The following is a 288,358-nucleotide window of genomic DNA, read 5'->3' as shown; positions in this document are numbered from 1 at the left end:
TAAAGAACCACCGTTTTGCAAAGGGGATTATTATATTTGCTATTGGTGTGCCTATGGTGCAAAGCTTTCCAGTTCAGGAAGTTTTACACATGGATATATTCAGGAAGCTAGACTTTTGTTCAAAATGTTAAAAACTCTTCCCATGTAGGATATAATTTTAAAAACTGAGTTCAACAACGTAAGAATGGCATTGTGGACCAGCACTCTACTTTCCACACATTATATTTTAGCTATTTCAAACTGAGGATGAACTTGGTCCTTCATAATTTTAAAGTTCCATTAATTCTGCAGTTTGCTCTGAGTTGAGAAAAGGCTAAAATCATTATTTTTAAGTACGTTGTTAAAGATAATGAACTTACTTAAGAGAACAGTTGAACAGAGAAATGGAAGAACTCAAATAAGTGAGTGACATTTCAAAGTTACACGGATTACAACTAAAAGTAATTCTCTTTTAGTTGGTCTTCGATGAGACCATGCTATTTTGGGCTCAATATTTAACATCTATTATGGACCTGAAAGGGTTTTCCAAGTGGCACTAGTGGCAAAAATCTTGCCTGCCAATGCATGAGACAAGAGTCACCAGTTCCATCCCTGTGTCAGGGAGATCCCCTTGAATGAAGGCATGGCAACCCATTCCAATATTCTTGCCTGGAGAATCCCATGGACAGAGGAGCCTGGTGGGCTAGTGTCCATAGGGTTTCAAAGAGTGAGGCATGAGTGAAGCAGTTTAGCACACATGCATACAGGGACCTTAAATTGCTATTCTCTTTTCTTAGAAAGTGCAACCTTTCTCACAGTTTTGATAATACATTAATTGATCCAGGAATCTTTATTATCCATCATGGTTTGTCTACCAAGTTCCACCCTACTTATTGAAACTGCCTATTCGATATCTCCTTTCCACTTCCCTGTTATATTATCAAACAAAATATACCGAAAGATGAAGTTTTATTGAAATCTATCTAAATTATCTAATGACATTTATATGCAAGAGATTATAATAGATCTAGTCATGCATAATCTTTCCCCTTAGACTGATATGTCACTTGACTTAATATTCATGCTAACTCTTGAATTCATTCAACACTTTCTGACTGTGTTCTGAATACGGTGGCTGCTGCTACTGTCGCTTCAGTCATGTCCGACTCTGTGTGACCCTATACATGGCAGCCCACCAGGCTCCACCATCTCTGGGATTCTCCGGGCAAGAACACTGGAGTGGGTTGCCATTTCCTTCTCCAGTTCTGAATATGCATTCTGTCTATCAAGGCACTCAGTGATAAATTCCTTGGAATCAATGATAAACATAATGTTTCATTATAGGATGCTATAAAACAACAAGCTTCTGAGGAAATTGTCACAAATTTTATTTAAAGTTGAATTTATGAATGTTCAGATGGTTAGAGGAATTTTCCAAGAGACAAAAAAGGAAAAGAACATAATAAGCAGAAAATTGCTAGTTTAAAATAAACATCTGAGGCATAAAAAAAAACAAAGAGAAAACTTGGGTTGTCCCAGGTAGAAATATCAATGTTCAAGCAAGAATTAAAAGTCTAAGCATCATGCCAATTGTAAAGTAGGAGAAGAAACTTGAAAATTCTGAAATTTAGCCAAAATATTTAAGGGCATAAATAGTGCCCTTTAGCCCCTAGTCGAGAGCAAAACTAAATTATCTCTGTAGGAACAATCCACAATTTAGACTCAAGATTTCAACATGTTAGAGTCAAGAGAATAGCACAATGAATGAACAACAAAACAATAAAAAGTAACTAAGAATATTTTAAACATAATACAATAGAACTTTTCAAAATAGAGGTTTAGAAACAAGATTTGAAATTTACAATGAAATGTGTATGCATCTGGTTTAAACTGAAAAGTTTTAAAAGAATGTTGCTGTTGTCCTTATATCAAAAGCAAGTCAGATCAACCACATATTTAGAGTTATTATTTTCTACCCATCATAGAAGATACAAAGAAATACAAATGAACTAAATTCCAGAGAGTGAAGAGAGGAAAAATCCATGGATAGTCTCATCTGTGACTGAAACAGAGAGAAGATAAGGTATTTGCAATAGATTGGGATGAGAAAGTCAGCCTAATTTTTGAAAAAAAAGCTTTTATTTCATGTGTTGGCTGATGTGAAAGATTAGGGTCAAAGGATCCCTAGACAAATTGTATTACCCCAGCAAAATTGTATTACCTTTTGAACTATTTTCTACCAGATTCTATAGAATGCTTAAGGTTGTACCGTAGAATCAGAAACAGGGAAGAAAAATTGAGAGAAACTCTCCAGGTACTGTTGACTTTCTACTAAGGAAGTGAGAGCAATGAGTGTACCCATTTCTGGAGATAAATATAACTCATTTCAGACTCTCTTGGACTTTTATAGAAATGCATGGCGCAATATAAAAACCCATGGAAAATCAAGAAACTGTGAAACCTTTGAGAAAGGAAATATTCAGTACCAGTAAACACTAAGAAATTTCACATATTGGAATTATCTGTCATAGACTGGGAAATTCCATGGACAGAGGAGCTGATGGACTATAGCCCATGGAGTTGTAAGAGAGTCAGAAATGACTTAGTGACTAAACAACAATAAAGACTTTTAAAATACTTATGACAAAATGTTAAGATATCTAGTGGAATGCGTAAGCAATGTGGATTAAAAGAGAGCATTCAAGAAGGCATGTAGACTAAGAAAAATACTCTAAAGTAATTATTAGATATAATAGCACAATAGTAAAACTAATGGGCTCATTAGAAGATTAAACACAGGTCAGTAGAAAATGATAAAATTGAAGCACAAAAAGAGAAATTAGTTTTAAAAAGAACAAAGCATCAAAATTCTTTTGAAAACTATGAAGTGATTTAACATAATAAAGTCTTAGGAGAACAGAAAATAAAATTGGACATATAAGATATTTGTTAATATAGTGGCAGAGAGATTCCCAACGTGGATGAAAGGCATCAACAAAGAGAATAGTAAATAGAAGCAAGTTCCTGCTTATTGAACTTTTATGCAGAGTACATCATGAGAAACGCTGGACTGGAAGAAACACAAGCTAGAATCAAGATTGCCGGGAGAAATATCAATAACCTCAGATATGCAGATGATATGTATGGATGTGAGAGTTGGACTGTGAAGAAGGCTGAGCACCGAAGAATTGATGCTTTTGAACTGTGGTGTTGGAGAAGACTCTTGAGGATCCCTTGGACTGCAAGGAGATCCAACCAGTCCATTCTGAAGGAGATCAGCCCTGGGATTTCTTTGGAACGAATGATGCTAAAGCTGAAACTCCAGTACTTTGGGCACCTCATGCGAAGAGTTGACTCATTGGAAAAGACTCTGATGCTGGGAGGGATTGGGGGCAGAAGAAGAAGGGGACAACAGAGGAAGAGATGGCTGGATGGCATCACTGACTTGATGGAAGTGAGTCTGGGTGAACTCCGGGAGTTGGTGATGGACAGGGAGGCCTGGCGTGCTGCGATTCTTGGGATCTCAAAGAGTCAGACACGACTGAGCAACTGAACTGATAGTTTTAAAAATCTAGGTATATTATAGTCAAATAGGTAAAATCACAATAAATAGAATGTAAAAGCAACTAGAGAGAAATAGACACCTTACAGGGAAAAGTGCTAATAGTTTATCAGTAAAAAAAAGGTGGGAGAAAATTATTGAAGAAAAAGCGGGCTGTTCTGTTCTCATCTTTTGGACTGCATATCTCAAGAGTTTGTAGCTCCCATAATCATGTTGTCGTTCATTGCTAATAAACGTAAAACTCTGTGTGACCCCCATCGACTGAAGCATGCCAGGCCTCCCTGTCCATCACAACTCCTGGAGTTTACTCAAACTCATGTCCATCAAGTTGGCAATGCCATCCAGCCATCTCATCCTCTGTCATCCCCTTCTCCTCCTGCCCTCAATCCCTCCCAGCATCAGAGTCTTTTCAAATGAGTCAGCTCTCCACATCATGAGGCCAAAGATTGGAGTTTTAGCTTCAACATCAGTCCTTCCAATGAGTACCCAGGACTGATCTCCTTTAGGATGGACTGGTTGGATCTCCTTGCAGTCCAAGGGACTCTCTAGAGTCTTCTCCAACACCACAGTTTAAAAGCATTAATTCTTTAGTGCTCAGCTTTCTTCACAGTCCAACTCTCACATCCATACATGACTACTGGAAAAACCATAACCTTGACTAGGCAGACCTTTGTTGGCAAAGTAATGTCTCTGCTTTTGAATATGCTATCTAGGTTGGTCATAACTTTCTTTCCAAGGAGTAAGTGTCTTTTAATTTCATGGCTGCAGTCACCATCTGCTGTGATTTTGGAGCCCAGAAAAATAAAGTCAGCCACTGTTTCCACTGTTTTCCCATCTATTTGCCATGAAGTGATAGAACCAGATGTCATGATCTTAGTTTACTGAATGTTGAGCTTTAAGCCAAAATTTTCACTCTCCTTTCACGAAGCCAAACTACTGGACTTTCAGCTTCACCATCAGTCTCTTTAGTGAATATACAGTGTTGATTTCCTTTAGAATTGACTGATTTGATCTCCTTGTTCTCCAAGAGACTCTCAATATCTTCTCCAGGACCACAGTTCGAAAGCATCAATTTTTCGGCACTCAGCCTTCTTTATGGTCCAACTATCACATTAGTGTATGACTAATGGAAAAACCATACCTTTGACTACATGGATTTTTGTCAGCAAAGTGATGTGTTTGCTTTTTAATATGCTGTCTAGATTTGTCAGGGCCTTCCCTTGTGGATCAGCTGGTAAAGAATCTGCCTGCAATGCTGGGGACCTGAGTTTGATCCCTGGGTTGGGAAGATACCCTGGAGATATGAAATGCTACCCACTCCAGTATTTTGGCCTAGAGAATTCCAGGGACTGTATAGTCCTTGGGGTTGCAAGGAGTCGGACTTGACTGAGAAGCTTTCACTTTCACTTTCAGGTTTGTCATAGCTTTTCTTCCAAAGAGCAAATGTCTTTTAATCCGTGGCTGCAGACACTGTCCACATTGGTTTTGGAGCCCAAAAAAATAAACTCTGCACTGTTTCTTCTTTTTCCCCATCTATTTGCCATGAAGTGATGGGACCAGATGCTGTGCTCTATCTTAGGTTTTTGAATATTGAGCTTTAAGCAAGTTTTTTCCACTCTCTTCTTTCACCTTCAACAAGGGGCTCTTTAGGTCTTCTTCCTTTTCTGCAATTAGAAATATGCATTTGCATATCTAAGGTTGCTGATATTCCACCCCACAATCTTGATTCACGTTTGTGAGTTATACAGCCCTGCATTTCTCATTTTCCCAATTTTGAACTAGTCTGTTTTTCCATGACTGTTTCTAACTTGCTTCTTGACCTGGTTTCTCAGGAGGCAAGTAAGATGGTCTGGTATTCTCACATTTTTAAGAATTTTCCATAGTTTGTTGTGATCCACACCATCAAAATCTTTAGTGAAGGCAATGAAGCAGAGGTAAATGTTTTTCTGAAATTCCCTTGCTTTCTACATGATTCAAAGGATATTGGCAACTTGATTTCTGGTCCTTCTGCCTTTTCAAAATGCAGCTTATATATCTGGAAGTTCTCAACTGACATACTGTTGAAGCCTGGCTTGAAGAATTTTGTGTATTACTTTGCTAGCATGTGAAATGAGTCCACTTGTAGGATAGTTTGACCATTCTTTGGCATTGCCTTTTAAAAGACGCTTACTCCTTGTAAGAAAAGTTATGATCAACCTAGATAGCATATTCAAAAGCAGAGACATTACTTTGCCAACTAAGGTCTGTCTAGTCAAGGCTATGGTTTTTCCAGTAGTCATGTATGGATGTGAGAGTTGGACTGTGAAGAAGGGTGAGCACCGAAGAATTGATGCTTTTGAACTGTGGTGTTGGAGAAGACTCTTGAGAGTCTCTTGGACTGAAAGGAGATCCAACCAGTCCATTCTGAAGGAGATCAACCCTGGGATTTCTTTGGAACGAATGATGCTAAAGCTGAAACTCCAGCACTTTGGCCACCTCATGCGAAGAGTTGACTCATTGGAAAAGACTTTGATGCTGTGAGGGATTGGGGGCAGGAGAAGAATGGGACGACAGAGGATGAGATGGCTGGATAGCATCACTGACTCAATGGACGCGACTCTGAGTGAACTCCGGGAGTTGGTGATGGACAGGGAGGCCTGGCGTGCTGTGATGCATAGGGTCGCAAAGAGTCAGACGTGACTGAGCGACTAAACTGAGCTTCTTTAAGATTGGAATGAAAACTGACCTTTTCCAGTTCTGTGGCCACTACTGAGTTTTCCAGCAGTGGCCAATATTTCCAATATTTGCTAAGATATTGAGAGCAGTCTTTTAACAGCATCAACATTTAGGATTTGAAATAGCTCAGCTGGAATTCCATCACCACCACTACCTTTGTAATAATGCATTCTAAGCCTCACTTGACTTCAAACTCCAAGAGGTCTGGCTCTAGGTGAGTGACAACATCATGGTTATCTGGGTCATTAAACCTTTTTTGTGTGTTTCTTCTTTGTATTTTTGCCAGCTTTTCTTCATCTCTTTTGCTTCTGTTAGATCCTTGCTGTTTCTGTCCTTTATTGTGCCATCTTTGCATGAAATGTTCCCTTTGTATCACCAATTTTCTTGAAGAGATCGATAATCTTTCCCATTCTGTTGTTTTCTACTATTTCTTTGCATTGTTCTCTTAAGAAGACTTTCTTATCTCTCCTTGCTGTTGATTGGAACTCTGCATTCAGTTGGGTATAATTTTCTCTTTCTCCTTTGCCTTTGCTTCTCTTCTCTCCTCAGCTATTAAGGCCTCCTCAGACAACCATTTTGCCTTTTTGCATTTCTATTTCTTTGGGATGGTTTTGGTCACCGCCTCCTATACAGTGTTAAAAATCTTCTTCCATAGTTCTTCTAGCATTCTGTCTGATCTAACCTCTTGAATCTATTTGTCACCTCCATCATATAATCATAAGTGTTAGGGTAGGTGTTGGCTGCTAAGTCATGTCTGACTCTTTGCAACCCAATGGACTGTAGTCTTCCAGGCTCCTCTGTCCATGGAATTCTTCAGGCAAAAATACTGGAGTGGATTGCCATGCTTGATTTAGTTCAGACCTGAATGCTCTAGTGGTTTTCCCTACTTCAATTTAAGCCTGAATTTTGCAATAAGGAGCTCATGATTGGAGCCATAGTCTGCTTCAGGTCTTGTTTTTGCTTACACTATAGAGCTTCTTCATCTTTGGCTGCAAAGATAATCTTATTTCAGTATTGATCCTCAGGTGATACTGTGTGTAGAATCATCTCTTGTGTTGGTGGAAGAGGGTGTTTGCTATGACCATTGTGTTCACTTGGCGAAACTCTATTAGTCTTTGCCTTGCTTCATTTTTTGTTACAAGGCTAAATGTGCCTGTTACTCCAGGTATCTCTTGACTTTGTACTTCTGCACTCCAGCCCTATGATGAAAAGGGCATCTGTGTGTGTGTGTGTGTGTTTGTGTGTGTGTGTGTGTGTGTGTGTGTGTTAGTTCTAAAAGGTCATGTAGGTCATCACAGAACAATTCAACTTCAGCTTCTTTGGCATTAGTGGTTGGGGCATAGACTTGGACTACTGTGATGTTGAATGTTTTGCCTTGGTAACAGGCAGAGATCATTCTGCCATTTTTGAGACTGTACCCAAGTACTGCATTTCAGGCTCTTTTGTTGACTGTGAGGGCTATTCCATTTCTTCCAAGGGATTCTTGCCCACAGTAGTAGATATAATGATTGCCTGGGTAATGATTACCTGTGTGCTCAGTCACTCCAGCCATGTCTAACTCTTTATAGCTCAATGGACTGTAGCCTGCCAGACTCCTCTGTCTGTGGGATTCTTCAGGCAAGAATAATGGTTTGAGATCTTCTCCACCCAGGTATAGAACCTGCTTCTTCTGCATCACAGGCAGATTCTTTACCATCTGAGCCACCAAGGAGGCCCAGATATAATCATTATATTATTTAAATTCATTCTGGTGGGCAGAACCATGCTCAATAAATCTTTAATCCAATTGTCTGCTGAAGGGTGTGGCTCTTAGTCACTGAGTTGAGTCCTGGAGTCTAAAGGCTCTGTGGTAAGGCTAAAGGTGACATCCAGAAGGACTTATGCCTACACACACCTCCTAGAACTGTTGCTACAGGGCTCCTGTCCCTATGACAGGCTACTGTCAACTCATGCCTCTGCAGGAGACCCTCAAACACTCACAGGCAGGTCTGGCTCAGTCTCTTATGGGGTTACTGTTCCTTTCCCCTGGGTCCTGGCATGCACATTTTGTTGTGACCTCCAAGAGTCTCTGTTTCCCCAAGTCCTGTGGAAATTCTGTAATCAAATCCTGCTGTCTTTCAAAGTCAGATTCCCTGGGGATTTCCAATCCCTTTGCTGGATCCCCAGGCTGGGGAGCCTGATATGGGGCCTAGAACCTTCACAAAAGTGTGAGAACTTTGGTATTATTGTTCTCCAGTTTGTGGATTGCCAACCCAGGGGCTATGAGATTTGATTTGATTATGGTTGCATTCCTCCTACCATCTTGTTGCAGCTTCTTCTTTGTCTTTGATTGTGGAGTATTGTCGGGAGCCATGTTAGGCATTACTGACAAAATGGAGGCACGGCCCCAATCCCCTCTCCTCATCTTGTAGGTATGGCCCTGAGATGAAGGAGTTAGGGCTTGTGACTCTGACTTGTTCTTTTCTTTCTTCAGTTGAGTTGGCTGGAAAGAATGTTAAGGTGCTTGAGAGAAGCATGAGAAAGCACAAAGCCTTCTACAGTTGTGCCCAGAAAATAATCTATAAATAACCATTGACATTTGTTCAAGGATCTTTACAAAGATTGTCCCAGGATGAGCACGTAGGCCACAGCTTGAGGCTATGGGAAGGATTGTTTTCTGAGGCCTGTTTGTGAGGTAAATATTTATGGCAAAAGTAGTTTTCTGAGTTTAGGGTTTAGGAATAACGTGCCCAATGTCAGGAACTGTGGCAGAGAGGAGCTAAGCCCCGTCCGAGGTCAGGGGCAACGGCCAGTAGGAGCCACCACTCCTCTGAGGCCAGGAGCAGCGCCCGAGGCCAAGGGCAGCAGCAAGAAGAAGCAACCCCACGCCCAAGGCTAGGGGCGGTGGCTGGGAGGAGCAACCCAACCTCCAATGAGTGGTGGCTGTGCGGGTGCAGGAGGGCCTAGAGGAGCCATCCCAAGGTGAAGGTCAGGAAGGGCAGTGGTAAGGAGATACCCCTCATCCAAGGTAGGAAGCAGCGGCAGTGCTTTGCTGGAGCAGCAGTGAAAAGATACCCCACGCCCAAGGTAAGAAAACCCAAGTAAGATGGTAGGTGTTGCAGAGGGAAGACACACTGAAACCATACTCACAAAAATCTAGTCAATCTAATCACACTAGGACCACAGTCTTGTCTAACTCAATGAAACTAAGCCATGCCCACAGGGCAACCCAAGACGGGTAAGTCATGGTGGAGAGGTCTGACAGATTGTGGTCCACTGGAGAAGGGAATGGCAAACCACTTCAGTATTCTTGCCTTGAGAACCCCATGAAAGTATGAAAAGGCAAAATCATAGAATACTGAAAGAGGTACTCCCCAGGTCAGGAGGTCAGTGGAGAAATAACTGCAGAGAGAATGAAGGGTTGAAACAAAGCAAAAACAATATCCAGCTGTGGATGTGACTGGTGATAGAAGCAAGGTCTGATACTGTGAAGAGCAATATTGCATAGGAACCTGGAATGTCAGGTCCATGAATCAAGGCAAATTGGAAGTGGTCAAACAGGAGATGACAAGAGTGAACACCAACATTCTAGGAATCAGTGAACTAAAATGGACTGGAATGGGTGAATTTAACCCAGATGACCATTATATTTACTACTGCGGGCAGGAATCCCTCAGAAGAAATGGAGTAGCCATCATAGTCAACAGAAGAGTCTGAAATACAGTTCTTGGATGAAATCTCAAATACGACAGAATGATCTCTGTTCGTTTCCAAGGCAAACCATTCAATATCACAGTAATCCAAGTCTATGTCCCAACCAGTAATGCTGAAGAAGCTAAAGTTGAACAGTTCTATGAAGACCTACAAGACCTTTTAGAACTAACACCCAAAAAAGATGTCCTTTTCATTATAGGGGACTGGAATGCAAAAGTAGGAAGTCAAGAAACACCTGGAGTAACAGGCAAATTTGGCCTTGGAATACAGAATGAAGCAGGGCAAAGACTAATAGAGTTTTGCCAAGAAAATGTGCTGGTCATAGCAAACACCCTCTTCCAACAACACAAGAGAAGACTGTACACATGGACATCACCAGATGGTCAACACCAAAATCAGATTGATTATATTCTTTGCCGCCAAAGATGGAGAAGCTCTATACAGTCAGCAAAAACAAGACTGGGAGCTAACTGTGGCTCAGATCACTGACTCCTTATTGCCAAATTTAGACTTAAACTGAAGAAAGTAGGGAAAACCGCTAGACCATTCAGGTATGACTTAAATCAAATCCCTTATGATTATACAGTAGAAGTGAGAAATAGATTTAAGGGCCTAGATCTGATAGAGTGCCTGATGAACTATGGAATGAGGTTCGTGACATTGTACAGGAGGCAGGGATCAAGACCATCCCCATGGAAAAGAAATGCAAAAAAGCAATATGGCTGTCTGGAGAAGCCTTACAAATACCTGTGAAAAGAAGAGAAGCAAAAAACCAAGGAGAAAAGGAAAGATATAAGCATCTAAATGCGGAGTTCCAAAGAATAGCAAGAAGAGATAAGAAAGCCTTCTTCAGTGATCAATGCAAAGAAATAGAGGAAAACAACAGAATGGGAAAGACTAGAGATCTCTTCAAGGAAATTAGAGATATCAAGGGAACATTTCATGCAAAGATGGGCTCAATAAAGGACAGAAATGGTATGGACCAAACAGAAGCAGAAGTTATTAAGAAGAGGTGGCAAAAATACACAGAAGAACTGTACAAAAAGGATCTTCATGACCCAGATAATCACGATGGTGTGATCACTCATCTAGAGTCAGACATCCTGGAATGTGAACTCAAGTGGGCCTTACAAAGCATCACTATGAACAAAGCTACTGGAGGTGATGGAATTCCAGTAGAGCTATTTCACATCCTAAACGATGATGCTGTGAAAGTGCTGCACTCAATATGCCAGCAAATTTGGAAAACTCAGCAGTGGCCACAGGACTGGAAAAGGTCAGTTTTCATTCCAATCCCAAAGAAAGGCAATGCCAAAAATGATCAAACTACTACACAATTGCACTCATCTCACACGCTAGTAAAGTAATGCTCAAAATTCTCCAAACCAGGCTTCAGCAATAAGTGAACCACGAACTCCCTGATGTTCAAACTGGTTTTAGAAAAGGCAGAAGAACCAGAGATCAAATTGCCAGCATCTGCTGGATCATGGAAAAAGCAAGAGAGTTTCAGAAAATCATCTATTTCTGCTTTATTGACTATGCCAAAGCCTTTGACTGTGTGGATCACAGCAAAGTTTTGAAAATTCTTCAACAGATGGGAATACCAGACCACCTGACCTGCCTCTTGAGAAATTTGTATGCAGGTCAGGAAGCAACAGTTAGAACTGGATATGGAACAACAGACTGGTTCCAAATAGGAAAAGGAGTACGGCAAGGCTGTATATTGTCACCCTGCTCATTTAACTTACATGCAGAGTACATCATGAGAAACGCTGGACTGGAAGAAACACAAGCTGGAATCAAGATTGCCGGGAGAAATATCAGTAATGTCAGATATGCAGATGACACCACTCTTATGGCAGAAAATGAAGAGGAACTAAAAAGCCTCTTGGTGAAAGTGAAAGTGGAGAGTGAAAGAGTTGGCTAAAAGCTCAACATTCAGAAAATGAAGATCATGGCATCCGGTCCCATCACTCTATAGGAAATAGATGGGGAAACAGTGGAAACAGTGTCAGACTTTATTTTTTTGAGCTCCAAAATCGCTGCGGATGGTGATTGCAGCCATGAAATTAAAAGATGCTTACTCCTTGGAAGAAAAGTTATGAGCAACCTAGATAGTATATTCAAAAGCAGAGACATTACTTTGCCAACTAAGGTCTGTCTAGTCAAGGCTATGGTTTTTCCAGTAGTCATGTATGGATGTGAGAGTTTGACTGTGAAGAAGGCTGAGCACCGAAAAATTGATGCTTTTGAACTGTGGTGTTGGAGAAGACTCTTGAGAGTCCCTTGGACTGCAAGGGGATTCAACCAGTCCATTCTGAAGGAGATCAGCCATGGGATTTCTTTGGAAGGACTGATGCTAAAGCTGAAACTCCAATAGTTTGGCCTACTCATGCGAAGAGTTGACTCATTGGAAAAGACTTTGATGCTGGGAGGGATAGGGGGCAGAGGGAAAAGGGGACGACTGAGGATGAGATGGCTGGATGGCTTCACTGATTTGATGGATGTGACTCTGAGTGAACTCTGGGAGTTGGTGATGGACAGGGAGGCCTGGCGTGCTGCAATTCATGGGGTCGCAAAGAGTCAGACGACTGAGTGACTGAACTGAACTGAACTGAACTGAATAGCCTTTTTAGGAGATAGTGATCTTAAGATGCTAGGGGCAAACAGGATTTAGAAAGATAAGAAATAAACTGAGGAAAGTGGCATGATTTACAATGTAATCACAAGTTAAGTATAGGACACATAAGAGAAAGTAGATAATAGATAGTAAAGTCATTTCTGAGAGAATCACTGAAGCAGGAACTCTGTTTGAAGGACAACAATGATTTCTGGAGACAATAAATCTAGGTGGGGAAAACTAAGAATGTCAAACCTCTGACCTATGCTTCTGTCAAAGTATAAAAGAGAACCTGAAGCTTGAAATAAGCATGTAGTTTCATACTATGAGTCAGAGACTACATCATCGTCCACCAAGACCACTCACCCCTTCAGGCTGATTCCCTGGCTGCTGGAGCTGGACTCCGGCAGGGTATCTATTTTTGTGTGTGGGTTCAAGTGTCCTCCTACTGATGGTTGTTCAGCAGCTAGTTGCAAATCCAGTATTCTCACAGGAAAAGATAAGCACATGTCTGTCTACTCTGCCATCTATAGTTCCAGAGCAGGAGAAGTGATGGACTACTGAAGTAACATAAACAAACAATTACTAAAGATGACAGAACCTAGCTGCTGCAGGTGTCAAGCACCAAAACTGGTTTCACTGTGAAACTGAAATAAGGATATTTTTCCATCTGAGCCCTGTAGGATATACTGATCTTCCATGTCTGTGGAGGGTCCTGAAACCAATCCCCCCTTGCAGACAAAGGAATGACTGCACTTAGCACTACTTTATTTTAAGCTATATATCTACCCCAAAATGCATATTAATAGGTATGTGTTTCTTCTCTGCCACTGGTGGCAGGGCAGGGTGGGAGAGTGGTCATCCCTGGTCAATGCATGATTTCCTGTTGCCACCATTACCATGGCAGTCTCCACCTCCAGTCATTTCCTTATTCTGTAGATTAGATAGATAGATAGGTAGATAGATATCTGGACTAGTAGAGATGTTGGTATTGAGAGTGTTTACAGAGGAACAGAATATTCATGAGCTTTCTGAATTATTCCTGGGCTTTCTTGAATTGAATCTCCAATCTGATGAAAATGCCAATGACTGTTTCTAGAAGTGACAAGAACACTGATAGTCCATGTTGAGATCTGGCAATGGAGATACAGTATATGAGATCCAGGAAATATATATGAAAATAGATATTAGAGGTATGAGATATTAGTAGAAGAACATAAAGTTGAGTTTGGTCAAATTTATTGATATAGCAAAGATTCAGGATTTAATGTCACAGCTTGTGGACTTAGGAAGAGCTTGAATGGGTTGGTTAGTTGGTTGACTGACTGAAACAGGGGACAAAAGGTGGCCATGCAGTGACTTAGAAATACTGGATCTGCCTTGGTTAATGGAGATATAGTAGATGACATGCTTAGCAGATTGGAATGTCAGAGTGGATTTGCCATATTCAAAGGAGCCAGAAGCTGTATCTTTAGCCTCTACTGTGAGAAATAAATCTGAGTGAACCCCAGCATTCTTGAAGGACTCCATGATTGTTCTTTTCTGTGAGCTAGAACTTATAGTAGAAACCACAGTCACTAAAGTGGAAAACCTAAATGCAATGAGAGTAATTAATTTTAGGGTGCAGGGGCCAAGTGGCTGCACTCAACTGCTAAGAGCAGGTTAGGCATGGTTGCTATAACAGAGAGCAGAATGTGAAAGTCGCTCAGTTGTGTTGGACTCTTTGCAACTCCAAGGACTATAAAGTCCATGAATTTCTCCAGGCCAGAAAGCTGGAATGGGTAGCCTTTCCCTTCTCCAGAGCATCTTCCCAATCCGGAGATCAAACCCAGGTCTCCCGCACTGCAGGCGAATTCTTTACCAGCTGAGCCACAAGGGAAACCCACAGAGGGCAGAGTCAAGCAACAATAGAACAGTTTCAATCACATAGCTCTATGATGTTGGCTAGTTAAGCATGGAGTTTCTAGAAGTGAAATAGGTAAGAAGTATCTAAATCTGTTTGGGTAGCCATAATAGACTACCATAGACTAGGCATTTTAAACAAAAAACTCTTATTTTTCACACTTTTGGAGGCTAGAAAGTCCAGCATCACTGTCTGATGAGATACCTCTTCCAGTCAGGTATAAAATACCTAATATTCTTACAAGAAGCACAAGACTATTTTTAGATAATAAAATAAAGTATCATTTCAGTTATTAAATTTTTGTTAGAAAATTATAGGGATGTGCTAGAGCTATTTCACAAACAAGTGACTGATCTTCAATTTTGCCATCAAATAATTAAACGTGAAATACAAGCCCTTTGTAAAACGACCTAAAAATGAAAGAATTAAAAATGAAAAAGTGTATTTTATTTAGCTTTAGATGAACTAGGTAATGCAATAGAAACTGCAGACTTACTACTAATGAGGAAATTATGCATTAAAGGACACAATTAAAAACAGACATCATATGACAGTGTAAAGAATTAAATTATCTTTTAATCTTTTACTTTATTTAAAGAATAATTTGAGCTAGATATGAAAGGATAAGTTTTATCTTGACAGATGGTTCTCCAGCTGTATTAGTTCAAAAATACAAGTAATTATTACAATGTTAATAAAAGGTATATATAGTTTTCTTATTTCTTCATTCCACTGTTTTATACATAATGAAAACAGTTGTGCTTGGTTTCTGAAGCAGGCTGTTACAATTGTAATGGATATAGTTGTGAAAATTATTCATTATATATGACAGATGCTATGAATCATTAACTGTTTATAAAAACTGCTGATGAAATAAGAGACAATGAATTGAATAATATTTTGTTCTTGTCAATTTACTCTGATTTAACATAGAAGAATTTTTTGTTTTGTTCTGTTTGAAGATTTCAGTTCAGTTGCTCAGTCATGTCCAACTCTTTGTGATCCCATGGACTGCAGCACACCAGGCCTCCCTGTCCATCACCAACTCCCGGAGTTTACTCAAATGTTAATCACATCAGTGATGCCATCCAACCATCTAATTCTCTGTCGTACCCTTCTCCTCTTGCCTTCAATTTTTCCTGGCATCAGGGTCTTTTCCAATGAGTTGGTTCTTCGCATCAGGTGGCCAAAGTATTAGAGTTTCACCTTCAGCATCAGTCCTTCCAATGAGTATTCAGAACTGCTTTCCTTTAGGATGGACTGGTTGGATCTCCTTGCAGTCGAAGGGACTCTCAAGAGTTTGAAAATTTATTGTACTGTTAATTCTAATTGCAGATTTTCTTGATAGTAAAGAATGTCTGCCAAAAATTTGATAATCAAAGACCAAAAATGGTAATGTGATTTATGTTTTCTCACAGATACCACACTGCATATGAATGAGCTCAATTTGAAGTGAAGAAAAGGAAAAATTTGTAATCTAAATAGACAGATATGGAATATATATTAGAGTTGAATCCTCAAAATGAGAATAAATTACACCTACATTTTTCTAACATGAATCAACATACTGATGCTTTTCATTGCAATTTACAGTGTTATAAACACATGTACATATGGTGCAAAATCTATAGAAAATGGAAGAATTTTTGGTCATAAATTTGATTGAAGAAGTACTCCTCTGAATATGATAATAGTATTGAGTTGACATGAGAATTAATAAGTTTACCTGTATAGATATATTAAATTCCTTCATTTTTCTTCAAAGTCAAATAAATTCTTATAAAATTAGATAAACTCATTTTGTCTATTTGGATGTGAGTGTTAAAGTAAAATACTCTTTTGTATTCAATTAAGTTATCAGAGAGTCTTCACATATATTTAGAAAAATTTGCTTCTATTCATCTGCATTTCAACTGAAAATTTTATGAAATAGAAATATAGACCATGCATTTCCAATTACATTTCAGCATTCAAATAGAGATATGCTATAATGGGAAGATTGACACCATATTTCAATGACATAGAATGAAAAATATGAAAACCTTATTAATAATTTTATGTGAATTAAAAAGATATTTAAATGACTTGAAAATATATCTTGTATAATTGAGTCACATAAAATGTATTGTTAAAGTTAGGTTCACTTCTTTCTTCTGATTTTAATGTGGACACCAGAATATTAAAAAGTATCAGATTTTTCTATTGAATTCTTATTTTCTATCAGATTCTAATTTTCTAATTTTATATCAGAATTTCAGTTAGAGTGACCACTAAAAAAATAATTCAAAGAGTGTGAGTAAATAAGATAAATTGGACATAAAATTCAGTCATTATAGTAGTCAAATAATACAAAAAATAGGGAAAGAAAAAAAATAACTAATAGAAGATAATAGATGATCAGTCACAGCCTTTCAATAAACAAATTTCAAAGCCTGACATTGGAGGATTTCTGTTTCTGACATACACACAAAAAGTGACAGGGATTAGATCCATCCTCTCAAGTAGAAGGAAAAAAAAAAAGGAAGTGGAAAAAAAGGACAAAATATACACAATAACAGTTCAGAGAACTCTGGACATCAGAGATTAAAATACAATGATATCTGGGAAAATGGGAAATGAACAATTTGAGCCCTACCATCATCCCAGGTTAGTGTCTACTAAGGATTTCCATGATATGAATACAAGGATGTGAAAACCAAGAAACTATATAGGTTGAGGACATGAATATGAGAGTCCACAGAGACCAAGACAGCTAGCATTTAGTGACATAGTAACAAAAAACAGAGAGCTTCACAGAGAGAGAACATTGCACATCTGCATAGCGTTTCTCTTGAGTGTTATTCAGCAGAGTACTGATCAGTACTTGTCTGTGAAAAAGCTACTTATGTTTTAGAAAATAAACAGCTAAAAGAATCAAAAGGCACAGTACTGGGGACACACAGCATGGGATTGTATCCCCCTGCCATCAGTCAAACTAGAATATCTCATTGCTCATGAAAAATTGGGAATTGGTGGCAAACCCACAAGGTCTTGCATCAGAAGTTGGCAATAATTAGTACTTGTCTACATGAGATTTTGGCTTGACCTAATCAACCATATGGAGAAGGAAATGGCAAGTCACTCCAGTGTTCTTGCCTGGAGAATCCCATGGACAGAGGAGCCTGGCAGGCTGCAGTCCATGGAGTTGCACAGAGTCAGACACAACTGAAGTGACTAGGCACAACCAACCATAAAATCCAACAAATCCAAATCAATTCCAAGAAACTTAGCTGCAACCCCAAACAAAACTGAAGAATATCTATAGGAATACAAAAATAACTAGAACCCAATGAAGTAAAATTTACAAGTGGTGGTGGTAGTGCTTTAGTCGCCAGGTTGTGTCTAACTCTTGCAGACCCCATGGACTGACTGTAGCCTGCCAGGCTCCTCTGTCCATGAGATTCTCCAGGCAAGAATACTGGGGTGGTTTGCCGTTTCCTTCTCCAGAGGATCTTCCTAAGCTAGAAATGGAAGCCAGGTCTTCTGCATTGCAGGCAGATTCTTTACCAACTGAACTATGAGGGAAGCCCCTAAATTAACAAGTACTGGGATCCATTGAAAACGTTTGGACTCAATGAAAAAGCATTAGCCATGCAAAGAAGCAGGAATATATGGCTAATAATTTGGAAAATACCAAATAAATCAAAAGTATGCCAAAATTATTAAGCAATGATACACGAAGTTATAACAGCATTTCAGAGACATAGAAGATACTGTTTTTAAAAAGGAAATTGAAATTCTAGAGGCAAATACTACAATGCCTGAAATTTAAAATATACTAGATGAGATTAATAACAGTTTAGATAATGTAGAATAGTAAAGGCATAACAATAAAACCTTTCCAAAATGAAACAATATTAAAAAAAAAAAAAACCAAACTTGTAACAATTTAAATTGAACATATCAGTGAGGATATATGTTTGTGTGTGTAGAATGGGAGATGCAAAAACCACAGGGGTGGGGGAGGGATATCTGAATTAATGTCTGAAATGTTCCCATTTTCAATCAAAATCACAAATTCATAGTTCAAAGATGTCCAGTGAATTTAAAGCAAAAAACTGAGAAACAATCAAGAGCCTTAAGTAATATAAAAGAACATTGCAGTAAAGTTGCTCAAAAGCAGAGATTAAGAAAATGAAAAGAAGGAAGAGAAAAACACATATATAGAGAAACAATCTTAGGAATAGTAAAAAATTTCTTATCAGAAAAAGGCAAGCAAGAATGCAACGGAACACCATCTTATACTTTAAAAAATATAGCTCTGTACACAGTGAATTCTGTACCTAGTGGAAATAAATTCTGTGCCCAGGTTTTATTGTAAAGTCAGAATTTTCTCAGACATTCAAAAGCTAAAAGTATTTATCACCAGAAAACCTGTACTACCAAACTATTAAAGAAAGTCTTTCAAGCAGAAGAAAAATGAAACCAGAAGGAAATTCGGATTTATAAAATGAAACAAGAGAAGTGATAGTGGAAACTTTATAGGTAAATATACAAAAGCTCTACACATAGGAGAAGGCAATGGCAACCCACTCCAGTACTCTTGCCTGGAAAACCCCATGGACGGAGGAGCCTGGTAGGCTGAAGTCCTTGTGGTTCCTAAGAGTCTGACATGACTAAGTCACTTCACTTTCATTTTCTACACATTTAAATAAATTTTTTAAAGGTAATAGTTTCAACAAAAATAATATAGTGTGTGATTAATAACATATGTAAACTCAAAATCTTTGACAATACAGGACAGACTTCAAGAGGAAAGAAATCAACGTGATATTTTAAGGTTTTACAGTCTATGTGGAGTGGTGTAATATCACTTGACTGTGACTATGATAAGCTAAAATTATATATTACAAACAAAAACGGCAATACATAAAGAGAGGTGAAAATGACTGGTTGTATCTCTAATAGATACAGGCCTATTCAGATTGTTTATTTCTTCTTGTGCGTGTTTTGGCAGCTTGTGTCTTCTAAGGAACTTGTCCATTTCTCTAGGCTCTTAATTCCTCCAGTATCTAATTGCCACAAGACATGTGAGGTGTCATTTATTAGGGAAGCTCATTAGAAGTTAATTGACCATGGTTTTTACTGGAGGCTAGCCATGTAGGCATCTTCTGCTTAGCATGTACCAAAAGTCTAGACTTCTAGAAGGAATGCAAGTATTCAGCATAAGCCATATCATTTGCACAAATCATTTAGGGAACATTAAGTGCTTTTCCCTGGTGACTCATCAGGAAGGAACCCACCTGCAATTCAGGAGGTGCAACAGGAGCCACAGGTGTGATCCCTGGGTTGGGATGACCCTCTGGAGGAGGAAATGGCTACCCACTCCAGTAGGTATTCTTGCCTGGGCAGAAGAGCCTGGTGGAATATAGTCCATAAGGTCACAAAAGAAGCAGATATGACTTAGCAACTAAAAAACAGAAAAAGCACTCATCATTTAGGGATGGTGGGAATGCTCCTGAAATCCCTTCCCAGACAGTAGTCAAGGGTCCATCTTGCAAGCATGCCTTACTAAGGATAGCAATTTGCTATCCTTAATAAGCAGACTGCTATGTTACTTATTCTCTGTACAATGTCCCTTTTGAGTTAATTTTGGTGCATAGTGTGAGGTAGGGTTCTAAATTAATCTTTTTGCATATGGATATCCAACTGTTCCAAAAACATTTGTTGAAAACATGATTCTTCCCTATTGAATTGCCTTGAAACCCTTGACAAACTTAACTGATCATAAATTTAAGTGTTTATTTATGGCTTCCAATTCTGTACCATTAATATATATTTATGCTAATATCAGTACTATATTTTATTACTGTATTGTATAAGTTTTAAAATTGAGTAGCATAATTTCCAAATTTATTCTTCTTTAACAAGATTGTGTTTATTATTTGGGATCCTTTGAAGTTTCATATGAATTTCAGACCCACTTGTTATTATTTTTTAAATATAGCAGTTAGGGTTTTGATAGGGATTTTGCTGAATCAATAGACGTTTATAGAGTTGATATCTCACCCTAAACATTTCATTCTCCAATCCATGCATGTATTTCTCTATTTATTTAGTATTTCAAAGTTTCTTTAAGCAATGTTTTATAGAATTTGGTATTTAACTCCTCAGTTCAGTTCAGTTCAGTCATTCAGTCATGTCAGACTCTTTGTGAACCCATGGACTGCAGGATGCCAGGCCTCCCTATCCATACCCAACTCCCAGAGTTTACCCAACTCCCAGAGTTTGTCCATCGAGTCAGTGATACCATCCAACCATCTCATCCTCTGTCATCCCCTTCTCCTCCTGCCCTCAATCTTTCCCAGCATCAGGATCTTTTCAAACGAGTCAACTCTACAGATCAGTTGGCCAAAGAATTGGAGTTTCAGCTTCAACATCAGTCCTTCCAGTGAACACTGATTAGATATCCTTGCAGTCCAAGGGACACTCAAGAGTCTTCTCCAACATCACAGTTCAAAAGCATCAATTCTTTGGCACTTAGTTTTCTTTACAGTCCAACTTTCACATCCATGCATGACTACTGGAAAAATCATAACCTTAACTAGACGGACCTTTGTTGGCAAAGTAATGTTTGTTGGCAAAATTACTTTGTTGTCAAAGTAATCTAACTCTTACATTTGTTAAATGTATCCTTAAATGTTTCATTCTTTTAATGCAGTTGTGATTGAAATAATTTCACTTGTGTTTTGTTCAGCATTAGTATATCGAAATACTTTTGTAAAAATTGACATTCTGCTCTGAGACATTATTGACCTTGTGAGTTCTGCAAAAACTTTTGTATACAAAATCATATTCAGCTCTGTTCAGTCGCTTAGTCATGTCTGACTCTTTGTGACCCCATGGACTGCAGCATGCCAGGCCTCCCTGTGCATCACCAACTCACGAAATTTACTCAAACTCATGTCCATTGAGTTGGTAATGCCATCCAACCATCTCATCCTCTGTTGTCCCCTTCTCCTCCTGCCTTCAATCTTTCCCAGCATCAGGGTCTTCTCAAATGAGTCAGTTCTTCTCATCAGGTGGACAAAGTAATGGAGTTTCAGCTTCAGCATGAGTCCTTCCAATGGATATTCAGGACTGATCTCCTTTAGGATGGACTGGTTGGATCTCCTTGCTGTGAAAGGGGCTCCCAAGAGTCTTCTCCAACACCACAGTTCAAAAGCATCAATTCTTCAGCACTCAGCTTTCTTTATAATCCAACTCTCACATCCATACATGACTACTGGAAAAATCATAGCTTTGACTAGACAGAAAATCATATTTTCTGTCTACAAAAGTTTTTTTTTTTTAATTTCTTATTTTACAAACAAAATGTTTTAAAATTAATTTTCTTTCTTTGTTACATTGTTAGACCCTTCAGCATAAAGCTGAAGAGAAGTGATAGTGGTCATTCCGCTTTGTTCCTTAAGAAAGTAGCCTTATGTCTTTCAATATTAAATATAATGGTGACTATAGGATTTTTGTTGCTGCTTTTGAAGTTCTTTTATTCCTAGTTTATAAGTAGTTTCAAGTGTTGGTATTTTTCAAATGGGCTTCCCTAGTGGCTCAGTGGGAAAGAATCTGCTTGCCAATGCAGGAGACACAGGTTCAATCCCTGGGTTGGGAAGATCCCCTGGAGAAGGAAATGGCAACCCATTCCAGTATTTTTGCCTGGAAAATCCCATGAACAGAGGAGCCTGATGGTGTTGCAAAAGAGTCGCACAAACTTAGCAACTAAACAACAAAATTATGATGTCTGTCAAAATGATCATGTGGCTTTTGTCCTTTATTCTATTAATATACTGTATTGCACTAATTGACTTTCAGGTATTTTCAATTTATTTTTGGGTAAAGAACAAAATTCTTTAACTGGCCTTCTGAACTCTGACTGCACTGGTCTCTACAGTTTTATCCACACTTAGCTTCTTCCCCTAGTCTCATTTTTCTCTTTTCTTTAGAATATTGGCCTTCTTTCCATAGCCCAAGATTGCCTTTATACTTATCTCTACAAGGTCTTTTCATATACTCTTCTTTTTGGCCAGAAGGTACCTACCATTGCCCAACCACATCTTTTAGTTAACTTACATTTTTCCTAGAGATCGCTTTTTAGTCATTCCTAATTGAGAGAAGTGGTTTCTCTGTTATAAGCTCCCAGTGTTCCATGTTGCCTTATCATAAGCCTTTGAGTCAATTCATAACATTGCAATTATACAATCTGAGAGTAATTAATTGCAGCAAATACTTGTTCTCTTATTCAGTTCAGTTCAGTCACTCAGTCGTGTCTGACTCTTTGCGACCCCATCAATCGCAGCACGCCAGGCCTCCCTGTCCATCACCAACTCCCGGAATTCACTCAGACACACACCCATCGAGTCAGTTCTCTTATTACTCCATGTTTTATCCCCAGTATCTAGCAAAGGACCTGGAATAAGTTGGGCGTTTAATAAATATTGTTGAATGTAAGAGTGATGAACCAAAATGAGAAAGGGTATTTTTAGAAGTATTTTGAGGTATCTGTTAAGCTTAGATTATTTACTATGGCATATTCTGGAAAGTTTAAGTTGCTTAACATGGCTGAGCCAATAAATTCATGCTGGACACTTATAAACATTATGCTATAATTATAGGCAGGCATGTTATAATGAGCTTACTACATCATAGTTAATAATTTTGCTTTATCCTGGTTATTTTCAGTTACTTAAGCTTTAATATTTGAGTCATTAACTGTTCTCTGTTCTTTCTCCCTCAAATCTCACACAATTATTTAATAACCTCTGAAACTTATTCTTTCCTTTTAAATGCCATTTCTACCACTATTTGCTTATATTTGTCTTATTATGTTATTCTTCTACCATTACCCCAAAATTCATTTTATTTTTAATCCATTTACACCCTAATCCCTGTGAAACATGTGAAAACAGAGATGTTTTTAAAAAGGGCAAAACATTTAAGAACAACTAAGAATTTAGCATGGCTGGATTTAGCATGGTAACCTGGATGCAATTGAAGGTCTGAGGCTTTACAGAGACAATGGATCCCCAAATTTGACTTTCTTCTGTTAAGCTCTTATGTATCATACAAACAATGCAGGAAATTTTGGATAATTTTAGGCAAAAGAGTTATAATACAGATATTTAAATTTTAGGGAAATGATTATTATACCACTATAAGTATTAAATAAAAATAATACAAATAATAGGCAGAGAAGTCAGAAGAAATTATTGCATACTGAGTTTCTGATTAGTTATGTAAGTGGCACTGCCAAAGAATCTGCCTGCCAATGCAGGAGACTCAAGAGATGTGGATTTGATCCCTGGGTCAGGAAGATCTCCTGGAAAAGGAAATGGCAACCCACTCCAGTATTCTTGCCTAGAGAATTCCATGGACAGAGGAGCCTGGTGGTAGCTACAGTCCATGGGGTTGCAAAGAGGCAGACATGACTTAGCCACTGAACACAGCACATGTAATTAGGCTGAAAGTAAAGAGAGAAAGGATGTCTAAAGAGAGCCAATTTAATCTTTATCCTTATTTTTGGCTGTATTAGAAGGAATAGCTGAAACAGGTCACATTTACTTTACTTTTTGCTTATAGGGCTTATTCTGCAGAGAGAAGGACTATCATCAATTTTATTTCTGTTTTATTTCTACAAGTTTCTACAAAGCTGGGTAGTCTAATAAAAAACAAAGCACAGTTTTTAATTTTCTATGCACTATGCTAAATATTTATATCATTCTCAAAAGGAAAATAGGAAGTAGGTACTATTATTGACTCATTATACAGATGAGGGAAGAGATGTAAGAATAGATATTATTTGTTCCAGGCCAACCATTTAGTGTGTAGAACCATGACTCTGAGCTCAGGTCTATGTCTAGGCTCTTAGCCACTGCATTTTACAGCCTGCTCTCTGTACTAGCACCTTAGAGTCAAACAGTAAACAGTTTATTTCCTCTTCACAATACTTAATGTTGAAAAATACATAAACTATTTTTATAGTCTAACATAGGATTTCTTTTAATTCAATAGAGCTAAGGTTTAAACATTATGTTTTGAACATTTTGTTAAGCCAAATAGGCACATTAGGAGATGTAAGCCCCGTGGAAATAAATAGTATAGGTTTTTCTGTATTTCTAACAGAAATGGTATCACATTATATGTCAAATTACTCTCATGATTGTGTTTTATTTTTAATTATGTACATAAACTATGTCTTAAGAAATATAGTTACTTTCTGTTTGTTTGTTTGTTTGTTTGTTTTCTCATTCAGAATACCTGGAATACATAGAACATCATGTATAACATAAAAACTCCAAGTTTAGGAGGGCGGTCCTAAGATGGCAGAGGAATAGGACAGGGAGACTACTTTCTCCCCCACAAATTCATCAAAAGAACATTTCAATGCTGAGTAAATTCTACAAAACAACTTCTGAATGCTGGCAGAGGACATCAGGCACCCAGAAAAGCAGATCATTTACTTCAAAAACAGGTAGGAAAAATATAAAAGATGAAAAAAGAGACAAAGGAGGTAGGGAGGGAGCTCCATCCCAGGAAGGGAGTCCCATCCCAGGAAGGGAGTCTTAAAAAGAGAGGTTTCCAAACACCAGGAAACACTCTCACTGCCAAGTCTGTAGTGAGCCTTAGAAGCACAGAGGGTAACATAACAGGGAAAATAAATAAATAAATAATTAAAACCAACAGATTATGAGCCCAACAGTAACTCCCCCAGTGGAGAAGCAGCGCAGATGCCTGCATCCGTCACTAGCAAGTGGGGGCTGGGCAGGGAGGTGCGGGCTGCAGTGCTTTTTAAGAATTGGGCCAGAATGCCCCAAATGTAACCAGAGCAAACTAACCTGGGCTAGCATACCAGACTGTGGGAAAGCTACCACGTGAAAAGCTCTAACATAAGACACCACCAGGACCGCACACAGAACAAAGGATGGAACAGAAATAGCTGGCTGCAGAGCATCCCCCGCCGGTGACAAGCAGGCAGAGCCATAAGGTCTGGAAGGGGGCAATCGCAGCTCAGGAGAGACTTTACCTACCAAACTGCAAGCAGGCTTATTTGCTAACTAAGACTTCTTGGGGTTCTGGACAGTCACCATCTGCCTGACAAGGGGCACCAGGGTACACCCAGAAAACTGAGCAGCAGGGAAAGGTGATAAGTCGCAGCGACTGCACTCACCAAACACCTGAGCTACTCGGTCCTGGGAAGGGCACAAAACACAGGCCCAACCGAGAGCGTGAGAGCCGAGCCTGAGCAGCTCAGACCGGGGAGGTGCATGCAGCCTAGGGCTGGCCTCAGAGGGTTCCCAGTGGAGCAACGTAGAGCCTGAGCGGCGTGCACCGTGTGCAGGGGCATGCCCAGCGTGGCTGAGATACTGCGAGCACATGCCAGTGTTATTTGTTTGCAGCATCCCTCCCTCCCCACAGTGCGACTGAACAAGTGAGCCTAAAAAAAAAAAAGAAGAAAGTGTCCACCACCGCCCCCTTTGTGTCAGGGCAGAAATCAGACACTGAAGAGACCAGCAAACAGAAGAAGCTAAACAGAGGGAACCACCTTGGAAGTGACCCCCACACTGCCCACAACACCAGAGAAAGTCCTAGAAATATCTTTACTATTTTTACGACCATTCTCTCTCTCCCTCTTTTTTTTTTTTTGTTGATGTTGTTTGATTGTTTTTTCTTCTTTTCTTTTTCTTCTCTTTTTTTTAACTTTTTAAAATTTTTAAGTCTTCTATTTCTCCTTTAATTTTAATTTATAAAAACTACTATCAGTTTTCAAAAAAAAAAAAAGACCGTATTTTTAAAGCAAATGCCATATATATATATTTTGTGGTTGTTGTTGTTGTTTTATAATATTTCTTATGACTTTGTTATTTTTTTTTTCTTCTTGTTCTTCTTCTTTTCTTTAATATTGTATTTTTGAAAATCCAACCTCTACTCTAGATTTTTAATCTTTGCTTTTTGGTATTGTTGTCAATTTTGTACATTTAAAAACCCAATCTTCAGTACCCAATTTTACCTGAGAGCGAGATTACTGGCTTGACCACTCTCTCCTCCTTTAGACTCTCCTTTTTCTCCACCAGGTTGTCTCTGTATCCTCCCTCCCCCTTCTCTTCTCTACCCAACTCTGTGAATCTCTGTGTGTTCCAGATGATAGAGAACACTTAGAGAACTGGCTACTGGCTGGAACTGTCTCTCTCCTTTTCATTTCCCTCTTTTATCCTCCTGGTCACCTCTGTATACTTCTTCCCTCTCCACTTCCCTGTATAACTCTGTGAACATCTCTGAGCTGTCCAGACTGAGGAGTGCCCATAAGGAAGTGATTACTAGCTAGCTTGCTCTCTCCTCTTTTGATCCCACCTCATCTCATTCCAGTCACCTCTAACTACCCCCTCCCTCTTCTCTTCACCATGTAACTCAGTGAACCTCTCTGGGTGTCCCTCAATGTGGAGAAACTTTTCATCTTTAACCTAGATGTTTATCATCAGTGCTGTATAGATGGAGAAGTCTTGAGGCTACTGTAAAAATAAAACTGAAGGCCAGAAGCAGGAGGCTTAAGTCCAAATCCTGAGAACATCAGAGACTCCTGAATCTAGGGAACATTAATCAATAGGAGCTCATCAAACACCTCCATAACTACACTGAAACCAAGCACCACTCAAGAGCCAACAAGTTCCAGAGCAAGACATACCACACAAATTCTCCAGGAACACAGGAACACACCACTGAGCTTCAATATACAGGCAGCTCAAGTTACTTCAAAACGATAGACGTCTCATAACTCATTACTGGACACTTCATTGCACTCCAGAGAGAAGAAATCCAGCTCTACTCACCAGAACTCCAACACAAGCTTCCCTAACCAAGAAACCTCGAAAATCCACTGATACAACCCCACCCATAGTGAGGAAACTCCATAATAAAAAGAACTCCACAAATTCCCAGATTACAGAAAGGCCACCTGAAATGCAGCAGCATAACCAAGATGAAGAGACAGAGGAATACCCAGCAGGTAAAGGAACAGCAGAAATGCCCAACAAACCAAACAAAAGAGGAAGAGATAGGGAATCTACCTGAGAAAGAATTCCGAATAATGATAGTGAAAATTATCCAAAATCTTGAAATCAAAATGGAATCACAGATAAATAGCCTGGAGACAAGGATTGAGAAGATGCAAGAAAGGTTTAACAAGGACCTAGAAGAAATAAAAGAGAGTCAATATATAATGAATAATGCAATAAATGAGATCAGAAAAACTCTGGAGGCAACAAATAGTAGAATATTGGAGGCAGAAGATACGATTACTGAAATAGAACATAGAATGGTAGAAATAAATGAATCAGAGAGGAAAAAAGAAAAACAAATTAAAACAAACGAGGACAATCTCAGAGACCTCCGGCACAATATGAAACGCTCCAACATTCCAATTATAGGAGTCCCAGAAGAAGAAGACAAAAAATAAGACCATGAGAAAATCCTTGAGGAGATAATAGTTGAAAACTTCCCTAAAATGGGGAAGGAAATAATCACCCAAGTCCAAGAAACACAGAGAGTTCCAAACAGGATAAACCCAAGGTGAAACACCCAAGACACATATTAATCAAATTAACAAAGATCAAACACAAAGAACAAATATTAAAAGCAGCAAGGGAAAAACAACAAATAACACACAAGGGGATTCCCATAAGGATAACTGCAGATCTTTCAATAGAAACGCTTCAGGCCAGGAGGGAATGGCAAGACATAGTTAAAGTGATGAAAGAAAATAACCTACAGCCCAGATTACTGTACCCAGCAAGGATCTCATTCAAATATGAAGGAGAAATCAAAAGCTTTACAGACAAGCAAAAGCTGAGAGAATTCAGCACCACCAAACCAGCTCTCCAACAAATTCTAAAGGATATTCTCTAGACAGGAAACACAAACAGGGTGTATAAACCTGAACCCAAAACAATAAAGTAAATGGCAACGGATCAAACTTATCAGTAATTACCTTAAATATAAATGGGTTGAATGCCCCAACCAAAAAGAGAAGACTGGCTGAATGGATACAAAAACAAGATCCCTATATATGCTGCCTACAAGAGACCCACCTCAAAACAAGGGACACATACAGACTGAAAGTGAAGGGCTGGAAAAAGATATTCCATACAAATAGAGACCAAAAGAAAGCAGGAGCAGCAATACTCATATCCGATAATATAGACTTTAAAACAAAGGCTGTGAAAGAGACAAAGAAGGCCACTACATAATGATTAAAGGATCAAACCAAGAAGAAGATATAACAATTATAAATATATATGCACTCAACATAGGAGCACCACAATATGTAAGACAAATGCTAACAAGTATGAAAGGGGAAGTTAACAATAACACAATAATAGTGGGAGACTTTAATACCCCACTCACACCTATGGACAGATCAACTAAACAGAAAATTAACAAAGAAACACACACTTTAAATGATACATTAGACCATTTAGACCTAATTGATATCTATAGGACATTTCAAACCAAAACAATGAATTTCACTTTTTTTCTCAAGTGCTCACAGAAACTTCTCCAGGATAGATCACATCCTGAGCCATAAATCTAACCCTGATAAATTCAAAAAAAAATTGAAATAATTCCAACCATCTTTTCTGACCATAATGCATTAAGATTAGATCTCAATTACAGGAGAAAAACTGTTAAAAATTCCAACATATGGAGGCTGAACAACATGCTTCTGAATAACCAACAAATCACAGAAGAAATAAAAACATAAATCAAAATATGCATAGAAACTAATGAAAATGAAAACACAACAACCCAAAACCTGTGGGACACTATAAAAGCAGTGCTAAGAGGAAAGTTCCTAGTTCCTAGCAATACAGGCATACCTCAAGAAACAAGAAAAAAATCAAATAAGTAACCTAACTCTACACCTAAAGCAACTAGAAAAGTAAGAAATGGAGAACCCCAGAGTTAGTAGAAGGAAAGAAATCTTAAAAATTAGTGCAGAAATAAATGCACAGGAAACAAAAGAGACCATAGCAAAAATCAACAAAGCCAAAAGCTGGTTCTTTGAAAGGATAAATAAAATTAACAAACCATTAGCCAGATTCATCAAGAAACAAGGGAGAAAAATCAAATCAATAAAATTAGAAATGAAAATGGAGAGATCACAACAGACATAACAAAAATACAAAGAATCATAAGAGACTACTATCAGCAATTATATGCCAATAAAATGGACAACGTGGAAGAAATGGACAAATTCTTAGAAAAGTACAACTTTTCAAAACTGAACCAGGAAGAAATAGAAAATCTTAACAGACCCATCACAAGCAAGGAAGTTGAAACTGTAATCAGAAATCTTCCAGCAAACAAAAGCCCAGGTCCAGACGGCTTCACAGCTGAATTCTACCAAAAATTTTGAGAATAGCTAACACCTATCCTACTGAAACTCTTCCCAAAAATAGCAGAGGAAAGTAAACTTCAAAGTCATTCTATGAGGCCACCATCACCCTAATACCAAAACCCAACAAAGATGCCACAAAAAAAGAAAATTAGAGGCCAGTATCACTGACAAACATAGATGCAAAAATTCTCAACAAAATTCTAGCAATCAGAATCCAACAACACATTAAAAAGATCATACACCATGACCAAGTGGGCTTTATCTCAGGGATGCAAAGATTCTTCAATATCCACAAATCAATCAATGTAATACACCACATTAACAAATTGAAAAATAAAAGCCATATGATTATCTCAATAGATGCAGAGAAAGCCTTTGACAAAATTCAACATCCATTTATGATAAAAACTCTCCAGAAAGCAGGAATAGAAGGAACATACCTCAACATAATAAAAGGTATATATGACAACCCCACAGCAAACCTTATCCTCAATGGTGAAAAATTGAAAGCATTTCCCCTAAAGTCCGGAACAAGACAAGAGTGCCCACTTTCACTGCTACTATTTAACATAGTTCTGGAAGTTTTGGCCACAGCAATCAGAGCAGGAAAAGAAATAAAAGGAATCCAAAATGGTAAAGAAGAAGTAAAACTCTCACTGTTTGCAAGTGACATGATCTTCTACATAGAAAACCCTAAAGACTCCACCAGAATATTACTAGAGCTAAGCAATGACTATAGTAAAGTCGCAGGAAAAAAAATCAACACACAGAAATCCCTTGCATTCCTATACACTAATAATGAGAAAAAAGAAAAAGAAATTAAGGAAACAATTCCATTCACCATTGCAACGAAAAGAATAAAATACTTAGGAATATACCTACCTAAAGAAACTAAAAACCTATATATAGAAAATTATAAAACAGTGATGAAAGAAATCAAAGAGGACACTAATCGATGGAGAAATATACCAGGTTCATGGATTGGAAGAATCAATATAGTGAAAATGAGTATACTACCCAAAGCAATCTACAGATTCAATGCAATCTGTATCAAGCAAAGCTAAGCTAAGCTAAGCTAAGTCACTTCAGTTGTGTCCGACTCTGTGCGACCCCTTAGACGGCAGCCCACCAGGCTCCCCGTCCTAGGGATTCTCCAGGCAAGAACACTGGAGTGGGTTGCCATTTCCTTCTCCAATGCATGAAAGTGAAAAGTGAAAGTGAAGTCACTTAGTCGTGTCCAACCCTCAGCGACCCCATGGACTGCAGCCTACCAGGCTCCTCCATCCATGGGATTTTCCAGGCAAGAGTACTGGAGTGGGTTGCCATTTCCTTTTCCACCTATCATGCTACCAGTGGTATTTTTCACAGAGCTAGAACAAATAATTTCACAATTTGTATGGAAATACAAAAAACCTCAAATAGCCAAAGCACCCTTGAGAAAGAAGAATGGAACTGGAGGAATCAACCTCTTGACTTAAGGCTCTACTACAAAGCCACAATCATCAAGACAGTATGGTACTGGCACAAAGACAGAAATATAGATCCATGGAACAAAACAGAAAGCCCAGAAATAAATCCACACACCTATGGACACCTTATATTCTACAAAGGGGGCAAAAATATACAATGGATTAAAAACAATCTCTTTAACAAGTGGTGCTGGGAAAACTGGTCCACCACTTGTAAAAGAATGAAACTAGATCACTTTCTAACACCATACACAAAAATAAATTCAAAATGGATTAAAGATCTAAATGTAAGACCAGAAACTATAAAACTCTTAGAGGAGATCATAGACAAAACTCTCTCTGACATAAATCACAGCAGGATCCTCTATGATCCACCACCCAGAATACTGAAAATAAAAGCAAATATTAAAAAATATTGGATTTAATTAAAATTAAAAGCTTCTGCACAACAAAGGAAACTATAAATAAGGTGAAAAGACAGCCTTCAGAATGGGAGAAAATAATAGCAAATGAAGCAACTGACAAACAACTAATCTCAAAAATATACAAGCAACTTATGCAGCTCAAGTCCAGAAAAATAAATGACCCAATGAAAAAATGGGCCAAGAACTAAATAGACATTTCTCCAAAGAAAACATACAGATGGCTAACAAACACATGAAAAGATGCTCAACATCACTCATTATTAGAGAAATGCAAATCAAAACAACAATGAGGTACCATTTCACACCAGTCAGAATGGCAGCAATGCAAAAGTCTACTAGCAATAAATGCGGAGAGGGTGTGGAGAAATGGATACCCCCTCTTACACTGTTGGTGGGAATGCAAACTACTACAGCCACTATGGAGAACAGTATGGAGATTCCTTAAAAAAATTGCAAATAGAACTCCCTTATGTCCCAGCAATACCGCTGCTGGGCATACACACTGAGGAAACCAGAATTGAAAGAGACACGTGTAACCCAATGTTCATCGCAGCACTGTTTATAATAGCCAGGGCATGGAAACAATCTAGATGTCCATCAGCAGATGAATGGATAAGAAAGCTGTGGTACATATGCACAATGGAGTATTACTCAGTCATTAAAAAGAATACATTTGAATCAGTTCTAATGAGGTGGATGAAACTGGAGCCTATTATACAGAGTGAAGTAAGCCAGAAAGAAAAACACCAATACAGTATACTAACACATATATATGGAATTTAGAAAGACGGTAATGATAACCCTGTATGCTAGACAGCAAAAGAGACACAGATGTATAGAATGGACTTTTAGACTCTGTGGGAGAGGAAGAGGGTGGAATGATTTGGGAGAATGGCATTGAAACATGTATACTATCAGGTAAGAAATGAATCGCCAGTTGATATTTGATACAGGATACAGGATGTTTGGGGCTGGTGCACGGGGATGGTCCAGAGAGATGATATGGGGTGGGACGTGGGAGGGGGATTCAGGATTGGGAACTCATGTACACCCGTGGCTGATTCATGTCAATGTGTGGCAAAACCAATACAGTATTGTAAAGCAAAGTAAAGTTAAAATAGAAAACAAAACAAAACAAAAAAACCCTCCAAGTTTAGTGCCAAAAGAGCAAGATATTCATGGAGTACATCAGCAGTAATATTCTTTATAAGCATTGCTACATTTTAGGTTTCATAAAAAGGATTTTAGATTATGTTTCTGATCACAAAATAATTTGATTAAAAAACAAAGTAAAAAAACATCATCCTTGATTTCTAAAAAGTTTTGCAAGTAGATGCTATATGTTTATTAGTATCTTAATTCATTCTAAGAGGAATAAAATAGATAGTGGTTTTATAAGTTTTCCTTTATTTAGTGAGATCATTTAATCCAATACATAAGAGACCTATGCTATACTACCTTTTATATAATCATAAAATATTACATTATGTAGTCCCAGAAGGATAGCTTTGAGTTTCTGAAAGAGTTAAGTTCATAAAATCCCTCTGTCTTCACTTGCTGCCATCTAAGATATATCAACTTTATGACATTTTTTAAGTGAAAGTCTGCTGATTATTTTTTAATGTATTCAATTGTCTTCATGTGATTCCAGGTGGCATTAGTGATAAAGAGTCTGCCTGCCAAGGCAGGAGACACAGGAATCAAGTGTTCTTTCCCCTGGATTGGGAAGATGCCCTGGAGTAGGAAATAGCAACCCACTCCAGTATTCTTGCCTGGAGGGCTATAGTGCATGGGGCTGTTAAGAGCTGAATATGACTAGGGACACACACATCCATTCAAAAAAGAAAAAGTTCCTCCAATTAACATTGCATTTACCTCAAGTTACAGCTTTAATCTCATCTATCTTTCTTAACCAAAGTTCTCAGTTGAGTTGTTTATTACAACTATCACTATTTTTTGCTCTAAAATCAATACACTGTTGAAAACCATTTCACATCTCCAATCCCTGCTATCCTCCAGAAGTAGAACAACCACGATTCCTTGGTGTTAAATCAAAAAAGCATGACTTATACTTGAGATCAAATCAGCGGTCATCTGATTAGTTGATGGAGGGCATCACTGACTCCATAGACATGAGTTTAAGCAAGCTCTGGGAATTGGTGATGAACAGGGAAGTCTGACGTGGTGTAGTCCATAGTTGCAAAGAGCTGGACACGACTGAGCAACTGAATTGAACTGAATCAGCAGTCAATACTTTTGACTACTCTGTCTTTGATTAAATTACTGAAGTCAAATTTAAGTTCCTGGTTTTCCTTTCCTGTGAATCTGTGTGTGTGTATGCTTAGTCTCTCAGTCATATCTGACTCTTTGCTGCCCCCTGGACTGTAGCTCACCAGGCTTCTCTGTCCATGGGATTCTCCAGACAAGGATACTGGAGTGGGTTGCCATTCCCTTCTCCAGGGGATCTTCCTGACCCAGGGATCAAACCCAGCTCTCCTGTATTTCAGGCAGACTCTTCACCATGTGAGCAACCAAGAAAGCCCATTCAGTTCAGTTCAGTTCAGTTCAGTTCCTCAGTCGTGTCTGACTATTTGCAACCCCATGGATTGCAGCATGCCAGGCTTCCCTGTCCATCACCAACTCCTGGAGTTTACTCAAACTCATGTCCATTGAGTCAGTGATGCCATCCAGTCATCTCATCCTCTGTTGTCCCCTTATCCTCCTACCTTCAATCTTTCCCAACACCAGGGAATCTTTTCAAATGAGTCAGTTCTTCCTATCATGTGGCCAAAGTATTAGAGTTTCAGCTTCAACATCAGTCCTTCCAATGAACACTCAGGACTGATCTCCTTTAGGATGGACTGGCTGGATCTCCTTACAGTCCAAGGGACTCTCAAGAGTCTTCTCCAATGCCACAGTTCAAAAGCATCAATTCTTCAGCACTCAGCTTTGTCACATCCATCCATCCATCCATCTCACATCCATACATCTCACATCCATACATGACTACTGGAAAAATAATAGCCCATTACTGTGAGTCTCTCTGCCCAAATAATTCTGCCCTTTATTCTCCTCTATCTAATGCTTAAATTATGAGATTCTTAGGACTCCGTACTCATTCAATGATGTCATTCACCTTTCTGTCTTCAATTACCATTTATAGTCCCTCAAACTGTATCTCTCGTCAGATCTCCTGCCTCAGCTATAAATCTTCAGGTCCAAATAATTATTTGCCATATGTATTTTTTTTTTTGTTTTATAAATGTCTGGACCTTAAAATGTCAAATGTAACATTTTGTCGAGTTGTAATAATTCTTTATTTTGGGTATTAGTCTTTTTTGAGATAAGTGCTTTGAAAATGTGTCCTCCCACTCCATGGATAGTTTTTAAACTCTTTTATAATGTCCTTTGGTTTACAAATTTTCAATTTGTATAGAGTCCAGTTTTTGTTTTTTGTTTTTGTTTTTTAATTCATTGCCTGTGCTTTGGTGTCATATCTAGGAAACAGTACAAAATCAAAGGCTATGAAAAACATTTGCATGTTTTCATCTATGAGTTTTATAGGTCCAGCTCTGATAATCTAAACTTTTATTTATTTTATCCTTTGTAAACAGTATAAAGTAAGGGTCCACATATATTTTTGAATGTGTGTATCTATTTGTTTATGTACTATTTGTTGAAAATGATATTCTTTCCCTATTGAATAGACTTGGTACTTTTGTTGAAAATCAATAGACCACAGATGTATGGTTTATTTCTGGAGTCTCAATTTTATTCCACTAATCTACCTGTTCATACTTATGATGGTAATACAGTGTTTTGGTCATGATATGTTTGTAGTATGTTTTAAAATAGATAAATAACAGAATAAACTATTGAGGTTTTGATAGGCATTGTACAGAATCTTTATATTGCCTTTGGTGAGTACTGACATCTTAATAACTTTAAGTCATCTAATTCCATGAACACATGATTTACTTAGGCGTTTTTTAATTTCTGTCTGCAATGGTTTGTAGCTTTCAGTATAATACTACTAAGTCCTACAATTACTTAGTTGAACATATTTCCAAGTATATTAATTTTTGATGCTATTGTAAATGGAATTGTGTCTTGATATCCTTTATAAATTTCTATTTTATCAAGATTTCATGTTTTTGAGCAGTTTTAGGTTTACAGCAGCGTTGAAGAAAAGGTACAGAGATTTCCCATATACTTGTTATCCTCATATGTGTACAGCCTCTATAATTCTCAATATCCCCCACCAGACTGGTACATTTGCCTCAATTGGTGAATTATACTTTCACCTCATAGTCAACCAAAGCCCATAGTTTACAATAGGTTTCACTTTTGGTGTTGTATATTCTATGGATTTGGAAAAATGTATAATGACATGTCAGCTTCCCTGGTAGCTCAGCAGTAAAGAATTCTCCTGCAATGCAGGTTCAATCCCTGAGTTAGGAAAATCCTCTGGAGAAGGAAATGGCAACCCACTCCAGTATTATTGACTGGCAAATCCCCTAGACAGAGGAGCCTGGTGGGTTCCAGTCAATGGGGTCACCAGAGTCAGTCATGACTTGTTGACTAAATCACCACCAACATAATGACATGTATCCATCAGTATGGCAACATATAGAGTATTTTCACTGCCCTAAAACCCTCTGAATTGTATATTAATCCCTCCTCCTGTCTCCAATACCTGACAACCATTGATACTTTAGTATCTCAAAAATACATTTTGTGTCCCCAAATAATACTAAATAATACATTTAGTGTCCTCAAATGACATATACTTGGGAGCCATGCCATATTTAGCTTTCAGATTGATTTCTTATACTGAGTAATATGCATTTACACTTCCTTAATGTATTTTCATGTCTTAGTAGCTCATTGCATTTTCAGTCAGTTCAGTCACTTAGTCATATCCGACTCTTTGCAACCCAATGGACTGCAGCATGTCAGGGCTCCCTGTCCATCATCAACTCCTGGAGTTTACTCAAACTCATGTCCATTGAGTCAGTGATGCCGTCCAACCATCTCTTCCTCTGTCATCCCTGTCTCCTCCTGCCTTCAGTATTTCCCAGCATCAGGGTCTTTTCCAATGAGTCAGTTCTTCACATCAAGTGGCCAAAGTATTGGAGTTTCAGCTTCAGCATGAGTCCTTCCAAAGAATATTCAGGACTTATCTCCTTTAGGATGGACTGGTTGGATCTCCTTGTTGTGAAAGGGGCTCCCAAGAGTCTTATCCAACACCACAGTTCAAAAGCTTCAGTTCTTTGGCACTCAACTTTCTTTATATTCCATCTCTCAGATCCATACATGACTACTGGAAAAACCACAGCTTTGACTAGACAGACCTTTGTTGGTAGAGTAATGTCTCTGCTTTTTAATATGCTGTCTAGGTTGGTCATAACTTTTTCTCTAAGGAGCAAGCATCTTTTAATTTCATGGCTGCAAACACAATCTGCAGTGATTTTGGAGGCCCCAAAAATAAAGTCTCCTACTGTTTCCCCATCTGTTTGGCATGACGTGATGGGACCAGATGTCATTATCTTAGATTTCTGAATGTTGAGTTTTAAGCCAACTTTTTCACTCTCCTCTTTCACTTTCATCAGGAGGCTCTTTAGTTCTTTCTCGCTTTCTGCCATAAGTGTGGTGTCGTTTGCATATCTGAGGTTATTGATATTTCTCCCAGCAATCTTGATTCCAGCTTGTGCTTTATCCAGCCCAGTGTTTCTCATGATGTACTCTGCATGTAAGTTAAATAAGCAGGGTGACAATATACAGCCTTGACGTACTCCTTTCCCTATTTGGAACTGGTCTGCTCTTCCATGTCCAGTTCTAACTATTACTTCTTGACCTACATACTGATTTCTCAAGATGCAGGTCAGTCAGGTCATCTCTTTAAGAATTTTCCAGAGTTTGTTGTGGTCCACAGAGTCAAACGCTTTGGCATAGTCAATAAAGCAGAAGTAGATGTTTTTCTGGAACTCTCTTGCTTTTTCAATGATCCAACAGATGTTTTTTAGTTGCATTGCATTTTAGTGTGGATTAGTATCTCAGTTTGTAGGTGTATTAGTTTACTCATTCACCTACCGAAGGACATTTTGGCTGCTTCCAATTTTTGACTATGATGAATAAAATTGCTATAAATCTCCATGAACTGATTATGGTGTAGACATAAGTTTTCAACTCCTTTGGGTAAATGCCAAGGTGTCCTGTTGCTGGATTCCTCTCTCCATTCTGATACCTGTTGACTAGCAGTCAGGATCAAGTGGAAAGAGTGTATTTAGTTTTGTAAGAAACCACAAAACTATCTTACAAAGTAGCTGTTGTACCATCTTGCATTTCCACCAGCAAGAAAGGGAATTTCTGTTGTATCACATTTTGCCAGCATTAAATTGTGTCAAGGGTTTGGATTTGGCCATTCTAATAGCTTTGCAGTGGTACATCGTTTTCATTTGCATTTTTTCTGATGACATATAATGTGGAAAATCACCTTTTCATATACTCATTTGCCATCTGTATATCTTCTTTCATTGGATGTCTCAAGTTTTTTTTTGTTTTTTTTTTTTTACCTATTTTCAATTTGGGTTTTAATTTTTTCTTTTTGCTAATTTTTAAGAATTCTTCATGTGTTTTGGATAATGGTGCTTTATCAGATGTGTCTTTTACAAATATTTTATCCCAGTCTGCATCTTGTCTTCTCATTCCCATAAAGTTTTTTCACAGAATTGGCATCTTTAATTTCAATAAAGCCCAACTGATCACTTCTTTCATTTTTTTTTAACTTTATTTTTTGCTGCACTGGGTCTCTTTTGCTGCACTCAGACTTTCTCTATTTGCAGTGAGTGGGGTCTACTTTCTATATGCAATACATGGGCTTCCTATTGTGGTGGCTTCTTTTGTTGCAGATCACAGGCTCTGGGGTACATGGACTTCAGTAGTTGTGGTATGAGAGCTCTAGAATACAGGCTCAGTAGTAGGTGGGTATACATTTTTAATTGTTATATATTAGGAATAAATTGACTCTTTTTCAATTTATAGTGTCCTTTGACTCTTGTGAAAATAATCAACCTAAACTCTATTATACCTGATATTAGTACAGTCACCTCACATTTCTTTTGGTCATCATTTTAATGGAATGCCTTTTTCTGTCCCTTCACTGTCAGAGTGTTTGTATCTTTGGATCTAAAATAAGTCTTTTAAGACCACATGTAGGTGGACCATATGATGTTTCCATTCTGCTATTCTCTACATTTTAATTGGAAATTTAATCCATTAACATTTACAGTAATTAAAAGTAAGAAATGACTTCCTTCTGCTATTTTGCTGGTTTCCATATGTTGTATATCCTTTTAGTTCTTTAAGTTTAGTACTTTCTCTGTATTCAAATGATATTTGATAGTGTACTCTTTAATTCACTTATTTTTAATTGGAGGAAATTGCCTTGCACTATCATGTTGGTTTCTGCCATACATCAACATGGATCAGTCATAGATATTCATATGTCCCCTTCCTCTTGAAACTCCCTCCTACCTCCCACCTCATCCCACCTCTCTAAGTTGTCACAGAGTACAGGCTTGGGCTCCTTGCTTCATACAGCAAAGTCCCACTGGCTATCTATTTTATATATGTAATGTAATTGTTTTCATGCTGCTCTCAATTCATCCCATGCTCGATATTGTACAATTTTATTCCCTTATCATGTCCTTTTCTGTACATCTTAAATTTATTTTCTTAGTAATTTTCTTGCAGGTTGCAAGTAACCTCATAAACTTATGGCAACAAATTTTGTATTAATACTAACTTAGTTTTGGTGTGCCATGTGTGATCAGTTGTGTCCGATTCTTTGCAATCCCATGGACTGCAGCCCACCAGGTTCCTCTGTCCATGGAATTTTTGAGCCAAGAATACTGGAGTAGGTTGCTATATCCTCCTCCAGGGTATCTTTCTGACCCAAGGATCAAACCCATGTCTTTTGTGTTGGCAGGCAGATTCTTTACCACTAAGCCACCTGGGAAGCTTAGTGTTGATAGCATACAAATCCCTACTCCTTTATGTCTTTATCCCTCTTCCTTTATGTGGTTATCATTGAAAAAAAAATGACAATATGTCCATTAACATAGAATTATTCTTCTTTATATTGGTCTTTTATATTGTGTAGGCAAAAAAAAGAATGTCAAACCCAAAATAAAATAATATTGGCTTTTATATTTACCTATGTGGCTGCTTTACCAATGTCTCTTATTTATTTATGTAGTTTTGATTCACTGATTACTGTTGTTTCATTTCAGTTTGAAGAACTATCTTTGGTATTTCATTTAGAGTAGATATGCTAACAGTAAACAACTTCACTGTGTGTTTATCTAAGGCTATAATATTTACCTTTAACTTTTGTAGGATTATTTTGACTGATAGACAGTGCTTGATTGACAGTTTTTTGTTTCAGCACTTAAATGCATCATCCCATTGCCGTCTTCCTTTAAGATTCCTCATAAGAAATAGGCTATTAGTTATAGTGAGGATCTCTTACACATGATGAGTTCCTTTTCTTTTGCTGCTTTCAAGATTCTCTCTTTTTCTTTTTTGCCATATTGGTTATGAAAAAACTTGGTGTGGATATATTTAACTTTAAGTTTCTTGGAGATCATTAAGTTAATGCTCTCATCGAGATTGAGAAATTTCAATCATTATGTCCTCAAATAGTCTTTCTGCCCATTTCTCTCCTTCCTTTCCTTAAAGTACTCCTATTGTGTCTAAATTGGTACACTTGATGGCATACCACAAATCTAAGCTTTATTTTTCTTCATTCCTTTCACATTTCGGCTCCTCAGTTGGGATCATTCAATAGTTCTATCTTCCAGTTCACAGATTCTCTCTTCTGCTTCTTGATTTTCTTATGACCTCTTCAGAGAATCTTGTATTTTAGTTATTGACCTTTTCAACTCCAGAGTTTCTTTCTGGTTCTTCTTAATAATTTCTCTTTATTGATATTCTGTTTGCTGAGTCTTATTCTCTTAGCTTTCTTTAGTTCTTTTCTCAGTTACTTTTGAACATATTTAAGACAATTTAAAGTTATTTTATACTACCAATATGTCTGTTTCCTGTCAGCTTCAGTTTCTCCTTCCCTGTGAGAAACCCATAGTTTCTTGTTTCCTGCATATCTCATACTCTTTTGTTGAAATTGGATACCTTTGATAATATTATGTGGTATCTCTGGAAATCAGATTCTCCCTACACCCAGATAGCATTGCTTGTTGTTAGCTGTAGCTGCTTTAGTTTTCTAAACTATTTTTGTCGAGACTATATTGTTTGTTGTGTGGTCTCAGAAATTTTTATTAATTTAGTTCGTGGTTATAGTTTTAACGTGAGATTTTCTTAAACTTCCAGACCCAAGAAAAAAATAATAAAACAAGAGTGTTCTTTGTCTTTGCCAATTAGTGCTGTTTCAGAACACTGCTCCAGTGCTTTGTTGTTGATGTTCAGTTGCTCATCATGTCTGACTCTTTGGGATCCCATGGACTGCAGCACACTAGGCTTCACTGTCCTTCACTATCTCCTGGAGTTTGCTCAAACTTGTGCCCGTTGAGTTGGTGATGCCATCCAACCATCTCATCCTCTGTTGCCTCTCTCTCCTCCTGCCCTCAGTCTTTCCCAGCAACAGGGTCTTTTCCATTGAGTTGGCTCTTCATATCAAGTGGCCAAACTACTGGAGTTTCAGCATCAGTCCTTCCAATAAGTATTCAGGGTTTGTTTCATTTAGGATTGACTGGTTTGATCTCCTTGATGTCCAAGGGACTCTCAAGAGTCTTCTCCAGTACCATAATTCAAAAGCGTCAATTCTTTAGTGCTCAGCCTTCTTTATGGTCCAACTCTCATATCCATACATGACTAGTGGAAAAACCATAGCTTTGATTAGACGGGCCTTTGTCAGAAAAGTGATGTCTCTGCTTTTTAATATGTTGTCTAGATTTGTCATTGCTTTTCTTCCAAGGAGCAAGCATCTTTTAATTTTGTGGCTGCAGTCACAATTCACAATGATTTTGCCCCCTTCCCCCCAAATAAAATCAGTCACTGTTTACACTTTTTCTATATCTATTTGCCATGAAGTGATAGGGCCAAATGCCATGATCTTTGTTTTTTAAATGTTGAGTTTTAATGCAGCTTTTACTCTCCTCTTTCACCTCCATCAAGAAGCTCTTTAGTTCTTCTTTGATTTCTGCCATTAGAGTCATATAATCTACATATCTGAGGTTGTTGATATTTCTCCCAGCAATCTTGATTCTAGGTTGTGATTCATCCAGCACACCATTTCACATGATGTACTCCGCATGTAAGTTAAAGAAATAGGGTGACAGTATACAGCCTTGTGTCACTCCTTTCCCAATTTTGAGCCAGTCTGTTGTTCTTTGTAAGTTTTTAACTGTTGCTTCTTGACCCACATACAGGTTACTCAGAAGACAGGTAAGGTGGTCTAGTATTCCCAACTCTTGAAGAATTTTCCAGTTTGTTGTGATCCACACAGTCAAAGTCCTTAGCATCACAGAAGCAAAAGTAGATGTTTTTCTGGAATTCCCTTGCTTAATCTTTGATCCAACAAATTTGGCAATTTGATCTGTGGTTCCTCTGCCTTTTCTGAACCTAGCTTGTACATCTGGAAATTATTGATTCATGTACTGTTGAAGCCTAGATTGAAGGAATTTGAGGATAACTTTATTAAGATGCGAGATGAGCACAATTGTATGGTATTTGAACATTCTTTGGCATTGCCCTTCTTTGGGATTGGAATAAAAACTGAGTTTTTCCAGTTTTGTGGCCACTGCTGAATTTCCCAAATTTGCTGATATACAGAATGCAGCACTTTAACAGCATCATCTTTTAGGATTTGAAATAGCTCAGCTGGAATTCCATCACCTCCACTAAGTTTGTTCATAGTAATGCTTCTTCAGGCCCACTTGAGTTCCCATTCCAGAATGTCTGGATCTAGGTGAGTGACCACACCATCATGGTTATCTGGATCATTAAGACCTTTTTTTGTAGAGTTCTTCCATGTATTCTGAAAGCTCTTCTTATTCTCTTCTGCTTCTGTTAGGTCTATACCATTTCTGTCCCTTATTGTGCCCATCTCTTTATGAAATGTTCCCTTGGTATTTCTAATTTTCTTGAAGAGATCTCTAGTCTTTCCCGTTCTGTCATTTTCCTCTGTTTCCTTGCGTTGTTCACTTCAAAGCCTTGTTATCTCGCCTTGGTATTCTTTGGAACTTTGCATTCATTTAGTTATATCTTTCCATTCCTCTTTTGCCTTTCACTTCTCTTCTTTCCTCAGCTATTTGTAAGGCCTCCTCAGATAACCATTTTGCCATCTTGCATTTTTCTTTCCTTTGGGATGCTTTTGGTCACCGCCTCCTGTACAATGATACTAACCTCTGTCCATAGTTCTTCAGGCACTCTATCTACCAGATCTAATCCCTTGAATCTATTCATCACCTTGCTGTATAATCATAGAGGATTTTATTTAAGTCATACCTCAAAGGTCTAGTGTTTTCCTCTACTTTCTTCAATTAAGCCTATGTTTTGCAATAAGTAGCTCATGATCAGAGTCATAGTCAGCTCCAGGTCTTGTTTTTGCTGACTGTGTAGAGCTTCTCCATCTTTGGCTGTAAAGAGCATAATTAATCTGATTTTGGTATTGACCATCTGGTGATTTCCATGTGTAGAGTCATCTCTCGTGCTAATTCAGGTCATTTACAACTCTGCTTCAGCCTGTAACTTACTGCTTGTGTTGAAACTAAATTTCAGTTGAAAAGTTTTGATGTTTCAGGTCTTTGCTGAGTATACATTCTACTTTTTGCAAGCTTTTAGCTTTCCAAAGTTCCTATATCCAGAACTTTTCAGAGCTCTTATTCCACAAAGGATCTTTCTAACCAGCTTTGCCTCCAAGGATTTTAGCATGCCTATTGTCTGTCCCAACTTTTAGCATTTGCCCCAGGGGCTTACACATTTACCTTTCAATTCTTTTGAGGAAGGAAAATCTTTTCTGATGGTAAAACTGATTGTTTCATTAACAGTCTATCTACAACAAAAACTCTTCCTTGAAGGCTCAAATTTCCAGTATTTTATTCCATATATCATCTTGAGGAAGTTATTGACAAATAACCTCTTTCTAATGAGAATATTGGATTATTCTTGTATTTTATGGCAAAGAGTTATGCTACTACTGATTAGAAACAAACACTGTCCCTTTATTGACAGAAAATGACCATATGCAAGTCTGAGTTGTTGAGTTTGTGTCTGTGTATGTTTTCCGTCTCCAAGTGATGGTGACTTGGATTAACACTGACATTATCATTTTAGCATAAATACACTTGACCTTCAAGGAGAGTTTACTGATTACTACCCTGAGGATACAGCTGGAATTTTCTTCAAAGTGTTGTTCAGCCCCACGTTTATTGTGTCATGTTATAGACGTGTCCGGCAAGTGTATGCTCCTCCATTCTGTCTCGTCACAACAAAGATTTGGAGTGAAGGACATTAAAGCCCTTGGCGCGTCACAGCTCTTGGATTTTGGACACTGTGTTATAGCTCTTAGGCAAATCAGTGTTACAGCTCTATTTTATTTAGAAAATAGCAAGAGAATCCATCCTCAAGGCTTGAGGGCATGCCAACCCAAAGACAGGAAGAGAAGAGAGTGAGAGAGTGCGCCAGCAAGCGGGGCGTGGGGGGGTGGGGTGTGGGGGAGAGCGAGCACGCACATGCTTTAGCTCCTCTTTTTATATGTTTTTTTCCTCCCCGGGGCCTGCCCTATGTAAATTGGGCTAGCCAGGAGTGCTGTTTGTTCTACTTTAGGTCCTCATTCAGGTCCTCGGACCTTCCTTTGACCTTCTTTTGTTCTATTTTTGCGGGCTTTTCCCATCCTTGTCTTTTAGCCACTACCATTTTGGACTCCTGTTTCCTATTCTACCTACCTAACAGACAGAATGCTTTCCCAGGTGGTGCCAGTGGTAAAGAACCCGCCTGCCAATGCAGGAGACATTAGAGAGTCAGGTTTGATCTCTGGAGAAGGAAATAGCAACCCATTCCAGTATTCTTGCCTGGAGAATCCCATGGACAGAGGAACCTGTGGATGTAAAGTCCATGGAGCCACAAAGAATTGGATATGATTGAAGCAACTTAGCACACACACAAAGTTGCTTCTCTAACCTGAAAGAGTCCTCAGTGAAGCAAAGCAAAGCAAAGCAAATTTAAGCTCCTGTGCCAATCTTTTAGGGAATCTCTAGACATCCTGGAATGGATGAACCATCTGGGCTGGATGAAGAACAAGGTGAAATAAAGATTGCCAGGAGAAATATCAATAACCTCAGAAACGGAGATGACACCACTCTGATGGCAGAAAGCAAAGAAATAAAGAACCTCTTGATGAAAGTGAAAGAGGAGAGTGAAAAAGTTGACTTAAAACTCAACATTCAGAAAACTAAGATCATGGCATCTGATCCCATCACTTCATGGAAAATAGATGGGGAAACAATGGAAACAGTGACAGACTTTATTTTTTGAGGCTCCAGAATCACTGCAGATTGTGACTGCAGCCATGAAATTAAAAGACACTTGCTCCCTGGAAGAAAAGCTATGACCAACCTAGACAGCATATTAAAAAGCAGAAACATTATTACATTGCCAACAAAGGCCTGTCTAGTCAAAGCTATGGTTTTTCCAGAATTCATGTATGGATATGAGATTTGGACTATAAAGAAAGCTGAGCACTGAAGAATTGATGCTTTTGAATTGTGGGGTTGTAGAAAAGTCTTGAGAGTCCCTTAGACTGCAAGGAGATCAAATCAGTCAATCCCAAAGGAAATCAGTCCTGAAAATTCATTGGAAGGACTGATGTTGAAGCTGAAACTCCAATACTTTGACCACCTGACTTGAACAACTGACTTATTGGAAACTTTCCAACTTTCCCTGATGCTGGGAAAGATTGAAGGCAGGAGGAGAAGGGAACGACAGAGGATAAGATGGTTGGATGCCATCACCAACTCTATGGACATGAGTTTGAGTGAGCTCTGGCAGTGGTGATGTATGAGGATGCCTGGTGTGCTGCAGTCCATGGGGTTGTAGAGTTGGACATGACTGAGCAACTGAACTGAACTAGACATCAAAACAAACTCAATTACTTTTGCATAAAAGTACTTCTCCTCCCTCTGGAACCAAGAACACATCTAGAAATCCAGAACACCGTCTTCAAGACTGTCACTGCCCCCAGAAGGGGTGTGTGATAAAAGTAAATGAAAACTGCACAAAGCTGTCCAACTGACAGCTTCCTTTCTTCACTATAACTGAAGAGGAAAAGTTAGAATTTACAATAGCTTCATACTCATTCTGCTTCTGTAACTCAGCTTCCTCCTTGCAAAGTCTGGATCACATAGGTCACATAGTCTTGGAAAATGGAGACTTACAACAATGCTAGGAACTGAAGCTTATTATACTCATGATTGCCCTGCTTTTGCAATTGCCTAGCAATGACAACCCACTCCAGTACTCTTGCTTGGAAAATCCCATGGATGGAGGAGCCTGGTAGGCTGCAGTGCATGGGGTCACTAAGAGTCGGACATGACTGAGCGACTTCACTTTCACTTTTCACTTCCATGCATAGAGAAGGAAATGACAACCCACTCCGGTGTTCTTGTATGGAGAATCCCAGGGGCGGGGGAGCCTGGTGGGCTGCTGTCTATGGGGTCGCACAGAGTCAGGCACAACTGAAGTGACTTAACATCAGCAGGAGCAGCCACTGTAATTCTGCTTAACCATGCCTATGCGTGTAAAGGTCAGGCATTCCCCTCTACCTCCCTGTCCTAACCACTGCTCTGTGTGCATGAAACCTCTAGTTTAAACCAGCCTATAAACAGTTAGGGATTTGATTTAGGTCATACCTGAATGGTCTAGCTGTTTTCCCTACTTTCTTCAATTTAAGTCTGAATTTGGCAATAAGGAGTTCATGATCTGAGCCTCAGTCAGCTCCTGGTCTTGTTTTTGTTGACTGTATCGAGCTTCTCCATCTTTGGCTGCAGAGAATATAATCAATCTGATTTAGGTGTTGACCATCTGGTGATGTCCATGTGTAGAGTCTTCTCTTGTGTTGTTGGAAGAGGGTGTTTGCTATGATCAGTGCATTTTTTTGGAAAAACTCTATGAGTCTTTGCCCTGCTTCATTCCACATGCCAAGGCCAAATTTGCCTGTTACTCCAGGTGTTTCTTGACTTCCTACATTTACATTCCAGTCCCCTATAATGAAAAGGACATCTTTTTTGGGTGTTAGTTCTAAAAGGTCTTGTAGGTCTTCATAGAACTGTTCAACTTCAGATTCTTCAACGTTACTGGTTGGGGCATAGACTTGGATTACCGAGATATTGAATGGTTTGCCTTGGACATGAACAGAGATCATTCTGTCATTTTTGAGATTGCATCAAAGTACTTCATTTTGGACTCTTCTCTTGACCATGATGGCTACTCCATTTCTTCTGAGGGATTCCTGCCCGCAGCAGTAGATATAATGGTCATCTGAGTTAAATTCACCCATTCCAGTCCATTTTAGTTCACTGATTCCTAGAATGTCGACGTTCACTCTTGCCATCTCTTGTTTGACCACTTCCAATTTGCCTTGATTCATGGACCTGACATTCCAGGTCCCAACTGGTTGCAAATAGGAAAAGGAGTATATCAAGGCTGTATATTGTCACCTTGCTTATTTAACTTCTATGCAGAGTACATCATGAGAAATGCTAGACTGGAAGAAACACAAGCTGGAATCAAGATTGCTTGGAGAAATATCACTAACCTCAGATATGGAGATGACACCATCCTTATGGCAGAAAGTGAAGAGGAGCTAAAAAGTTTCTTGATGAAAGTGAAAGAGGAGAGTGAAAAAGTTGGCTTAAACCAACATTCAGAAAACGAAGATCATGGCATCCGGTCCCATCACTTCATGGGAAATAGATGGGAAAACAGTGGAAATAGTGTCAGACTTTATTTTTGGGGGCTCCAAAATCACTGCAGATGGTGACTGCAGCCATGAAATTAAAAGACGCTTATTCCTTGGAAGAAAAGTCATGACCAGCCTAGATAGTATATTCAAAAGCAGAGACGATACTTTGCCGACTGAGGTCCGTCTAGTCAAGGCTATGGTTTTTCCTGTGGTCATGTATGAATGTGAGAGTTGGACTCTGAAGAAGGCTGAGCACTGAAGAATTGATGCTTTTGAACTGTGGTGTTGGAGAAGACTCTTGAGAGTTCCTTGGACTGCAAGAAAATCCAACCAGTCCATTCTGAAGGAGATCAACCCTGGGATTTCTTTGAAAGGAATGATGCTAAAGCTGAGGTTCCAGTACTTCGGCCACCTCATGCAAAGAGTTGACTCATTGGAAAAGACTATGATGCTGGGAGGGATTGGGGGTAGGAGGAGAAGGGGACGACCAAGGATGAGATGCCTGGATGGCATCACTGACTCGATGTACGTGAGTCTGGGTGAACTCCGGGAGATGGTGATGGACAGGGAGGCCTGGCGTGCTGTGATTCATGGGGTTGCAAAGACTCGGACATGACTGAGCAACTGAACTGAACTGAACTGATGCAATATTGCTCTTTAGAGCATTGGACCTTGCTTCTATTACCAGTCACATCCACAGTTGGGTCTTGTTTTTGCTTTGGCTCCATCCCTTCATTCTTTCTGAAGTTATTTCTCCACTGACCTCCAGTAGCATATTGGGCACCTACTGACCTGGGAAGTTCCTCTTTTGGTATCCTATCATTTTGCCTTTTCATACTGTTCATGGGGTTCTCAAGGCAAGAATACTGAAGTGGTTTGCCATTCCCTTCTCCATTGGACCACATTCTGTCAGACCTCTCCACCATGACCTGCCTGTCTTTGGTTTTCCCGTCGGCTTGGCTTAGTTTCATTGAGTTAGACAAGGCTATGGCCCTAGTGTGATAAGATTGACTAGTTTTCAGTGAGTGTGGTTTCAGTTTGTCTGCCTTCTGCTGCCCTCTTGCAACACCTACCATCTTACTTTGGTTTCTCTTACCTTAGGCGTGGGGTATCTCTTTATGGCTGCTCCAGCAAAGCGCAGCTGCTGCTCCTTACCTTGAATGAAGGGTAGCTCCTCACCGCCACACTTCCTGACCTTCAAATTGGGATGGCTCCTCTAGGCCCTCCTACGCCCATGCAGCCACTGCTCCTTGGACGTGGGGTTGCTTCTCCCGGCCGCTGCCCCTGGCCTCGGACGTGGGGTGGCTCCTCTCTGGCCGCCGCCCTGGCCTCAGACGTGGGGTGGCTCCTCTTGGCCGCTGCCCCTGACCTCAGATGCAAGGTGGCTCCTCTCGGCAGTCCCTGCACTGTCGCAGCCTGGCACTCTTGGCCGCTGCCCTTGACCTTGGAAGTGGGGTAACTCTTCTTGGCTGTTGCTCTTCGGGCATGGGGTCCTCCTGGCTTCTGCCCCTGACCTCGGATGTGGGGTAGCTACTCCCCGCTGCACTTAGTGCGCCAGGCACAGCCACGCATGCTTAGTGAGCCAGAAAACTAGATAGAGTGCCTGATGAACTATGGATTGAGGTTCGTGACATTGTACAGGAGATAGGGATCAAGACCATCCCCATGGAAAAGAAATGCAAAAAAGCAAAATGGCTGTCTGGGGAGGCCTTACAAATAGCTGTGAAAAGAAGAGAAGCGAAAAGCAAAGGAGAAAAGGAAAGATATAAGCATCTGAATGCAGAGTTCCAAAGAATAGCAAGAAGAGATAAGAAAGCCTTCTTCAGCGATCAATGCAAAGAAATAGAGGAAAACAACATAATGGGAAAGACTAGAGATCTCTTCAAGAAAATTAGAGATACCAGGGGAACATTTCATGCAAAGATGAGCTTGATAAAGGACAGAAATAGTCTGAACCTAACAGAAGCAGAAGATATTAAGAAGAGGTGGCAAGAATACACAGAAGAACTGTACAAAAAAGATCTTCATGACCCAGATAATCACGATGGTGTGATCACTCATCTAGAGCCAGACATCCTGGAATGTGAAGTCAAGTGGGCCTTAGGAAGCATCACGATGAACAAAGCTAGTGGAGGTGATGGCATTCCAGTTGAGCTATTTCAAATCCTGAAAGATGATGCTGTGAAAGTGCTGCAGTCAATATGCCAGCAAATTTGGAAAACTCAGCAGTGGCCACAGGACTGGAAAAGGTCCGTTTTCATTCCAATCCCAAAGAGAGGCAATGCAAAAGAATGCTCAAACTACCGCACAATTGCACTCATCTCATATGCTAGTAAAGTAATGCTTAAAATTCTCCAAGCCAGGCTTCAGCAATATGTGAACCGTGAACTTCCTGACGTTCAAGCTGGTTTTAGAAAAGGCAGAGGAACCAGAGATCAAATTGCCAACATCCTTTGGATCATGCAAAAATCAAGAGAGTTCCAGAAAAACATCTATTTCTGCTTTATTGAATATGCCAAAGCCTTTGACTGTGTGGATCACAAGAAACTGTGAAAAATTCTTCAAGAGATGGGAATACCAGACCACCTGACCTGCCTCTTGAGAAATCTGTATGCAGGCCATGAAGCAACAGTTAGAATTGGACATGGAACAACAGACTGTTTCCAAATAGGAAAAGGAGTACGTCAAGGCTGTATATTGTCACCCTGCTTATTTCACTTCTATGCAGAGTTACAAAGTTTTTATAGACAGTGCACTCAGATTCACGTCCATTGACTCACTGGAAAAAACTTTGATGCTGGGAGGGATTGGGAGGAGGAGGAGAAGGGCACGACAGAGGATGAGATGGCTGGATGGCATCACCGACTTGATGGACGTGAGTCTGAGTGAACTCCGGGAGTTGGTGCTGGACAGGGAGGCTTGGCGTAATGCGATTCATGGGGTCGCAAAGAGTCGGAGACGACTATGAGACTGAACTGATAAACAGTTAGCATCACCCACTATTGTCTGATGTTATGCACTGTCTATAAAAACTTTGTAACTCCTTTGTTCAGGGCTCACAGCTGGGAGTGTTAACTCCTCTGGGCCCACCGGCATTCTCCAACTCTCTGAATGCGGTGCTTGGTTTCTCAGTTACTGGTTTCTGCAACGTAACCATCAAATTAAGCTAATCTATTCTTACCTCTTCTTAGAAGATATCCATATTCTCTTTATAGATCATCTCTTGTACATACTTGGCTCTGGTCAATGTACTCCCCATCAGAAGAATCTGCAAACTAAAAACTACAAATTTGATTAATTAATTTTTATGCTTAGAACATGTGAGAGTTTCACATAGGCACTGTCTAAAAACTAAAATGAGTCCAATAGATTTCAAGCCTCTTCATGTTTGTGTTCCTGTCTCTTTCAACTTGTTAACCACCTTCTTTAGATCTCTACATTCGAGGTGTACTGTTCCCATCTCACTTTCCTGAATCAACCTTACAATCTCCTCCCTATTTTCTCTTCATCTCAGTGGTCTCTTTTCCCTTTTTGTTTCCTTGTCTCTTTTACCTATGAGTTCTCAGGCTTGTTAAATCTCTGTGATACTCATTATCTCACTATTCAACTAGTTACTTTCTTAGCTTCAGCTCTACTCAATGTTTACTTTAGTAGGAATGACTGTTGTTGCATTCTACATTCTTTTATGCAAAGCATTGTCACCAGATTGGCAACATCTGCTTTACTGATAGGCTTGATACAAATGAAATATCTGTACAGCAACTTAGATATGCTGAAGATAGCTTGGGAGTTTGAAGTTTTGAGGCTGATGAGCAAGAATCAGTGCTTTAACAAGCTCTCTGGACAACTAGTAGATATCAAATTTCAGAATTACTGCTCTAGTGTAGTTTTATAACTTTCATAGCTTCTTGTATTTTCTCTTTTGAAATAGTTATCACTTATTTTTCAAGTTCTTTCTACCTCATTCTTTTAAAAGTTTCTTATGAGCATGACTATGAGCCTTTTTTATCACAACATAAATAAGAACTGAAATATATCTTTTGAAAGAATCAATTAGTTAATTCAATAATTGATTGAAGGACCATGTATTGCAAAGAATGGAAGACCCGCTGATGACATCTGAGGTTTCTCCCTATGATCTGGAATCCAGATCATTATTCCTCACATTGCTAGTGTCCATTGAAATTGCATAGAGGTTTTATTAAAATATAGATTCTAATTCAAAAGATGTAATTGTGAGACCTGTGATTCTGCATTTTTAACAAGGTTTCTGGTGATAGCTACTGTTATAATTTGGACTATATTTTAAAGAATATGGATAGCATATTCCTTGAGATTTTTTGTGCATCAAATCTTTGACTAGAAGAACCAAATACACTTTCATTTTTGCTGACCTGCGCTTTAAGATAACCACTATGTTTCTTCCTGTTATTGAGGTGAAGCCTTTTTTTAGAAATATACCTGTGACATATTCCTAAGTATACTATGTGGGTCAGGGCTGTTTGGCTTTCTGTGGATGAAAAAATAGGTTTAACCACTATTTCCTTATAGCCTTGCATGCCTGGAGCTGTTCTGCTCTGTTCTTTTTAGTGTAATACACATCTTTTCAAACAACTTGTTGATGTTAAAAAATAGTAAAAGAACTGGCTTGTCAAGAGTGAAGTTGATACTTGTCAATCAAAACAAATCTCTTGGGAAAAACAATCCAGATTCATTTTATTTGACTGTTTCCTGAAAGGCAAGTACATTTTGAGAGGAGTTTGGGTAATGAAGCAAGGAGAGCTTTAAGCCAGAATTGACAGGTAAAGCTTCAGCAAAGTTATCTTAAATTATATATTTAAATAATACAGAAGGTGAAAACCACTTTAGGAAAGAATTAAATAATGAAAAGTTCAAAGAGACAGGCCCGGAGGCCTTGCTAATAACCACTTTATTAGCTGTGGGTCATTCAGTAGGTCCCTTAATCACTCTAGGCCTCATCATTGAAGTGGAATTGATAATTACTACTCATCTTGCATTGTGGTTTTATGAATCAAATCAGGTAACACATAATAAAATCCTTTGCAGTAGTGCATGAAAAGGTAAATGATTAGGATTAATTCATATTGTTGTTGTCATTCAGTCACTAAGTTGTCTGACTTTTTGTGACCCAATAGGCTGCAGCATACTAGGCTCCTCTGTCCTCCACTATCTCCTTGAGTTTGCTCAAATCCATGTCCATTGAGTCAGTGATGCTAAACATCTCATCCTCTGCTGCCCCCTTCTCCTTTTGCCTTCAGTCTTTCCCAGAGTCAGGCTCTTTACCAGTGAGTCAACTCTTCACATCAGGTGGCCACAGTGTTGGAGCTTTAGTATCAGTCCTTCCAATGAATATTCAGGGTTAATTTCATTTAGGGTAGATTGGTTTAATCTTGCTGTCCAAGGGACTCTCAAGAATCTTCTCTAGCACCAAAATTTGAAAACAATAATTCTTCAGCGCTCAGCCTTCTTTATCATCCAGCTCTCACATTTGTACATGGTTGCTGGTAAAACCATAGTTTTGACTATTCAGACCTTTGTCAGCAAAGTGATGTCTCAGCTTTTAATATGCCGTTCAGCTTTGTCATAGCTTTCCTTCCAGAGAGTAAATGTCTTAATTTCATGGCTTTGCTCACTGTCTGCAGTGATTTGCAGTTCGTAATACGTAGTAATTGCAGCACTGTCCCCAAAGTTATGTACGTCATCCGGGATTTTTACCATCTCTTTGAGAGTAAGTACTTGACTGTCTATGACTACTAGAGGCTGTGCTAACATTCTATTAATAGCATGACTTCAAAGAAGGACTAAAAAAACACTTTAAAAATTGAGTAAATTAGAAAATGTGAGCCAGAACGTATCTGATTTTAAACAGCTTTTCTGACCTTAGATTTGGAGAAGGCTTATGAGGATTTCAAGAGTTATTTTAGGACTGGTAAAATTAGACTCTGCATAAGTTTTCTGTTTTAACACAGTGATATTCTAAATTTGTACCTGGAAAGCATCTCTGGTCCTCCTCACCCACCTTAAATTATTAATACATATGAGAGGTGTAGCATTGCCACCAAATAGTTTTGCAAAATGAATAATTATATCAAGGCCTCATTTTGTGCTCATGCTAGAAGAATCTTAGTAAAAATGTTTTAGTCTGGACACAAACTCATTTGTATGACAAAGTGAGAATATCCACCCCTACCCTTACCCCCACATACACACAAAAGAATAAGGAAAATTAAGTGAGGGAAAGTGAACATTTAGAAATGATGGGTGATTGTGATGATGACATATGATTCCTATTTCCAGCATCATTGAACTCAAATTAGGTATTAGAGTGAGAAGGTGACAATGAAAGGATGAATAAAAGCTAATGAATGCTGCTCTACAATACTCTTGGGACACCAAGAGCAAGGCACATTGGGACTATTACTAGGGTTATTGGAAAAGGCACTAGCAAATGTGGTGCAGCAATTACGGGTGTCAGTGGCAAGCATACCAGTTGTGATGCAGCAATTACGGGTGTCAGTGGCAAGCATACCAGTTGTGATGTCTCACTAACTTCAATGTTAGGAACTGGGGCCAGAGATTAACACTCAGGATCATTGCTACTGAGGTATCAGTGGTACTTTTAGTAGATAGCAACTCTGGTCACATAGCTCCTCCTTTTTGGATGTAGTGTTGATTAGAGACACCAGTGAAGCAGCAAATAAAGTAAATAGACAACATCTGTTATCCAAGACTGTTAGTTAATCCTTGGAACACTCATCAAGCATCCTCTGGTCATTTCTAGACAATTTTAGGAGAAACATGTGGCAGGACAGATTTTGGTTAGAGATCTTGAAAGAGTGTCGGTGAAATGCTGTTTTATTTTTCTGTTGTGATATGAGAATCACTGGCCACATTTTGTATAATGTGACATAACAAACAAAAGCAATAGTTCATTCTAATGCAAACAACACACATTTAAAACTTACTACAATAATATTTATTTTTTCTGGTAACAAGACTAATATGTTGAGAATCTAGTCTATTCTAGCCAATGCGCTTACATCTAGTCTTTATAATGAAAGGGCTTCATTCTTTGGTTACTTCAACTCTTTCAAATCAACAGGCTCCCTTCTTTGCTCACACCTCTCTGAATAACAAACTGTAATATCTTATTTATTCAAACAAGGACATTAATAAAACCTTCCCTCCACTTCCTCCTTCATTTTGATGAAGATGTTCATGTTAAGACCATTGATAACTTCATTCTGTAAGATCCACAGGAAACATTTTGTTTTACCTGAATGGCATTCATCAACATCTGACATAATTGCCTATTTGCTTCTCAGTTTTCCTCCTATCACTTCACCCTACTACACTTCCTCCTTATTTTTCTGAACCCTTGTACTGTCTTCAGAGTTGGACATGGCTGAAGTGACTCAGCAGCAGCAGCAGCAGCCAAAGTTTTGGAGTTTCAGGTTCAACATCAGCCCTTCCAATGAAAACCCAGGACTGATCTCCTTTAGAATGGACTAGATGGATCTCTTTGCAGTCCAAGGGACTCTCAAGAGTCTTCTCCAACATCACAATTCAAAAGCATCAATTTTTCAGTGCTCAGCTTTCTTCACAGTCCAACTCTCACATTCATACATGACCACTGGAAAAACCATAGCCTTGACTAGGCGGACCTTAGTCGGCAAAGTAATGTCTCTACTTTTCAATATGCTGTCTAGGTTGGTCATAACTTTCCTTCCAAGGAGTAAGCATCTTTTAATTTCATGGCTGCAGTCACCATCTGCAGTGATTTTGGAGCCCATAAAAATAAAGTCAGCCAATGTTTTCCGATCTATTAATGGGATTGGATGCCATGATCTTCGTTTTCTGAATGTTGAGCTTTAAGCCAACTTTTTCACTCTCCTCTTTCACTTTCATCTGTGAATGGTGCCACCAACTATGCATATCCTTTATGTCTTCCTTCCCTTCTCATACAAAGCTCTCAGTCCAACCCATAAACCCTAGATTTTCAATCTGCATTCCGGCACTATTTGTCTGTAGCCATTTGTTTTTAGTGCAGGCTTCCCAGGTGGCTCACTGGTAAATAATCTGCCTGCCAATGCAGGAGACATGGGTTCAGTTCTTGGGTTGGTAAGATTCCCTGGAGGAGGAAACACCAACCTACTCCAGTGTTCCTGCCTGGAAAATTCCATGGATAGAGGGGCCTGGTGGGCTACAGCCCGTGGGTTTGCAAGGAGATGGACATGACTGATCACAGCACAGCACATGTGTTTTTAGACTCTGGAACTGAAGATAATAAACTGCTCTTACACATTCCATTCATTCAATAAAAAACATATGGACTATATATTTAAAATAAACATAACACTATCCATCAATTCATTCAACATTAAACTAATGAGAACCTATACAATTTTTCAATCAAATAATCCATTACGTTTTAGCAGCTATAGCACTAGATACATATTCATTTGTTGGTTGTGTATGTTGTCAGATATTACTTTTGCAACTTGTAAGGGAATTTTAAAAGGAACTTCTCTGTTTCACATAATGGCCCATGGGAAACCTTGTAAATTTAGAAAGAAACAGTCACCTACAAAATAGTAACCATGTTTACTCACTAAACAATTATAGCTGAATTCTCTTTAGAGAAATAAACAAGCTATTCAGCTCCTTCAAATTGATTTTTACCTTTATATACATTATACTTATTTTGGCCACCCCTTTTCTTAAAAACCACCAAACATAAGAACCCTATAAAGTTATTTGTATCTAAAATAAATGAGGAAGACATTATTACTATTCCTTGCTCTTTTCGCCTAGAGACAATATACTTTCTTCACTCTGACTTTTGCTTTAATATTTGTGAAAATTAAAGGATGATGCATCTTAAATAGACAGCTTTGATTTGCATAAAATACAAGTTTGCTCAAGCTCTTGAAAGCACTTCAGAGAGTACTTAAAGGCTGAGAATATTACCCTGCTCATTATATATGCAACACTCAACTGCATCTGGTGATATATATTTTATTAACAGTGTTTCCCTGTCTCCCTGCCCAAATATACTGATTTACTCATCACACCTACCTTTTCTCTCCCTATTCCTGTTTGGATAGAGTGCCATTGTGTATGGAGGTGGGTGGGACAGGAGAGAAAAAGGGAAGGAGTTTTGAGTCAAAGCACAGGAAACTGCTCCAAGATGAATAGGATGCGACTTGGTGTGCTTTTCTGAAGAGGCGAGGGAGGAAGGGAGGGGGAAATAGACAAATATAGACAGCCTCTACCACTTGCCAAGAATTTTAATTTCCGTGGATGTTTAGACAGTGCTTGGATGCTCAAGTACATTGAGGGGGCAATAGCCTTACTTTTGTGAGTACATTAATCCAACTTCTTTTGTTCTTTATCATCTTGCTTTTCATCAATTTACTTCTTCCTTCCTTCCTTTCTGCCTTTCTCTATCTTCTTTGTTCCCTTCCTTCCATCCTTCTTTATTAGCTCACGTTTTTGCTGACCTAGTATAAACAGTGAATCTTAATTTTCCATTGGAGAAAATAAAAATATTACCTCATCAGTACAAGGTTTAGCATAGTTCTCAGAAACTGTGCTGTGACAAGTGTGTTCCCCAAGCCAACACAGGTTCTCATTAATGCTTACATGGATTCTATTGAAAATATTTAGCTGGGCTTCTAAATTTCAAACTTCTTTTTTTGTATTTTTTTTGTAACTACCTTATAATTATTGTACATACACACACATACACAATCACACACACATATATATGCTGCTAAGTCGCTTCAGTCATGTCCGACTCTGTGCAACCCCATAGACAGCCTCCTACCAGGCTCCTCTGTCCCTGGGATTCTCCAGGCAAGAACACTGGAGTGGGTTGCCATGTCCTTCTCCAATGCATGAAAGTGAAAAGTGAAAGTGAAGTCGCTCAGTCATGTCTGACTCTTAGCAACCCCATGGACTGCAGCCTCCCAGACTCCTCCGTCCATGGGATTTTCCAGGCAAGTGTACTGGAGTAGGGTGCCATTGCCTTCTCCGACACATATATATGATGCATATATATTTTGATAAAAGATAAGCTGAGGCACATGAAAACTTTGGTCCCATGGTTCTATGATACATGTATACTAAATGAATTCTTTAGATTTCATTAGAATGCAGATTCCCAAAACCTATCTACAAAATTTGATTTACTTGTTCTTGGACTGTCTCATGAATCTCCATTTTTTAAAAAAAGATGATTCTGATATTTAACAGTCTAATCATATTATTTCCTGATAGTTCAGTTGGTAAAAAATCCACCTGCAATGCAGAAGACCCTGGTTCAATTCCTGGGTTGGAAAGATCCGCTGGAGAAGGGATAGGCTACCCACTCTATTATTCTTGGACTTCCCTTGTGGGTCAGGTGGTAAAGAATCTGCCTGCAATGTGGGAGACCTGGGTTTGATCCCTGGGTTGGGAAGATCCCCTGCAGAGGGGAATGGCTACCCACTCCAGTATTCTGGACTGGAGAATTCCATGAACCTTATCCATGGGGTTGCAAAGAGTTGGACATGACTGAGCAACTTTCACTTACTTAATTACATTAAACTTCTCAATATACTCATAAATAATACCTACTTCATTCACCATGTTTTTAGTAGTTTCTTCTTTTAGAATACTCTGAATCTCACAAAACTCAAGTCAAATTCTCCTGAATGTCACTGTCTAGACTACAGTAACCCTGTCTCATCAGTCCTTCCCAGCACCTCACCCATGCTCCCAACTGTCTTCTTTGATACTGTGTTAAAGTAAGTAAGTCTTGGGACTTCTCAGGTGGCCCAATGGTAAAAAATCCACCTTGTAATGCAGTGGATGCAGGTTCAGTCCTTGGGTTGAGAAGATCCCCGGGAGAAGGAAATGGCCAACCACACCAGTATTCTTGCCTAGGAAATCCCATGGACAGAGGAGCCTGGTGGGCTACAGTCCATGGGGTCACAAAGAGTCAGACAAGACTGAATAACTAAATAATATCAACAATAATAAGTTTTGTTTCACTTGACAATTCTGTTTGTTTTTGTAAGCTTTTATTAGTATTTGCATTTCTTATATTGGTGCAGTGACTGACACATAATTATGACACAGAAAAGCATATTTTAGGAATAAGCAGAATTTTCCTTTTCTTTCAGAATATTTGATGTGGAGATATGTATAAAAACACTAGCTATATGTAATTTCCTCATTTTTATTTTCAGTTATAAATTTAATACATATAAAATAAAATTTAAATAAGTTTAATTAAATAAATACAAAGGGTGTCCCTGGTGGTTCAGTGATAAAGAATCCTCCTGCCAATGCAGGAGACTTGGGTTAAATCCCTGGTTGGGGAAGATCCCTTGGAGAAGGAAATGGCAACCCACTCCAGTATTCTGGCCTGGAGAATTCCATGGACAGAGAAGCCTGGTGAGTCCATGGGGTCACAAAAGAGTCAGACATGACTTAGTGACCAAATGACAACAACAACAAATAAATACTAAAGGTCTCCAAAACCTACAACCCAGAGAAAATACATTTGCTGACATTTCTTGTAGATCATTCAATTGTACACAGAATATACTTTTTCTTTCACTAAAAACAGGATGGTTGTGTTTTAAAATTTGCTTTAATTTTTTAATCAACAGATTGCATTTCTTAGAGCAGTATTATGTTGCAGAAAGGACAGAGAGATGCTCAGCCCTACTCCTCAGGCTACCCCCATCCTTTATCCACCAAGTATTTCCCTATTGTTAACATCTATCATTGGTGTGATACATTTAAAAAACTGATAAACCAATACTGATACATTATTATTAACTAAAGTGCATAGTTAATTTATTGTTTTTTAATTGGAGTATAGTTGCTTTACAATGTTATGTTAGATTCTGTTGTACAACAAAGTGAATCAGTAAAATTATACATATATCCCCTCCCTCCTGGACCTCCCTATCCCCCACCCACATATCCCATCCCTCTAGGTCATCACAGGGCTGAGCTCCCTGTACTACACTGCAGGTTCCCACTGGCTATATATTTTATGCATGGTAGTGCATGTATGTCAATCCTAATCTCCCATTTTGCCCCACTCTCCCAGTCCTCCTCCATGTCCAGACGTCCTTTTTCTATGTTGGTGTCTATTGCTGCCCTGGAAATAGGTTCACCTGCATCACTTTTCTAGATTCCATATGTATGCATTAAAATATGATATTTGTTTTTATCTTTCTGATTTAGTACATTCTACATGGGCTTCATTCTTGGTGTTTTACATTTCTATGGGTTTGACAATGTATAATATCATATATTCACAATTATATTACCATAAAAAAAATAGTTTAACTGCCTTAAAACTCCCCTGTGCTACAATCCCTGGGCATCACTGATCCTTTTATTCTTTGCATTGTTTTGCCTGTTTCAGATGTCAGCTGGTTGGAATCATGTGGTATGTAACCTTTTCAGATTGGCTTCTTTCACTTATCAATATGTATTAAAGGTTTCTCCATTGTCTTTTATGGGTTGATAGCTCATTTCTTTTTATTGCTGAATGTTATTACATTACTGGATGAGTCATAGTTTTCATATCCATTAACTTATTGAGGGACACCTTAATTGCTTCTGTACTCAGTCCCTTAGTCATGACCCCATGGACCATAGCCCACCAGGCTCCTCTGTCCTCGTAATTTTCCAGGCAAGAATACTAGACCAAGTTTCCATTTTATTCTCCAGGGGATCATCCTGATCCAGGGATCAAACCTGGATCTCCTGTGTCTCCTGAATTGGCAGGGGGATTCTTTACTACTAACACTGCCTAGGAAGCCCCTTAGTTGTCTCTAAGTTTCGGAAGTTATGAATAAATCTCCTATAAACACTCAAGTGCAAGATTTTGCATGTTCATAGTTTTCAATGTATTTTGGCAAAATGAAGTTGCTCTGTTCTGTCCGACTCTTTGCAACCCCTTTGACTGTAGCCTACCATGTTCCTCCCTCCATGGGGTTCTCCAGGCAAGAATACTGGAGTGGGTTGCCACTGGGACAAAGATTTCTGGGTCAAGTGGTTGCTCTATGTTCAAGTTTGTAAGAAATTTCCAGTTTCTTCCAAAGTGATTGTACAATTTTGTATTCCCATCAACATAAATGAGAGTTAATCTTACTCCATATCTCACCTGGATGTGGTGTTGTCAGTATTTTGGATTTTAGACATTCTGGAAGATGTGTAGTGGTTCTCATGATTGTTTTAATTTTCAATCCCTTAATGACATATGATTACAATCAACCTTTTATATACTTATCTGTATATCTTCTTTGGTATGATGTCACTTCAGATCTTTTGTCCTGCTTTTCTTTTCACTTATTTTGAAATTTCCAAATTGGAAGTTTCTTAAAAAAAAAAAAAATGTCTATTTTTGATAGTATCTACAAAATTGTGTAACTTAGGAAATTTATATGTTGATGTGGTCAATTTCCTCCCCTAAATATTCTTATAAATATTTTCTAGTTGAACTAAAGTGATCCCATAAGTTGGGCTAGGTATCATTATAGAGTAGTAATAAATGTCTGAAATTAGTAAGTCTCATTCAAGTAGCAAACATAGACAGGTATTTAGAAAACTTAACTTCTAATGTATAATCATACAAGATGCCACTCAAGTTGGTTCCTTTAATGTAAGCTGTGTAGAAAGGAGCTATTAAATAGAAAAGCCTAAGCATGAAATTCTGATAGTCACTTAAATGTATATAATCTCCCTTCCAAAACACATGTCATTATTTAATATAGGCATCATTATACATAATTGATTTGATTTAAAATATGCACTATTAAGAGCAAATTATAGTTTTATTACTGATCATGACAAAATACTACTTCAAAAAATCACTTATGAATCAAATGGATTTAAAAACTAGCTATCATTTTTGCCTCAGGACATGCAAAGTTTCAGGACAAGAGACAGTGTAATGGGAAGAGTATAATATATATTGTGGTAGAATTTCTATGTAAGAAATCTAGTGACAAAAAATTACTGTAGAGGATTTTGACATACATGTAAAGACTCCTATTTTAAAATGTTAATATTTACTCCACATTGCAACCTGATTCCTTTTTCACAAATGGTTTTGAATATCCCACTTCCAAATTCAGAATTACAGTGCCCTCACCATGAAAAGAACTATGCTTTATCTACTTCATTAGCCCTTGTATGAATATGCTTCAATAATATATATTCTATAGATTTATGAGAAATTCAAGAGAAAGACTTCTGTGATATGGTTACAAAGTTATATTTAGAACAACAAAGGATAGAGAAGAAATTTAGGAAACAGAAACCCACAAAAGATGTGTGGTTTTTGTACAGTTATGTAGCCAAATTGATTCAGTAAAACAAACTTAGTATAGCCAAGTAAATTATGTTCACTCATAGAAACTTCCTGCTATATATATATATATATATATATATATATATATAGTGTATTTTATGCTTTAAGAATATTTTATTTTTTTTAAACATGACATTTTAAAGGCACTCAAAAATTTTTATAACTTGTTTAAAACTGTAGTCATTATAGCCATTTGCTAGACTACTCTAGAAATGCAGTGAATAATTAGAATGAGAGACATTGGACATGGTAGTATATTTTTCTCTGCTATATGTCAATGGGAAATTAAAGATGTGTCCTGGTTTCTTTCCAAATGTATCACAGAATCTATTTTTTTGGGATCCAAAATCACTGCAGATGGTGATTGCAGCCATGAAATTAAAAGACACTTACTCCTTGGAAGAAAAGTTATGACCAACATAGATAGCATGTTGAAAAGCAGACATTACTTTGCCAACAAAGGTCCATCTAGTCAAGGCTATTGTTTTTCCAGTGGTCATGTATGGATGTGAGAATTGGACTGTGAAGAAAGCTGAGTGGTGAAGAACTGATGCTTTTGAACTGTGGTGTCAGAGAAGACTCTTGAGAGTCCCTTGGACTGCAAGGAGATCCAACCAGTCCATTCTGAAGGTAATCAGCCCTGGGATTTCTTTGGAAGGAATGATGTTAAAGCTGAAACTCCAGTACTCTGGCCACCTCATGCGAAAAGTTGACTCATTGGAAAAGACCCTGATGCTGGGAGGGATTGGGGGCAGGAGGAGAAGGGGACGACAGAGGATGAGATGGCTGGATGGCATCACTGATTCAATGGATGTGAGTCTGAGTGAACTGCAGGAGTTGGTGATGGACAGGGAGGCCTGGCGTGCTGAGATTCATGAGGTTGCAGAGTCGGATACGACTGAGTGACTGAAATGAACTGAACTGAATGGTTAAGTACTTCATGGACTTCCCTGGTGGCTCAGATGGTAAAGCGTTTGTCTACAATGCGGGAGACCCAGATTCGATCCCTGGGTTGGGAAGATTCCCTGGAGAAGGAAATGGCAATCCACTCCAGGACTATTGCCTGGAAAATCCCATGGACAGAGGAGCCGGGTAGCCTACAGTCCATGGGGTCGCAAAGAGTCAGACACGACTGAGCGACTTCACTTCATTTCACTTATATTATCATACATCAAAACAAACAGTTGAAATTCTAATAGTCATCTCAAAATGGATGTGTCCAATCTTAACTACTATTTCCATTACCCTCCTGACTCTAGCATTCTCCTTTCACCATCTCAGTTAAATATACTTCCAGTCTTCTTGTTGTCAGGCTCTAATACCTGGAGTTATCCTTGATCTTCTCTTTCTCTCACACTCTTCATCCATGCCTCCAGGAAATTATGGTTATTTTATTTAGAAGGTATCTTCACAACCTGAATATTCACTACATGTACTGCTATCAACAGATCAGAGATACCATTAACTTTTTTCTAAATTATTGCAATAGCCTCCTGGACTGTTTCTTTGTTTTTAAACCTGTCCCCATGTTTACTTTGAAAGTCTAAAGTCTTAACATAGACATTATGTTATATCTAATGTCTAATCCTTAACATAGAGCAGCCAGGATGAATATTTCAAGACAACTTAGAATATAACACTCAAATCTTGCTAAAATAGTATTTTAAATGGCTCTCCATTTCATTCATAATAAAGTTAGAATCCTTATATAGTCTCAAAAGTAATGGTAAGACCCTCATTACCTCTAGAGAGCATCTTCTTTTGCCCTACCCTGTATTCACTGAACTCATTCATGTTTCTCTAACCCAAGTATACTCTTGCCTCAGTGGTATTGCTTCAGTCTTCTAGCTGCAGTTAATTTTCCCCAGATACATTCTTGGTTAAATTTCCAGCCAATTTTAAGCTTTGTTCACATCTCTCCTTCTCAGATAGGTTTCCCTTAGTGACTCTAATTCATATTGTAACCTGTTCCCTCCACCACTATTTCACCTCCTCATGTCTGTCATACCTGATCCCTTTTCTATGCTCTATTATTTTCTGTTTGCTCTACAGTCTTCTCTTAAGGACACTCAAACACAGTTCTGTCTCAGTCTCTGTGGGGTCTCTGGGTCCTGGTGAGCACAAAGTATGTTTGAGCAGCAGGGGCAGGGGCTCTGTGTGTAGTAGACCTAGGTATGGCATAAGCCCTCTTGGAGGAGGTCGCCTTTAACCCCACCACAGTAGCCACCAGAACTTACACAGGACTGGGGAAATAGACTTTTGGAGGGCACAAACAGAACATTATGTGCACCAGGACCCAGGAGAAAGGAGCAGTGACCCCACAAGAGACTGACCCAGACTTGCCTGTGACTGTTCAGGAGTCTCCGGTGGAGGTGTGGGTTGGCGGTGGCCTGCTGCTAGGGTCCCGCACTGAGTGCAGGGTGTGTGCATGGGACCTTTTGAAGGAGGTCACCATTATCTTCATTACCTCTACCACAGTTTGACCTCAGGTCAAATAACAGGGAGGAAACACAGCCCTGCCCATGGACAGAATAGTGGATTACAGATTTACTGAGAATGGCCCCGCCCATCAGAACAATACCCAGTTTCCCCCTCAATCACTCTCCCCCATCAGGAAGCTTCCATAAGCCTCCTATCCTTCTCCATCATAGGGCAGACAGAATGAAAACCACAGTGACAGAAAACTAACCAAACTGATCACATGGACCACAGCCTTGTCTAACTGAATATAACTATGAGCCATGCAGTGTAGGGCTACCCAAGATGGATGGTCATGGTGGAGAGTTCTGACAAAATGTGGTCCACTGAAGAAGGGAATGACAAACCGCTTCAGTATTCTTGCCTTGAGAACCCCATGAAGAGTATGAAAAGGCAAAAAGATCCGACACTGAAAGAGGAACTCCCCAGGTCAGTAGGTGCCCAATATGCTACTGGTAATCAGTGGAGAACTAACTCCAGAGAGAATGAAGAGACAGAGCCAAAGAAAAACAACACCAAGTGGTAGATGTGACTAGTGATGTAAGTAAAGTCTGATGCTGTAAAGAGCAATATTGCATAGGAACCTGGAATGTTAGGTCCATAAATCAAGGCCAATTGGAAGTGGTCAAACAGAAGATGGCAAGAGTGAACATTGAAATTTTAGGACTCAGTGAACTAAAATGGACTGGAATGGGTGAATTTAACTCAGATGACCATTAGGAGCCATCATAGTAAAAAAAACAACAACAATAAAAAGAGTCTGAAATGCAGTACTTGGATGCAATCTCAAAAACAACAGAGTGATCTCTATTCATTTCCAAGGCAAACCCTTCAATATCACAGTAATCCAAGTTTATGTCCCAACCAGTAATGCTGAAGAAGCTGAAATTGAACGGTTCTATGTAGACCTACATGACCTTTCAGAACTAACACCCCCAAAAGATGTCCTTTTCATTATAGGGGACTGGAATGCAACAGTAGGAAGTCAAGAAAGACCTGGAGTAACAGGCAAATTTGGCCTTGGAGTACAGAATGAAGCAAGGCAAAGACTAATAGAGTTTTGCAAAGAGAACGCACTGATCAGAGCAAACACCCTCCTTCAACAACACAAGAGAAGACTGTACACATGGACATCACAGATGGTCAATACCGAAATCAGATTGATTATATTCTTTGCAGCCAAAGATGCAGAAGCTCTATAAAGTCATTGAAAATAAGACCAGGAGCTGATTTTGGCTCAGATCATGAACTCCTTATTGCCAAATTCAGACTTTAATTGAAAAAAATAGGGAAAACCACTACACCATTCAGTATGACAAATCAAATCCCTTATGACTATACAGTGGAGTGAGAAATAGATTCAAAGGGATAGATCTCATAGACAGAATTTCTGAAGATCTATGGACAGAGGTTCCTGACATAGTACACGAGGCAGTGATCAAGATTACCCCCAAGAAAAAGAAATGCAAAAAGGTTAAATGGTTGTCTGAGTAAGCCTTACAAATAGCTATGAAAAGAAGAGACGTGAAAGGCAAAGAAGAAAAGGAAAAATGTACCCATTTGAATGTAGAATTACAAAGAATAGCAAGGAGAGAAAAGAAAGCCTTCCTCAGTGATCAATGCAAAGAAATAGAGGAAAACAATTGAATGAGAAAGACTAGAGATTTAAGAAAATTAGAGCTAGCAAGGGAACATTTCATGCAAAGATGGGCTCAATAAAGGACAGAAATGATATGGACCTAACAAAAGCAGAATATATTAGGAAGAGGTGGCAAGAATACATAGAACTGTACAAAAAAGATGTTCATGACCCAGATAATCATGATGGTATGATTACTAATCTAGAGCCATACATCCTGGAATGTGAAGTCAAGTGAGCCTTAGGAAGCATCGCTATTAACAAAGCTAGTAGAGGTGATGGAATTCCAGTGGAGCTGTTTCAAATCCTGGAAGATGATGCTGTGAAAGTGCTGCACTCAAAATGCAAGTAAATTTGGAAAAGTCAGCATTGGGCACAGGACCGAAGAAGGTCAGTTTTCATTCCAATCCCAAAATAAGGTACCAAAGAATACTCAAACTACTACACAATTGCACTTATCTCAGACACTAGCAAAATAATGCTCAAAATTCTCCAAGCCAAGCTTCAACAGTACATGAACTGTGAACTTCCAAATGTTTAAGCTGGATTTAGAAAAGGCAGAGGAACCAGAGATCAAATTGCCAACATCCCTTGCATTGTCGAAAAAGCAAGAGAGTTCCAGAAATACATCTACTTTTGCTTTATTGACTGCCAAAGCCATTGACTGTGTAGAAAACAATAAACTGTGGAAAATTTTTAAGGAGATTGGAATATCAGACCACCTGACCTGCCTCCTGAGAAATCTATATGCAGGTCAAGAAGCAATGGTGAGAAATAGACATGCAACGACAGACTGGTTCCAGATCAGGAACGGAGTACGTCAAGGCTGTATAACATCACCCTGCTTATTTAACTTATATTCAGGGTACATCATGGGAAATGCTGGGCTTGATGAAGCACAAGCTGGAATCAAGATTTCTGGGAGAAAATATCAATAACCTCAGACAGGCAGATGACACCACCCTTATGGCAGAAAGCGAAGAACTAAAGAGCCTCTTGAAGAAAGTGAAAGAGGACAGTGAAAAAGTTGGCTTAAAATTCAACATTCAGAAAATGTTCATGGCATTCGGTCCCATCACTTCATGGCAAATAGATGGGGAAACAATGGAAACAGTGATAGGATTTATTTTTGACTCCAAAATCACTGCAGATGCTGACTGCAGCCATGAAATTAAAGAACGCTTGCTCCTTGGAAGAAAAGTTATGAGCAAAATATCAGCGTATTGAAAAGCAGAGACATTAACTTGACAACAAAGATCCATCTAGTCAAAGCTATGTTTTTTCCAGTGGTCATGTATGGATGTGAGTGTTGGACTATTAAAGAAAACTGAGCATGGAAGCATTGATGTTTTTGAACTGTGGTGTTGGAGAAGACTGTTGAGAGTCCCTTGGACTGCAAGGACATCCAACCAGTCCATCCTAAAGGAAATCAGTCCTGAATATTCATTGGAAGGACTGATGATGAAACTGAAACTCCAATATTTTGTCTACCTGATGCGAAGAACTGATTCATTTGAAAAGAGCTTGATGCAGGAAAAACTGAAGGCAGGAGAAGGGGATGACAGAGGATGAAATGGCTGAATGGCATCACCGAGTCAATGGACACGAGTTTGAGTGAATTCTGGGGGTTGGTGATGGACAGGAAGGCCTGGTATGCTTTAATCCATGGGATCCCAAAGAGGTGGACATGGTTGAGCAACTGAACTGACTGATTCTTCTTAAGGACTAATGAGTTTTTTCTTTAATTCATCTCTTGTCTCATATGCTATCGTAGACAGCTAAAAGAAGCTGAAAATCTCTAACTGGGATCTCTTTAGCCAAAGTAACGAGGTTCATTACTTACTCCTTAATTTCCTAAACAACTCCCTTACAACTGGAGGGAGACCTATGATTACTCAAGTTTCTGCCTGGTTAAGGGAAGAGCAACTGGTGCAACCATCCTAATCCCAGTGAAGTGAAAAAGAGAGAGAGAATAATAGGTAAGGTGGCTGGGACTTGTAGAGCAGAATTATTAACAAGGAGGGAGCTACACAAGAGTTCTAAAAAACATTACAAATAATTACAAAGGAGATATAGCCACAAACTGAATAAACCTTCTTTTAGCTCTTATAGAATTGTCTTCCTTCAGAATTAAAATTGCTTTGTATTGTATATATCTACCTATGCTTCACTTACACCTTTTCTTGTACTCTGTAAACTTTTTGAAAGCAGGTGGTTGTGCATAAAACCATGTATTTTTAGCAATGATCAATACTTGTGGAATTTTTTAAAATGTTAAAATAGTTAAGAAAGTGTCTAGCTCATCTGTTTTTTTTTTTTTTAAGTAAATGGAATCACTTAGTTTGATATTATGAATATATGTCCATTTTTAAGTTAAGTATAATTTTTAGTAACATAATTGATTGCCATTTTGCCTCTTTAAAAATTCTTAACATATTATAATATATACTTAAAAGTTATTAATTCGCATTAGGCATGCTCTTCAACAGTGCCTAGACACACTTTGTGCTTAGTTGCTGGGTTGTGTACAACTCTTTGTGACCCTTTGGACTCTAGCCCACCAGGCTCCACTGTTCGTGGGATTTTTCAGGCAAGAATAGAGGAGTGGGTTGCTATTTTCTTCTCCTGGGGATCTTCTTGACCCAGGCAGGGATCAAACCCACATCTCCTGTGTCTCCTACATTACAGGTGTATTCTTTATCTGCTGAGCCATCTGGGAAGCCCAGACATTCTTTGCATCTAAGTTAGAAACAAAATTAAGATACTATATGTAGCTTGTAAAAAGAAAAAAAGGCTAGTTGTTGGTTTAAACTTCATAACTGTTTAAGCTTATGGATTTTATCCAATCCTCAATGCATGATAGAGAAGAAAATTTTACTAACAAATTAAATTTTTAGTTTTAAACAGAAACTATCCACATTAGCTGATTTCTAGCTGTATTTCCTTTGCTACTAACTATATTATGTGGTGATTATATAGGCAGGCTATAACCCTCACCCATTACCTCTTGTATTCACTAGAAATGGAAAACGATGATTTGAACAAGCCTATAAAATATGATTTATCTTAAAACTCACTAAAGTTTCTTAATAAAATCTTACATCATATTCTAAAACTCTGTAGTACTTATGACTTTTACTTTATAAAAGTCTAAGATTAATAAACAGGAAGAAAAAAAGAAGAAATATGAAGGAATTATTTTCCCTGAAGTGAAAATTATAGTCTATTTTTATCAATATTGACTTTTAAAAATAAGGATGTGGTAGGCTGAATAATGGATCCCCAAGAGCTTGTCATGTCCTAATTCCTGGAAATTGTGAATATTATTTTATATGGTAAAAGATGGGAGAAGAGAATAATCTTGATTTATTCAGGTTGACCCTAATTGCAGTCACAAATATCTTTATATATAAAAGGGAGACATGGGGAAATTTGACACAGACAGGGGAAATCAATGTGACCAGGAAAGTTGAGACTATAGTGATGTGGCCATAAGCCAAGGAATGCTGGAGGAAGCAGAGAATATATTCTCCCCTCGGTTTCCAGAGGGAGTATGACTTAGTCAGCATGACTTTGGCTGAGTGAAACTGAATTAGACACCTGGCCTCCCTAAATGTGAGAGAATAAATTTATGTTTGTGGTGATTTGTTGCAGAAGCCAGCAGAAGATAATATAGTATTGTTGATAACTATTTAACTATTCTTAAAGCCCAGTCTACAGGTTTCCCAGGTGGTATATGGTAATGGATTTACCTAACAATGTAGGAGACACAAGAGACACAGGTTTTATCCCTGGTTTGGAAAGATCCTCTGGAGACAGAAATGGGAACCCACTCCAGTATTTTCATGTGGAAAATGCTATAGACAGAGGATCTTGACAGGCTACAGTCCATGGGATTGGACATGAGTGAGTGAGCCCAACAAAAGCGTTGAGTCTTTAACAGCAGGAAAAAATGAGATTTGTATAGAATAAGATTGTGGAGCTACTCTGTAACTTTTTCTGTTTAAGAAAATAAAAACAAATATTGGAGTAAATATTTTTGCTCCCTGTTCTAGCACCTCACCTAGTCTTAGGAAAAAGAATCATAATAGGCACTGAATAGGTTTGGGATTCTCAAGGCATTTCATTCACCCTATTTGAAAATTCAACAGATTTTCCTCCTGAGAAGAACAAATGAATCTGGTCTGTGTTGACCTCCATTGCCCTATCTTCTCTTTCCACAGTCTTTTACAACTTCTTTTCTTTTGGTTGGGATGCAAAGACTGAGGAAGGGGAAGAAAAAGGGAACTAAAATTGATCCCATCCCAACTTATATTCTGGTTAAAAATATGCAAAAGCACAAGAATAGCTGCTAGGAAAAGAAGTTCCCCCAAAGAAGAGAGGTTTATGGAGGAGTTCTCTGGACACGTCTGTATTTTCTCAGATTTGGGGAAATAGGTGTAAATCTGGGACAAACAGAAAAGCACATTCCTGAACTTTGTCCTGCTCACTTTCACTCATCTGTCAATTCCTACCATCTGAAATCTAGTAATTAGATTTTTCTTAGGCCCTTTCAAGTTGCAAGGAAAGAAGAATGAGTTAGAAAACCAAAGATGAAAGGGATTTATTAAGTACATATAAGAAGAAAGGAAATCCAGACAGCTCTCTAAGTGGCTGGACCTGTACTTCAATAAATATTATTTCCATCTCCACTTAAGTGGCCAGAATTCAAGAGCACTATGGAGAGCTGTAACTAATGCTGACAAGTCTTTGACAAGGAGAAAAAAATTTCACCACATTCCATTGGCTTTAAAACAGGTTTTGGTATAAAGGAACATTTTCTAGAAATGTTTGATAATCCTACTTTCTTGGATTATATCTGGCATTTCTGGTAGTTCATATTCTAAGCATTTCTATCTTCTTGTTTGCTTGACTTAATTAATACTCAAGTTGGCAGTAGTTCTGACACTCAAGCAGCAATAGAACTTAATAGTCTTTTCCAGTAAACACCAGTTTGGGTTTTATAGAATCTATTAGTTTGGGGGGAATCTCTTTTATGTTATTCTCCTGTTTGACTTATTCAAACAGCTTCTGCTCTTTCTCCTTCTTGTGTCATTTTCTGATTTTTCTCACATAACATTTCATCAGGTTATCTAATTAAAAAAAAATTGGCAACCACTTTCAGTCAAGCTGGGCCCTTAGGCTCTAAATAATTGGCAAGTTCCCATCTGTATTATATGTTAACACAGGTACAGAAAATAAAAGGATGCATTTTCTGTATAGATATAGCAATGATAGAATTAACTAGAAGTTTATTTACCATTAAAAAAATAACCATACACTAATAATTCTAAATAGTATTAGTGATAAAACATTCCTCCTTGCTGGGGCACATGGCTGCAACTGCTCCTTCTCTCTTGATATGCCATTTACAAATAGCCTTCATCTTTCCAAACATTCTTATGAATTATATCTTAGAAAAACTTTTTTACATGTTTTCCTATTTTTTTAAATTTTTTATTTTATATTTGAGTATAGCTGATTAACAATGTTGTGATAGCTTCAAGTGGACAAAAAGGGATTCAGTCATACATATACATATAATGAATTTTCCCCCAAACTCCCCGCCTATCCAGTTTGCCACATAATATTGAGCAGAGATCCGTGTGCTATACAGTAGGAATTTATTGATTATCTGTTTTAAATATAGTAGTGTATATATGTTGATTGCAAGCTTCCTAACTATTCTGTCCTCCCATCTTTCCCCCTGGCAACCATAAGGTTACTTATTAACTTTATTTTTTATTGAGAAATAATTTACAGATGGTAAAATGCGCAGCACTTAGGTATTCAACTTGATGTATTCAAACAATTGAACCCTTACAAACACTCATCTTGATAAAAATATAGAACATATTCATTAGCCAGGAATATATCTTTAGTTCACTTCTAGTCAATTCAAATCCAGCCCCAAACACCTCGTTTCTAATTTTTTCACTGTCAATTACATTTTCATATTCTTGAATGCCATTTAAATGAAATGTCTCCAGTTACACTTTCTTATTGATCTGTGTGTATATTTTTGTGCCAGTACCTTATTGCTTTGATGACTGTAGTTTTGTAGTATAGAGTCAGGGAGGGTAATACCTCCAACTTTATTCTCCGCCCTCCCCCCCCCCCCCCCCCCCCGCTTAAGATTGGTTATTCAGAATCTTTTGTGGTTGCATATAAATTTTAGAATTATTTGTTTTGATTTTGTGAAAAATTCATGGTATTTTTTATAACAGGGAGTACAATAAATCTATAGATAGTTTTGGGTAGTACAAGGACTTCCCTGGTGGCTCAGACGGTAAAATATCTGCCTACCATGTGGGAGACTCGAGTTCAGTCCCTGGGTTGGGAAGATCTCCTGGAGAAGGAAATGGCAACCCACTCCAGTATTCTTGCCTTGAAATCTCATGGACGGAGGAGCCTGGTAGACTACAGTTCATGGGGTCGCGAAGAGTTGGACATGACTGAGCAACTTCACTTTCACTTTGGACAGTATGGACATTTTAACAGTATTCATTCTTCCAATTCATGAACATGGGATATCTTTCCCATTTTTACACCTTCAATTTGCTTCATCAATGTTTTATTGTTTTTTCCTGTATGTTAATGTTGCATCCTGCAAGTTTTCTGAATTAATTCATTCTTACAGTTTTGATGGAGACTTTAGGGTTTTCTATATGTAGTCTTATGTTACCTACAAATAGTGACACATTTAATTCTTTCCTTCCAATTGAGATGCCTTTTATCTCTTTTTTCCATTCTTCTTCTTCTTTTTTTTTTTTTTAAATCTGATTGCTGCGGCTCGGAATTCAAAGGGTGAAAATTAGTCAGTCAGTCATGTCTGACTCTTTGTGACTCCATGGACTGTAGCCCACCAGGTTCCTCTGTCCATGGGATTCTCAAAGCAAGAATACTGGGGTGGGTTGTCATTCCTTTCTCCAGTGGATTTTCCTGACCCAGGAATTGAACCCAGGGTTCCTGCATTGCAAGCAGATTCTTTTACCATCTGAGCTAATAGGAATCCAAATAATTTAGTAAACATAAGTGGCAGGAGTGGACATCCTTATCTTATACATGATTTGGGAGGAAAAGCTTCAGCCTTTCACCACTGAATATGATAAATGATGGTTTGTCATAAATAGCCTTTATTATGTTTTGTCCCCTGTATACCCATTTTGATGAAAATTTTTATTATGAATGGATATTAAACTTAATAAAATGCTTTTTATGCATCTATTAGAAGATAAGGTGATTTTTATCTTTCTTTTTGTTAATGTGGTGTATCACAATGATTATGTTGAACCATCCTTGTGACTCTGGAGTGAATTAAACTTGATCATAGTATATGATCCTTTTTATGTTTTGTTGGATTTAGTTTGCTTATGTTTTGTTGAGGACTTTTGCATTTATGTTAATCAAGGGTATTGGCTTGAATCTTTTTTCTTTTTTTGGTGGCTTTGTCTGGTTTTCATATCGTGGTAGTGGTGGTCTCATAGAAGGAATTAGAGAGTGTTCCATCCTCTTCAATTTTTTGAAATAGATTGAGAAAGTGAAAGAAAGTGAGGTCTCTCAGTCATGTCCGACTCTTTGTGATCCCATGGACTGTAGCCTACCAGGCTCCTCAGACCATGGAATTTTCTAGGCAAGAGTACTGGGGTCGGTTGCCATTTCCTTCTCCAGGGGATCTTCCTGACTCAGGGATTGAACCGAGGTCTCCCGCATTGCAGGCAGATGCTTTACTGTCTGAGCCACCAGGGAAGCTCATAGATTAAGAAGGATAGGTAAGTTCTTTCATGTTGGGTAGAATTCCCATCTAGCCATCTTGTTCTGAAATTTTGTTTGATAAGAGGATTTTTTTTTAATTTTTACAAATTCATTTTCACTACTAGTGATTAGACTGTTCAGATTTTGTATTTCTAACTGATTCAATCATGTTAAACTGTAGATTTCTAAGAATTCACCCATTTCTTCTAGATTGTCCAACTTGTCGGTATAGGGCTGTTTATAGGATTCTCTTACGGCTTTTTTCATATATCAGTGATATTGGATGTAATTTTTCCGTGTCTATTTCTTGTTTATTTGAGTTCACTCAGTTTTTGTCATGATGAACCTAAATAAAGGCTTTTCCAAAAACCACCTCTTTGTTTCACAGATCTTTTCTCTTGTTTTCTTTCTTTTTGTCTTTTAAAAATTTACATCCTCATCGATCTTATTTCCTTCCTTTTGCTGAATGTGGACTCTGCTTATTCTTCTTTGTATAGTGACACTAGATGGTAGTTTAGGTTATTTATTTGAGGTATTTCTTCTTCCTTGAGTTAATACTATGCTTCTCTAAACTTTCCTCTTAGGACTGCTTTTGTTATGTCCTACAGATATTTGAGAGTTTTTTTTTTTTTTTTAATTTTCACTTGTTTTGAAGTATTTTTTTAGATCCTTTTTGATTTCTACTTTGATCTATTGGATTTTAATAGGATGTTGTTTGGTCTCCACATTTTTTTTTTTCTTTTTTATTTATTTTTTTAATTTAATTTTTTTTTTTTTAACTTTACAATACTGTATTGGTTTTGCCATACATTGACATGAATCCACCACAGGTGTACATGAGTTCCCAACCCTGAACTCCCCTCCCACCACCCTCTCCATATCATCTCTCTGGGTCATCCCAGTGCACCAGCCCCAAGCATCCTGTATCCTGTATCGAACCTAGACTAGTGATTTGTTTCTTACATGATAGTATGCATGTTTCAATGCCATTCTCCCAAATCATCCCACCCTCTCCCTCTCCCACAGAGTCCAAAAGTCTGTTCTTTACAGCTGTGTCTCTTGTTTTTGCTTTTTCCCATTTTTTCCTCCTGTTATTGATTTTTAGATTCATACTAGAAATCCTGTGGTCAGGAAAAATGGTTGATATAATTTCTTTCCTTTTAAATTTGTTAAAACTTGTTTTGTGGCCCACTAGAAAAGAGTATATATTCTGACAATCTTTGGATGGACTGCCCTGTAGATATCTGTTAACTTGTCTAATGAGTCATTTAAGATGACTGTTTCCTTCCTGATTTTCTATCTGAATGAGATGTCCATTGGTGTATGTGGGGTATAAAGATCACCTATTATTATTGTATTACCGTCAATTTCTCCCTTTATGTTTGTTAACATTGCTTTATATATTTAGCTGCTCCTATAATAAGTGTGTATAGGTTAATAAATGTTATATCTTCTTCTTGTATTGATCCTTTTATCATTATATAATGCTTGTCTTTATCTTTTATTGTAAACTTTGTCTTCAAATCTATTTTGTATATGAGTATTGTTACCTTCACCTTTTTTACTGTTTTCATCTGCATGAAATATCTTTTTCTATCTCTTCATTTTTAGTCTTTGTGTGTATTTAGCTCTGAAGTGAATTTCTGATAAGCAATATATAGATGGATATTGTTTTTTTTTAATCCAGTCAGCCACCTCATATCTTATCTTAAAAACTCATTTTTAATTGGAGGATAATAGTTTTAAAATATTGTGTTGGCTTCTTCCATACAACGTGAATCAGCCATAATTAGACATATGCACCCTCGTGAAGCTCCCCTCCACCCCCTACTCATCCCACTCCTCTAGGCTGTCAAAGAGTACCACATTGAGTTCCCTGTGTTATACAGCAATTTCCTATTAGCTATCTATTTTACATATGGTAATAGATATATTTCAGTCTTACGCTCTCAATCCATCCTACCCTCTCCTTCCTCTCTTGCATATAAAGTCTTCTCTATGTCTGTGTCTCTATTCCTGTCCTGAAAGTAGGTTTATCAATACCATTTTTCAAGATTCCACAAATATTGTTAATATATTTGTTTTTCTCTTCCTGACTTACTTCACTTTATATAACAGGATCTAGACCCACCCACTTCACTAAACTGACTCAAATGTGTTCTTTTTTGTGGCTGAGTAATATTCTATTGTATACATGGCATGTACCAAAGCTGCTTTATCCATTCATCTGTTGATAGACATCTAGATTGCTTCCATGTCCTACCTACTGTAAATATCTCATATCTTTTGATTGTAGCATTTAGTCCATTGACATTTAAAGTAATTATCAAAGGGTATGTACTTATTGCCATTTTGTTTTGTATTTTTTTCTGATTGTTTTCATAGTTCTTCTTTCTTAGTTTTTTCCCTTATGACTTGATGCTTTCCTTTAGTGGTATCTTGTTTTTTTTCCTCTCTAGTTTTTTTGTATTCATAATAGATTTTTGATTTGCTGTTATAATGGGGTTCTTTTATGTTGATCTATAACTATACTTGTTTTATATTAGTTGTTACTGTGATTTAAATTCAAATACATTCTGAAAGATCTACATTTTCTTACTCAATATTTGTGGTCTTTTATCTCATCTTTTATACCTTTATGTCTGATCAGTTAAGTAACTGTTTATTGTAGTTTAGTTGATTTTACATTTTTTGTCTCAGTCATTAACAGCTTATTTAAGTAGTTTATTCACTTCCTTTATATATTTGCCTTATCTACTTGAATGATTTTGACTTATAGCCTTTTCTTTTCCACTTAGAATATAATTTTTAATATTTCTTTTAAGGCCATATTAGAATTAGTGAATTCTTAGTTTGTCTGAGAAGTTCATTTTCTCTCCTCCAATTCTAAATGGTAAACTTACTGGGTAGAGTTCCTAGATTGTATATTTTCCCCTTTCATCCTTTAAAATGTGCTGCTTTCTTCTAATTGACAGTGTTTTGTTTTGTTTAGAAAAACAATCAGTAGCTTTATGGAGGTTGCCTTGTATGTTACTCTTTTTCTCTCACTGCATTTTAAATGATCTCTTTATCTTTAATTTTTTCCCATTTTAATAATGATATGTCTTGATGTGGGGGTCTTTGATTTTAACTTGCCCAGAATGCCCTGTACTTTCTGTACCTGGGTCTGTTTCTTCATGTTCAAAATTTTTTCAGCTATAATTTCATCAATACTAGTATAACACATTTTTCTCTGTCTTCTCCTTCTGGAACCTTTATAGTGTGATGTTGGCATTTGATGCTATCCTTGTTGTTGTTCAGTTGCTCAATTGTGTCCAACTCTTTGCGACCCCTGGACTGTGGTTAACTTTTTTCTAGTATGTTTTTTACTTCAGATTTATATTCTTCAGTTCTGATTGGTACTTTTTATACTTTCTAGTTCCTTGTTAAGATTCTCAGTGGGTTCACTTATTCTTTTCCCTAGTTTAGTTAGTATTCTTATTATTAATGCTTTGAATTATTTCATAAATTGTTTACATATTTTATTAGATTTTTTCCCCAAGTTTTTTTTTTTCCTTGTTCTTTTATTTGAAACAAATTCCTTTGTTTTTTCATTTTGCTCTGTGAAATTAGGTGAAATATTTGCCTGTCCTAGTTTTGAAGAGGTATCATTATGAGGGAGCATCCTGATACTGTGCATGTGCCTGCTGGTATTGGTGGGAGGACTGGATCTGAAGTGAGTACAAGTCACATCTTTCCCCAGGCTGAGTCAGGCATGATCCAGGGCTTCTCCTCTGCTCAGTGGTCAACATCACACTAATGGAGATGAAGGTGGGTCCCAAGTTGCTGGATCAGAAACCATGAGGTTTGAGTCTGAGCTGGTTTTGTTCACTTTGAGTGTGAGCTCCTCTCTGGCACATTTGCCCAAGAAGGAAGCAGGGCTGGAGCAAGAGGGTGCAGAGTGGGCATCCTGTTATGTGCCAAGGTGCTGACTAGGATGATTCTAGGATACCAGTCAGGGCTCTGGACTGCCCCTGATCTGGTGCCTCTTTGAGCACCAGTAATGGCTGTCCTCACTCTGTTCAGATGTTGTGCTGGGTCTGAGCCAACTCTGTGCCCCACAGTTGCACACTCTCTTTGGTCATGGCACTCTTCACCCTTGTGTGGAGCTACACTAGTGAGCAAGAGGGGCCAGAGTGGGTGATCCATTCAGTCTGTGGTGGCCATGGGAAACTGGTCAGAGACCTTGACAGTTTCAATCTTCTTCCTCCACCTTTTCTTCAGGAGTAAGCAAGCATATGTGAACTCTTCAGGAGCAGAGTCTAGATTTCTTATAGACTCACTGTCACTCCCACTGGTTTTCAAACCAGGTAAGAGAACTTGTCCTCCTGGTGCTGGGCTCTCCCCAAACTAGGAAGCCCAATGTGTGGTTCAAGCCATTCACTTCCCAGGGAGGATTACTGAGTCCATGTAATCCTCCATTTTCTTCTGTGTCCCCTTCTGGAGGTGCAGGTCTTGACATGATTTCTTTATCCTTCCTATTCAACATTCTATGGATGTTTACTACATCCTTGGCATAAAAGTCTTTCTGCCTATTTCTGTGATGATTGTCCTACATGTGGGTCTGTTTTTAATATGCTTGTGGGAGGAGGTGAGCTCTGCATCTTCTTACTCTGCCATCTTGATTTCTTCTCATTATTCAGATAACTTAGTTCATTATTTTATTCATTAAATAAATTTTTAATTAGTCCTATTAAAAAGGTTTTTCAGATTGATAATTTCAAATATTTTAAATAATGCTACTTTTCTCCTAATATTTTACTTTTTATAACTTTTTCCTATATAATTAAGAATATTAGAATAAGAAAATTGAAGTTCTTTATTGACAAATATTAATTGTATGAGTCAACAAGTGTAATGTACTGTTTTTAGTTTTACTTCAGCTTTCAGTTTTATTTCTTTCCCATAGCACTTGTAGAGATTGTATATGCCAAATTAAAAATATACAGAAAAACTCAAATCTAAGATATATTTTGTTCTATGCCCACTGCCTTTCTTGTAAAATGAAAAAACTACATGCAAGCATCATCAATCCATAATCTTTGCTTCATTTTTATTAGTTTTTCATTGTTTGCTTTTAATTCTGTCCTTTTATTTGTCTCTTGATTTTTTTACATTCATCAATATTATTTATAAAACACTTCTATTCCAAACTCCAGTATTAAAATTTAAAAAGAACTCTATAGGATAATATTTATTACAGATTGATATTTTTGCTATGCATTTGGGTATGTGTGAACTGATCACAAAAGGCTGAAATTTATAGTTTTCACACTTTTTAAATCCTTGTCAGTAAATAAGATACAAAAATTGTAATTAAATACTTCATATCTTTAGCAAATTGTTGAGTATTGCTTAAGATTTTTTTCCCCCATTTTGTTGTTGTTGTTCAGTTGTTCAGTGATGTCCAACACTTTGTGACCCCATGGACTAAACCACACAAGGCTTCCCTGTCCATCACTATCTCCTGGAGTTTGTTTAGACTCATGTCCACTGAGTCGATGATGCCATCCAAACATCTCATCCTCTGTTACTCTCTTCTCCTTTTGCTTTCAATCATTCCCAGCATCAGGGTCTTTTCTAGTGAGTCAGTTCTTTGCATCAGGTGGCCAAAATATTGGAGCTTCATATTTAACACCAGTCCTTCCAATGAACATTCAGGGTTGATTCACTTTAGGATTGACTGGTTTGATCTCCTTGCTGTCCAAGGGACTGTCAAGAGTCTTCTCTGGCACCACAGTTCAAAAGCATCAGTTCTTAGGCATTCAGCTTTCTTTATGGTCTAACTCTCATATCTGTACATGACTACTTAAAAACATAGCTTTGACTAGACAAATTTTTGTCAGTAAAATGATGTCTGTGCATTTTAATACACTGTCTACGTTGGTCATAGCTTTTCTTCCAAAGAGCAAATGTTTTTAAATTTCATGGCTGCAGTTACCATATGCAGTGATTTGGGAGCCCAAGAAAATAAAGTCTGTCACTGTTTCCACTGTTTCTCCATCTATTTGCTATAAAGTGATGGGGTTAGATGCCATGATCTTAGTTTTTTGAATGCTGAGTTTTAAGCCAGCTTTTTCACTCTCCCCTTTCACCTTCATCAAGAGGCTCTTTAGTTCCTCTTTGCTTTCTGCCATTAGGGTGGTATCATCTGCCTATCTGAGGTTAATGATATTTCTCCCAGCAATCTTGATTCCAGCTTGCACTTCATCCAGCATGGCATTTCACATGATGTACTTTACATATACATTAAAATAAGCAGGGTGACAGTACATAGCCTTGGCATACTCTTTTCCCGGTTTTGAAGCAGTCTTGTTCCATGTCCAGTTCTCACTGTTGCTTCTTGATTTGCATACAGGAGATTTCTTAGGAGGCAGGTAAAGTGGTCTGATATTCCCATCCCTTGAAGAATTTCCCACATTTTGTTGTGATCACACAGTCAAAGACTTTTGTGTAGTCAATGAAGCAGAAGTAGATGTTTTTCTGGAATTCCCTTAGTTTTTCTATGATCCAACAGACGTTGGTAATTTGATCTCTAGTTCCTCTGCCTTTTCTAAATCCAGCTTGAACATCTGGAAGTTCTCAGTTTATGTACTGTTGAAGCCTAGCTTGTAGGACTTATTCATCTTCAGTGGACAGAGAAAGTCAAGATTGTGGCTGGTATTAATTTTGGGGGCTTGTCTGGGTTCTGATCATGGGTAGGCAGGCTTGCAGAGACCCTTGGCTTGATTGAAAGCTCCAAATCTCTCCCCATGTGTTATGCCCAGAGTCCGAGTCCCCAAAACTGAGAGAATAAGACGTCCACAGCAATGCAAAAGCATAAAGGGGTTTATTCTTAGCTCGAGTTAGGGCACAGGTCTCATCCAGCACAGTGGAATCCGACAAGAGCCCTGAGCTCTGAATCACATCTACTTTTATACAGACAGTTCTTTGTTCCTGTAACAGCATAGCTGATTGGTTAAACTGTACGCACGCGCGGGACTTTTAAACCTCGCATCCCTATCTGGATTGGCTCGGGTCTGGCGCAGGGGAGGGGCTACGGGGATTTTTCTGATTGGTCGAGCTACACTGCCTGTGGGAGTTTCCAGTGCCTCAGCCTTCCTAGAGACTAAACCTCAGGCGTAGCCTGCCCCTTAGAGCCTGTCCTGGCTCCAGTTTGGTCCTAACACATGCCAGCCTCCTTTGGGAGAGCAGAGGGTTGAGGTATTTCTCTGAGATCAGACTCCCTGCAGTAGGGCCATGCTGATCACACATGACCAGCTGACTAGAATGCAGGACTCACAACAACATTGTTCTTGCGAACAATGGAAGAGAGGTTGCTCTTTGCAGCTGCTAAGGTCTTTTGCCTTGAGGACACCTTTTTATTCTCTTGTCTGCACCAGCCTGAACTTCCACTCTGAGAAACGCAAATATTTGAGGATCAGAAAGAGGGTGTCTGGGATATTGTGACACCCACTAGCATTTTTGGTACATTCCCCAGGGTCCACCTCAAGGCCTCTTGATGCTTTCCATTTGGGGAACTGAGGCAGTTCCAGTTTTAGGGTTTCTCCTTATGGAAGAGGAGCCCCATTTGTAGGGCCTTGCTTTGGAGAAGCATCACAGGGTTAGTGGAACTTGGAAGTCAAGTCTTGGGCAGTCTTGCCATTTGGTTTTTGGATTTAGGGGCATCTCTGTGCCATTTGCTTTGTTTTTGGTGACTTCCCACTAGCATGGTTTGGTTTGGTTTGTGCATGCAGACTTCTGACACTAATTGCTCGAATCAGAATGGGATGTGCTTCCTCTGAAGTTCCATGTCAGAGTCCTGTAGGGAGAACCCTTAGTGACTGGTCCACCTATAGTTATGATTATAATTTACTTAATTAGAAATTAAAGGTGATTATACACATGTAACTTCCACCCCACCAGGGGAGGTTTTTTTTTTTTTTTTTTTTTTTTTTAATTGCCTATATGATTAATGAAGGCGAAAAAAACGAAAAGAAAAAGGAAGCTGGTTTGGTAACTTTAACAAAAGACCTCCTGGGGGAAACTTACATTTCTGTGTCTTTGAGATATAAACATTCTGCCTTTCTAGGTTGTTCTATTGTGTGTTCCTTTTAGGCCAATTAAGAGGTCTTTTTTATAATTTATTAGTGGTCAAATGATGGTGTTGTGGAATCTGGAGTCACAAAACACACCTCGGAGGACACTCAAGACAGTGGAGTACAGTTTATTATGCCAGTGGGTCCAAGCAGAATCAGTTCCCAACAAGGACCCTGATGTTTCTGAAAGGCCCAGTTTTATACCCTCCACTATGTGACATATTAGCAACCTCTTTGTTGTATATGACTGAGTTTTACAACAAATAGGTGCTAGGAGAACAAACAGCTAAGGTTAAAGAGGCGGAACAATGATTATACATCAAGGGGGGATGTCTCCATGGTTAATGTAGCAGGGGCAGCCTGACCTCAACTACAATTTCCATTTGTCATCTGTAGGGAGGGAAGACTCCAGGAGACCTGGTTTTTATTAGCAACAGTTTCCTCACTCTTGGGCAAAGTTCATGCCCAGTTCATATCTTGTCTTTAAGATGGATGACAGGCTTGAAGATGAAGTCTCTCTTGCTTTTCTCACACTGGCCCCAACAATGGCTCCTTTTAAAATTAGAGAAACTAACAAATTATTAAATCTAGAGCCCTCTCATGTAAACAACTGTTTTGTTAGTATCTATAAAACCAAAGTCAAATTAACCTGAGAAATAGAAAAACTGGTTTGGGAAGCATCTTTAGGATCTTCCCCTCAATGTCTGTTTTCCTTGTAACTGAATTTTAAAATGTTTCCACTACTATTAGTGGTCTCCCAAAATGAAAAGAAAAAACATGCATCAAATTTGCTTTATATTACTAGGATTATTGTTCAGAATTTCCAGAAAAACCAACAGGACGTCTTCTCTCCTAGAGAGAAAGATTTATTATATGGAGTTGGCATATGTGCTTTTGGAGATTCACAAATCCCAAAACCTGCAGTTGGCAAGCTGCAGACATAGGAGAGCCATAGTATTGCTCCCGTTGGGGTGTCCTCAGCTTCCCAGGAGGCACTAGTGGTAAAGGAACCAACTGCCAATGTAGGAGACATAAGAGACATGAGTTGAACCCTGGGTCTGGAAGATCCCCTGCAGGAGGGCATGGCAACCCACTCCAGTATTCTTACCTGGAGAATCCCATGGACAGAGGAGCCTGGCAGGCTACAGTCCATTGGTCTCAGAGTCAGATAGGACTGAAGTGACTTAGCTGGCACTCAAGACCCAGGAGGTTTTGATGTTTCAGTTCAAACCTGAAGGCAGAAAAACAATGATGTCTTTACTCAAAGGCAGTTAGATGGAAGGAATTTCATCATACTTGCTAGAGTGTCAGTCTTTTGTTTTATTCAGGGCTGTAACCAATTGGATGGGGCGCCCTCACATTAGTGAAGGGAAATCATTTTACTCAATTTACCTATTCAAATGTTAACTTCATCCAGAACACCCTTACATATACACCCAGATTAATGTGTGATCAAAGGCCTAATTACCCTGTCCAGTTGAAACATAAAACTAATCACTGTACTAGGTAATAAGAAATTTGAAGAGTTCTCAACTGTAGAACAGTCTTCAATATGCTAAAGTACATTGCTAGCTTACAGAGTATGAATATTTCAAAATATTTTCATAGTATAGTCCCTCTTTTTTTTTTTAATTAAAAAGGAACAACAAAATAATGTCTCCAGTAACTGCCACAAAGAGAAGTTTGGAATATACAGCTGATGCTTGAACAACACTAGGAGTCTGATGCACTGACTCTCTCTACTCAGTCAAAAATCTGTGTATAAATTTACAGTTGGCCCTCAGTATCTGCAGTTCAGCATCTGTGGATTTTACCAACACAGATCATGTCATACTGTAGAATATATTTACCTAAAAAAAAAAAATCCATATATAATTGGACCCCCACAGTTTAAACTCACATTATTCAAGGGTCAACTGTACTTACTTTAATCTCTGAATAATAATCAGATAATGACAAAAAATTCTAGTAGTCACAAATACTCTATTTCTTCCCATTATCAAAATTCCAGAGACTTTACATCTGGAATTATTGTAAATTACAAACTTTAATCTTTCTTACAACTCTTTGTCATGTTTAGCCAAATATATCAATATATCATCCTAAAGATTCAATATTATTTATTTGTCTAGCAACAAAAATACAAGTGGAGCTAATACTGAACTAACTTCTCCCCAAATAATGGTTCATATATTTCCAGCTCTTTTTTAGATGGCCTTTTACACACAGTGAATGTTTCTGTATTTTAAACCCAATTATCTGATATTTTATTTATCATCTATGGGTCCCACTGATTTTCTCTCTCTTCTGTACCAGAAAGCACCAAATAGAAATTCAAAATAATCTAGTAATATTATAGATACATTTTATATGAACAAATGGTTCCATTTTTTTTTTCCAATTTCATGAGGGGTCATATTGGGGATGAAATATTAAAGTTTAATATAATTCAACTATTTGTTCTATGAAAATTTGTTATCTCCCCCTAGGTTCTTAAATAGACAACTGTTACTGAGTATAACCACTACATTTTTACTATTTTATTCATTGATTAAAAAAAGCAATTGTTTTTTGGTAGTCTGGTTATTTAGGTTTATTGATAGTCTTATACAAGTGTTCAGTAATTTGATTAGGTCAGTGCATTTAAAACCCTAAATAAACATATTTTGACACTGCAAAATAAATCACAAGCTTTCTTTGGAAGATTTAATATAATTACCCAGAGTATCTGTGACAATTATCAATTTGCTAAATTGACATAAACAAAACAAATAAACCCTTACATTTGAAATTTGAATTGCCAGGCAAGTAGTCATTTCCATGTTGATTATATTACTGAATATCAATATTCTGTGATCCAATGGCTAGTCTTCAGTGGAATATTCTCAGAGTTCACAATCTGTTTATGTTTAATTTCATATCTCTTTATGAAACTTAATTGTTTCTAAAAGTGGTCTAGAACTCAAATGTATATTTCTGATTTTCTTTTCATTACTCTTCTAGATACACGCCTCAGCATATTAAAATCGCCTTATAGGTGTTCCCTTCAGAGCCATTATGTTCATTTTAACTGGTGAGCACAAATATGCAAATGAGGAGGTCAAATGAAACAATTTATAAGTTCCCTTAGTAAAGTCTTGAAAGTGAAATTGAAAGTCGCTCAGTAGTGTCCAACTCTTTGTGACCACATGGACTATACAGTTCATGGAATTCCCCAGGCCAGAATACTGGAGTGGGTGGCTGTTCCCTTCTCCAGGGGATCTTCCCAACCCAGGGACTGAACCCAGGTCTCCCACATTGCAGGCGGATTCTTTACCAGTAGAGCCACCGGGGAAGCCCAAGAGTACTGGAGTGGGTAGTCTATGCCTTCTCGAGTGGATCTTCCTGACCCAGGAATCCAACAGGGGTCTCCTGCACTGCAGGTGAATTCTTTACCAGCTGAGTAAAGTCCTGAGGGATATGGGAGAAAGAGTACACAAAGAATACTAGAGAGATGGGGAAAGAGTAGAAATCAAGAGAAGGAGATAATTTTAGGTGGTCACTAGCATCAGACTTTGCAATGTGACATAATTGTAGTTACTGTGTTCAGTGTTAATTCTCTTCCTAGAATAATTTCTGAAAGATGTACTTTCATATCTCTTTTGCTTCCACTTCTGTCAGGCTGACCTTTTTTATATTAGTGGGATAATAGGCATACATTGGAGATGCTGCAGGTAAAGTTCAGGACCTCTGCGATAATGTGAATATCATACTAAAGTGAGACATATGAAATTTTTGGTTTCTTAGTACATATAAAAGTTATGTTATACTATAGTTTATTAAGTGTGATAGCATTATGTCTAAAATAATGTATATATCAGTTAAAATACTGCTAAAAAATGCTAACCATTATCTGAGCCTTCAGCAAGTAGTTTCTGCAACAGAAACATTAAAAATCACTGATTAAAGATCACCATAACAAGTAAAATAATAATAAAAAAGCTTGCAATACCATAAGAATTACCAAAATGTGAGGCAGAGAGAAGAAGTGAACAAACATTGTTACAATGGCACCATTAGGTTTGCTTGATGTACGGTTGCCTCAAACCTTCAATTTGTTAAAAAAAAAAAAAAAAAAGCAGTATCTGCAAAGCACAATGAAGTAAAGCACAGTAAAATGAAGTGTGCTTGTATATATACAAGTTCAAAGCCCAGTGTGTTTCTCCAAATCCTGCAGCTAGTAGAACATGATAGAACCCAGTAATTTGGGCTTCTGTTCAAGAGAGTTTTCTATTACCCCAGAACCTGATTCTCCATTTACTATTTTCCTTTATGTTTTTCCCACCTTTCTTAGGAGATCTTTAAGATATGTGTATTATATCTTTATGGTGAAGAGAGTAGGATGGTTTTGCTAAGTAATTAACTGGGTAAATGAAATCTCTGGGAGATGCACCATTTTATTACTATGAAGACCAGGCTTTGGGGTGTGTTGTGATAACAGTATGTTGAAACAATGTGTGCTTTTACATAGTCATGTTTACTAGATTAGGGGTAGTCCCCTTATCTGTATGGGGTATCTTCCAAAATACCAAGTAGAAGCTTAAAACTGCTGATAGTACTGATTTCTATGTGTACTATGTCTTTTTCTTCAATATACATATCTGGGCATCCTTGGTGGCTCAGATGGTAAAGAATCTGCCTGCAATGCGGGAGACCCGGGTTCAATCCCTAGGTGAGGAAGATGCTTTGGAGGAGGGCATGGTAATCCACTCCAAGTGTTCTTGCCTGGAGAATTCCATGGACAGAGGACTGGGCTATACAGACCATTGGGTCACAAAGAGTCAGACATGACTGAGTGACTAACACTATCTACACTACACTGTGTATATATCTTATTTTAATTTATAAATTAGGCACAGAAAGAGAATATCTAATCTCTATCCAGTATTGCTACTCTTGCACTTTGGAGCCATTATTAAGTAAACTAAGGGTTATTTGAATAGAAACACTGCAATACCTTGACAATCAATCTGATAACAGAGACAGTTACGCAAAGTGAATAATGAGTGGAATTGGATGGACAAAGGGATGATTCAGGTCCTGAGCAGGATAGAGCAGGATGGCATGAGATTTCATCATGCTACTCAGAATGGCACACAATTTAAAACAGAAATTGTTTATTCCTGGACTTTCCCATTTACTATTTTCAGACCAAGGTTGATCACAGGTAACTGAAATCACAGAAAGTGAAACCATGGATAAAGGGAGACTACTGTAGTTATAAATTGCTAGGGCCAGAAAGGAAAGGTGAAAGTGAAGTTGCTCAGTCGTGCCCGACTCTTTGCGACGTGTGGACTGCAGCCCACCAAGTTCCTCTGTCCATGGGATTCTCCAGGCAAGAATACTGGAGTGGGTTGCTATTTCCTTCTCCAAGGGCCAGAAAGGAAAAGAGATTCTATTTCCTTGGCACTTTCTTTTGTTCCCTCAAGGAAGGACCACAGTGCAAAAGGCCTTTGTATCTTATTATTGTACTAATAAAAGAAAAATGCCAGTTCATGTATTTTATCTGCTGTCTTATACTGAGAGCTATAAAACATTTATCTCAGGCCCAGCTTTAGATGGATATTTCTTCCCTTAATTATATTGTACACCAGCAGAAAGAAGACAATTGGTAAATTCCTTGAGTAGCTAAAGATGGAATCCTTCACTTCTCTTACAAATCTGGGGATCACAGGCATTAGAACAATACAAAGTTCTTAGAAATTACTGTTTGTCATGTTTTTAAAAATATTATTCTCATTCAGCTTATTATCTATAATCTTTACAATTGATCGAAACAATATATGATATGGTGTTTTTCTCTCATTAGAATATAACATACAACTATTCCTGAAACAACTTCGATAGCAATAATTAATCATGTATCTTTCTTTTTTTATCTATCTGTCTCTCTGTCATCACTCATTTTGCACCATGCACTGCTCTATGATTGGGCACTATTATTATTTCCTTTAACTGATGAGGAAAGGGAAACACTGGCAGGTTAAGTAAATTTTACAGTCACACAGATAAATTCACTATTATAGGCTAGTCAATTAGGTATGAGTTTGCTAAATTTTCCTTCATTTTATCTAACCTACCAGAAAGATAATCATGCATATAATTTATCTTCAGAGACATGATATAGATTTAATTTTGGATACAAACCATTAATTTCACCTGCTTTAATTTTTGACTCACATGTCTATTAAAATACATTATTAGAGTATATCCTATCATAGAGACATTATATCATTAAATATAATAGAAAAATTTTAAACATAAATGTTCATAAAACTAACTGAGTTATGACACATCTATGCATTAACACAGTCATTTTTAAGAAATGTTCACATCATAAGGCAATAAAGGGTATAAAATTGAATGAAATTTTGATATTTAATTAATATTGAGTAAGATCAGCTTTACATGCAACATGACATTCATTATAAAGGTACATATATGTATATACATGTAGACAAAAATAATGCAAAGAAATACTTTGAAGGAGCTGTGGCTAGTTATCACTAGAGGGTGGGACCATGGAAAATTGTTGTGTATGTCTTCATATACTTTATTTTTCTAATTTTATGCTATATATATAAACAATAAAATTGAAAACACTTTTTATTACTTGTCTCAAATGTTCTTTGTAGGTTATTATTTCTGAAGAAGTTAAGGTAGTATTTGCAATGAAGTTTTATAAAAGGTATATTAATCTTACACTTAGGAGACATATTGTTGACTTCTGTCTCTATAGGAAAATTTGAAGTTGTTTGCAAAATAAATTTAGGACTATCTCTAAACATACTTAAATAAAATCAACCTATAATTATCATCTATAAAACTACAATTTTGATCAAAGAAACTATAGAAATTTTATGAAAATGTTATATATTTGTTTCTGATATAGAATACTTAAAATATAAAAATTCTATTGGCTATGATTGATTATAAGATTTACATACATTAAAAATATTACTTTCCTTTGGAAAAAAATGAAAATCATGCAAAAGCATATTACTACATGTGTGTTAGGTATCTCTGGAGAATAACCTGGAGTTTTTGCTCATTCCCTCTTCTTTATTAAACTGCCTGAAACTGTCTTTCTAGAATGAGATCCATGGTGAGAATTAAGCTTCTGAAGAAAGTCAACATACAGAATTATTCAAGTAATAGGAAGTTTTTAATCATACAGATTTTGACCTCTATGGTGAAATTTCTTCCTAAATACTTTGCTATATTTGATGCTGTTGAGAATTGGATAGTTCTCTATTTCAAATGTTTTATTGTTAGTGGATAGGAACATGATTTATTTGTTGATTTTATATTCCACAACCTTACTGAATTTGTTAATTTATTTTAGCAAGTTATTCATGTATTCATTAGGATTTTCTACAGATAAGGTCACATCATCAGTAAAGACAATCATGAAGTGAAGTGAAGTTGCTCAGTCGTGTCCGACTTTTTGCGACCCCATGTACTGTAGCTTACAAGCTCCTCCATCCATGGGATTTTCCAGGCAAGAATACTGGAATGGGTTGCCATTTCCTTCTCCAGAGGATCTTCCCTACCCATGGATCAAACCCGTGTCTCCCGCATTGTAGGCAGATGCTTTACCATCTGAGCCATGCTTTATTTCATTTCCTTGCTTTATCACAGTAGCTAAGACTTCTACTACTGTGTTATTAGGTGCAATAAGAGTAGGCAAACTTTTCATATTCCAGATCTTAAAGGAGCATTCCTATCGTGAAATTACTTGGTATTTTGTAAAATGTGTTTTTATCATCTTTTGATATGATGATATGATTTTTAAAAATTCTGTTAACATATTGACCAGAGACAGATTAATACATTTTCTGTTACCTGAATGTTATTGACTAGAGATGTTTCAAAATTCACTTACATAATAAATAGCCAGCCACAAACAATAATTTCTACAAAAATCCCCCAATTAATAATGTTCAGTTCAGTTCAGTCACTCAGTCGTGTCCGACCCTTTGCGGCCCCATGAATCGCAGCACGCCAGGCCTCCTTGTCCATCACCATCTCCCAGAGTTCACTCAGGCTCACGTTCATCGAGTCCGTGATGCCATTCAGCCATCTCATCCTCTGTCGTCCCCTTCTCCTCCTGCCCCCAATCCCTCCCAGCATCACAGTCTTTTCCAATGAGTCAACTCTTTGCATAAGGTGGCCAAAGTACTGGAGCTTCAGCTTTCTCCAACACCACAGTTCAAAAGCATCAATTCTTCGGTGCTCAGCCTTCTTCACAGTCCAACTCTCACATCCATACTTGACCACAGGAAAAACCATAGCCTTGACTAGATGGATTTTATATGATGAATCATCCTTGCATTACAGATATACATCCCACTTGTTTATGGTACATTGTATTTTTAATGTGTTGGTGAATTTGTTATCTAATAGTTTGTTGAGATTTTTTGCATGTATATCCATCAGGTATCACTGATATTGGTCTGCAGTTTGAGTTTCCTTATTTGGTTTTGTAGGAGGTTAATGTTGGCCTCATAAAATGAGTTTGGAAGCATTCTAATTTTTGCAAGATTTTAAAGAAGGGCTAAAAATAATTCTTAAAGGTTTGATAGAATTCACCAGTGAAGCCATATTGTCCTAAAGTTTTATGTACTAGAAGGTTTTTGATACCTGTTTCAGTCTCTTTACTAATTATTCAGATTTTCTATTTTTCTATTTTTTTTTTCATGATTCAGACTTAATAGGTTGTATATTTCTAGAAATTTATCATTTTTTTTTCTGTTATCCAATTTATTGGCACATAGTTTTTCATTGTAGTCTGTGGTATCAGTTATAATGCCTTCTATTTCTGACTTTAACTTTTTTACATATTTTTTAGTTAGTCTAGCCAGAAGTTTGTCAACTTTGTTTCAGTTCAGTTCAGTCACTCAGTAGTCACTCTGATTCTTTGCAACCCCATGAACAGCAGCATGCCAGGCCTCCCTGTCCATCACCAACTCCCAGAGTCGACCCAAACCCATCGAGTACATTGAGTCAGTAATGCCATACAACCATCTCATTCTCTGTCATCCCCTTCTCCTCCTGCTCTCAATCTTTCCCAGGATCAGGGTCTGTTCTTCACATCAGGCGGCCAAAGTATTGGAGTTTCAGCTTCAACATCAGTCCTACCAAAAACACCCAGGATTGATCTCCTTTAGGATGTACTGGTTGGATCTCCTTGCAGTCCAAGGGACTCTTAACAGTCTTCTCCAGCACCACAGTTCAAAAGCATAAATTCTTCAGTGCTCAGCTTTCTTTATAGTCCACCTCTCACATCCATACATGACCACTGGAAAAACAATACCCTTGATGAGACGGACCATTGTGGGCAAAGTAATGTCTCTGCTTTTCAATATGCTGTCTAGGTTGGTCATAACTTTCCTTCCAAGGAGTAAGTGTCTTTCAATTTCATGGCTGCAAACACCATCTGCAGTGATTTTGGAGCCCAGAAAAATAAAGTCTGACACAGCTTCCAAGGTTTCTCCATCTATTTGTCATGAAGTGATAGGACTGGATGTCATGATCTTAGTTTTCTGAATGTTGAGCTTTAAGCCAACTTTTTAACTCTCCTCTTTCACTTTCATCAAGAAGCTCTTTAGTTCCTCTTTACTTTCTGCCATAAGGGTGGTATCATCTGCATATCTGAGGTTATTGAGATTTCTCCTGGCAATCTTGACTCCAGCTTGTGCTTCTTCAAGCCCAGATTTTCTCATGATGTACTCTACATATAAGTTAAATAAGCAGGGTGACAATATACAGCCTTGATGTACTCCTTTTCCTATTTGGAACCAGTCTGTTGTTCCATGTCCAGTTCTAACTGCTGCTTCCTGACCTGCATACAGATTTCTCAAGAGGCAGGTCAGGTGGTCTGGTATTCCCATCTCTTGAAGAATTTTCCACAGTTTCTTGTGATCCACACAGTCAAAGGCTTTGGCATGGTCAATAAAGCAGAAATATATGTTTTTCTGGAACTCTCTTGCTTTTTCCGTGATCCAGCAGATGTTGACAATTTGATCTCTGGTTCCTCTGCCTTTTCTAAAACCAGCTTGAACATCTGGAAGTTCATGGTTCACGTATTGCTGAAGCCTGGCTTGGAGAATTTTGAGCATTACTTTACTAGTTTGTGAGATGAGTGCAATTGTGCAGTGGTTTGAACATTCTTTGGCATTGCCTTTCTTTGGGATTAGAATGAAAATTGACCTTTTCCAGTCCTGTGGCCACTGCTGAGTTTTCCAAATTTGCTGGCATATTGAGTGCAGCACTTTCATAGTATCATCTTTCAGGATTTGAAATAGTACAACTGGAATTCCATCACCTCCACTAGCTTTGTTCATAGTGATGTTTCTTAAGGCCCACTTGACTTCACATTTTAGGATGTCTGGCTCTAGGTGAGTGATCATACCATCGTGATTATCTGGGTTGTGAAAATATTTTGTATAGTTCTTCTGTGAATTCTTACCACCTCTTCTTAATATCTTCTGCATCTGTTAGGTCTCTACCATTTCGTTCCTTTATTGAGCCCTCTGTGCATGAAATGTTCCCTTGGTATCTCTAATTTTCTTGAAGAGGTCTCTAGTCTTTCCCATTCTGTTGTTTTCCTCTATTTCTTTGCGTTGATCACTGAAGAAGTCTTTCTTATCTCTCCTTGCTATTCTTTGGAACTCTGCATTCAAATGGTTATATTTTTCCTCTGCTCCTTTGCTTTTTGCTTCCTTTCTTTTCACAGCTATTTGTAAGGCCTCTTCAGATAGCCATTTTGCTTTTTTTTTTGCATTTCTTTTTCTTGGGGATGGTCTTGATTCCTGTCTCCTCTACAATGTCAGGAACCTCCCTTCATAGTTCATCAGGCACTCTATCAAATCTAGTCCCTTAAATCTATTTCTCACTTCCACTGTATAGTCATAAGGTATTTAATTTAGATCATACCTGTGGTCTAGTGGTTTTTTCCACTTGCTTCAATTTCAGTCTGAATTTGGCAATAAGGAGTTCTTGATCTGAGCTACAGTCAGCTCCTGGTCTTGTTTTTGCTGACTGTATAGAGCGTCTCCATCTTTGACTGCAAAGAATATAATCAATCTGATTTTGGTGTTGACCATCTGGTGATGTCCATGTGTAGTGCCTTGTGTTGTTGGAAGAGGGTGTTTGCTATGACCAGTGTGTTCTCTTGGCAGAACTCTATTAGCCTTTGCCCTGCTTCATTCTGTACTTCAAGGCCAAATTTGCCTGTTATTCCAGGTGCTTCTTGACTTAATACTTTTGCATTCCAGTCACCTGTAATGAAAAGGACATCATTTTTGGGTTTTAGTTCTAGAAGTTCTTGTAGGTTTCATAGAACCATTCAACTTCAGTTTCTTCAGCATTACTGGTTGGGGCATAGAGTTGGATTACTGTCATAGTCAATGGTTTGCCTTCAAAATGAACAAAGATCATTCTGTCGTTTTTGAGACAGCATCCAAGTACTGCATTTTGGACTCTTTTGTTGACTATGAAGGCTACTCCATTTCTTCTAAAGGATTCCTGCCAAAAGTAGTAGATACAATTCATCTGAGTTAAATTCACCCATTCCAGTCCATCTTAGTTCACTGATTCCTAGAGTGCCGATGTTCATTCTTGCCATCCCCTGTTTCACCAGTTCCAATTTGCCTTGATTCATGGACCTCACATTCCAGGTTCCTATGCAATATATATTTTTTAATATAAATTTATTTATTTTAATTGGAGGTTAATTACTTTACAAGATTGTATTGGTTTTGCCCTACATCAACATGAATCCGCCACAGGTATATACGTGTTTCTTATCCTGAATCCCCCACCCTCCTGCCTCCCCGTACCATCCCTCTGGGTCGGCTCAGTGCACTAGCCCCAAGCATCCAGTATCATGCATCAACCCTGGACTGGCAATTCGTTTCTAATATGATATTATACATGTTTCAATGCCATTCTCCCAAAGCATCCCACCCTCTCCCTCTCCCACAGAGTCCAAAAGACTGTTCTATACATCTGTGTCTCTTTTGCTGTCTCACATACAGGGTTATCGTTACCATCTTTCTAAATTCCATATATATGCATTAGTATACTCTATTGGTGTTTTTCTTTCTGGCTTAATTCACTCTGTATAATAGACTCCAGTTTCATCCACCTCATTAGAACTGATTCAAATGTATTCTTTTTAATGGCTGAGTAATACTCCATTGTGTATATGTACCACAGCTTTCTTATTCATTCATCTGCTGATGGACATCTAGGTTGCTTCCATTTCCTGGCTATTATAAACAATGCTGTGATGAACCTTGGGGTACATGTGTCTCTTTCAATTCTGGTTTCCTCGGTGTGTATGCCCAGCAGTGGGATTGCTGGGTCATAAGGCAGTTATATTTGTAGTTTTTTTAAGGAATCTCCACGCTGTTCTCCATAGTGGCTGTACTAGTTTGCATTCCCACCAACAGTGTAAGAGGGTTCCGTTTTGTTGGCACCCTCTCCAGCATTTATTGCTTGTAGACTTTTGGATCACAGCCATTCTGACTGGCATGAAATGGTACCTCATTGTGGTTTTGATTTGCATTTCTCTGATAATGAGGGATGTTGAGCATCTTTTCATGTGTTTGTTAGCCATCTGTATGTCTTCTTTGGAGAAATGTCTGTTTAGTTCTTTGGCCTGTTTTTTGAACGGGTCGTTTATTTTTCTGGAATTGAGCTGCAGGGGTTGCTTGTATATTTTTGAGATTGGTTGTTTGTCAGTTGCTTCATTTGCTATTATTTTCTCCTATTCTGAAGGCTGTCTTTTCACCTTGCTTATAGTTTCCTTTGTTGTGCAGAGCTTTTAAGTTTAATTAGGTCCCATTTGTTTACTTTTGCTTTTATTTCCAATTTTCTGGGAGGTGGGTCATAGAGGATCCTGCTTAATATATGTCGGAGAGTGTTTTGCCTATGTTCTCCACTAGGAGTTTTATAGTTTCTGCTTCTTACTTTTAGATCTTTAATCCATTTTGAGTTTATGTTTGTGTATGGTGTTAGAAAGTGTTCTAGTTTCATTCTTTTACAAGTGGTTGACCAGTTTTCCCAGCACCACTTGTTAAAGAGATTGTCTTTCTCCATTGTATATTCTTGCCTCCTTTGTCAAAGATAAGGTGTCCATAGGTGCGTGGATTTATCTCAGGCTTTCTATTTTTTCCATTGATCTATATTTCTGTCTTTGTGCCAGTACCATACTGTCTTGATGACTGTGGCTTTGTAGTAGAGCCTGAAGTCAGGCAGGTTGATTCCTCCAGTTCCATTCTTCTTTCTCATGGTTGCTTTGGCTCTTTGAGGTTTTTTGTATTTCCATACAAATTGTGAAATTATTTGTTCTAGCTTTGTGAAAAATACCGTTGATAACTTGATAGGGATTGCATTGAATCTATAGATTGCTTTGGGTAGTATCCTCATTTTCACTATATTGATTCTTCCAATCCATGAACCTGGTATATTTCTCCATCTATTAGTGTCCTCTTTGATTTCTTTCACCACTGTTTTATAGTTTTCTATATATAAGTCTTTAGTTTCTTCAGGTAGATATACTCCTAAGTATTTTATTCTTTTCATTGCAATGGTGAATGGAATTGTTTCCTTAATTTTTCTTACTATTTTCTCATTATTAGTGTATAGGAATGCAAGGGATTTCTGTGTGTTGATTTTTATCCTGCATCTTTACTATATTCATTGATTAGCTCTAGTAATATTCTGGTGGAGTCTTTAGGGTTTTCTATGTAGAGGATCATGTCATCTGCAAACAGTGAGAGTTTTACTTCTTTTCCAGTTTGCATTCCTTTTATTTCTTTTCCTGCTCTGATTGCTGTGCCCAGAACTTCCAAAACTATGTTGAATAGTAATGGTGAAAGTGGGAACCCTTGTCTTGTTCCTGACTTTAGGGGAAATGGTTTCAATTTTTCACCATTAAGTATAATGTTTGCTGTGGGTTTGTCATATATAGCTTTTATTATGTTGAGGTATATTCATTCTATTCCTGCTTTCTGGAGAGTTTTTATAAATGGATGTTTAATTTTGTCAAGGGCTTTCTTTGCATCTATTGAGATAATCATATGGCTTTTATTTTTCAATTTGTTAATGTGGTGTATTACATTAATTGATTTGCAGATATTGAAGAATCGTTTCATCCCTGGGATAAAGCCCACTCTGTACAGCATTGAACCTTGCTTATGTCACCAGTCCCATCCACAACTGGGTGGTGTTTTTGCTTTGCCTCCATCCCTTCATTCTTTCTGGTGTTATTTATCCACTGATCTCCAGCAGCATATTGGGCATCTACCAACCTGTGAAGTTCATATTTCACTGTCCTATCTTTTGCCTTTTCATACTGTTCATGGGGTTCTCAAGGCAAGCATAGTGAAGTGGTTATTCATTCCCTTCTCCAGTGGATCATATTCTGCCCGACTTCTCCACCATGACCCGCCGTCTTGGGTGGCCCCATATGGCATGGCTTAGTTTCACTGAGTTAGATAAGGCTGTAGTCTGTGTGATCAGATTGGCCAGTTGTCTGTGATTGTGGTTTCAGTGTGTCTGCCCTCTGATGCCCTCACTCAGTGCCTACCATCTTACTTGGGTTTCTCTTACCTTGGATGTTGGGTATCTCTTCATGGCTGCTCCAGAAAAGCACAGCTGGTGCTCCTTCCCTTGTACATGTGGTAGCTCCTCTCAGTAACCACCCCCGAACTCGGACATGGGGTAGCTCCTTTGGCAGCTCCCCCCGACCTCAGACGTTGGATAGCTCCTCTCGGCCACAGCCCCCAACCTCAGATGTGGGATATCTCCTATCAGCCACTGCCCCTGACCTCGGATAAACTTTACATTTTCAAAATACCACTTCTTAGTTTCATTGGTTGTTTCTATTACTTCTTGGGGTCTATATTTCATTTACTTCAGCTCTATTCTTTGTTATTTCCTTCCTTCTATTAGTTATGGGTTTAGTTTATTTTTCCTTGTTGCCTGAGTTATATAGTTGCATTTTTTGAGATTTCTTTTTACCTAAAGTAATTATTTATCACTGTAAGCCTTTCCCTTAGAACTGTTTTTGCAGCATTCCATAGATTTTGATATACTGTGCTTCCATTTTTTATTTCATATTTTTGATTTCTACCTTTTGAGTCTTTGGTTTTTCAAAACTAGGTGGTTTAATTTTCACATATTTGTGAATTTCCCAGCTTTCTTCCTGTTAATCATTTCTAGTTTTATACCATCATGGTTGGAAATAATATTTGTTATGATTTCAATCTACTCAATTTGTAAACACCCGTTTTGTGACCTATTATATGATCTATTCTAGGAAATGTTTTGTGTGCACAAGAAAGTATGTGTATTCGGCTGCTGTCAAGTGGAACGTTCTATATTAGTATTAGGTTCATTTGATCCAAAGTATGAGTCAAGTTCAATTTTACCTTGTTGATTTCCTGTCTGCTCAATTCACTATTGCAAGCAGAGTACTGAAGATTCCTACTATTATTTTATTACCTCCTTGTTCCTTCAGATCTTTTAGTGTTTGTCTAACATTTAGATGCTTCGATAATGGGTGTAATTTTTTATCATTGCTATATCTTCTTGATAAATTGACCTCCTTATCAGTATAAAATAACTTTTATTTCCTGTTAGCTATTTTAGGCTTAAAGTCCATTTTTTTAAAATGATATAAGTATAACTACGTCATTTTATTTTTTGGTTTCTATATTCCCATGTGTGTATTTATTCCATCTCTTTACTTTGAGCCAACATGTATTTTTAAAACTAGAGTAAATCGTGTATGCAGCATATAGTTTAAGATTTCTTTAAATCTATGTAGCCACTCTATATATTTTGGTTATAATTCAATCTATAATTAGGTTAATTATTAATAGGTAAGGACTTACTACTGCCATCTTACTGTTTCTGTTTGCAGGTAGTTCTCTTGTTCCTTTCATCCTCTCTTGATGTCTTCCTTTCTGAGTTGAAGATTTTCTGAAGTGGTATGCTTTGATTCCCTTCTCTTTATCTTGTATGAATCTATTCCTCTCTTTTACTTCCCTGTACATATTTCTGGTGTCACAATTTACATATCTTAATATTGTTTATTTCTTAACATTATTGTAGCTATAGCTATATTTAATACTTTTGTACTTTAACATTTATATTAAAGTAGTTAATGCAACCCTATAGTATAACAGTATTAGTGTATTTTGAATCTGACCATGTGCTTATCTATACTGGTGTGCTGTATATTTTCATGTTTTCACTAATTAGTTTCTATTCACTTCACCTTGAAGACCTCCTTTCAGCATTTTTTATAAGGGAAATTTAGTGAAGTGAATTCCTTCAGGTTATGTTTTTTAAGAAAGTTTTGTTTACCTTCACTAATGATAGATAACTTGGCAACATAAAATGTTATTGATTTTCATTAGGGGATATAGTCTGGGTTCTCCTACATCACCATTTTAATTGAGGTGATATACTATTGATGATCAAGAAATAATTGTTGAATAAATATCAAAGTTTAAACATATTTCAATTTATAGAGATTTTTTCTTTTACTATAGTCTCAAATTGTGATTCTTGAAAATTTGGAAAAATGTGAATACACTTACATCATGATACCATGAAATATATTTTGGGAAGCTTAGCTTTAGCTCAAGTACCAACAGAGATTTTTTTTTTGTGATGCTTTTGTTTATAATGTAATCATGTACTTGCTCTCTGAGATCAGAATTATGCCAAATCAGGTGAAATCTAGTGAAGGAAAAATGAAATACTATTGAAGAATATATAAAATAATGAAAAAAATTAAAAAAAATAAGTAGTACTTTATGTCAATGTAAAGAATATTATATGAACCCAACTATGTAGATTTTCTGTTCAATACAATGCTATAATTATGTAATGCAACTTCCTAAAAAATAGTAAAAAACAGGTAGTATTTTAAGGTAAATATCAGGAAGAGTAATGTTGAGAAATATGCAGATTAACCAAAAATGGGAGTAGTGAGTCAGAGTTACATTTAGTTTAGTTTTTTATAAAGAAAGCACCAAGAATAATGTTAGGGCAGCTATCTTGATAATTTATTTTAAAAATAAAAGAGAAAAAAATCTCCCATGGATAGGAATATAGGTTCAGCTGCTTTATTTTACAATCAGGTTTATTTTTTGATCAGTAGACTGTGTAATCTGGCTGAACTATGGAGCTGTTCTCTCTTCTAATACACTTCATTATTTATTACAGACATATTTAAATAATAAATACTAGAGTTTAATTCTGATTTAAGTGTAGTCAAAGAATAAATGAAGTGTACTAGTGAGGTCTATAATTGCATTTATTCTTCCAACTATGCAAAAATTTTTATTCCATGCAAGATACTTAGCAAAATGATTTATTCTTCTGAAACATAAATTACTTCACTGGCTAAATGCTTAACCTGAACTTTGTTGTATGTGGTAATCTTGTTGAGAATACTTGAATTTTCCTTTTGGAGACCATAGAAGTTCAAGTCACAAAATGTAAGAAGGCATAGGAAGAGGAGAGATGGAGAGACTGTAGAAATATAAACTATAAAAGTGACAAAGTAGAGGTAAAACTCACAAAGACTGGGCTAGTTCCTAACAGCCGATTGTGGCAAGTCAGTAGTTGTTGGTACTATTGCAATATTCATAAGCGAATTAGTTGTTCAGTTAGTCGCTCAGTTGTGTCCGACTCTTTGCGACCCCATGAATTGCAGCATGCCATGCCTCCGTGTCCATCACCAACTCTTGGAGTTTACCCAAACTCATGCCCATCAAGTCAATGATGCCATCCAGCCATCTCATCCTCTGTCATCCCCTTCTTCTCCTGCCCCCAATCCCTCCCAGCATCAGGGACTTTTCCAATGAGTCAACTCTTTGCATGAGGTGGCCAAAGTAATGGAATTTCAGCCTCAGCATCAGTCCTTTTAGTGAACACCCAGGACTGATCTCCTATAGAATGGACTGGTTGGATCTCCTTGCAGTCCAAGTGACTCTCAAGTGTCTTCTCCAACACCACAGTTCAAAAGCATCAATTCTTCAGCACTCAGCTTTCTTCACAGTCCAACTCTCACATCCATACGTGACCACTGGAAAAACCATAGCCTTGACTAGATGGACCTTTGATGGCAAAGTAATCTCTCTGCTTTTTAATGTGCTGTCTGGGTTGGTCATAACTTTCCTTCCAGATTTCATGGCTGCAATCACCATCTGCAGTGATTTTGGAGCCCCCCAAAATAAAGTCTGACACTGTTTCCACTGTTTCCCCATCTATTTCCCATGAAGTGATGGGACCATATGCCATGATCTCAGTTTTCTGAAAGTTGGGCTTTAAGCCAACTTTTACACTCTTCTCTTTCACTTTCATCAAGAGGTCTTTTAGTTCCTCTTCACTTTCTGCCATTAGGGTGGTGTCATCTGCATATCTGAGGTTATTGAGATTTCTCCTGGCAATCTTGATTCCAGCTTGTGCTTCTTCCAGCCCAGATTTTCTCATGATGTACTCTGTATATAAGTTAAATAAGCAGGGTCACAATATACAGCAATACAAACTAGGCATTACCAAATGTTTGCTGCCTTTTACTCTTGAAAGAGCTCCATAATGAAAAAAATCTGTGACAGGTTTGAACTCATAAGCTAGTGGTGGCTTTTAATGTGATTCATTTGCATGTTTTACTCAATCATCACCCTCTATTGAGGCAATTTAGGTTTTTAATATTTGATATTTTAATTAATTTTATTGGACTACAGTTGATTTACAATGTGTTGTTAGTTTCTTCTGTATAGCAAAGTGAATCAGTTATATGTGTATATATATATATATATATATATATATATATATATATATGTACTGTTTTTAAGACTCTATTGCTATATAGGTCATTGCAGAATAGAGTTTCCTGTCCTGTACAGTAGGTTCTTATTAGTTATCAACTCTATATAGAGTAGCAGTATCTGTCAATTCCAATCTCCCAGTTTACCCTTCAACTCCTCCTTTCCCCTATGTTTATTTTCCTCATTTGTGACTATTTGTTTTGTAAATAGGTTCATTTGTAGCATTTTTTTAGGTTCTACATATGAGATATATGATATTTGTCTTTCTGATTTACTTCACTCGGTATGACAATCTCTAGGTCCATCTGTGTCACTGCAAATAACATTATTTTGTTCTTTTTATGATTGAATAATATTCCATTGTATATGTATATACCACTCATCTTTATTCATTTCTCCATCAATGGACATTTAGGTGGTTTCCATGTCCTGGCTATTGTAAATAGTGTGCAATGGACACTGGGGTGCATATATCTTTTCCAATTATGGTTTCCTCTGAATACATGTCCAGTAGTGGGATTGTTCATAAAGAGGTCTACAATATTATACAACCTTGGATAATAGTAAGAATATGGATTTATCTTCTTAACTCTTTCCCTTTTAGTGGAGTGATAAATTGAGAGAAATTGATTGAGATTATTAGAGCTCTTCTTCTACATAAACACGTAGCTGGTAGAGAAAAACACACAAATAAATGAAAAATCTGCCAAACAGCAAAAACAAAAACATTGAATAGCAATCTGAATATGTAAGTTAAAAAAGCAATTTTCTAATATTTTACTTAGTTTTATCACAGGACTTGCAAACACTAAGAGTCTGCAGCCATTTATCTCATTGTCTGTACATACCTATATGATCGACGCATGCTATTCCCTAAAAGTTCTCATGTAGGTTGCTCATAGGAAGATCTGCTTTATGTTTGACTATGTCTGAAAGCCTTTAGACACCAGCCTCTTTATATACATCCATGATGTGTTCACCACCCATTCTTTATTTTGTCAAGAGCCAAGGGAAAGGATCCCTATTTATATTTTTAGTAAAATACTTCAGAGTCATTTTTTGCCACTTGGTTCCATTCTATTACCAGTTCTGATAAGCTCCAATTTCATCTTTGGTATCACACTTCAAGTTATAAAACCTCCTTTCAAGACAAGCTGGATAATTTTTATTTTTCTCTCTTGTACTCTTATTTCACTTCTGAGATTCTGTTTTGTACTTTGGATAAATTATTCTCTCAGATTCAGAAATCTATACTTGGATTTGAAGCACCTATTTAGAAATGATCTTGGAATGTTGCCCCTTCCCTGGGAATGATTTTGGTTAGTCTTTTTTTGTTTTCATATTGTATGTGTTTATATTTGGATTATGGAATGAACACCGGACTGAAACAAGTACTAAGATTATGATTGGCTATCAATTCTTATAGGAACTAAAACTTAGTTCCCTATCTGTAGTTGAGGATATAGCTGTGTTCATACTTTTTCTTCATTTCTCTGGACTTATAAACAAAATGGACACAAAAGGCAGCTATCAATTTGATTTTTGAAATGTGAGGTAATGGCATAATATCTAGGACAGAGAGACATGAGGCATACCTTCCCTGATACATCTTTAGGATCCTTGGCCAGCTGTAACTGACTTTTGCTGTTTTCTGAGTCACTTAAAGTAGAATCCATAACAGTTGTAATGTGTCATAACTACTTTAAAATTATGAGGTCTGGTGCCAATAAGTCAACATTCTTTTATGTCTGGTGATCCTGACCAATTGACTGAGATGGAGATTCTTTCTTTGGTTTAATCATGTAGCATTTTTCAAGCATTATATAATAATAAGAAACTCTGGGTGAATTAAATATTTAACATTTTTGGCATGTGCCCTTCAGGAAGTTTTCTCACTGTGCATCTGATACGCACATATGAAAAATTAAATAACAGAATAAAGTAATTACATGACAGATGTCATAAGGCATTGTGTGATTAAGCCTCCAATGAAGGCAAAATTTTGGTTAGGCTTCTTAATTGGTACAAAAGTATATCAACCTCTCAATGTGTTAGCTATCATGACTTTGACTTTTGTAAGTTCAAGTTTATAAACACTACAGGCCTTGTCATAGAATACACCTGTCTGCTCTTATGACATATTTAATTTAGAGACATACCATTTATAGAAAATATATGAAGTATGTGGGTCATCCATTCTGTGTTATCTTTTTCTGTGATCTATATTTTTTCATGACTTAGTGACTAAATCACCACCACCACCACCATACTTTTTCAAGCCAGTCCACTATTATAACTTATACTTGGTCTGCTGAAAGAATCACATTTCCTAAACTTCAGTTTAATATTAAAATGTGGCTTTTATCCAAGGGCACTAGAAGGGGCAGCTATGTGAATCTCCTTACTGCATCAGAATGGCTTTCAGGAATGTTATTCAGGAAACTGTTCATGATATTCTTCAGATTTTCTTTTATGAAGGCTCAGAAAGGAAAATTGTTTGAGAGAATGGTGTCACAAATATCTTGGCTTTCACTAAAATTCTGAGTTCTCTCTTTCTAACAACTATAAAACCAACCCCATCTTCCTATATTTGTTGTTATCAGGAAGTTAAGTGCAGAATTTGAAACCTGTGATGCTTCAGTAAAGAAGTTACTTCAAATGTTATCTGAAAAGGAGGGTGACACAAAGATAAGGAAAGGTAAAAGAAAAGAAGGAAGGAAAAAAGATAAAAGTGAAAAGGATAGAATTTACTTCACTTATCTCCTTGTACCAAATTCACATGCAAAATAATTATAAACATCCACTGGGAATAATATTCAAATCCAAAATAATTTCTACCTAATTAAAATTAGCATGGAAATGTGTAAAGTTGAACATACAGGTGAATCATTTTAATGACTTTCTCTCAGAATAGTCATTATGGCAAACAGTATATAATCACTGAATTGGTGAAATACAGGATAGTTTCTAACTAGTTTCTCTTCTTTCTAAGAAATCTCAGTGATTTAAATAATATTTCTATACACTAACAATAAAACATGTAAAAAATAAATAATTCTCATTTACAACAGCATCAAAAACAATAAAATACTTATTACTAAGTCTAACCGAGGTGATGAAAGATCTCTACACTGAACATTGTTAAGACACTGACAAAAGAAATTGAGGATGACACAAATAAATGGAAACATATCCATGTTCATAGATGAGAAGAATCAATATCATTAAAATGTCTGTAGTAGCCAAAGCAATCTATTTGTTGTTGTTCAGTTGCTCAGTCATGTCCAACTCTTTGTGACCCCATGGACTGCAACATGCCAGACTTCCCTGTAAAGTCAATAAAACCCCTGTCAAGATTCTAACAGGAATGTTTCCAGAATTAGTGAAAAAAAAAAAATAAATTTTATGGAGCTGCAGAGGCACCTGGAAAGACAGACTAACCAAAGTAATCCTAAGAAGAACAGAATTGGAAGCATTATACTTCCTGACTTCAGACTATATTACAACTCTAAAGTAATCAAAACAGTATCAGTTCAGTTCAGTTCAGTTGCTCAGTCGTGTCCGACTCTTTGTGACCCCATGAATCGCAGCACGCCAGGCCTCCCTGTCCATCACCGACTCCCGCAGTTCACTCAGACTCACGTTCATCGAGTCAGTGATGCCATCCAGCCATCTCATCCTCTGTCATCCATTTCTCCTCCTGCCCCCAATCCCTCCCAGCACCAGAGTCTTTTCCAATGAGTCAACGCTTCGCATGAGGTGGCCAAAGTACTGGAGTTTCAGCTTTAGCATCATTCCTTCCAAAGAAACCCCAGGGCTGATCTCCTTCAGAATGGACTGGTTGGATCTCCTTGCAGTATAGTATAAGCATAAAAAACAGACACATCAACTAATGGAAGAGAATAGAGAGCTCAGAAATGAGTCCATGCATACACATACCAACTAATATTTGACAAAGGGACCAAGAAAACTCAATAGAGGAAAGATAGTTTCTTCAATAAATGTTGCTGAGAAAACAGCATAAACATATGCTAAGTAATGAAACTAGAGCCCTCTTTTTTTTACATCCCTCACCGAAATTAACTCCAGATGGATTAAAGACTTAAACATATTTAAGACTTGAAAATCATAAAACTCCTAGAAATAAGCATAGGGAAAAATCGCCTTAACACTGGTCTCAACAGTAATCCCCTTGATATGAATGACAGCAAAAGGACAAACAGCAAAAGAAACAAATACCTGCTGTTGCTGCTAAGTCACTTCAGTTGTGTCAGACTCTGTGCGACCCCATAGATGGCAGCCCACCAGGCTCCCCCGTCCTTGGGATTCTCAAGGCAAGAACTATGGAGTGGGTTGCCATTTCCTTCTCCAATAACAAATACCTAAGTGAAACTAAATCAAATAAGTTCTACAGAGCAAACAGAACAATTAACAAAATGAAAATTCAGACTGTGGAATGGGAGAAAATATTTGCACATCATATATCTGATAAGGGGTTAATATCCAAAGTATGAAGAACTCAACAGCAAACAACCCACAACAACCTGTTAAAAATGGGCAGCAGAACTGAATAGACATGGAAATAGCCAACAGAATTTTCTATATATAAGATCATATTATCTGCAAAGGCAATTTTACTTCTTCTAGTCTTGTTATATGTTTTTCTTACTTGCTTGCTCTGGTTAGAAGGTAGAGTCATTTGCTAAATAGGAGTACTATTAGTGGGCACCCTTGTCTGTCCTGATCTTAGAGGAACAACTTTCAGCTTTTCGTCACTGAGGATGAGGGGACTGTGACTGTGCCACATATGGCTTTATTTGGTTGAAGTTGTTTTCCTGTATGTACCTTCTATACTCAATGTGTTCAGCATTTCTTATCATGCAATGATACACTTTGCCAAGTGCTTTTTTGCATCTGAGGTGATCATAAGACATTTTCCATTCTTTTAACATGGTAAATCATATTTGTTGACTTGTGTGTATGGAACCAATCTTGAATCCCAGGGATAAATTCAGCTTGATCATGGTGAAGATCCTTTTAATTTGACGTTGAATTCAGTTTGCTAATATTTGGATGAGAAATTTTGTATCTTTATGTATATACATCAGGAATATTGTAATTTTCTTGTAATATATTATCTCACATTAGTATCAGGGTAATGCGGGCCTTGTAAAATGAGTTTGGGAGTGTTCCTGCTACAATTATTTGGAAGAATTTAAGTATAATTGACATTATTTTCAATTTTGGTAGAATTCACAAGTGAAATCATCTCGTTCTGCCTTTTTTTCTGTATGGGGAGATTTTTGATTAAATTACTTAATATATTTAATCAATATAATTATTTTCACATTCTTGTCTATTTCTTCACATTACAGCCTTGGCGGATGATTTGTTTCTGAGAGTTTATCCACTTCTTGTAGGTTATCTAGCTTTTTTTTTTACATATAATTATTCATGATACTCTCATGATCTTTGTATTTTTCTGGTATTAACTTGTAAAGTCTCCTCTTCATTTCTGATTTTGAGTCTTCTCTCCATTTTTCTGAGTTAGTATAGTTATATATCCACTTGGTTTATCTTAAAAAAAGTAACCCAGCTTTTCAGTCAGTTCAGTTCAGTGACTCAGTCATGTCCGACTCTTTGCAACCCCATGAATTGCAGCACGCCAGGGCTCCCTGTCCATCACCAACTCCTGGAGTCCACTCAGACTCATGTCAATTGAGTCAGTGATGCCATCCAGCCATCTCATCCTTGGTCGTCCCCTTCTCCTCCTGCCCCCAATCCCTCCCAGCATCAGAGTCTTTTCCAATGAGTCAACTCTTCACATCAGGTGGCCAAAGTACTGGAGTTTCAGCTTTAGCATCATTCCTTCCAAAGAAATCCCAGGGCTGATCTCCTTCAGAATAGACTGGTTGGATCTCCTTGCAGTCCAAGGGACTCTCAAGAGTCTTCTCCAACACCACAGTTCAAAAGCATCAATTCTTCAGCACTCAGCTTTCTTCACAGTCCAACTCTCAAATCCATGCACGACCACTGGAAAAACCATAGCCTTGACTAGACAGACCTTAGTTGGCAAAGTAATGTCTATGCTTTTCAATATGCCATCTAGGTTGGTCATAAATTTTCTTCCAAGGAGTAAGCGGTTTTTAATTTCATGGCTGCAATCTACATCTGCAGTGATTTTGGATCCCCCCAAAATAAAGTCTGACACTGTTTCCACTGTTTCCCCATCTATTTCCCACGAAGTGATGGACCAGATGCCATGAACTTCATTTTCTGAATGTTGAGTGAAAAAGTTTTTTCACTCTCCACTTTCACTTTCATCAAGAGGCTTTTTAGTTCCTCTTCACTTTCTGCCATAAGTGTGGTGTCACCTGCATATCTGAGGTTATTGATATTTCTCCCAGCAATCTTGATTCCAGCTTGTGCTTCTTCCAGCCCAGCGTTTCTCATGATGTACTCTGCACAGAAGTTAAATAAGCAGGGTGACAATATACAGCCTTGACGTATTCCTTTTCCTATTTGGAACCAGTTTGTTGTTCCATCTCCAGATCTAACTGTTGCTTCTTGAGCTGCATATAGGTTTCTCAAGAGGCAGGTCAGGTGGTCTGGTATTCCCATCTCTTTCAGAATTTTCCACAGTTTATTTTGATCCACACTGTCAAAGGCTTTGGCATTGTCAATAAAGCAGAAATAGGAGTCATTAAATCTTTCCTACTGCTGTTTAAATGTCTGTTACATTTATTTCTAATCTGATCTTTGTCATTTCATTTCTTCTGCTAACTTCGGGCTTAGTTTATTCTTTTCCCAGTTCCCTCAGGTGTAAAGTTAGGCTTTTATATGAGAACTTTTTTGTTTATCAAGGTAGGTGTTTATTGTTATACATTCTCTTAATACATATATGCAGCAGCCAGCAAATTTTGATATGATATGCTTCCATTTTAATTTTCTTCAAAAATTTTTCCCTTTTGATTTCTTTGACTCATTGGTTATTTAGTGATATGATGATTATTCTCTGCATATTTGTGGTTTTTCCAGCTTCCCTCTTTATATTGATTTCCAGTTTCAGACAATTGTCATCAAAAAGACATTTGATATGATTTTATCTTCTTAAATCAATGAAGACTTGCGTTTTAACCTATCATGTGATTTACCCTGGAGGATGTTTCATGTACATTTGAGGAGAATGTGCATTCCATTTCTGGATGGAATGTCTGTGTATATTTATTAAGTCTATCTGATCTAATATATAATTTAAGTCCAACATTTCCTTATTGATTTTCTCTCTGGATGATATACTTAGTTTTGAAAGTGCACTATTGAAGTCCCCTACTATAACTGTGTTGGCTGCATCAGCTCTCAGGCCTGTCAGTATTTGCTATAATACTTTTAAGTGCCTTGATAATAGGTGCACTTATATTTATGATTTTATATCTTCTTGATGAATTGAACCCCTTATCATTATATAATGATCATCTGTTTCTTGTTACCATTTTTGACTTAAAGTCTGCGATGTATGCTATAAATATAGGTAGTCATGTTCTCTTTTGATTTCCACTTATATAGAATATCTCTTTCAACCCTTCACTTTGAATCTATTTGTTCTCAGGGGTGAGGTGAGACTTTTGTAGGCAACATAAAGTTGGGTCTATCCACCTACTCTATACCTTTTAATGAGAAATTTTATTTTATAAACATTTAGAATAATTATTGATAGAAGTGATATTTGACTTCCATCCCCTTTCCTGGCTTCAGTTCAGTTCAGTCGCTCAGTCATGTCCAATTCTTTGCGACCCCATGAACTGCAGCATGCCAGGCCTCCCTGTCCATCACCATCTCGCGGAGTTCACGCAAACTCATGTTCATTGAGTTGGTGATGCCATCCAGCCATCTCATCCTCTGTTGTCCCCTCTTCCTCCTGCCCCCAATCCCTCCCAGCACCAGAGTCTTTTCCAATGAGTCAACTCTTCACATGAGGTGGCCAGAGTACTGGAGTTTCAGCTTTAGCATCGTTCCTTCCAAAGAACACCCAGGGCTGATCTCCTTTAGAATGGACTGGGTGGATCTCCTTGCAGTCCAAGGGACTCTCAATAGTTTTCTCCAACACCACAATTCAAAAGCATTAATTCTTCAGCGCTCAGCCCTCTTCACAGTCCAAATCTCATATCCATACGTGACCACAATAAAACCTTTGGAATTTTCTGTGATAAGACTATGAACATACCTCAGTTTATTGTGCTTCTTTTTTTTGTTGTTGTTTACAAATTGAAGGTTTTTTTGGAAACCCTATGTCAAGCAAGTTTACTGGCACCATTTTTCAACAGTATTTGTTCACTTTGTATCTCTGTATCACAAATATTCTGGTAACTCTCCCAAAACTTAAAATCTTGCACCAGTGAAAATAATATAATTCCCTGAAGGCTCAGATGATGGTTAACACTATCAAAAAAGTATGTTATAATTAAAGTACGTACATTGGTTTTTAGACATAATGCTATTGCACACTTAATAGACTACAATATAGTGTAAACATCACTTTAACATGCACTGGGAGACAAATAATTTGCATGGCTGATTGCAATATTGCCATTGTAAATATTGAAATATTTACTTTATTGCAGTGGTCCTTAACTGAACCTGCAATATATCTCAGTTATGCTTGTAATGGAAGCATTTTTGGTCATTATATTTGGTCTTTTCTTTCTGAAATCACTTTAGAACCATAAATGAGAAACGGGTTTCTCCATATTCATAAGAAACCTCTTCCACCACAACTGGGTTTATGTCAATGAGGTGAGTTCTAGAAAGCACCTAAGTATGAAGGCTGATTGCCAGGGTTCAGAGACTTGGACTTTTCAGCCCCATCCTCTGATTTCCAGGCAGGGAAATGATTTAATCAGTAAAGCATCCATAAAACTCCAGAAGAACTGGGATCAGAGAGCTTCTGAGTTGGTGAACATGTGTAGATTTGGGGACAGTGGTACACTTAGAATCTTGTGGGACTGAACCCTTATGTAATCTGATGCTACATCTGGGTAGATTGGGTCAGAATTGAATTAAATTATAGGACACCCAGATAGTGTCCCAAGCATTGCTTGGTGGTATGGGGTTCCAAACTCACATTGTAAATGGGTTCAGAACCATATTTAATAAATAAAGGCTTATTAATCCCATTTTACTATTTTCTATTTAATTTGCAGTTCCATTTTTCTTTTCTTCCTTTCTTCTGTCTTACTTTGGAACTAGATAATTTTTTTATGGTTGTATTCTTTGATTGCTTTCTCTTTAGCTTTGTGTATTTATTGTAGATTTTTGATTTGTGGTTCCAATGAAAGTGACATAAAACATAGATATAACTGTCTATCATATGGTGATAACAGTTTAATTCTGAATACAAAATTTTGTCTTTTTACTCTCCCCTTTTACATTTGTAAAAATAAAGCATTAAATATTGAAGCTATAGCCATATTATTTTTTTAATAATCTTTTTCTTTTATCGTAACTCTGGAGTTAAGTACTTAACATTACTGTGTTGTAGTATTAGGGTATTCTGAATGTTGCTATATGTTTACCTCTACCATCACCTTGCATGTTTTTAATTTGTCCATTAGTGTCTTTTGTTTTAGCTGGAGGAACTCCTGTCAGCCTTTCTTATAATTCAGGATTAGTGATGGTGAATCTCCTCAGTTTTTGTTCATTATAGAAGGATTTTATTTCATCTTCAATTCTGATGAACAACTTTTCTGGGTATTCTTTGTTGACAATTTCTTTATTTTAGCACTTTGAAAATATTATCTCATTCTCTCCTGGTCTAATATGTATCTCGTGAAAAACCTGCTCAAAGTTTTTTTAAGTTTTCTTTACATGAGAAAATATTTATTTCTCTTGCTGCTTTAAAGTTATTTATTATTTTTGATTTAAATAATCTTCTTGGGGAAGACCATTTTGGAGTGAAACTTCAAGGTGACCCTATGAGGTTCATGAAACTGTATGTTCAAATTTCTTTGCATAATTGGGAAGTTCTCAGCCATTATTTCTTTAAATAAACTTTCCAATTCTTTCTCCCTTTGGGACTCATTGGAAAAGACCCTGATGCTGGGAGGAATTGGGGGCAGGAGGAGAAGGGGATGGCAGAGGATGAGATGGCAGGATGGCATCATCAACTCCATGCACATGAGTTTGGGTGAACTCCGGGAGTTGGTAATGGACAAAGAGGCCTGGCGTGTTGCAGTTCATGGGGTCGCAAAGAGTTGGACACGACTGAGTGACTGAACTGAACTGGGACTCCAGTAATTCATACATTATTCTTTTTGGTGGTATCTCATTAAGGCTTTCTTCATTACTTTTCATTCATTTTTGTTTTTACTCTTTGAATTATATCATTTCAACTGATTTGTCTTTTAGTTCACCGATTCTCTCTGCTGCTTGTTCAAGTCTGCTGTTTAAGCTCTCTATTGAATTCTTCAGTTTAGTCATTGCATCCTTTAGATCCAAATTTTCTGTTTATTTCTTTTCTAATACCTCTTTATTGAGCTTCCAATTTTGTTCTTAAATTGTTTCCCTATTATCTTAAAATTGTTTTTCTGTGTTCTCACAGCTCTGTTAGCCTCTGTCAAAAATTATTTTGAATTATTTGTTGGCCAGTTTCTGGATATCCATTTCTTTGGGGCCACTTCTGGAGGTTTACTATATCCCTTTAGAGGAGACATGTTTCCCTCAAACTCTGTGATTCCTATAGCCTTCTGTAGGTGTCCATGCATTTTAAGCACAGTCACCTTTTCCAGACATTATGGATGATTTTCTTTTAATGGAAGCCTTTCATTGGTGGTTAGGGAACATAATTGGATTGTGTTAGGATCATGACTCAAGTGGTACAGGATGCCAAGTGTGGGCACACTGTGGCACTGTGTCTGAGGAGGGTTGTGATGGCTCTTCATTTTAGACCACTGATCACAACAACATTGATAGGTGCATGCTTCTTGGTGAGTACCAAAGGGGAACTACAGGGCCTCTAAGGGCTGTTGGGGTCATAACAGAAGTGGTAGGACCAGTAGCTAGGGACCAGGGCAGGCACTGGTAGTGGCTAGAGCTAGTGGTATAAATACAATTAGCTGTGAGGGCAGATTGCAGGTACCAGTGCAATGGCAGTGGTCATATGCTGATAGAAGCATGCAACCTCTCCTGGCCCCTACCAGTAAGAACAAGGGCTGACTATGGGTTCAACTGCAAAGACCTGGGTGCTAGTGTGCTCACCTATGGATTTATCCTCTATCCCTATGTGGTCATTTTGCAGTAGGGGTCATGTAGGGTCCTAGCTTAAAGGTCTAACTAAGTTGACACAGTGTCGCTGGCCATCGAAAGAAGGCAGAGACTGATCCAGAACTGTAAGTAGCTGTGGGAGCCCAAGACGCCAATGTATTCTTCTGTGGCCACACACTCTTTTCCCTGAGTGCACCACAGTGAGGACCAGTCCTAGAAGTTAGGGTAGGGAACATCCTGGATCACTGCTAGAGGGGCTATCTATAAAAGTGTACATGGCATTGCCAGCCAGTGACAGAAAGCAGAGATTGATCTCCACACATCAGTAGCAATGGGTCTCTGTCAGTGTATTCAACTAGGGCTGCATAATATTTTGGCTAAAAAGTTTCCATAACATCTTATGGAAAAACCCGTGCAGACTTTTTGGATAACCCAATACCTTCCAGGTATGCTGCAGTGGAGGCCAATGATATGCATCAGGCTGATGCCATGCAGGTGCAGAACTGGATGGATGAGCCCTGAGCACAGGCACACTATCAACTGAAAGTGCCTAGGCTGGGGCCTTGCACTTGTGCAGCTGTAGGTATCTAGGCTGGTAAGGGATCCAGGCAGATTCAGAGAGCTACGATGGCTATCCGTGTGGGTCTGGGCTCCAACAGGGGGTCGGGGCACATGCTCAGGGAGGATCTGAGGTGTATATTAGAACATAAATACCTTTGGGGTAGCTGGTGAGATCTGTACAGGCTGCTGGTGACTTCTTCAGTGGCAGAAGCAGCTGAATGCATCTTCAGAGCACCTCTCTGTGAACTGCAATGGGTCGCACTATATTCACTGATAATAGCTTCTGCTTTTCTTCCTTTTTCCTAGGTAGTTATTCAGGCCATTCTAGACTGTTGTTTAGTTGCTAAGTCATGTGTGACTCTTTTGTGACCCCATGGACTGTAGCCCACCAGGTGCCTCTGTCCATGGGGTTTCCCAAGCAAGAATACTGGAGTGGGTTGCCAGGCTCTTCTCCAGGGGATCTTTTCAACACAGGGATCAAACCCATGTCTCTGGCATTGGCAGGCGGATTCTTTACACTGGTGTCTTCACCTTGGCTAAGTTCTCTGGGCCATGGGTGAGCCGTTTGCTCTATTTTTAAGAACTCTCAAAATCAGATAAGGAAAATTATTAATAGCATCATACCATCTTGAGAATCAACTTTTGCACCTAGCCTCTTCCCTTCAAATATGAAGAGAAAAATAGACAATGCTATGATTGTATCAATGGACACTGGTGCAATTTAGTGTTCATACAGATTTGTGTCACTATTCTAGGAAAAGGGCTATACAATTAAGAAGGTTGAAAAAATGGAAAGTCATTTTCCCTATCCCCTTAAGTCATAAAATTATAAAATTGATAGTATCATCAAGGTAGTATCCGTCAAAACTGGACCTTCACATAGTACTGGAAGAAGCTATAAAGCCAGTTGCTTACTCCACTTTTTTTCTCTCTAGTGAGAGGATCTCTTATGAGCTGGGAAGTTCCTTCTTAGTGCCAAACAATGCTGGCTTAGGTAATGTGATGATACAGGAAAAATTAAGTTGTCTGTATTTTTACGTGATTATTTTTAGCATTTTTTTTTCTGTGATATTGTTAAAACTTTCAAAGGAATCTAGATGTCCCATGGAGCTATTTTTATTCATGGATAGCTAATTGTTGATCTACGTGTCAGGATAGGGAACCTTCGAACTCCTATTTCACCATTTTTTCACAGAATTTGGAAAAAGCTTCTTCACATGAATCTTGGCAATGATTTTTTTGGATATGACATCTAAAGCACAAGCAACAAATGGGACTATAACAAATGTTTCTTCACATCAAAAGAAACAATCAACAAAATGAAAAGATGACCAATGGTGTTGGGAGAGAATATTTTCAAGTCACATATCTGATAAGCGGTTACTATACACAATAAATAAAAGCCTCATACAACTCAACAGCAAAGAACAAATAATACAATGTAAAAATGGGTAAAAGACCTGTAAGTGACATTTTTTTCTTAAGATAGTCAACAGGGACACAGAAAGGTATTCAACATCACTAATTATTAGGGAAACACAAATCAAAATCAAAATGAGATGTCACTTCATACCTTTTGGAATAGCTGTGATAAAAATGACAAGAGATAGCAAGTATCGGTAAGAACACACAGAAAAGGCAACTTACAGAATGGAGGAAAATACTTAAAAATGAGGAGACTGATGAGATTAATTTTCGAAATACAAAAACAGGTCAGTAACAAAACACAGCTCAATCAAAAAATGGGTAGAAGATCTAAATAGTCATTTCTCTAAATATACACAGATAGCCAAGAGACACATGAAAAAGATGTTCAACATTGCTAATCATTAGAAAAATGCAAATCAAAACTGTGATGTGGAATCATCTCCAGAGAAAACCAGAATTCAAAAAGATACATGTGCTCCACCGTTTTCAAAGCAACGATATTTACGATAGCTAAGACATGGAAGCACGCTCTCAACAGATGAATGGATAAAGGTGTAGTATAACTACACAATGAAGCATTACTCAGTCATTACCAAGATGGAAATAATGCCATTTGTAGCAACATGGATGGACTCCGAGATTATCATAGAAAGTAAGGTAAGCCAAAGACAAATATCACGTGATATCACTTACATGTGGAATCTAAAAAAAACATACAAATGAACTTATTTGCAATACAGAATGACAGACATAGAAAGCAAACATATGGTTACCAAAAGGAAAAGGTTGAGAGGGATGAATTAGGAGTTTAAGATTAACATATCCATACCACTATATTTAGAATAGATAATCAATAAGGACCTACTACCACAGGAACTTAATATCTTGTAATAATCTTTAATGGAAGAAAATGTAAAAAAGAATATATTTATATACATATATAATTGAATCACTGTGCTGTACCTCTGAAACTAACACAAAACTTAAAAACAAAAAACATAAATTTGTAACAAGTAAAAGTAGAATTACCCTATGATCTAGAACTCCTACTTGTGTGTGTGTGTGTGTGTGTGTGTATGTATAGCCAAAGAGGTAGAAATCATGATCTCATAGAAGTATCTATACTACGTTCATTGCAGCATTACTTACAGGAGACCTGTGACAAGACGCAGAAATACCCTGAGTGTCAGACAGATGAATGAAGAGATTGTGGTACACAAATAGAATATTATTCAGCCATACTTAAGAAGGCAATATTGCCATTTGTGATAGCACTATGCTCTCAAGGGCTACATGTGTTAAGTGAAATGAGTTATAGAGAGAAAGATAAATACTACATGATTTCATTAAATGTGGAAACTAAAAAAGCCACTCATTGGAACAGATTGGATTTGTGGTTGGCAGATGTGGTGTTTGGGGATGAGAGAGTTCAGTAAAGATGCCCAAAATTCCAGTTACAATTTCTAGAAATGTACATTACATAGATATTAATTCTCTATAGTTAATATTGTACTTGTCTGTAGTTAATATTATATATTTGAAAGTTGCTAAGAGTAAATCTTAAAAGTTCTCATCACAAGGAAGATTTAAAAATGTAGCTATGTGAGGTGATGGATGTTAACTAATCCTATTATGGTAATCATTTTACAATATATGTATACTCATATATAAAATGATTACGTTGTACATCTTAAACTTATACAAAGTTATATGTTAAATACTGGGAAGAAAACAAAAAAATGAAAACTTTTATAGTTTTTCATAGTAATAAATAATGTTTCATTATTTTTAGAATTTAGATCTAAGGAAAGGGAAGAGAAAAAATTCTTACGGAGTGTCTAACAGTGGTTAATTCCTATGTACAAATATTTTTGGTTAAAATCTAATGAGTTAGGTAACATATTTAAAAATTTACAGATATAAAATTTTGATCTCATTAAAAATTTATACTCTTTCCTACCTATGTCCTATCTTCTTGTTATTGAACATTTAATGGTATTCTACTTCTTTGTAAAGATTGTTCTTGAAAGAATGAATCAATGAGTGAAGAGACAAAAAACTTGTCCTCTAATCACTGATTCATTCATTCTTTCAAAAAAGAATTTTTGGTATCTATTATGTTTTATACACTGTGTTTCTTTTAGTTAGTTGCTTGGAATACAAAATGAACAAGCTTGTTTCATCATGGAGATATTAGTCACAGCAGTTGGTCTAATTCTGACTTGAGTGATTCCATTTTCACATGCTTAAATCTTTCTTCTCAAGAAGGGAGGTGATTAAACATGACAATTTCATTTTCACTTTTTACAGCTAGGCTGCTGTTGTGCACTCTCTTAGAGATGTTTCTACTTCAGAGAAGATGAACTGATGTGAGCACTTTGTAGGTGTTCAAATATTAAACAATTCATAAGCTACTTCAGGATTTAATACGGAGACTAGGCGCTCCCTTGGGTTCTTAGGACTTTTGTTGCTTAAAAAAAGCATTTTGCATACTAAAGCAAAGGTAAAATTGTAAACGCTTTCTATTTCCAGAGTATATAACAATCTAAATTTATTCATGACTGTGCTGCTGATATTTAAGTAAATTCATCAGCCTGTTATATTTAACTTTTAGCTGAACCTTTTAGTGCTGTAAGAATAGCCTTAGCAAAATATGTAGAAGACATTGTATTCCATGGTTATAAAAAGGCAGCATCAATCATCTCATGAATTCTTCTTAGATATCCTCAGAAGTTATATAGGATATACTGTTAAATCTGTAGGTGCATGGTCATAACACACCAAATTCTGAAAGTTAGAGCTTTAGTATATGGATAGTTGCATGAGGCAACACTATTGAATATTCAGTGGACTCTTGAACCCCCTACATTTAGGGGGCTGGGGTTACCGACTCCCTTACAGTTGAAAATCCATGTAGAACTTATGATTTCCCTGAAATTTAACTAATAGTCCTGTTGTTGACCTTACAGATCAGTTGATTACCTAAATAGATAAAAAGCACATATTTTATATGTTTTCTACACTATATAGTATATTCATATAAAGTAGCCTAAAGAATGTTATTAAGAAACTTATAAGGAAGAGAAAATATATTTACTGTACTGTAAGTTTGTTCAGTGTTTAAAAAATGAATCAGTTATTAGTGCCTACATAAATATTGCCTTGTGGGGTACAAAACACTACAGATGTCATATTACTAACATTAGACACCAAAAATGAAAAGATGTGAAAAATTCATGTTTATCTATAACAATTCATGAATTGACAACAAAGCAGCAGTAATATGATTACTTAATGGAAGCCTAGTATAATCAATATGATTTCTTCACAGTTACCTAGCTTTTACATTAATGAGTGAATCAGTCTAGAATTTTATGGAAGACAATAGTACAGTACAGTCATATTCATACTATAGTATTGTAACCTGTTACATTTTTAAAACACATTGCTTACCTGTGATGATAGGCTGATGGGCAGTTTTTCCAACTCAGAGAGATAGAGGTGTACTGTCCAGTACTGCAATTATTTAAAAGCCAAGCTATAAAAGAATAAGAAAACTAGCATATTAATAATTTCATATTAGAAATCACCCACCTTCTACATGTTTAAAAACACATTAATCTCTACATAAACATTCTTACAATATACTTATTGAAAAACATCTGTCTATTAATGAACTCATGGAACTCAAACATCAACTGTATCTACTCAGTAGGAGGGTCACAAGAAATAAGAAAAACTCCATATTTAAGTTCGATTGTGATCAAGAATTAACCTTTAATAAATAACTCACAAATATTTTTTGTTAAAGTTCTAGAGAAGGAGACGATAATGCAAAGGAAGGCTAGTTTTTGGGTTTTTAAGAATTCACACATAAAAATCCAGAACTGGGTAGAAAAATTCTGGATGGTAAGTATCCATATAAGACCCTGGAAACAAACTATTAAGACATATTAATAATACATGAGTGTTACCGTGGCTGTGTGGAAACTATCAGAGGGTACTAAGAGGACAGTTCGAATGGCCTAAGAAAGGAAATACCCAAAATCTGAGTTATTCCTTCAAAATCACAGCAACAAAACACAAGACTTATATGGGAAAGTAAATTAGATTATAAAGAGATCTAAGATCATGGCATCTGATCCCATCACTTCATGAGAAATAGATGGGGAAACAGTGGAAACAGTGTCAGACTTTATTTTGGGGGGCTCCAAAATCACTGCAGATGGTGATTGCAGCCATGAAATTAAAAGATGCTTACTCCATGGAAAAAAAGTTATGACCTACCTAGATAGCATATTAAAAACCAGAGACATTACTTTGCCAACAAAGGTTCATTTAGTCAAGGCTATGGTTTTTCTAGTGGTTATGTATGGATGTGAGAGTTGGACTATGAAGAAAGCTGAGTGCCGAAGAATTGATGCTTTTGAACTGTGGTGTTGGAGAAGACTCTTGAGTCCCTTGGACTGCAAGGAGATCCAACCAGTCCATCCTAAAAAAGATCAGTCATGGGTGTTCATTGGAAGGACTGATGCCCGGGGCCAGCAAGCCCCAACAGACTGATGCTGAAGCTGAAATTCCATTACTTTGGTCACCTCATGTGAAGAGTTGACTCATTGGAAAAGTCTCTGATGCTGGGAGGGATTTGGGGCAAGAGGAAAAGGGGATAACAGATGATGAGATGGCTGGATGGCAGCACTGACTTGATGCACATGAATTTGGGTAAACTCCGGGAGATGGTGATGGACAGGGAGGCCTGACATGGTGCGATTCACGGGGTCTCAAAGAGTTGGACGCAAATGAGCAACTGAACTGAACTGAACTGATACTTTACCTTTGCTGGTGGCTCAAGTAGTAAAGCGTCTGCCTACAATGAGGGAGACACAGGTTCGATCCCTGGGTTGGGAAGTGCTCCTGGAGAAAGAAATGGTAACCTACTCAGGTACTTTTGCCTGGGAAATCCCATGGACGGAGGAGCGTAGTAGTGTATGGTCCATGTGGTCACAAAGAGTCAGACACGACTAAGCAACTTCACTTTTGCTTTTTTTCCCCTTTCTTTTCTATACTGTATGTAGCAATAAGGTGGGCTAACATATTTAAGGTACTCAATTTGAGGAGTTCCTACTAAGCATATCTGATCATCAGCTGAAACCCATATGGTTTTTGCCTGCTGAATTCTTCATTGACTGTTAGAAGCTTAGGTAACTCTTAATCCGGCTGGAAAAGCCAAATGCCTGTAAAATCTCAAAAATGACTCATGAGAACATCTCTTGATGGAAGGGAAAACGTTGAGGAAAAATTTCTGGGAATGGAATCAAAATAGAATAGGATAGAGACAATAAAGTGAAAAATTTTAAATAAAAGTGGAAGAAAAATATACAGCCTGGAAATCTTAGGAAAAAAAGAAAATGCCATATTTTTAAACAAAGCACACAAGAATATAGAGAGCTTTGTGAACTATGAAAACCACCTTCAAACATACCTTCTTATAAAATTTTGGGAAACTCAATCCATGTAAAAATACAAAAGTATTAAGGCCAGATACCATATCAACTACAAATATAAGAAAATAAAAAATAGACTAAGAAGCAGACTAACAGTCTTTCAGAAAAACATATGCATGCCAGAAATGCATGCCCAGAAACCATTAATAATCTAATGTATATTTCAAGATAAGTAGATAAGTCGGTTTGATATTCATGCTGACATGAAAGTATATCATAAATAAAAATTCAGAAATAAGATGAAAGAAGTGTAAATTAAAAAAAAAATCATAAGAATATTGTAAAAGGAATATGGGAACAGATAAACAGAATATAATGCCTCAATAGCAACTGACAGTACAAAATGAGGAAATTTTATAAATTAAAAATAAAATATTTAAGAAAAATTAGCAGTTACTGAAGGTAAGCACACACAAAGAATATCTAATATATGGATAACTGTAGCACCTGAAGGTGAGCATCTCATCAAGGACATGGAACATATAAAAAGAATATTAAAACTATGATTTAAAAAAACTATAATAAAAGAGTTTTGAATGTCCTTTTTGAAAGAGGAAACAGGGCTTCCTTGGTGGTTCAGTGGTTAAGAATTCACTTGCTAATGCAGGGGACATGGGTTTAACCATTGGTTCAGGAGGATCCCACGTGCAACTAAGCCCCTGTACCACAACTACTAAGCCAACTCCCTAGAGCCAGCAAGCTGCAACTACTGAGCCCACACACTGAGCCTGTGCTCTGAAACAAAAGGAGCCACTGCAGTGAGAAGCCCACATATCTCAAAGAAAAATAGCTCTCATTCACCACATAAAGACAGCCTGCACAGCATCAAAGACTGAGCACAATCAAAAGTAAATAAGTAAAAGTTTGAAATTTATGAAAGAGAAAACAATGTGGAATGACCAGCACATTTTTATAAAATGATTGAACTTAATAGAAAAAGAAAAAAAACTTGGGCCATCAAGCAACAAGGTTTATACAACAAAGTGAGCTAAGACTGCTACACAGATAGCATATTTACAATACTCAAAAAAAAAAAAAAAGTGACAAAAAGGTTTCCTAATCAGCAAAATTAATCTTCATTCCAAAGACCTATTAACTATTAGTAACGTATAAGCATTAATTGGACATTGTTCCCATGAGATTTTTCTCAGTTATCTCATAGTGAAAGATTCAGGCAATGATAAAACCTCTAGCAAAGTAATGCTCAAAATTCTCCAAGCCAGGCTTCGACAGAACGTGAACCATGAACTTCCAGATATTCAAGCTGGATTTGGAAAAGGCAGAGGAACCAGAGATCAAATTGCCAACATCCACTGGATCATGGAAAAAGCAAGAGAGTTCCAGAAAAATATCTACTTCTGCTTTATTGACTATGCCAAAGCCTTTGACTGTGTGGACCACAATAAACTGTGGAAAATTCTGACAGAGATGGGAATACCAGACCACCTGACTTCCGTCCTGAGAAATCTGTATGCAGATCAAGAAGAAACAATTAGAACTGGACATGAAACAAGAGACTGGTTCCAAATCGGGAAAGGAGTACATCAAGTCTGCATATTGTCACCCTGATTATTTAACTTATAAGCAGAGTACGTCATGCAAAATGCCGGGCTGGGAGAAGCACAAGCTGGAATCAAGATTGCCGGAGAAATATCAATAACCTCAGATAGGCAAATGATACCACCCTTATGGCAGACAGTGAAGAGGAACTAAAAAGCCTCTTGATGAAAGTGAAAGAAGAGAGTGAAAAAGTTGGCTTAAAGCTCAACATTCAGAAAACTAAGATCATGGCACCAGTCCCATCACTTCATGGCAAAAATATGGGAAACAATGGAAACAGTGAGACTTTATTTTGGGGGGCTCCAAAATTAGTGCAGATGGTGATTGCAACCATGAAATTAAAAGACGCTTACTCCTTGGAAGAAAAGCTATGACCTACCTAGACAGCATATTAAAAAGCAGAGACATTACCAACAAAGGTCTATCTAGTTAAAGCTATGGATTTTCCAGTAGTCATGTATGGATGTGAGAGTTGGACTATAAAGAAAGCTCAAAGCCAAAGAATTGATGCTTTTGAACTGAGGTTTGGAGAAGACTCTTGAGAGTCCCTTGGACTGCAAAGAGATCCAACCAGTCCATCCTAAAGGAAATCAGTCCTGAATATTCATTGAAAGGACTGACACTGAAGCTGAAACTCCAATACTTTGGCCACCTGCTGCGAAGAACTGACTCATTAGAAAAGACCCTGATGCTGAGAAAGATTGAATGGGGAACGAGAAGGGGATGACAAAGGATGAGATGGTTGGATGAAGTTACCGATGTAATGGACATGAGTTTGAACAAGCCCCAGGAGTTGGTAATGAACAGGGAATCCTGGTGTGCTGCAGTCCATGGGGTCACAAATAGTCAGACATGACTGAGAAACTGAACTGAACTGAGAAAGATGTTGACCTTAGTACTAGTGGTAAGACATATAAATAATTATTTGTAGATCTAAAAATAAAGTCTTAGAAAAGATTTTATTGCGTGTAATATCTGTATTATCTGCTATTGTAGATATGGTGTAAACATGACAGTTTGGAGAAAATCCAAAGGAATATGCAAAGAAGATTTAAACTGTTTTCAGTAATCATCATTAGTATTGACATTATTTGAATCTTATCCCCAAACTATTCATATATAATATGGTATAAACAAAGTGAATAATGATGGAATATTCTAATTTTACCATCTTCTGTTTTCTTTAGATCCAAGACCTCTGTGTGGAAGAAAGAGGATATGTAAAGACACAATATGAATATAATGTTGAAAAGATGAAGTGAAAACCCTATAATTAGATATATATTAGAACTGAATCCAGGTGAGATAAGAATGCCTTCTTAAATGAACAATTCAAAGAAATAGAGGAATACAATAGAATTCAAATAAATTGGAAATATCGAGGGAGAATTTCATCCAGTAACCTCCAATTAAAATAAATAAATTTATATTAAAAAATATATATATATAAAGAATTGGCATGATAAAAGAAACTATGGACCTAACAGAAGCAGAAGAAATTAAGAAGTGGTGGCAATAATACACAAAACTATACAAAAAAAGTAAGAATGACCCAGATAACCACAATGCTGTGGTCACTCCCCTAGAGCCAGATATCCTGGAGTATGAAGTCAAGTGGCCTTAGGAAGCATTACTATGAACAAAGTTAGTGGAGGTGAGGAAATTCCAGCTGAACTATTCCATCCTAAAAGATGATGTGATGCTGTGAAAGTGCTGTACTCAATATGTCAGCAAATCTGGAAAACTCAGCAGTGGCCACAGGACTGGACAAAGTCAGTTTTCATTCAACGATGGGAGATGCCAAAGACTGTTCAAACAATTGTGCAATTGCACTCATCACATGATACAACAAGTTTATATTCACAATCCTTCAAGCTATGCTTCAGCAGTATGTGAACCAAGAATTTCCTGATGTACAAGCTGAGTTTCAAAGAGGTGGAGGAACCAGAGATCTAACTGCCAACATTCGTTAGATCATTGAGAAAACAAGGGAATTCTAGAAAGAAAAATCTACTTCTGCTTAATTGACTATGCTAAAGTCTTTGACTATGTGTATCACAACAAACTGGAAAATTCTTCAAGAGATGGGAATACCAGACTACCTTATCTCCCTCCTGAAAAATCTGTATACAGGTTAACAAGCAACAATTAAAACCGGACATGGAACAACAGACTGGTTCTAAACTGGGAAAGGAGTACATCAAAGTTGTATATTGTCACCCTGCTTATTTAACTTATATGAAGAATACATCATGCAAAACACTGGACTGGATGAATCACAAGTTTTAATGAAGACTGCTGGAAAAACATTGACAGCCTCCAATATGCAGATGATTCCACTCTAATGGCAGAAAATGAAGAAGAACTAAACAGTTTTTTGATGAAGGTGAATGAAGAGAGTGAAAAAGCTGGCTTGAAACTCAACATTCAAAAAACTGAGATCATGGCACACAGTCCCTTCACTTCATGGCAAAAATATGGGAAACAATGGAAACAGTGAGACTTTATTTTTGGGGGCTCCAAAAGGGGAAAACGTGAAAGCAGTAACAGATTTTACTTTCTTGTGCTCCAAAATCACTGACGAGGTTGCATGCAGCCATGAAATTAAGATGCTTGCTCCTTAAGAGGAAAGCTATGAAAAACCTAGACAGCATATTTAAAAGCAAAGATATCACTTTGCCAACAATGGTCTGTCTAGTCAAAACTATGGGTTTTCTCGCAGTTACGTACAGATGTGAGATTTGGACCATAAAGAAAGCTGAGCACCAAAGAACTGATGCTTTTGGACTGTGGTACTGGAGAAGACTCCCATTGAGAGTCATTGGATAGCAAGGAGATCAAATCAGTCAATCTTAAAGGAAATCAACCCTGAATATTAATTGGAAGTACTGATGTTGAGGCCAAAGCTCCAATACTTTGATCACCTGATGCAAAGAGTTGACTCATTGGAAAAGACCCTGATGCTGAGAAAGATTGAAGGCAAAAGGAGAAGGGGGTGACAGAGGATAAGATGGTTAGGTAGCATAAACAACACAATAGACATGAATTTGAGGAAACTCTGGGAGATAGTGAAGGACAGAGGAGCTAGGTGTGCTGCAGTCCATGGGTCACAAAGAGCTGGACACAACTTAGTGACTGCACAACAACAGAACTGAATTAGAATGTATTAATAGCAATTATGTGTTAGAAATGTTTTAGAATATATTAGTAGTGTTAGTATGAACTCTTGAAGTTTTGTTCCTTTTACCTACATATATACATCTATCTTTTTACAGTCTGTTTTTCTCTGTCTCTCTTCCTTATACATACATGTATATATATATACATATATATATATATATTCACACACAAACACGCATACATACATACATACAATGGAATATTAGCCATAAAAATAATGCAATTTTTAGCAATATGGATGGACCAGGAGATTATCATACAAGTGAAGTCAGAGAAAGACAAATATATTGTCTTTTGCTTCAGTTCAGTACAGTCACTCAGTCGTGTCCAACTTTCTGCGACCCCATGAAACACAGCACACCAGGCCTCCCTGTCCATCACCAACTCCCGGAGTTCACTCAGACTCATATCCATCGAGTCAGTGATGCCATCCAGCCATCTCATCCTCTCTCATCCCCTTCTCCTCCTGCCCCCAATCCCTCCCAGCATCAGAGTCTTTTCCAATGAGTCAACTGTTTGCATGAGGTGGCCAAAGTACTGGAGTTTCAGCTTTAGCATCATTACTTCCAAAGAAACCCCAGGGCTGATCTCCTTCAGAATGGATTGGTTGGATCTCCTTGCAGTCCAAGGGACTCTCAAGAGTCTTCTCCAACACCACAGTTCAAAAGCATCAATTCTTCGGCACTCAGCTTTCTTCACAGTCCAAGTCTCACATCCATACATGACCACAGGAAAAACCATAGCCTTGACTAGACGGACCTTAGTTGGCAAAGTAATGTCTCTGCTTTTGAATATGCTGTCTAGGTTGGTCATAACTTTTCTTCCAAGGAGTAAGCATCTTTTAATTTCATGGCTGCAGTCAACATCTGCAGTGATTTTGGAGCCTCAAAAAATAAAGCCTGACACTGTTTCCACTGTTTCCCAGTCTATTTCCCATGAAGTGATGGGACCAGATGCCATGATCTTCGTTTTCTGAATGTTGAGCTTTAAGCCAACTTTTTCACTCTCCACTTTCACTTTCATCAAGAGGCTTTTTAGTTCCTCTTCACTTTCTGCCATAAGGGTGGTGTCATCTGCATGATTATATGTGGAATTAAAAAAAATGTTACAAATGAACAGACTCATTGACTTAGACAATGAATTTATGATTACTGGTGGGGAGAGTGGGAGTGGGATAGGAGTTTGGGATTGTCATGTACATATAACTTTACTTAACATAGATAATCAAAAAGTACTTAGTGTAAAACACAGGGAACACTTCTCAATATTCTATAATAATCTAAATCAGAAAATAATTTTGGAAAAAATAATAGATACATGTATATGTATTAACTTTGCTGCACACTTAAAATAAAAAACTATGTTAATCAACTCTGCTCCAATATAAAATAAACATTTTCTGAAAAGTGACTGGACTTTCTCCAATTAAAAGAAAGTGACTGAATAAAAGAAAATAACAAGATCTAACAGTATGCTGCCTATAAGAAACTGAGTTTAACTTAAAGACACAAAGACAAATGACAAGATGGAAAATGATTTTTTAAGCAAATGTAACCAAAAAAATCAGGGGTAGCTCTATTTATTTCAGACAGAATATACTTAAAAATGATTTTTATAAGTAACAAAGGAGGTCTTTATATAATAAAGAATGGATCAATCCATCAAGAAGTTATAACAATGGTAAATATATGGTCAATATTGAAGCTCTAGTAAGGAGCAGCAGCTGTGCTTTGCTGAAGCAGCCATGAAGAGAGACTCCACGTCCAAGGCAAGAGAAATCCAAGTAAGATGGTAGGTGTTGTGAGAAGGGATCAGAGGGCAGACACACTGAAACCATACTCAAAGAAAACTAGTCAATCTAATCATATGGACAACAGCCTTGTCTAACTCAATGAAACTAAGCCATGCCAGGTAGGGCCACCCAAGACGGGCAGGTCATGGTGGAGAGGTCTGACAGAATGTGGTCCACTGTAGAAGAGAATGGCAAGCCACTTCAGTATGCTTGCCTTGAGAACCCCATGAACAGTATGAAAAGGCAAAATGATAGGACACTGAAAGAGGAACTCCCCAGGTCAGTAGGTGCCCAATATGCTGCTGGAGATCAGTGGAGAAATAACTCCAGAAAGAATGAAGGGATGGAGCCAAAGCAAAAACAATACCCAGCTGTGGATGTGACTGTTGATAGAAGAAAGGTCCAATGCTGTAAAGAGCAATATTGCATGGGAACCTGGAATGTTAGGTACATGAATCAAGGCTAACTGGAAGTGGTCAAACAGGAGATGGCAAGAGTGAATGTCGACATTCTACGAATCGGTGAACTAAAATGGACTGGAATGGGTGAATTTAACTCACATGACCATTATATCTACAACTGCGGGCAGGAATCCCTTAGAAGAAATGGAGTAGCCATCATGGTCAACAAAAGAGTCTGAAATGCAGTACTTGGATGCAATCTCAAAAACGACAGAATGATCTCTGTTTGTTTCCAAGGCAAACCATTCAATATCATCGTAATCCAAGTCTATGCCCCAACCAGTAACACTGAAGAAGCTGAAGTTGAACAGTTCTATGAAGACCTACAAGATCTTTTAGAACTAACACCCAAAAGATGTCTTTTTCATTATAGGGGACTGGAATGCAAAAGTAGGAAGCCAAGAAAATCCTGGAGTAACACAAATTTGGCCTTGGAGTACAGAATGAAGCAGGGAAAAGGCTAATAGAATTTTGCCAAGAGAATGCACTGGTCATAGCAAACACCCTCTTCCAACAACACAAGAGAAGACTGTATACATGGACATCACCAGATGGTCAACACCGAAATCAGGTTGATTATATTCTTTGCAGCCAAAGATGGAGAAGCTCTATAAAGTCAGCAAAAAACAAGACTGGGAGCTAACTGTGGCTCAGATCATGAACTCCTTATTGCAAAATTCAGACTCAAATTGAAGAAAGTAGGGAAACCATTAGGCCATTCAGGTGTGACCTAAATCAAATCCCTTAGGATTATACAGTGGAAGTGAGAAATAGATTTAAGGGACTAGATCTGATAGAAAGAGTGCCAGATGAACTACGACGGAGGTTCATGACATTGTACAGGAGACAGGGATCAAGACCATCCCCATGGAAAAGATATGCAAAAACCAAAATGGCTATCTGGGGTGGGCTTACATATAGCTGTGAAAAGAAGAGAAGCATCCAGTATCACTCCAGTTAAAATAAATAAATTTATATTAAAAAAAAAAAAGAGAGAAGCAAAAAGCAAAGGAGAAAAAGAAAGATATAAGCATCTGAATGTAGAGTTCCAAAGAATAGCAAGAAGAGATAACAAAGCCTTCTGCAGTGATCAATGCAAAGAAACAGAGGAAAACAACAGAATGGGAAAGACTAGAGATCTCTTCAAGAAAATTAGAGATATCAAGGGAACATTTCATGCAAAGATGGGCTCAGATAAAGGAAGGAAGTGGTATGGACCTAACAGAAGCAGAAGATATTAAGAAGAGGTGGCAAGAATACATAGAACTGCACAAAAAAGATCTTCACGACCAAGATAATCACGATGGTGTGTTCACTCATCTGATCACGATGGTGTGATCAGAGCCAGAAATCCTGGAATGTGAAGTCAAGTGGGCCTTAGAAAGCATCACTATGAACATAGTTAGTGGAAGTGATGGAATTTCAGTTGAGCTATTTCAAATCCTGAAAGATGATGCTGTGAAAGTGCTGCTCTCAATATGCCAGCAAATTTGCAAAACTCAGCAGTGGCCACAGGACTGGAAAAGGTCAGTTTTCATTCTAATCCCAAAGAAAAAAAATTCCAACGAATGCTCAAACTACTGCACAATTGAACTCATCTCACACGCTAGTAGAGTAATGCTCAAAATTCTCCAAGCCAGGCTTCAGCAGTACGTGAACCATGAACTTCCAGATGTTCAAGCTGATTTTAGAAAAGGCAGAGGAATCAGAGATCAAACTGCCAACATCCACTGGATCATCAAAATAGCAAGAGAGTTCAGAAAAACATCTATTTCTGCTTTATTGGCTATGCCAAAGCCTTTGACTGTGTGGATCACAATAAACTGGGGAAAATTCTTCAAGAGATGGGAATACCAGACCACCTGACCTGACTGTTTAGAAGCTATATGCAGGTCAGGAGGCAACAGTTAGAACTGGACATGGAACAACAGACTGGTTCCAAATAGAAAAAGGAGTACATTAAGGCTGTATATTATCACCCTGTTTATTTAACTTATATGCAGAGTACATCATGAGAAATGCTTGGCTGGAAGAAGCACAAGCTGGAATCAAGATTGCTGGGAGAAATATCAATAACGTCAGATATGCAGATGACACCACTCTTACGGCAGAAAGGAAGAGGAACAGAAAAGCCTCTTGATAAAAGTGAAAGAGGAGAGTGAAAAAGTTGATTTAAAACTCAACATTCACAAAACGAAGAACATGGCATCTGGTCCCATCACTTCATGGGAAATAGATGGGAAAACAGTGGAAACAGTGTCAGACTTTATTTTTTGGGCTCCAAGATTACTGCAGATGTTGATTGCAGCCATGAAATTAAAAGACGCTTACTCCTTGGAAGAAAAGTTATGACCAACCTCAGTTCAGTTCAGTTCAGTCGCTGAGTCGTGTCTGACTTTTTGTGACCCCATGAATCACACATGCCAGGCCTCCCTGTCCATTAGCAACTCCCGGAGTTCACTTAGATTTGCGTTCATCGAGTCAGTGATGCCATCCAGCCATCTCATCCTTGGTCGTCCCTTTCTTCTCCTGCCCCCAATCCTTCCCAGCACCAGAGTCTTTTCCAATGAGTCAACTCTTCGCATGAGGTGGCCAAAGTACTGGAGTTTCAGCTTTAGCATCATTTCTTCCAAAGAAACCTAGATAGCATATTAAAAGGCAGAGTCATCAGTTTGCCAACATAGGTCCGTCTAGTCAAGGCTATGGTTTTTCCAGTAGTCATGTGTGGATGTGAGAGTTGGACTATGAAGAAAGCTGAATGCTGAAGAATTGATGCCTTTGAACTATGGAGAAGACTCTTGAGAGTCCCTTGGACTGCAAGGAGATCCAACCAATCCATTCTGAAGGAGATCAGCCCTGGCATTTCTTTGAAAGGTATGATGCTTAAGCTGAAACTCCATTACTTTGGCCACCTCTTGCGAAGTGTTGTCTCACTGGAAAAGACTCTAATGCTGGGAGGGATTGGGGGCAGGAGGAGAAGTGGACAAAAGAGGATGAGATGGCTGGATGGCATCACTGACTCGATGGACATGAGTCTGAGTGAACTCCGGGAGTTGGTGATGGATAGGGAGGCCTGGAGTGCTGTGATTCATGAGGTCGCAAAGAGTCGGACATGACTGAGCATTTGAAATGAACTGAAATAGATAAACAGATACTAACAGATCTAACAAGAAAAACTTTAATATATCAGTAGTGGATAACTTAATACTCTACTCTCAAAAGTCGATTGATCATTCAGACAGAGAATATAAAAAAAGTGCACAGATTTGAATAAAACTATAAACCAAATGAACCTATCAAACATATGCAAAATATTCTACTTAACAACAGTGGGATATCCTTGCTTTTTAATCCCACATGGAACATTTTCTAGGATAGATCACATGTTAGGCATAAAACGTATCTTTGCAAATTTAAAAAGATTAAGATGTCACCTAGTATCTTCTCTGACCAGAATGACATGAGAGAAGAAATAAGTAGTCAGGCAAAAACTGGAGAAATCATGAACACATGACTGTTGAACACTATGCCAAACAACAAATGGGCCAGGAAAAAAAAAAAATTAAGGGAAATTTTAGAAGTACTTAAGACATGTAAATGAAAACACATGATACTCAAATTTATGAGATGTAGCAAGAACAATTATAAGATGGATATTTATAACCACAAACACAAATATAAAAAATAGAAATATCTCAACCAACTTAACTTTAGATTTATGAAACTTGGAAAAAACCAAATACACCAAAATTGAAAATTAAGTGACACAAAAGTGTTATTCATAAGAGAAGGAATAAATAGAACAGGAAAACAGAAGAAAAGATTAAAAGAGCCATAAGATGATTCTTTGAAAAGATAAACAAAATTGATAAATCTTTAGTTAAATGAATGAAGAGAAAAAGGGGAGGACCCAAATCAGTAACATTATAAATGAAAGAAGAGATATTATAACCCATATCACAGACATGCAATGGATAATAGAGGCTACTATGAACAACTATATGCCATCAAACTAGACAACCTAGAAATTCTTAGAAACCTAGAAAGTCTTAGTAATTTACAACTTAACAAGACTGAATCATGATGAAATAGAAATTCTGAATAGACCATTTGCTAATAAGAAGACCAAATCATGAAACACAAATCTCCAGACACAAAATGCCCAGGAACAGATGGTTCTGCTACCAAACATGTAAAGAATTAAAGCCAGTCTTTCTCAAACTTTCTAAGAAAATTAATGAGGAGGTTATACTCTGAACTCATTTTACAAGGGTACCACTACCCTGATACAATGTCAGATAAGACATTACAAGGAAAGAAAACTACAGGCCAATTTTCTTCATAGATATTGATAGAAAAATTCTCAGCAAAATATTAGCATACTGAATTCAGCAGCACATCAAAAGCATCTATAACATGTTAAAGTGGGATTCATGCTTGGATTGCAAGAATGGTTCAACACAGGCAAATCAATAACTGTGATACACCACATTGACAGAAGGAAAGATAAAATTTATATGATCTCAATGTATACAGAAAAAAAATGAAACATTTCACAAAATTCTATAACCATTCTTTAAAAAAAAAGCTTTCAATGAGTTAGATACAGAAGAAACATACCTAAACATAAAGAAAGCCACAGAAGAGAAAGCCCACAGCTAACATAATACTCACCAGTAAAAGTTTGAAGGTCTTCTCTCTAAGATCAGAAACAAGAGCATCTACTTTTACAGGCTTGCTAAATGTAGTACCAGTTAGACTTCAAAATTGGAAAGAAAGAAGTAAAATTATCTCTATATGCACATGACATGATTTTATATATAGAAAAATCTAAAGATTCCACCACAAAAGTTGCTAGAAGCAGCCAACAAAGTTAGTAGTTTCAACACAAAAAATTGACATACAAAAATCAGTAGTATTCCCATACATTAAAACAAGATATCTGAGTAAGTAAAATGACCTCATTTACAATAGCTACAAGAGAATACTTAAAAAAAGAGGTAAACACCTCTACATTGAAAACTATAAGACATTGATAAAAGGCAGATGAATACACACAAAAAATACAAAGCTGTCTTATGTCATGGGTTAGAAGGATTAGTATCATCAAAGTGTTTATACTATACACAGTCATCTATTGATAGGGATTATACTGAATCTACTGGAGGTGATAGAATTCCAGGTGAGCTTTTTTAAATCCTAAAAGATGATGCTGGTAAAGAACTGCACTCAATATGTCAGCAAATTTGGAAAACTCAGCTGTGGCCACAGGACTTGAACAAGTCAGTTTTCTTTCCAGTCCCAAAGAAGGGCAATGCCAACAAGTGTTCAAACTACTGCACAATTGCACTCATTTCACATGCTGGCAAAGTAGTGCTCAAAATTCTCCAGGCTAGGCTTCAACAGTATGTGAACACAGAACTTCCAGATGTTCAAGCTGGATTTAGAAAAGGCAGAGGAGTCAGAGTCAATTTGCCAACATCTGCTGGATCATAGAAAAAGCAAGACAATTCCAGAAAAACATCTACTTCTGTATCATTGACTATGCCAAAGCCTTTGACTGTGTGGATCACAACAAACTGGAAAATTCTTCAAGAGATGGGAATACCAGGCTACTTTGCCTGCCTCCTGAGAAATCTGTATACAGGTCAGGAAGCAACAGTTAGAACCGGGCATGGAAAATGGACTTGTTCCAAATTGGGGAAGGAGTACATCAAGCTTCTACATTGTAACCCTGTTTATTTGACTTATATGCAGTGTATCATGCAAAGTGTCAGGCTAGATGAAGCACAAGCTGGAATCAAGATTGCTGGGAGAAATATCAATAACCTCACATATGCAGATGACACCACCCTTCTGGCAGAAAATGAAGAGTAACTAAAGAGCCTCTTGATGAGGGTGAAAGAGAGTGAAAAAGTTGGCTTAAAACTCAATGTTCAAAAAAAAAAAAAGATCATGGCACCTGGTCCCATCACTTCGTGGCAAGTAGATAGGGAAACAATGGAAACAGTGGGAGACTTTATTTTCTTGGATTCCAAAATCACTGTGGATGGTGACTACAGCCATGAGATTAAAAGATGCTTGCTCCTTGGAAGAAGAATTATGACAAACCTAGAGAATGTATTAATAAACAGAGACATTACTTTGCTAAGAAAGATCTGTGTAGTCAAAGCTATGGTTTTTCTACTAGTCATGTATAGATGTGAGAATTGGACTGTAAGAAAAAGGCTGAGCGACCAAAGAACTGATGCTTTTGAACTGTGGTGTTGGAGAAGACTCTTGAGAGTCCCTTGGACTGCAAGGAGATCCAACCAATCCATCCTAAAGGAAATCAGTCATGAATATTTATTGGAAGGACTGATGCTAAAGCTGAAGCTCCAATAATTTTTTCACCTGATGCAAAGAGCCAACACATTGGAAAAGACCCTGATGCTGGAAAGATTGAAGGCAGGAGGAAAAGTGGACGACAGAGGATAAGATGCTTGGATGATATCACCAACTCAATGTACATGAGTTTGAGCAAGTTCTGGGAGTAGGTGAAGGACAGGAAAGCCTGGTGTGCTTCAGTTCATGGGGTTGCAGAGTCAGACATGACTGAGTGACTGAATAACAACAAATTCTTTGTGTAGAAAGTAGTCTGCTTTGACATTCATGACAAAGCCAGAAGGCTATTTTCTTCCCTCAATATAAGTATATTAATTTTTATAAATTAACAGTGAAACTCTTTTGCAACCATGTCAACAACACATTTTGATTTTGTAGGTACATTCAGAGATGTTTCAACTTTATATTAATCAAAGTAGATATTTACGTGCTTTTGAGTAAGTTCCAAGACCTCATAAATTTTGTTTGTTATGGTGCCTGTTTTTCATCAGTAAATAATCATTCCATTTTGTCCTAGAATCAAAGAATTTTAGCCAAATAAACATAAATCAGTTCCATACTCAATTTCAAGATAGTTTTCTATAGCAAGTTTAAGTTAAATAATTATCTGCTAAATGTCTCCTATAGTTTGAAGATTTTATAAATATCTGTTTTGGTTTTTATGAAAATATATGTCAATGTCCCATACTCCTAATCTTTCCCTAAAATATTTGCTCAAATAATTTAACATTCTTATCTGATTGATCTGTTTCAGGTGAATAAAAATCATGCTTGTCACAACACCTCAGTTCTGAAGAATATTATGTATATTTATACTTTTAACAGTTTTTAAGAAATTGTATACTGCTTTCTTTTTCTTAATTTCCATAGAAATTCTTTGTAACATGACAATATGAGAGGAGGCTGATGTGAAAAGATCTTTGGAGTTTTATATCATTCACTTACTAGCAGGTGAACCTATTAAATATTGTTTACTATTCACAATATTTTGATTACCTATAACTTCATATAATTTTGATAAACCATTAGTATTTATCCTTAACTGGCTTATTTAAATATCAAAGTAATGGAAAACCCTGAATGAATGAATGAATGTTAAAAATTTTCATTTTTAATATAAATTATTGAATCATATCACCAGCCATTTTAAATGTTTGTCATATATCAAATAGATACAGAGTGACTACAGTAGTATGTGTTTTTAATCCTTAACTCCTAGTTTATCCCTTTTCCTGCTTTCCCCATTGGCAGCCATGTTTGTTTTCTATGTTTGTGAGCCTATTTCTCTTTTGTAAATACACAGTACTATATATAAAATGAGTAAACAGCAAGGACTTATAGCACAGGGAACTATACATGATATCTTGTAATAACCAATAGTGGAAAAGAATATATAAAAAGAATAGATATATATGTATCATTTTGTGAATCAAATTGAATCATGTTGCTGTACACCTGAAATTAATACAACATTGTAAATCACCTATATTTGAAAAAATTAAAAAAAAAACACTAGATAAAGAGTGGAAAGAAGAGAGAAAACCAGAGAATTTACTCATTATCATGATGCAAGTGTGTTGACTACAGCTTTAACATAACTAAATGTACAACAACAGAATCTTATGCCTTCAACTATCAGCTAGTTAGTGTTCTTTCATATGTACCATAGTATCTCTAAAGATACTTTGGGAAGAACAAAAACAGCTGAGGTTTGGGAAAGAATGTAAGGGTGGTTGTTAAATTAATTTGTGTTTTTAGTTGAAGCAATACAGTAAAAAAAGAAAAAGGATGTGTAGAAGCCTACCAGAACTATGTTTTCTTTGATTATTTCAAATAAATTCAACACACACACACACACACCTATCCCACTGTTTCTTGACATCAAAATATCATTAGAAGGAAGACACTTGAAAAGTATTAAGGCATAAGAGAAGGAAGATCAAGTTTTGAGGATCTTCCAGGAAAAAAGGGACGGAAAAGACAAATAACTCAGTACAATCATTTAAAAAAGAGGTTCAGATAAGAGTAATTAAGAAAGGTTTGGAATCTAAAAGGTTTCTATATATCATCATAGATTTACAGTATTATGTATAAAAGTTATTCAAAAGCCAGTTGTGCCTTGTATTTATTTTTGTATCTCTTTTATTCCTCTGTAGAAAATGGTAATTAAAAAAAAAACCTGGTAAAACCACATGCTCAGTCAGATATGATTACAAAAATCTCAACAGATTAATTGGAAAGAAATTATGTTTTCTACCCAGATATGTAGGCAGTAGCAGTGAAGAGGGGCTTTACCATAGACTTGCTTTACTATATACTTTAAAAAACATGTGCTTAATGACTTTCAGTTAAATATATATATATATATATATATATGTCTCAAGATGCTTAGTTTGAATCATAGTTTCTTACTTATCCCATTCTCCCCTTAGAAAAAAGGATATAAGTTATAAAATTTCACCAGGATATGGGCAATTATCAAAGAAGCCATGATAAAATCTGGATTAGAAGACAATCTCACTTTGTTGTCTATGTAGTTAAACAGTGACATGCTCTGGCTGGTTACTTAAATATGTTTCCTAATAGATAGGTGTTCTGCTAGTAAGATTGGACCAATCCCTTGCTTGAATAATTTTTTTTTAATTTTTATTTTTACTTTATTTTGCTTTACAATACTCTATTGGTTTTGTCATACATTGACATGAATCAGCCATGGGTGTACATGAGTTCCCAATCCTGAACCCCGCTCCCACCTCCCACCCCTATCATCTCTGTGGATCATCCCTGTGCACCAGTCCCAAGCATCCTGTATCCTGTATCGAACGTAGACTGGTGATCATTTCTTACATGATAGTATACATGTTTCAATGCCATTCTCCCAAATCATCCCACCCTCTCCCTCTCCCACAGAATCTAAAAGTCCGTTCTATACATCTGTGTCTCTTTTGCTGTCTCACATAGAGGGTTATCATTACCATCTTTCTAAATTCCATATATATGTGTTAATATACTGTATTGGTGTTTTTCTTTCTGGCTTACTTCACTCTGTATAACAGGCTCCAGTTTCATCCACCTCATTAGAACTGATTCAGATGTATTCTTTTTAATGGCACAGTAATACTCCATTGTGTATATGTACCACAGCTTTCTTATCCATTCATCTGCTGATGGACATCTAGGTTGTTTCCATGTCCTGGCTATTATAAACAGTGCTGTGATGAACATTGGGGTACACGTGTCTCTTTCAATTCTGGTTTCCTCAGTGTGTATGCCCAGCAGTGGGATTGCTGGGTCATAAGGCTGTTCTATTTGCAGATTTTTAAGGAATCTCCACACTGTTCTCCATGTGGCTGTAGTAGTTTGCATTCCCACCAACAGTGTAAGAGGGTTTCCTTTTCTCCACACCCTCTCCAGCATTTATTGCTTGTAGACTTTTGGATCACTGCCATTCTGACTGGTGTGAAATGGTACCTCACTGTGGTTTTGATTTGCATTTCTCTAATAATGAGTGATGTTGAGCATCTTTTCATGTGTTTGTTAGCCATCCGTATGTCTTCTTTGCATAAATGTCTAGTTCTTTGGCACATTTTTGATTGGGTCATTTATTTTTCTGGACTTGAGCTGCATAAGTTGCTTGTATATTTTTGAGATTAATTGTTTGTCAGTTGCTTCATTTGCTATTATTTTCTCCCATTCTGAAGGCTGTCTTTTCACCTTGTTTATAGTTTCCTTTGTTGTGCAGAAGCTTTTAATTTTAATTAGATCCCATTTGTTTATTTTTGCTTTTATTTCCAGTATTCTGGGAGGTGGATCATAGAGAATCCTGCTGTGATTTATGTCGGAGAGTGTTTTTCCTATGTTCTCCTCTAGGAGTTTTATAGTTTCTGGTCTTACATTTAGATCTTTAATCCATTTTGAGTTTATTTTTGTGTATTGTGTTAGAAAATGCTCTAATTTCATTCTTTTACAAGTGGTTGACCAGTTTTCCCAGCACCACTTGTTAAAGAGACTGTCTTTAATCCATTGTATATTCTTGCCTCCTTTGTCGAAGATAAGGTGTCCATAGGTGTGTGGATTTATAATTTTATTGTAAGCACTTGTTATGCTGAGAATTTACATGAAATGCAAATTCTTGACCATTCTAAGTGGTTTTATCCTGTCAATTATAGAGTGTTAAATTACTATGTGTGACTTCTTTGGATGCACACATATACAATATAATTAGGTTTAGGCAAATAATTCTGAAGGCATTCCACATATTAAGATTTCTAGTTTTACACAAAATATCACTTTTATATGTTCTTAGAGCTGCTTTCTAACCAGTGATGTGCAGTACTGGGCAAATTATGTAAATGTTACATTTAAACTCAAATATTCTTTCACACCTTAAAGTTTTTGAAAACTTATTGCAGTTTTTAGATTGAATGGAAGAAACCTAGCCAATTATCCTATAAATGAAAGTAACCTATATTCTCCCCTTGTCATCATTACACAATGTACCAAGGCGTCTTCTGGTAAATTCATATAAGTGTTAGCTTTCCATACAAGTCATTAAAGCTCATTGGTTTATAATCAGAGTGAAGAAGGGTGATGAATGCCAACTGAAGTGATGAAAATCAATTTAAAACATGATTTAAAAACTTGTCTCAAAAGAATATGCTATTCATTGTTAAATATTCTGTTTTATTGTTAAATTTATATAGCACAAAAAGCCAGAAAGAAAGTTTGTCACCTCAACACACCACCCAGAGAAAATGACTGCTAACAGAGATGATCCCTGTCCTTACAGAAAACTTAATTCTATATTTATTTATTACATGTTATCCATCTAGAGATACATATTCATACATATCTTTCATATTAATAAGATCTTCAGTTTTAGCATCATTCCTGGATACTATTACCTTGAATGACCTTGAGGCACTGTGCAATGAGGAAATGAAAGCCAAGAAAGAGTTGAAACTGCTCATTGTATGTTCAAAGTGTGCTTAAATAAATAGAGCTCTTTTTAAAAGACTGGGAGATGATTTGGTCCCTGAAACCTAAGAAAATCTTTTTTTTCTGTTCATTAGCTGATCACTAAGATAAATAAAACAGAAACTCCAGAGGTCACAAAGGACAAAAATTTAGACTGTAAAATTAGTTTGGGAAAGCCACCAAACAGTAAACAATGAAAAAGAGGAAGACAATATGATTACCAGAGTTTACAAAATATAATATTCAAAAAGTCCACTTTTCAGCAACAACAGCACTGAAGGTCCACTGTTGTATGGTCCACATACAGAAAATGAAGCAATTAGGAGAGACTGTCTATGAGGGAGCTGAGACATTAGGTGTAATAGTAAACACTAAAATTATTTAACTGTCTTCAACGAATTAATGGAAATCATATCTAAAGAACTAAAAGATTCCAAGAGAATAAAGTCCTTTCATATAGAAAATATCAATAAGAATATAAAAATAAGAATATCAATAATAAAAGCAAAAATAAACAAATGGGATCTAATTAAAATTAAAAGCTTCTGCACAACAAAGGAAAATATACGCAAGGTGAAAAGACAGCCTTCTGAATGGGAGAAAATAATAGCAAATGAAGCAACTGACAAACAACTAATCTCAAAATTATACAAGCAACTTATGCAGCTCAATTCCAGAAAAATAAACGACCCAATCAAAAAATGGGCCAAAGAACTAAATAGACATTTCTCCAAAGAAGACATATGGATGGCTAACAAACACATGAAAAGATGCTCAACATCACTCATTATCAGAGAAATGCAAATCAAAACCACAATGAGGTACCACTTCACACCAGTCAGAATGGCTGCGATCCAAAAATCTGCAAGCAATAAATGCTGGAGAGGGTGTGGAGAAAAGGGAACCCTCCTACACTGTTGGTGGGAATGCAAACTACTACAGCCACTATGGAGAACAATGTGGAGATTCCTTAAAAAATTGCAAATAGAACTACCTTATGACCCAGCAATCCCACTGCTGGGTATACACACCGAGGAAACCAGAATTGAAAGAGACACATGTACCCCAATGTTCATCGCAGCACTGTTTATAATAGCCAGGACATGGAAACAACCTAGATGTCCATCAGCAGATGAATGGATAAGAAAGCTTTGGTACATGTACACAATGGAGTATTACTCAGCCGTTAAAAAGAATTCATTTGAATCAGTTCTGATGAGATGGATGAAACTGGAGCCGATTATACAGAGTGAAGTAAGCCAGAAAGAAAAACACCAATACAGTATACTAACACATATATATGGAATTTAGAAAGATGGCAATGACGACCCTGTATGCAAGACAGGAAAAAAGACACGGCTGTGTATAACGGACTTTTGGACTCAGAGGGAGAGGGAGAGGGCGGGATGATTTGGGAGAATGGCATTCTATCATGTATACTATCATGTAAGAATTGAATCGCCAGTCTATGTCTGACGCAGGATACAGCATGCTTGGGGCTGGTGCATGGGGATCACCCACAGAGATGTTATGGGGAGGGAGGTGGGAGGGGGTTTCATGTTTGGGAACACATGTAAGAATTAAAGATTTTAAAATTTAATAAAAAAAAAAAATTAAAAAAAAAAAAAAAGAATATCAATAAGAATATAGTGAAGTCGCTCACTCTTGTTCAATTCTTTGTGATCCCATGGACTGTAGCCTGCCAGGCTCCTCCATCTGTGGAATTTTCCAGGCAAGAATACTGGAGTGGGTTGCCATTTCCTTCTCCAGGAAATCTTCTGGACCCAGGCATCAAACCCGGGTCTCCCATAGGCAGACTCTTTACCATCTGAGCCACCAGGGAAGCCCATATAAAATAAGGTTGGGAAGTACCGTAACTGGAATAAAAAAATTCACTAGGAGTGCAATGGAAGATATGAGCAGGCAGAATAAAGATTTAGTAGACTTCAATATAAATTATTTCAAATTATATCTGATTTGAAGAACAGAAAAAATATGAGTGAAGATAAGTGAACACACTCAGACTTGTAGGGCACCATTAAGCACACTAATTTGTGAATGGACAAATTCCCAGAGATGTGAAAATATCTAAACTGATTCCTACAGTAATAGATGATATGGATATGTCTATGAAAAGAGACTGAATCCTTAACTAAATACCTCCAATCAAATAAAAGCCCAGGACTGGATAGTGTCACTGGCTATAGTCATTTAAAGAAGATTCAGCATCAAACTTTCACTGTAAACACAGGAAAATATGGTCATCATCATTAGTCAATCAGTTCAATTCAGTCATTCAGTTGTGTCTAACTGTGACCCCATGGAATGAAGCACCATGGTCATGGACACCATCACCAAATTCTGGAACTTGCTCAAACTCATGTCCATTGATTCAGTGATGCAATCCAACCATCTCATCCTGTTTTCTCCTTTTCCTCCTGCCTTCAATCTTTCCCAGCATCAAGGTCTTTTCCAGTGAGTCAATTCTTTGCATCACGGGGCCAAAGTGTTGGAGTTTCAGCTTCAGCATCAGTCCTTCAAATGAATACTCAGGAGTGATTTCCTTGAGGATTGACTGGGTTGATCTCCTTGCAGTCCAAGGGACTCTCAAGAGTCTTCTCCAACACCACAGTTCAAAAGCATCAATTCTTTGGCACTCAGCTTTCTTTTTGGTCCAACTCTCACATCCATATATGACTACCGGAAAAAACATAGCTTTGACTAGATGGAACTTTGTTGGCAAAGTAATGTCTCTGCTTTTTAATATGCTGTCTAGTTTGGTCATAGCTTTTCTTCCAAGGAGCAAGCGTCTTTAATTTCATGGCTGCAGTCACCACATGCAGTGATTTTGGAGCCCCAAGAAAATAAAGTTTGTCACTGTTTCCATTGTTTCCCCATCTATTTGCCAAGAAGTGATGGGAACAGATGCCATGATCTTTTTTTTTAATGTTGAGTTTTAAGCCAACTTTTTCACTCTTCTCTTTCACTTTCAAGAAGCTCTTTAGTTCTTCTTCACTTTCTGCCATAAGAGTGGTATCATCTGCATATCTGAAGTTATTGATATTGCTCCCAGCAATCTTGATTCAAGCAGTGCTTCATCCAGCCTGGCATTTTGCATGATGTACTCTGCATATAAGTTAAAAAAGTAGGGTGACAATATACAGCCTTGATGTACTCCTTTCCCTATTTTGGAACCAGTCTGTTGTTCCATGTCCAGTTCTAATTGTTGCTTGTTGACCTGCATACAGATTTCTCAGGAGGCAGGTCAGGTGGTCTGGTATTCCCATCTCTTTAAAATTTTTCCACAGTTTCTTGTGATCCACACAGTCAAGGGATTTGGCAGTAAAGCAGAAGCAGATGTTTTTCTGGAATTCTCTTAACTCTCTTGGTTTTTCTGTGATGCAATGGATGTTGGCAATTTGATCTCTGGTTCCTTGCCTTTTTTAAATCTAGTTTGAACATCTGGATGTTCACTGTTCACATACTGTTGAAGCCTGGGGTGGAGAATTTGGAGCATTACTTTGCCAGCATGTGAAATGAGTTCAATTGTGTAGTAGTCTGAATATTCATTGACATTGCCCTTCTTTGGGATTTAAAATTAGTTAATAGGAAAATCCAAATCAAAATTATAATTAGACATTATTTCACTCTATCCTGGATGACTATAAACATAACAATTGTTGGTAAGATTGTAAAGTTAGAACCTTCAAAGATAGCTTGCATGAATGTGTTAATAGAATGGTGCAGTGGTGTAGTAAATGATCCGGCATTTCCTCAAAGATAAAAATAGAATTAATATAAGACCCACAAATTCTGCTTCTATGTTTTTATCCAAGTGAAGTGAAATACATGTCCACTCAAATATTTATATGCTGATGTTCATAACAGCATTATTTGTAATAGCTAAGAGATATTATAGGAAAAAAAAATGCCCTTCAATAAATGAACTGATATCCATACACTGGAATATTATCTCACCATAAAAAGGAGTGAAGTTATGGATATAACATAAATAAATCTATAAAGCATTATACCAAATGAAATAAGCTAGAAATAAAAGGATACATATTGCATGAGTCTATTTAGCTGAAATATTGAGATTATGTAAATTCACGGGGATAGAATATAGATTATTGGTTATTAAAGGGATAGTGGGAAGTGTAGGTTTTCTTTTGGGGGTTAGTTAGGTTCTAGACCCAACTCTTACGTGTTATAGGGATTTTCCCTTGATCCTCACCACGACCAAGAATTCTTTGATATCAACCAAGTATCCCAAAATTTGAACCAATTCTGACACTCTACCTGGAGACAGCATCTGATTCCAGGTTAAGGGCTCAGTCACAAAACCTTCCTTCATGTCAGACACCAACTGCAAGTTCTAGCTGTTACCTGTGCTTTTGACCAACAGGTTTTAAGGAAGATGTTCCCATGACTAATTTGTCAGTAAGATTAATTTGTTAGAGAAACTCACAGAACTGAGAAATAGTTAAGTTACTGGAAAAGCCAGATGGAATAGATACATAGGGCAAGGTATGGGAAAAAAGCATATAGCGTCCACACACTCTCAAAGTATACTACTCTCTTTGAATCTCTGTGTTCATCAATCCAGAAGGTCTTTGAACCCTGTTCTGTTTAAAGGCATGCTTGATTAAATTACTGGCCATTTGGCAGTTGATTCAATCCTTAGCCTTTCTCTTTTCCCTGGAGATGGGGTAGAAAGAAAGGTTTGGGGAACTGAAACTTCCAATTTTGCGACCACATGTTTCACTTCAAAGAAAACAGCCTCTTAAGTGCATTCCAAATATAACCTTGCTAAACTAACAAAGATACCTTTATCACTCTCTTCACTTAAAAAATTCCAAGGATTCTAGGAGCTCTGTGTCACAGATGAACACAAAGATCAAATGTACATTTCTTATTATAAATTATGATATCACAAGGGTCATGAAAATGCTCAGGAGTCAGATAGTGTTGATGAAGACACATGTGAACATACTAAAATCACTGAATTGCACAATTTAATATGGTCAAATGCTTAACTTTTTTGTATATGAATTGAACTCAAAAATTTTTTAAAAGGATAAAATGGATTTTAATTGTGAAAAACACAACAACAATAACTAATGGACAGCCTAAGCGGCAAAAGGGAAAGAACAAAGAAATCAATGAATATGCACCTAGAATAGCAAAATTATACAATATGAATAAGAGAGTGAAATTAGAGAAAAATAAAAAGAGCTTCAGAGAACAGTGGTACTATAATCTTTATGTCTATATCTGCATCTATGTTTATCTCAGTTATAGCATATCTCAGCTGAATCCCAAAAGAGCAGGCTAGAAAATATTTGAAGAAACAACTGCTGATTTTCCCTAATTTGGCAAAAGACATAAACCTAAAATTCAAACAGAATAAATCAAGAGAAATAAATGATAAAACATGTCATAGCCCATCTTGTGAAAACTGAAGACAAAGAAAATCTCTTGAAACCAGCTGAAGAGAAACTATTTACTATCAAGATGAAAAAATTCAAATCTGGCCTGATTTCTCAATAGAAATTGTAGATACCAGAACAAGGTCCTCCTGTATAGCATATCTGAAGGAAGTAAACAGCATTTTTATAGGCTCTGAAAGAAAAGAACTATCAACTCAGAATTATATACTTAGTAAAATGGCATTTGGGGATGAGTAAAAATCAAGCTATTCTCAGGTGAAGGAAAACATTTTTTTTTTTAGGTTTGCTGCCCTATCCTAAAGAATTTCTAAAAGAAGTTCCACAAATATAATGAAAATAATAAAAGATGTATCTTTGTAACATCAGGAAGATAAATATAGTAATGAAAATCAAATATATATATATATAGAGAGAGAGACAATACAATAGATTATCTTTCTCCTGAGATTTCTAAATCATGTTTCAAGCAAAAACTATACTATCTAACTATGAATAGGATATATTTAAGCCTTTTTTTTTAATAAATGGAGAAGGCAAGGAGATGTAAAGGGAGATACGTTTTCTATACTTCAATCAAAATCATAAAATAGTCAACATTGTATATGTCCCAAATTATTTACGTATAACATAATACTAGAAGAAGTATTAAAAAGCTACGTAAGTAAATATATTCAAGAATGCTAGAGAAAATAAAAATGAAATTCTAAAAAAAAATTGTGTGTTAGTCATTCAGTCGTGTCCAATTCTGCAACCTCACAGACTGTAGCCAATCAGGCTTCTCTGTCCATGGAATTCTCCAGGTAAAAATATTGGAGTGGTTTGCCATTCCATTCTGCAGGGGGTCTTCCCAACCCAGGAACTGAACCCAGGTCTTTTGCATTACAGGCAGATTCTTTACCATTTGAGCTATAGGGAAGTCCAAAAATTTTAAACAAAAATTAAATGACCACAAAAAAGCAGGAAAGAAAAAACATGAAACAAAAATACAGAGATACTAAGCAGAAAACAAAGCATAAAACAGAAGAATTAAATCTTAACATAGCCATAATAACATTAAATGTAAATTGTTTAAATATATTGATTGAAAGATAGAGGCCAAGAGGCCAACAGGTGAAAAAAGCACATGACCCAATTATACACTGTATATAAGAAACTCATTTCAAGGATATCAGTACAAGTAGTTGTGAAAATAAGGGCCAAAAAATAGTATAAAATGATTAATCAAAAGTAAGCAGGAGTGGTTACATTAACATGAGATAAAATTTACTTGTAACAAAGAAAATTGACAAGGATAGGGAGGTACATTGTACAATGATGAATGGGTCAATCTGTCAATGAAATCCAGTAATTTAAATGTGTGTGCACTGAGCAACACACCTGAAATATTTGTGAAGCAAAACCAGATAAAATTGAAAGGATAAAGAGATAAACCCAGAATTATACTTGAGACTTCAACACCCCTCTCAATGCTTATCTGAGATAGAGCATGTGCTAATTACAAAACAAACCTTAACTAATTAACTTCAGTAAATTGCGATCAGACTGATTCTGTTTTCTGACCACAGTGAAATCATATTAGGAGAAAAAATACAACTGCAACAGGAAAATCTCCAAATACATGAAAAATAAATCACACACTTTAAAATAATCTACCGGTCAAAGAACTAGTTGCAAAGTTAATGACAAAATAACAGAATGGAGTGAAAATAGAAGATATCAAAGTATGCAGATGACAGGTATATCATTTCTGAGAGAGAAATTTATATCACTTAAGACTTACATTAGAAAAAAAAGGAAATATCTTAAATCAATAATCTAACTTCCTACTTCAAGACATTAGAAAAAGAACAACAAAGTAAATGCAAAGTAGTGATAAGGAAAGAATACAGAAAAGAAGTCAATACAATTAAACTTGAAAAAAAGAGAGAAAATCAATGTGTCGAAGCTTTGTTCTTTAGTAAAAATCACCATAGTTTATAAACCTCTAGAAAGACTGTAAATATGATTGAAGTAATAAACTTCAAATTTAGGAAGGGGATGGGGTTACAATAACAGATCTTAAGTAATTTCCATTCCTTGAAATTCACAAATTCACAAAACTGATAAAAAAGAAATAGTTATTCAGAATAGATTCATTACCTTTAAAGAAATCAAATTTCTAATTTAAAACCTTCCAGATATATATACTTCATCTCACACGATTTCACTGGAGAATTCACACATATGTTTACAGAAAAGTACCTATAAATTTTATAAAATCTTTTCTAGAAAATAAGTTAGTAGGGAACTCTTCCCAGCTCATTTGATAAGATTACTATTGTCCTAATTCTATAATCAGACAAAGATAGTGCAAAAGAGAATAATAACAGAGTAATATCTCTCAGCAACATAGATGCAAAAATTCTCAAGACAATATTACCAAATCAAATCCAGTAACGTATGACAATATATATACATACTGTGAATAGCTGGGGTTTTTCCAGGTATGCAAGGCTCATTCAATATTTGAAAATTGATCAATGTAATCAACCATATAAATAGGCTATAGAAGAAAAATCATGTGATCATATTAACTGACACAAATAAGTCATTTGACAAAATTGACACTCATGTATTATAAAAACCACCAGAAACTAACAGTAAAGGAGAATGACTCATATTTAATTGGATTATCTACAGTGAACATCATATTTAGTGGTGAAATGATGAACATTTTCTAAGCTTGACATCATTCTAGGGAATCTACTCTCAACAATACATTCACCATAATATTGGAAGTTCCATTTTCTGATAAAGCAAGTAAAAAAAAAAAAAAGGCTTACTTATTGCAAAGTAAAAAACAAAACAAAACAAAAAGAAACTACACATGCAGGAGATATAGTTTTCTCATTAGAAAGTCCAAATAGATACAAAGGAAATAATCTTCTTAAAAGTAATAAGTTGGGCAAATTTGCAGGATAATATATCAAAATGCAAAAATAGTTGCATTTCCAGAAACTAACAACAGTCTGATAGAAACCAAAATTATATTTGTAGAATTATCTACAGTTCCTCAGACTTAAATTACATGCTCATAAATTTATGAAAACATGTATGGCATCTCTACCATGAATACTTCAAAATGTTAATTAAAGAAATCAAAGAAGCTCTAAATCAGTGGAGAGAAACACTGTCTTCATGGATTAGAAGATTTAGCAGAGTAATGATCTTAATAATTTCCAAGCTGATTTATTTGTTTAATGCAATGTCTACCAGAATCTTCAATAGTAAGTGAACTGAGAACTTCTAGATGTTCAATCTGGATTTAAAAAAGGCAGGGGAACCAGGGATCAAATTTGCAAGATCTGTTGAAAAAGATCATAGAAAAATCAAGAAACTTTCAGGAAAACATCTACTTCTGATTTATTGACTATGCCAAAGCCTTTGACTGTGTGGATCACAACAAACTATAGTATGTTTTTCAAGAAATGGGAATACCAGACAACCTGAACTGTCTCCTGAGAAATCTGTATGCAGGTCAAGGAGCAACAGTTAGAACCGGACATGGAACAACAGACTGGTTCCAAAGTGGGAAAGGAGTACATCAAGGCCACATATTGTCACCCTGATTATATAACTTATATGCAGAGTACATCATGAGAAATGCCAGACTGGATGAATCACAAGCTGGAATCAAGTTGCTAAGAGAAATGTCAATACTTCAGATATGCAGATGCCACCACCCTTATGGCATAAAGCGAAGAGGAACTAAAGAGCTTCTTGAAAGTGAAAGAGGAGAGTGAAAAATCTGGCTTAAAACTCAACATTCAGAAAACTAAGATCATGGCATCTGGTCCTATCACTTCATGGCAAATAGACAGGGAAACAATGGAAACAGTGACAGATATTTTATTTTCTTGGGCTCCAAAATCACTGTAGATGGTGACTGCAGCCATAAAATTAAAAGATGCTTGTACTTGGAAGAAAAGCTATGACAACTTAGAAAGCATATTAAACAGCAGATATATTACTTTGCCAAAAAAGCTCCATCTAGTCAAAGCTATGGTTTTTCCAGTAGTCGTGGATGGATGTGAGTTGGACCATAAAGAATGATGAGCAGTGAAAAATTGATGCTTTTGAACTTTGGTGCTAGAGAAGAATATTGAGAGTCCCTTGGACAGTAATGATATCCAACCAGTCCATCCTAAAGGAAATCAATCCTGCATATTCATTGAAAGGACTGATGCTGAAGCTGAAACCCCAATACTTTGGCCATCTAATATGAAGAACTGACTCATTGGAAAAGACCCTGATGCTGGGAAAGATTGGAGACAGAAGTAGAAGGGGACGACAGAGGATGAGATGGTTGGATGGCATCACTGACTCAATGGACATGAGTTTGAGCAGGCTCCAGTTGTTGGTGATGGACAGACAGCCTAGCTTGCTGCAGTCATGGGGTTGCAAAGTGTTGGATATGACTGAAAAACTGAACTGAACTGGTCTATTTAATGCAATGTGTACTATAATGTTAGTATTAATAACATATTTTTAGATACAGACAAGCTTATTCTAAAACTTGTATGGAAGGTATAGGCCCTACAATTATTGAAATAATTTTTTAAAAAGAAAATATAATGAGAGAAATTTCCCTACCCAAAGTCAAGGCCTACTAACAGAGCTATGGGCTTCCCAGGTGGTGCTAGTAGTAAATATCCTGCCTGCAGGAGATGTAGGAGGAGCAGGTTGAATTTCTAGGTTGGTCAGATCCCATAGAGGAGGGCATGGGAATCTATTCAAGTTTTTTTTGCCTGGAGAATTCCATGGACAGAGGAGCCTGGTGAGCTATTGTCCATGAATCACAGAGTCAGACATGACTGAAGCGATTTAGCATGCACACACACAAACACAGTTATAGCTACCAAGACAATGGTACTGCTGGGGGGAAAGGCAAAAAGACCAATGGGAAAAACAGAAAACCCAAAAGCTGACCAACATATATTTGTCCAACTGATATTTTGTATAAAGGTACCAAAGCAATTCAGTAAAGGAGGGAGCACCTTTCCAAGAAAAAAATTTTGAAACAATTATATGCCTAAAATAGTCTCAACTTAAATTTTATGCCTGTATACATTTTAAATAACAATTTAACTAAAATGTAAAACTATAAAATGTTTAGATAAAATTGCAGAAAAATCTTTGGGACTTAAGGCTAGGTGAAAAATTCTTAGAATTGAAATTAAAAGCACAATGTATAAAAGGAAAAGTTGACAAAGCATATTAAAATGAAACAAAGAAACAAAAACTTCTGCCCTGTTAAAGAACCTGTGAGGAGACAGGAATTGCATTTAGAAACATAAGACTCTCAAAACCTGGTAAAATACAATATTAAAACAAGACAAAAAGATGAAAAAAATTGGCAAAATAAATGAACAAACATTTTCAATGAAGAGACTACATAGATGGAAAATAAACCCATAAATGTGTTCAGTGTCATTTTCTGTAAAGGAAATTCAAATTAAAACCAAAATGAGTATCAATATCTCCTACTAAAATAACTAAAGTTGAAAAAAAAATTGTAGTAACAGCGTATGCTGATAAAGATGTGGTGAAAACAAATTATTTATACAGTGCCTCAAGAAATGTAAAAAAATGATCCAGCCACTCTAACACAGGTTTCAGTTTCTTAAAAAAAATCAGAACATGCACTTCACATGTGATGTAGCAATTGCACTGTTGGGCATTTATTTATAATAAATGCTTTTATATTCAATTAACATTTGTCAATAAATTTTTATAGCACCTCCATTTGTATGAGCTGCAGACCAGAATGTTTAATAGATGAATGGTTTTAAAAATGTGGGATATCCATGAAGCCCAAGCATACTGGAATGGGTAGCTTATCCCTTCTCCAGTGTATCTTCCCAACCTAGGAATCAAATTGGGTCTCCTGCATTGCAGGCAGATTCTTTACCAATTGAGTTATGAGAGAAACCCCTTTAAATTATATTCATCATGCAAGGGACTACTGATACTCAAAACACTTTGTATATATACACTCTGAAAATTAACTTCAGTGTAAAAAGCCAGTCTTCAAAAAGTTAATGCTATTTGATTTGGTTTATATCGCATTCTTGAAAGGAGAAAATGGTAGAGATAAGAGGGTTGGAGGTGGTGGTAGAGACAGGCATCCATGGATATAAGAGAGCAACATGTGTGATCCTTTTGAAGAAACTGTTCTGCATTTTGACTTACATGCTGGACACATAAATGTAAATGTAATAAAATAGCATGGCAGAGGGATGGTATGGGGAGGGAGGTGGAAGGGGGGTTCAGGATGGGGAACACGTGTATACCTGTGGCGGATTCATGTTGATGTATGGCAAAAGCAGTACAATATTGTAAAGTAATTAACCTCCAATTAAAATAAATAAATTTATATTAAAAAAAATAAATAAAGTAGCATGGCACTAAACACATGTCAATCTTAAGGGAGTTAAACCCTGAATATTCACTGGAAGGATTGATGCTGAAGCTCCAGTATTGTGGTCATCTGATGCAAACAGATGACTCACTGGAAAAGTCCTTGATGCTGGGAGAGATTGAGGGCAGAAGTAGAAGAGGGTGTCAGAGGATGAGATGGCTGGATGGCATCATGGATGCAATCAACATGAAGTTGGGAAAATTCCGGGAGATGGTGAGGGACAGGGAGGCCTGGCAAGCTGCAGCCCAGGGAATCGCAAGCAGTCAAACAGGAATGGATGAATAAATAACAACAACAACAAACAAAAATACACACAATTAGTGCATGCAAGCTGAAATCAAGATTGCCAGGAGAAATGTCAACAACCTCACATATGCAGATGACACCACTCTAATGACAGAGAGCAAAGAGGAACTAAAGAGACTCTTGATGAGGGTGAAAGAAGAGAGTGAAAAAGCTGGCTTGAAACTCAACAATCAAAAAGCTAAGATCATGTCATCTGGTCCCATGACTTCATTGCAAATAGAAGGGGAAAAGTGGAAGCAGTGACAGATTTTCTTTTCTTGAGTTCTATAATCACTGCAACAGTGACTGCAGTCTCAAAACTGAAAGATCCTTGCTCCTCAGAAAGACAGCTATGATAAAACTAGAGAGTGTTTTGAAAAAAATTAGAGACATCACTTTGCTGACAAAGCCCATATAGTCAAATCTATGGTTTTTGCAGAAATCATGTATGGATGTGAGAGTTGGACTATAAAGAAGGCTGAGTGCCAAAGAATTGACACCTTCATACTGTGGTGCTGGAAAGACACTTCAGAATTCCTTGAAGAGCAAGGAAATCAAATCATCAGTCCTAAAGGAAATGAATCCTGAATATTCATAGGAAGGACTGATGCTGAAACCAAAGTTCCAACACTCTTGCAACCTGATGGGAAGAACTGACTCATTGGAAAAGACCCTGAGACTGGGAAAGATTGAAGGCACAAGAAGGGGGTGACACCGAGGATGAGATGGTTAGATAGCATCACTGACTCAATGAATATGAATTTGATCAAACTCCAGGAGACAGTGGAGAACAGAGGAGTCTGGTATGCTGCAGTCCATGTAGTTATGAAGATTGGAGATGACTTAGGGACTGAACAACAGCCAACACATTCAAAACTGGTGGACTTGAGTAATGGCAAAGGATTTGACATTACTAAATATGCCAATATCCTTATTGTGATTCATAGAATAGGCCCTCTCTGTGTTATTTCTTATAACTCATGTGATTCTACAACTATCCCAAAACAAAGAGCTAGAAAAATTAGTAGAAAAAAAAAATTGTCAAGTGGTCCACTCATTTAGGGATAATGACATTGTTTAGGGATAGTAAGAAAATATAAAAAGGAAAATCAGCCCTCTTTTCCTTAGTATTATGAAATCTATTTCTTAAGATACATACATATACCTCCTTAAATGCATGGAAACACATATAAATAGTTTCCATTTATATAAAATGCCATTGTGGACTTGTGTGTTAAAAGCATTGTTCTGGAAAAATCTTTTTTTTTTTTTATACAAAAATGAGCATTTCTTTAATAAATCAAACTTATTTGCAAAAACTAACTAGTTCACAACTGGGAAAGGAGTACGTCAAGTCTGTATATTGTTACCCTGCTCACTTAACTTAGATGCAGAGAACATCATGTGAAATGCCAGGCTGGACGAATCACAAGCTGGAATAAATATTGCTGGGAGAAATATCAGTAACCTAATACGGAAATAATACCACCCTTATGGCAGAAAGTAAAGCGGAAATAAAGAGTATCTTGATGAGGATGAAAGAGGGGAGTGATAATGCTGGCTTAAAACTCAACATTCAACAAAGATCATGGCATCCAGTCCCATCAGTTCATGGCAAGTAGATAGGGAAACAACAGAAACAGTGACAAGCTTTATTTGCTTGGGCTTCAAAATCACTGCAGATAGTGACTGCAGCCATGGAATTAAAAGACACTTGCTCTTTGGAAGGAAAGCTATAACAAACCTAGACAGTATATTAAAAAGCAGAGATGTTACTTTGCCAACAAAGGTCCATCTAGTCAAAGCTATGGTTTTTCTAAGAGTCATTTATGGATGTGAAATTTGGACGATAATGAAGGCTGAGTGCCGAAGAATTGATGCTATTGAACTGTGGTGTTGGAGAAGACTCTTGAGTCTTTTGGACTGCAACGATAGCAAACCAGTCCATCCATAAGGAAATCAGTCCTGAATATTCATTGGAGGGACTGATGCTGAAACTGAAGCTCCAGTAATTTGGCCACCTGATGTGAAGAACTGACTCATTGGAAAAGACCCTGATGCTGGGAAAGATTAAAGGCAGGAGGAGAAGGGGACAAAAGAGGGCAAGATAGTTGGATGGCTTCACTAACTCAATGGACATGACTTTGAGCAAATTCCCAGAGATAGTGAAGGATAGGGAAGCCTGGTGTGCTGCATTACATGGGTTGGCAAAGAGTTGGACATGACTGAGAAACTGAACAACAACAATCGGCAGGAAATTCTATAGGTGTTCTGTTTGAATTATAATATTCCAAAATAACATACTTTTATTATTGCCTAGCATCCTGATTCCTTACCTGATGCAAAATTTCATACCCAAAGGAAAAGTAGGAAGTCAAGTGATACCTGAAGTAACAGGCAAATTTGGACATGGAGTAAAAAATGAGGCATGGCAAAGGCTAACAAAGAATGCCAAGAGAACATACTGGTCATAGTAAACACCCTCTTCCAAAAACACAAGAAAAGACTCTTCACATAGCCATCAACAGATGGTCAATACTGAAATCAGACTGACTATATTCGTTGCAGCCAAAGATGGAGAAGCTGTTACAGTCAGCAAAAATAAGACCAAGAGCTAATTGTGGCTTAGATCACAAACTTCTTATTGCCAAATTCAGGCTCAAATTGAAGAAACTAGGAAAAACCACTAGACCATTCAGGTATGACCTAAATCAAATCCCTTATGATTATACAGTAAAAGTGACAAATAGACTCAAGCAATTAGATCTGATAGAGTGCCTGAAGAACTATGGATGTAGGATGGTGACATGTGTCAGGAGACAGTGATCAAGACCATCCTCAGGAAAAAGAAATGCAAAAAGGCAAAATGTTGTCTGAGGATGCCTTACAAATAGCTGAGAAAAGAAAAGAAGAAAAAGGCAAATGAGAAAAGGAAAGATATACCCATCTGAATGTAGAGTTCCAAAGAATAGCAAGGAGAGATAAGAAAGCCTTCCTCAGTGATCAATGCAAAGAAATAGAGGAAAACAATAGAATGGGAAAGACTAGTGATCTCTTCAAGAAAATTAGAGATACCAAGGGAGCATTTCATGCAATGATGGGTACAATAAAAGACAAAAATCGTATGGACCTAACAGAAGCAGAAAATATTAAGAAGAGGTGGCAAGAATTCACGGAATAACTACACAAACTCTTTTGTGTAGTTATCTTCATGACCCAGATAACCATGATGGTATGGTCACTTACCTAGAGCCAGACATCCTGGAATGTGAAGTCAAGTGGGCCTTAGGAAGCATCACTACGAGCAAAGTTAGTGGAGGTGATAGAATTCCAGTTGAGCTATTTCAAATCCTTAAAGATGATGCTGTGAAAGTGCTGCACTCAAATCTGGAAAACTCAGCAAATCTGGATATGCCAGCAAATCTCAAAAATTCAGCAGTGGCCACAGGACTGAAAAGGTCAGTTTTCATTCCAATCCCAAAGAAAGGCAATGCCAAAGCATGTTCAAACTGCTGAACAATTTCACTCACCTCACATGGTAGCAAAGTAATGCTCAACATTTTTCAAGTCAGGCTTCAACAGTATGTGAACCATGAACTTTCAGATGTTCAAGATGGATTTAGAAAAGGCAGAGGAACCAGAGATCAAATGTCAACATCTGTTACATCATAGAGAAAGCAAGAGAGTTCCAGAGAAACATTTGCTTTATTGACTATGCCAAAGCCTTTGACTGTGTGGATCACATCAAACTGTGGCCCGTTCTTCAAGACTTGGGAATGCCAGACCACCTGAGCTTCCTCTTGAGAAATCTGTATGCAGATCAACAAGCAACAGTTAGAACTGGACGTGGAAAAACAGACTGGTTCCAAATTGGGAAAGGAGTACATCATGCTGTATATTGTCACCCTGCTTATTTAACTTACATGCAGAGTACATCTTGCCTTGAGAATCCCAGGGATGGGGGAGCCTGTTGGGCTGCCATCTGTGGGGTTGCACAGAGTCGGACACGACTGAAGTGACTTAGCAGCAGCAGCAGAGTACATCATGTGAAATGCTGGGTTGGACGAAGCATAAGATGGAATCAATATTGCCAGGAGAAATATCAGTAATCTGAGATATGCAGATGACACCATCCTTATGGCAGAAAGTGAAGAACTAAAGAGCCTCTTGATGAAAGTGAAGAGGAGACTGAAAAAGCTGGCCTAAAACTCAGTATTCAGAAACTAAGATCATGGCATCCAGTTCCATCACTTCAAGGCAAAATAGTTGGGGAAACAATGGAAACAGTGAGAGGCTTTATTTTTTTGGTCTCTAAGATCACTGCAGATGGTGACTGCAGCCATGTAATTAAAAGACACTCTCTCCTTGTTAGGAAAACTATGACCAACCTAGACAGCATATCAAAAAGCAGAGACATTACTTTGCCAACAAAGGTCCATCTAGTCAAAGCCGTGGTTTTTCCAGTAGTCATGTATGGATGTGAGAGATGGACTATAAAGAAAGCTGAGCACCAAAGAACTGATGCTTTTGAATTTGGTGATGGAGAAGACTCTTGAGAGTCCTTTGGACTGCAAGTATATCCAACCAGTAAATCCTAAAGGAAACCAGTCTTGAATATTCGCTGATAGGACTGATATTGAAGCTGAAACTTCAATACTTTGGCCACCTGATGTGAACAATGGACTCATTGGAAAAGTCCCTGATGCTGGAAGAGATTGAAGGTAGGAGGAGAAGGGGATGACAGAGGATGAGATGTTTGGATGGCATCACTGACTCCATGTACATTCGTTTGAGCAAGCTCCAGGAGTTGGGACAGGGATGCCTGGCATGCTGCTATCCATGGGGTCACAAATAGCTGGACACAACTGAGCAACTGAACTGAACTGAACTAAACCTGAAAGACTTGAAATTTAAAGTTCCATTTAAAATCTTACAATTTGCCATTTTACACTTGCATGAAATGGCTTCTTTTTAAGACATTCTATTGAAGCCATCAACAGTTTTTTTGAGATCTCTATCAAGATTCTAATGGCATTTTTTTCAAGAAGTAGGAAAAAAAAATCCTTCAGTTTGTTAAGAACCACAACTAACCCTGATTAGGCAAAGCAATTATTAAGAATATTGAATATAGCTTTAGGTTTCTTATTTCCTGAAATTTAAACTATATTACAAGGCTATTTTAATCAAAGGAGTGTGATACTGATATGAAAATAGACAATGCAGACAATGGAACATAATTGAACACTTTGAAATAAATTCCTATATATGTGGCAACTAAAATTTGACAGCTGAGCCAAGGAATAATCATTGGAGAAAAGACAGTCTCTTTAATAACTGACAATGGAAAAATAAGTTATTCACATGTGAAAGAATGGCTCTAGACCCTATCTTTCACCACTTACAAAAGTTAACTTGAAATGAATTAAAGACTGAAATATTAGACCTGAAACTATACAACTTCTAGAAGGAAATACAGAGAAAACATTTCTTGCCATGGGTCTTGGTAGTAATTTTTTATATGTGCTACTCATAGAAAAAGCAACAAAATTAAACAAATAAGACTACAGCAAACTAAAAAGTGTATATAGAATGAAGCAATCAACAAAATGAAAGGTAACCTATTGCATAGGCAAAAATATTTGCAAACCATGTATCTGATAAGGAGTTAATATCCAAATACATAAAGAACTCATACAACTGAATAGCAATTAAACAAATTATCAAGTTTAAAAATAAGCAAAGAACCTGAATATACATTTTTCCAAAAACACATTCAAATGGCCAATAGTAGATGACAAGATGCCTAATATCACCAATCATCATAGGAATGCAAATCAAAACTACAATGAGGGGGCTTCCCTGGTGGCTCAGTGGTAAAGAGTCCGCCTGCAAATGCAGAAATACAGGTTCTACCCCAGATCTGGGAAGATCCCCACATGCCACAGGGGAACTAGTCCCATGTGCCACAACTATTGAGCCTGGGCTCTAGAGCCTGGGAGTATAAACACTGAAGCCAAAAGCCGTAACTACCTAAGCCAGCTCGCCCTGGAGCCTGTGCTCTGCAACAAAAGAAGCCACCGTGATGACAGGCCTGTGCACTGCAACTAGAGAATAGCCCTTGGTCACCACAACTAGAGCGCAGCCCACTCAGCATGGAGACCCAACACAGCCAAAAACAAATGCAATTATTAAAATAGAAAACACAATGAGATATCACCTCATGCCTATTAGAATGGCTATTGTCCAGAAGACAAAAATAACAAATGCTGGTAAGGATACGGAGAAAAAGGAACCTTTATTTACTGTTGGTGTGAATGTTAACTCTTATAGCCAGCAGAGAAAACAGTAGAGAAGTTCCTCAAAAAGTTAAAAATATAACTATCATATGATATAGTAATTCTATTTCTGAGTACTTTTCCAAAGAAAATTTTAAAAATTTGAGAAGATATATGTACCTTATTTTCTTACAGCTTATTTACAATAGCCAAGACAGGGGAACTACATAAGTTTCCATCAAGAGATGGACAGATAAAGCAATTGTAGTAATATTCAGTTGGACAAGAAACGTCTGAAAATGTTGGGTCCACCTATACTAAGATTTTTTTCAGTAGTATTCAGTAGTACTACTAGAGTGGCATATGATCCAAGTTTGGCTGAACCCACAAATGCAGAGTGTAGGTATGAGAAACCAAGTACAGGGAGGGCTGACTATATGTTATACATCAACTTTCAACTGTGCATTTTCAACTCTGTGAAGCATCAATATCTCTAACCTCTGAGATGTTTGTCAGTTATATACTCTTTTTGTCAGTGGAATACTCTTCGGCCATTGAAAAGGACAGCCTGTCTTTTGTGACAACATAGATCTTGAGACCATTATGTAAATGAGATAAGTCAGACAGACAAAAACAAATAGTGCATAATCTTAATTTTATATATGGAATCTAAAGAAATATAACTCCTAGAAAAAGAGAACAGACCTGTGATTTCCAGAGATAAAGGGTGGGGAGGGGGGGATTCAGTGAAGTTGGTCAAAAAGTATAAATTTCTAGTTATAGAATAAGTGTAAGTACTGGTGATGTAATATACAACATGATGAGTGGGGTTAACACTGCTGTATGGTATGTTTGAAAGCTGGTAAGAAAATAAGTCCTAGAAGCTCTTATCACACACACACACATTTTTTTTTTCTAACTATATGAGGTGATGGATGTTCCCTAAACTTGTAGTAATCATTTTATAGTATATGTAAGTCAAGCCCTTATGCTCTCTCTGTACCTTAAACTTATAACAGTGTTGGATGTCAAATATATTTCAATACAACTGAAAGAAAAAAACAAACTATTCAGAGTATGAGGTACTTACCCTTCATTAGGTGGCCATCTGGTTCGTTCATCTTCTTTTCTCTCTGTACTGATGAATGCAAAATATTATATTATGGTACGTCACGTTGGTAATCATAAAAACTTGGTTGTCTAGCCACATGTCTGTTTTATCTTGAATACGTCTGAGGCCATGACTGCAAAATTTCTTTGCTCTGAATTTCTACTTTCTACTCAGTTAGAAACTCTGAAGAATAGTTATTATTACAATACTTCATCATTTTAATTTTTATTCCAAAGCATGCAAAATTGAGAAATAGTTTTCTCTTGTCCACCCACTTCAGGCAGTAAGACCTCTGGAAGTTTCTTTAGTAGACAAGGTGTGAGGCTATACTTCATACTTCATTGTGTAGCTTATGATAGTCAGCATAGCTTCTTTTAGGGTAACTTATTAGCTTCTTTAGTTGACAAGCACTCTAAATTCTACAACCATAATTTAAATATATCTGAATTCAACTACTTTGTGTCAAAGAGGAGCTCAACCTCATCTATATCCTCTTCTAATTATTTTCAATCCGTCAATTTAAATTCAAATCAATGTATATTTCTTGTGTTTTCTACATGTCAGGCACTAGTGAAAAGTGAAAGTGTTAGTCCCTCAGTTGTGTCTGACTTTCTGTGACCCCCATGAACTGTAGCCTGCCCGGCTCATCCGTCCATGGAATTCTCCAGGTGAGAATACTGGAGTGGATTGTCATTTCCTTCACCAGCAGATCTTCCTGGCTCAGGGATGGAACCTGAGTCTCCCAAATTGCAGGCAGATTCTTTGCCATATGAGCTGCCAGGGAAGCCCTGCCAGGCACTATACTAGACACAAAAACAAATAGAAAAAATCTGCTTCCTAATTTCTAAAATATTTAGAAACTACCGAGGAAAAAAGCATATTGCACAAATATTTAAAATGAAGTATAGTAAATGTTAGAATTAGACAAGGCTGTGGTCCGTGTGATTAGACTGACTAGTTTTCTGTGATTATGGTTCGTGTGTCTGCCCTCTGATGCCTCCTGCAACACCTACTGTCTTACCTGGGTTTCTCTTACCTTGGTCGTGGGGTATCTCTTCAAGGCTCGCACCCCTGCTCCTTACCTTGGATGACAACCTTGTCTGACTCAATGAAATTAAGCAATGCTGTGTGGGGCCACCCAAGACCTACCATCTTACCTGGGTTTCGCTTAAGTCATCCGATGTGGGGCCACCCAAGATGGGTGGGTCATGGTGGAGAGGTCTGACAGAATGTGGTCCACTGGAGAAGAGAATGGCAAACCACTTCAATATTCTTGCCTTGAGAACCCCATGAACAGTATGAAAAGGCAAAATGACAGGATACTGAAAGAGAAACTCCCCAGGCCGGTGGTGCCCAATATGCTACTGGAGATCAGTGGAGAAATTAACTCCAGAAAGAACGAAGGATGGAGCCAAAGCAAAAACAATACCCAGTTGTGGATGTGACTGGTGATAGAAACAAGGTCTGATGCTGTAAAGAGCAATACTGCATAGGAGGCAGGAATGTCAGGTCCATGAATCAGGGCAAACTGGAAGTGGTCAAACAAGAGATGGCAAGAATGAACGTTGACACTGTCAGCGAACTAAAATGGACTGGAATGGGTGAATTTAACTCAGATGACCATTATATCTACAACTGCAGGCTGGAATCCCTCAGAAGAAATGGAGTAGCCATCATGGTCAACAAAAGAGTCTGAAATGCAGTACTTGGATGCAATCTCAAAAACGACAGAATGATCTCTGTTCATTTCCAAGGCAAACCATTCAATATCACAGTAATTCAAGTCTATGCCCCAAACAGTAACACTGAAGAAGCTGAAGTTGAATGGTTCTATGAAGACCTACCAGACCTTTTAGAACTAACACCCAAAAAAGATGTCCTTTTCATTATAGGGGACTGGAATGCAAAAGTAGGAAGTCAAGAAACACCTGGAGTAACAGGCAAATTTGGTCTTGGAATACAAAATGAAGCAGGGCAAAGGCTAATAGAGTTTTGTCAAAAGAACACACTGGTCATAGCAAACACTCTCTTTCAGCAACACAAGAGAAGACTCTACACATGGACATCACCAGATGGTCAACACCGAAATCAGGTTGATTACATTCTTTGCAGCCAAAGATGGAGAGCTCTATACAGTCAGCAAAAACAAGACCAGGAGCTGACTGTGGCTCAGATCATGAAGTCCTTATTGCCAAATTCAGGCTTAAATTGAAGAAAGCAGGGAAAACCACTAGGCCATTCAAGTATGACCTAAATCAAATCCCTTATGATTATACAGTGGAAGTGAGAAATAGATTTAACTGGAAGTAGTCAAACAGGAGATGGCAAGAGTGAACGTTAACAATATCAGTGAACTAAAATGGACTGGAATCAGTGAATTTAACTCAGATTTATCTAGATCTGATTAGATAGAGTGCCTGATAAACTATGAATGGAGGTTCACTGTATTGTACAGGAGACAGGGATCAAGACCAAACCCAAGAAAAAGAAATGCTAAAAAGCAAAATGGCCATCTGCAGAGGCCTTACAAATAGCTGTGAAAAGAAGAGAAGCAAAAAGCAAAGGAGATAAGGAAAGATATAAGCATCTGAATGCAGAGTTCCAAAGAATAACAAGGAGAGATGAGAAAGCCTTCCTCAGTGATCAATGCAAAGACATAGAGGAAAACAACAGAATGGGAAAGACTAGAGATCTCTTCAAGAAAATGAGAGATACCAAGGGAACATTTCATGCAAAGATGGGCTCGATAAAGGACAGAAATGCTATGGACCTAACAGAAGCAGAAGATATTAAGAAGAGGTGGCAAGAATACACAGAAGAACTATACAAAAAAGAATCTTTACAATCAAGGTAATCACAATGGTGTGATCACTCACCTAGAGCCAGACATCCTGGAATGTGAACTCAAGTGGGCCTTAGAAAGCATCACTACAAACAAAGCTAGTGGAGGTGATGGAATTCCAGTTGAGCTATTTCAAATCCTGGATGATGCTATGAAAGTGCTGCACTCAATATGCCAGCAAATTTGGAAAACTCAGTAGTGGCCACAGGACTGGAAAAGGTCAATTTTCATCCCAATCACAAAGAAAGACAATGCCAAAGAATGCTCAAACTACCGCACAATTGCACTCATTTCACATGCTAGTAAAGTCATGCTCAAAATTCTCCAAGCCAGGCTTCAGCAATACGTAAACCGTGAACTTCCAGGTATTCAAGCTGGTTTTAGAAAAGGCAGAGGAACCAGAGATCAAATTGCCAACATCCGCTGGATCATGGAAAAAGCAAGAGAGTTTCAGAAAAACATCTGTTTCTGCTTTATTGACTATGCCAAAGCCTTTGACTTTGTGGATCACAATAAGCTGTGGAAAATTCTGAAAGAGATGGGAATACCAGAGTACCTCACCTGCCTCTCGAGAAACCTATATGCAGGTCAGGAGGCAACAGTTAGATCTGGACATGGAAAATCAGACTTGTTCCAAGTAGGAAAAGGAGTACATCAAGGCTGTATATTGTTACTTTGTTTATTTAACTTATATGCAGAGTACATCATGAGAAACGTTGGGCTGGAAGAAGCACAAGCTGGAATCAAGATTGCTGGAAGAAATATCAATAATGTCAGATATGCAGATGACACCACCCTTATGGCAGAAAATGAAGAGGAACTAAAAAGCCTCTTGATGAAAGTGAAAGAGGAGAGTGAAAAAGTTGGCTTAAAGCTCAACATTCAGAAAATGATGATCATGGCATCTGGTCCTATCACTTCATGGAAAATAGATGGGGAAACAGTGGAAACAGTGTCAGGCTTAATTTTTTGGGGCTCCAAAATCACTGCAGATGGTGACTGCAGCCATGAAATTAAAAGATGCTTACTCCTTGAAAGGAAAGTTATGACCAAACTAGATAGCCTATTCAAAAGCAGAGACATTATCTTTCCAACAAAGGTCCATGTAGTCAAGGCTATGGTTTTTCCAGTGGTCATGTCTGGATGTGAGAGTTGGTCTGGGAGGAAAGCTGAGCACCAAAGAATTGATGCTTTTGAACTGTGGTATTGGAGAAGACTCTTGAGAGTCCCTTGGACTTCAAGGAGATCCAACAAGTCCATTCTAAAGGAGATCAGTCCTGGGTGTTCTTTGGAAGGACTGATGTGAAAGCTGGAACTCCAATACTTTGGCCCCCTTATGTGAAGTGTTAACCCATTGGAAAGACTCTGATGCTGGGAGGGATTGGTGGCAGGGGGAGAAGTGGAAGACAGAGGATGAGATGGTTAGATGGCATCACCGAGTCGATGGATATGAGTTCCGGTGAACTCCGGAAGTTGGTAATGGACACGGAGGCCTGGTGTGCTGTGATTCATGGGGTCGCAAGGAGTTAGACATAACTGAGTGACTGAACTGAACTGATGGTAAGCGTTATAAGAGAAAGAAATCTCTTGCCTTTACGTTGATTACTCTTTAGTCTTATGCCAGTCCTGTATCCTAAATTCATAGTTTGTACATAATACTAAATATATTAAATCAGTATGGTAGATAAATTTAAGACAATCCTGTAATAATTTACATGATATTTTGTGAAATTCTGCTTGAGAAAAACAGAGAAAAGGAAAACCATGATAACCCTTAAAATTTTACCTTAATAATACATCTCTTTTTTGATACTTCTTTTTCTCATTTTTGCTGAAAATGGAATTCAAGTCCACATAGAGACAGTCAACTTCTTCTAAAAGGTTAATCATCTCTCTTTCAATCTTCAATAAAAGAATAACCTATACTCTTTTTCTTCATTGTATTCTTTAGAATGACTTCCTAGATATTTGGTGGGAGGAACTCCAGGCTCCATTTTTTAAATTTCATATTAATATGTTAATTTCTAAGAATATATATTTTTGGATTCTTGGTATTAGTAAGGCAAGTACTGGTGATACAAAAGTCATAATGAGGTAGGAATTTGCTTATATTTATATATTATTTAATCCTACTGTATTTATTAGCTGTATTGTTTAATCTTCATAACAACCCCAAGTTGTGATATTTTGCATGTTTCTCATTATAAAACTAAGGCTATGGTACTTAAGTTAAGATATAATCTATAAAATAAAATATGAAATAAAATACTAGAGTAAATCAATAAGAAAAATTTTCTAGCATAAGAAGTCACTTTGTTTTTTTTTTTTAAACAAATGACAGACCTGGGATTAAAAACAAAGTTCTGTTTGATGTTGAAATCTTCCTGGTATACTAAATGCATTGACAGCTCTCTGGTCACCTGAAATAAAGATGTATGCTTTGAAATCTAAAGATTCTAAAATAGAGCTAATCAATATTTTCTGGTGAAGTCCTATAATCATTTGGAACTCTGTGTCTGCTTGGATCCAAACGCTTGCTGTAATTTTGTTGTAGCTACTTTATGTTCTTCCTTAATACAAGGCAAGCAAAAGTGCACCCTCTGGGGCAGAGTGACTTGTCCAAGGATAGAATCCATTTGATGTAATCTGATCTAACACATACAAAATAATGTAGTAAGAAAAGTATAATATGGAAGGAATAGTTTTTCTTTTTTTGTTTTTGAAGATGAAGTGATTTTTGGAAATTCTATTAATCCTGGTATCTTCCAAGGCAGGGTTTGAGAGTAGTATATATTTTGGGGGGCATTGATCCTTTACAATTAGATCAGGTATATACAGATATAATTTACTCATTTTTTTTTTGTTTTAGTGTGAAAAACTCTAGTTTTAACACAGTTAAATGTTAACACACTTAATTATTATATGTTTAGATCACTCAGACCTGAATGTTTATAAATTAGGAAAATAGCCTGATGACATAGTCTAAAATTTCTACCTAACTGCCTTTATGAAACAATTATATTACAATGACTTCAGAGCTTTGTAACATCTTTATTTTGTTTCTGTCAGATAAAAGTCCTAGCATATCATCCTGAAAACTTAGATACCATGTCACAGTTCATAAGAGTCATTCACTTAACAAGTGCTTATTGATCACTTTATATATAATGTGCTGGGGAAGGGTCTGAAGAGGCATTTATTCCTCTTGTTTCAATACTTCATTAGTTCAGTCTTCCTGCTTGGCACAGTTTAATGCCTACACTATAGCACCTTTGACATGATAAAGGTACAATTTAATAAATGAAATCTAGATGAATGTACATTTCTTTCTGAGAAAGAGTTAAAACCGGAGTAAATCACAGAATTCAGGCAATGCCTTTTTAATGATTCTCCTTAAAAACACTAGAGGGCTTCCTAGGTGGCATTAGTGATAAAGAATCTGCCTGCCAGTGCTGGGAGATGTAAGCAACACCCTTGGTTGGGAAGATCCCCTGGAATAGGAAATGGCACCCAACTCTAGTATTCTTGCCGGAAAATTGCCTGGGCAGAGGAGCCTCGCGGGTTACCATCCATGGGGCCACAAAGATTTGGACACAATTGAGTGACTGAGCATACATTTTAAGCACTAAGAAGGGTTATCTGTGATCTTAGAACAGTCTAAATCTCCCAAGGCTTCCTGATCCATTCTGTCTGTGGGTAACTGCCTTCAGCAGTCCTCAGAAAACAAGATAGACCATTTCACATTGACAATTTCAGAATGCCCAAGCATTCTGAGGGATAGCTTCATGTGAATTTTGAAAGTTGAAGTATATCTTACCAGGTGGCCATTTCTCCAGAAGGAATTAGAAAAGGTCTTTTGCAGAAGCAGGAACTGATGAATTAGGTTCATTGGAAATCACTTTGGCTGTAAAAGATGCTCCTCTAATAATCAGGATGTTAGCTCTAGTGCCCTGGAGACAATCCAGGTCTGCAGTTATTTCTGCCTACCTCCTTTCCTCTGTGCAATTTCAATGGAATTCTTTTTCATTGTCATTTCTGGAAAGAAAATGAAAAAGCTAATAAGGCCATGTCTAATTAAAGCAACACTACTACAATTTAATAGCATTTACTGAACTTTTAAGAATAAAGTTAATTTAACTTCTTTATAAAAGATTTAATTATGTGCTTCAAATAAGATATTTACTCATGTAATGGTTAATTACAGACAGTCCAATAAATATGAAATACAAGTGGAAATTTGAAATATTCTATTTACAGTATCATTTTCAGAAAAAAATCAGCAAATGCAATTTTAACTTCATTTTTTTCAGATAACAATGCTTTATTCTGAATAGTATTAATATGTTTAACTAGCAAGGCATACCTCTGAGTTCTCTGGATTATTTAGATTTACGCATGTCTTTAATAATCTCTTTGATGCTAGTGACAAAGTTACAATAGTCTAGGTGAATTAACACATTTTCAGAAATGTAACATTGTCAATTCATTTTATGCCTCAATATGTAAAGAACTGCAAAGTTTCAAAGATAGCTTTGATATTGCTCTGGCCTATTCTGAGGAACTAAAAAGTTTTTAAAATACTTGCATTTACTAAAAAAAAAAAACAAAACACACAAATTGCTCAGAATTTTTTATTTTTAATTTTTGCATTTTGAGTTATCATCAGTTTACAAGGTGTAAACTCATTGTTGTTTACCAATTAAATTTATCATATATATTATAAACTAAATATTTTTATTAATGCCTTATGTGGCATCAATGAAAACATAACAAGAATCATATCACAAATCACAATATTTTGTAAAAACAAAGCTTTTCACCATGTTACCAGAAACATAATCTTCTAGAGATGAAAGTGTCATTGTTCTGCCACCATCTTATTCTTACTGAGCTTGTTACTCAGACCAGTTATTTCTTGCTATCACATTTCTTAATTTCTCAGCCATGTTACATGTGCATTCTGGAAACCATAACTTGGAGAACAATTTGGGGAGCACTGTCAAAGGACTGCCTGAAGGTCATTTGAAGGGGTTGAGGAGGAAAGCCCATAGCTATAGGAGGGTCGCTTTGGATCAGAGACAATGCTTGTCAATGATTGGGTTAATGATTAAAGATGCTTAGAGGCTGAGGTTGAGGTGAATGTCATTTAACCTTCTTCTGCCAATGTTAGTAGTATAGTACAGTATATAGTATAAAGTGGAAGCATTCTTTTTACAATGTATTTTTTCATAGGATGCTTGAAATATTCCCTAAAAATATCAATGATCTTCTATGAAGACTAATAAACAGAAAATGAATTCTACAGTTAAGACCCTGGCCAATGAGAATGAGGGATTCATTTCCAGCACAACTATATTTTAATCAGTGCTTTCTCTGTTTGCTTTTTTGTTTGCATCTTAGGTTGGAAATTTTGTTCCTAAAGCTGAAGACTCAATGGCATTATCTTGGTCTTGAAATAGGAATTGTAGGTATTTCAGGGATAATGCTATCCTCATTCACCTTGATAACATCCATACTTTCACTTTCTCAGGCATTCCTGAATTATTTCTGAGCTCAAGTTTCTGTGTCTTCAATATGTCTGTTTGTTAACATGCTGACTGATTCTACACATCCATTGCTTTCAAATATTTAATAAATAATAGAGAATTTAATATTGGGGCCCTATAGGGCCCTTTAGGTAACTTTGTGTATAAAGCTGTCTTTTTTTTTTTTTTTTTTTAGTTATAGAAATTAGGAGCCTTACTAAAATGATTTGGCCTGATTCACAGAGCTGGGAGAATCCATCAAAGAACATTGAGCAAATCTGTCAGAATTTTAAGGTAAAATGAGCTTTATTAAGATGATGATGTGAAGGTAAAGAAATATGCAGCTTATGGCAGAAGATCAAAGCACATTAGATTTTTATTATATATTAACAGTCGAGATATAAATATATTTAGCATGCTTCTTGGAAGAAAAGCTATGACAAACCTAGACAGCATACTAAAAAGCAGACACATTACTTTGCCAACAAAGATCCATCTAGTCAAAGCTATGGTTTTTCCAGTAGTTATGTATGGATGTGAGAATTGGACCATAAAGAATGCTGAGTGCCGAAGAATTGATGCTTTTGAACTGTGGTGTTGGAGAAGACTCTTGATAGTCCCTTGGACTGCAAGGAGATCCAATCAGTCCATCCTAAAGGAAATCAGTTCTGAACATTTACTGGAAGGACTAATGCTGAAGCTAAAGTTCTGATACTTTGGCCACCTGATAGGAAGGGTGGGTGGACACATTGGAAAAGACCCTGATGCTAGGAAAGATAAAAGGCAGGAGGAGAAGGGATGACAGAGGATGAGATGGTTGGATAGCATCACCGACTCAATGGACAAGGCTTTGAACAAGCTCTGGGGGATAGTGAAGGACAAGGAAGCCTGGCATGCTATAATTCATAGGTTGTAGAGAGTCAGACATGATCAAGCTCTGAACAACAACAATATTTACTGGTATAAAGTAAAATACACCAGTACTAATGGCTTGCTCATTTATTTCTTCAGAAATATAGATTAATTCATCTATAAATTTCTTTATAGTTAGCAAGCTAGTAGAGTGAGTTTCAGTCTACCTAGAAGGATACCCCAGGAAACAGCCTCTCAGTAGATCTGAGGAAATTACTCCCAGGCATCTAACTGATTTTACTAAGCGAAGTTTGGAGACACAGATGAATATAATATAAAACATCCAGATCATAGCCCACCTGCTCTGAATGTTAACTTTGCTTACTATAAATGGTGGTGTTGGTTTAGTCACTAACTCACGTCCAACTTTTGGGAACCCATGGGCTGTAGCCACCAGGTTCCTCTGTCCATCTGATTTCCAAGGCAAGAATACCAGAGTGGGTTGCCATTTCCTCTTCCAGGGGATCTTCCCGACCCAGGGATCAAAACCATGTCTTCTGCTTTGCAGGCTGATTCTTTATCACTGAGCTGCCAGGGAAGATGCCTATTACATATAATAGGCATCTATATGTTTTAATATTCTGCAAACCTCTTGACTTCTCTGAGGCTCAAGACACATTTGAACTATATCATTTTTCCTAGTTCTGATATATTCTAACACTGTATATGGGAAAACCTTTATTTATTTAAAATACATACACATTTTAGAACTTCCCTGGTGATACAATAGATAGGAGCCCACATGCAGCAACGAAGCCTGGTGCAACCAAAAATAAAATAAATACATTATTAAATAAAAAAAATGCATACAAATTTTAGACATCAGGAGCCAATGCAGTTTATTTATTGTGTCAACTTAACAGCTATAACTGATTTAAAATATGCTCCCTAAGTTTACATTTTATTTTTTACTTAACATGTACCTGGGGTATTAGATGAACTTTATGCATAGTTCATCTTTATTAATTAATCTAAAAAATTAATCACACACTTACACTTAAATTTTCAAGAAAATGAAAAGAACATAGAATAGTCAAAATGTTTTCAAAAAGATAAAGTTGGAGGACTAAAGCTGCTGCTGCTGCTGCTGCTAATTCACTTCAGTAGTGTCCGACTCTGTGTGACCCCATGGACGGCAGCCCACCAGGCTCCCCAGTCCCCGGGATTCTCCAGGCAAGAACACTGGAGTGGGTTGCCATTTCCTTCTCCAATGCATGAAAGTGGAAAGTGAAAGTCAAGTCGCTCAGTCGTATCCGACTCTTAGTGATCCCATGGACTGCAGCCTACCAGGCTCCTCCGTCCATAGGATTTTCCAGGCAAGAGTACCGGAGTGGGGTGCCATTACCTTCTCCGGACTAAAACTAGATGATATCAATACTTATTATAATGGTGCAATAATCAATACAGTGCAGAACTGGCATACAGACCAATAAACAGTTGAACAAAACTGAATAAAGAATAAAGACTTCAGAATTATTCTTGCATCTATATGGAAGCTGATATTTTACAAAAAAAAAAAAAAGAGGTTAAAAAGTACTTCAGTAGCTGGAACACTTGACAATCATATGCAAAACAAACTAAATAAACCCTTTTGATTCAGATTTCTCACCATGCACAAAAATTTACTCAAAGTGAATCATGGATCACTTTTAAAACCTTTAACTAGAAAACTTCCATTAAAATGCATAGAGGAAAGCCTTTCTGACCTTGGGCTATACAAATACATTTTATATTTTAAATATATTACCTAAAATGAAGCCCATAAAAGAACAAACTGACAAATTGGACTTCATTAAAATTAAAAGCATCTGTTCTTTGAAAGGAACTCAAAAAAAATTTTTTTTAAAAAGAATAGCTATAGATTGGTAGAAAACTTATAAATCATATTTCTGATAAAGGACTTATACCCAAAACTCTCAAAATAACTCAATCTGAAATAAATGGCAAAAGATTTCAACAAGTCCTTTACCAGTGAGATTCCATCTCATATATATTAGGATGGTAAAAATCAAAGAGACTGATTATTCTAAATGTTGGCAAGGATAAGGTAGAACTAAAATTCTCATACACTGATGGCGGGATATAAAATACATAGTCACTTAGGGAAGGATTTGGCCATTTCTTTGAAAGTAAACATACACTTTCTGCATGATCTAGACATTCTATGCCTAAGATTTACCCAAGATAAATAGAAATATATGTATATATTAAGACTTACATGTAAATAATCATAATAGCTTTCATTATAATAGCTGGATATGCTGTTAAGTAACTCAGTCGTGTCCGACTCTGTGCGACCCTATAGACGGCAGCCCACCAGGCTCCCCCATTTCTGGGATTCTCCAGGCAAGAACACTGGAGTGGGTTGCCATTTCCTTCTCCAATGCATGAAAGTGAAAAGTGAAAGTGAAGTTGCTTAGTCGTGTCCGACTCTTAGTGATCCCATGGACTGCAGCCTACCAGGCTCCTTTGCCCATGGGATTCTGCAGGCAAGAGTACTGGAGTGGGGTGCCATTGCTTTCTCTGAGCTGGATATTAGATGCAATTTAAATAACCCAATGAATGAACTAGTAAACAAACTGGTATATCTACAAAATTTAATATGATTCAATAATAACAATGAAGAAACTATTAGAACAAATCTATAGCAACATGGATAAATTTAAAACTAAATACTGTACAGTAAATTAGGAGTACAATTTATGATTCTATTTACATAAGATACTAAAATTAGAGAATGTGAATGAATCTATAGAAAGTTTGTAGAAAGTTCATCCATGATTTCTCCGGGGATGGGGGAAGGGAATGTTTCAGACAGGGGAAGGAGAAAGAAAATATGTGGACATTTTTAAGAATTATAAATATGACTATAAAAAATTTGGTAATGGTTTCTTGACCATATACACATGTCAAAACCTATGAAATATACTTTGAATGTGTAAGTACATCTCAAAACTGTTGTTTAAAAAAGATATATGAGAAAGATTATTGTGATCTAATCACTGAATGCACGTTCCTGCCAATATTATTAGTAAGAAATATACACTGGTGAAAACCTAGAGGAAAAAAAAAAAACAGTTTTGTATAAAAATCAACACATACATATACATGTGGGCTTCTTGCATAGCACAGTTGGTAAAGCATATGCCTACAATGCGGGATCAGTTCAGTTCAGTCCCTCAGTCGTGCCGGACTCTTTGCGACCCCATGAATCGCAGCACGCCGGCCTCCCTGTCCATCACCAACTCCCGGAGTTCACTCAGACTCGCATCCATCAAGTCAGTGATGCCATCCAGCCATCTCATCCTCTGTCGTTCCCTTCTCTTCCTGCCCCCAATCCCTCCCAGCATCAAAGTCTTTTCCAATGAGTCAACTCTTCGCATGAGGTGGCCAAAGTACTGGAGTTTCAGCTTCACCATCATTCCTTCCAAAGAAATCCCAGGGTTGATCTCCTTCAGAATGGACTGGACTGGTTGGATTTTCTTGCAGTCCAAGGGACTCTCGAGAATTTTCTTCAACACCACAGTTCAAAAGCATCAATTCTTCGGCGCTCAGCCTTCTTCACAGTCCAACTCTCACATCCATACATGACTACTGGAAAAACCATAGCCTTGACTAGACGAACTTTAGTCGGCAAAGTAATGTCTCTGCTTTTGAATATACTATCTAGGTTGGTCATAACTTTTCTTCCAAGGAGTAAGCATCTTTTAATTTCATGGCTGCAGTCACCATCTGCAGTGATTTTGGAGCCCAAACAATTAAAGTCTGACACTGTTTCCACTGTTTCCCCATCTATTTCCCATGAAGTGATGGAACCAGATGCCATGATCTTTGTTTTCTGAACGTTGAGCTTTAAGCCAACTTTTTCACTCTCTTCTTTCACTTTCATCAAGAAGCTCTTTAGTTCCTCTTCACTTTCTGCCATTAGGTGGTGTCATCTGCATATCTGAGGTTATTGATATTTCTCCCAGCAATCTTGATTCTAGCTTGTGTTTCTTCCATTCCAGAGTTTCTCATGATGTACTCTGCATATAAATTAAATAAGCAGGGTGACAATATACAGCCTTGACATACTCCTTTTCATATTTGGAACAAGTCTGCTGTTCCATGTCCAGTTCTAACTGTTGCTTCCTGACCTGAATATAGGTTTCTCAGGTGGTCTGGTATCCTATCACTTTCAGAATTTTCCAGTTTATTGTGATCCACACAGTCAAAGGCTTTGGCATAGTCAATAAAGCAGAAATAGATGTTTTTCTGAAACTCTCTTGCTTTTTCCATGATCCAGTAGATGTTGGCAATTTGATCTCTGGTTACTCTGCCTTTTCTAAAACCAGCTTGAACATCTGGAAGTTCACGGTTCACGTATTGCTGAAGCCTGGCTTGGAGAATTTTGAGCATTACTTTACTAGCATGTAAGATGAGTGCAATTGTGCAGTAGTTTGAGTATTCTTTGTCATTGCCTCTCTTTGGGATTGGAATGAAAACGTACCTTTTCCAGTCCTGTGGCCACTGCTGAGTTTTCCAAATTTGCTGGCATATGGAGTGCAGCACTTTCACAGCATCATCTTTCAGAATTTGAAATAGCTCAATTGGAATTCCATCACCTCCACTAGCTTTGTTCGTAGTGATGCTTTCTAAGGCCCACTTGAGTTCACATTCCAGGATGTCTGGCCCTAGATGAGTGATCACACCATCATGATTATCCGGGTCATCAAGATCTTTTTTGTATAGTTCTTCTGTGTATTCTTGCCATCTCTTCTTAATATCTTCTGCTTCTGTTAGGTTCATACCATTTCTGTCCTTTAGTGAGCCCACCTTTGCATGAAATGTTCCCTTGGTATCTCTAATTTTCTTAAAGAGATCTCTAGTCTTCCCCATTCTGTTGTTTTCCTCTATTTCTTTGCATTGATCACTGAAGAAGGCTTTCTTATCTTTTCTTGCTATTCTTTGGAATTCTGCATTCAGATGCTTATATCTTTCCTTTTCTCCTTTGCTTTTCACTTCTCTTCTTTTCACAGCTATTTGTAATGCCTCCCCAGACAGCCATTTTGCTTTTTTGCATTTCTTTTCCATGGGGATGGTCTTGATCCCTGTCTCCTGTACAATGTCACAAACCTCATCCTATAGTTCATCAGGCCCTCTATCTATCAGATCTAGGCCTTTAAATCTATTTCTCACTTCCACTGTAGATACCTGGGTTCAATTCCTTGATTGGGAAGATATCCTGAAGAAGGAACTGGCAAATCACTCTGGTATTCTTGTCTGTAGAATCCCATGGACAGAGGAGCCTGATGGGCTATAGTCCATGAGGTCTCAAGGGTCAGATACAACTTGGTGCTATTTTTCTTTTTTTCTTTCTTTCATACATGTACATATAAAGAAGTTAATAATGCAAAACAATTGGAAAAAAATTAAATCATGCTTTAAAGGACAGTGTAAATGTAGGGCAAAATGGAGACCGAATGGACAAGACACAACCAGAAATAAACATATTTAATTAGCACTATACTTTACTATAAATTTAAAAGAAGCAGTTCCATTAACCTCCTGTTTGTTTTATTGTAATTTGGTTGGTGAACAATTTTAACTACAAACCACACAAGGTCAAGTAATATTGCTTATGGTCTCTAGAGTTCCAGCAGTTTTCACTGCACATTGGAAAACCAATATGTTAATGCTTTGCAGTATGTGTAGTGTTTAAGGAAAATAAAACATCTGGGGTGTCATAAAATGAGAGACATAACTACAAAACATTAATCAGCTGCTATTTTTCATTATTGTAAGACTGAAAGACTTTCAAAAGAGCAGAGGATCTGTATTTATTTGGACATTAACAGTAAAATGTTTTATATATACTACAGAATTACTCTGACCTAACAATTTGCTTTATTGAAAAAATATATTATACTATGAAAAACAATATTTGAAAGAAAGTAAGAATACACAGGGGCCAGTCTATCAACCCTCATTTCCTTTTGCCAGGAAATATGTTATTCTAATTGTGGCAACTAAGTGGTAAACATGAAAATATTTTACAGGTTATTTTATAATACTGTATTATGCTATATTTTATCATACTAGAATTGTCTCACCTAGAATATTGTTTTTAAAGCTTTTATTTCTGGGCTTTTATCCCTTAGTCTTCTTTGGCCATTTAAATCTTCTTCTTCAAAACTCAGCATAAGCATGATCTCTTCTAAAAATAGTCTCAAAACTCCAGGCTGGTTTTAGTACTCCTTCTGTGTGTTAAACATGTTATCTCACATTTACCACTTCTATATAATTTAGTCCACTACATTACCTGTTATCTCTTCTATCTCCTCCACTGGGACAACCTAAAAAGTAACCATGCAACTTTCATTTATAGTCATGTACATGCATAGAAGCTACTAAATACCAGAGCTTCCCAAGTGGTGCTAGTGATTAAAAAAAAAAAAAAAAAACTTGCCAATGCAGGAGACATAAGAGACACAGGTTCAATCCCTGTTTGGGAAAAACCTTTGGAGAAGGGCATGGCAGCCCACTCCAGTATTCTTGCGTGGAGAATCCCATTGACAGAGGATCCTGGTGGTCTACAGTCCATAGAGTCACAAAGAGTAAGACATGGCTGAAGTGACTTAGCACAGCACTTAATACCCAACAAATATTTGATTCAAAGGAAAGGATGTAATGCTTTTGCTTCAAAGTCTTATTAAAAAGGTATGCTGAAAACCTGAAATTTAAAGAAATGTATAGCTTCCCAAATAACCAAGGAAGTCAACCAGTTATTTACATCAAAGAATTGTGGAAATTAAAGAGCTCTTTTGTTCAAATCAACATGTTTAATATAGCCAGAGGAATCAGCAAGCAGAACTAGAAGGGGTAATGAAATAACGTATATTGATAAAACAAGACTGCCCTGGACCATGCCTGGAAGCCATTAGCTAGAGTTTATAGTACAGTGTCTGAAATGGGAAGTCACTGGCTGATCCTCCTCCTTCCATACAAAAACAGCTCTACTGTGGTTTGCTTACAGGGTAAGTATACATAGTGTTAACTAAAACAAAAATGCACAATATAAGAGTTGCAATTAAGTTTTATTTGGGGCAATCTGAGGATCGCAGCCCAGGAGACAGCACCTCAGATAGATCTGAGAAAATGTTCCAAAGAGGTAGGGGGGAAAGACAGCATATATGTGATTTTGGTGAAGGTGGAATACATGCAATCAAGCACCTATTTTTTGTAGAAAGTTTCTGCTGGACTTGTGAAGCTTCTGCTAGTCATGAGCAACAATCATCACCATGAAGTATTTTAGTGCTTTTCTAGATATGAAGAGATATAAGAATTGAGCTCATAAAATCAGCTCCCGAGAATATCTAATTATCTAAAGACCTGTCCTGCCAGTTTCCTGGAGCACAGAGTTCCTCATTTTGCTCTCCACTCTGATTTTCTTCAGAGGGTATAGGAGGTCACAGCCGCAGTGGCACATGATTTAATCCTTGTAGACGTAGAGAGAAGCAACCATGGCAAAGGCCAATTTGTGGTTGACACTAGCAAGTTCAGTTCAGTTCAGTCTCTCAGTCGTGTCCGACTCTCTGAGACCCCATGAATCGCAGCATGTCAGGCCTCCCTGTCCATCACCAACTCCCGGAGTTCACACAGTCTCACATCGATTGAGTCAGTGATGCCATCCAGCCATCTCATCCTCTGTCGTCCCCTTCTCCTCCTGCTCCCAATCCCTCCCAGCATCAGAGTCTTTTCCAATGAGTCAGCTCTTCACATGAGGTGGCCAAAGTACTGGAGTTTCAGCTTTAGCATCATTCCTTCCAAAGAAATCCCAGGGCTGATCTTCAGAATGGACTGGTTGGATCCCCTTGCTGTCCAAGGGACTCTCAAGAGTCTTCTCCAACACCACAGTTCAAAAGCATTAATTCTTCAGCGCTCAGCCTTCCTCACGTCCATACATGACCACTGAGAAAACCATAGCCTTGACTAGACAGACATTGTTGGCAAAGTAACGTCTCTGCTTTTCAATATGCTATCTAGGTTGGTCATAAGTTTTCTTCCAAGGAGTAAGCATCTTTTAATTTCATGGCTGCAGTCACCATTTGCAGTGATTTTGGAGCCCAAGAAAATAAAGTCTGACAGTTTCCACTGTTTCCCCATCTATTTCCCAGCAAGATCATCCCTCAAATCAAAATAAAGAATTTATGCATGGAGTCCCCTAAAACATAGGATAGGGTTACCAAAAAAAAATAAGATAGTATTTTGGGTCACTTATGTCTGTTCCAAGTGGTGTGTAAAGCTCACAGACTGAAAAACATCTCAGCCACTTATCACAGCTAGGGTTTTTCCACTTGCAACTGCATTTCCTTCTAGACAAAGAATGATACATTAATTTATAATACTGATAATTTATTATGACTAATTATTACTGATCACAATTATTTACACGAATGGACGAAAAATTATCGCTAGATATGTGAGGACAATGAAGAGAGGGTAAACAGGAAACAAGTCAAACAAAGAAACAAAAAATGTCCATTTTATGTCATCAGAAATTCAAGAAAAGTTCACATTCATAAAACAAAAATAGGCTTCTCTGAATAAAAGAACATTTGTTGTTCCTTTCCATCTGTGTTAGATCTTGTAACTTTTTCTGTGCTTATAATGGTGCCTGGCGACGTATGTACTAAGTTTTTTCTGCCTGTCTGCTCTTTTATTGCAATGTAGTTTAAAGCATTAATAAATAACATGCTAACTTCTTCAATAGGTTAAAAGTGGTAAGATTTAAGCACTTATTATTCAACAAAGGAATCCATTCATTAAATATTTATTAAGCATGAATATGTGTCAAACACTTTTGCAGTTTCTAATAATGCATCAGTGGGAGAAAAAAAAAAAAAAAGATTACTTATTTCCTTCATGGAACTTACATTTTACTGAGATAAAACTGTAAGTAGTTTGATTGTGTTCCTGAGGAAGAGTTTTGAACTGAAATCATCTTTAGTGTTGACTTGAGAGCAAAGAGAGCCATGAGCAGAAGTAACGGCAAGTGTAAATCCTGTGACGAAAGTCATGTTCTTGTCATGTTCAAATACTAAGTTGAAGTAGTAGTGGGGAGCTAAATCAAACAGGCCACTAAGCAGTGGTTGTATAAGGCTTCCTAGCCGCTGACTTTGAGAATCCATTATGATGGGGCAAGGCTGGAGGCAAGGAGAATAGTCATAAAGTCACTGCAATAACTTTGATTTCTGGCCCTCAGATTCTGGATATATTGTGAAAGGAGAGCTAACAGAATTGGATGTGAAGTGTGAAAAAAAGTGGGCAATATTTAATGCTATTTTCCTGTCATTCTCCAAGGTACATAGTTACACACTTCACAACTGAAACTTTCTTGGATGAAAGGAGGATCAAGGAGGCAGGGGAAAGAAAATAATAAGGAAAGCTAACCTTTATTGAACATGCATTTTGTGCTAGCAAACTTCTAAGTGCAGTCTTGTATCATATCGTTAGATATTCACAACAATTCTCTGGGATAGATACTATTATTAACTACGGCTTCAGATAAATATAATCTTAGTGATGATAGATACCAAGTTTTAAGTTAGTATACCTAGCAACTGGAGACAGATGACGACATCAAGCTACCTGACTTCTGGTCCAAAATGATAACAGTATGGTGAAGAATGAAGACTTGGAGTAAAGTAAAACCCTGTACACTGTTGGTGGGAAAGTAAACTGGTGGAAGCACAATGGAGAACAGTATGGAAGTCTCTAAGAACTAAAAATAGGACTGCCATATGACTCAGCAGTTCCACTCCTGGATATACATGGGAAAAAAAAAAAGACAAAAAAAAAAACACATTAATTTGAAAAGATACATGCATCCGAATTTTCACTGAATAATGATTTTTAATTGCCGAGATATGGAAGCAATCGAAAGTGTCCCCCAACAACAGAGAATGGATAAAGAAGATGAACATAGTAGAGTAGTACTATATATATATATGTGTGTGTGTGTGTGTGTGTGTGCATATATATATAAAATGGAGTAGTACTCAGCCATAAAAAAGAAAGCAGTTTTGCTATTTTCACCATCATGGAGGGACTCGGAGGGCATTATAGATTCTAAAAAATACAACGAACTAGGGAATATAACAAAAGAAGCAGATTCACAGATGCAGAGAACAAACTATCAGTTATCAGTGAGGAGAGAGGAAGAGGGAGGGGCAGTTTAGGGGTAGGAGATTAAGCAGTACAAACTATTGATGAAAGTATTGTGAACCTGTTTCTTGCTCAGTTGTGTTCAACTCTTTTTGACCCCATGGACTGTACCTGCCAGTCTCCTCTGTCCATGGGATTTTCCAGGCAAGAATACTAGAGTGGATTGCTCTTCCCTTCTCCAGGGAGTCTTCCTGACCCAGGGATCAAACCCAGGTCACACAATGCAAGCAAATTTTTTATCATCTGAGCCACCAGGGAAGCCCACAAACTATTGACATTATATATAAAATAAGCTACAAGGATATATTGTAAAAACATGGGGAATATAGTCAATAATTTCTAATAACTGTACATGGAGGTTAACCTTTAAAAATTCTACAATAAACAAATACAATGGATTTAAAAAAAAAAAGCAACAAAAAATAGCCCAACTAGTTTGTCAAAAAAGGCTATCTGCCAGGCACTTTACAAAGGTACTCCTGTTTAATCATCACTATGAGGTAACCATGAGGAAACTGATGCTTAGTGAGGATATTAAACTTAGCAAAACATTGATAATTATATTTATAGTTTAAAGTAATAAATTAGAGATACTAAGGGAACATTTCATGCAAAGATGGGCACAATAAAGAACAGAAAATGCATGGACATAATAGAAGCAGAGAAGATTAAGAAGAACTGGTAAGAATACACAGAGTAACTGTACAAAAAATGTCTTAATGACCAAGATAACCATGATGGTGTGATGACTCACCCAGAACCAGAAATACTGGAGTATGAAGTCAAGTGGGTCTTAGGAAGCATTACTATAAGCAACACTAGTAGAGGTTATAGAATTCCAGCTGAGCTATTTGAAATCCTAAAAGATGATGCTGTTAAAGTGCTGCACTCAATATGCCAGCAAATTTGGAAAACTGCAGTGGCCACAGGACTGAAAAGGTCAGATTTCATTCCAATCCCATAGAAGGACAATGCCAACTATTGTTCAAACTACCACACAACTGTGCTCATTTTACATGATAACAAGGCAATGCTCAAAATCTTTCAAGTTAGGCTTCAACAGTATATGAACCCAGCACTTCCAGATATACAAGCTGGATTTAGAAAAGGCAGAGGAACCAGAGATCAAATTGCCAACATCCGTTAGATCATAGAAAATGATGAATTTCAGGTAAACAACTACTTCAGTTGTTTACAATAAAGCTTTTGACTGTGTGGATCACAACAAACTGTGAAAAATTCTGAAAGAGATGGGACTACCAGACCACCTTACCTGTCTCTAGAGTAACCTGGATGCAGGTCAAGAAGCAACAGTTAGAACTGAACATAGAACAATGGACTGGTTCAAAACTGGGAAAGGAGTACGTCAAGGCTGTATATTGTCACCCTGCTTATTTAACTTATATGTAGAGTACATCAAGAGAAATTCTAGGCTGTGTGAAGTACAAGCTGGAATCAAGATTGCCAGAAGAAATATCAACAACCTCAGATATGCAGAGGATAGCACCCTTATGTCTGAAAATGAAGAGGAACTAAAGAGCCTCTTGATGAAGCTGAAGCAGAACAGTGAAAAAGCTGGCTTAAAACTCAACATTCAAAAGACTAAGATCATGGCATCTTGTCCCATCACTGCATGGCAAATAGACTGGCAAACAATGGAAATAGTGACAGACTTTATTTTCTTGGGGTCAAAAATCAACTGGACAGTGCCTGCAGCCATGAGATTAAAAGATACTTGCTCCTTGGAAGAAAAGCTCTGACAAAGGTCCATCTAGTCGAAACTATGGTTTTTCCAGTAGTCATCTATGGATGTGAGAGTTCGACCATTAAGAAGGCTGAACACTGAAGAACTGATGTTTTTGAACTGTGGTGTTGGAGAAGATGCTTCAGAGTCTAACCAGTCAATCCTAAAGGGAATCAACCCTGAATATTCATTAGTAGGACTGATACTGAAGCTGAGCCTCCAATTCTTTGACCACTTGATGCAAAGAGCCTATTCATTAGAAAATACCTGGATAATGGAAAAGATTGAGGGCAGGGAGGAGAAGGGGGCAACAGAGGATGAGATGGTTGGATGGCATTACCAACTCAATAGACATGAGTTTGAACAAAATCTGGGAGATAGTGAGGGACAGGGAAGCCTGGTGTGCTGCCAATCATGGGGTCACAAAGAGTCAGAGATGAGTGCAACTGAACAACAACAATAAATGTGGTATTAATTGAGTGCTTACCAAAACAAAGAGGGAGACTTTATATTCAGATGTTTCAAGAAATGCTAAATTAGTTTGTTCTATTGACCACAGTGCATGGGTACTAAGTTGCTTCAGTCATGTCTGACTGTTTGCAACCCTATGGACTGTAGCCCACCAGGGCCCTCTATCCATGGGATTCTCCAGCCAAGAATAATGGAGTGGGTTGCCATGCCCTCCCCTAGGGGGTCTTCCCAACCCAGGGATCAAACATGTGCCTATTATGTCTCCTGCATTGGCAGGTGGGTTCTTTACTACTACCACCACCTGGGAAGGTGGGAATTCCTTGGGAATTTTGGCATCATTTGGAAGAGAATTTATAAAATTGTGAAGGGCTTCACAAGGATCCTGTACAATAACTTCAACCACATTATTTTTCTTGAAAAAATATAGAAAACACCCCAAGTTGACAAAGAGTGGTGAGGGGAAAGAAACTTGCTATAATTCCAACCATCTGCAGCCAGGACAGAACGTGATCAAATGTGTCCCATTCACACCCTATATGTGTTAAAATATGGGTATATTTACTGACTCATCAATACTGTTTTTCATCAGATGTGTAACTAACTGACTACAAACATTTATTTTCATTGTTTGTATGGACTCAAATATCCCTTGAGAACTATCTCAAGCCCTGAAAGATGAATCAATTATTGGTATAAATTGGGCCACTGGTAACTGGTCATTTTGACTCTGTAAGCCACAACACCCAAAACATGTTTATAAATTTTTTGGGTAGGTATCAGTATCTACATTTCTGAGAAAGGAAGAATTCCACAGTCTGAATGAGATCTGAGATAGTTCAGCTGCTAAAACAGACACTGATTTATATCTGAGACCAATTGGTGGCAATAATTGTCACAAAATGTACCAGGCTTTGTTACTTACTTGCCATGTGACTTCAGCCAGGTGAATAATGATAATACTGACTTTATAGGGTTGCTAGGCAGATGACTGATGATGATGAAGAAGATGAAGAGGAAGTGGAGGAAGAACTGCTATCACTACTACTTAGAATAGACCATGATATATTGCACATCGTATGAGTCCTAGTTATATTTAAAAAATCATTAATTCATGAATATATCATAGTAATAGACAAAGTATCAATATTTAAAGTAATTATATTCCAGATATCCTTTTTAAAATCTATAAACCTCTAAAGGGTGAAGCAAATATTAACATGCTACCAACCTCTCACAATTGAGAAAAACACAATGTATACAAATAACTTTTCTAATAATGGTTTACTGGAAGAAAACACAAGTGGATGCTTTGACTGAAACAGATAACGTTGGATGATGGCTCTACTTGAAACTTGCCCTGACACATAGCCATTAAATATTGAGGTTTTGAAATGGTTGTTGTATAATTTATAAAAACCTCTGCATTTAGAATATTTATACAATTATGGATCTGAATTAGATATTCTTTGAAGTACTAACCCCTTCTAAGTATGTATACTAATTTAGAAAATTTCTGCTTAAAATAGAATACAGTATTAAAATAGAGGAATGCTAATGTTGCTTGTAACTTATTGTGCTGCTTATCCCTTGAATCTCACAGAAAGAAGCATGAAAGGGGAGAGCTGTTACCCTAATTCTGAATCATATGGCTCGTGGTTTCTTTCTTAAACTAGCAGTGCCCCAGGATTGGATTATACACAGGCACTTTCAAAGGATGTATAATCTGGTGCCCCTTTCAGGTATGAGTTAGAAATGAAATCAGCAGTTCTGTCATATAATTATATTCTGACACCTGGCAGCATGGTGAAGGCATGAAACCTGGTTGACTCTGTATCTTACATGCCTTTATTCCTTATATTTTGAAACAATGGAATGAAACTGCTGGGTTTAGATGCATAAAATTAATGAATAAACTAGTGGTAAAAATAAATTGGTTTTAATTCATACATACAATTATTTCCTTTTAAGTCTGAGAAGATAATTTAAGACATAAAAATAAATACATGGTAACAATAGTCAAGTTCAGGAACTGAATTTAAGGCTCTACTTCAAAAATATGTGTCTACTGATTGTTTTTTGTTTTTAATATACCATATTCTAAAATGCTTTCATTATTTTCTGAAAATTGATTACAATTTTCTTCAGATAGATAAATGGACTGACAGGCTTGTTTAAAGGTGATGGTCTCTCCTCTTTCCCTGTGTGTTTTTTAAAAGGAAGTATAGTAGTACTACAGTACTAAGATAGTACTAAGTAATAGTACTAAGATAAACCTAATTCCTTATGTTACACCAGCTTCTCAGTTCAGTTCAGTTGCTCAGTTATGTCCAACTCTTTGCAACCCCAGGAACTGCAGCACACCAGGCTTCCCCGTCCATCACCAACTCCCGGAGCTTACTCAAATTCATGTGCATTGAGTCGGTGATGCCATCCAACATCTCATCCTCTGTCGTCCCATTCTCCTCTTGCCTTCAATCTTTCCAAGCATCAGGGTCTTTCCAAGGAGTCAATACATCACATTAGGTGGCCAAAGTATCAGAAGTTCAGCTTCAGCATCAGTCCTTTTAATGAATATTCAGGTCTGATTTCATTTAGGATGGTCTGGTTGGAACTCCTATCAAGAGTCTTCTCCAACACTACAGTTCAAAAGCATCAATTCTTCGGCACTCAGCTTTCTTTATAGTCCAACTCTCACATCCATACATGACTACTGGAATAACCATAGTTTTGACTAGATGGAACTTTGTTGGCAAAATAATGTCTCTGATTTTTAATATGCTGTCTAGGTTGGTCAAAGCTTTTCTTCCAAGGAACAAGTGTCTTTTAATTTCATGGCTGCAGTCACTATCTGCATTGATTTTAGAGACCAAAAAAATAAAGTCTGTCACTGTTTCCACCATCTATTTGACATGAAGTGATGGGACCAGATGCCATGATCTTCATTTTTAGAACATTGAGGTTTTAATCAGCTGTGTCACCCTCTTTCACTTTCATCAAGAGGCTCTTTAGTTCTTCTTTGCTTTCTGCCATAAGGGTGGTGTCATCTGCACATCTGAGATTATTGATGTTTCTCTTGACAATTTTGATTCCAGCGTATGCTTCATCCAGTCTGGTGTTTCATAATATGTACTCTGCATATAAGTTAAATAAACAGGGTGACAATATACAGCCTTGACATACTCCTTTCCCAATTTGGAATCAGTGTGTTGTTCCTTGTCCAGTTCTAACTGTTGCTTCTTGATCTGCATACAGATTTCTCAGGAGGCAGGTAACATGGTCTGGTAATCCCATCTCTTGAAGAACGTATCATAGTTTGTTGTGATCCACACAGTCAGAGGCTTTGGTGTAGTCATTAAAGCAAAAGTAGAGGTTTTCCTGTTATTCTCTTGCTTTGGGTATGATGCAACAGATGTTGGCAATTTGATCTCTGCTTCCTCTGCCTTTTCTAAATCCAACTTGAACATCTGGAAATTCATGGTTCATGTACTGTTGAAGCCTGGCTTGGTGGATTTTGAGCATTACTTTGCTAGCATGTGAGATGAGTGCAATTGTTCAGTAGCTTCAACATTCTTTAGCATTGCCTTTCTTTTGGAGTGGAATGAAAACTGACCTTTTCCAGTCCTGTGGCCACTGGTGAGTTTTCCAGATTTGCTGACATATTGAGTGTAGCACTTACACATCATCATTTTTTAAGATTTGAAATAGCTCACCTGAAATTTCATCACCTCCACTAGCTTTGTTCACAGTGATGCTTCCTAAGGCCCACTTGACTTTGCACTCCAGGATGTCTGACTTTATGTGAGTGATCACACTATTGTGGTTACCTGGGTCATTTAGATCATTTTTGTATAGTTCTTCTATGTATTCTTGGCACCTCATCTTAATATCTTCTGTTTCTGTTAGGTCCATACAATTTCTGTCCTTTACTGTGCCCATCCTTGCATGAAATGATCCCTTGGTACTGTAATTTTCTTGAAGAGATCTCTAGTCCTTCCCATTCTGTTGTTTTCCTGTTTCTTTGCACTGATCACTGAGGAAGGCTTTCTATCTCTCCTTACTATTCTTTGGAACTCTGCATTTACATGGGTATATCTTTCCTTTTCTCCTTTGCCTTTAACTTCTCTTCTTTTCTCAGCTATTTGTAAGGCATCTTCAGACAACTGCTTTTCCCTTTTATATTTGTTTTTCTTGGGGATGATCTTGATCACTGTCTCCAGTACAATGTCACAAACCTCCATCAATAGTTCTTCAGGCACTCTGTCTATCAATCTAATCCTTGAATCTGTTTCTCACTTCCACTGTGTAATTGTAAGGGATATGATTTAGGTCATATCTGAACGGTTTAGTGGTTTTCCCTACTCTTATCAGTTTCAGTCTGAATATGGCAATAAGGAGTTCATGATCTGAGCCACAGTTAGCTTCCAGTCTTGTTTTTCTGACTGTAAAGAGCTTCTCCATCTTTGGCTGCAAAGAATATAATCAATCTGAATTCAGTATTGACCATCTGTTGATGGCCACATGTAGAGTCTTCTCTTGTGTTATTGGAAGAGGGTGTTTGCTATTACCAATGCTTTCTCTTGCAAACCAGCTTCTAGCTGTATTTTTATCTAGACCCTCAGTCATTGCTTTTTAATATGAAATCCTAGGAACCTTACAGCAGTATTTTTCAAACTGTGAGCTGACCTATTGGTAGTTTTAATGGAGTGCTGAGTTATGAGATCAAGTTAGGGATTAGGCAACATTTTTTTTTTTAATAGAATAGAATAGGATAGTACAAAACAGTAAAAACTAGAGTTTACAGCATATAGTATACATATATATGTACTGTCTCATGAACATTTCCTTTTTGTGCATAAGTGTGTTCATGCACATAAAGTTGTTAAAAATATTTATACTATGCATAGATATTCAAAGTTTTGATAGCCATCGTACAGAGAAGGCAATGGCATCCCACTCCAGTACTCTTGCCTGGAGAATCCCATGGACGGAAAAGCCTGGTAAGCTACAGTCCATGGGGTCGCGAAGAGTTGGACATGACTGAGCGACCTCGCTTTCACTTTTCATTTTCACGCATTGGAGAAGGAAATGGCAACCCACTCCAGTGTTCTTGCCTGGAGAATCCCAGAGACGGTAGAGCCTGGTGGGCTGTCGTCTATGGGGTCGCACAGAGTCGGACACAACTGAAGCGACTTAGCAGCAGCAGCGGCAGCAGCAGTGTCTATTTGTGGTTGTACCTAACCTGTTTCACAAGCCCTAAAAATAGCCTTCAAAATTCTGTTTATACATATTTTCTGGGGAAAAGTGCTTTGGCATTCATCTGATGTTTATGAAAAAATTTTTTTCAAAAAGTTCAAGAGAAACTTATTCTAAAACAAATTTAATGATTATCTTTGTAGTTTTAGAACAGGTATAGTTTGAAATATAAAAATAGTAAAACATATTTGTATGCCTCTCTATTATATAAATAGATGTATCCCAAAATAACTGCTTGTTCCTAGCTTAATGTTCTAATTAGATTACATACAAAATTTATTCATGTTCCTAAAAGTTAAAGAACATTTAGACTTATAAAGGTGTGAGTAAAGCATTTATATATTTTATTCTTCTTAAAATAATTTACTTCTTAAAACAACAGCCTTTCATGAATTAATCTAAATATTATATTTCTATGCTAATAATAATTAGATATATAACGTAACAAGTATACAAACTTCCCTGGTATAGCTCCTGGTATAGCTCCATCAGTAAAAAATCTACATTCAATTCAGGAGACTGCTTCCAATACAGGAGACACAGGTTTGATCCCTGGGTCAGGAGGATGCCCTGGAGAAGGAAATGACAACCCACTCCAGTATTCTTGCCTGGAAAATTCCATGGAGAGTGGAGCCTGGTGGGCTACAGTCCATGGGTCACAAGAGTCAGACACGACTAGGCAACTGAACCACCACAAGTATATAATGAGGATGGTGGCCAATGAAAGGATACAGTTAAGAAAAAGAGAGATAAAGGATTATTTCTTAAAGATCTAAAAATGACCTAAGGGAACAAAAAAGATAATGCTTCTGAACAATAATTTTGTGCCACTCAGGGTGCTAAAGATTATATATCACTATTTTTCAACACAGAGGCCACCCTATGAAGTAGATGGTATTTAAATTTTGCAAATAAGGAAACTGAGGCTCAATGTAGTTAAGGTTTCTTTGCCACAAGTCACAAAACTAGTAAGTTTTGCATAGAATAATGAAAGAAGGAGAAATAATTCTCAATTCTAATTCTCCCTCTGCAGATCACTTAGGAATGTGCAGTACTGGCTTCCCTTTTAGTGACACAATCCCATTCTAGAGACTAAAATAGAAGTTGAATTAATGCTGAAAACAATCTGCCCTGTACAAGGAAAATTGCATTCTTTAGCTTCATCCTATTTATTCCAGTACACTGAGGTCTCAAATGAGAAAGGGGTGATTTGGTGGGATTTGTTAAGAGGGGTGATTGAATGGAACCAGAAGAGGTACAAATAAACAAGGAAGCCCATGTTCAATTTTAATGCAAAGTTTTGGTGACAGCAGTATGTCTTGTCTGGGCAAATACCATCACCAGAGAAACTGATAAGACACAAAGAGTAGCAAAGAACAGATCTATGAAATCAAAATCTGAAGTAGTGGATGTTGTGATTCACTTCCCAGATTCCCATTCAAGACAGAAGGGCTTAATTCCCCATCTGCTGTTGACTATTGCTGCCTGATAATTCTCAAATGCCAGCCCTCTCTGGAAGTTACCGTGGGTTGGGAGACAGCCTTACTTCTCTGTTGGTAAGTTTTATAGCATAAAGGCCTGGTTCTTTCTCTGTGGCACAGAATAATCTGTCTGTGGGACCCTCTATCTGTGGGCTCATTAGCTTCAGAAACGCCTCCTCTAACATCTTTGGTCACCTGAGGCTTTTGTTAAGACTACCTTGAAGCCTGATCTTTTCCTCTGTGCAACCCTGCTGTTTCTTTCCTTCCTCTCCTACAGTGATGATCTCCAAAACAAACACTCCCTAATCAACTTCCCAGAATGTACGCTCCACCTCATACCTTGGGGAACTGAAGCTTCAAGGAGATCTACCATAATTTGAGTCCGTATCCGCTGTCTGCTCCCAAAGGATCCATAAGGATTGAGTAATCAACACTAATTGGACAAATAATTAGACAAATGGTCACATGCATTCAAGAGACTAAACATGTCGGCATAGGACAGCAATTACTCAAAGAAGAAAAAGGAAAAGCCCTGGATAGTGGTCAAGTCTGTTCAGATGAGGCCAAGGAGGGAGAAGAATGTCACCCAAAATTGTCCACATCATGATCTCCAGAACTTATGAATGTGGTACCTTAAATGGCGAAAGGGCCTTTGCCAATATGATTAATATTAAGGATCATGAAATGGGGAGAGAGTACTGGATTTTCAGGGAACACAATATAATCATAGAGATCCACAGATGCACAAAGCTTTTCCTAACTGTGATCAGAAAAGGAGTTGTGGGGATGATTAGAGGGATGCAGTATTACTGAGTTTACGATAAAAGATCAGGCGCAAGAACCAAGGAATATGGTTAGCCATTAAAAGCTGGGAAAGTCAAGGAAACATTCTTCACAAGAGACACTACAAAAATAACATAGCTCTGCTGGCATGTTAATTTTAGCCCAATAAGGTTTCTGTTTCAATTCCAGCCTACAGAGCTATAAGCCAATAAATCTGCATTATTTAAACAAATATATATATTTTTTTACAATTTGTTACAGCAACAATAATAAGCTAATATATATATTTGGTACCAGGAGTGAGGTGCTCCTGTAACAAATACCTAAAAATGCAAAAATGTACTTGGAATTGGGGAACAGGGAGTGACTGGAAGGATTTTGTCAAGAATGACAGAAAAAGGCTAGATTTCTCTGAGGAAACTGTTGGTAGAACTATTGATGGGAACTATTCTCAACGAGGGCTAAGAAAGAAGTGAGGAGCAGGACAGAGAAAACATAAATCATCTTACAGAATCCAAAATCATTGTGAACAGAGTGTTAAAAAGATGGGCATCAAAGGAACAGCTAGTGAAGGCTGAGAAGGAAATGAAGAACGTGTTATTGGAAACTAGAGTAGAGAACACTGTTGCTGCTCAGCAGACGTGTGTTATTCAGTTATGTGGAGAGCAGAACTGGTAAGTGATGAAACTGTTCATTTAACTGAGGGTATTTCTTTCTTTTTTTTTTTTTTTTCAACTGAGGGTATTTCTAAGTGAAGTATTGAAGATACAGCTTTATTTCTTCTTGCTGCTTACAGTAAAATATTAGAGGAAGGGAAATAACTAAGGAAGAACTACCACTGTAACAAAAATGAGAAAAAAAAAAACCATAAAAAGTACCCCAGTATTAGAAGATTTTAGAAATTCTAAGCTTATTCAGATTGAAAAAAAAAAAAAATTACCAAAAAGATTCACTGCCTGGAAATCATGATCTATAGCCAAACCAAGCATGAATGTATACCTTTTTTTTTTTTTTTTTTTGCTAATACCTCAGAAAAATCAAAAGGTCATAATGTTCATTCATACAAATGTCTCTTTGAGGAGATTAAGCTCTGTCTCAGAGATCATTCTCATCTAACTGGAAAGCATTTAGAAAGCTTTAGGGCATTATCCTTCAGTCATCCTCCCCAAATAGAAATCTAAACTAGAGACTGGGTTATCTAAGAAGGATCTGTGAAGGAACTTCTCTAATGGAGTAACTCCCATGACACATGGGAGAGCCACCAGAGTCTCCAGAACTGTAGGCAGCAGTGTAGCGGGAAATTAAAGAGATACAGTACAAAATTACAGATGGCTGACATAGCCATAAATTTCCACAGACAGGAAGCAAGTTGGTAAAACTAGCCAGCTGCAAACATGTACTACCATTTATGAAAAATGGGGGGTGCCTAGTGGGCAGAGACAAGAGCCCAAACAACAGAGCCATATAGGCTTAATTCCAGGACTTAAAATTTAATGGAGCTTCTCAGCTAGGTTTTGAAACTGCTTGGGACTAGTAACTCTTTTCTCTTCCAATTTTAACCATCTTGAACCAGAATTTCTGTAACTTTTATCCTATGTGTGTCTCACCATAGTATGTTAGGAACATATACCTTGCTCTTTAAGTTCCAAGAGTCCATAGGTGGAAAGGAGCCCCCAGTATTATTACCAAGTTATTACTCATATCTAATTTAGGTGACTTAGATAATGAGATTTTAGACTTTTGGGCTAACAAGGTTTAGATGAGATTTTTGAACTTGCTTGAGTTGATACTGCAATGGGGTGAGACTTTTTATAATGTTGTGATGGGCTGAATATTTTTTGTATATGGGAAGAATGAAAACCTTTGTAGGGGCAGAAAGTGGATTAAAGGTAAGTGGAATAATGGGGCCCTAAATATGCCCCACACCATTATCATTGGAACATGTAATCAGGATCTTACATGGAGAAATGGATTTTGAATATGTGATTAAGGTTAAGGATCTTGAGGTGGGAGATTACCCTGTATTATCTAGAGAGACCCAATCTAATCATATCAGTCTTTAAAAGAACTTTTCCTGGCTGAGATCAGAGTCAGAGGGAGATTTGACTTCAAAAGAATGGCCAGAGAGATGCAAGGCCAAGAAAGTGGGCACAGAGCCAGGCAATGTAAGTGTTCATTAGAAGCTGGGAAATAGATGAAAATGGATTCTCTGCTAGAATCTCCAGGAAGAAACACAACCTTCCTCACACATTGATTTTAGGCCACTGATACCTGTGTAGGACTTTTCAGCTACAGAACTATCAGACAGCAAATTTGCATTGTTTTAAACCATGAATTTTGTATAATTTTTATAGCAACAATAGAAATATAATACAACATTTTAAACTATCACACACTATAGTATTCCAGGTTTCCCAGGTGGAACAGTGGTAAAAAATCTGCCTGCCAAGGCAGGAGATGCAAGACACATGGGTTCAATCTCACGGTTGGAAAGATCTCCTGGAGTAGGAAATGCCAACTTGCTCCAGTATTCTTGCCTGGAAAATTCCATGGAAAGAGGAGCCTGGTGGGTTACAGTCCATGGGGTTGCAAAGACTTGGACATAACCTAGTGTGCATATGCAGAGCACACACGTGCATGCATACGCTAGCACGCAGACACACACACACACACACACATACATACACACACACACACACACACATACTATAGTATTTGGGACACCAGTGAGAGGGATTATAGGCTTAAGTATGGCAACCGAAAATGTAATGATGAATAAATCTTAGGAGTCAATATGGTGTCTCCTTCAAAACATCTTCTCTAAAGAAAAAATAGAATAGAAAAGAAATCCAGATTTATGAAAATGTAAATTAATGTTTATGTGTCACTAATCCTAAATTCAAATCTTATGCATATGTTGAAAATCTCCCTTCTCACTTTCAATCTAAGTTATTCCCATGAACTCTGGGGTGCTTCTTGGTACAGATAAAGGATTCATATTCACTTTCAATACAGTTTTCTTTGTATATGGAGTATGAATGGGATTGTCTTGTCCTTATCAAAATAATAGGTACTTCACCGATAGTAATGATAGGTTTTCTTTTATAGAATATTTTTTATTTTCACTAAATTCAAAAGAAATGGCTTCTTTAATCTCATCTGATTTGACTGAAACTTATATTGTGAAAATGCTGACAGACATGTTCCTCAGAAAGAAAAATGCTGCATTTTGGGTTTGGAGGGTGGGTTGGGAGGAAAGTTTATAGAGAGTGGAGTTTCACTGCTGTGAAATTCATTGTTCTGAAGTAACTGAACATAATTAACAAGTAAATTTGGAGTAGTTATTGAATTTATACATAATCCATGTTGCTGGAAATGTTTCATACAAATACTCTGAGCATAAGATAGTCTTAATCTATCATGTAAACAGAAATGCAGAATGTTTTAAAAGCAGTATGTCTGTATCTGTATAAAAGTAAACATACACGTTTTGAAGAAAAATTTTCCAATCTTTAAGGTAAAGTAAAAATTTCTGTAATCCATTTCATGATTTATTGATGTCTCAACTATAATTCATATTCAACTATAATTATTTTCTATGATATTTCAAGTCCTTTTCCAGTCTTTCACCATATAATCTTTGGTAATTTTTTAAAATATGAAGGATATGGGTGGATTCACTTCACTGAAAACATACATGCGCACATGCTTAAGTGCTAAGTCACTTTAATTGTGTTCAACTGTGTAACCCTATGGATTGCAGTCTGCCAGACTCCTCTGTGGAGAAGGCAATGGCACCCCACTCCAGTACTCTTGCCTGGAAAATCCCATGGATGGAGGAGCCTGGTGGGCTGCAGTCCATGGAGTCACTAAGAGTCAGACACGACTGAGCGACTTCACTTTCATTTTTCATTTTCATGCATTGGAGAAGGAAATAGCAACCCACTCCAGTGTTCTTGCCTGGAGAATACCAGGGACCAGGGAGCCTGGTGGGCTTCTGTCTATGGGGTCACACAGAGTCGGACACGACTGAAGCAACTTAGCAGCAGCAGCAGCAGCAGCAGCAGGCTCCTCTGTCCATGGGATTCTCCAGGCAAGAATACTGGAGTGAGTTGCCTTGCTCTTCTCCATGGGATTTTCCTGACCTAGTGATCAAAACCATGTCTCTTACATCTAACCTGCATTGGCTGGTGGGTTCTTTATCACTAATGGCACATGGGAAGCCCCTTATATGTGCACACACACATGAAAATACAGTTTTTTATTGTTATTTTAGCTAGAAAAATTTTAGAACAGATTAATTTTCTCAGAATCTTAAAAAAATTAACATTAATTTCTATCTTCATGTGTTATTGATTAGAAGTTATGCCAATGATTTGCATTCACTTGTATATAACCAATTTCATTCTCCTGAAAATAGTATCACAATTGCACTCATTTCACATGCTAGCAAAGTAATACTCAAAGGCTTCAGTAGTATTTGAACTGAGAACCTCCAGATGCTCAAGCTGGATTTAGAAAAGGCAGAGGAACCAGAGATCAAATTGCCAACATCCGTTGCATCAGAGAAAAAGCAAGAGAATTCCACAAAAACATCCATTTCTGCTTCATTGACTATGCTAAAGCCTTTGACTGTGTGGATCACAACAAACTGCAGAAAAGTATTAGAGATGGGAATATCAGACCACCTCATCTGCCTCCTAGGAAACCTGTATGCAGGTCAAGAAGCAACAGTTAGAACTGGACATGGAACAACCGACTGGTTCCAAATTGGGAAAGGAGTATGTCAAGGCTATATATGGTCACTCTGCTTATTAAACTTATATGCAGAGTACATCATGAGAAATACTGGGCTGGATGAAGCACACGTTGGAATCAAGTTGCTGGGAGAAATATCAGTGACCTCAGATATGCAGGGCTTCCCTGGTGGCTCAGAGGTTAAAGAGTCTGCCTTCAATGCGGGAGACCCAGGTTCGATCCCTGTGTTGGGAAGATCCCCTGGAGAAGGAAATGGCAATCCACTCCAGTATTCTTGCCTGGAGAATCCCATGGACGGAGAAGCCTAATAGGTTACAGTCCACGGGGTCGCAAAGAGTCGGACATGACTGAACAACTTCACCTTCAGATATGCAGATGACACCACCCTTATGGCAGAAAGTGAAGAGGAACTCAAGTAAAGTAAAAAAGTAAAGAGTCTCTTGATGAAAGTGAACGAGGAGAGGGGGAAAGATGGCTTAAAACAAAACATTTAAAAAAAAAAAAGATTATGGGCAAATAGATGGAGTCACAAAGGAAACACTGACAGACTTTATTTTCTTGGGCTCCAAAATCACTGCAGATAGTGACTGCAACCATGAAATTAAAAGATGCTTGCTCCTTGGAAGAATAGTTATGACAAACTTAGCATATTAAAAAGCAGGGACATTACTTTGTCAACAAAGATCCGTCTATTCAAAGCTATGATTTTTCCAGTAGTCATGTATAGGATGTGAGTTAGACCATAAAGGAGTCTCAGTGCTGAAGAACTGATGCTTTTGAACTGTGGTGTTGGAGAAGACTCTTTAGAGTCCCTTTGACTGCAAGGAGAACAAACCAGTGAATCTTAAAGGAAATCAGTCCTGAATATTGATTGGAAAGGCTGAAACTGAAGCTCAGATACTTTGGCCACCTGATGTGAACAGCCGATTCATTAGAAAAGACCCTGATACTGGGAAAGATTGAAGGCAGGAGGAGAAGGGGATGACAGAGGATTAGATGTTTGGATGGCATCACCTATTTGATGCACATGAGTTTGAGCAAGCTCCATGAGATGGTGAAGGAAAGGGAAGCCTGGCATGCTGCAGTCTATGGGGTCACAAAGAGTTGGACATGACTGAACAACTGAACAACAGGAAACAAAATTTCACCCTCCTGAAAACAGTATTATAAATGGAAGAAATATATAGTTTATTATTTATATTTATATGTATACATATATATTTATGTGTATATTATTTATCATTCCTTCTATCTATGGCAAAGTATATTGTTTCATTTTGAAAATACAAAATTGCTAAGAAGTTTCAGCCAAGAAAACTACTCTTCTGTCACTGCTTCCAGACCCCCCCATAAAGTGTATTAATGCTTCATGTCTCAACATTTTCATATTTTCGATTGTTTTCTTCTTGTCTTAGATTCTAAGATTTTTTTTTCCCACCAAAATCTGTGGTAGCTGCATTCATTTTATTGATATCTACCCATTCTGTTTGAGTATTATTTTATAGTTTTATTTGAAATTTCAAGTACATTTTGTTGTGATTTTTTACTCCTTCTTTCATAGAAACAATGATTATTCGCATCTTTCTGAGTATATTCTTGCCTGGAAAATCCCATGGATCGCAGAGCCTGGTAGGTCCATGGTGTTGCAAAGAGTTGGACACAACTGAGTGACTTCAGTTTCACTTTTCTGAGTATACAGACTAGAGTTTTTAAATTCTAATTTAATTTTTTAAATTCTTATTTTATGTCCCCTGAATTGGGTTTTCTCTTTGCTCATCTTACTCTTTTTTAAAAATAGGTGGGTTTTTCTGAGATTTTTTTTTTCCTGAATTGCCAGGTAATCAGGACTGTTTGTCTCATATTTGAGTGGAAAATCAGGCTGATCATTAGACACCTGCCATGTGTTTTCTCAGCAGGTATGCAGGTCTCTTTTCCCAATAGTTCTCTCCCCTGGATAAACAGAAATAGCAGACTCTATTAAAGTGTGGTAAGTTTATAAAGTGTAAGTGTTAAAGTCTTAGTTGCTCAGTCATGTGTGATTCTTTGCCCATCAGGCTCCTCTGTTCATGAAATTTCCCAGGCTAGAATACTGCAGTGGGTTGCCATTCCCTTCTCCAGGGGATCTTTCTGACCCAGGGATCGAACCTGCATTTCCTATATTACAGATTCTGTACCGTCAGAACCACCAGAGAAGAATAAATGCCCAAAAATGGATTTTGCTCTAGCATGTTATGTATCAGACAAACTAGGAGCTCATTAGGTTCCAAAACAAGAAGGTAAATTTCTTTTATGTAAAGACCTCTTTTTTTCTTTTTTTGACATTTAGAAAGTCCAACTCTGCCTGCTTTTTCTTTAGATCTTAATACCTGCATATGGGCCCATCCTTTGGATAGAACTTAGACTTGCTTTAGAAAGAAAATGTTCATGGGACAGTAAGGTAGATACAGCTTTTAAGAGTGGAATATATTTTATCTGGAACTTGGTATATATGAAAATGTCTTTTCTTTTTGCTGACATTTGCTCCAGCTTCTGTTGTGGTATTGGAACTATGATGCTTTTGCTTTGCTTTTCATCTAATCTCATTTGCCTTCTATATTTCAGAAATTCTTTAATTTTCTGACTCAATAGTGGCATCTCTTTTTATTATGGAGACATATTCTGTCACAATAGTAGAAGTTCGGGATGTGATAATTTAATTCGCACAGAACTCTGGGAAAATTTAAAAAACAACAGCAACTTTTAGTCAAGAAACTGAAGGTCAGATAAACATCTATGTGTCACAGTTTTTGAGTGATTAAGCTGTGTTTTGACCTCAGAGTCTCTGTCTCCATATTCTGATCTCTCATCCCTAACCAGAGAAAATCTTGGATTCCATTTCATTTTAATCAATTCCACTGATTTCACCAAAACATATTCTGAATATCTGTAATGTGACAGTTCTATACAAGTACGGAAAACACAGGTTTGGCTAAGACAAAGAGCATGTCTTCAACTGATTCACAATTTTGTATGTGGAATTTAGTGAAGAAGGAAAATAAGGGAAAATAAAGACTAAATTTACTTACTATGCCATTTTACCTGAGATTGTCCTGGTATGGATAAATTCAAAAGCAAATATAAATTGAAAAAGCATTCACTATGAATACTCTATATATGTTGGTGAAAATAATGATCATTTGTTTTATGTCTTGATATAATTTATAAAATAGTGCCTATTTGAAGTAATATGCAAATGATAGAAATAAACCTACGCATATACACATTATAAGGATTAATTTCTTTAACTTACTTCCTACTAGTCAGAGTTAATTTGCAGCAAGGAGGCAACTGGAATAACAAGTAATGTTATTCATAAATAAAATGCATAAAAATATATTCAGGAAAGCCAATGCTGTTTGCTTAACTACCTCATTTATACCTTACCTATATCTGTTTGAGGTTGTTTTCTAAGTTCCATGAACTGTGAGGTTTTAGAGAGTACTTAGTTGCTTGTCTTTATTTTCAGGAAACTAAAATGAAAGAAAGACTTGTTCTGAAATATACACAGATGTAGGTGCATCACCATGCCTACCCCACAGGTACTTCTCCTAATCCCTTGTCTTAATGGAGCAGGAGAATGAGAGATCTTGAGTCACTTAACTTTTCACATTTTTTCCTTGAGGGAAATTTTTCTTCAGTGTTATGGGAATATGATATCCCAGGCTATTATTCTGATTCCCTCACAAAGCAACTTGGGATAAGAAAGGCTAGATAATAACAAAACAACGAGAACCTGAAGAGATTTTTTTTACTTATACATAATCAGATTAGTGTCATTAAAGGCACAGACTGGAGGGTATCTAATAAAATCAATGAGGCTTTTTCAGTTGCTGATATCTATCATATTGAAAGGAATACTGCCAATGTTTCCCCATCAGGATTTAGGCAGGAAACAGACTCATATCCTCTTTTTGTGCAATACAGTCTTATTTTTCACTCATTCTTCTCTAGTTGCAACATAAATTAGGTGGCTGAGAAAAGTCAGACACTATTAATGACTGAAGGTAAGTAGTATTTTTCAAGGAATTCAATGCTTATTAAGAGGGAGAACAATATTACATTTCCTATAAGTACTGAGGATCTGAGGAAGGAAAAAAAAAAACAAAACAAAACTTGTGTCCTGTGAAATGTATGTGCCCTATTTATAAAAAGATTCAAATTACATTTCAGTAGAATATCAGGACTCAGCAAGCACCCCAGACATAATAGCTGTAGACCGGACCCATCAAAGGTAGCAAGTGGGAAGAAACAAGATATTATCTTAATTTCAAAGCATCTATTTAAAGAAAATTATTAACTACAAATAGAAAGATGGTAACCAACAAACACTATTTAACCAAGGGAATAAGTTAACATTACCAGTAAAAGGGAATATCAACATTATTTTTGATATCCTGTGCCTGGAGAATTCCATGCACAGAGGAGGCTGGCGGGCTATAGTCCATGGGGTTGCAAAGAATCACATATGACTAGCAAATAACACTTTCACTTTTCATTGAGAACTGAGGACACATTATCATTTCTGTGGTTGTTATGCCTGTCATACTAGTCTAGTCATGAAGAAACATCAGACAAATGCAAATTGAAGGACATTCTACAAAATAATTAAACAGTAATACTATTTAGAAGTGTCAAGACCATAAAACAACAAGGAAAGAGTAAGGAACTGCTGCATATAGAGACTAATGGGAAAAATGCAATGCAGGACCCTATATTGGATCCTGAAACCAAAGAGGACATTAGTGGGAAAACTGGTGAAATTTGAATGCAATCTGTAGTTAATTAATAGTATTGTAACAATGCTTATTTCTTGGTATTGATCATTTTACTATGATATGTCAAATGTTAACTTTAGCAGAAGCTGATGAGAGATGTACAGGAACCTGTTCATAGCTTATATAAGGTTGACATTTCAAAATCAAAAATCAAAAGAAATTCATTTTATCATAAGGATACATATTTTTGAGGGAACACACTTTCTCCATCTAACTTTTAAAATTTCACTAATAGAAGAAGACTAGAGTTAGGGGGCTGCTGTTTTGTTTTATCAGGATATACAAATGTTTATGTGAGGAAGGAAATTAGACCTATAGGGAGAGTGGGTGAGAGAAACCCAAAAGTTTTGAAGGCTTTTTCTTGCAAGAGCATGTCTACTTACCATTCTTCATCACAAATGGAAGGTGGTGTCTTGGAAAAATTACATGGAGCTCCAAGGCACAGAGGCAGCAAGAAGTAGAGCTTCAAGAAAGCATCATACAGAAAAACATGATAAGTTTCAGCAGCAGACCAATCACTTTCAAATCCCGAATCTTCTACTTGGTACTGTCATACTAGTTTGACCATAAGTTACTACCATCACCACCACTAACACTACTGCTCTCCTCCTCCATTTTTAGATAACAATACTTTTCTTGCAGATTTCACAGATTACTAATGTAATGTAAATATTGTATAAGTAAGAAATATTAATCCGATGTCTATTTAAAGCCATGCATTTCTTATTAAACTAATCATTACACAAAGTTTAAAAGAGGAGAAAAATCACATACATTTTCATTTATAAAAGTTATGTGCAATCACTTTAAGTTTTATGGTTACATGTTTTAACATGATTGTGATTTTAGTGTATCATTTTATCTTGCATTTCCCCCACATTATTTATGATTATTTTCATGTTTCTACAATATATTTAAATATCTCCCTACAAAAGAGAAGAATTTGATTCTGATTTTTTTTAATATTGCAAGCTGTGCATGTTACATTTAAAAATGTTTCTTAACTTGATGATTTCTTTTATAAAGAACCATGCATTAATATTTGTTGTTGTTTTGTCACTAAGTCATGTCCAACTCTTTGTGACTCTATGGACTGTAGTCCATCAAACTCCTCTGTTCATGGGACAAAGGCAAGGATACTGGAGTGGGTTGCCATTTGTACCTTAGGTGATCTTCCTGGATCAGGGATCCAACCTGCCTCTCCAGCATTGGCACACAGATTCTTTACCACTGAGCCACCAGGGAAATCCTCATTAATATTTACAGCTTTTGTAAATAAGTTAAAATTGACCTTTTTCATAAATGCTTATTTTTACCTCCAACTTTATAAATAGTTGAACACATGAATCTTAAATCACTGAACTTTCCTGATATTATCAGAAGTACTGAATCATCACTGGTAGACAAAGCAAGGTGGATTGGTATGATCTTTGCTTCTAGAATAGAATTACAACGTAGGTGGAGAAACTGTATAACTGCCACTGTTTAGATAGAAGAGGCATGACGAGTGCTATGCAAATTGTTAGTTCTCATTATTAATTATTCATATTGACATGGTGCTGAAGGGAAAGAGTAACTTTATTAGTTATACTTAACTCATTTTGTCAGCCTTCTTTAGTATAGGTTGCCACGGGTAGAGGAGGTTAAAAATACCGAGTAGATGAGGTCCTTCATGTGGGAAAGCTCATCACAGCATCCCTCATTTACCAGGGTTCAGTTCTGTTCAGTTCAGTCCAGTCACTCAGTCATGTCTGACTCCCTGCGACCCCATGAATCGCAGCATGCCAGGCCTCCCTGTCCATCACCAACTCCCGGAGTTCACTCAGACTCATGTCCATCAAGTCAGTGATGCCATCCAGCCATCTCATCCTCTGTCGTCCCCTTCTCCTCCTGCCCCCAATTGCTTCTAGCATCAGATTCTTTTCCAATGAGTCAACTCTTCTCATGAGGGGGCCAAAGTACTGGGGTTCCAGCTTTAGCATCAATCCTTCCAGTGAACACCCAGGACTGATCTTTAGAATGGACTGGTTGGATCTCCTTGCAGTCCAAGGGACTCTCAAGAGTCTTCTCCAACACCACAGTTCAAAAGCATCAATTCTTCAGCACTCAGCTTTCTTAACAGTACAACTCTCACATCCATACATGAACACTGGAAAAACCATAGCCTTAACTAGACGGAACCTTGTTGGCAAAGTAATGTCTCTGCTTTTTAATATGCTATCTAGGTTGGTCATAACTTTCCTTCCAAGGAGTAAGCATCTTTTAATTTCATGGCTGTAATCACCATCTGCAGTGATTTTGGAGCCCCACAAAATAAAGTCTGACACTGTTTCCCCATCTATTTCCCATGAAGTGATGGGACCAGATGCCATGATCTTCGTTTTCTGAATGTTGAGCTTTAAGCAAACTTCTTCACTCTCTTCTTTCACTTTCATCAAGAGGCTTTTTAGTTCCTCTTCACTTTCTGCCATAAGCGTAGTGTCTTCTGCATATCTGAGGACACTGATATTTCTTCCAGCAATCTTGATTCTAGCTTGTGCTTCTTCCAGCCCAGTGTTTCTCATGATCTACTCTGCATATAACTCAAATAAGCAGGGTGACAATATACAGCTTTGACGTACTCCTTTTCCTATTTTGAACCAGTCTGTTGTTCCATGTCCAGTTCTAACTGTTGCTTCCTGACCTGCATATAGGTTTCTCAAGAGGCAGGTCAGGTGGTCTGGTAACACATCACTTTCAGGATTTTCCACAGTTTATTGTGATCCACACAGTCAAAGTCTTTGGCATAGTCAATAAAGCAGAAATAGATGTTTTTTCTGGAACTCTCTTGCTTTTTCCATGATCCAGCGGACGTTGGCAATTTGATCTCTGGTTATTCTGCCTTTTCTAAAACCAGCTTGAACATCTGGAAGTTCACAGTTCACATCTTGCTGAAGTCTGGCTTGGAGAATTTTGAGCATTACTTTACTAGCATGTGAGATGAATGCAATTGTGCTGTTTGCCATTGCCTTTCATTGGGATTGGAACGAAAACTGACCTTTTCCAGTCATGTGGCCACTGCTGAGTTTTCCAAATTTGCTGACATCATGAGTGCAGCACGTTCAAAGCATCATCTTCCAGGATTTGAAATAGCTCAATTGGAATTCCATCATCTCCACTAGCTTTGTTTGTAGTGATGCTTTCTAAGGCCCACTTGACTTCACATTCCAGGATGTCTGGCTCTAGGTGAGTGATCATACCATCATGATTATCTTGGTGGTGAAGAAGTTTTTTGTACAGTTCTTCTGTGTATTCTTGCCACCTCTTCTTAATATCTTCTGCTTCTGTTAGGTCCATACCATTTCTGTCCTTTATTGAGCCCATTTTTGCATGAAATGTTCCCTTGGTATCTCTAATTTTCTTGAAGAGATCTCTAGGCTTTCCCATTCGGTTGTTTTCCTCTCTTTCTTTGCACTAATCTCTGAGGAAGGCTTTCTTATTTCTCCTTGCTATTCTTTGGAACGCTGCATTCAGATGCTTATATCTTTCCTTTTCTCCTTTGTGTTTTGCTTCTCTTCTTTTCACAGCTATTTGTAAGGCCTCCCCAGACAGCCATTTTGGTTTTTGGCATTTCTTTTCCATGGGGATGGTCTTGATCACTGTCTCCTGTACAATGTCATGAACCTCCGTCCATAGTTCATCAGGTGCTCTATCTCTCAGATCTAGGCCCTTAAATCTTTTTGTCACTTCCACTGTATAATCATAAGGGATTTGATTTAGGTCATACCTGAATGGTCTAGTGGTTTTCCCTACTTTCTTCAACTTAAGTCTGAATTTGGCAATAAGGAGTTCATGATCTAAGCCACAGTTTGCTCCTGGTCTTATTTTTGCTGATTTTGATCTTTAGGTTCTGCATATTTCTGGCTTTGAGTATTCACATAGACCACCCACTATACACTGAACTCCGGTTTTATGTTTTTTGTTTCTTACTTTTGTGTTCTCAGATTCATTGTAATCCCATTAGGGTTTTTCTTTTGTAGCCTGCTCTCATGTCTTGTTTCCTTGTTCAGCTCTAATAAACATGTTACCATTCTTGATCCAGCACAGAAAATTTGGTCTACAGCTCCCCTGGTGGCTCCACGGTAAAGAAGTTACCTGCCAATGCAGGAGGCAGGGGTTCAATTCCTGAGTGGGAAAGATCCTCTGGAGAAGGAGGTGGCAACCCACTTCAGTATTCTTGCCTGGGAAATCAAATCGACTGAGGAGTCTCGTGGGCTTTAGTCCATGGTGTCACAAGAGTCAGTCGCAACCTAGTGACTAAACAATGCAATGAAAATTAGATATTTTGAATGTGTTGGAGAACATTATTTGTTTATCAATTTACTAGAGAGAGGATAGAGAAAAGGTTAAGCAAATAAAGCAGTTCTATGTCTTTCTTATGAATTTCCTCAAGCTGGAAAGGAAAAATGAAGCACCCCTCCAAGTTAGAACACATGGTGTTAGCTTTTAAATAGAAATAACAAAACTAATTTCAACTGTGTTATTTTATTATTATCCTGTTAAAATATATATGATATTACATTTACCATTTACAATATTCTAAGTATACTGTTCAGTAACGCTACTTTCATATTGTTGTGCAAATGCCACCCTTATCCACCTCTAGGACTATTCATTTTCCCAAGGTGAAACTCTAAATCCATTTAACAGTAACTCCCCATTACCTCCGTCCCAGCCCTTAGCAACCAAGTTGATAGCTTCCATCACTATAACTACTCTAACTATCTATAATAATACAGCACTTGTTCTTTTGTGTTTAATCACTTAGCATCATGTTTTCAAAGTTCATCCATTTTGTAGCACGTGTCATAACATCCTTTTTAAGGCTGAATAATTTTTCATTGAATGTACACCATTTTGTTTGTCCATCCATCCATATATGGACACTTGAGCTGCTTCCACCTTAGAGTAACTGTGAATAATGTTGCTATGAACATGTGTGTACAAATATGAATCCCTGCTTTTATTGCTTCTGGGTATACATTTTGCCAATATGCAGCATGCTATTTTCTGTTTGTTTTATACTATTCTTACAGGTGTGAGTGAGGTAGTGTCTCACTGTGGTTTTGGTTTGCATTTTCCTAGTTATTAGTGATGATGAGTATCTTTTCATGTGGTTATTGACTGTTTGTTGATCTTCTTTGGAGAAATGCCTGTCCTTTCAAGTTCTTTGCCTGTCTTAACTGGGCTGTTTTCTTGTCCACTCTAGTTTTAATTATAAAGGATTTAAACATTGAATCAAAATGTGAGGATGGGGAAGGAACAGGAGAGATGTGATAAGGAACACTGGCCTCATTCCAATATGTTTGGCTTTGACTCCATCTATATATTTTTCATGTGTTAATCAAAAGGATTGTGTGAATTGCTGTTATTCCACAGGTAGTACTATATAATAGCTGAAGTAATGGGTTATAAATACTCCACAGGTTATAGGGAAATTATACTGTCTGGGTGCCTCCCACCCCCAATCAGAGCAGATGGCTGTTTCCCAAGGGTTATAAAAGTAACAACTTTCCTTAAATAAGCCATCTGTCTGAATAATCATTTTCACCAATTAATAAAGAAGGCACTTGAAGGGCTGAGAAATTTTTTAGTTCAAACACAGGAAAGAGAAAAGTACTATGTTTTATCCAGTTGTAAAATAATATTGTTTCTAAGAAATAGAATCTACTTTTGTTGCCCTTTCTGAAACATTCTGTGGAGCTAGATAAATTGGTAAAAAGCAAATCAATAGTTGAAACTAGTCTGTGATGACAAATTTGACTTGCTTGACAGTAGTGTATATTATTATTGATCACCAAGATCAATCAAATCAGGCAGACTGAGCAAGTCACATGCTCCTATGGTAAAACAAAGCCCCAACTCATAGAGTTAAACTGATGGTGAATTTCAGTAAGGCAGATAATTGTATTTTATCTTTATGTTGTTTAACACTAAAAATATTGATTAAACCTTTACTTACCACTCACTGTCCTCCCTTCACTCCTTAAGCTTCAGCCATAAACATACATTTATGGTTCCCCTCCCCAATTTTTTATACTAACAAGCACATGTAGGTGTCAGCCCCCAGTGAACTCCAGTTTGACAAACTGGAAAACCTTCCTCATTTCTTCAGATTCTAGTTCCAGCATATTCTCTGTGATGAACTGTTTTATCAGCCAAGAAAGCTGATATTTCTACTTTAGCCTCCTTGGTGTTTCCAACATGCATTGACAGTACAGAATTTTTCTCACTGAACTAATTCACTGTAAAACATTGACTCTCACATTAGAGTGTTATTACATGAGGAAAGAGACCATATCCTGCTTACCTATATAGTGCTAGTTCCTGAAAATAAAACTTAAAGAAGAAATTGCTAATGCAAAAAATGGTTTAGAAATACTCTTGATAAGATGACAGCTTGCTTTAAAAAATCCTAATATATGATAATTTTATTAAAGCTTTAACTCCTTTTTGCTCACAGTGAAAAACTATAGATAAAATTTGTCATTATCAGTTTTAAAACATGTATCAAAAATAAATTTCAGTTAAAAATAACTAGAAACAAAGATATTGTGATTACAAATCTGATTTTTGGGATTTAGGGTTGGTGTTTATTCAGCAGAGTTTGCTGGAATCAGTAATCCAACTTTGGAATTTTAAGGGCTCATAAAAGTTTATTCCTTTTGAATTCCTTTAGCTTTGTGGCTTTGCTGCTATACTGTGCTTAGATACTCAGTCATGTCTGACTCTTTGTGACCCCATGAACTGTAGCCCACCAGGCTCCTTTGTCCATGGAATTCTTCAGGCAGGAATACTGGAGTGGATTGCCATGCCCTTCTCCAGGGGATCTTCCCAACCAGGGATTGAATTAAGGTCTCCTGCATTACAGATTGATTCTTTACTGTTTGAGCCACCAGGGAAGCTAGTAGTGGGGAAAATTTTTTTCCTGGTGATCAAAATGGGTAATCTAACATTGCACATAGTTTCTTTAGTTATTCTCAATCACACAAAATATTAAAAAATCCTTATATTCCTAATTCTTAGTCTGCTTACAGTGCAGCTACAGGTTCATAATATTGCTCTCTTTGCCCCATTCAAATTTCCTAGAGCTGGACACATAGGGTGCAATGACATTTTAGAGTAAAGCTTGAACACCAATGTAAAGTAACAGTGTCATACAGCAAAATGCACACCTTAGCTTCCAAAACAAAGAAATTAGTTCTTAATGAAATAATCAGTCAGAACTTACAATTCTAGCTATATTTATAAAAGACGGCTCATTGCAACGTGGTTTCAATTTGTTTCTCTCTTTCTCTCCCCTTAAATATGATTACAAATATACTTTGATATTTACCTTTGCCAAAACAGTAAAGAGAGGCCTCTTTCTCTCTTTTTTTTTTGTATTTTATCTCAAATGTTTACTCATCAGTCTTTTCCTGTTATTGCAGCCCTTAATGATGTCGTTTAAGGGAAGAAGTGCTGGGAATGAATTTTGTGTCTGCTTGCTTTAGCCAAGTAGAAAACTACTTCACATCCCTTTCTTTGACTAGTCCCCTTCATGCTGCAATCTAGCCCAGCTGATGGATTGTTTCGTGTCTGCAGTGACTAACCGCAATGTCTTTCAGTCTGGCTGCTTACACCATTAACTCATGCTCTCTCATTGTCCTGTCCTTTTAATTTAAATGCTTGTCTCCTTGCCTCTCAGTCTAATAGCTCATTCCTTCTCCTCTCCTATTACCCGGCATTGTTTCTTTATCATATCACTTGCAATTTCCAGGATGACATATTTTACTTCACATCATAGCTCATTTAGTCTTTTCTCCTGCTGGTATGCTAATAACATCTCAAGCTAATCATTAATTTCCACCCTGTGGTTTCAATAATTCCTTCCATGCTAACTCTTGCACATGAAAATTGTTTTAGGCTTGGCACCTTAACTTTGTCTAAGGGAAAGATGAGCCAGAAGATGCCAAGTCACTGCAAGTGGCCCCCTCTGGTCAACGGGGGTGTTATTGCTCACCTAGTTCAAGGCTTGATTTTTTTAACAGGCGGAAGAATAAAAGGCACAGAAACAATTTTACCTCTGTGAATTCATGTGTGTTTAATTAATGTCTTTTGGAAATAGAATTTGAAAGTATTGTGCAAAATTATTGTTTATGTGACCCAGTAAAAGATTATTGTGTATATAAAAATATCAAAAGGAGGAAAATTTTTAAACATTAGTACTGGAAGGATCTTAAGAGATCAAATACAAGCTCTTCCTTTTTATAAATGAGACAAGTGAGGCCCATGAAGTTTCAAAGATTCACCATGTCTGCCATGAACTGGGCTGACAAGATGTTTTCTCTATATCCTTCTATAGCTGTGAAGCTAAGTTCCTGACTTTGAATTTCTGATGCTGCTCACACACACAAAACAAACATTATGGTCATGCTTCCCAGAGAAGTCATAAATCTGCTTCATATTTTCTTTGCTTTCAATATTAAATACTAGTGCTTTGGCTTGGTTTAATGTAGATAAAGTACAGAATCTTAACTGTAATGAGACTTGGAAAAATAGCTTTTGGTGTTCCGTCCACTAAAGTGCAGTAAGGAACATTGCAAGGGAATCAGAATGGAGTTGAGTGAGCTTCTATAAAATATCTTCCATGTCTGTGTTTAACTGAAATTCCATTAATACACACTTTCTGTGGATTTACATGTGTATATGTCAGTTCTTGATTAGGGGTGATTCTGCCTCTTTGGGGACATTAGACCACAACTTATTTTTGACTGTCATCTGGGGTTTGGTGCTGACATCTAGGGGGCAGAGGCAAAGAATGCTGCTAAATATTCTACAATGCACAGTACATTCTCCAGCGATAAATACCAACAGGGCTGGTTTAGAAACCCTAATATGTAAGAATACATGAAAAATGAGCAATTAATAACTATAATTATCTATTGGGAAGAGAGACAAGGACTAGATTTAAGAATGATGATTAAAGGGACTTAGCTTTTATTTTATTCTGTTCGTTTTATTTATTTTCATGAAGAGAATGTGTATCATAGTATAGTTAAAGATTAGTTAAAAAAATAATAAAACATACTGAACAGGAACCAAAATGGAGGGTAAGAATATTCAAAACAGTATATTATTCAAAAATATTGAAAAAAGTATAGATCTTTAAAGGTCTTTTGTTCTTATATATTTCAACTGAAATATTAATTTACATGGTCATTTTAGCAATAAATCAAAGTGTCTGCCCTAACTCCTATTTCTCCCCCACCCTCCACATTTAATCTATAATCAACCCAACCCATTCTAATGGTGAATAAGTTCTCTGAACCATCATTCCCTCTTCATCGCCACTGAAAATTTTAATATATGATTTTTTCCCCTCCAGTCTGGACTACAGCAATCTCATTATTAGCTCTTTACTCCCTGCCTTTAAACTCTCTTTTTCAAATAATTTCCTATATCATTGACAATTTCATTCATACATAATACATCATCATTCACAATGTCCCTTAACAAGGACCTCAATTGATTTCTTCTTGGATCAAGGATGATAAAGACAGCACTTAGTACCAGTCTCATTTCCTAGGTTCAAGGCAGCTATCACTCACAGCATTGATTAATCTCAGTAATCTTTCTATCTGATGTATAAGAACTCTGACTTCAGACTCCCTCCTAACTGAATCCATGTGGCCATTCAAATTGCCTGGAGTCTGTGTGAAGATGAAACCTACCAAACATTCTTCCACCAGTGAACTGCTGCATATTTAACACTTTTTTTTTTTCTTTCAGTGGCTATTTACATGCTGACAAATATAAATAGAGGGGTTACTAGCAACTTAAAGAATGGAATCAGAAACTCAAGAACATCAATTGTATATTCCTTTAAGATACTTTGCTCTGATTATGAAAATTTAACAACCTTAGTCACAATAATTGACCAGTACTTGACCCTATTTACTATTGCTTAGTTTCCAAGAATAGAGTCTGCTGGAAGCTGACATTTAACAGTATCAGATTTGAAAGTACTATTGCTGTAAAACCTTAGAATGTTACCTAATTATAAATGGGTATTGTCTAAATGTAAAAGAGAAAACTAAATAAAGATACTTTCAGGCTAGAGCAGTTAAGAGAAAAATTAGGGAATAGTCAAAAAGGATAGAAAAGAGCAAAAAAATGGATTCTGGACAAGTTTAAATATATAGTTGTCAAGAAAATGTGTTGGAAATTACTTCAGAATAAGCAAAACTACCATATAAAATAGAATGTCATGGGGTAGAAAAATAGATCGAGGATTTATCATGAATATGAAAATGTCATCCTAAAAACATCCAATAAAATGAGCAGTGAGAAAGAACACAAAAATATGAAGGTAAAGAAGTATACAATTGAATCAGATCTTAATAGGAATTTAATTTCTAAACACATGAAAAAATAGGAAAGAAACTAGTGAAAAAATGTGAAATGTCAAATGCACCTAGGAGAAGAATAGTATGAAGAAAATAACTTCAGAAATAATAAAAAAGAGATGATATGACATTTTAAGGAAATTATTTCAAATCTTCCTCAGGAGAAAGACTATATTTTATTTATTTATTTTTATTTTTAAATTTTTTTTTGCTATAATTACAGCTGTTTATTTTTTTATTTATTTTTATTTTTTTAATTTTAAAATCTTTAATTCTTACATGCGTCCCCAAACATGAACCCCCCTCCCACCTCCCTCCCCATAACATCTCTCTGGGTCATCCCCATGCACCAGCCCCAAGCATGCTGTATCCTGCGTCAGACATAGACTGGCGATTCAATTCTTACATGATAGTATACATGTTAGAATGCCATTCTCCCAAATCATCCCACCCTCTCCCTCTCCCTCTGAGCCCAAAGGTCCGTTATACACATCTGTGTCTTTTTTCCTGTCTTGCATACAGGGTCGTCATTGCCATCTTTCTAAATTCCATATATATGTGTTAGTATACTGTATTGGTGTTTTTCTTTCTGGCTTACTTCACTCTGTATAATCAGCTCCAGTTTCATCCATCTCATCAGAACTGATTCAAATGAATTCTTTTTAACGGCTGAGTAATACTCCATTGTGTATATGTACCACAGCTTTCTGATCCATTCATCTGCTGATGGACATCTAGGTTGTTTCCATGTCCTGGCTATTATAAACAGTGCTGCGATGAACATTGGGGTACATGTGTCTCTTTCAATTCTGGTTTCCTCGGTGTGTATGCCCAGCAGTGGGATTGCTGGGTCATAAGGGAGTTCTATTTGCAATTTTTTAAGGAATCTCCACACTGTTCTCCATAGTGGCTGTACTAGTTTGCATTCCCACCACAGTGTAGGAGGGTTCCCTTTTCTCCACACCCTCTCCAGCATTTATTGCTGGCAGATTTTTGGATTGCAGCCATTCTGACTGGTGTGAAGTGGTACCTCATTGTGGTTTTGATTTGCATTTCTCTGATAATGAGGGATGTTGAGCATCTTTTCATGTGTTTTTTAGCCATCCGTATGTCTTCTTTGGAGAAATGTCTATTTAGCTCTTTGGGCCATTTTTTGATTGGGTCATTTATTTTTCTGGAATTGAGCTGCATATGTTGCTTGTATATTTTTGAGGTTAATTCTTTGTCAGTTGCTTCTTTGCTATTATTTTATCCCATTCAGAAGGCTGTCTTTTCACCTTGCTTATATTTTCCTTTGTTGTGCAGCTTTTAATTTTAATTAGATCCCATTTGCTTATTTTTGCTTTTATTTCCAGAATTCTGGGAGGTGGATCATAGAGGATCCTGCTGTGATTTATGTCTGAGAGTTTTTTGCCTATGTTCTCCTCTAGGAATTTTATAGTTTCTGGTCTTACATTTAGATCTTTAATCCACTTTGAGTTTATTTTTGTGTGTGGTGTTAGAAAGTGATCTGGTTTCATTCTTTTACAAGTGGTTGACCAGTTTTCCCAGCACCACTTGTTAAAGAGATTGTCTTTACTCCATTGTATATTCTTGCCTCCTTTGTCAAAGATAAGGTGTCCATAGGTGTGTGGATTTATCTCTGGGCTTTCTATTTTGTTCCATTCTAGTTTCATTCTTTTACAAGTGGTTAACCAGTTTTCCCAGCACCACTTGTTAAAGAGATTGTCTTTACTCCATTGTATATTCTTGCCTCGTTTGTCAAAGATAAGGTGTCCATAGGTGTGTGGATTTATCTCTGGGCTTTCTATTTTGTTCCATTGATCTATATTTCTGTCTTTGTGCCAGTACCATACTGTTTTGATGACTGTGGCTTTGTAGTAGAGCCTGAAGTCAGGCAAGTTGATTCCTCCAGTTCCATTCTTCTTTCTCAAGATTGCTTTGGCAATTCGAGGTTTTTTGTATTTCCATACAAATCTTGAAATTATTTGTTCTAGTTCTGTGAAAAATATGGCCGGTAGCTTGATAGGGATTGCATTGAATTTGTAAATTGCTTTGGGTAGTATACTCATTTTCACTATATTGATTCTTCCAATCCATGAACATGGTATATTTCTCCATCTATTAGTGTCCTCTTTGATTTCTTTCATCAGTGTTTTATAGTTTTCTATATATAGGTCTTTAGTTTCTTTAGGTAGATATATTCCTAAGTATTTTATTCCTTTCATTGCAATGGTGAATGGAATTGTTTCATTAATTTCTTTTTCTACTTTCTCATTATTAGTGTATAGGAATGCAAGGGATTTCTGTGTGTTGATTTTATATCCTGCAACTTTACTATATTCATTGATGAGCTCTAGTAATTTTCTGGTGAAGTCTTTAGGGTTTTCCATGTAGAGGATGATGTCATCTGCAAACAGTGAGAGTTTTACTTCTTCTTTTCCAATTTGGATTCCTTTTATTTCTTTTTCTGCTCTGATTGCTGTGGCCAAAACTTCCAGAACTATGTTGAATAGTAGCGGTGAAAGTGGACACCCTTGTCTTGTTCCTGACTTTAGGGGAAATGCTTTCAATTTTTCACCATTGAGGATAATGTTTGCTGTGGGTTTGTCATATATAGCTTTTATTATGTTGAGGTATGTTCCTTCTATTCCTGCTTTCTGGAGAGTTTTTATCATAAATGGGTGTTGAATTTTGTCAAAGGCCTTCTCTGCATCTATTGAGATAATCATATGGTTTTTATTTTTCAATTTGTTAATGTGGTGAATTACATTGATTGATTTGCGGATATTGAAGAATCCTTGCATCCCTGGGATAAAGCCCACTTGGTCATGGTGTATGATCTTTTTAATGTGTTGTTTGATTCTGATTGCTAGAATTTTGTTGAGGATTTTTGCATCTATGTTCATCAGTGATATTGGCCTGTGGTGTTCTTTTTTTGTAGCATCTTTGTCAGGTTTTGGTATTAGGGTGATGGTGGCCTCATAGAATGAATTTGGAAGTTTACCTTCCTCTGCAATTTTCTGGAAGAGTTTGAGTAGGATAGGTGTTAGCTCTTCTCGAAATTTTTGGTAGAATTCAGCTGTGAAGCCGTCTGGACCTGGGCTTTTGTTTGCTGGAAGATTTCTGATTACAGTTTCAATTTCCGTGCTTGTGATGGGTCTGTTAAGATTTTCTATTTCTTCCTGGTTCAGTTTTGGAAAATTGTACTTTTCTAAGAATTTGTCCATTTCTTCCACGTTGTCCATTTTATTGGCATACAACTGCTGATAGTAGTCTCTTATGATCCTTTGTATTTCTGTGTTGTCTGTTGTGATCTCTCCATTTTCATTTCTAATTTTATTGATTTGATTTTTCTCTCTTTGCTTCTTGATGAGTCTGGCTAGTGGTTTGTCAATTTTATTTATCCTTTCAAAGAACCAGCTTTTGGCCTTGTTGATTTTTGCTATGGTCTCTTTTGTTTCTTTTGCATTTATTTCTGCCCTAATTTTTAAGATTTCTTTCCTTCTACTAACTCTGGGGTTCTCCAATTCTTCCTTTTCTAGTTGCTTTAGGTGTAGAGTTAGGTTATTTATTTGACTTTTTGCTTGTTTCTTGAGGTATGCCTGTATTGCTATGAACTTTCCTCTCAGCACTGCTTTTATAGTGTCCCACAGGTTTTGGGTTGTTGTGTTTTCATTTTCATTAGTTTCTATACATATTTTGATTTATTTTTTGATTTCTTCTGTGATTTGTTGGTTATTCAGAAGTGTGTTCAACCTCCATATGTTGGAATTTTTAATAGTTTTTCTCCTGTAATTGAGATCTAATCTTAATACATTATGGTCAGAAAAGATGCTTGGAATGATTTCGATTTTTTTGAATTTACCAAGGCTAGATTTATGGCCCAGGATGTGATCTATCCTGGAGAAGATTCCATGAGCACTTGAAAAAAAGGTGGAATTCATTGTTTTGGGGTGAAATGTCCTATAGATATCAATTAGGTCTAACTGATCTTATGTATCATTTAAAGTTTGCGTTTCTTTGTTAATTTTCTGTTTAGTTGATCTGTCCATAGGTGTGAGTGGGGTATTAAAGTCTCCCACTATTATTGTGTTATTGTTGATTTCCCCTTTCATACTTGTTAGCATTTGTCTTACATATTGCGGTGCTCCTATATTGGGTGCATATATATTTATAATTGTTATATCTTCTTCTTGGATTGATCCTTTGATCATTATGTAGTGGCCTTCTTTGTCTCTTTTCACAGACTTTGTTTTAAAGTCTATTTTATTGGATATGAGTATTGCCACTCCTGCTTTCTTTTGGTCTCTATTTGCGTGGTATATCTTTTTCCAGCCCTTCACTTTCAGTCTGTATGTGTCCCTTGTTTTGAGGTGGGTCTCTTGTAAGCAGCATATAGAGGGGTCTTGTTTTTGTATCCATTCGGCCAGTCTTTGCCTTTTGGTTGGGGCATTCAACCCATTTATGTTTAAGGTAATTATTGATAAGTATGATCCCGTTACCATTTACTTTATTGTTTTGAGTTCGGGTTTATACACCCTTTTTGTGTTTCCTGTCTAGAGAATATCCTTCAGAATTTGTTGGAGAGCTGATTTGGTGGTGCTGAATTCTCTCAGCTTTTGCTTGTGCATAAAGCTTTTGATTTCTCCTTCGTATTTGAATGAGATCCTTGCTGGGTACAGTAATCTGGGCTGTAGGTTATTTTCTTTCATCACTTTAAGCATGTCTTGCCATTCCCTCCTGGCCTGAAGAGTTTCTATTGAAAGATCATCTGTTATCCTTATGGGAATCCCCTTGTGTGTTATTTGTTGTTTTTCCCTTGCTGCTTTTAATATTTGTTCTTTGTGTTTGATCTTTGTTAATTTGATTAATATGTGTCTTGGGGTGTTTTGCCTTGGGTTTATCCTATTTGGAACTCTCCGTGTTTCTTGGACTTGGGTGATTATTTCCTTCCCCATTTTAGGGAAGTTGTCAATTATTATCTCCTCAAGGATTTTCTCATGATCTTTCTTTCTGTCTTCTTCTTCTGGGACTCCTATAATTCGAATGTTGGAGCATTTCATATTGTCCTGGAGGTCTCTGAGATTGTCCTCGTTTCTTTTAATTCGTTTTTCTTGTTTCCTCTCTGATTCATTTATTTCTACCATTCTATCTTCTATTTCACTAATCCTATCTTCTGCCTCCGTTATTCTACTATTTGTTGCCTCCAGAGTGTTTCTGATCTCATTTATTGCATTATTCATTATATTTTGACTCTTTTTTATTTCTTCTAGGTCCTTGTTAAACCTTTCTTGCATCTTCTCAATCCTTGTCTCTAGGCTATTTATCTGTGATTCCATTTTGATTTCAAGATTTTGGATCATTTTCACTATCAATATTCGGAATTCCTTCTCAGGTAGATTCCCTACTTCTTCCTCTTTTGTTTGGTTTGGTGGGCAACTCTCCTGTTCCTTTACCTGCTGAGTATTCCTCTGTCTCTTCATCTTGGTTATATTGTTGCATTTGGGGTGGCCTTTTTATATTCTGGTAATTTGTGGAGTTCTCTTTATTATGGAGCTTCCTCACTGTGGGTGGGGTTCTATCAGTGGCTTGTCAAGGTTTCCTGGTTAGGGAGGCTTGTGTTGGAGTTCTGGTGGGTGGAGCTGTGTTTCTTCTCTCTGGAGTGCAGTGGAGTGACCAGTAATGGGTTATGAGACATCAAAGGTTTTGGAATAATTTTGAGCTTCCTGTATATTGAAGCTCAGGGGAGTGTTCCTGTGTTGCTGAAGAATTTGAGTGGTATGTCTTGTTTTGGAACTTGTTGGCCCTTGGGTGGAGCTTGGTTTCGGTGTAGGTATGAAGGCCTTTGATGAGCTCCTATTGCTTAATGTTCCCTGAATTCAAGAGTTCTCTAATGTTTTCAGGCATTGGATTTAAGCCTCCTGCTTCTGGTTTTCAGTTTTATTTTTACAGTAGCCTCTAGACTTCTCCATCTATACAGCACCGATGATAAAACATCTAGGTTAAAGATGAAAAGTTTCTCCACATTGAGGGACACTCAGAGAGGTTCACTGAGTTACAAGGAGAAGAGAAGAGGGAGGGGGTAGTTAGAGGTGACTGGAATGAGATGCGGTGAGATCAAAAGAGGAGAGAGCAAGCTAGCCAGTAGTCACTTCCTTATGTGCGCTCCATAGTCTGGACCTCTCAGAGGTATTTACGGAGTTATACGGGGAAGAGGAGAGGGAGGAAGTAGACAGAGGTGACCAGGAGGATAAGAGAGAGGAACGAGAAGGAGAGAGACAAATCCAGCCAGTAACCAGTTCCTTAGGTGTTCTCCATCGCCTGGAACACACAGAGATTCACAGAGTTGGATAGAGAAGAGATGGGGGAGAAAAGAGACAGAGGCCACCTGGTGGAGAAAAAGGAGAGTCCAAAGGAGAAGAGAGTGGTCAAGCCAGTAATCTCGCTCTCAGGTAAACTTGGGTAGTGAAGGTTGGGTTTTTAAATGTACAAAATTGACAACAAAAACCTAAGAGCAAAGATTAAAAATCTAGAGTAGAGGTTGGATTTTCAAAAATACAATATTAAAGAAAAGAAGCAGAAGGAAAAAGGAAGAAAGAAAAAAAAAAACAAGAATTATTAAAAAAAAACAAAAAACAAAAGCAAACAAACAAACAAAAACCACCAACAACCATCCAAAGACTATATATAGTGTTTGCCTTAAAAAAAAAAAAAAAGTCTTTTTTTTTTAAATAGTAATAGTAGGTTATAGAAATAAAAATTAGAGGAGAAATAGAAGATTTAACAATTAAAAAAAGTTAGAAAAAAAGAAAAAAGAAAAAACAAACAAACAAACAAAAAAGGAATGATTTTAAAAATCGTAAAAATATATCTGGCCCTTCTCTGATGTTGTGGGCCGTGTGGGATCACTTCCAAGGTGGTTCCCTCTGTTTAATTTCTTCTCTTTGCTGTTTTTTTAGGCTCACTAGTTCAGTCGCGCTGTGGGGAAGGGGGGATGCTGCAAACAAATAGCACTGTCGTGTGCACAGTGTCTCAGCCCCGCTTGACCTGTCCCTTCTCGAGGTGCACAAACCGCTCTGGCTCTATGATGCTCATCTGGGAACCATCTGGGGCCGGCCCTAGGCTGCATGCACTTCCCCGGTCCAAGCCGCTCAGGTTCGGCGCTCAGGCAGCCCTCTGAGGCACAGATTCAGCTGGGACTGCGCTTTGTGCCCTTCCCAGGTCTGAGTAGCTCAGGAGTTTGGCGAGTGCGATCACTGTGGCTTGTCACCTTTTCTGCCGCTGCTGCTCAGCTTTCTGGGCGGACTGCTGGCACCCTCCGTGAGGCAGATTGTGACTGTCCAGCACCCCCAGAAGTCTTAGCAAAGAAGCCTGCTTGCGGTTAGGTAAGTAAAGTCTCTCCGGGTCTGCAATTGCCCCTTTCCAGTCCTTATGGCTCTGGCTGCCTGTCCCCGGTGGGGGATGGTCTGCAGCCGGCTTTTTCCGTTCCGTCCTTTGTTCTGTGCTCGGTCCTGGCGGTGTCTTATGTTCGAGCTTTTCGTGGTAGCTATCCCACAGTCTGGTTTGCTAGCCCAAGTTAGATCGTTCTGGTTGCGTGTGGGGCGTTCCTGCTGGATTCTTACAAAGCACTGCAGCCCGTGCCTCCCGCGCGTCCCTGCCCTGCCCCCACTTCCCAGTGGCAGATGCAGGCGTCTGTGCTGCTTTTCCTCTGGGGGAGTTACTGTTGGGCTTGTAATCTCTTTGTTTTAATTATTTATTTATTTTTCCTTCCTGTTATGTTGCCCTCTGTGCTTCCAAGGCTCGCCACAGACTCGGCAGGGAGAGTGTTTCCTGGTGTTTGGAAACTTCTCTTCTTAAAATTCCCTTCCTGGGACGGGCTTCCCTTCCCGGGATGGAGCTCCCTCCCCACCTCCTTTGTCTCCTTTTTCGTCTTTTATATTTTTTCCTACCTGTTTTTGAAGACAATAGTCTGCTTTTCTGGTTGCCTGATGTCCTCTGCCAGCCTAGAGAAGTTGTTTTGTGGAGTTTGCTCAGCGTTGAAATGTTCTTTTGAGGAATTTGTGAGGGAGAAAGTGGTCTTCCCATCCTATTCCTCCGCCATCTTTATAGTTCCCCAGGAGAAAGACTATATTTTAAAAAAGATTTTTTTTCAACAACACAGGTTAGTTTTATGCAGCTTCCCTGGTGGCTCAGATGGTAAAGAATCTGCTTGTAATATGGAGGACCCAGGTTAGTTTCCTGGGTAGGGAAGATACCCTGGAAAAGGGAATGATTACCCACTCCAGTAGTCTTGCCTGGAGAATTCCATGGATGGAAGAGCCTGGTGGACTACAGTTCATTGGGTCGCAAAGATTTGGACAGAACTGAGCAACAAACACTTCCACAGAGGCTGAGTAAGTCATAATTTGGTTTCAATAACATTGTTTTTAGAAGAAAAAAATATACTTTGATTATTTTTTATTATTTTACCTTACTATAGGACTAAAAAAGGAACAAAATGTATATTCGACATTCAAATTTAAAGAAATGCCATTTATCAATGTCACCACCAGTTATGGAATCAGCACCCAGCACAGCAGTAGTCTTTTCTGGATGAAGCTTCCAAGTTGACTTTTTACAGTGTTAATAACTCCAGGCTCAAAGGTTTCTTGAGGTTCCCTAGACTTACAATTCATTTAGTTGGTACAATTTTCATTATTTCTTTTAACACCTCATTACAGAGTCAGACAGAATAATAGCTGGGAAGAAAAGTTGGATGGCCTGAACTTTTAATCTTAGAAATAAAAACTAAGGTGTTTTTATGAAGCTGATGTAACTTTAAACTTTTAGTATTTTTCATACAATCACATAATGATGACATAGGAGGAGGAAATGAGAGTAAGCATGAAACCAATAGGGTTACAAAGGTTAGAACCTACCAATATTGAGATTAATTTTTTATACTGACTGATTAAACTACCACTGTTTCCTTACATACTAAATCTTTGAACTCCAACTGTCCATTTTTATTCCAAAAAATTGCTGAAAGAAATAAAAAGAAACAAGATCGTGACAAAGGAGACTCCAAGTGCTGCTTCTCCCAGGGACATACAGAACCTACAGGCACATATGGAACAGTTCTCTCTGGGAAAAAAAAAAAAAAAAATCAGAAAGTAGCCGAGAGATTCCTACACAGTGGGACAATGGCAAAAAACGTATATGGAAAAGTGTAGTAAAGAGTGAGATACAATCGTGTCATAAACTTCACCTTCAACATGATAACACATGCCTAGGAGGGAACTCACAATTCCAGGTTCTCCCTGGAGCATAAGGTTTGGACACCACATCTGGTGTCCTGACTTTTACAACCTCCACCTGAAAGATGCCCCCTCGCCCCCTCCTCCTCCACCCGCCCCCACACACAACGAGCTCTGAAGGCTGAGACCCACAAGGATATAGCAAACTAAGTTCTTACTGGGCTTGTGAGGACTCTGTGGCTATTCTTCATGCCTACTTCCAACCCCTAACACCAGGGCCCAGTGCAGAGGCTACAGATATAAACTTGCCCAGAAGTTCCATGAAAAAGGCCTATTTGCTTATCTTAAAATCAGTAGCCTGACAGTCAGGTTTCTAAATGAATACACATCTAGGGTCCAGCTACATTCTCTTCAAAATCCAGGCTGGCCAGTACTATCTTTGTTCTCTCCCTCTTCCCCATCTCAGGTCATTGGTATCCCCAAGAAAGGTGTCTGTACATACAACTGGCACCAAGGATGCATCCCTTGAAAGCATGCCTCTGTTGCCAGAAAGGCTGTATTCATGGGTTTAATAGATGGTAGTAAAGAAAGAAATAGTTCTTAACAAGCCCACTCCAGTGTTCTTGCCTGGAGAATCCCAGGATCGGGGGAGCCTGGTGGGCTTCCATCTATGGGGTCGCATAGAGTCGGACACGACTGAAGCGACTTAGCAGCAGCAGCAGCAGCAAAGTGCAGAAGAGTTTGAAACATCTATTTACCAGTCTTCCCCTGAATGAGGAATATTTATATACTTTAAAAGCTGATGCCTGAGAGTTAAGCTTCCAATAAGCCTCCATCTAGGCGCTAATTGAGATCCTCTTATTTATGACTTGCTTGGTTTTGGCACGTACTCAACTACTGATAGCCACTAAAACAGAATGTTGTTTGAACATTCACATAGGTTTGAGAGACAACCAAGAACCAGGGCAGTGTTGCATGATAAGTTCCATCCTCTATAAAAAGCCACTCCTTCAAGACTGGGAGAAGAGGCTATATCATGTAATGTATAGGAAACAAATATATGTATTTTTCTTTCACAAAGAAAGTGAAGAAATGGGGGAAAATATTTCAAAACAATAAATAAAACCACAGAAAAATACCTTAATGAGAAGGGGATAACTTATTTATCTGAAAAAAAAGTTCAAAAAAGATCATGAAAATGCTCTCAAAGTCAGGAAAACAATGTGCAAAGAGAATTTCAACAAAGAGATACTGTAAGAATGTACCAAGTGAAAACCACAGAGCTAAACAAAACAATAACTGAAAAATTCAATGAAAGAATTCAACAGAAGACTCGATGAAGTAAAGACTCAGAATCTCCATGATAGGAGAGTGGAATTAATTTGATTTGGATGATCAAAAAGAGAAAAGAATAAAAGAGGGTAAGAATAGCTTCAGGGATTATGTAACATAAACACGTGGATCTTACATTATAGTAGTCTCAGATGGAGAAGAGAGGGAGAAACAATTAGAAAGTTTATTGGAAGAAATAATGTCAGAAAACTTTCTTAACTTGGAGAAAGGAACAGATTTCCAGATCTAGGAAACCCTTAGATTCCAAAGAAGATGAAACTAATGAGACCCACATCAAAAAATGCATTATAATTAGAGTGTTGAAAGTAAAGACAAGGAGTAGGGGACTCCCCAGTGGTTAAGACTCTGTCCTTTCATGGCAGAGGGCATGGATTCAATCCAGATCCATGGTCATGGAACTAATATCTTGTATACCATGTGGCACAGCCAAAAATAAAAATTAAAAAAAAAAAAAAAACCAAACCCAGAATATTTTTTTTTTACAAGTCAAGGAGAGAATCTTTAAAGCAGAAAGACAAAAAACTAATTGTTATATACATGTAAACCCCAGAAAAAACTATCAGCAGTTTTTTCACCAGAAATATGGAGCCCAGAAGGGAATGACATCATATATTCAAAGTTTTGAAAAAAAAGAAACCTCCAAACCTTGCCAACTAAGAGTACTCTACCTAGCAAAGCTGTCCTTCAGGATTGAAGGAGAAAGAAGAGTTTTGCAGACAGTCTAAAGCTAAAGGACTTCAACATCACTAGAATATTCATAAGAAAAAATGCTAAATGGACTTCTTTAGCTGAAAAGAAAGGGTGCAAACAGGAAAATATAAAAATACAAATATCACTGCTACTGCTGCTGCTAAGTCACTTCAGTCGTGTCCGACTCTGTGCGACCCCAGAGATGGCAGCCCATCAGGTTCCACCATCCTTGGGATTCTCCAGGCAAGAACACTGGAGTGGGTTGCTACTTCCTTCTTCAATGCATGAAAGTGAAAAGTGAAACTGAAGTTGCTCAGTTGTGTCCAACTCTTAGCCACCCCATGGACTGCAGCCTACCAGGCTCCTCCATCCATGGGATTTTCCAGGCAAGAGTACTGGAGTTGGGTGCCATTGCCTTCTCCGACACTGGAAAATATAAATATACAGTTGACCCTTGAACAACATGGATTTGACCTCCAAACTGGAGAGACAGAGGTCTGACTGTAAAGTTACATACAGATTTTAAACTGCAAGGACTGTGAGGTTCCTAACTCCCACATTATTCAAAGGTCAAGTGTACTTTAAAATGCAGAATAATCTACTAGCATGAAAATTAAAAGACAAAATTAGCAAAATAAAAAACAATAAAAAAGTTTCTTAATGAATACAAAAAGTAAGAAGCAATAAATTGTGAAATAAAAACATGAAAGGGTGCTAAAATTGTAGAGCTTTACAATGCATACAAACTTTTTAACAGATTAAAACAGAATGTTATAGTTATTTAATGGAAGCCTCATGGTAATCACAAAGCAAAAATATATAGTAAATATGTTTAAGGGATAAAGAGAAAGGAATCAAAAATACCACTAAAGAAAATGATCAAATGACAATGAAAGAGAGTAAGAGAAGATGTAAATAACAAAGGAACTAGACAAATATCCAGTGGCATTAAGTCCCTACCTATAAATAAATATTTCAAATTAAATGGACTAAATTCTCCATCAAAAGATGCAATGGCTGAATAGATTAAAAAAAGAAAATCAAGACCCATGTATATGCTCCCTACAAGAGACTCACTTCAGTGTTAAGGATGCTTAGAGACTGACAGAAGGGATAGAAAAAGATCCTTCAAGGCAAATGGAAACCAAAAGAAATCTGGGTTAGCTACACAGAAAAAATAGGGGTAAACCCAAGACTGAAACAACAAAGTTATTATATAAAGATAATGGGGTCTATCCAACCTAAGAATATAATATTTGCTTACATTTATGCACCTGAAGTAGGAGCACCTAACTGTTTAATGCAAATATTAACAGACATAGCGGAAAATAGACAGCAATGTAAGAAAGGTGGGGGAATCCAATATCTTTGTTTCATCAATAAATAGACCATACAGACAGAAATCAATAAGAAAATATTGGCCTTAAATTACATGATAGAAAAGATGAACTTAAGAGTTATTTATAGAAGATTCCACCCCAAAGCAGCAGAATACACATTTTTCTCCAGCTTACATGTAACGTTTTCTAGGAGAGATCATATATTAGGCCATGAAATTTTTTAATAAACTTAAGAAGTTTGAAATCATATCAATCCTCTTTTCCAACCACAGTGGTAAGAACTAGATATTAATTAGAAGAAAAAGATGGAAAATTAAAAAAGAATGTGGAGATTCTACAACATGTTACTGAACAATCAATGTGTCAAGTAAGAATGCAAAAGAGAAATAAAAAATATCTTGAGACAAATGAAAATGGAGACACATATAGTATCAAAACTTACAGGATGCAGCAAAAGTAATCTTAGGATGGAAGTTCACAGTAGTAAAAGCAAACAGTAATATAAAGAAATATCCCAAACAGCCTAACTTTAAACTGCAGGGGACTAGAATAAAAAGAACAAACTAAGCTCAGAATCAGTTCAGTTCAGTTCAGTTCAGTTCAGTCGCTCAGTCGTGTCCGACTCTTTGCGACCCCATGAATTGCAATGCGCCAGGCCTCCCTGTCCATCACCATCTCCCGGAGTTCACTCGAACTCATGTCCATCGAGTCAGTGATGCCATCCAGCCATCCCATCCTCTGTCGTCCCCTTCTCCTCCTGCCCCCAATTCCTCCCAGCATCAGAGTCTTTTCCAATGAGTCAACTCTTCACATGAGGTGGCCAAAGTGCTGGAGTTCAGCTTTAGCATCATTCCTTCCAAAGAACAGCCAGGGCTGATCTCCTTCGGAATGGACTTGTTGGATCTCCTTGCAGTCCAAGGGACTCTCAAGAGTTTTCTCTAACACCACAGTTCAAAACCATCAATTCTTCAGTGCTCAGCTTTCTTCACAGTCCAACTCTCAGATCCATACATGACCACTGGAAAAACCATAGCCTTGACTAGACAGACTTTTGTTGGTAAAGTAATGTCTCTGCTATTGAAGATGCTATCTAGGTTGGTCATAACTTTTCTTCCAAGGAAGATGGAAGCAAATAACAAAGACTGGAGCAATAAACAAATAAATTTATTGGAGAAATAAATGAAATAGAAACTAGAAATATAGTTAAAAAATCAGTGAAACCAAGAACTGATGTTTTGGAAAGATAAAGCTTTTTAGCGAGATCACCAAGAAAAATGAGAGGAATCAAAATTGGAAATGAAAGAAGAAATATTACAACAGATATCATGGATATTCAAAACATGATTTAAAAAACTAGTATAAAAGGTTGTACACCAAATTGGACACCTAAAATAAATAGATAAATTACCAGAAAAATATAACTTATCAAAACTGAATCATGAAGAAACAGAAAAAAATCTAAACAGACCTATGACTATTAAGGAGGTTAAAAGTCCAGGGAAAGATGGCTTTACTTTACTGGTGAATTCTATCAAATATTTAAAGGAAATTAGTACCAATTCTTCTCAAATTTCTCCAAAAACAGAAAGAGAGGGAATGCTTTCAAGTGCATTTTAGATTAACATTCAGTTCAGTTCAGTCAGTCAGTCATGTCAGACTCTTTGGGACCCCATGAATCGCAGCACGCCAGGCCTCCCTGTCCATCACCAACTCCCGGAGTTCACTCAGACTCACATCCATCGAGTCAGTGATGCCATCCAGCCATCTCATCCTCTGTCATCCCCTTCTCCTCCTACCCCCAATCCCTCCCAGCATCAGAGTCTTTTCCAATGAGTCAACTCTTCACATGAGGTGGCCAAAGTACTGGAGTTTCAGCTATAGCATCATTCCTTCCAAAGAAATCCCAGGGTTGATCTCCTTCAGAATGGACTGGTTGGATCTCCTTGAAGTCCAAGGGACTCTCAAGAGTCTTCTCCAACACCACAGTTCAAAAGCATCAATTCTTCGGAGCTCAGCCTTCTTCACAGTCCAACTCTCACATCCATACATGACCACTGGAAAAACCATAGCCTTGTCTAGACGGACCTTAGTCGGCAAAGTAACGTCTCTGCTTTTGAATATACTATCTAGGTTGGTCATAACTTTTCTTCCAAGGAGTAAGCGTCTTTTAATTTCATGGCTGTAATCACCATCTGCAGTGATTTTGGAGCCCCCAAAAATAAAGTCTGACACTATTTCCACTGTTTCCCCATCTATTTCCCATGAAGTGATGGGACCGGATGCCATGATCTTTGTTTTCTGAATGTTGAGCTTTAGGCCAACTTTTTCACTGTCCACTTTCACTTTCATCAAGAGGCTTTTTAGTTCCTCTTCACTTTCTGTCATAAGGGTCGTGTCATCTGCATATCTGAGGTTATTGATATTTCTCCCGGCAATCTTGATTCCAGCTTGTGTTTCTTCCAGTCCAGCATTTCTCATGATGTACTCTGCATAGAGTCTTCTCCAACACCACAGTTCAAACGCATCAATTCTTTGGTGTTGAGCCTTCTTCACAGTCCTACTCTCACATCCATACATGACCACAGAAAAAACCATAGCCTTGACTAGATGGACTTTTGTTGGCTAAGTAATGTCTCTGCTTTTGAATATGCTATCTAGGTTGGTCAAAACTTTTCTTCCAAGGAGTAAGCGTCTTTTAATTTCACGGCAGGGTGACAATATATAGCCTTGATGTACTCCTTTACCTATTGGGAACCAGTCTGTTGTTCCATGTTCAGTTCAGTTCAATTCAGTCACTCAGTCCATGTTATCTGATGCCAAAACCAGACAAGGGTGCTACAGGAAAGAAAATTACAGGCTAATATTCCTGATGAACACTGATGTAAAAATCTTCAACAAAATACTAGCAAACTGAATTCAACATGATCACACAACATAATCAAGTGATATTTATTTCAGGGATGTAAGACAGTTCACCATTCACAAATCAATCTATGAGATGTACAACATTAACAAATAATTGATATAACTATCAGTAGATACAAAAAAAGAAAAGCTTTTGACAAAATTTAACATCCATGTATGATTAAAAACGCTCAACAAAGTGGGTTTAGAAGGAACGGACCACCACATAATAAATGCTATATTTGAAAAGCCTATAGCTAACAGAATACTCAATTGTGCAAAACTGAAAGCTAGCTTTCTAAGATCAGGAACAAGACAAGGATGTCCACTATCACCACTTTTATTCAACACCATATACTGGAAGTCCTTGCTGGAGCAGTTAGGTAAGAAAAATAAATAGAAGGCATCCAAAGTAGAAAGAAAGAAGTAAAACAATCTCTATTTGTAGATGACAAGACATTATGTATAGAAAAACCTAAACTCTATTTAAAAAAGAGAGAACTAATGAATAAGTTCATTATAATTGCAGGATATAATCCCAATGTACAAAAATCAGTTGCATTTATATACACTAATAGTGAAATATCAGAGACAGAAAATTTTTTTTAATTGTATTAAAAAAATACTAGAAATATATTTAACCAAGGAGATGAAACACCTGCACAAAAGAGACAAGACATAATAAGTGTTGTGGAGGAGATGAAGAATTTCCATGGTGGGAAAGAAAGTGGTACACTTACTATGCAAAATAACATGGAGGTTCCTCAAAAATTCAAAAATTTACGTAACTATAATATGATTAAGCAATTCCACTTCTAGGTATTTGTCTGAAGGAAACAAAGAGTTTTTGTTAGGAAGAGTTATTGGCACCCCATTGTTCAATGTGGCATTATTGGAATAACCAAGATATAGAAATCTAGGTGTCCATTAATAGATAGATGAACAAAATATACTATATATACATAACTTTAAATTTAATTTTAAATGGAGAATAATGGCTTGACAATGTAGTGTTGGTTTCTGCCGTACAACAACTTGAGATAGTAAGCCTCCCTATAATTCTATTTGATGTTAATAGCTAACACAGCCAAACTAATTGACATGAGAAAATGCAAGTTATCTTTTATAGCATTTTGTATATTTCATCAAGTTGTTCATTATATAATAAAAAACACACTGCTTGGATGGCCATAACTTTTTGTTGTTGTTGCAAGGTGGGATGGTGATTATATTTTCAAGTGTCAGTTCAGTTCACTTCAGTTGCTCAGTCGTGTCTGACTCTTTGCGACCCCATGAATCGCAGCATGCCAGGCCTCCCTGTCCATCACCAACTCCCGGAGTTCACTCAGACTCACGTCCATTGAGTCCGTGATGCCATCCAGCCATCTCATCCTCTGTCGTCCCCTTCTCCTCCTGCCACCAATCCCTCCTAGCATCAGAGTCTTTTCCAATCAGTCAACTCTTCGCATGAGGTGGCCAAAGTACCAGAGTTTCAGCTTTAGCATCATTCCTTCCAAAGAAATCCTAGGGTTGATCTCCTTCAGAATGGACTGGTTGGATCTCCTTGCAGTCCAAAGGACTCTCAAGAGTCTTCTCCAACACCACAGTTCAAACGCATCAATTCTTTGGCGTTGAGCCTTCTTCACAGTCCTACTCTCACATCCATACATGACCACAGAAAAAACCATAGCCTTGACTAGATGGACTTTTGTTGGCAAAGTAATGTCTCTGCTTTTGAATATGCTATCTAGGTTGGTCATAACTTTTCTTCCAAGGAGTAAGCGTCTTTTAATTTCACGGCTGCAGTCACCATCTGCAGTGATTTTGGATCCCCCCAAAATAAAGTCTGACACTGTTTCCACTGTTTCCCCATCTATTTCCCATGAAGTGATGGGACCAGATGCCATGATCTTTGTTTTCTGAATGTTGAGCTTTAAGCCAACTTTTTCACTTTCCTTTTTCACTTTCATTAAGAGGCTTTTTAGTTCCTCTTCACTTTCTGTCATAAGGGTCGTGTCATCTGCATATCTGAGGTTATTGATATTTCTCCCAGCAGTCTTGATTCCAGCTTGTGCTTCTTCCAGTCCAGAGTTTCTCATGATGTACTCTGCATAGAAGTTAAATAAGCAGGGTGACAATATACTGCCTTGACGTACTCCTTTTCCTATTTGGAACCAGTCTGTTGTTCCATGTCCAGTTCTAACTGTTGCTTCCTGACCTGCATACAGATTTCTCAAGAGGCAGGTCAGGTGGTCTGGTATTCCCATCTCTTGAAGAATTTTCCACAGTTTCTTGTGATCCACACAGTCAAAAGGCTTTGGCATAGTCAATAAAGCAGAAATAGAAGTTTTTCTGGAACTCTCTTGCTTTTTCCATGATCCAGCAGATGTTGACAATTTGATCTCTGGTTCCTCTGCCTTTTCTAAATCCAGCTTGAACATCAGGAAGTTCTCAGTTCACGTATTGCTGAAGCCTGCCTTGGAGAATTTTGAGCATTACTTTACTAGCATGTGAGATGTGTGCAATTGTGCAGTAGTTTGAACATTCTTTGGCATTGCCTTTCTTTGGCAATGGAATGAAAACAGACCTTCTCCAGTCCTGTGGCCACTGCTGAGTTTTCCAAACTTGTTGGCATATTGAGTGCAGCACTTTGACAGCATCATCTTTCAGGATTTGAAACAACTCAACTGGAATTCCATCACCTCTAGCTTTGTTCATAGTGATGCTTTCTAAGGCCCACTTGACTTCACATTCCAAGATGTCTGGCTCTAGATTAGTGATCATATCATCATGATTATTTGGGTCATGAAGATGTTTTTTTACAGTTCTTCCATGTATTCTTGCCACCTCTTCTTAATATCTTCTGCTTCTGTTAGGTCCATACCATTTCTGTCCTTTATCAAGCCCATCTTTGCATGAAATGTTCCCTTGGTATCTCTAATTTTATTGAAGAGGTCTCTAGTCTTTCCCATTCTGTTGTTTTCCTCTATTTCTTTGCATTGATCGCTGAAGAAGACTTTCTTATCTCTTCTTGCTATTCTCTGGAACGCTGCATTCAGATGCTTATATCTTTCCATTTCTCCTTTGCTTTTCACTTCTCTTCTTTTCACAGCTATTTGTAAGGCCTCCCTGGACAGCCGTTTTGCTTTTTTGCATTTCTTTTCCATGGGGATGGTCTTGATCCCTGTCTCCTGTACAATGTCATGAACCTCATTCCATAGTTCATCAGGCATTCTATCTACTAGATCTAGTCCCTTAAATCTATTTCTCACTTGCACTGTATAATCATAAGGGACTTGATTTAGGTCATACCTGAATGATCTAGCGGTTTTCCCTACTTTCTTCAATTTGAGTCTGAATTTGGTAATAAGGAATTCATGATCTGAGCCACAGTCAGTTCCTGGTCTTGTTTTTGTTGACTGTATAGAGCTTCTCCATCTTTGGCGGCAGAGAATATAATCAACCTGATTTCGGTGTTGACCATCTCTTGATGTCCATGTATAGAGTCTTCTCTTGTGTTCTTGGAAGAGGGTATTTGCTATGACCAGTACATTTTCTTGGCAAAACTCTATTAGTCTTTACCCTGCTTCATTCTGCATTCCAAGGCCAAATTTGCCTGTTACTCCAGGTGTTTCTTGACTTCCTACTTTTGCATTCCAGTCCCCTGTAATGAAAAGGACATCTTTTTTGAGTGTTAGTTCTAAAAGATCTTGTAGGTCTTCATAAAACCGTTCAATTTCAGTTTCTTCAGCGTTACTGGTTGGGCCATAAACTTGGATAACTGTGATATTGAATGGTTTGCCTTGGAGATGAACAGAGATCATTCTGTCATTTTTGAGATTGCATCCAAGTACTGCATTTCAAACTCTTTTGTTGACCATGATGGCTACTCCATTTCTTCTGAGGAATTCCTGCCCACAGTAGTAGATGTAATGGTCATCTGAGTTAAATTTACCCATTCCAATCCATTTTAGTTTACTGATTCCTAAAATATCGACGTTCACCCTTGCCATCTCTTGTTTGACCACTTCCAATTTGCCTTGATTCATGGACCTGACATTCCAGGTTCCTATGCAATATTGCTCTTTACAGCAACTTAATGTCAGTTAGGTTACCTTTAAATCTGCATTTTTATGTAATAAAAATCCCATGTTATCAACCCCATTAAGGTAAAATGAGAAAATAAAATTTATACAATGAACCCACTGTAACATGAAAAAACTTAGGTATTATTTTTCTAGATCAAAAAATATTTCACTAATATACAAAATTCACTTCCAGAATGAGTTCTAGTACTGCCTCTCTTATTATCTAGATTAAATTTAATTCTAAAATAAACATAAAATCTATTAAATTCTCTTCGTGTCCATCTTACCCTCATCTAAAGCTATCATCTCTCTTCTGAAGTAATATAACTCTAAATTTGGTTTGATTGTCAGCCTATTTCTGTGCTTAACATTCTTCAACGTATTCTTCACACTATTACTAATGCAAACATTTAAAAAATTACATAAATAAAAATGAGTCACATCCCTGTTTTTGATTCTTCAGTGATTCCTTACCAAATTTGTATAAAATTCAGTCTATATAGCCTAAAATATCCCACATGATCTAGCATTGTCCGTATTGTCAAAATTATTTTAAGCCATTTCCCACATCCTTTGATCATTATAAAGTGAACTAATGTCAGTTCTTACTACCTCAAACTTAAAAAAAAAAAAACAAACAAACAAACAAAAAACCTTGGTCATATATTAATTGTTTTCTGATCCTAGATCCATCATTTTACTGTGTATACTATACTTTTAAAAATCACCCTCTGGATCTCCAGTTCATATCTGACTATTTATATGAAGTTACTCTTCCCACCCCCTTTGGTATTCTTTGTCACAATGATCTATTTAATTGCACTAACATCAATCTGTAGGCTTATTATTGTTAAAGAATGTTTTCTCCATGAGAGGTAGGTCTACCTTATTTATCCTTATAGACACCGAGGTATATGATAGTTACATTACTGAAAACAGAGTTTAAGATGAAATCTAAAAAGCAGAAAAAGATATGTATAGGGAGAACATATATTTGAATTTTATGTTTGTCATCAGAAATAGTGGAAGACAGAAAACAACAAAAGAGTATCTTTAAAATATGGAGAGAAAAAAAAAAACCTATAATCTAAAATTTCCATATCTAGCAAAAATGCACTTCAACAATACAGTAAAAGAGACATTTTTAGAGCAAAAGAAAACTAAAATAGCTTTTCACCAGCCGACTGCTACTACAGGAAATACTGAAAATACACCCTTCTCCAGGGTGAAGGCAGTCATCAGTTCAGTTCAGTTCAGTCACTCAGTCCTGTCCGACTCTTTGCGACCCCATGAATCACAGCACGCCAGGCCTCCCTGTTCATCACCATCTCCTGGAGTTCACTCAGACTCACGTCCATCAAGTCTGTGATGCCATCCAGCCATCTCATCCTCGGTCGTCCCCTTCTCCTCCTGCCCCCAATCCCTCCCAGCATCAGAGTCTTTTCCAATGAGTCAGCTCTTCCCATGAGGTGGCCGAAGTACTGGAGTTTCAGCTTTAGCATCATTCTTTCCAAAGAAATCCCAGGGTTGATCTCCTTCAGAATGGACTGGTTGGATCTCCTTGAAGTCCAAGGGACTCTCAAGAGTCTTCTCCAACACCTAAGTTCAAAAGCATTAATTCTTCAGCACTCAGCCTTCTTCACAGTCCAACTCTCACATCCATACATGACCACAGGAAAAACCATAGCCTTTACTAGATGGACCTTAGTCAGCAAAGTAATGTCTCTGCTTTTGAATATACTATCTAGGTTGGTCATAACTTTTCTTCCAAGGAGTAAGCGTCTTTTAATTTCATGGCTGTAATCACCATCTGAAGTGATTTTGGAGTCCCCCCAAAATAAAGTCTGACACTGTTTCCACTGTTTCCCCATCTATTTCCCATGAAGTGATGGGACCGGATGCCATGATCTTTGTTTTCTGAACGTTGAGCTTTAAGCCAACTTTTTCGCTCTCCTCTTTCACTTTCATCAAGAGGCTTTTTAGCTCCTCTTCACTTTCTCCCATAAGGGTGGTGTCATCTGCATATCTGAGGTTATTGATATTTCTCCCGGCAATCTTGATCCCAGCTTGTGTTTCTTCCAGCCCAGAGTTTCTCATGATGTACTCTGCATATAAGTTAAATAAGCAGGGTGGGAATCATATCAGATAGAAATTTGTATTTTCAGGAAAAAAAGGAAGAAAAGTAAAAATAATGACAGGAATTGTATGTTAATTTATCAGTCATGTCAAACCCTGCAACCACATGGACTGTAGCCTGCCAGGCTCTTCTGTCCATGGAATTCTCCAGACAAGAGTACTGGATTGGGTAATCATTAACTTCTCCAGGGAATCTTTCCAATCCTGGGACTGAAGCCAGATCCCCTGCATTGCAAGCAGATTCTTTACCTTCTGAGCCACCAGGGGTATGTATGATAATTTCCTTACTATCTTTCTAATAATTCTGACTAATTAATGGGAAAATTATAACACTGTTTTGTGGAGTTTATGTGTAGATGTAGTAGGAGAAAGTAATGGCAACCCATTCCAGTATTCTTGCTTGGAGAATACTGTGGACAGAGGAGCCTGGAGAGCTGCTCTCCATAGGGTCGCACAGAGTCGGACATGACTGAAACAACTTAGCATGCATGCATGCATTCATTGGAGAAGGCAATGGCACCCCACTCCAGTACTCTTGCCTGGAGAATCCCATGAACGGAGGAGCCTGGTGGGCTACAGTCCATGGGGTCACTAAGAGTCGGACACGACTGAGTGATTTCACTTTCACTTTTCATTTTCATGCTTTGGAGAAAACAATGGCAACCCACTCCAGTTTTCTTGCCTGGAAAATCCCAGGGACGGAGGAGCCTGGTGGGCTGCCATCTATGGGGTCACACAGAGTCAAACACGACTGAAGCGACTTAGCAGCAGCAGCAGTAGATGTAGCACAGATGACAACTACAGCATAAAGGAATAAGGTAAATGGACCTTTTTAGAAAAACCTTTATACATTACATAAATTAGTACAATAAAAATTAGACTGTGAAATGTTAAAGATGTATATTGTAATTGCAAGTAAAGAAAAAAATTAAGGACTTATAACAAAGAAGAATAATTAAATAGATTTAAAAAACATATCCAACTAATCCAAAACAAAAAAGTTAAAAAAAAAAAACAGTGTTATAAAAAAACAGATTTAGACAGAAATGTAACAATAAAAGGGTGGAGTTGAATCTAATCATATGCCAATTTATATTAAAGTTTAATGGACTAAACACTTCAATTAAAAGGCTGAGATTAAAAATATGAGTATTAAGAACATAACCCCCTTTTGTGCTTTCTCAGTCGGTTCAGTTCAGTCACTCAGTTGTGTCCAGCTCTTTGCTACCCTGTGGATTGCAGCATGCCAGGCCTCCCTGTCCATCACCAACTCCTAGAGTTTACCCAAACTCATGTCCATTGAGTCAGTGATGCCATCCAACCTAAAATGGTGTAATTTAAATGTAAAAATACAGGTGGGTTCATTTTAAATGGAAATAATTATACACATATACTTATATATAGATATAGATATATATAACATGTAAATAAGTATAAAAGATTAGTATAGAGATTTATACTAATAGAAAAATATGGAATTCAAGGCAAAGAATTTAAACAAAGACAAGGCTTTATATAATGGTAAAGGGTAAATTTATCAAGCAAAGAAAACAATCATAAGTGTATGTGGGCATAAAAGAAATGAAAAATATATAGGAGGTTTTCAAGTCAGGGCAAGGTGGCATATTGTTTTCCCCTGTTCATTGCTCAGTAGAGCAATAAAGACTAGAAGGAATTAAATAGGCAGGTAAAAGAACTAGGAAAGGAAGAGTGAGAAAAGCAATCTTGCTAGGAACCCAAGACTAGAGAAACAACATAGCAGCAGCAGATTTTATGAATCCTAACAGAAGAGGGTGACCCAAGCCCGGCATTTCCCAAAAAACAACCTGCAATAGACGACTATTAAGGTAGGCTAGATAATCCCACAGACAGAGGAGTTACAGTCAGTGGGGTTGCAAGAGTCAGACACTACTTAACAACTAAACCACAACCACCACTTTCTTCAACCAAATCGAAACTGAATGCTGACAGAAACTTCAGATGAATATGGCAGCACATGTCACAACTAGGATGTGACCCATGAAGTCTCTTTGTCCTTGTAGATTTGAGACTCCTTTTTCACTGGGAAGCATTGGGATGACTGGAAAATAGCAGCAAGAGATATACTAATGCAATGCTCAGCCTACTAATTCCCTTTGTCTCTATGATCCTGGAACTTTTAAACCACCAAGAAACAAGGGGTATTGATGTAGAACCTGAAAAATGACAATATTTGAACCCATAGCAACTGGCTTGGCCTGGGAAGCCTTTTTATCTCTTGAGAGTCTGAGACTACCTACTCCCACTGAAAGAAACCAGGTGTCAATAGCAAAGATTCTATCAAAACAACTGGATTGGGAAGCTACATCATCCCCAAAAGTCTAAAACCCTATCTGCTCAAAAACACCAGGAAGTTAGAAGGCACTCACAAGAGAATCACAATACAAGAAATACCCCATCCCTGCAAACACTCTTCTTCTCTAAATTATAGGACTTGTCCTACCGTAACAAGTTCAAACTTTTTCCGAGAAAAAAATCTCAGAAGTGCTCAATTTCCCCATCTTGTCTGAGGTTCTACTATTTCACAAGGATACCAATTTACCTGGGGTCAATGGCAAAGTTAAGCTGCCTCAAGAAATCCAGGCTAAGTACCCTCTCTATCACCAAAGGCCTGACACATTCATTTCCTACCTAGAGACATCATGCTGGGAAGTTAGCAATGGTCCCAAAATAAGATTCAAGAATTACTTAATACAACTGACAAAACATCCAGCTATAGTAGAGAATATCCTACCAGACCATAAACCAAAAAATTCTTAATTTGAAAGATAAGAGAAAATGATGTAATGCCAACAGTGAGTTAAATCAGATGTTGGAATTTTCTGACATATTTAGATTTTAAATTTGCCATCACAAAATGCTCAACCAAACATTACAGATAATCTTGAAACAATAGAAAAAAGTCTCAGGTAAAAAAAAAAAAGAAATTATTAAAAAGAAAGAATAATATAGAAGTTATAGAACCGAAAAACATAATACCACAAACAAATAATACACTGAATGGACTCAGTAATACAGTGAAGATGACAGAGAATAGAATCAGGAAATGTGGGGATAAATCAATGTAATCCCCAGGGGTGGGGGGGAAAGTGAACTGAAAATATATGAACAGAACCTGAGAAACCTATGGGAAAATAAGCAAAGATCTCAATCTTGTATCATTAAAATCCCAGAGGAGAAGAAAAAGGGAGTATGGGATAAAAAACATTCAATGAAATAAAGATCAAAAACTTCTCCAAATAGATTCAGATCAGTCCCTTAGTGGTATCAGACTCTTTGCAACCCCATGAATTACAGCACGCCAGCCTCCCTGTCCATCACCAACTCCTAGAGTTTACACAAATTCATGTCCACCGAGTTGGTGATGCCATCCAGCCATCTCATCCTCTGTTGTCCCCTTCTCCTCCTGCCCTCAATCCCTCCCAGAATCAGAGTCTTTTCCAATGAGTCAACTCTTCTCATGAGGTGGCCAAAGTATTAGAGTTTTAGCTTCAGCATCAGTCCTTCCAAAGAACACCCAGGACTGATCTCCTTTAGAATGGACTGGTAGTATCTCCTTGCAGTCCAAGGGACTCTCAAGAGTCTTCTCCAACACCACAGTTCAAAAGCATCAATACTTTAGTGTTCAGCTTTCTTCAAAGTCCAACTCTCATTTCCATACATGACCACAGGAAAAACCATAGCCTTGACTAGATGGACTTTTGTTGGCAAAGTAATGTCTCTGCTTTTGAATATGCTGTCTAGGTTGGTCATAACTTTCCTTCCAAGGAGTAAGCGTCTTTTAATTTCATGGCTGCAATCACCATCTACAGTGATTTTGGAGCCCCCCAAAATAAAGTCTGACACTGTTTCCACTATTTCCCCATCTATTTCCCATGAAGTGATAGGACCAGATGCCATGATCTTTGTTTTCTGAATGTTGAGCTTCAAGCCAACTTTTTCAGTCTTCACTTTCACTTTCATCAAGAGGCTTTTTAGTTCCTCTTCACTTTCTGCCATAAGGATGGTGTCTTCTGCATATTTGATGTTATTGATATTTCTCCCAGCAATCTTGATTCCAGCTTGTGCTTCTTCCAGCCCAGAGTTTCTCATGATGTACTCTGCATAGAAGTCAAATAAGCAGGGTGATAATATACAGCTTTGACGTACTCCTTTTCCTATTTGGAACCAGTCTGTTGTTCCATGTCCAGTTCTAACTGTTGCTTCCTGACCTGCATACAGGTTTCTCAAGAGGCAGGTGAGGTAATCTGGTATTCCCATCTCTTGAAGAATTTTCCACATTTTCTTGTGCTCCACACAGTCAAAGGTTTTGGCATAATCAAGAAAGCAGAAATAGATGTTCTTCTGGAACTCTCTTGCTTTTTCATGATCCAGTGGATGTTGGCAATTTGATCTCTGGTTCGTCTGCCTTTTCTAAAACCGGCTTGAACATGTGGAAGTTTAGGGTTCATGTATTGCTTTAAGCCTGGCTTGGAGAATTTTGAGCATTACGTTACTAGCGAGTGAGATGAGTGCAATTGTGTGGTAGTTTTAGCATTCGTGACCCAAGACAGACGGGTCATGGTGGAGAGGTCTTACAGTATGTGGTCCACTGGAGAAGGGAATGGCAAACCACTTCAGTATTCTTGCCTTGAGAACCACATGAACAGTATGAAAAGACAAAAATATAGGATACTGAAAGAGGAACTCCCCAGGTCGATAAGTGTCCAGTATGCTACTGGAGATTAGTGGAAGCATAACTCCAGAAAGAATGAAGGGTTTGAGCTGAAGCAAAAACAATATCCAGTTGTGGATGGGACTGGTGATAGAAGGAAGGTCCGATGCTGTAAGAGCAATATTGCATAGGAACCTGGAATGTTAGGTCCATCAATCAAGGCAAATTGGAAGTGGTCAAACAGGACATGGCAAGAGTGAGTCGACATTCTAGGAATCAGTGAACTAAAATGGACTAGAATAGGTGAATTTAACTCATATGTCCATTACATCTACTACTGTGGGCAGGTATCCCTAGAAGAAACGGAGTAGCCATCATGGTCAACAGAAGAGTCCAAAATGCAGTACTTGGATGCAGTCTCAAAAACGACAGAATGATCTCTGTTCGTATCCAAGGCAAACCATTCAATATCACATTAATCCAAGTCTATTCCCTAACCAGTAATGCTGAAGAAGCTGAAGTTGAATGGTTCTATGAAGACCTACAAGACCTTTTAGAACACCCAAAAAAGATGTCCTTTTCATTATAGGGGACTGGAATGCAAAAGTAGGAATTCAAGAAAAACCTGGAGTAACAGGCAAATTTGGCTTGGAGTATGGAATGAAGCAGGGCTAAGGCTAACAGAGTTTTGCCAAGAAAATGCACTGGTCATAGCCAGCACCGTCTTCCACAACACAAGAGAAGACTCTACACATCGACATAACCAGATGGTCAACACCGAAATCAGATTGATTATATTCTTTGCAGCCAAAGATGGAGAAGCTCTCTACAGTCAGCAAAAACAAGACGGGGAGCTGACTGTGGCTCAGATCACGAACTCCTTATTACCAAATTCAGACTTAAATTGAAGAAAGTAGGGAAAATCACTAGGCTATTCAGGTATGACCTATATCAAATCCCTTCTGACTATACAGTGGAAGTGAGAAATAGATTTAAGGGACTAGATCTGATAGATACAGTGCCTGATGAACTATGGATGGAGGTTTGTGACACTGTACAGGAAACAGCGATCAAGATCATCCCCATGGAAAAGAAATGCAAAAAAGGAAAATGGCTGTCTGAGGAGGCCTTACAAATAGCTGTGAAAAGAAGAGAAGTGAAAAGCAAAGGAGAAAAGGAAAGATATAAGCATCTGAATGCAGAGTTCCAAAGAATAGCAAGAAGAGATAAGAAAGGCTTCTTCAGCAATCAATGCAAAGAAATAGAGGAAAACAACAAAATGGGAAAGACTAGAGATCTCTTCAAGAAAATTAGAGATACCAAGGGAATATTTCATGCAAAGATGGGCTCGATAAAGTACAGAAATCGTATGGACCTAACAGAAGCAGAAGATATTAAGAAGAGGTGGCAAGAAAACACAGAAGAACTGTACAAAAACATCCTCATGACCATGATAATCACGATGGTGTGATTACTCATCTAGAGCCAGCCATCCTGGAATGTGAAGTCGAGTGGGCCTTAGACAGCATCACTACGAACAAAGGTAGTGGAGGTGATGGAATTCCAGTTGAGCTGTTTCAAATCCTGAAAGATGATGCTGTCAAAGTGCTGTACTCAATATGCCAGCAAATTTGGAAAATTCAGGAGTGGCCACAGGACTGGAAAATGTCAGTTTTCATTCCAGTCCCAAAGAAAGGCAATACCAAAAAATGCTCCAAATAGGTAAAAGATACAAAATACAGTTTCAAGAAACTAAATGCACTTCACACAGGATAAATCTAAAAGAATATGAATTCAGATACATCATAGTTAAATTTCTGAAAAATAAAGACAATAATAAGTAGCATAAGCAGTCAGCTAAAAACAGTCCATTGTCATAGGGGAACACCAATTTGAATGATAACATTTTCTCCTATGAAACAGTGGTCAGAAAAAAAGTGGCATATTTTTAAAGCATTTAAAGAATTATCAACTGTAAATTCTGTATCTGCCAAAATTATCCTTCAAACATGAAAGGGAAATATGTTACTACTGAAAGAAAATGTAAAAAAAACAAAATTGTGGTGATGAAGCCTACCCTTAAAGAATGGAAAAGCAGTTTTTCAAACAGATAGGAAATGATAAAGGCAGGAATACCGCAGAATCACGAAAGAAGGCATAAGAATCAAAAGCAGAGACACTGTGATATATGCAGTGACTACTTTTCCTTGTTAGCTTCATAAATTATATTTGATTATTGAAGAGTTTAACACTAACTTATGTTCAAGAAAATATATCTGAATCTGTGAAAGTTAAAGGAATTTAAATGGAAATGAGGTTTCCATACTTGAAGTGAGTCATTGTTAACACCAGTAGACTGTGGTGAGTCACAGTAATACCTAGACTAACCAATATAAAAGGCGGATAAAGTGATATACTCACAGCACAAAAAAAAAAAAAAAGAAGGAAAGAAATAAATCACGTAGAAATTCTAAAAGATGCTCCAGTAACCAACAGAAAAGAAAGAAGAGTCAAGAGAGAGAAAGGGAAAAGAAAACAAATCATGAAACCTTTGATATTAAAATGTCAAAACTTTGGTTTTGACAAGTCAATAATATCGTATATATAGAATATGCATGAGTGCTAAGTCACTTCAGCCATGTCTGACTTTGGTAAAAGGCACAGATTGGTATAGTGAATAAAAAGCATGATCCACCATATGCTGCTTATATAACTCACTGCAAATTTATTAAAATGTTAGAAAACTGATTTTAATGACATATAGAAAGGATTACACATCATGAACAATTAGCATTTGTTTCAGGTATGCAAGGCTATTTCAGCATTTTTATATTAATCAATAGAAGTCACCCTAATGACAGCTAAAGAAGAAAAAAAATAACAGTATCAATTAATGCAGAAAATATATGTGCCATTCCATAGTTATACATGATTTAAAAGCTTAGCAAATTATTAATATAATAGAAGGAAATTATTTCATCATAATAAAAGTATCTCTAAAAGCAGACTGCTAACATCATATTGAATGTGAAAAACTGAAACCTTTCTCTGTAAGATCAAGAACAAGTCAAAGATGTCTTATGTCTTTGGTCTCTGTACTGAAAACTCTAGCCACTGCAATAAGGAGGTATAAAGACATAAAAGGCAAAAGTTAGAAAGGATGAAAGAAAACTGTCCCTATTTTCAGATGACATAATTGCATTTCTAGAAAATTTCAAGGATATACCTAAAAGTAATATACTAGTATATGTTAGTATATTTTAATAATAAAAATTAAAATCAGTCCAACAAGGTTGAAGAATAAAGATCATCAAACAAAAATCAGTCACATTTCCAACTACTAAAAATGAGCATATGGATACTAAATTAAAAACACAGTGTTTTGTACAATGACTAAAGAAATACAATTAGATGTAAAATCAAAGATCTAAATAAATGCCTAGACATATGTTCATGGATTGAAATAATCAACATATATAGATGTCAATTTTTTCCAAACTAATTTATGTTTAATACAATAAAATTTCTATTCAAATACCAAGAGTTACTTTGTTTATTGGTTTTGTAGTTTTGCTGTTTTTTTGGACATAGGCATTATTTAAAAACTTATATGGGACAGTAGAGTCTTAGCATGGATGGAGGAGCCTGATAGGCTCAGTCCATGGGGTCATGAAGTTGGGTATGACTTCTCTTTCACTTTCAATTTTCACTTTCATGGATTGGAGAAAGAAATGGCAACCCACTCCAGTGTTCTTGCCTAGAGAATCCCAGGGACAGGGGAGCCTGGTGGGCTGCCGTCTATGGGGTCACACAGAGTTGGACACGACTGAAGCGACTTAGCAGCAGCAGCAGCAGCAGCAGCAGAGTCTTCAGTTCAGTTCAGTCACTCAGTTGTGTCCGACTCTTTGCGACCCCATGAATCTCAGCATGCCAGGCCTCCATGTCCATCACCAACTCCCAGAGTTCACTCAGACTCACATCCATCGAGTCAGAGATGCCATCCAGCCATCTCATCCTCAATCATCCCTTTCTCCTCCTTCCCCCAGTCCTTCCCAGCATCAGAGTCTTTTCCAGTGAGTCAACTCTTCGCATGAGGTGGCCAAAGTACTGGAGTTTCAGCTTTAGCATCATTCCTTCCAAAGAATCCCAGGGCTGATCTCCTTCAGAATGGACTGGACTGGTTGGAATCCTTGCAGTCCAAGGGACTCTCAAGAGTCTTCCCCAACACCACAGTTCAAAGCATCAATTCTTTGGCGCTCAGCCTTCTTCACAGTCCAACTCTCACATCCATACATGACCACAGGAAAAACCATAGCCTTGACTAGACAGACCTTAGTTGGCAATGTAATGTCTCTGCTTTTGAATATCCTATCTAGGTTGGTCATAACTTTCCTTCCAAGGAGTAAGCGTCTTTTAATTTCATGGCTGCAATCACCATCTGCAGTGATTTTGGAGCCCCGCAAAATAAAGTCTGACACTGTTTCCACTGTTTCCCATCTATTTCCCACGAAGTGATGGGACTGGATGCCATGATCTTTGTTTTCTGAATGTTGAGCTTTAAGCCAACTTTTTCACTCTCCTCTTTCACTTTCATCAAGAGGCTTTTTAGTTCCTCTTCACTTTCTGCCAAAAGGGTGGTGTCATCTGCATGTCTAACATTACTGATATTTCTCCTGGCAATCTTGATTCCGGCTTGTGTTTCTTCCAGTCCAGCATTTCTCATGATGTACTCTGCATATAAGTTAAATAAGCAGGGTGACAATATACTGCCTTGACATACTCCTTTTCCTATTTGGAACCAGTCTGTTGTTCCATGTCCAGTTCTAACTGTTGCTTCCTGACCTGCATACAGATTTCTCAAGAGGCAGGTCAGGTGGTCTGGTATTCCCATCTGTCTCAGAATTTTCCACAGTTTCTTGTGCTCCACACAGTCAAAGGCTTTGGCATAGTCAATAAAGCAGAAATAGATGTTTTTTCTGGAACTCTCTTGCTTTTTCCATGATCCAGCGGATGTTGGCAATTTGATCTCTGGTTCCTCTGCCTTTTCTAAAACCAGCTTGAACATCAGGAAGTTCTCAGTTCACGTATTGCTGAAGCCTGGCTTGGAGAATTTTGAGCATTACTTTACTAGCGAGTGAGATGAGTGCAATTGTTTGGTAGTTTGAGCATTCTTTGGCATTGCCTTTCTTTGGGATTGCAATGAAAACTGACTTTTTCCAGTCCTGTGGCCACTGCTGAGTTTTCCAAACTTGCTGGCATATTGAGTGCAGCATTTTCACAGCATCATCTTTCAGGATTTGAAACAGCTCAACTGGAATTCCACCACCTCCACTACCTTTGTTTGTAGTGATGCTTTCTAAGGCCCACTTGACTTCACATTCCAGGATGGCTGGCTCTAAATGAGTGATCACACCATTGTGAATATCTGGGTCATGAAGATCTTTTTTGTATTGTTCTTCTGTGTATTCTTGCCACCTCTTCTTAATATCTTCTGCTTCTGTTAGGTCCATACCATTTCTGTCCTTTATTGAGCTCATCTTTGCCTGAAATATTCCCTTGGTATTTCTAGTTTTCTTGAAGAGATCTCTAGTCTTTCTCATTCTGTTGTTTTCCTCTATTTCTTTGCATTGATTGCTGAAGAAAGCTTTCTTATCTCTTCTTGCTATTCTTTGGAACTCTGCATTCAGATGCTTATATCTTTCCTTTTCTCCTTTGCTTTTCACCTCTTTTCACAGTTATTTGTAAGCCCTCTTCAGACAGCCATTTTGCTTTTTTGCATTTCTTTTCCATGGGGATGGTCTTGATCCCTGTCTCCTGTACAATGTCATGAACCTCATTCCATAGTTCATCAGGCATTGTATCTATCAGATCTAGTCCCTTAAATCTATTTCCCACTTCCACTGTATAATCATAAGGGATTTGATTTAGGTCATACCTGAATGGTCTAGTGGTTTTCCCTACTTTCTTCAATTTAAGTCTGAATTTGGCAATAAGGAGTTCATGATCTGAGCCTCAGTCAGCTCCTGGTCTTGTTTTTGCTGACTGTATAGAGCTTTGGCTGCCAAAAATAAATCAATCTGATTTCGGTGTTGACCATCTGGTGATGTCCATGTATAGAGTCTTCTCTTGTGTTGTTGGAAGAGGGTGTTTGCTATGACCAGTGCATTTTCTTGGCAAAACTCTATTAGTCTTTGCCCTGCTTCATTTCGCATTCCAAGGTGAAATTGGCCTGTTACTCCTGGTGTTTCTTGACTTCCCACTTTTGCATTCAGTCCGAGGTCAGGGGCAGAAACCGGGAGGACCCCTTGATGAAGGGCAGCAGCCAAGAGGAGTTACCCCACATCCAAGGTCATGGGTGGCCGGGAGGAGCCACCCTGCGTTTGAGGCCAGGGGTGGCGGCTGGGAGGAGCCACCCCACACCCAAGGAACAGTGGCTGTGTAGGTGCAGGAGGACCTAGAGGAGCTATCCCACGTTGAAGGTCAGGAAGGGCAGTGGTGAGGAGATACCCCTCATCCAAGGTAAGGAGAGGTGGTTGTGCTTTGCTGGAGCAGCCTTGAACAGATACCCCACACCCAAGGTAAGAGAAACCCAAGTAAGATGGTAGGTGTTGCATGAGGGCATCAGAAGGCAGACACACTGAAACCATACTCACGGAAAACTAGTCAATCTAATCACACTAGGACGAGAGCCTTGTCTAACTAAATGAAATTAAGCTATGCCTGTGGGGCAACCCAAGATGGGTGGGTCATGGTGGAGAGGTCTGACAGAATGTGGTCCACTGGAGAAGGGAATGGCAAACCACTTCAGTATTCTTGCCTTGAGAACCCCATGAACAGTATGAAAAGGCAAAATGATAGGATACCAAAAGAGGAACTCCCCAGGTCATTAGGTGCCCAATATGCTACTGGAGATCAGTGGAGATATAACTCCAGAAAGAATGAAGGGATGGAGCCACAGCAAAAACAATACCCAGCTGTGGATGTGACTGGTGATAGAAGCAAGGTACGATGCTGTAAAGAGCAATATTGCATAGCTACCTGGAATGTCAGGTCCGTGAATCAAGGCAAATTGGAAGTGGTCAAACAAGAGATGGCAAGAGTGAACATCGGCATTCTAGGAATCAGCAAACTAAAATGGACTGGAATGGGTGAATTTAACTCACATGACCATTATATCTACTAGTGCGGGCAGGAATCCCTCAGAAGAAATGGAGTAGCCATCATGGTCAACAAAAGAGTCTGAAATGCAGTACTTGGATGCAATCTCAAAAACGACAGAATGATCTCTGTTCGTTTCCAAGGCAAACCATTCAATATCACAGTTATCCAAGTCTATGCCCCAACCAGTAGCACTGAAGAAGCTGAAGTTGAACGGTTCTATGAAGACTGTTGTAGAGACCTTTTAGAACTAACACCCCAAAAAGATGTTCTTTTCATGATAGGGAACTGGAATGCAAAAGTAGGAAGTCAAGAAACACCTGGAGAAGAGTCTTAGCATAGTTGAAAAAACCTTGAAAAGGAAGAATAAACTGGGTGGAGCCCTGGGAATTCTTTGGAAGGAATGATGCTAAAGCTGAAACTCCAGTACTTTGGCCACCTCATGCAAAGAGTTGACTCATTGGAAAGACTCTGATGCTGGGAGGGATTGGGGGCAGGAGGAGAAGGGGATGACAGAGGATGAGATGGCTGTATGGCATCACTGACTCGATGGCCGTGAGTCTGAGTGAATTCCGGGAGTTGGTGATGGACAGGGAGGCCTGGCTTGCTGCAATTCATGGGGTCGCAAAGAGTTGGACACAACTGAGTGACTGATCTGAACTGAACTATCAGATATTAAGTTTTTCAGTGTAGCTGCAGCAATCAAGACTGTAACACAGCAGATTAAACAGAGAACAGAGAAAGAGATTGAACACACGAAACACAAATATGTCCAACAAAATTTTTACAATGGTGCAAAACTATTTAAGGGGGGAAGGATATATTTTTGTGCATCCAGGGAGCAACTGAACATCTATAGATAAAAATATGAGATGCAAATATAATACCTTTCAGACTTAAATGTAAAATGTGAATCAAAAAAAATTTAGGGAAAGCATAGGGAACTATTTAGGTTAATGGTTGGTCAAATAGTTGTTAGACTTCACACCAAAATCATGCTCTATGAAAGAAATATTAATTGAACCTCATCAAACTGAAAAACTTCTGCTATGTAAAAGACTCCACAGATAAGATCAAAAGCAAGATACAGGCCAGGGGAAAATATTTACAAACCACCTATCCTAAAGAAGACTAGTACCTGGAATATACAAAGAAAAACAAACCTCAAACTTAAAAGAAAATCCAGTTACAAAATGGGCAAAGACATAATAAGCTATTCCACACATCTATCCTTAAGAATTAACACTGAAAACTAGAAACTGTATTGCATCCTGTAGACTGAGCAACAACTCTGATCAAGTAAACACTTACTGACATAGATGAACTTTCACTTTGTTTTGCCCTGCGTTTTAAATCTCAGTGTTCTTTTATTCTTATAATTGAAAAGGAAAATTCAGAGTCTCACCTCTTGTTTATATTTTAAACATGGAAATGTACTTTAGTTGCTGCTGTATAGATCACATTAATTAGGGAGATGGCAAATTTTATCCTTTAGTAGATACAATAGCTTCTAACGTCTTTCCTGACACTCCTCTATTCAAACTGGAATCTTGATTACACCCTCTTATTTGCTTTTTACATATATAACTGTGCTGCAAAACGTAATGTAGTAAGGAAGGATTAACTCCCTTTTCATTATTCAGAGTCATGTGTAGTATGATTCCTGTGTTGGAAAAAGGCCCAGGAACACATATCTTTTCCATTACAGTACACTTTATTACAAGTATTTTTAGTACTCAGAACATTTTTATTTATGGCTTTAGAAATAAAATATGAAGTTTCATTTTCCTGATTACAGAGGTAACATATGAATGATTAGAAAATGTAAAAATGAGTAAAGAATAAAATTTAAATAGCTTTTCCCCCACCTCTGAGGGGTCCTTACTATTGTTTTCATAGTGACTTAATTACTGATAAAGGCAAAGAATTAACAAGGACAAATGACTATACTGTATAAATGAGATAATAAGATGAGGGCATGGTGGGTGGTGTTTTTTGCTTTACATTGCAGTTAGTCTTGTCAAAATGCGCTTTGAAAAACCTCCCCATTTAGAGGTGACTCAGTTATTACTTTACATTCTCATTAATTAACAAACTTGCTTGGAGTAAAAAGTTGATATGCAATTTGTCATTCGTCCTGATGCATCCAATTATCACTTTTACCAGAAAGTCAATAATAATTATGTCATTTTCTTATGATTATGATGGTGATTTATTCAATTATTTTTAAATGTTAAATTAATTTTCAAAAATATTTATTTTATGGTTATAAATGTGTTCTATGCTTCTCTATTTTTATAATGCTATCAATTACCAACTGCAGCACATAACTCCTATTTTTGAAGCTGAGAAGAGATTAGGTTCATAACAATTATTTCTTTGTTGTATTAGGTTTGTTTAGGTATTCTTTTGTTTTTCTGTATTTTTTTTTTTGTTATTTTTTCAAATTCATCCCATTTTTCACTTTGCTCTGGATTTTAAAACCATAGCTAGGTAACTTTTATAATACCCAAGAAATGTTTCAAAATTAGTTAAAACTGAAGTTATAAGCCACAGAATCCTAGAAAGTTAAGCAATTTAGAAATATGAGAATGAATATTCCAAGAATAGTGATTCTAAAATTTCTTAATTATGCAAAAGTTAAAAAATAGACTAATATTTTATTGGTACACTTGATGTAGCAAATATATTGCCCCAAAATAAGTGCTTAGGTTTTTTGATACTATTTATGAAGCAATATTATGTGCTTACCATGTCCAAGGGTTCACGTTTTTCTAAATGTGAAGGGTAATGAGATTTGATATTTGGAGGTCAACCATCTCAATTATTGTCAGTGATGAAATACTGATACACATTACACTCTTTGGGAAAATCTTAACTAACTTTCATAGGTTTATCACTATCAATATCAAAATTATATTGGTAATTTTAACAAGCTTTCACTATTGATAGTCTGTACATATTGCATATTTTTATTTTGGAAACATACTTTTCTAAATTCTGATAAGATTTATATATATTTGCTTTAATTATTTTTATTATCTTAGTGAACATTATTTAACAATATCATACTAATATAGAAGCAATATGCTACTACTTGAGTTTAAAATGATCTCTTTCTGAAGTGAATCCTTCCAACATGTAGATTGGAGTAAAAAGGTAAATAGTATTTATCTGATATGTTTGGAAAAATCACACACACACACACACACACACACACACACACATATATATATATATGCAAGCCAGTTTAATTTTATTGTTGAATTTAACTGGGCCATCTTTTATATTTTATTTACCAATGGACCATTAAAAATAATCAAACAGCCTGGGATTTAGGGAAGTTAAGTAGATATTTGGATAACAAATATATTAGATCACCAGATCCAAAATAGATAACTGAATCATTATCATTTGCAAAGCCACTGTACAATTAATTGTTTCTAATATAGTCAATTTTTAAAACTTTGACATACTTTTGACTCAAAATGGACCTCACATCATGATTAATTTGATATGGCCTAACTTTCCACCTAGCATACTATGGGCATGAATTTATCTACTAACATACATTTCACTTGTTCTCTTTCTCCTTTCTCTCTTAATGTAATGTGTGCATGCTCTGTTGTGTCTGACTCTTTGTTGAGACCCCATGGACTGTAACCCATCAGGCTCCTGTTTATGGAGTTTTCCAGGCAAGAATATTGGAGTGGGTTGCCTTTTTGTCCTCCAGGGGATCTTCCCAAATCAGGGATCAAACCTGCATTTCCTATGTCTCCTGCCCTGGCAGGTGAATTCTTTACCACTGTGCCACCTGGGAAGCCCAATGTCATGTAACCTGAACTCAATGTTTAATTCTGAGCAGACTGACTGATTAAGCTAAAAGGCACTTTAATATGACATGAATTCTGTCTTCCTCCTCCCAAACCCCCACCAACACAGAGGAAAGAAGGAAAGCAAGCAGAGAGGCAGGAAAAAAAGAGCAGCTGATGTGCTAATGAAAAGTTGAGATATAACAACCTAGATGTCCATCAGCAGATGAATGGATAAGAAAGCTGTGGTACATATACACAATGGAGTATTACTCAGCTATTAAAAAGAATACATTTGAATCTGTTCTAATGAGATGGATGAAACTGGAGCCGATTATACAGAGTGAAGTAAGCCAGAAAGAAAAACACCAATACAGTATACTAACACATATATATGGAATTTAGAAAGATGGTAATGATGACCCTGTATGCAAGACAGCAAAAGAGACACAGATGTGTAGAGAGGACTTTTGGACTCTGAGGGAGAGGGAGAGGGTGTGATGATTTGGGAGAATGACATTGAAACATGTATACTATCATGTAAGAATCGAATCACCAGTCTATGTCTGATGCAGGATGCTTGGGGCTGGTGCACAGGGATGATCCGGAGGGATGATGTGGGGTGGGAGGTGGGAAGGGGGTCCATGTTTGGGAGCTCATGTACACACACCTGTGGCGGATTCATGTCAATGTATGCCAAAACCAATACAATATTGTAAAGCAAAATAAAGTAAAAATAAAAATTTAAATTAAAAAAAAGAAGCAAGTGGAAATTAAAAAAAATAATAATAAAAATAAAATAAATAAAATAAAAAAAGAACTTTGCAATCAGTATGAATTACTTTTTTCCAAAGTTTTCTTGGTAGCTGATTTCACAGGATTGTTGGAGTATAATCTAGGAATACTGTTGGGGGGTGGGAAGATATCACTCTCAAACGTTTACTTTTTGTATTTCACAAAATAACATAAAACTGTTCCTCACTACTGTTCTGATACTCTGCACATTTTCTAGTAAACACTTAGGTGCAATGTTATGATCACAATTAAGATGCAAATATAAATATATCTTTGTAAGCTCTGAGCATAGTAAACACTCAGTTCTATTTGTACCTCTTTTTAATTGCCACAAATAGATGAGTTATTATTTATTAACAATGATAAAATGAACCATCTTTTTAATCTTATTACTTTTTCTAACTATTCCAACAGATGATTTGTGACATCTAAGATAGTGACTTCATAATCTTATTGACATTAACCAGAAGAGTCCATGATCAAAGTATAATTACATTAGCAAAATTATAAGATTATAGTAGTAAGAATATCATATTATTTAGAGCACTATCCTTTCCACTTAGATTGAAGAATGAGCTGACAAATTTCAATACCTTGCTAAGTCTCCCCAACCTGTATTTTTGCCTTGATCAACAAGGGCAACCACATGTTTTAAGAGCCAAAAAAATTTGCCACCGCCTCAAAAGTTTGCATGGAGAAAAAGTTTGCTTTGGGGATACAATTTTATTTCTCAAGTTGATAACACTAATTTATCTTATCATATTAAGGAAGAAATATAGGAAACACCATAAAATTCTTAATATTATTCAACATCCAAACAAAAGAGTTTTTTAATGTTTAGGTAATTAGAAGTCATACATTAGCCCTCTTCACTTTTCTATGACAAAAGTCTCTGTAAATGAAACATCACTTTTTATCTGAAATAGTATGGATTTTTAGAGTTAGAAAAGTCTGGGCTCCCATTTCTACTATTTACTAGTTTGATGATATTGGACATCTACTTAATCTCTTCAAGCCTCAGCTTTCTCATCTGTAACATTTAATTTTATTGGATGTTGTGAATATAAGATAACACAATATATGTTACAGGACAAAGAACAGTTGAGTCTGACTAGCTGCTAATTAATGCATTTTTTTTTTTAATTTAGGTGTGGGCATGTAATTAGGATTTTGAAGCTATGGCACATGGGTGTAGGAAATGTACACTCTCCCACTTTCAGTTCATTACACTAAATTTTTCACATAACTCCCCACTTCTTTCCCCCTTCTCCTGGTATAGGAAAACTTTGTTGAAAATGGCAAATTCCTTGTCAGTTCAGGTACCTGAATGACTGACTTGTGTGCGTGTATGCCTGCTCAGTCCTGTATGACTCTCTGCGACCCCTTGGACAGGAGCCCACCAGGCTCCTCTGTCCATGGGGTTTTCCAAGCAAGATTACAGGAGTGGGTTGTCATTTCCTACTCCAGGGGATCTTTCTGGCCCAGAGATGAAACCTTCATCTTCCACATTGGCAGGCAGACACTTTACCACTTTGCCACCTGGGAAGCCAGAATGACTGCTGTATGCAGAGTCAAAAACTGAGAATTTACTGGGAGAGAAATAAACTTTGATTTCTTTTTAAACTACTGTTTTCAAAATTACCTCTTATTTTACCAGCATTAGCTTAACTTACAAGGATATGAACGTTACTGGTTGCTCTCCAGTAAGAAAGAAGAGAAAAAAAAATATATTTTAGATACACAGAGAGTCTATACAAACGTATAAACAAGGCACTCACTATAAATACAAAGTTATTCACCGTGTTGGCTCTTTTTGCACAAATATCACCAAAATGTGATCCAATAGAAAAGACTACCCACTGATTTATACTGTGCATGCCAAAGCTCAGATCCCATGGGCATTACATTTATATGACATTTTCCCCTGATTATAGGATCAAAGTCTTCCTGTTAATGCTTTAACTTCAAAAGAACTTTTTGGTACCAAAGACCAAAGACTGTTTGTAAAGAGCAAAGAATATTTGGCTGCTGAACAGGTATGTCAAAAAGAGAGATGTCTGAAACTTAGAATTTTCGTTTACCTGATACTTTACATTTTTAAATAGCCTGTAACTTCAGACATTTATTCATTTAACTGCCCAAATTAAATGCAATTATGATAAATATTGTTAAGGAAATCATAGGTACCAAACTGAGTATCAGATTGTAACAAGGAAATATGTATGTATATACAGGTACACACACATATAAATACATAGAACATAAAACTTACTATCTGAACCATTTTTAAATGTAGAGCTCAGTGGTGTTAAAGAGATTCACATTGCTGTGTGACCATCATAACCATCCTTCTCCAGAAAGATTTTTATTTTGCAAAACAGAAACTCTGAAGGAATAAATACATCCCCATGACTCTATCCCCTCAACCCCAGAAAACACCATTCTTTTTCTCTCTTCATTAGTATTATTTTTTAAATCTCTTTTCCCCTATATCTCAGCCTCTGGTAATCACTATTCTGATTTCTGCCACTATAAGTTAAGTTCTATTGTACTTAATTTTTAAAATATTCCACATTTTCGTATGATTGTACAATCTTTGTTTCTCTATGTCTGGTTTGTTTCACTTAGCATAACGTGCTCCGAATTCATCCATGTTGTTGGAAATGTTAGGATTTACTTCTTTTTAAAGCTTGAATAATAGCTCATATACATACATACATACATATAAACCCTATATTTTCTTTAGCCATTCACCAATGGACACAAGCTTGTTTTCATATTTTGGCTACTGAGAATAAGGCTGTAATGAACATGGAGGTACAGTTATCTTTTCAAGTTAGTGTTTATTTCCTTTGGATAAATATCTGGAAGTGAAATTGTTGGATCAATTCTGTTTTTAATTTCTTAAGGAACTTCTGTACTGTTTTCCACAGTGGTTGTACCAATTTACATTCCTATCAACAGTATGCAAGGATCCTCTTTTCTCCATAGCCTTATGAACACTTATTACCTCTTGCTTTTTGAGAACAGCCATGTCAACAGGTATGAGGTGATAACTCATTTTATTTCTTATTTGCATTTCCCTGATGATTAGTGATGTTGAACATGTTTTCATATACCTTTAGGCAATTTTATCTCCTCTTCAAAAAAATGACTTTAAAGACAGCCTATTTGTTTTACGTGGTCCTTGTGAGTGAAAGTGAAACTAAAAGTGTTGGTTGCTCAATTGTGTCCAACTCTTTGTGACCCTATGGACTGTAGCTCACCAGGTGTCTCTGTCCATAGGATTCTCCAGGCAAGAATACAAGAATGGGTTGCCATGTCCTTCTCCAGGGGATCTTCCCAATCCAGGGACTGAACATGGGTCTCCTGAATTGCAGGCAGACTCTTGTGGTGACTGGGGACTCACAAATGCCAAGCTCCATTGGGCTTGATGCTAGGGGATTTAGAAGCCAGTTCCTCAGGTGGCACTCATAAGTCAGGGGCTAATGTACCAGGGAGATGGAGCTGCTGCTGCTGCTTCTAAGTCACTTCAGTTCGGTCAGTTCAGTCGCTCAGTTGTATCCGACTCTCTGCGACCCCATGAATCACAACATGTCAGGCCTCCCTGTCCATCACCAACTCCCGGAGTTCACTCAGACTCAAGTCCATCAAGTCAGTGATGACATCCAGCCATCTCATCCTCTGTCGTCCCCTTCTCCTCCTGCCCCCAATCCCTCCCAGCATCAGAGTCTTTTCCAGTGGGTCAACTCTTCGCATGAGGTGGCCAAAGTACTGGAGTTTCAGCTTTAGCATCATTCCTTCCAAAGAAATCCCAGGGCTGATCTCCTGCAGAATGGATTGGTTGGATTTCCTTGCAGTCCAAAGGACTCTCAAGAGTCTTCTCCAACACCACAGTTCAAAAGCATCAATTCTTCAGTGCTCAGCTTTCTTCACAGCCCAACTCTCACATCCATACATGACCACTGGTAAAACCATAGCCTTGACTAGAAGGACCTTTCTTGGCAAAGTATTGTCTCTGCTTTTGAATATGCTATCTAGGTTGGTCATAACTTTTCTTCCAAGGAGTAAGTGTCGTTTAATTTCATGGCTGCAGTCACCATCTGCAGTGATTTGGGAGCCCCCCAAAATAAAGTCTGACACTGTTTCTACTGTTTCTCCATCTATTTCCCATGAAGTGATGGGACTAGATGCCATGATCTTCGTTTTCTGAATGTTGAACTTTAAGCCAACTTTTTCACTCTCCACTTTCACTTTCATCAAGAGGCTTTTTAGTTCCTCTTCACTTTCTGCCATAAGGGTGGTGGCATCAGCATATCTGAGGTTACTGATATTTCTCCCAGCAATTTTGATTCCAGCTTGTGCTTCTTCCAGCCCAGCATTTCTCATGATGTACTCTGCATATAAGTCACTTCAGTCATGTTCAACTCTGTGAGAACCCATAGACGGCAGCCCACCAGGCTCTGCCATCCCTGGGATTCTCCAGGCAACTGGAGTGGGTTGCCATTGTCTTCTCCAATGCATGAAAGTTAAAATATGAAAATGAAGTCGCTGAGCCATGTCCGACTCTTCACGACCCCATGGACTGCAGACTACCAGGCTCCTCTGTTCCTGAGGTTTTCCAGGCAAGAGTACTGGAATAGGTTGCCATTGCCTTCTCCAGGGAGATGCTGAGGGTTAGAAATTCTCTCCTGATAGCCTGGCACTTTCCCGGCGGGTGGGATTTATGGCCAGAGTAAGTCCCATCTTTTCTTATCTGTTTCAATACGGGTATTTTCTCAGCTGCCCAATGTATAGGAGTCACACAAGTAGTTTCTGAACTTTTTCTCAGACAGTACTGATCTATAAATATATTTGGTGATTCCATGGAGGAGAGAGCATTAGTAGTAGTCTCCTATTCCACCATTTTGCTGATGTTTCTATATAGAGATTTTTATAAAATTGTTTTTCTCTCAGTTTGGAAGGAAAATGATAAAACAGTACCAACAGGAAGCCATCTATCAGTGACTCAGGCTAATTTGTGATACTCTGGTAATTCAAGGTTATTGGTCTAGAATCTCACAGAAGACAGATTCAGTTAGTTGGATCCTTTCAGGATTCTTACATTCCAGTTCTACATAAGTTACTTAAAATAGTAACCCTCCACCTTTTCTTTCCACTTGATTTATAAGGAAAGTTTTTTTTTTTTAATGTTTTTTATTGAAGGATAATTGCTTTACAGAATTTTGTTGCTTTCTGTCAAATCTCAACATGAATCAGCCATAGGTATACATATATCTCCTCCCTTTTGAACCTCCCTCCCATCTCCCACCCCATCCCACCCCTCTAGGTTGATACAGAGCCCCTGTTGGAGTTCGCTGAGCCTTACAGCAAATTCCCATCGTCTATCTCTTTTATATATAGTGATATAAGCTTCCATGTTACTCTTTCCATACATCTCACCCTTTCCTTCCCTCTCCCCATGTCCATAAGTCTACTCTCTATGTCTGTTTCTCAATTGCTGCCCTGTAAATAAATTTTTCAGTACCATTTTTCTAGATTCTGTATATATCCATTAGAATATGACATTTATCTTTCTCTTTCTGACTCACTTTACCCTGCATAATAGGATCTAGGTTTATCCACCTCATCAGAACTGACTTAAATGTGTTCCTTTTTATGGCTGAGTAATATTCCATTGTGTATATGTACCAAAACTTCTTTATCCATTCATTTTTTGATGGTCATCTCACACCAGTCAGAATGGCCATCATCAATAAGTCTACAAACAATAAATGCTGGAGAGGGGTGTGGAGAAAAGGGAATGCTCTTCTTGCACTGTTGGTGGGAATGTAAAATGATACAGCCACTATGGAAGACAGTATGGAGATTCCTTAAAAAATTAGGAATAAAATCACCATATGACCCAGCAATCCCACTCCTAGGTATATACCCTGAGGAAACCAAAATTGAAAAAGACACATGTATCCCATTGTTCATTGCAGCACTATTTACAATAGCTAGAACATGGAAGCAACCTAGATTTATAAGGAAAGTTTTTATACATCCTAATTTCCAGGCAAAAACTCAAAACTATATAACTGAATATTTAAGGAGGTTATCAAGATGTTGGTAATGTTTTATGACTTTCATATAATTCTAACTTGATCAAAGTTGACAAACACTTCTTTAAAATGACAGGAAAATATTTTTTATGGGATTGCTGTACATTATACCTAGAAAATAAAAATAAATAGATGAAGGACATCCTATTCTAGAAAGGAGGCATAGAGAATTTTTTTCCCATCCAAGTATAGCTAAGAAACATGAAAATAATATATAAACAAATAAAAGATGTCTCTAAAATATGGAGTAAAGAAAAATTGACTAGGGTCCCCAGGTTCCCCAGGTTTAAAATTCCCCAGGAATAAAATGAGTATTTTGGGTTCTGTTTTTACTGTATATAGTCTAGACTTGGACCTGAGGAATCTGACAACTTGGAAATGCCAACAAATAAATGGAAAAATGAGAAATAAACTAACCCACAAGTATATCTGGAGACTTCATACTTCTCACTCAACAAAAGATACAGCAACTAGACAGAGAATCAGTAAAAATATGAACATTACCAACATTACCAACATTACCTACTTATCAACCAAGAGAACTGAATCAATATTTTTATAACATCCCATTCAGTGACAGCAAAATACACATTCTTTTCAAGTGTTTACAGAGCATATACCAAGACAGACCATATCTTAGACAAGAAAACAAATCTAAACAAATTAACAATAATGAAGTCACATGCCATGTTTTCTCCAGGATGTAATCAAACTAGAAATTAGTTACAAAAGATAAAAGGAAAAAACTTCTAACACTTCCAAACTATACATCACACTTCTAAGCAATCCATGCATCAAAGAGGAATTATCAAGAAAAAATTTTTAAATAGGCTGAAATAAATGACAGTTAAAATGCAATACACCAAAATTTGTGTGACACAGCTAAAGCAATATTGCAAAGGAAATTTATAACCATAAGTGTACACCTCAGAATAGAGAAGTGTTAAATCAATAATCTAAGCTCCCACCTTAAGAATTTTAAAAATAAAGAGCAAAATAGCCTCCACCCAGTAGAGGAAAGGAGGTAATAAGAGCATAAGTCAGCAACACTGAAAACAAGAAAAGCAATAGAGAAAAATCAGTGAAACAACATTGAATAAACAACAGGCCAATGCTTCTAATGAATACAAATGCAAAATTTCTTAATGAAGTATTATCAAATAAAAATCTGCATATATACATACAAAAATAAAATACAATGACCAAGATAGAATTAATTCCCAAGAATGCAAGATTCATTCTATATAATAAATTTAAAAAATTGTAATCTACTCTATTGACATGCTAAAGAATAAAACTCACATAGTTACATAAAACCATGCAGAAAAAGCATTTAATAAAATTCAACACCAATTCAAGTCATTACTTTTGTAGGGGTGCAAGGTCTGGAGATGACCTGTTCTGCCATCTTGCAGACCCTGCTGAGATTCTTTTAAATTCACTTTTCTAGCTATTTATTACTGATATTAAAAACAACAATTTTTTCAATATGCATTTAGTGTTTGCTATCTTAGTAAATTATATTATCAGTTATAAAATATATTTGTTGATTCTGTTTTTCTACATATCAACAGATGAACTGTACGATTTGCAGGTATTGCCACCTCTTATTTTGTTTTGGTTAATAAGCGACATGTTGTATTTATGTTTTGTTGATATTTTCCACTGTACATTTTATATTTTTGCTTCCAAAAATTAGCTATCTATTTCATTGAACACTTTCAGCATTTTTCCTCATCTGATTATACCTTTCGTTCCATTTTTCTTTGTTGATTTTTATTTTAATGAAATGATTGCTTGCTTTGTAACTTTTTAATTTTGATTTCTAACCATCAATATTTAAATTTGTATGGACATTATGCTGCATCCAGCTGTGGCATTTCTTTTATTCCACTGTAGAGTATATGGATTATAATATTTATTATTATACTGAAAGTTTGTGAAATTCTGGATGACCACTCTTGGTGGAGTGCTATGGACAGCTGAAAACACTGCACTCCGTAGACTACATTATTACTTACATAAGTGTGGATGAATGCATTTATAATAAAGGATGTTGGTAAAATTAATACAGTCTTACATGTATACTTATTTACAACCTATCTATAAAATTCTGAGAGAAATGAGTTATTCTTAAGTCTTGAGTAGTCTTAAGAAACAGTCAGTGTAAGAGAGCCACTCTGACCCTTGTCATTGTCTCTCAGAAAGTAAGAAATAAATCTCTCCTGTGAGATGCACACCCATCATCTGGAGCTGGAAGGGCACTCTTATCACCAGAGACAGGGAATCTGATGTGGGAACCCTGTATGAACAAATCTTATTATCCTTTAATTTACTACCCCAAGCCCAAATTCCATTTATATTCTTTGCTAATTGAGCATTCAAAATCTAAGCTTCTTCATTCTGTTAATTCCTCACAGATTGTTTCTTTATCTAAAAAATATAAAATGTGCCTTCTTGGTCAACTTCCTAGGGCCTCCTTCTATGAGACCTCCTCGCACACAAAATTTGTTTCTTTTTCTCCTGATAATCTGCCTTGTGTCAGTTTTATTCTTAGTGGACTTCCTTGGTGGTATAATGGATAAGAATCCACCTGCCAATGCTGAGGACATGGGTTTGATCCCTAGTCCAGGAAGATTCCACATGGCACAGAGCAACAGGGCCTATGCACTATAACTATTGAGTCTGTGCACCTAAAGCCTATTCTAGGCAACAGGAAAAGTCACTGTAATGAGAAGCCCTTACATTGTAATGAAGAGTAGACTTCACCTGCCACAACTAGAAAAAAGCCTGCAGCAACAAAGATCCAGTGCAGCCAAAAATAAATAAATACATACACAAAATTTATTCTTAGTCCATCTACAAGAATTTAACAGAGGTAGAGAGGGAAATTTCCCCTTGCTAGATAATACTACAGATTTGAAAATCATGTCATGCATATTACTGATAAATCAAATTCATTAATATAAAATAGCTTTATATACTAACACATACATATGGAATTTAGAAAGATGGTAATGATAACCCTGCATGTGAGACAGCAAAAGAGACACAGATGTATAGAACAGTCTTTTGGACTCTGTGGGAGAGGGCGAGGGTGGGATGATTTGGGAGAAGGATATTGAAACATGTATAATATCATATATGAAACAAATAGCCAGTCCAGGTTTAATGCATAATGCTGGATGCTTGGGGCTGGTGCACTGAGATGACCCAGAGGGATGGTACGGGGAGGCAGGAGGGAGGGGGATTCAGGATGGGGAACACTTGTATACCTGTGGCAGATTCATGTTGATGTATGGCAAAACCAATACAATATTGTAAAGTAATTAACCTCCAATTAAAATAAATAAATTTGTATATAAAAAAAGAAAAATAAATATTGCTAAAGTTGCTACTGTCCAAGTCTATGAAAATTCTCAAAATTTTAACTATAAAGTTAGGGTATAGTGACAATGTGTTTAAAGACAATGTATTTAAAGATATTTGAACAAAAAGTTTAAATTTTGTGATTCTTTGTCTAGGAAATTTTCCTATGTCTTTCCCCAGAATAAAGCTAATCTGTCAGAGAAAATAAAATAAAATAAAATAGCTTTATTTAAACCATATATTGCTCTTTGTTTAATTCTATTGTCTTAAAATAATTTTGCTTACCTCATAATTTTTGTACCTGACTATTTTAACTTTGATCATTGCTGAAATTTTAACTCTTCCAATATGTAAGGTAATTCTTCAATTGACTTTTATCATGATAACATTCAACTTTGGGCATGTATTTAATTTTCTGTTTTGGTTTATAATATTTTGCTTTTTTTAAAAAATTTCCCATTGTGTTTTATATAATTTTGTTCAAATTTCCTTTATCTCTCTTTCCCTCTCATTATTAGTGTAAACCACATCCCACATTTTATATCAATATCAATAATAAATTAGGGTAAATGGCAACATACTTCTGAAATTCAAAGTTGTGAGTTTATCATGGTTTTCCTTACATTATCTCAAAAGTTTTGTCCTTAATGTTAATTATATTGTCTCCTGCAATTTCTAAAAAGTGTTATTGCTTTGAATTTAAAAGGATGTGGCTATTTGTACTTGCAGACTGGTAAGTGACTATTTTTTTTATTTTTAAGAGAGTACAAGCAAGTCATTGACACCACAAGCAAATGAGTTGACACCATAATGACTAATGAGAATTCTAGATGATTTTAAAAGATATATAAAGCTCTACCTAAGTGGATCAGGTGTGGCCTCTGGGCTCTTGGAAGGATTAACTAATTATTCAGGCAATGCTTGCAATGTGAGTCAGAAGAAGGCATTCCAGTAAAGGGAGCAGGACGTTCAAAAGCCTGGAGCCATCAGACCTGAAAGCACACCAAAATATAAATATTCTAATTTGATGTGGTTGGATTAATGTGGGCTTCCCCGGTGGCTCAGAGGTTAAAGCGTCTGCCTGGAATGAGGGAGACCCAGGTTCGATCCCTGGGTTGGGAAGATCCCCTGGAGAAGGAAATGGCAACCCACTCCAGTACTCTTGCCTGGAGAATCCCATGGAGGGAGGAGCCTGGTAGGCTACTAGTCCATGGGATCGCAAAGAGTCGGACATGACTGGGCGGCTTCACTTTCACTTTGGATTAATGATTACACAGTGCAGAATCATAGCACATACTACTCCTACTACTACTGGCAGTTTTCCTAGTGATTTATTCATAGCATCATGTTTAATCATCACAAAAATCTTTTGAAGTAGTTACTATTGTAATGATCATTTTATAACAGGAAATTGAAAAGAATTTAATAACTTTTTAAAATTTTTATATTAATTAATACTTGTTCAGGGTCAATCGTTTGGCCTTAAAATCTATGTAAGATGGTAACATTTCAAAAATATCTTAACTTTAGTAAAGCTTCTCATTAAAAAAAAATAAAATTAGTTCTTACGTTAAAATTTACAATATTCCTACAAGGATTATTTATAGTTACAAATATTAGGCACTATTTCAAAAGTTAATTTTTTATCTTTTCACAGATTTTACACTTCTCTCTTAATCTGTATTCCAAGAAAGATTTTGGGTTTTCCACAATCCAACAGAACTCTTTAGATTAAAAGTTCAGTAAGATGGCTTTGTCATAAACTAATTCATGGCTGGGTTTCCCAGGTGGCTCATTGGTAAAGAATCTGCCTGCTTCTGCAGGAGATGCAAGGATGTGGGTTCGATCCCTGGGTCAGGAAGATCCCCTGGAGAAGGAAATGGCAACCCACTCCAGTATTCCTGCCTGGGAAATCACATGGACAGAGAAGTCCCATGGGCTATGACCCCCATCCCAGTACATGGGGTCCCAAAGAATTGGATGCAACTAACCACTCATACACACACAGCACGGTGCTAGGGGAGATGGATCAAGTAAAGTTTAATTGACCTTGTTTCCCAAAACAGGCAAAACTAACAAAAGATAAATAAAAGCAAGTTATCTATTCTAGGATGGTATTCTCCTGACTCTGAGAAATATGGGCCATGTCTCTGACTTTTATTTATAGACACTCAATTTATGGGCTGTTTGGTGATATCAATATGAGTTTTAAAATGTAATAACATTTGCATTGTTCTTTAAATTTATTTTTATCTTCTTTACTGCTTCAGAGGCCAAATAATTCATAGTTTGCATGTTGATAATATTCTTAACTAGAAAGTTGGCCAAAGGTAGAACCTGTTACTGATTTTAATAGCATATTAAATTGAGATTATCTGTAGATTGAGACAACACTGGGATAATCAATGTTTTTGTTTAGAATGGTTGTAAATGCTGAGAGAACTTCTGTAGTTATGTGAGTATGTTTGTGCAAGGAAGTGTTAGAAGAAGCCTGACAGATGAGCCAGAAATTGTATTTGGACTGATGTTATAAAAATTCTGTGAAATAAATATCATTATCTCAGTTCATTGATGAGTACAATAAATGATTTGCCCTCAGATAAAATTAATAAGCAGTGGTTACAATATTCAAACCAAGACTAAGCTTTTTGCACTTGAACTTGATACCATTCATTCATCCTGTATGAAGGATTTCCCCTATAAAGATGATCTCCTTCATAAGAATACTTGTTATGCAAATTTTTCCTCAAACTTAAAAGGCATGTGTACAGGTTAAGGATTTTTATTACACTTCAGCACTAAGTACTGAGCATTTACTATGAGCAAAATTATTTCTGAGGTTAGAAGTTGAGTAAGACACTGTTCTTATCTTTCTAAATGTTCACTCAACTCAATAACAACAACAACAACAACAACAATACAATTTAAAAAAATGGGTAGAAGACAGACATTGACATTTCTCCAAATAAGGCATGCAAATGGCCAATAGGCACATGAAAAGATGCACAACATTGCTAATTGTTAGAGAGATGCAAATCAAACCTACAATGAAGCACTTCTCTGGTGGCTAAGTGATAAGGAGTCTACCCAGCAATACACAGGTTCAATCTCTGGTCCAGGAAAATCTCACATACCTCAGAGGAACTAAGCCCATGAATCAAAACTATGGAGCCTGTGCTCTAGAGTCCAGGAGCCTCAACTATTAAGTCCTCATGCCTCAACCACTGAAGCTTGCCTGCCCTAGAGTCCATGCTCTGCACAGGAGAAGCCACCACAATGAGGAACCTGTGTACTGCAGTAGAGAGTAGCCCCCGCTCGCCAGCAGCTGGAGGAAAGCCTGTGCAGAAATGAGGACCATGGACAGCCAAAAATAAAAATAAATAAAATTCTAAAAATCTACGATGAAGTATCATCTCACACTGGTCAGGACAGCCATCCTTAAAAGGTCTACAAATAATAAATGCCAGAGAGTATGGAGAAAAAGGAACCCTCCCTACACTGTTGGTGGGAATTTAACTGTTGCAGCTACTATGGGATGTTCCTTTAAAAATTAAAATTAGAGTTACCATATGATCCAGCAATCCCACTCTTGGGCATACATTCAGAGATAGCTCTAACTTGGAAAGATATACAAATCTCAAGTCTCATAGCAGCACTATTTACAATAGCCAGGATATGGAAGGAACCTAATGTCAATACATAGGTGAACGGACAAAGTAGATGTCACACACACACACACACTTCACACACACACACACAGAATACTACTCAGCAAAATGAAATAATGCCATTTTCAGCAACATGGATGAACCTAAAAATTATCATACCAAGTGAAGTAAGACAAAGACAAATAATATGATATCACTTATATGTACAATCTAAAATATGATACAAATAAACTTATTTACAAAACAGAAACAGACTCATAGACAGAAAACAAACATGACTGCCAAATGGGAAAGTGGAGAAGGGATAAATTAGGGATTTGGATTAGCAGATACAAGCTACTACATATGAAATAAATAGTAAGTTCCTAAAAGGTATAGTACAGGGAGTTACATTCAATATCTTGTAAAATATATCAAATATATCAAATATATCTGAACCAATTTGCTGTACACCAAAAACTAACACTGTAAATCAACTATACTTCAATTAAAAAAAAATTGAGTAAGCCAAACATATAACTCCTTTTAATGAAATGGGTTATTGGAGAAAACTGGAGAGATTAATGGGTGTTACCAAAGACAACATTATGGTGGTATATAGCTATATCTATATTGCCTTCTTCTCACATAAACCAGAAATAGTTCTAAAGTTTTGATGTATCCATATATTAAATGAGATAAAATATCTTTTAAGTCTTAATGAGAAATTAGGGCTGTTTCATAGGTCAAACTGCATCACAGCATGAGACACAAGTGTCTGGCTGACCATTCATTAGTGATGCATAAATATGTTATTTTATTATAATTATAACATTCTAACATCTTTATTATATAACTTGTAACTAAAAATCATTTCTACAATTTGTGTAATATTTTGGTATCATATGAATGTGTCTATTTTGCCTTTAAACATGTAACTAAGGCTCTTAACGCCATTTGGCAACTTTTTGTCTAAGTAAATATACTGAATTGGTGGTATATAAAAATAATATTCTACTGTAAGCAATAATTTACTTACCCCAAATCTTTTCTTTGTCTAATTTCCAAAACAGTTACCCTACCCTATATTTTCTTATAAGAATATATATTTTTAGTACACAGATATCAGTATTTCATAATATTTAAGTTTAATTTTAACTATGGTATTTTCACTTAATCTACTTGATTTTATAATTGCATTTCATTTATACAGAACATATTTTTTCATAACATAATTAACACAATTACTTTATTCTCCCTTGTAAGGGAGTTTTAAAATTAAAATATTTTTATTACTACAAACAACCAAAGTACTGAGTAAAGTATAAAACTTCCTTGTGTTCTTTTAATTCCTAGAATTTATTCTACTCATTCAAATCCCAAGGGCAGTATGAAAGGAGTGATCAAATCTGAGTGTAGGTAACAAAGATATGCTTTTTAGAGGATTTTAGATCAATAATAACATTTACTAACACCTAATCTACTTTTTATTATCATTAGGTGTCAGCAATTTCAATACTGTAAGCAAGAATTTAATTACCTCAAATCTTTTCTTTGTCTAATTTTCTAAAGAGTTACCCTACCATTGAGATTTAATTGCATACACATAAATATGCTTCCCAATAGCACATGTATTACTTATTTTTTATAAATATTTTATCCTTGGAAATTACTTTAAGAACTGTGTTGTATAACCGGCGTGGAAATATGCAGACTCAGCCACATGTAATCCTTTCAAGAGTAAACTTGTAATGTTCCAAAATCATTCTAGCTATCATCTGACTTCCCTGATGGCTCAGCTGGAAAAGAATTTGCCTGCAATGTAGGAGACCTGGGTTCAATCCCTGGGTTTGAAGATCCCCTGAAGAAGGGAATGGCAACCCACTCTAGTATTCTTGCCTAGAGAATTCCATGGGTAGAGGAGCCTGGCAGGCTACAGTTCACAGGTCGCAAAGAGTTGGATACAACTGAGCAACTAACACTATCTATCATCTGATTCAGTTTGTGTCTCTAATCTTGGTGGTACCCCATGGTCTTTTCTGTAAACAACAAATTTAAATGAACAATGAGTGCAGCAATGTAAAGCCAAAGATGCACATTTTGAAATGCTCTAATGCATGTTCTTCAGTGTGACCATGCTGCAGGTTACTGATATAAAAATAAAGGACCTTCCCACAAAAGCTATGGCAGAAAAAGAAATTTGGCAGAGTTTATCTTTGAAGACCTACTATCCAAAATAAAATGTGTATACAAAAGAACTGGCTCACGTTTTTCTGCTTTCCAAAAAGATGTCCTTTTCATTATAGGGGACTGGAATGCAAAAGTAGGAAGTCAAGAAACACCTGGATTAACAGGCAATTTTGGCCTTGGAATACGGAATGAAGTAGGGAAAAGACTAATATAGTTTTGCCAAGAAAATGCACTGGTCATAGCAAACACCCACTTCCAACAACACAAGACAAGACTCTATACATGGACATCACCAGATGGTCAACACCGAAATCAGACTGATTATATTTTTTGCAGCCAAAGATGGAGAAGCTCTATACAGTCAGCAAAAGCAAGATCAGGAGCTGACTGTGGCTCAGATCATGAACTCCTTATTGCCAAATTCAGACTCAAATTGAAGAAAGTAGGGAAAACCACTAGACCATTCAGGTATGACCTAAATCAAATCCCTTAGGATTATACAGTGGATGTGAGAAATAAATTTAAGGGACTAGATCTGATAGACAGAGTGCCTTATGAACTATGGAGGGACGTTCATGACATTGTACAGGAGACAGGGATCAAGACCATCCCCATGGAAAAGAAATGCAAAAAAGCAAAATGGCTGTCTGGGGAGGCCTTACCAGTAGCTGTGAAAAGAAGAGAAGCAAAAAGCAAAGGAGAAAAGGAAAGATATAAGCATCTGAATGCAGAGTTCCAAAGAATAGCAAGGAGAGATAAGAAAGGCTTCTTCAGCGATCAATGCAAAGAAATACAGGAAAACAACAGAAGGGGAAAGAGTAGCGATCTCTAAAATTAGAGATACCAAGGGAACATTTCATGCAAAGATGAGCTCTATAAAGGACAGAAATATTATGGACCTAACAGAAGCAGAAGATGTTAAGAAGAGGTGGCAGGAATACACAGAACTGTACAAAAAAGATCTTCATGACCCAGATAATCACAATGGTGTGATCACTCACCTAGAGCCAGACATCCTGGAATATGAAATCTAATGAGCCTTAGAAAGCATCACTATGAACAAAGCTAGCAGAGGTGATGGAAATCCAGTTGAGCTCTTTCAAATTCTGAAAGATTTATAATACTTGCAAGGGGCCAAATGAGTCTTTTTAAAGTGAACTATAGAGATTTAAAACGGTTCCTTGAAGAATGAAAAGCAGAAATTTAATAGAAGACCATTAATTTTGCAATGACAACAACATCACAGAAGAAAGTGAGAGTTATAGGTACACAATCAGAATCAAATTTCCAAAGTACCAGAGAAACAATCAAAGAAGTTTGTGTTAAATTTCCAGTCCTAGGTACTCATTCTAAAGCCAACAAATCCTCTCCATTACTGTCATTTAGCCACTTCCTCTTGCTGTTTCTTTTTTCCCCCACAGAAAGAACAGTTTCAAAATTTTTTCTTTTTAATCTCCAAGATATGATAGAATATGTTGGACTATGATGATACATAAAAGGCAAGGGAAACAATCCAGAAGAAGCAAAGACATCAGAGACCAAGACAGTGCTGCACTACTAATTTCTAGAATTTACTATGAAATGGAAATTTAAGCAATTTCTGCCAAGCTCATTTATATATGATTTTGCTATTCATTTGCATATCAGTTTCTTTCTGCTAAAAAAATCCAAGAATAAATTTTTTCAAACTGTTCTTTGATCAACTAATAGTGAAGATGGAAAAAAAATGCAAACTATATTTTCTAAGAAACATGAATATTTGAAGATCATTGGAAAATTTACAGAAGTTTTGAAAACAGGAATCATATTATTATATTACTGTTAATGACAGATGAACATACCTCTGTTTCCTTTTCATTTTTTATCCACATATCTTCATTGTTGTGTTTTAGAACTAGTTCATTATTTTTAGCGTTTTATATTAGTTTTTATTTACCTACATGATTATACAAACTTCAAAAAAATTGTCTGAACCCTCTTTTCTGATGATTATATTATTTATTTCATTGTTATTGACTTTAAAGATATTTGTCACATAAACAAAGGGATATTAAAAATGAATATTCTGGACGTTTGAATTCTTCTCCAAACTCCATTAGTTTTTTGTTATTCTTTCATAGTTTCAATGCATGTATATTTAAATTGAAGCTATGGCTTGTTATTTTTTCTTTATTTCATTTTAGCCTTTCTTTGGTGGTTTATTTTTTTCTTCATGGTGAAGATCTCCAAATTTATTTATCTATTATTTTCTTCTGCTTCTATTCATCATTTTATTTTTTCATCAGTTTCTGCTGTACAACTAAGTATCAATGATACATATATCCACTCTTCTTTAGAGTGTTTTCCCAGATAAATCATTACAGAATATTGAGAAGAGTTCATTATGTAAACAGTAGGTCCTTATTAGTTATTTTATATATATTACTGTGTATGTCAATTCCAACCTCCCAATTTGTCCCTCCCTCCTTGCCCCGTAAGTTTTCTGCATATGTGACTCTACTTCTCTTTTGTAAATAAATTAATTTGTATCATTTCCCTTTTTTTTCAGATTGCACATATCAGTGATATCATAAATTTGTCTTTGACTTCACTCAGTTGGACAATCTCTAGGTCCATCCATGTTGCTGCAAATGGCATTATTTACTTTTAATCTTTAAAAATATCTTTGTATGGTCATAAATGTTTTTAAAACATGTATCCATATTTAAATAATTCATATTTACATGCTTAGGACCTTCTGGATCCCTTGGAGGAGGAACGGAGAGATATTTAAAGATCTCTAGAACTTTTTCTGTTGCTCACATGATGGGCAGTCTCTTTAATATCAGGTCCTCTTTTGCCATTTTTTTTTTTTTTCTGTCCCTTATCATACCTCTTCCCCTTAAGCCATTTTCAAGCACTCCTTTGCTGTCTTACTCTCCTCAGAATTAAGTCACTTTCTCCTGGGGGGTGAGTCCAACTTGTGGTGTTCCCTGGGACTACTTTCACGAGGTCTGCTTGAGACCTGCAGTTTCCCCATGAGATCTGCTACACCATCATAGATACTGGCAGTAATTCTGTGAGGTTTGGATATTTCTCTCTTTCTCATCCCTTACATCGAACTGGGGATTTTCTGGAATCCCCGCCTCCATCTTACTCATGGTATATATTGTGGGGACTTATTTTAATTCCCATGGTTGGTATCTATTGCCATTAGGTGAGGAAGTAGAGAATCGCCTCAAAGCTGCTTCCTTGTTCTTGTGAAATATGGAAACTCTAAGAATATTGTTCAAAATAAAAATTATAGTCAAGAGAGTGACTCAAAAAATGTGTTAGAATCATGAAGGAAGAAAAATGACTGAGGAACAAGATGGTGAAAGCTAATTTTTATTAGGGAGAAAATTGAAAAGTTTAAAATATTTAGCAACACGGAATTAGGGAAGCAGAAAATCCGAAGTAATAAAAGTTAGTTAGCTGCCAGTGGGAAGAAGATAGTGGTAGAGGAATGGTGGCTGAGGGGCTTTTAAGATTTCTTCAGAAGCTATTCTTTACTGCATATGTCAGATAATGTGCTTGTGTTGCTATATTTTCTCTCTCTTTCTTTTTGCCTCTGTCTGTGTTCCTCTCTGTATTTCAGGTCATCTGTCTTTGAAATGGTTTGGAACATTCTGATCCTAAAATAAGGAAATAGAGAGACTGATTTCATATGTAACTAGGAGATTTTGACTGTCATGACATTCTGCCAGACACCATACAAGCCAAGGTCATGGACAATTAGTCATCTGAATTTCAATGACAGACTTTTATTTCAAAGATATTATGAATTATTTAAAAGACCTAAATGCATTTTCCTGTGATATCTAATAATTCAGGTATCATTGAATATTTTCAATTCAGATAACCTTGTGATCAGTTCTGAGACATTTCTCTAAACACATTTAATTATCACTGTGTATTCTCAAATTCACATATATTATATTTGTGGGTATGTGTTTTAAACATTTAGTTGTTGAAAACTCATTGATCTCCTGAGTGGTCTATTACTCTTAGGGCAGATTCATATAGTTTGATGTAGCTGTGTCATTACCATGCCAGGCATATCTAATTTTTTTTTTAATGATGTTTGGACTTTGGCCATTTAGGGTTTTTGTGTGTGAGTGAACCTGACCAATCATTTTTAGACAGTTATTCTGGACCTGTTTTCTCCCTCACAGTAAAACAATATATTTCAAGATCAAGAGAGATGATAAATTCTATAAAATATCATCTATCAAATTTGGAAACATTTAAAATATGTGATATTCTGTTTGGTAGGTCTAAAACCAGTTCAAGACATATGTTGGCATTTATGAGATATATAATCAAGTCACTTATATTGAATGTTAAAATATTGGATAATTGAAGAGACTTTTGTCTTTCTTACAGTAGGAAAACTTAATTTTGCTGACTACCAGAATAAAGTTCTGCTTTAGTCAGTCAGAGGCTGGTTGTGAAGGTCATACTGGAATTTCTCTATTTGTAAGAATATAGGGATAATGTGGTTTATTATATTACCCATCATATTTAAAATTTAATAAACAAATATAGATTTTTCAGCAAATCTTTTAGTAACTGAGGCATATTTCCAATTCAGTTTTTGGCACTGTCAGTTCTCATTTTTATTCTTCCCAATTGTCAACTTTAAGCTGGTGAGGGGGAGGCATGCAACTGATATGTCTTCATCCACCCTCCAGTTTCTCTCATGACTGTCCTTAGAATGACCCCTAGCCTGTTAATATGGATCCATTGTCTCAATTTTACTAATGATGCCAAATTATTCTGTCTCTTCCCATGATTCCTGCAGTGGATGATTTTTGGAGTTATAATCTTTTTTTTACATTTTCAAGATTCTCTTTTCCTTTATTTCCTTTATTTCAACTCAATCCTGTGCTCCATAGATTTGGTGTTTTCCAAGAGACCAATAAATAAATGCCTTTTTTATTTACAATTTCAGTGAGTGATAGGGGGATTTAATATCTAATCTGTAAATTAGAAGCATAAATAAACATAGTTCCCAACTAAAAATATTTTACTATTCAGATTTTCCCCCTTTCTATATTCTCTGATTCATTCAAGTCCATCAACACACTGAATCAGGCCACATCATAAGCCCACCTAAACCAGACCATGACCTTGTCTTCCTGCAGTAAATCTTGTCTCACTGAGTCTATATTCATTATGATCTGACTCTGCCTATCTCCCCAGATTCATATTACCTACTTTTATTAATATTTGTATCCAGTATATCTTTCAGTTTTTCAAATATGCCATGCATCCTCTGGGCTGTTTTAATTGCATAGAGTCTTATTCCCTCCTCTGTTTCTCACTTCTTCTCACTACATATATATGGCCGGGCCAACTCATATCCACCTCTGGTACAATTTTAGCAGAGCTGAATGAGTTCCTCAGATCACTACAATAGGTTAGAATGTAAATAATAAATCCATAAATAGTACCCTTGGAACTAAATCTCTATTTGTTTGAAGTCTGCATTTCCCTTTTAATTTTATACAATTACGTGTAACTTATCCATAGAAATTCAAGGAAATAACCAAAGTTGCAGATAAAATGAAATTCAATGTAACCTCCTTAAGAATATATACTTTTTCTCACATTCATCCCTGAATCCAAAGATTCTAGACATTATTTAGTATCTAACAACATTGTGCTTATGCTCAGTTGCTAAGTTTTGTGCCACTCTTTGAGACCCCATGGACTGCAGCCCACCAGGCTCCTCTGTCCATGGGATTTCCCTGACAAGAATGCTAGAGTGGGTTGCCATTTCCTCCTCCAGGGGATCTTCCTGACCCAGGGATCGAACCAATGTTTCTTGCATTGGCAGATGTATTCTTTACCACTGAGTCACCTGGGAAGCTCCACAAACCTCCTCATAAAATCTAACTCTTTGCAATTAAAGTAGCTCTGATATGTCTGCCATAGTATTAAGAAATTCTCCTGACTCAGATCTTAAAAATACTTTTACACTGAAATATTTTTGAAGTATGTAGTTAATTTTGAGTATCTGTCGATTATCTGGTGATTAAAAATACATTACTAACAAGTATTATTTCAGCCTAAGTTTTACATGTACAGCTAAATAAGCATGTACAGCTAACAAAAAGCTGCTGTATCTAGCATTTATTAACTGTAGGTCTCCATGCAGTTGTTCATCTACACATCTGTAGTCAAATAATGATTAATATTCACAAGGCTAATTAAAGACTCAACAGGATTCTGGGGTAGCTTCTAGTGATCAAAGATAGGTTTAAATAGCGTTTATCAGAGTTTTAATGGCCATCATCATAATAATAGCTGCTGTAAGTGTTCCATAAGCCAGGCTCACATAATTTTATCTCATCTTTATGAACACCTTGATATATCGGCAACAGCATGCCCCTTTTCTACAGGAAGACAGCCCCAACACCACACAGCTGGGAAGTGGTAAGATCGAAAGTCACACCCAGGCTTGTCTGATTACAAAGTTCTGGCTCTTAAGAACTAAAAAGGCAGAGGCATCAGAATCAGGTGAACCGAAGTTATTAGATAGAGTCTCTCTGGGAATCCATTTCATACTGGGTACAGGATCTGTATTTCAGCATTTTAGGATTAGGAAAAATGTTGATCAAGTCGGCTCCCTCAGGGATGATTTCATAAAATAAAACTCATGAGAGACTTGTTTATAGAACAGAATGACAATTTATTATTTTACCCTGAGAAATATTACTGTCAAGCTGGCTTCAATACTCATGTCTGGTTGTTTGTGTATGTTTTTATGACAAATTCTATGCTAGGCTATAAAGTCTAAATCCTTTGAGAACTGTCTGTTAACTCGAGTGACTGGAAGAAACTGGCATACAGATACTTGTGTCTTAAGTGCTTTTTTTTTTTTTTTTGGATTATGCTGATAACTGATTTCTCTTCACCAGCATTTTTACATGATTCTCAGCTAATTGAAGGAAACATTGCCTTTATATTACTCCTTTCTTTCCAATATTCAAATTGAAAAAAAAAAAGATTTGAATTCTATAATGAAATGAATGTCATTCTGTCTTACAGGCTTAAAAATACAATTACCTCAGATCTTGAAAGTGATTCTACCCTAAAGGGACAGATAACCATTAACCAACTCATAGGACTGATTTATCATTCAGAATATCATTCTGTCCTGTATTTTAAAATGCAAACACACCTACAGTATAGCATACCATTTGTCTGCATAAACTAGTGTATTCTTCCCTATAGGCAGAGTAACAAACACAAATCAAAATTGTAAAGTTGCTGGATGAGCATCTAATGTGAATAAAAGGTTTTAGTGAGATGCATTAAATGTTTAGTGGCACCAGAATAAGGTAGCCTCTTTTTGTCCCACACATTTGAAATGACATTAATAATGTGCCTAAATTTTAAAATAGTCTGAACACCAGGGTTGGACACTGCTTGTCATCATTTCCTTCACTGAACTCCTTTTTCTTTTTGCCTAGGCAGATTACATACACTCTCTCTTTTTTTGTTCCATTTTTTAATATTGCCTACATTATCTTCCATTTAAAATTGGAACACTGTATCTGGTCACTGAAAATGTTCCAAACTCTCTTCTGGCTTATATTGTGATGATTTAAAGTTTCTCAGAATGTCACATATTCATTTTCAAGGTCCTTCTGACCAGTTCTATGCAGTCTCCATGCATAGATATATGTAGGCACCATTACCTACATTCACTACACAGATACCACATGAGACTGTCCTGATTCAAATCCTTAATATATCACTTTTTAAAGTAAACTTGGGGTGTTGATCTTTCTTTACCTATATTTTCCTATCTGTGAAATGGGGGCAATATAGTAGCAAGAAACAAACCAGTTAAAGAGACATTAACACAGAAACAATTTATGGAGGTATATTTAGAGTTAAAAATAAACAAGGGGTGACCAGTCCATTCTGAAGGAGATCAACCCTGGAATTTCTTTGAAAGGAATGATGCTAAAGCTGAAGTCCAGTACCTTTGGCCACCTCATGTGAAGAGTTGACTCATTGGAAAAGAGTCTGATGCTGGGAGGGATTGGCAGCAGGAGGAGAAGGGGACGACCCAGGATGAGATGACTGGATGGCATCACGGACTCGATGGACGTGAGTCTGAGTGAACTCCAGGAGTTGGTGATGGACAGGTTAGCCTGGCATGCTGCAATTCATGGGGTTGCAAAGAGTCGGACACGACTGAGTGACTGAACTGAACTGATGAGGCACAAAAATCTAACCAAGGAAGAAAGCTGTTATCATCACTGTTATTGATGGAACAAGCAGACAAAGTAGTTGGAGACCAGTGGAAGCAGATTTATAAATTTGTGCCACATAGCAGAAGATTGTTTCAAGGAAGGATGCATCTAAGTGACACTATGACTAAGCAGGAACAGAGTTGGAAATGAAAACCCTGACTGCTCTGTCTTTTCTCACTAAACTAAGTTCTTGCCATTGCCTCATTCTGCCTTACAGGGCACAAAGGGAGGCAAACAATGGATTAGGCAAAGGGGAGCATAGAGAATAATCTACATATCCTAGATTCACAGCAATTTAAGAGATTAGAATGAGAAACAAATGGGTTAATGTATGTGAATTTGTTCATCAACTCTTCAGCTAAGGACAGAAGGAGATCACAATGTTTATGTGGGTGAGGCTGATATAACAGAACTTTGCAACATAGGAGGGAAGTTGAATAAGGGGAAACACTGACTCTTAGCAGCCCCTCAATGATCGGGCCTCTGTTCAATCATGGTTCATGTCTCCAATATCAACCCCTCTATAATTTTCTTTTTGTCTCCCAGTGTACTAGACTTTTTTGAGGAATGCTGTGAATTCATGAAAATGATAATATTTCCATGAGAAAAATGTCATGATTTCTGTATGAGTAGAGGACAATTAAGCTGCTTGTGAATGAGACAGTAGATCTAAAGGATTATATAGATATAGAGATATTTCTCACATATGTACTGAAAATGATCCAAGGGAGTGTCCCAAGTCTGGATGCCTCTGCTCCCTCAGATCATTTATGCCCTCAAGTTCTTTCTATCCTATTTCTCTGTCATCCCCTGAGGAACCATATCTGGTGGTATGACTAGAGTTACATCCTGCTGCTGCTGCTGCTGCTGCTGCTGCTGCTAAGTCGCTTCAGTCGTGTCCGAATCTGTGCGACCCCGGAGACGGCGGCCCACCAGGCTCCGCCATCCTTGGCATTCTCCAGGCAAGAACACTGGAGTGGGTTGCCATTCCCTAGGCCTCCACATATTAGCTTCTGGGAAAGGCACATGGTGGGAGGAGTGTGTTCACTGTTCAAAAGTGCTGGCATAGAAATGACACTCATCATTTCTGTTCATATCCCACCACCAACAAACTGTATCACTTAATCTCACTGCCACACCGAATGACAAGGGAGGCTAGGAAGTATGTAGCTGATTAGGCATGTACCTATTTTTTTTCAAAATAGTATTTAAATAAGAAGGAGTGTGAATGAATGATGATGTTTGACAGCCATCTCTCTGATATTACTCTTCTTTTTTGATCCTCTTTGAAGGAATAATTAATACTGTCTGAGACATAAGTATACATACTTCAGTTTACTCAAAGAATGCATTTCAGAAATTTCTGAGATATGGATTATTTGGTTCAAGGTAATTAAACTAAATGGGCTATAAAGAAGGGGTATGTTGAAAGTATATAGCAGAGTATACTGACTGTATATATAAGGATTTTAAAGAACATCTCCCCCAAGCAAAAGCCCTTCCTTCCTTTCCTCCCTTCCTCTTGAGGACAGTCTGCAGTTTTTCTTCCTTTTTTTTTTTTTGTAGTCATATTCATTCTTTTCTCTCTGACAGTTACTCTATGTGTTCCACTTGAACATATAGATTTCTGATTGACTCACTTGAATCAATTTTCTATCCCAGTCCTTATCACTTGTGAAGCTAGTGCCATATGCAGTCTACAACCTATTAATTAGTGATCATGGGGAAAAATCATATACGATATATGTGAGAGCTGGCCCACTGTCATGTTTCCTATTAATAAACTACTTTATTCACTTCAGTTCAGTTCAGTCACTTAGTTGTGTCCGACTGTTTGCGACCCCATGAATCGCAGCACGCCAGGCCTCCCTGTCCATCACCAACTCCCGGAGTTCACTCAGACTCACGTCCATCGAGTCAGTGATGGCATCCAGCCATCTCATCCTCTGTTGTCCCCTTCTCCAACTACTTTATTACTTTATACTTAATTGGAGTGACATCTCTAAATGTTAACAATTTATTGAGAGGAAAAAAGCATGACAATACCTTTTAAGAGTTAAATGAAAAAATTTAAATCAGTGCTATTAATTTGGAGAACAGAGATACCACTGTGGGTTTCCATGGACTTTGATGGCTTCTTGAACGAGTATATACTATGGTGCATTTTTGTGAACAGATTGAGATTTGAACATGTAGAGAAAGGAGGAGAAGATACTCAAGGGTTAGTGAATAGAACATGTATAGACAGAACATAGATGAAAGAAGTCATATGCATGGAAAAGTCAGATCCTACTATAGGAAAACCATTCATATCGGTAAATAATATACAAATGATAGAAATATTGAATGTTTAATTCAATTGACATAAATATATTTTGCCTTGTAATATTCTAGTGCTTTCACAGATATTTTAAAATATCATTTTATTTAATTCTTTAAACAGCCCTTTTAGTCTGTTTCATATTACTCTTTCTCTTCAAATGATGAAAGAAGTGTTCAGTGGTAAAAATAACTAGCTCAAGTAAAATAGCTAGTGAGTGACAAAATCAGAATTTGAATTCCATTATTTTGACTCATTCAGTGGACAATGACATTTGTCTAACATCAAAAAACTGCTTTTCTCTGGCTTAGATTTATTCATCAAATATGCCTAAATGTTCTACAAAATCTAATGAACTTAGAACATATTACATTTCAAAAGAGTTCCCCATAGTACATCTTGGTTATGTGGGTTGTGACAAGATATTTCATGACAATATTTGACAAAATATCCAAAGAAGAGATCATCATTGTGTTCACTACTATATACATATTTATGGAAATCACTGGCTTTCAAATGAAGCAGGTTTCTATTTTTAATTGTTTATTGTTTTTAATTTTCTATAATATTATTCAGCTTCTTTTGGTAAGAAATTATTTAGATAAGGAGACTCCACACACTCCAATATAGAAATATTAATAATAATAATAACAAAAATAATACTTTAAAAGCCTATAAAATTTAAATGTTCACCAAAGTTTAGAAAGAATAGAAGGCATTATGTAAGCAGACTTAGCATTTTAAAAACAGTATGCTTATTTAATGTGTTTACTCATCTGTTTGGGTTTTTTTTTTTTCCATATTGAAAAGATAGTAGTATCTGAAAGTTAAAATGTTCTTAAAAATTAAAGGGACAATCCATATTTATAAGAGCATTAAATGAACTGCTCCTTGTACTTTGCTTTTAATGGTTTATTAATAAACCCTTCAGAGAGAAGATACAACAAAGCATGAATTACTCTTATTCAGTGCTTACTATTTGTATTCTTTAATATATATTAGGCATGCCCAAGTGTGCAGAGTGCTATATAGAATGAATAAAAATAGAGTGATTATTAGGCTATATTCTGCGGAGGAATTTACAATAGGTGGTTGATAAATGTGATTTGGCCTCCAATTTTTATGCTAATGTTAAAGGGAGGTCAATAATATCTGAGCAGGAATCTGGAAGAAAACTCCAGGTTCATTGTGGAAAAAGGAATTATATATTATGATTCACCGATAACATGACACAATCCTCTTCATTTTAAAAGCAGTTAAAAAAAAGTCTAACAGACTCTAAGTCTACATCCCAAGTGAAAGTGAAGTCGCTCAGTCATGTCCGACTCTTTGTGTCCCCGTGGACTGTAGCCCACCAGGCTCCTCTGTCCATGGGATTCTCCAGGCAAGAATACTGGAGTGGGTTGCCATTTCCTTCTCCAGGGGATCTTCCCAACCCAGGGATCATAAAACTTTTGATTCTGGTTCCTTTCCTCATATAAGCAAGACCCAGCTAGTTCATATGAAAGATAGAGAGCTCCTTCAACAGCTCACAATGGAAGAGTGCATTTTCTTGCAATATCAGCTTAAACAAGGGGTAGGAGGTGGTAGAATCATCTCTGTAGTTAACCACCTCCCAACTTTGAACTCCAGTACTCTTGCCTGGAAAATCCCATGGATGGAGGAGCCTGGTGGGCTACAGTCCATGGGGTCCCTAAGAGTCGGACACAATTGAGCAACTTCACTTTCACTTTTCACTTTCATGCATTGGAGAAGGAAATGGCAACCCACTCCAGTGTTCTTGCCTGGAGAATCCCAGGGATGGGGGAGCCTGGTGGGCTGCCATCTCTGGGGTTGCACAGAGTTGGACACGACTGAATTGACTTAGCAGCAGCAGCAACGACTTTGAACTATGTATCTTTGGGCCTCTTATTTAAACTCTGAAGTCAATGTTTCCACTTATATTAAAAAGTGATAATAATTAATTCTTAGAAAGAATGAAAGAATTAAATGAGACAATGTATGGGGTAGTATCTCCTAGAATGGTCATTTAGTAAGTGCTTGCTCAGTATTGAAAATAAAATGAAGAATTTAGTCTTCAGAGACAGAAAATTCTTGAATGACTGATTTATGTGATCTCCCTCACTCCTGATGTAAAAAAAACATTCTTCTTTACTCTCATTTGATTTCTCTCCACATGTTTTTATTCAAGGTGTTATATTACTGAACAATATGTCATCTGTTTTTCAGTGTACAATGTAATGACTTTTGAAAGAGTTTAAACCCATAAAACCATGCTAAGAACTTCACTCATATGCATTACAATTACCCACATACTCATATTTCATGTAAGATTTGACTTCTGTCACTATATTTGGTAATTTTTGTTTGTACAGTTTTGTATTAATGAAATCATATACTTGGCTTATTTCTCTCTTATTTAGACTTCTTTGGCCCAATATAATTTTGAAAATTCACCAATTTTGCATGCACCAATAATTTCTTTCTTTTACTTGCTAAATACTTTCCATTTTAAGAATAGTCATAATTTATCATTTTACCTGGAGATGAACATTTGAATCATTTTCAGAGTTTAATTTTTATGAATAAAGTTGCTCTGAACATTTATGTAAAAGTCTTCGAAGGGGTATCTATTTTCTTTTCTTCTGAGTAAATATCTAAGAATGAAGTTTCCAGATCCTATAGTATATATTTAAATTTTAAGAAGCTGCCAAATGCTTTTCTGAAGTAGTACTGATATTACACAATGGTAATGGTAGCAATTTACTAGAGTTCCAGTTGCTATACATTCGTATGCTTGGTATTGTTTAACATTTAAAATGTATGTGAAGTGATAGCTTTAGTTGAGGTTTGCCCATTCATAATTATTAATGATGTTATGTATCTTTTCATACACTTCTTGGGCATTTGAACATCTTAATTAGTGAAGCTTTTGTTTAAATTATGTATATTATTTTAATGGATTATCTGTTGCTTCATTATTTAGTTAGAAGAGTTATTTTAATCTTCACCAAACAAGTCCCTTGTGGATTGCATTACCAACATGAAAAGTTACTCACCATTACTAATTATCAGGAAAATACAAATCAAAATCACAATGGGCTATCACCTCACATCTGTTAGAATGACTATTATTAAAAATATAAGAAACAACAATTGTTGGTAAGGATGTGGAGCAAAGGGAATCCCATGTGATGTCAACGAGAATGTAAATTGGTGCAGACACCAAGGAAAACAGTATGCAGAGTTCCTAAAAATTAGATAAAAAATAAAACTACCATATGATGCAACAGTTCCACTTCTGAGATTTTATTCAAAGGAAACAAAAACTCTAACTGAAAGAGATATCTGTATCCCCATTTTCATTGTAGTATTATTCATATTAGCTGAGACATGAAAACAACCTGCGACCATGTATAAATGGATTAAAAATGTTGTATATATACACAATAGAATAGTATTCATCTTATCTCATTTTCTATTCATTTAATTTCATTCAAAGAAAAGAAATCCTTCCATTTGCAACAACATGAATGGGTATGGAGTGCATTCTCCTGAGATAAGTCAAAGAAATACACATACTGTATGATCTCACTTATAAGTAGAATCTAAAACGCACACACACACACACACACACACATACACACAATTCATAGATACAGGAACAGATTGAAGTGGGGTGGCAGACAAAATGGGTAAAGGTCAAAGGTCCAAATTTTCAGATATAAGTAAATCCTGTGGATGTAAGGAACAGCATAGAAAGTCTGGAAAATGAATACATAAGCTATCAAAACTTACAAGATTCAACAAAAGCAGTTTAAAATATAGCAATAAGTGTCTACAGGGGGGAAAAAGGAAAGATCTCAAAGAACAATCGAATTATACACTTTAAAGAACTAGAAAAAGAACAAATTAAGCCCAAATTAGTAGAAGAAAGAAAGAGAGCAGAAATAAAAACTAAAAAGACAACAGAGGGAGTGGGAGGGAAGCTTAAGAGAGAGGGAAAATACGTGGAGATATATATAACTGATTCATTTTGTCATACAGGAGAAACTAGCAACATCGTAAAGCAATTATATACTCTAATATAAAAAGACAACAGAAAAAAATAAGAGCTGACTTTTCAAAAAAATAAAAAAAATATCCTTACCTAAACTAAGTAAAAAGTATTCAAAATTATAATTGAAAGTGAAGACATTATAATTGATATTACATAAATATAAAAGAATCATAAAATTCTGCTATGAACAATTATACATGGATACATTGTACAACCTGCAAGAGTTGAATGATTTCCTAGAAACTTTCAACCTACTAAGAATAAATCATGAGAAGTACAAAATCTGAACATACATATTAATAATAGGGAAACTGAATCAGTAATCAATAAATTCCCAAAGAAAAGTCCACTCTCAGAAGGCTTCATTGATGAACTCTACAGAATATTAAATAATTTATATCAATATTTCACAAGCTCTTCAAAAAACTAGTGAAGGAAAGAACAGTTCCAAGCTAATTTTAGAAGGCCAACTCCACCCTGATACCAAAATCAGGCAGTGTCAGTGCATGAAAATTACAGTACGATATTTTTAATGAAATGTAGATGCAAAAATTCTCAAACTATTAGAATAACAATTTCAACTTATGTTGAAAGGACTGCATGTCATAATTAAGTGGGACTTACATCAGTGATGAGAGGATGAATCAATACTCTGAAAATCAATCAATATGATATACCACATTAACAAATGGAGGGTAAAAGTAATATGATCATCTCAAATGATACAAAAAAGCACCTAACAAAATTCAACATCTGTTTATGATAAAACTGCCAATAATGACGTATGGAAGGACATTTATGTTTTTGTTTATTTGCTGTCCTGTCAGACTCTTTGCAGCCTCAGGACTTGACAGGACCCCAGACTCTTTGGACACCAGGCTCCTCTGTCCATGGGAATTCCCAGGAAAGAATACTATGGTGGGTTGCCATTTCCTTCTCCAGGGGATCTTCCCAATCCAGGGACTGAATCCACATATCCTGTGTTGGCAGGTGGATTCTTTACCATTGAGCCACCAGGGAAGCCCCCCTAGAAGGGACATACCTAGAATAATAAACAATATTTATAAGAAGTCCACAACTAACATTATACTCAGTAGTTAAATGTTGAAAAGTTTTCTTCTACGATCAGGTACAGGGCAAGGATGTGTACTCTGACCAATTTTATTCAAAGTGGTACTGGAATTGCTGACAATTAGTCAAGGCAAAGAAATGGCAAGCACATCATAAAGGAAGAAGCAAAGCTCTGTTTGTGGATGACATGATATTAAACATAGAAAACCCTAAAGACTCTACAAAAAAGCTGTTAGAATAAATGAAATCAATAAAGTTGCAAGATATAAAATCAACTATAAAAAACAGATGCATGTTTATGCACTAGCAAGAACTTTTCAGAAAGAAAAACTTAGGTTATAATCTCCTATACAATTGTACCAAAAATAGTAAAATATTAGGAATGAATTTAATAAATGAGATGAGAGATCTAAACATAAAATCTCTAAGAGTTGATGAAAGAAACTGTAGAAAATACAAATAAGTAGAAATATATTCCATGTTCTCAGAGTGGAGGAATTAATACTGTTAACTGTCCATATTGCCCAAAGCTATCTACAGATTCAATGCCATGCCTAATCCAATTCTAGTGGCATTTTTCACAAAATTAGGAGAGAAATTCTAAGATTTGTATGACACCAAAATATTGACAAATAATTCTTAGGAAGATACTTGAAGTTGGAGTCATCACAATTCCTGACTTTAACCAAATAGCAAAACTACAGTAATCAAAACAGGATGGTAGAAACCTAAAACAAATACAATGATCAAAAGAACAGAACAGAGAGCCCAAAAATAAACTCATGCATATCTGAACAATTAATTTTAATGAAGAAGTCAAGAAAATAATACAGAGAAAGCATAATCTCTTCATAAACGGTAATGAGAAAGCTGGACAGCCAGTTGCAAGAGAATGAAATTTGTACCCTATCTTAAATCCCTCACAAAAATTAACTTGGAAAGAATTAAAAACTCAATCATAAGACATAAAAGATTGAAACTTTTAGAAGAAATATTAGGGAAAAAACTCCTTGACCTTGGTCTTAGAAACGAGTTTTGGGAAAACATACCAAAACCACAAGCAGAAAGGCAAAAATCTCCAACTGACACAATGTCAAACTAAGAAGCTCCCATTCAGAAGTAACAAACAAAAAAGCAGCCTACAGAATGGGAGAAAAAAAAATGCAAATCTTTTATTGAGTTAAAGGTTAATATCTTAACTATATGAAAACTCATAGAAATAAAAAAAAAATCTGATTTGAAAGTGGCAGAGAAGAACAAGATGGCAGAGGAGTAGGTTGACATGGAGTACATCTCTCTACACAGATACATCAGGAATACACCTCCAGACACAGAAGTACATACAGAACACCAGCTGAGAATGGACAGGAGGACCTGACCAGTGGAAAAGTATATATAAACCACACAAAACTCAGTAGGACAAAGGAACTAGGAGGGAAAACCCAGGAGTGTTAGTAGGACTGGACCTGCCCTCAGTGGGTACGGGAACTGAAGGTGGGGTCCAATCCCCACATCAGGGCAACCCTCTGAGTGAGAGGAGAAATATTTAAGGCTGAGATTGAAACAGCTGATCTGCGGCAGCCTAAATGGAATGAGAATCAGACAGTTATTGATGCAGCCATAAATACCCTGGACAGGGATGCAGGTCCCTTGGAAGGCACAATGGCTAGGAGCTGGAATTTAGGGATTGTGGAGCAATCTCAGGGTGAGGGCTGCTGTTGACTGCGGAGAGACAGGTCGAAGCAATGCGAGGAGGAGACTGTGGTGCAAAATGCCTGTGGAGGAAAGCCGGGCAGCCCTGGAAGCAAGGCGATACTGCTGAGTCACACTGCTGTATCATACTGCTGAGTAGGGGGTGGAGCTATCACCATAGCGTCTCTCTCTCCGCATACCAGCCAGCATTGCAGATGAACAATAGAGAAGCAGGCCCATCAAACGCCTGACACAATGAACTACATAGTAGGAGCCTACCCAGGGTGCTCCCTTAAGTGACTGAAGTGCCGATCTACAGAGTAGGACCCCAACTTGGGGGGGGGCCCTCTATGTGCCTGATGTGCTGAACAACAGAGAAGGACCCCAGGCAAGGGAGTCCTCTAAGTGCCTGAATGGGCAGAGCTATAGAGAAAGACTGGCCAAAGAGGCCTTATGATTGTCAGCTACAAGAGGCTCGAAAAAAGACTCAAGATAGGACCATAATTCTAGGGGAGGAGACAGATCGTGTCCCTCCACACTTTGAGCCACCAGGATGCCCGCAAGGCAAGCAACTGTACCACCTTTATGCTTAACTCTCACTGGGACAGAGCTGCCATAGGAAAAAAAATAAATTCTTGAGTCTATACATGCAGGGTCAATTTGGTCTTATCTAACTCTTTGTGATCCTGTAGACTGTGCCTTGCCAGGCTTCTCAGCCAGGGGGGTTCTCCAGGCAAGAATATTGGAGCATAGTGTCCAATACTGGTTGCCATATCCTTCTAGAGCACTGTATTTCCTGCTGCCCTAGCCGCCAACTTCCCTGAGTACCTGGTGCTGCCAGAACCCCTACAACCCAAGCAGCTGTACCACTTCCACACCTGGCCCTCAGAGGGGCAGACCCAAGTCCTCCAGGGCAGGCTCAGGAGCAATCCCCAAGGGTCGACTCACACACAATGGGAGAAATAAAACCACAACCGAAACCTAGGAGCAGTGTGGCTAAGGAAGAAGACCCAAAACCTTCCCACCAGCTGTATAAGCTGTGGATTAAATGCACACAATCAATTAGGCAGACTCGGTGTCTCTGGAATATATAAAAGGACATGGAGAGCTTCCACAAAAGAAAACATACTAGTTTTGGTAGCTGTGGACATTAGAGGCAAGAAAACACAGGAGCAGGACCAGGTTAGAACCTGAGCTGTTGCCATAACAGGTCCAGAGATCAGCACAGTGTCGTACGGTATCCTAGGGAGGTGAGGTGAGCTGTGACTCCCAGCTAGGGAAAGGATTCTGACAGCAGAGACTAAACAAACAAACAAACAAACAAACAAACATTTATTATTCTCATATTTTCATTTGTCCTGTACATTCTTTGGTCTTTTTTCCCTTTTTCCCCCCTTGTTTTCCCTGTTTGTCAATTTTATTGGCACTATGAAATCTAATTAAACTTTTGAGCTTTTTTCCCCCCTCAGTCACATTTTTTATTGTTGTCATAAACCTCTGCCTTTATGTTGGGCTTTTGCATTTCTGTGGAGTTTTCCTTTTTATTTTTTTCTTTCTTATGTTTTCTCTTTTTTTATAATTTTAATTTTTTAAACCTATTATACTTTTTCTACATTTATTCATTTGTTTACCTATCCTACTGTCTGTTTCCCCTTGCAGTTAGTTATATTTCATGTATATAAACCTTCTTCATCTAACTCTATTTAACTTTGCATATCTATCTTGCTTTCTTTTCTTTCTTTCCTTTCCTCTCAACATATTTGTTAGTTTTGTTTTCATTGCTTTACTCCTGACTTGGCACCATGCTTTAGTTTTGTTTCTGGTTTGTGCTTTAGTTAGTTTCCTTCTTAACTGGTAAATATAATTTTTGATATCCTTTGTTCACCATATCAATCTGCTGTACTTTATTTTTGTTTTCACTTTCCTCATGGGTATATATGTATATGTGTATATTCCATTATTTTAATTATTATTTGCCTGATTTTGTAACTGTCATTTGTCTGGGGTTCATCTTTAGGTTTTTATTTTGGGGTGTTTGTTTTAATCTCACTTAACGCTATAACAACTATTTGTGCAATCTTCATTCCTGACCAGAGATTAAGCCCTGAATTTTCAGAGTGGGAGCACTGACTCCAAGACCCTAGACTACCAGAGAACTAACCTTCAGTTCAGTTCAGTTCAGTCGCTCAGTCGTGTCCGACTCTTTGCAACCCCATGAATCACAGCACGCAGGCCTCCCTGTCCATCACCAACTCCCAGAGTTCACACAGACTCATGCCCATCGAGTCCGTGATGCCATCTAGCCATCTCATCCTAGGTCGTCCCCTTCTCCTCCTGCCCCCAGTCCCTCCCAGCATCAGAGTCTATTCCAATGAGTCAACTGTTCACATGAGGTGGCCAAAGTACTGGAGTTTCAGCTTTAGCATCATTCCTTCCAAAGAAATCCCAGGGCTGATCTCCTTCAGATTGGATTGGTTGGATCTCCTTGCAGTCTAAGGGATTCTCAAGAGTCTTCTCCAACACCACATTTTAAAAGCATCAATGCTTCAGCACTCAGCCTTCTTCACAGTCCAACTCTCACATCCATACATGCCCACTGGAAAAACCATAGCCTTGACTAGATGGACTTTAGTTGGCAAAGTAATGTCTCTGCTTTTGAATATACAATCAAGGTTGGTCATAACTTTTCTTCCAAGGAGTAAGCGTCTTTTAACTTCATGGCTGCAGTCACCATCTGCAGCAATTTGGGAGCCCAAAACAATAAAGTCTGACACTGTATCCACTGTTTCCCAATCTATTTCCCATGAAGTGATGGGACCAGATGGCATGATCTTCGTTTTCTGAATGTTGAGCTTTAAGCCAACTTTTTGACTCTCCTCTTTCACTTTCATCAAGAGGCTTTTTAGTTCCTCTTCACTTTCTGCCATAAGGGTGGTGTCATCTGCATATCTGAGGTTATTGATATTTCTCCCGGCAATCTTGATTCCAGCTTGTGTTTCTTCCAGCTCAGCATTTCTCATGAAGTATTCTGCGTAGAAGTTAAATAAGCAGGGTGACAACATACAGCCTTGACATACTTCTTTTCCTATTTGGAACCAGTCTGTTGTTCCATGTCCAGTTCTAACTGTTGCTTCCTGACCTGCATACAGATTTCTCAAGAGGCAGGTTAGGAGGTCTGGTATTCCCATCTCTTTCAGAATTTTCCAGTTTCTTGTGATTCACATAGTCAAAGGCTTTGGCATAGTCAATAAAGCAGAAATAGATGTTTTTCTGGAACTCTCTTGCTTTTTCAATGATCCAGCAGATGTTGGCAATTTGATCTCTTGTTCCTCTGCCTTTTCTAAAACCAGCTTGAACATCAGGAAGTTCATGGTTCACGTATTGCTGAAGCCTGGCTTAGAGAATTTTGAGCATTACTTTATTAGCATGTGAGATGAGTGCAATTGTGCAGTAGTTTGAGCATTCTTTTGCATTGCCTTTCTTTGGAATTGGAATGAAAATTGACTTTTCCAGTCCTGTGGCTTCTGCTGAGTTTTCCAAATTTGCTGGCATATTGAGTGCAGCACTTTCACAGCATCATCTTTCAGGATTTGAAACAGCTCAACTGGAATTCTGTCACCTCAACTAGCTTTGTTCATAGTGATGCTTTCTAAGGCCCACTTGACTTCACATCCCAGGATGTCTGGCTCTAGATGAGTGATCACACCTTCATGATTATCTGGGTCGTGAAGATCTTTTTTGTACAGTTCTTCTGTGTATTCTTGTCACCTCTTCTTAATATCTTCTGCTTCTGTTAGGTCCAGACCATTTCTGTCCTTTATCGAGCCCATCTTTGCATGAAATGTTCCCTTGGTATCTCTCATTTTTTGAAGAAATCTCTAGCCTTTCCCATTCTCTTCTTTTCCTCTATTTCTTTGCATGGATCACTGAAGAAGGCTTTCTTATCTCTTCTTGCTATTCTCTGGAACTCTACATTCAGATGCTTATATCTTTCCTTTTCTCCTTTGTTTTTCTCCTCTCTTCTTTTCACAGCTATTTGTAAGCACACTGTTTAGGACACCTCATCTAAATAACAAACAAAACAATAATACAAACCAAATAATCAGCAGACAGGATTACTACCTCACACAGTCCTGCCCATCAGAGGGAAAACAAACAAACAAACAAAAAAACTCAGGACAAATCTTACCATATACAAGCTTACACAAACCCCTGGACCAACCTTAGGAGGAAGAAAGAATTCAACATTGAAGCCTGGGAAAAGGAAACCTCAAACACAGTAAGTTTAAAAAAAAAAAATGAAAAGGCAGAGAAATACTACACAAATGAAGGAAAAAATTAGAAACATAGAAGTCCAAATAAATGAAGAGGAAATAGGCAAACTACCTGAAAAAAAAAATTCAGAATAATGATAGTAAAGATGATCAAAAGCCTTGAAAACAAAACGGAGAAAATGCAAGAATCAATTAACAAAGACCTAGAAGAATTAAAGAATTAACATACAGAGACAAACAATACAGTTACTGAAATTAAAAATACTCTAAAAGGAATCCGTAACTCAATACTGAAGCAGAAGAACGAATTGGTGAGCTAGAAGATAAAATGGTGGAAATAACTTCTGCAGAGTAGAATAAAATGAAAAGAACTGAGATAGTCTCACAGACTTCTGGGACAATATCAAATGCAAAACATTGGAATTATAGGTATCCCAGAAGAAGAAGAGAAAAAGAAACAATATGAGAAAATTTCCGAAGAGATTATAGTTGAAAATTTCCCCAACACAGAAAAGGAAATAGCCAATCAAGTCCTAGATGCACAAATAGTCCCATACAGGAAAAACCCAAGGAGAAGCATGCCAAGACACATACTAATCAACCTAACAAAGACTAAACACAAAGAAAGATTAAAAGCAGCAAGGGAAAAGCAATAAGTAACATACAAGGAAAACCCAATACTTTTCATAGCTGATCTTTCAGCAGAAACTCTGCAGGCCAGAAGGGAATGGCAGGATATATTTAAAGTGCTGAAAGGAAAAAATCTACAATGAAGATTACTGTACCCAGCAAGGATCTCACTCAAAATTGATGGAGAAATAAAATATTTTCAGACAAGCAAAAGTTAAGAGAATTCAGTACCACCAAACCAGCTTTACAAAAAATGTTAAAGGGACCTATATAGTCAAGAAATACAAAAGGAGAACAAAGCTCTACAAAATCAACCCCAAACAATTAGAAAATGGCAATAAGAATATGTATATCAATAATTACTTTAAATGTAAATGGAACAAATGCCCTAATAAAAGAAACAGACTAGCTGAATGGATATGAAAACAAGACCCCTATATATGCTGTCTACAAGAAACCCACATATAGACCTCAAGACACACATATAGATTGAAAGTGGGAGGATGGAAAAATATATTCCATGCAAATGGGAAGCAAAAGAAAGCTGGAGTAGCAATGCTCATCAGACAAAACAGACCTTAAAATGAAGATTACAAGAGATAAGGAAGGACACTACATAATGATCAAGGAATCAATCAAAGAGGAAGATATTACAATTGTAAATATCTATACACCCAATATAGGAGCACCTCAATTCATAAGACAAACACTAACAGATATAAAATGAGAAATTGACAGTAACACAATAATAGTAGCAGATTTTAACACCCCACCCACACCAATGGACAGATCATCAAACAGAAAGTTAACAAAGAAATACAAGTCTTAAATGAGATATTAGATGAGATGGATCTCACTGATGTCATCAGGACATTCCATCCAAATGCAGAAGAATACACCTTCTTCTCAAGTGCACACGGAACATTCTCCAGGATACACCACATCTTGTGTCACAAATCAAATCTCAGTAAATTTAAGAAAACTGAAATAGTATCGAGCATTTTCTCCAACCTCAACACTGCTGCTGCTGCTGCTAAGTCGCTTCAGTCATGTCCGACTCTGTGTGACCCCATAGATGGCAGCCCACTAGGCTCCTCTCTCCCTGGGATTCTCCAGGCAAGAAACCTCAACACTATGAGACTAGATATAAATTACATGAAAAAAAAAAAAAAAAAAACTGAAACTGTAAGAAACATAAACACATGGAGATTAAACATTTCTAAGTAACCAACAGGTTACTGAGGATATCAAAAGGGAAATTAAAAAAAATATCTAGAAACAAATGACAATAAAAACACAACAACTCAAAACCTGTGGGATGCAGCAAAAGCAGTTCTGGGAGTGGAATTTATAGCAATACAATCCCAGTTCAAGAAACAAGAAAAACATCAACTAGACAACCAACTTTACACCTAAAAACACTGGAAAAAGAAGAAGAAGAAGAAGAACAACAACAACAAAAATTAGTAGAAGGAAAGAAATCATAAAGTTCCAAACAGAAATACATGAAAAAGAAATGAAAGAAACAATAGTAAAGATAATAAAACTAAAAGCTGGTTCTTTGAGAAGATAAACAAAATTGACAAACATTTAGCCAGACTCATCAAGAAAAAAAGAGAGAAGAATCAAATCAATTAAATTAAAAATGAAAGGGAGAGGTTACAACAGATGATGTAGAAATGCAAAGGATTATAAGAGACTATTATGACCAACTATATGGCAATAAAATGGATAACCTGGAAGAAATGGACAGATTCTTAGAAAATTTGAATCTTCCAAGACTGAATCAGGAAGAAATAGAAATTATGAATAACTCAAATACAAGCACTGAAATTTAAGCTGTGATCACAAATCTCCCAAAAAGCAAAAGCCCAGGACTAGATGGCTTCACAGGAGAATTCTATCAAACATTAGAGAAGAGCTAATGCCTATTTTTCTAAACGTCTTTCAAAAAATTGCTGAGGAAGGAGCACTTCCAAACTCATTCTATGAGGCCACCATCAACCTGATACCTATACAAGACAAAGATAACACACAAAAAAGAAAACTGCAGGCCAATATCACTGATGAACATAGATGTAAAAATCCTTGAGAAAATTTTAGCAAACAGAATTCACCAACATATCAAAAAGCTCATACACCATGATCAAGTTGGGTTTATTCCAGGGATGCAAGGATTGTTCAATATACATAAATCAATCAATGTGATACACCATATTAACAAATTGAAAGGTAAAAACCATATGATAATTTCAATAGATGCAGAAAAATCCTTTGAGAAAATTCAGCACCATGTATGATTAAAACTCTTAAAGAATGGGCATAGAAGAAACCTGCCTCAACATAGTAAAGGCCCTATACAATAAGCCTACAGCAAACATTTTTCTCAATGGTGAAAAAACTGAAAGCATTTCCCCTAAGATCAGGAACAAGACAAGATTGTGCACTTTCACCAATATTATTCAACATAGTTCTGCAAGTCCTAGCTATAGCAATCAGAGAAGAAAAAGAAATAAAAGTAATCCAGATTGGAAAAGAAGTAAAGCTCTTACTGTCTGCAGATGACATGATTCTGTACATAAAAAACCCTAAAGATAGTATTGGAAAATTGCTAGAGTTAATCAGTGAATTTAGCAAAGTTGCAGGATACAAAATCAATACACAGAAATTAATTGCATTTCTATATACTAACAATGAAAAATCAGAAAGAGAAATTAAGGAATCAATCCCATTCATCATTGCAACAAAAATAATTAACTATGTTGGAATAAACTTACCTAAGGAAAGAAAAGAAGTATACATAGAAAATTATAAATATTAATGAAAGAAATCAAAGATGACATAAACAGATGGAGAGATAGTCTATGTTCCTGGGTAGGAAGAATCAATATTGTGAAAACGACTATACTACTCAATGCAATCTACAGATTCAATGCAATCCCTGTGAAATTTCTGAAGACATTTTTCATGTAACTAGAACAAAAAATTTCAAAATTCATCTAGAAACACAAAAGATCCTGAATAGCCAAAGCAGTCTTGAGAAAGAAGAATGGAGCTGGAAGAATCAACCTTCCTGACTTCAGATTATACTAAATGCTAAAGTCATCAAGACAGTATGGTACTGACACAAAAACAGAAATATAGACCAATGGAACAAGATAGAAATCCCAGAAATAAACTCATGCACATATGTGTACCTTATTTTTAACAAAGGAGCCCAGAATATACAAAGGAGTAAAGACAGCCTCTTCAATAAATGGTGCTGGGAAAGCTGGACAGCTACATGAAAAAGAATGAAATTAGAATACTTCCTAACACTATACACAAATATAAACTTAAAATGGATTATAGATATAAATGTAAGGCCTGAAACTATAAAACTCTTAGAGGAACACTTGATGACATAAAACAAATCAAGATCCTCCATGACCCACCTCCTAGAGTAATGGAAATAAAAACAAAAGTAAACAAGTGGGACCTAATTAAACTTAAAAGCTTTTGCACAGCAGAGGTAACATTAAGCAAGGTGAAAAGACAACCCACAGAATGGTAGAAAATAATAGCAAATGGAACAACTGACAAAGGTTTAACTTCTAAAATATACAAGCAGCTCATACTACTCAATACCAGAAAAACAACCCAATCAAAAAGTGGGAAAAATACCTAAACAGGCATTTCTCCAAAGAAGACATACAGATATATAACAAACACATGAAAAGATGCTCAACATCACTCATTATTAGAGAAGTGCAAATCAAAACTGTGATGCAATATCACCTCAAAGCAGTCAGAATGGCTATCATTAAAAAGTCTACAAACAATAAATGCTGGAGAGGGTATGGAGAAAACTGAATGCTCTTGCACTGTTGATGGAAATGTAAATTGATACAGCCACTGTGGAAGACAGTATAGATATTACTTAAAAAACTGGGAATAAAACCACCATATGACCCAGCAATTGCACTCCTAGGTATAAACTCTGAACAAACCAAAATTGTATCCCATTATACAAACCATCTCTTTTTTTTTTTTTTTTTTTGGGGGGGGGTGTTAGTTCTAAAAGGTCTTGTAGGTCTTCATAAAATTGTTCAGCTTCTTCAGTGTTACTGGTTGGGGCATAGACTTGGATAACTGTGATATTGAATGGTTTGCCTTGGAGACGAACAGAGATCATTCTGTCGTTTTTGAGATTGCATCCAAGTACTGCATTTCAGACTCTTTTGTTGACCATGATGGCTACTCCATTTCTTCTGAGGGATTCCAGCCCACAGTAGTAGATATAATGGTCATCTGAGTTACATTCATCCATTCCAGTCCATTTTAGTTCACTGATTCCTAGAATGTTGACGTTCACCCTTGCCATCTCTTGTTTGACCATTTCCAATTTGCCTTGATTCATGGACCTGACATTCCAGGTTCCTATGCTATATTGCTCTTTACAGCATTGGATCTTGCTTCTATCACCAGTCACATCCACAACTGGGTGTTGTTTTTGCTTTGGCTCCATCCCTTCATTCTTTCTGGAGTTAATTTCTCCACTGATCTCCAGTAGCATATTGGGCACCTAATGACCTGGGGAGTTCCTGTTTTGGTATCCTAACATTTTGCCTTTTCATACTGTTCATGGGGTTCTCAAGGCAAGAATAGTGAAGTGGCTTGCCATTCCCTTCTCCAGTGGACCACATACTGTCAGACCTCTCCACCATGACCCACCCATCTTGGGTTGCCCCGCAGTTGTGGCTTGGTTTCATTGAGTTAGACAAGGCTGTGGTCCTAGTGTGATTAGATTGACTAGTTTTCTGTGAGTATGGTTTCAGTGTGTCTGCCCTCTGATGCCCTCTTGCAACACCTACCATCTTACTCAGGTTTCTCTTACCTTGGGCGTGGGGTATCTCTTTACAGCTGCTCCAGGAAAGCACAGCCACTGCTCCTTACCTTGGACTAGGGTTATCTCCTTACCACCGCTATTCCTGACCTTCAATGTGGGATAGCTCCTCTAGGCCCTACTGCACCTGCACAGCCACCTCTCCTCCTCAGGTTGCTCCTCCCAGCAGCCGGCCCTGGCCTCGGGCATGGGTGGCTCCTCCCAGCTGCTGACCCTGGCCTTGGGCTCGGGGTGGCTCCTCAGGGTCACCGCCCCTGGCCTCAGGTGCCAGGTGGCTTCTCCAGGCCGCCCCAGACCTTGGACCTTGGATTGCTCCTCCTGACCGCTGCCCCTGACCTCGGAAACGGGGTGTTTCATCCTGGCCACCACTGACCTTGGATGTGAGGTAGCTCCTCTCAGCCGCCGCACCTGACCTCGCACAAGGGGTGTCTCCTCTGGGCCGCCACTGACCTCATACGCGTGGTGTCTTCTCCCGGCTGCCACGCCTGACCTCGGACACAGGGTAGCTCCTCCCGGCCACCACTGACCTCCGACATAGTGTAGCTCCTCTCAGCCGTTCCTGCACCATCACAGCCTGGCACTTTAGTCTGCTGTCCCTGACTTCAGATGTG

Source organism: Capricornis sumatraensis, chromosome 6 (assembly GCF_032405125.1).
Source record: "Capricornis sumatraensis isolate serow.1 chromosome 6, serow.2, whole genome shotgun sequence".
NCBI lineage: Eukaryota > Metazoa > Chordata > Mammalia > Artiodactyla > Bovidae > Capricornis > Capricornis sumatraensis.
Note: the sequence above shows the minus strand (reverse complement) of the source record.